Source organism: Gavia stellata, chromosome 6, assembly GCF_030936135.1.
Source record: "Gavia stellata isolate bGavSte3 chromosome 6, bGavSte3.hap2, whole genome shotgun sequence".
Classification (NCBI taxonomy): Eukaryota; Metazoa; Chordata; class Aves; order Gaviiformes; family Gaviidae; genus Gavia; species Gavia stellata.
In genome coordinates, this window is record NC_082599.1 from 46,447,293 (window position 1) to 46,735,650 (window position 288,358).

The 288,358-nt window shown below is 40.3% G+C and overlaps 3 protein-coding genes across 4 annotated transcripts; 1 reads left to right on the forward strand and 2 right to left on the reverse strand.

Moving 5' to 3' along the window:
- Positions 1-13,704: 13,704 nt before the first annotated feature.
- On the reverse strand, positions 13,705-42,040 carry ABHD5 (abhydrolase domain containing 5, lysophosphatidic acid acyltransferase). Of its 2 annotated transcripts, none has more exons than XM_059818550.1 (7): positions 42,022-42,040; positions 26,767-26,852; positions 26,117-26,489; positions 23,002-23,156; positions 20,447-20,558; positions 19,705-19,891; positions 13,705-16,765 (listed from the first exon to the last, which is right to left on the reverse strand). In XM_059818550.1, exons 2-7 carry the CDS (start codon positions 26,774-26,776, stop codon positions 16,676-16,678), a joined length of 927 nt encoding a protein of 308 aa, XP_059674533.1. In that variant the 5' UTR covers positions 26,777-26,852; positions 42,022-42,040; the 3' UTR covers positions 13,705-16,675. The 2 variants fall into 2 exon arrangements, with proteins under 2 accessions (XP_059674533.1, XP_009812966.2); XM_009814664.2 differs by lacking the exon at positions 42,022-42,040 and adding an exon at positions 35,597-35,628.
- A 20,747-nt stretch (positions 42,041-62,787) lies between these two features.
- Positions 62,788-186,344, forward strand: ANO10 (anoctamin 10). The gene is made up of 13 exons (XM_059818596.1): positions 62,788-62,820; positions 65,864-66,016; positions 67,121-67,303; positions 69,256-69,390; positions 71,055-71,174; positions 73,697-74,266; positions 76,616-76,671; positions 78,240-78,314; positions 79,279-79,461; positions 82,806-82,997; positions 85,445-85,573; positions 144,802-144,918; positions 185,498-186,344. Exons 2-13 carry the CDS (start codon positions 65,878-65,880, stop codon positions 185,531-185,533), a joined length of 1,935 nt encoding a protein of 644 aa, XP_059674579.1. The 5' UTR covers positions 62,788-62,820; positions 65,864-65,877; the 3' UTR covers positions 185,534-186,344.
- A 4,938-nt stretch (positions 186,345-191,282) lies between these two features.
- On the reverse strand, positions 191,283-221,783 carry SNRK (SNF related kinase). Its single transcript, XM_009819548.2, has 6 exons — positions 221,701-221,783; positions 219,657-220,350; positions 203,912-204,053; positions 201,164-201,376; positions 199,936-200,070; positions 191,283-195,135 (listed from the first exon to the last, which is right to left on the reverse strand). Exons 2-6 carry the CDS (start codon positions 220,243-220,245, stop codon positions 193,917-193,919), a joined length of 2,298 nt encoding a protein of 765 aa, XP_009817850.1. The 5' UTR covers positions 220,246-220,350; positions 221,701-221,783; the 3' UTR covers positions 191,283-193,916.
- Between the last annotated feature and the right edge of the window lie 66,575 nt (positions 221,784-288,358).

Below are 288,358 nucleotides of genomic sequence, written 5' to 3' on the forward strand. Positions count from 1 at the left end.
TGGGCTGCTTCCCAGTATAGTGTTCCCTTTTAAATCCAGAGACCCTCCAGGCGGTTCACCTCATTTTCCTCCCATGTGGTGTCTTTATGTGTGCTCACCTAACAGCAGCAGTCCCAAGGAGGAGGTGGGAGATGGAAAGGTTAACAAAGCTTTTTCATTTATACTGTCATGCAGACAAATACATGTGCATTTGCATGTGCATCCATAAATGAGAGGCATGAGGACACACGTCCACCTTCCAGCACCTCTCTAGTCCATCCATCCATACTCCATTTCCCTGGGAAATGGAGAATCATGACTGAGAGCAAGAAGAGCAAGTACTTTGGGGCTGCTTCACAGCCAGCCGCTGCCCCTGTGCGGGAAGGAATTTGCATTAGAGAAACCATAAAAGGTGTGAAAATACTGTATATAATTTTAATTAACTCCCCAACCACAGTTTTAGGCTTCCTTGTTTCTATTCCCTACAGGGGAAAACTAAAAAGTCTACGACATTGAGGGGAATAAGGTAGATCATCCGTATTTAAGGAAAAGTACATCATCGGCATGTTTTGATTCTGCCAAAATAAAATGTTGCAAATCCTGAAAACACAAATAATTGTTGAATTTAAGAAAAAAAACCAAACTTATTCAGAGTAAGGAGTTGTATATTAGGTGGGCTAAGACAAACCTTAACTCTGTCCCTTAGTGACACTGTGAAGTAATCACGTAACCGACATTACAACTAAGTTTTCAGTCCAGCACTAGATAAGCATGATTTCCAAAACATAATATCTAGTTAATTCTTTTTTATTTTTTTCTGATGCTATCAACACTGGGCAGAGTCAGGGATCTGGGGATGCCTTAACTGTGACTTTCCAAATTTTTAAATGCTTATTCCATCTTTGCACTTCTTCAGATTATAATGGCAGGGTTTGGGGAGAGGAGGATGGTAGTATGTGCAATTTGGGTAGTCTTTTTTTAACCATGCGTCTATGTAACCATGTATTAGTTAGAGGAGTTTCCTCTTTTGCCCAGGTTGAAAATGTCACATTTGTACAGTGACTGTGAAATGCAGAAAGAACACTATTATATGCAGGAAATGTAACGACTTAAATCTGGAGAATACCGGTTGTATTTACATTTCTGGTCTTTTATGAGCACGCTCATTTGTAAGCTCTGGCTTTCTTGCAGGGACGCAGAGAAGCTAAGCTCGTTTCATAAAGCAGAGCTGCTAAAGCAGGTAAGTCAGCGTGCCCCGCAGACCTCCCTGCTGCCTCTGCAGCTTACGGCCCCTCACATGCCCCTGTGTCATCCTCCTGCCCACATCCTCGCCCCATACCTCTTGTGCACACGAGCCCTATGCAGGTGTGTGGGTGCCCCCCCACACCACATCCTCCTGCTCCTTTCACAGCACTTGTGCTCTTCCAAAGGATAGGTCAGCTCCCAATGTTTTCAGTTGCACTAAGTCCATTCCTGCCCCAGCAAATATCCCCATTTCAGAGAAGACACATGCTTCCCCCTTCCTCTTCTCTAAGGGGTGGATGAATTGTGCCCACTCATGACTCCCGTTCTCACAGGAGTGAGCTCCATCTGTTATGAAATGGGACAATCTCCAGGACAAGCGTTATTGTCTTTTCCTTTCCCAAAGGCTGACAAATCTTCAGTGCCCAACGGCAGGAGGGGGACTTACCTACCGTCCTTTGAGAGCCCGTGAATGCAGCCTGTGCAAAATACTTTGCCCCTAAGGGAAGGCTGGAGAAACATCTACACATTTCCTCTGGCGCACTCATGACAAGGCAGAAGTCTGAAGACTGCTGCTAAATTTGTCAAAGGACGTATTTTCCAAAGTACTTCTAACTCAGGCAAATTATCCAATTTATTTGCAAATTATTTGAAAATCCATCCTCTACTCCAAAGAGTAAGTGCTGTAATTCTGCCAGAGATCCGCTGCATCCCCCCCACTCACCACCTTCTCCAAGCACAAAGAAACGTTGTAATTCTCAGCAGCACCCCCATCACGCAAAACACACTGGTTTGGTTTTAATTTTCCCAGCATCGCAAGCAAAACGTTTCCCGGAGTCATCCAGAGCTGAGGGGCTTCAGGAGGAAACCCAGGGAGAGCTCAGCCGCGAGGACAGGGAAACTGCTGTCAATGGAGCTTCCCAGTGTGGTCGAGGACCTCCTGGGAGGGTGGGAAGGATAAGCAGGAGGTGTTTCTGGGAGGGAAAAATGGTAGATGGAAGTTTGCTTTGAAAATAATGTGTACCTCCACCCACAGACCACATCCGCAGTGGGGGAAATACAGGAGGTAGCGGAGGTCTTGCAGCAGACCTCCCCTGAGCATCGGCTGCCCCATGGTCCTCTCGGTGGCTCAGCGGAGCTGGCACCTGTGTTTTGTGCATCACAGAGCAGGACGGGGTCCCAGGCAGCACATGGGGTTTGAACTGACCAAATTTCCACAGCTTCCCACAGAGGACATCGCTATTAGGAGTCACCCTAGCCCGTGCAGTCAAAGGCAATCATCACATACAATATATATGTAATCATCAGCTATAAAAAAGGGAAAGATTTTCTTTCTTGACCCGTACTTTGTGGGAACTCTTTTTCCAAGGAAAGGGTGTGGGAACTTCTCATCAGCAATGACAGTGACTCAAAGCAAGGGCGGCAGCCTTTCCCCACGCGACTGAAGGTCTTTTGTGACCCCAAGGAGGTGATACTGCAAAAAAGGATTCGGAGAAGAGTCGGTGTAATTCCAAGTTTAGTTTGTGCTGTCGCCAGCTACTTGAAAGACTTCAGTGAAGTGAAGGACACGGAAAGATAATTATGCAAGGAGAAACTAAGTCCTTTGGCGTGAATGTTTGTTGCTGTGGGGAGAGGGAGGTCGTGGCTACCCTTGTGAGAAGTGAGAAACAATGTGGTGTCCAAACGTACATTTGAAAATGGTCTGATAAAACTCCAATCCATGTTCAGAAACAGATACAGGTGTGGGGCAGACCCAGGGGATGGATGGGACCTCGGGGGGCTTGTCCCACTGCCTTCACATCCCTCTGGATGAGATCTGTGGTGTCCTCCCTCCCAAGAAAAAAGGATGCACAAGGCTGGTACCAAGTGAGCTTTGGCCCGTGGCCTCCAGGCCGGGCCCCGTTTGCCTCTTGCCCCTTCGTTAGTTGTTCGTTGATGAGGCTGAGCTGGGGCAGGCTGTGGCAACCCTTTGCAAACAGGCGGCGAGGAGCCCTGCCCAGCTCGCGCAGTGGGTCACCAGATAAGGTCGGCTGATAGTGACTCTTTGCACCTTCGCCCTGACCGGCACCACCTCTGTGAGCTTTGCCAAGACCCATTGTCCGGGAACATAAAGAGTGGCCCTAACCTTCCCCCTAGGTACCAAATCAAATGGCATTTGTTTTCTTTCGCTTTCAGCAGGTTCTCTAATTATTAACTGTGCAGAAGGGCTTAGGGTTTACAGCGCGGGTTACTGCGGAGCACCTCGCTCGGGGAAGGTGCTCTGCACAAGCCAGGGGGGGGCTTGTTTGCTCCTTGGCTCTCCTGTAAGATAAGAAAGACATTGAACAATGGGAACCAAATAATCTTCCTTTTTCCCCCTTGACCATTAATTTGATTCATGGTACTTTTTGTCTGCCACTAATGAGTAATGAGCTACTTCATCTCCACTCCAGATCTATGCAGAAATGATAGGTAGACATCAGGCAATGTGAAAGACATCTAGATTTAACCCCTTTGCCCAACAATGCACTGCTAATAACACGTGCCTTGGAAATAGTGCTGTGGTAGCAGAGGGGAGAAGTATTTTTTTAAATTTACCTTTGATTAGGGACATACGTTTTTGGAGTGACGGCCTGCCAGAAATACAGTGTTACACAAGCTCTCATCATCCAAACCAGCATCCTGGAGTAGCTCATTTTTCTCTCTCAAGGTCATTTTGTTACTCTGCAATTGCACAAGCAAGGCAGGGACTAACAGGGTAAAAAGACAAAGAAGGTTTTGACTCACTCCCAGGAGCCCAGGGCCTTTAGGACTGTCCGTTTAAGTATATGTGTTTGAAATATTCCCCACGCTTTCTTTCAATTCAGTCATTTTTTGTGCAGCCCCTATGCAGTCTGGGGCACAGAAGTGCCACCCAGCCCCATAAGCCAGATGCCACAGGGTCCCGCTCTCCCTGTGCCAGGCTGGAGCCGTGTGAGGAGGGTGCTGTGCAAATACCTGAACCTCCTTCCCACCCATCCATAGCACGGAGAATCTTCTTTGGTCTCACGCTGAGCTGTCATAGCCAGAAACCCCCGTGCCAGGTCAGCCTTGCAGTCCCTCCAGCCCAGCCCCGTTTCTCCAGCAATGCCCAGTACAGCAGAGGCTCGGTGCCATTGGGACCAGTGTAGGCTACAGGCAGTGGCACCCCGGCTGGCAGTCAGCCCTCACTCATGCAGCCCTAGCTCACCCCAAGTGCGGGCAGGAGAATATATGTGTGGGTTAATAGCAGTGCCGAAACAGCGATGGTTTTCCAGAGCTCTCTGGAGCTGACTCATAGGACAGAGCTGAGCCAGAGATGACAGGGGGATAGAAATCAGGGCCCTGACAAGCTTCTCCATCCATTATCTATTTATTTTGTGCACTGTCTTCTTCTTCTGCCTGTTGGCAATGAGGAGAATTCATAAATGACGGCAATAAATGCGAAATGACAGCTGATCTTAATTGACCAAAGCTTCCTTGAAAAGCCTGGGTCGTGCTGGATATAATATGCTCTAAATGTAAAAATATAAGCCAGGAAATTACACCGGCAGTTTTACGTGCCTTTAATCGGGCGGGTTTTATGCTGCCAAGCAACAAAATCAAGGTGGGATCCGGTTGCAAGGGAGACTTTTTCCCCAAGACGGGAACTCTGCAGTTCGGCAGGCTCGCATTGCTCCTCTGCCCCACCGCCTCGGCTTCCCAAGCCTCCGGATTCGGGCTCTGAAGCGGCACCACTTGGTAGGGGTTTATTTTCTGCCTAATCTAACCTCATCTTTCCGGGCATCTGCCACCTGCTCAGTGCAGCCACCGCGCCGAGATGCAGCTGAGACGTGCCCGGAGGGAGCCCTGTATTTTGCTGCTGAGATTTTACCTTGGTGGGTTACTTATTTTCTCTCCAGCTATAATGCACCATGGACTGTTATTTTTCCCAGAAAACATTTCTTCTCTTAGGAAATGGGTGTTAATAGCAAGATGTCCCCTTATGTCCCATCAATTCTAGCACATTTCTCTCTGGAAACCGGCACGGGATGCCCAGGGACTGTTTGGGGCCGGAGGGAAGGATGGGGAGGCCAGGCACTATGCCAGCTATTCCTTTCAGGACAGGCAGGCAGTGCTTGGCACACCCCTGGCAGACCTCTCTCCCATCAGAGGGTATCCAAAAGCTGCAGTATTTTTCACCGCTCCCTGTGGGAACCGTGGACCAGTGAGCCAGGGCTGCAGTGGCCGCTCCTGCTTCCGCCTCGGGCTCGCTGCACCGTCTCGCTCCCCAAATTTCTTGGCTGAGTGGGCAGCACCTGGGATGCTGGGACACATGAAGGATGAGGGCCAAAGGAGAGGGGAAGGCGAGGCAGGGAACCTGAAAACAACAGCTTTTTTGCAGTCCTGCCAGGACGCTCCTGCTGGGGTTTCTTTCCCCGTCCCCAGGTTGGGTAGCGCTCCTCCCCGTCGCCTCCCCCCGCCTGCCATGCCAGCTCGGCTGGGGTTGTACTGCGGCACTTTTGTGAGAGCATCCCAGAGACTTCAAAACCTCCTCCTAGTCCTGGCAGAATGACTTGCAGCTTTTCCGAAAACTGGCAGGCAGCCTCAGTGCTTTACCATGGGAAGAGGGTTAACCCCTTCCCTCCTTTACTCCTTCTCGCCCCTTCGCCCCGCCCAGCGCATCGTCCTGCTGGTTTGACTGGGAACTGGCTGGGAGGAAGGACAGAGGAGGAAATAGTTTATTTTTAAGAGCATTTAGCCCTCAGGGCTCCGTGGCTCAGGGTGACGGGAACGCAGCCTCACCCCGACAGCCTGAGGTTTCATCCGTCACAAGACAAAATCATTCGCACGTGATTTTTGAAAAGGGCAATTATTGAGGATTTGGGGGTCGGTTTGTTGGCTGGGGGGGCATGTGTGAAACATTTAGAAGTGGGGACAAAAGATTTATCCTTCAGGTGCTGCAGGGAGGAGCTGGCAGCGGCTCACAGGGCTCCCAGCCCCGAAGGAATATTATTTGAAAGTTTTCCTATTTTCTAGCTCTGCGTAAGAGCAACCTGCAGGAACCGCGCCGCAGGGATCCAGGACTCCTGCCTCCTCTTCCTAGCTCTGCCTTGGGCTTGCAGCGTGATCTTCTTCAAGAACACCCGATTTCTTGGTTAATTTTCAAAAACATTACTTTTTTTTCCACAGGAAGCTTTGCAGGTAGAAAAAACACTGGGGTTCAATGCACTGCGGCTGCAAACCCAGCTATCCACCCGGCTCCTTGCTTTGCACCCAGTTAACGTGGGACCCTGGGGTGCTGCCTCTGTCCCCCCCTGCCACCGGGCTTCTCTGCACCCCCCACCTCCCCGGGGCACCCCTGTCCCCCTGCCGCTGCCTGGTCGGGAATAACCACCCTTCGGCCCTGGCAGAGGCTGGCCGGGATGGCCAGGGGATGTGTAGTGGGAGAGATGAGGGCTGAGGAGGAGGAAGGCTGAGAGGCTGCCGCAGTGAAGGGGTCCAGCCCAGTAAACCGGGCTTTAAACTTCTTCCTTCTTCTTTTGCAGACATGATTCCCACTCCTGCGATGTCAAGACTTCAGATTATGGGGAGATAAATTTAGAACAGATCTGAAAAGTAATTTAGAGACCTAAAAATAGCCTATGAGCCTGTCTATCCAGTGACTGTAAAAGCAGAAGGGAGGAGAAAGGAGAAAAAATGACTGGAGGGTGGGGGGAAATAGGAATAAACAATTATTAGAGGGGGCAGGCATGACAGAGAGAAATCTTGAGCACATGTGTGCCTGATCACTGGGATCAGAAGCCGGACAGCAAGCTATCGTAACTTGTCCCTGCACGCATTGAGAAAATGCAGCCGGCTATTTTGATATTAAAACTGAGAGGTGCTATTTCATGTCGCAGTGGGTAGCCCTGCGTGACTGCCCGCTGCTTCGCCCTCCGCACCCTGCCCCGGCCAGGGGCATCACCAGTGCCCGTAGCCCAGTGGGACGTGATCCCTGATCTTTCTTTCTTTCCCTGATAAAGTCATGGGAAACACCATTTGCCCTGCGTGCTGAACCAGATGCAGAGCTGGTGGGAATCGAATAGCAAAGGGGATTTTTTTTCAGGAATTTTGGGAAACTGAGTAAACACAACTCAGCTAGTGATGGAGGTTTGGCATGGCAGGGTTGGACCTGGGGACCATTGAACGCTCCCAGCACAGTAAACCAGGTCCAGGGTGCCACCAGGAAATCCAGCCAGGAGCAAAAGGAGATGTGGATGGAGACAAGTGGCAACGTATGAGCAAGGTGTCTGTCCCAGGGAGAAGCCACCCGCAGCAGGAGGCAGGGAGACTTACAGCATAGTGCAGGCAGGACTGGGTGCCCCAGCCAGAGCTGAAACGCGTCTCCTGGTCCCCCATGAGAAAACAGCATGGTGGGACCAGGGTGTTCGACCCCCATCACAGCACCAGACCTCCCAAGGGGAGCGCGGCAGTCCTGGGGAGGCATGAGGAAGGGGGCGGCGGGCGCTGCAGATGTTTCCTGCGCACTGAACGCGAGCTGCAGAGAGGAGATAAATGTCGACGCTGCGAGCTAAGCCTCACTTCGTATCGCACCCTGCTTTTATAACCTCTTCTTTTTAATATCCTGTTGAGACAAACAGCCTGTGCACATGTGCTGGGGGGACCTGCTGAGCAGCTGAGCATCTTAGGCATCTCAGCCTGAAAGATGCTCAAATGTCTCCCCCAAAGGGGGGGGGACACACGACATTTGAGCATCTTTCAGGCTGAGATGCTCTAAGAAATTTAGTATTGCAGCAAGCTCTAGGCTGCCAAATTACTCCTGGCCCAACCTTGGCTCCCTCAGGGGCAACAGAGAGACATGACATGGCCACGGGATCTGGGTTGGGCACCTTGGTTTGGTGGTGACAGACTATGGAGGACAGGGACTGCAGTGGGACAGGGAGATGATGTTACAGGTGCTGAGATGGTCAGTCCCAGGACTGATAGGATGCCATGGACATGTCCCACGTGATCTTTCTGAATGCCACCTGGACGCTTAATGCTTTTGTTTAGCTGGAGCTGGCATGCACGAATACGGGCGCTGGGTAGGCGAGACATGGCTTCACGTGTAAGGACACCATGAGTCTGTGTCCTTAAAATGCTCCTGGCTGCAGCAATGTCACCTCTCCTTCTGGATCTCCCATCACAGCCCTCTGGCCTGACGTACTTCTAGCCTCGGCACAAATCCCTGTTTCTGGAGGGTGTCGTTAGATGTCCGGCAGCACATGGAGTGAGGAGGCAGAGAGCAAGAGCTTCTCTTTTACGTGCACCCATCCGCCCTGATGACTGATGCTCGGCACACAGTGGCATTTCAATTTTCCCCTTGAACTGTGAATCGTGCCCTGTTTCTCTAACAAGCACTTTTGGGGCTGACATGGCATCCCTCGTGGGGTCTGTCACCACACTCCCACCCCTGATCGGAAGGACAGGTGCAGGGGAGGGCACGGGCATGGTCCGGGGTGTCACCTCTTCTCGCGCCATCAGCACCCAGACTGGGAAGGCAGGTGCCCAGCAGCCACGTCCAGCAGCACAATGCCCACATGGGCTTGGCCATGGCAATAAACCTCTAAACTGTGGGATGAGCTTTCAGCCTTACAGGCTTGCCCCAGCACCCTTTGGCATCCCGGCCAGCCCCATGCTCTACTCACCGTGGGGCCAGATCCTGGTCCCCGCCACGGGCTGGTCACTGTCCTGGGTGGGGGAGCCAAGGTGAGGGAAGCAGCCTCACCTTGCCCCAGCTCCCATGGTCACCAGCCCTACCAGTAAGGTCTGGTGAACTGTCCCTTCCCCTCGGCAGCAGCTGGTGCAGCCCCAGTTGCCCCAGTGAGGGAGTGGGCTGACTGGGAACGGCCAGAGGGGCACTTCCTAATCCCCTGTCCCCAGTTGTCAACACCAGGTGCTACTTTGGTGCCTGCCTCAGAAAACCCCCCACCCTTTTAATTAAGCGTGTAGCTCAGACTACTCGTTTCTGTCACTTTGGGGACAACCTATTTTTGCAGGGCGTGCTAAGCCTTTTGGCTGCTGTGCCCCTGCGGGGCAACAGGCCTTGGGTGTTGGGTCTCCGCAGGGGTGGTCCTTCCCTCGGGGACAGCAGGGTCTGTCCCCACCAGAGCTGCACAAACCTCAGCCAGCCCTTCCTGCGTCACTCTGTCCTAACAGTGACATGCAGTGGTGACACGCTGCAACGGAGGCTGGAGATACCCTTACGCTCGGCCAGAGCTGCTGCTACCAGCTACAGCAACTAACACGTTTCTGTAGCCACATTATTTTTTTTTTCTTACTAATGGGTTGGTATTAGCTCCATAATTAATTCTGCTCTTGTTTTGCACAGCATTGTTTTCTTCGAGCTCCCTTTTTGTTACACCCATGCATGCACACATGTAAGCCTACTACAAAATTTTCTGCGGCGATCTGGCTACGCAGCAGAAAAGCTGCTACCGCTTTTCCCAGGGCAGGGCCAGCGATGGGCTGCAGCATCTCCCGGAGTGAGCAGGGTGTACGGAGAGGCGAGGCTGGCACAGGCTCGCCACCATACCCCACGTCCCACACAGCCCCCACCGTCTTCCCATCTCTGGGGGTCTCAACACCCGCCGGTGACAGACCCACTGAAACATAGGGAGTTTCTCCTCGCCCTGCAGCCAAGGGCGGCCGCAGCCCTCCCTCTCAGCGGGCTGGCAGGGTGCAGCGCCCGTTCAGCCCTGGCAGAGTGTGCCCGTGGCCATGCCCCAGCGCACACTTCTGCACCGCTTACCTGCTGCTGCTTGCAGATCAAGTAGCTAATGTCTAAGCAGTCCCATTTAAACCCACAATCAAATTACAGGAACAAAATTAGAAGCCAGACTGGAGCCACTTTAAAAGTTGCCCCTTATTTAATAATTCTGTCGCAGTTATTTTTCCTCTTATCACCATTTATTCTCATTCTGGGGCTGGTCTGTAATCACAGAGGAGGTTCATTTGTGCTCCCCCCTCCTCTTTCCAATGTCTAGTCTTTCTGCTTGGATTTCATTTCTGCCTTGTGAAAAGACATTAGGATAAATAAAACAATGATGCAGTACTACAGAGGTCTATGTTAATGGGACCACACTGCACTCACCCCCTCCACAACCCTCCCTTTCCTGTATAAAAGGGGCAAATCAAATAGATGAAATTCCTATTTGACCCCTGCCCGTACCTATAGGTATCAATCTATCAGGTGTGGAAGAAAAAATTGCAATGCAGCTCTTTCCTTCAAGGCAGCGCTGCGCAGAAGCAGGAGCCTGGAAGAGGTGCCGGGGTGGTTTGGGAGCACCATCTCCCCTCTAGTGGGGCCTGCGCAGAATTGATGGAGGAAAGGAGGTGAGAGTCCCTGCTTCCCAACTGACGGAGGAAAGGAGGCGAGAGCCTCCCCTTCCCTCCCTGCTCCTGCTGTCCCCCTGCGCGGCCAACTGTGCCGGCCTGGAGGTATCGGGGTGGTGGGGCCGCACAGCCCCACTGGGGAGCTGGCTTGCACCGAAGGAGCCAGGCGAAATACTATTGCAATCATTTGCCTATTAATTAAAGATGTGACTCTATGAGAGGTTGGATTCATTCACCTGGCTGGATTTTCATCTGTTTCCAGATATTGCCAGGAAAAAAAATAAACACAGCTTTTCACCAGCCCTTCAGCATTTTGGTAAAATCTGATTTCAGATCCCTTTTAAAAACAAATCTATAGCTATTCTACAATAGGCAGACACTGCTGTGTGGTTAATAGTTGTTGTCCCCCAAACTACTGCTGAAATCTGCCAGTATTTAAAAAAAAAAAAATAGTTTATGCAACATTTTGGTGACAACTGCCTCTGTGGCACACCCCAGTTCTTCTTTTCTATGAACAAGGCATGACGCCAGCTCCCGGTAGGTACCGACTCAGGCATTTGCCGGCAGGAACCATGGCAGGTGCCACACAGCCTGGAAGCTGCTTTGGGGTGATGCACAAAGTCCCAGCACGGCCTGATCCCGCCTGTGCAGAACAGAGGGTTACCCACCGGCACAGTGAGCACGGGAGACCTCCGTGAAGGAAAGCGTGAGGATTCGTGGCCAGGGAGAGGCGTTCCCGACCGGGGGCCCTGCTGCACGCCAGGCCTCTTGCAGGGCATGGAGATGGGCTGAAAGCTGGGCAGGAGTCCGTGGGGGGGCGAGCCGGCCGGCAGGTTCTTTCCTTGGCTTTATCGGCGCCTTACCTGCACCCACTATTACCCTGCAAAGTTTCTTTGTAGAAACAGCCGCATATTCCTGAAGGCTTCAGCTGTGAGCAGGCTAACTGCCGGTGGATTGCTTGGACAGAGGTGTTTAAGATGCCCAAGAGGCTCAAAGGGTTCACCCTGCAGCTCCGGCAGCTGGACGTAGGGAATTATATCTTGAGTCAGGGGCACGCAGCAAGCACAGATGACAGTGGCACAGTGCTCAGGCCCTGCGAGCCTGGAAACAAGCCAGAGCCAAGGGCTGGACGGGGCTTACCATCCCACCGCTCTCAGGAATCACCGCATGCTTGTCCTCCATGCATGACCCCACTACCGGAGTCTTCCTTCCACCCGCACGCCCTCACTAAGCGGAGTGCGTGCAGAACGGTTATTTTCCTTAACCCTGTACTTATCAAAGCATCTACTGGGGACACCCACGAGGCAAAACTGGCCACCGGCACGTGGTCAAACACAGGGGCTCAGCGTCCAGCAGGATGAGCTGAGGGAGATCAATCTCACTCTCAGCAGGCGCCGACGAGAACACGAACCTCGGGTAAACGCGAGCAATAATCCCCTTTTCAGAGGGGTGCTCTAGCTGGGGGATTTGCATCCACTAAGCTGTTTAGCCTCCATTTTAGGTTTGAGCTCTGAGTGAATGCAAATGTCTTTAAATAAAGTCAAAGCAGAAAGGCTGCTGGCTATCAGGCAAGCATTTAAATATCACGAAGCTACAAAGGAAGCGATAGCCTCACCTTGCTCCACATACAGCTCCAGTCATTTACACATCAAGTAGGTGAATTCAAGAGTGCAGAAATAGACCTGTAAATATATGGAGATTCTGCGTTTGCAGTAGTTCATTTTCAAAGCACATCTACTTCTTAGCGTACATTTGGGGTCACACTCCACCTCACAGCCCTCACCCAGCCTTCCAAAACAAGCTGTTTCAGCTTGCTAGATTTCCTCTACAAGTGAAGCATAGAATACAAGTAAACACCTAACTTTTAGCGTTGTCACCACTTCCATCTTGCTAATTACTATCACAATTTATGTACATATCCAAAATGTCTGAATTTCAGTGCAGTATGTTCTTGCTACTTGTGTTCCTTGGTTTTAAAATACGTCACAAATATTTCCGTATTTTGTATTTCTACATTCTACTGACTCTATCCAAATCTTAAGGTAGGATATTCCTGTGATCAAAACACAACGAGGCAAAATGGAACGTAGCCAAGGCCCTCCACTCCTCTTGTAAAAGATGGATTTATGATCTTCAGTGACAAGTCTTGTTGTACATTTTGATTTTTCATCTTACCTCAGGCAGTCCAGTGTCCCCCCTACCTCATGCTTCGCCATCAGCTCATTTTTGACTCGTGAGAATCCCATTTCTGATGATTTCTCGAGCGCTGCAGGAAACAGCCAGTCTGAGGCAAAGGTGTCCAACTCGTGAAATAGCACTTGCATTCAGAGGACAAGCTTTAGCCAAAGCGGGGGTACCAAAACTTTACAATGCCCAACCATTTTCATCTACTGCCACTATTACCAAAAAGCAGTTGCGGCACACACCTGTTTCCTGGTCTGATCTCACTAGTCCCACTAAAACCTGTCTCTCTCCAGTTCCTTTAGTGGCGCACCCTTTGACAAGCTTCACTTGTGTTGCCTACAAAATAAATCCCCAGATGAAGGCTTCTGGCAACTTGGGTGTGCTGCCACGCTTAAACATCGCAGGATGGGCTGACGGTGAACTGGCCAACATAACAGAACGCAACAAAATGACAGATAGTTGGAGAAGCCCTAAGAAATTACCCACTTAAACAGCGCTTGACTAATAGCCTTAAGCTTCTGGAGGCTCACATTTTAATGAATGCTAGTAAAATAGGCAATCCTGAATACGACTGCCCATACATTGATTCCAGGTGGTTTTATTGTATTTAATTTTGTCTTGCTCCCAGTCAAAAAGCTGAATAATTGTGATGTGGAAGGGCTGGGAATTTGAGGAACCACAACGGACCACAGAGCGCGTTTCAGAGAGACTTTCACATCAGTTCAGCACAAACAGTTGTAGCAACCTTAAAAAGATAAGGTTTAAAAAGAAACGCCAGCATTGGTTTCATTCGAGTGAAACCAGATGACGGCATTTCTCCTGTTTGGACCCATTTTTCCCAAGTTCAACGCCTACAAATTCACATTCTCCATTTCCATTTCACAATCAGATACAAACGGGGACTTTTCTGCGATGGTTGTGAATCTTTTATTACAGAGTCTTACCAATAAATTACTTCCCCAAAAATCAAGTTATTCAGAACTAAAAATCTAATCTGGCAGGATTCAATAAGTAACAAGACAAACTCAGCCATGCAAGCAAAATATTACTAAGTTACTTTAATAAAATTTTATCACAACAACCTCAGGAAGAAGAGTGTGTCCTGGAGACTTAGACAGTTAATCTTGGATTTTATTAATATTTTGGATTCTTTTTGTTATGACCTAGCCTCTGGTACAAAGCTGTCTTCATCTTGCTGCTAGAATGGGACAGATCTTCGGGGGCATTTACGCCTATGATTCTTGTCTTACTTTATAGCACTGTAATAAAAGTAGCACCATCAGTGTTCAGTGCTCGCCGTGGTACATTTAAGCAACTGGTCATAGCACTGAAACAGAACTTCTGGAGAAACGGAGCTTATTCCTAGACAGTAATTGCTCACAAAAGATCTAGCTCCCAAGTCTTTTCAGTATGTGCCATTCATTTTCTGTTCAGCACCTCTTACGACGTTTATTAAAGTAACTTTATTGGGTTATGTTGAACACAACAGGATATTCAAAATTCCATCTTGACCTTCACAGCAGTATCTAATACTGCCTGGAAGATAACCAACAAACACGTTCTTTGTATATACAATCAGCTGTTGACAAACGCTTACCAGTTTCAGTTAAATACAAGAAAACCTAAGAACATTGAGACATTTGAAAATAAGCATTACTGTATTTTTAATGTATTTTGGATAGTTTAGCTCAACTTAATTACTCTTGATTTCCAGGGCTTAATTACACACAATTTTTACAAAGGCAACATCATGTCTTAACATTAATCAAACATAACATTTAAGATTTTTTTTTTTATTGTGCAAAACTTAAGCAGTCAGTCTTGTTAGTACAAGAAGCTGAAAAAGCAAGGGATATTTAAAATAATATTCACATTCAGTGTGCAATTTTTATCCCTACTTCCATCTTTTGTTGTGGAATCTAGAATTCCCACCAGTAAGTGCTATCTGAAAATACCAATAGTTTGTTTCCCCTTTTGTTACTTGGAGGAGACTCAGAATATATTTTTGCATTAGGTTTTTACACACAATTAAAACAGGTGTTTAAGTTGATAAATACAAATTAGACACTGAAAAGAGTGAAAAATACATACTGAAGGCATCCACCTAAACGGTGGCACAACTGACAATTTATAGCTTATATTCAAAAATATAACTAATACTCTGATTTTCCATTTTGAATTCAAGATTTTAGCAAATAACCAAAAATTTTGTTTAAAAATTCTGGCATCTGCCAATTGAAAAAGTAATTTACTTCAACAGTTAATTTTAATTAAAATCTGTAGCTTGGCAGATATCAAGTGCTACCAGTCAAGGCAGTCACAAAGACTGTTTGATGTTTACATAGCACCATATAGGTAAATATCTCCTTCAGAAAGAGAGGTATCATGTTCGGCTGGGAACATAACCAGAGTATTTCCTGAATATTTTAGGTATCTTTGCCTTCCACATCATAAATATGTGCAACAACTCCTTAATTTGAGAAAAAAATGCACAGAGTTCCACTCAAGCTTTAAAATGGTGCTATCATTAATACAAATTCTCTATGTATAAAAGTATCAAGAACTCTTCAGTAGTCCATTTAATATTCAAAAGCAGATCAATAGTTTTATGTAAACTTGTTAAAAAACAAACCCCCACATAATTTGGCTTTAAAGTGACAAAGTATTTTGCTTAATATAATTTACTAAGCATGTGAAGAACTAACTTCAAACTACGATTTCAAAAAGATGCAGAGACTGGATTATCTCTGATATAGAAATACTCAATTAAAATATATAATTATATAATGAATCTCCAAGAAATATAATTTGTTACAGTGGTATTGTTCATTCCAGTAATAATCCTTCCTATAAGGAGGCTGCACGTTAACTAAAATACACTAACCCGTCGTAGTTCCCAATTAGAGAACATCAGTATTCTCCCTCTGCCTCTCCTCCACCTTCAATTTACTAAAAAGCAGACTAGGTTTTCTACCTAAAGAAAAAGGGAATTACGCTCACTATCCAGATGGCCGCTCCCTAGCCCTAATCAAAATCTTGTCAACTTATCTATAATTGTTAAGTTTAGGCTAGTAACAAATCTTGCAGTAAAGTGTTAAAAATAGATGGAGTAACTAACAAGCCATCTTCTGTATTTTAAAATCACTGAAATCTACGTATCAAAATATTTATGGAAGCATGAGTGCTGATGACATCATTGACTCTTACAAACTGAGCCTTCCGTAAAAATTGCACAGATGGAAAAAGATGCCTTGAGATAAACTGAGATAAAATCCAACAGAAGAAAGATTTCCTAATATTGAGCCCCACTTCCTTACAAACACACATACTTCAGTGACAGACACTGCTCATTATTTTGGCCCTGTCCCTCTCCCAAACTCAGCTTCATAAGCTGTTATCACTCCAATAAAAAAAAAAAACAAACCTCTTAAAATATTGTATATAGAGTTCTGGATTCCAAAACTAAAATGTATAAGAAATTTCATATTCCTGCTACAAAACATCAACTAAAAATATGAATGTTTATAAAGAAACCAAATTGCATTTTATATCTTGTATCTGTATCAATAAAGTTCTCTGTGTTAGTGGAGAATTCAGCATCTTTAGAAATTCAACATGTGCAAAATTCAATTACATTTTGAAGAAAATTCCGGTTTAAAAAGTTGTATGTAATTTCATATATGACAGGCCAATAATCTAAAGACCAATCTCAAACAAAGCTGTACAAAGTTTGCTTCAAATCTCCCTACACGCCCCCCAAAAGGCACTAAGTGGTTTAAGTGTGCAAATGGCTTCTTAGAAGAAACAGTGTGCAAACAGAGCCTGTTCCATCAGCTCCGCATTCTTTAGTGATTTCCTAGAGAGTATTGCTATTAAACGCTATCTACGGTATGACTTTCTAAAGAACAGGAGACAGTCAGTCCACAGAATCACAGATATCTTTCACTTTCTGATTGAAGTCTTCAGGCTGATCAGCATACACATAATGACCTGCACCAAGGATAGCCTAGAGGATAAAGGTGAAGAAACAGGTCAAAATCACAAGAATGTAATAAACAAATAAATCAGTCCTGGGATATGTGAAGAACTTGACTTTTACACATTACCTACTTCATACATTATTACTTGAAAAGACAACTAGAACTGATGTCTTGCACCCAGCCTGTGTTAATGCAGTTAGCACAACTGCTGCCGGGAGGTGGTATCGTACAGCCTAAAAAGGACTGTAAAAATAAGGAAAAACGAAAGCTTGTTTCACCTGTTGAAGAACTTTGCTGCACAGGAAAAGAGGGTAAAAGTACTGCTTATTCAACGGCACACCTTGTTGAAAAAAACCACCGTTCAAGCAGACACAAGTCACTGCAAAACAAACTCAGGAGAACGTGCTTCACATATCAAACTTCTGATTCATCTCAATCCCCTTCATTCTCCACTCAAATAGTTCTGCCAGGTTGCTCTTTAGTTCTGTAATTGTTTGCATTACAGAGAGCATCAAATCATTTGTATTCTCGTTATAAAAATGATATGGAAAAGACTAAAGAAGGTATTAAGATAAATGATTAAGAATTCAGAAGCTTAAATTGCTGGGGATTTTCTAGACTTGCGGAAGCAGATTTCAACCCTCCAAATTAATGACTACTATGTTAAGCAGGTACAAGTGGCCAAGAAGGCCAACGGCATCCTGGCCTGTATCAGAAACAGTGTGGGCAGCAGGAGCAGGGAGGTGATCGTGCCTCTGTACTCGGCGCTGGTGAGGCCGCACCTCGAATGCTGTGTTCAGTTTTGGGCCCCTCACTACAAGAAGGACATTGAGGTGATGGAGTGTGTCCAGAGAAGGGTGACGAAGCTGGTGAGGGGTCTGGAGCACAAGTCTGATGAGGAGTGGCTGAGGGAACTGGGGTTGTTCAGTCTGCAGAAGAGGAGGCTGAGGGGAGACCTTATCGCTCTCTACAATTACCTGAAAGGAGGTTGTAGAGAGGTGGGTGTTGGTCTCTTCTCCCAAGTGACAAGTGATAGGACAAGAGGAAATGGTGTCAAGTTGTGCCAGGGGAGGTTTAGATTGGATATTAGGAAAAATTTCTTCACCAAAAGGGTTGTCAGGCATTGGAACAGGCTGCCCAGGGAGGTGGTTGAGTCACCATCCCTGGAGGTATTTAAAAGACTGTGGATGAGGCACTTAGGGACATGGTTTAGTGGTGGACTTGGCAGTGTTAAGTTTACTAACCTGTGTTGATGATCTTAAAGATCTTTTCCAACCTACATGATTCTATGGTTCTAAGTAAAATCCAAATGATGCCATATATGGGGGGAAACCCCCACATTTGTGACCTAGATTATTTTACAGAAACTATGTAACAAAATTAAGGCCTTAAGTAACCACACACAGGGTCGTTACCCTATTTCTATAATTTATCATTCTCTGCCAAAACTGGTACGAAGCAAGCTATCACCATAATGTATGGCAAAAGTACTTGACCTATTTTCTTTCCATTTTATAATCAGTCCAAGATTAATTTGTATTTAAATCTATTTTTCCCCTTCCTCTATTAAAATACTCCCTCTTAAGTCTCTATTGAAGCCCATAAAAGTATAGCTATGTTTTTGTGTTATAAAAAGCCACAAACTCAAAGTAAAAATTAATTAAACACACATAATAAAACCCCAGAACCTCTGTGCATTTTACCAAGGATGGCACTGCCAGTCCATGTCTCAGCCTCAAGAGGAGACTTTCCCTCCTACGGTTTTTTGAGTGTCCCTGTAATTTCTACCACTCCAATTTACCTTTTAGAATCTGTATTTGGCTTGATAAAATTTTAACCGGGAATACAGTCAAGTTTTCCACAGTCCCTTCTAAAAGCCATTGACCAGACCAGAAAAATCTGCCTAGTATATGGTATATGCTTAACCTAGCAATACATTGTACACTTCTCAACAGTGACTTTTTGTTACAACTTTCTCTCCGGTTAAGCAGTTAAGTGACACTTTCAGTCTGGATGTCAACATTGATGAAACATATTTGTGCTCTTTAACACATGTAAGCAGTTCAATAACAGTGTCTTTTCTCTGAGTTCCGGCTCTGATGTCATCTATATCAAGATTATAACATTTTATTTGAATGACTTGTTGTAGTATATTATCAACATCGCATACTGTACACTTCTGTCCAGAAAGATCTAGACATCAGTAAGACGACAGCTGGTGTATTCAAACATTTTATCACCCTACAGCATTGTAACATAGATGCATATTCAATTATCACAGCTGACCGATGTGACAATGCGTGAAGAATACTTTTAAATTTGTTTGCTTTTATAGGAATCAACGAAAAATGCAGTGTGCACATTTGCATCAAGTTACAAGTACACACATTTTAAATGATAATGCAATACCTCTGAACAAGAATCTACTAGCTAGGAAGACAACACTAAGTATTTTTTTAATGACTTAAAGAAAGAAGCTTACAAGAATCCAAGCACCAGGTACAAACCACTCATCAGAGAAATAAAACCATTATACAGACAGATTAGAACAGTTTATGAAAGCTTCCTCACTATGGCATACATAGATGCAGATATTAGGACTGCTGTGGTTTAAAACACAGACAAAACCCGAGATACTTACCAGTGACCACAAAAACTACTTGTATTAGCACACTGTAGAGCAAAGTATTCTGTAGAGCAGAAGAATGACCTTGCTCAAAGACCTAATTCAGGTTCTAGTGCTACAGTAAGTTTCCTTCTTACTCTGGGAACTCAATACTCTTTTGTCTAGGTTTTCTCTGACCTAACACTTGTTTTCTCTCCCTCTGTTACAGAAATCAGAAGTTATTACCCTGGGATTTATATCAAAGGGCCGGCATTTCCACAGTTGGTATTAAAAAAAAAATAGATACGATTTAAACAAATCCACACAGTAAACAAACAACTGCTTTAAAAGTCAACTTACTATTGTCTTCACATATGAATTTGGTCTCAGAGACTGGATAGTGCTGCCAGAATTGCCATCTATACATGAACGTGCTCCATAGACCACAGTGATAGGAATGTCTTGATCCATTTGTGGAATCCGTTGCAGCATTGGCCTTTTTGCCCATCCGTAAGGAATAGTCATGTTCTTGAAAGCTGTTTCACCACTTCAAGTCATTCAAAAGGGTAAAAACAATTAAATTTCCATTGGATCTGCCATTTCTCTAAATTGGAGTATCTGTGCCTTTTGGTAACACAGACTGCAACAGTACATGAGGCTGGGATTATTTACTATTAAGAAATATAATTATGTTTTCAAGGTTTGCATGTAATTTTCAACAGAAAGAGCCTATGTTTTTACAGTACTGAGTGATAACACTTAAAATAATGAAATGCCTTATTTTAAAAGTTTTTTAAGGAATTCTTTACAAATTAAACCATTGTAACAAATTTTTAATTGAAAATTAGTGTCCAAACTCTCTCAGAATTAACACACAGGTAGTTTAGAAAAAACATAGAATGAAGATAGCTTTTACATTTATCAGTTTCTGGAATTCAGAAAAAGAGCAATGCTATTTTTTTTCTTCAATTAATACAACAAATGCTATAATTTAAAAAAAAAAAAAGCATGCACCCTGTTGCCATGGCCATTGGAGGGAGTAGCAGGCACTCAGTAAATGAAAGACAGACTTCAAAACATACAGTGGGAAACTCACACTCACCTGGGTGACTGTACATTGCAGTGATAGATATATTCAGCCACAGTGTTATCATCAAACATCGATGAATATTTTCGCTTGAAATCTGGTCTTAAACGCTGAACAAGGCTCAACCCTGTTAAAACAAGAAAACACTATTAGAGGAGGAATTAGTATAGACAACTTTATCAGATTGCCTAACGCTTTTCATTACAAACCTCCAAACACGTTCCCTTGAAACTCGTGGCTAAGCTTGATGACTTCTAAACCAATGTTTTGTTTCACAACTTGCATGTATTAGGAAAACACAATGGCATTACACCAAACAGGAACAAAACAAATATTCTCAAGGATTTATTCTGCACCAGAAGAGGGGCAATTCAATCCCTGCTGAATACCTATGGGGAATGTTTAAGAAGGGCCACTGCAGCAATAGAAGAAATATGCAAAGGGGACCAGCAAAAGGGCTAAGCAGAGTATCTTTTTGCCACCAGTTTAGTCTCACATGACACCAACACTGTCTTTCTCCTTGCTCTGGCAGCACCGGGCGGGCCAAAAGCATTCCACCTTTCAGAAAAAGAAGGCAGTGTTGAAAAAGCTGGGCTGTCTTTCTTCCTTAGATATAAGTCTGTGCTCTCCTTTTACAGAACAGTCATCTTCTGAAGCTAGTCCATCTAACTAGTGTTTAGCTGAAAGAACAGAAGTCTATGCTGAAAAACAGGTGTAGAAATCTTGACCTTAAGTATGAGACACAAGAACTGGTATAAATTAAGAGATATAACCTAGGAAAGCTATTGTCCCCACGCTCTCTTAACAGCCAAGTAGAGAAGCAGGTCCAATCAGGGGGCAGTTCAGGCTTTCTAAAGTTAAGCTCCTATTCGGAATCACTTCTTTAAGGAAGAAGCCTCTTTTAGTTGACCAGATGGATCTTTGGGACGAGAGCCTCACCAAAGGCTAGTCTTAGTCTAAGAATATTATTCATCCCTGAAGAGACAGGCTCGCAGTTTACCACTTGGGTTTATCAACTGAAAATACTGTTGTAAATCTGTGCAATTATGATGATGTCACTTCTTCCCACCCGTCCCTGGCCAACAGCCTGGTACTATTTATGTAGACCTTGTCACAGTGATCTATGCTTTTGTAACCTTGAGATTAGACTATTGCAACACGCCCTTACGTATGCTTTAAATCAATTTAGAAAACTAATACAGTGCAAGAGAAAATAATTCCCTTATGAAACAGCAATTTAAGTCCTGAAGTGATGAAGATTTTGCAAACATTCTGCAATTTGCTCCGCTGCTTGTATTTTCTCTATAGAGAGTTCAATTGCTGGACTTCCGTCTTTTTCTGTCTGTCTGTCTGGGGTTTATTTTAACACCAACAATACAGTTGGCTTGGAATAAGAGTACCCAGAAGAAAAAAGACTAATTCTGTGTCTTCCCCCACTATCAGCATAGAGGCCACAGCATGCCCATTTCCAATAACTAGGGGACTGAAAGTTCCCAAATTATAGAATTCACCTTCCGTTTTGATAAAAAGTGTTTTGTCTGTGGGTCCAATTGCAAAACCATTCTTCCCTGGGAATTTACAGGGGAGAATGAAACAAGGAGTCAAGGAACCTTCTCCAAGAACTGTGCTTCACCTGTCAAGAATTGCACATTAAGTTGATGATGGAAAACTTTTTTAAACACATGGAGTAAGAAATGGATAAAAAATTTTGAAAAGCACTGCTCTCCGCAGTGATGAAGAGGTGAGTTAATTGTGAGTTGTGAGGGGCCTGAAAGATATCTTTTTCCAAGCCTCTCCAGCAGATACTCCTGTAGTACAGAGAGTAATAGACAGATAACCTCTTTCCCCTCTAGAAGGAATACGTATGATGAATTTAAGATTTGATCGCACCCTTCTCCCCATACCCCACATAAACTAAAACCATAGTATTTTTGGTCCCATACCTAGTCCTAGTATTAGGGCATATAGAGTTTATCTAACATCTCATCAGTGCTGTTGAAGAAACGTAGAAATATGAAGGACAGATTGCCACTGTAATGCAGGACACCAATGAGACCCACAAAATTTGCTAGAGTAATAAGAAAATGGCTAACGGAAAGAAACCAGTTTCAATTTAACCTCTCTAAACTCAGGCCAAAGACAAATGAGTTTGTGAGAGACTGCCTTCTAATGTTAACTAGATTTGGAAATCCTGTTTGTCCATCAAACTGCAGTTGGAAGGGAAACTAAATGGACTGTGACCAGAGGCAAACAGAAAAAAACCTTTTCACATTGATGCCTCTTTGTCAGACTTCCCCAACAGATATCCACATAATCTGGCTCACTATAACTGTAGCCTACAATAATATAATGTAGCTTGCTATAAACTATTGTACTAGTATTTCTAATAGAAAGAGCTTGCCCTCTTGTCTTGAAGAGTTCATCTTTCTTCAACCCCTCCCACATTCTCCCCCAACTCTCTTCTCTGTGGGCGATACAGGCTTGCAACAAAGCTTATTGTAATGTGGTATCTGCCCCATATCTACGTTTAATGAAAACAGAAACGGTATTTAAAAGTAGCTAAAACTCACCAAAGGGTCCTGCTATCCTCAGCCCAGCTAATGGATTAAATGGACTCAATATAGCTCCTAGTGCTTTGATCCAGATTGGAATTGGTCTTTCGTGTTCAGCATTGTCAGGCCTCTCTGGAAAACCCCATGGCTCCACTAAGATAAGATGTTTGACCCTGTTGGCAAAAAAGGTTCAGAGGTTTAGAGTACATTAATTTTTCTTCAACTGAGTACGATGGAAATATGCTATCTGTGGACTATGCAACCTGCTTTAGTCACTTCTATCATACTGACTTATTTCCTAGTTTCTGATTCATCAATGGTTTTGCTTTTGATTGCTGATTAGAGAGAGATTGAACTGTATGAACACCAGAAACTTGGAAGCTCATGTCGCCCACTGTCATACACATTTGAGAAAAAGGCCAGTCTTGTTTCTATTTTTAAAAATAGCCTAAGCTATATGCTCAATCAATATTATTTGCAGAGGCAGTTTAATTTGAGAGAAAAGAAGATAATTGCATCTGTTTCATTTAAGTAAACTTGCTAAAAGTCTTTCTTTTCCAAGCCATCTAAGACCTCTGTTCTAAGAAGAGATGCAATTTATCTGAAAAATCATCTTATTAAAGTAAAATCTGAGCTGCGAGAGGCAGAGCAAAATTAGCCGATATTTTCTAAATGTATTGATTTTAGGTCATGAAAGAAGCGTCAGAGAGACAATTTATAGAAGTATTACTCAAAGGTGTCTCAGTACAGAGAGCATAGTAGGAGTCTCCAGCACATGCAACTGCCAATCACTTCATGCTGCGAGTCTCCCTCAAGCAAAAAATCTATTTAATCTTGGTAGATTGGAATCGTCCATTTCTGTTTAATCCCGTAATAACACCTACTCTAACTGTGCTAGATGCTGCCGATTTCTGAAAAAGTGATTCTTAACTATAGTTTTGCGTATTTAAGGTGGTTGTCCATGCAAGCTTCATCATCTTTACTTTCTTCTTCATGACCTCCTTCTCTTTCAAAGCCATGCGATTAGATACTTAATACAGCAGAGTTCTTAGTGTCTGAAACAATGTCAGAAGTGATTCCAAAGGCTATTTCTGGACTATAATCAGTTGGGAAACCAAAAATCTGTGCTTGAAATGAGGGGTTGAAAAGGATTAGCCTCACAAAGATGTTTCTTGGCTGTCAGCTCAGACATGAGCGTATTTGCACACAGCAGCAAACACCAATGGTAAGAGTGGACAGGGTAGAATTTAACTGTACAAACCAAGCAGGAGAGATTAGAGGCTAAGGAACGCAAGCAATGAGGAGCCGTTCAGGACAGCCACACATTCTGTGCATAAACTATGGCATTAAACTAACACAGCAAACACATGAATAAAATAGAGTAAGCTTTTTTTCATGTTTCCTCTCTTAATACTTTCCTTCCTATTTGGCATGTCTCCTTTTCATAATCAAGCCTAAAACATAACCCAGGATAATGGGAAGTTGACCATGAGAATCATTCCAAAAGTAATAGTCCAGAAGTTGAAGTATTTGAAAATCATGACCCACCACCAGCTGGGAATATTCTAAATGGGAATCTTTTTGTATTAGTAACCTCAGATGTCCCATGAACAACTTTGGTACAACATAGTAAATTATCGGGTCATCTGAGCTTGGAGAAACAGGTCTACTTTCCTGACAATATGTATCCAGAATCCCTTAAGCCTCTAATGCATTGTTAGATAATCTGGCTGAAAGCTGTGCTATATTTAGCACTTGATTCAATGCTATCTTAAGATCCTACCAGTCAATTTTCTAATTTGATGGTGTTAGTTTAATTTCAGAGAAACATTAGTAATGTGAGAGCATAAACTGAAACACCCCCAAATTAATTAACCCCAACTAAGCACAGGGAAACAAAGCGTCACTTTCGATGTAAGTCAGCACAGGGCAGAAACAATACCCTGTACCACAGGGAGAGGGTAGCGCCATTTATAGATACTTCAGAAAAAGGGTAAGGAACTTCTAAGTGATCCCTACAAGAAACTAACTACAGTCAGCTAAAAAGTTGCTTTATGCCCAAAAAGGATAACAGGTTTACATCCCTAGAGCAGAGGACTGCATTTCTTCATTGCAGTTCTGGATTTAGACACACACCTACTTTCACACATCATTTCCAGCAGCATGTGCCAGCTGTTGTCCACTTGGAAAGAAAGAAGCAAAGTGTTTTAGGAAAAAATTATGCATGAATTTATTTCAAAATCACCAAATGAGAGACAAAAAAATGTATACAGTATAAATCAATGTGAATATAAAAGAGTAAGATATGTTTTGTATAATATAGAATCTGCCATACGATGTGGAAAGCTAAACTTATATTCAGTTTTTCACAGGAGTCCACTATGTGTATCTAAAAAAAAGCTATGTCCTTTTTTGATACAGAATGACCTCAGTTGGTGGCATCCTAGCTCACCAGGGGCTATATAACCAGACTATATAAAAAAAAAAAAGAGACAAATTACTCCTTTAAGGGAAAAAAATGGATTAGCTGTTGGCTACAATGTGGTGCAGAAAATGCTGATGAAATACAATTACAGGACTGCTGTGGCTGGGTTGTTTTGCAAAGAAGAAATACGAAGTGGCATACAGACAATTTAAATCAAACAGTCACTAAAACCACTTTTACATCATCATGCTGGCACCAGGCTGACTGCTAGCATATAAGCATAAATTACCTAGGGGAATTACATTCAGAAGTTTCAGGGTTATCCATAATAATGGGAAGTTTGGCAGAAACAGGCCTATTTTCCCTTCACAAACCTATGTTTGATCAGAGATGTCATAAAACATTCACCCATAAATACGATCTTTGCTATTTCACCTTATAACATGGAAAAGGGGTACTGAACAAAAACAAAGAGGTACAGAAAAATACACAGAAAAGCATGTTTACCATATCTACTTTTTTCTGTTCACCTGGAAACAAACCATACAATTAATACTTCGGGTTTAAAATTCAGTATCAAGTTTATTTACATCAGCACAGTCATTTACTTAAAGATAATCTATGAAGAGCCTGATGAAATAAAATCTGTGTTAAAATCACTAGTCAAATACAGGAAAGGAATTCCTTCATTCCTTTACTTTCACATACCTTGATGGGTATTTTAATGAGTAAGCAGCAGCCAGGAATCCACCTAGGTTGTGTCCAAGTAAAATCATTTTTTCTAACCCCACCTCCTTTCTCCATTCTTCTATAGATTCCACAAACTGATTTTCTGCTTCCCGAGCATCAGTGTCAAAGTGTGGTCTACTGCTACGTCCAAATCCCAAGAGGTCGAAAGCATGAACGGTCCTGTTCTCACAGAGATCTTCAAAATTGAGAGCCCACAGTCCAACACCTCCTCCAAACCCATGCAGGAGAACAAGCGGAGTTTTACGTGAAAGGTCCGGAGAGAATGTCACTGTCCATATTTTATTTCCATTAGATATATACACATATCGTTTACTGTATGTGCTTGCAATACCTGAAGAAAGAGTGGGAAAAAATTATGTTGCTAGACATGCCTGATAAAATATGAAGTACATTCTATGGAAACCACTGTTTTAAATAGGAGCTCTCTTTCGAAGGAGAAAGCCCACAATCAAATATCTAAATAAGGGAACAATGAAAATCTAATTCTAAACCTGTTTATTTCATTACAGTGTAAAAGCCATATTAATAAAATTCTTTTATTACATTTAATGTAAATTTATAGAAAACCTAGTTATATCTATAAATCTTATTAAAAAACAAAGACTTACATTTTAGCATTTTGTCCTCAGCCTCTTTAAGGTGTAGCAGTGACGTGGGACACCAGGCGGGAAGCCAGCTGAATAACCATCCTAACCTACAACAGCAATACAGAATAAAAATTTCTTGAGCAAGATGGTAATTTCTTGCACCATTTGATGCTTTGAAGACATTTCTTTTGCTGTTGTTCATAGAAGAACCCATGTAAACTACACGCCATGCAGGGCAGGAGTGTGCAGTGGGAGGGAATTCACTTTCTCCTGACTTTTATAAAGTGGTGTCATGATCAGGGGCGTTCTTCAAACAGGGCGCTGTTTCTTCACTGTGTGTTCCTTATCAGAGTGTACTGATCTATCTCCGTCAGAGCAGGCTCCTTCTGAGAACCTGGAGACATCAGCCCTCACGCCGACCCGACAAGCCTGGCAGGATACATAAGACAATCGTTGGGGTTTCCAGCCTCCTCTCAAGTTCCCTTGGAAGTCTGCCTGCACACACATTACCCTGCATGAACCTACTATTTCCAAAAAAGCAATAAAGGGTGCACTCACCAGCCTAACCTGAACTGATTCATACACTAGATAAATTTAAGAAGTGAAAAATATCCAGGTTTATTCTATGAAAGCAAAAAACTAGGGCCTTCATTACCAACTTAGAAACGAAGTCCCAGAGGAGAACAAAACAGCAATTTCAATTGCCCCAACAGAAGGTGCTTTTCAGCTGTCAGTTACTGTCTCAGTAGTATTAGCCTGACCAGGAGAGCAAGGGGAATGACTCAGCTAGCAGCATTGCCTCACCGACAGTGCTTCAAAGGACACAGCAACTGGGTACAGCTCTCCCTGGGTGCTAATTTATCTCTTGTTTTCAAGATGGAATCCTCTTTCTCCCTCTCTCACCTGTTTTCGAAGTGGCTCAGACTACCAGTGCAAAAGCTGCTACTGTAGGACCCCAGACCATTCCTCACAGGGAAGAGAATAAGGTCATCAAATTCACCATCTACTGTCTTTTAGCACTTTCTTCCTACACTGAACTGCTTTGCAGTTAGTTATAGCATTTTTCAGGACTGAACACTGTGAGTATTAGTTGTACAACAATTAATGTTAAAAGACTATAAGGTTACTAATGTCCAGTTTTTCAGAGTGTACACAACACATCAAGAACAAATTACAGATCTGGCCCCGCAAGTTCTTCATCCAAAGGACCTTCTCCCCACCTTTGTAAGGGGCTGAGCTACTCCAGCTGCACAGCTACTTAAGTATACAACGTGGAAGGTTTTCTGGGGATGCACAACGCAATCACACGCAGCACTGTTCAGATTCATAGAAACATATTAGGGGATATCAAGGAAAAAAAAAATCCCCAAGCCATACCTGATCAAAAAGGATTAATCATCTCATCACCCATGCCCACTGCTAGTCAGTATTATTTACTCCTCTGAGAAACACTGTAATAAATAACGAAAACAAAAGGGACACAGGCACAGACATCTGACAACATGGAGCCGCAACTGCCATGCGCAGGGGCCAAGCTACCAGCCAGGACCTAACACGTTGGCTGGTTGGAGCAAGTGTCCTGTTTCCCTGGGTCCAAGCGTAAGAAAGGATAAAAATATTTTTTTTTTGCTTATTTATGTTTATTTATTTACAAATAAGTAATGATTATGATCTTTAGACATCTAAGGAGTGAAGAATAATTGAGTATTGTGTAAAACATAACTAAGGATAACACTGCTTTTCCTTAGCTGCTTGAATGTTAATTTGAATCAAGAACTTGCCGTCACAGGACAGCTTAAACTGCCCGAGGGTAACTTTCAAAAGAAGTGAGAATCAAGTAGAGGCAGAGGCATAGTGAACCTGACCCACCCATCCACCTCCACTAAATAGGTCAAATTGGATGAAGAACATGGCAAATAGGTAACTCAGATACTACCATTCTGTCAGCTAGATTAATCCTATTTAGCTTGGTGAGAATTGATTACATGCAAAACAACTGATGGATCTGTAGCCAGTTACAAACTTGACATACTCCACAAAAAGCTCACGAAAGCTTAGCTAATACTGAAGAATTGAAAACATCTATTGCAACACTGAGGTATGCACTCAAACAGCTGAATAGTCTATCTGATTTCTGGCTTGTAATGTGGATTTTAAAAAAATGAAGCTCTACTATATAGAGACGTTCAACAAATGTTCAGCAGAAGTTGCTTATAACTATCTAGGAGATATAAATGTACATACATGGAGCTCATTGTCTCAGTTTTCAAGCCTACAATTTACTTACTCCCATTAGAGTTATATGAATGCATGGCTTACAAGATGTATTAAGCTTAAAAATCATTCAACAGAGGTTATTTTCCCATGTACACCACCACGGTAGAGCTAACCGTAAAAATCTATGCAAAGCCTGCGTGGCCAAAAAGCAAAACAGAAAACCTGTAAGCAAGAGAACTCCACTAAATCACAATAAATGAAAGCAACGTCATTTGCTACAAAAATTGCTGACCCACCAAGACAGGACATCCTTCTACAATACTGAATATAAAAATCGGCTTTTCACTAAGAGTTTTGAAGTTACTAAGGTAACCAAAGCTCCTAATACAGACCAAGAAGCAGGTGCTGAAACATCTATCAGTGACAGAAATGTGGAGAGTACACTTTCCTGTCATGAAGTTTATCTGGACTTAAAAACAACATCAGTAGGGAAGCCAGAGCTCAGGATATACAACAATTACACAATAACTCACAAGTAAAGGATTATGGGAATGTAACTGAATGCATGAGCAACAGAGCTGCATATCTGTTTTTGTCTTGCTCTCAGCAAATGAACATATTTAGTATTTTTAATTGAATTTGTAAAGACAATGTTGCAAACTACCAAGGTTTTAGCTAGGGAACAAGCTCAAAAACTTAAAAAGCTGAAACACTGAGTGAACTCACTGGTAAACCATTTCAAGCTTTACCCTTACATCTTATTAGAATCAAGCTGATCTTTCAAAAACCCTAACTGTCTCCTCTCCTGACTCTCAGAATTAATTCCAACTATTTATAAGGAAGGAAACAAAATCAAAGTAATGCAGACAATTTGTTGTACTATTTCTGCCCAGCACCAAGAGGAACAGCATTGTGATTTTCAGGGCTATCCAGCTGGCGTGGCGGTTATGAGCATTCATCAATTTGAGCTAGCCCCAAATTAAGAGAATCTTGCACTGAAACAGAAAACCAAGGGTAAGCTAATGTAAAGACAGCTCAGACTCTCCTGTCTTGTTTCCACATAAAGTATTTTTGAAGTATTATGCTAGCAAAGGAATTCAGAACTGCCAATGTGTTGAAATCTAAACATGATAATCATCATAAGGCTTACTCTAAGGTCCCATGTAACCCATCACATAAAAGCACTTAAGCATTGTACTTCAATGAAACTAGTCATATATTTAAGTGTTCTGCTGAATTGAGGTTAGTGTGCTCAATGTTTTATCAAAACAAACCCTAAATACTTAAATATTATAATTAATCCATGAGCAACACTCAAAAGAGATCAATAATTAAAAGAATGGTGGTGGACTTGGCAGTGTTAGGTTAATGATCGGACTTGATGATCTTAAGGCTCTTTTCCAACCTAAGCGATTCTATGGTTCTATGATTCTAACCACCCACAGGGAAAAGCAACTCAGCCCTTCCAATTGTTATAGAAACACTAAGAATGGGCAAAATAGAAGGAGTGAAAAGGAGCATCAGGTATTCATAATGGAGCAAGAGGTCAACATATCAAATTTAGGGCAAAGTGACAATTTTAGAAGTTAAACTGCTTCGCTATAATGCTCTATGAACACTCTGTAGCTAACATAGGATTTTGTATGGATGGATGCTTAAATGAAATAACTAGAGATATCCTTTTCACTACCTCCTTTTTTTTTTTTTTTTTAAGAGGAACAGTAAAAATAAGTCTGTTTGCTGAATGTTTTCTGCATTTTCCTCAGCATCAGCAGTAGTCTACACAAAACCTAAGAGGTAAGTAGGATGTGTTTTCTTCCATCACCAACACCACCAAGTTTTCAGATCAAATTCTATTTTTGTTTACTAACTTTCAAGTTTACAGGTAATAACCTGAAACAACACAAAGCAAAAGAAACCATCAAGGATGACACAATCAAATAGGAGTTTGTGTGTCAAAGTGTCAGAGAAAAGTAGCAGGGTTACATCTTAATAATTTACATCCGAGATAGAGTTAAGTTACAATAAACTTTCCCTTTCCTGTTTCATTAATTTAATGGCCTGCAACACCAGAATACTGAGTGCTGTTTATATGACTGATTATGGCAAGCATTAATGCTTCTTTATTAACGTTTACCAGCAACACTATAAAAAACCAAAACCTCTCCACTTTTCTTTCCAGCGTTCACTATACCCAAGCTCCATCTTGTTCTTTATTTACTCCCAGGAGAATTTCTCTTGAATGTAGGTTGTTTAACAATCGCTAGGGGGAAAAAAAAATACTTTGGAGAAAACTGCAATAAATCTATTTCAAACTAGTGTGTGAAAGAACAGGAAAGCACGTTTCTGAAACTCCAATAAATTGAAAAGTAAACTTGAGGAGATATAGAAGTGGCAACTATTCTCAACCCAAGAAAGCTTTAAAATTATTATATATTGGAACTGCATATCTCTGAACCAAATTTGATAACTTTTTCTGTTTGGTAACACAATATTAAATGACTAATAGTGATAAGAAATTTTAAATGCATAAGGTAGTACCACTAAAATTAGGATGTCACTTAATCATTGTGGATTTAATTTTATGAACAGGTTCAAGTTCTCTTACATGATTTCAGACAAGCCAGCAGTCTCTTTAGTATTTCAACAACTGCAATCATTTAAAATCCAAGAAAATTACAAATTCAAGCTTGGTACTAGTTTAAAGCAGAATTCTTGCTATGAGAGGGAAAGTTGGGATGGAGAAAGTTTTAATGTAAAGAAGTAAATAAAATACATTCCTAAAGACCAAGATAAGCGTTCCTTCTGTTCAAAGAATATGTAACATAATGGTGAGGTTTTATTAATTATAAAATGAAGTAAAAACTATAAAGCAAAGCACATTTAATTGAAAATGACAGAATGCATTACTGATTAGCATGAAAGAGGACTCAAATTTCCTAATTAAATTTGGAAAGTTTAGGAAATTAGAAAAATACGTTTATCATGTGAAAGCCACATGCTCTGCATGAAACTGAGAACAAGATGCAGCAAGTAAATATGTATTAGACTTAAGCCTTTGACAGAAGTAGTTGACTGCAGTTGATATTCAGTGTTAGTCTGTTAAGTCAAGAAAAGCCGATTTTTAAAATGAGAAAGATAAAGCACACAGAGAAGTCCATGTGTTGGTCCAACTGAGAAGCACCCTACTTCTGTGTTTTTATTCCTGCTGGTGTCAGTACGCAGTAAACTGGGTGATGTAATGCCTGAATCTCACGCCATCCTCACTACCCGCAGATCAGATCAGATCTAAAAGCTTACTGTTCCCTCCATTTTGCCAATTCAACGATTTTGTGGCTGCTCTCTCTCTCTCGGATTTGTGAAATGATTCAGCTATGCTTAAAACTATGTTTTAAACCAGATAATTATGGAGACTCGGCTACAGAGAAGCCAAACAATTAACTACCAGAACAATGGGCGAACAAGGCAGACAAAAAGACTAGCGAGGCAGGGTGCAGGACAGCAAGCTTTTAAGTCAGAGCTGCCACTGACAGTAACACATAATCATGACCTCAGTCAGTCTGGATTTAACTGGGCAGGGATGTCTCAGGAACAAGGCTCAGGGTATGGTTTCATGAGAACTTGAAGAGCATAACCAATTTTAGGAGTCCTTGTAGTTCTTCATTCCTGTCCCCAAAGTGCAGCATGTTCTTTAGTGCTTCAGTTTTCTGAGAATAATCAATACAGTCAGAATCATTCAAGCATACACAGTCTACGTACAGTAACTGTTCTTGGAAAGGCTGTATATCCAGGGGCAGAGCTGCTGCATGTACAGTGGAAGTCAGATGTAGTAACCACAACAGCAATTTGAATGAGGTGTTTTTAGGACAAAAATTAGGCTCTGGCAGTTGCAGACAAACATCAGGAGAAGAAAAATATTCCATGCTCCATTTCATAATCATTGCATGAAAAGACCAAAAGTGTTGCAATATGCAGGGAAAGACCTTGAGGAGCATACTAAAGAGGCAAGACCCAGAAGCAAGAATTAGGAATATGGTATAGGAACAAAAAAAACCCTCAATCCTTTAACAAATGTCTGTTTACCATTTTCATGAGGTGACAAAAAAAAAATTATGAAATTGCTGTGAATGGGTTAAAAAGGAAACCATTTTTTTTCCCCAGATGACATTATAACCCTGCCTATAAGTTCTGTTTAGATGAGTTTCAAGCCAAGATGTCCCATGCAATTAGATGTTGGGAAACTCTTGGATACTTCAGTACCATTAAAATAGAATGTTTTGAAAACCTCTGCATAATATTTCTAGGAAGTGTAGTGAACATGAGCCACATTCCAACAAAAAGCCCATGATAGGTTATTGCAGAATATTGCTACACTAGGTCAGAGGTAAAAACAATGCATTCCTCATGTACTTACTGCATCTTGAACTCTGTATTCAGAACATGCATCATCAGAATTAATGTAAAAATGCAGAAGCAAATTTTATTACTGTCTGTATTTATATTAACAGTGCTACACAGGACTATCACTTATCAAAATTAACCTGAGAATGTAAATAATGAATGTGAATCCATAACCTATGAGCATTTTCTGCCTATTTTAGTGATATTGAAGTTTACCATGTTATTTAAACTCACTTAAGCAACCTGAGCATTCAAGCAGTGGAGAGGACTTACAATTTTGCTCCCTCCCGTGCTGAACTTCATGCCTTGCTGTATACCTTGCATCATTGTGGCCCCCTCCCCATTTTCTTCTGTCTCTCAGTATTGCTTTTCTTTTTTTTTACCCAGATGTATCCTTTTTACCTGTTTTTGTCATTTCTTCCATTCCCTTTCTAGCTATACCCAAAGGCGTCCATTTCAGGGCATGTGCTTTTTCAGTACGTACCACAAGCACGAAGTTTATCCCTGGACTGCCACCCAACCTGCAACACTCATACTGCTTACAAAGTAGCTGTGTTAGCACCCAATGCAAAAAAACGTTAAGCATGTGTGCAATAATGAAGAAACCATGCGTGTGGTCATACAGCTATTACTTATTCCTATTACTCTTCACTGCTGTGTAGGTTCCAAATCTACAAACAAAGGCAGCGTCCTACCGTCCTTCAAAACGTCAAAGTCTTCTCCACAGTCAGGTTAAAAGTCAGGCTGCAAATATTCTACGGAGCAGAGAACTAATTAATTCTAACAAGCTTTCAGAAATACTGCTCCTCCCTAACTTACAACACACTCCCTAACATACAGGCATTTCCCCTTAAAAACTTTACAGTCCACTAACTGCTAATAGTAACCAGCTAAGCAAGCCCTCGGTTATTTCTTTCCATCTCTTCTAAGGACCCATTATTTTATATTTTGATTTAAAAGCTAAAATCAAACACAATCTAGAGAAAAATTGTATTAGCAACTACAGACCAGGTATGGAATAATACAGAGATAAAGATGCAGGGGAGAGGAAAGAGCTGCACATTCCCACTAAAACTACTCAACCTTGTGACAGAGATCACGTGGGTAACACACGGGTTAGGTACCACTGAGGACCTACATCCCTCTGCCTCCTCCACAGTAAACTCACATCTGATAGAACTTGGCATTGCAACAGCTGTTAAGCGTTTTTACAAACAACGCTTTGCACATTGCATTAAGAATCTGTGAAGAAAAGCATAATTAAAATGAAGAAAATGAAAATTTCCTCTTGGTGCCCTTCAGATGTTACATAACTTTCTACTACTTTCATTCTATTCATCCACCTGCTGATGCACTCCTGCTGCCTTTTGGATACTGCATAACCTCAACCTTGCTTAAACCTTACCTGTCAGCCTCCTCATACCTACCGTGACAGAGGCCCGCATTTCAGACTGTCCCTTGAGTTCCATCAAGCAGGACAAGAACAAAACACACATGTAACAGGCACCTCTCATAAATTTGCATCATGGCCCACCCACACTCTACCCCATTCATCTTTTGGTTACATTCTGTAATGTATTACGCACAATTTAGATCACAACCTAAATAGGAGAAGGATATATACAAACCCCACCTGTACTCGAGTGTGAATACACACTGAAGATGGATTGTTTCACTACAGGTCGTTAGAACAGCTTCTACGTTGCGTTCCTCTATCATAGTCACCTATGGTGACTAACAATTACCTATGTCAAACTTCAAGACCTGGTATTCAACGTTTTGGGCCACCTAGTCTCTTTTCTGCTTCTTGGAAAACCTAAATCCTTTTCATAACAGACTGTTTTGTGTATATGCCTACATCACAGATGCTTTAGATGTCAAGGAAGCGTAAGTAATCTTAAATATACATAAGCAGTTAAATGGGTCTAAAAAGCCATTGCATCAAATGTCCCCTTACAGAAAGGTACGATATAATTAATAAGCCTTTAGTGTCAGTATGACACTTACTAAACGTAATCAAGAAAAAAAAAAAAATCTATAATAGTCTGCTAGCACTAACCCACCCCCCTTCTTTTTTTTCCCCATTGCAATACCCTTCTCTTCCTCACTTCAGTATGAGTGGACTTTCTCAATGGCAACAGACGCTCTTGCATCTTTTGTTACAGAATGCATTTTTACGCCTGTATCTTCCCCTCCTTTCTGTAGTCTCCTACGATCCTGAGTTTTCTATTACAACTCATTCAGAGCGCCGTCCTCCTCTGCCATTTCTCACCAGTGTTTTCTTGGTGTCACTTAAAATCCTCCTCTTTTACCCTCTTAACCTTATTCCAGACTGACCTTATTCCCCTACACAGCTTCACTGACTCACAAATCTCTTTCCTCCACTGACTCTCTCTCCCGCTGTTCAGCTTCTCATCTGGATCCTTCAGAGCCAATGCAAACGCAGGCGCTCACCCTTCCTCCCATGCCCTCTTCTCTCCGGCTGTCAATACAAATCATGTACAAAAACCCATCCTGAAAGAATGTCAGAGTTGCAAGTAAATACTCAAACATTATGAAACATCAGAATCAAAATTTCTTCAACAAGCAATCTTAATAAACCACTATATAAGAGGGAAGAGAAAAGACGCTTTAATAATTTATCAGTTGGGAAAGTTGTTCAGATTCTTCCATAAAAGTTTAGAAGTCGGAGATCCTCCTGGCACAGACACTGTCCCTTTTGGAGGTGTAGGTATCTAACTGGGCCTACCAGCCCCCTAGCAAGCTCTAAAAAAACTCTGAATATACCCAAATGCATACAATACTGGCTAAATTTCATGTTCTCCAATGACCCATAGTCACCAACACTATGGCAACCCCACAGCTAGTTGTCCCTCCGGATTTATGACTCCGCTTATACCTCCACTGGGGCTATGACCCTCCTCACTCACAAGCACCCTAATCCTACTTTGACAAGTTTCATAGTAGAGTCTTCGCTTGATACTTGGAAAGTTTCCACCTCACCCACACAATTAGTAGCAGACTTTCTAATGCAGCCTCCTTAACCTGCCTTACCCTCCACCAGTAAATTAAAAGCTACTACATAATTACTATCTTCCTCCCTCTGCTTCTCTTATTTTTCTGTAAGGACTTGAGCCGGATGGCTGATAAACCTAGTCAGATTTTCTTTTTTTTTCATGGGGGATTTCTGTCATAGCAGGTGACTTGGCCAGGTAATCACTGAAGGAGAGCGGGATCTTCTACAGGAGGCAGTGGAAACCTTCAGGCTGGACGCTGAAAGTGTCTGTTCTCTAGTGACGGTATCCGTAAAAATTTATGTCCAACTGCATACACGAAGCGTGAAGCACACGTGGCATGGGATCACCTGCACGCCCAGCCGTGGCAGTGGAAACCACGCACTTGAATGCTGCTTCACCGAAGGCGGCAACCAGCATCTCCACAGGCCACCGCAAAGGACCAACTGAAAGGATGTGCTGCCGCTTGGAGAGAGGGGGAGACCTTCCACAGCTCACTGGAGCATGTTGGTGTGGCCTTTCCTCCTATCATCTAATATAAGACCAAGTTTCAGAAAGAGTGGAGGAGAAAACTTCTCAGTCTAGATGTGCCCAGCCTGTGGCATTCAAACCTCTAGATGATGTTTCCTAAGGCAGTCTCCCTTAGGAAGCATAAAGAACTACAAAGAACTAAAGAATTATCTGAAAAAAAAAAATTCACAAATGTATTTGATGAATTATAAATGTATGGGATGTAAGTAACTAATTTTACTTGGTTTGTTTTTAAACTGTGAAAGAAAATCCAGGGGCCTCACTGTCACCTCATGACCAGATCTTGACCAAGGCTGTGGTCCTTTGGTGACTCCTTGCCAGCAATTCTGTCATCTGATTTCCTGCTAAGCTGAGGGAGCTTAAAAAGTGGTAGGTAAATGTATAAATGTGCCTACTTGACATCTAAAAAATCACCTTCACAAAGGTGAGTACATCATGTATAACCATGGAGGACCAGTGTGAAATAGGTGAAGCACGAAAAGAATGAACAAATACGAAACTCTTATCTGAATGTCTGTCCTAAGCCTAAGTCAAAGAATACCCATGAGCAAGGCAATGCATAGAGTGGTCAAAACCAAGTAAAAAGAGCTGAACAGATCATCTACTTCTATGTACTCACTGCATTGGTTTTTTTAACCTTTTTCCATAATGTTTGCCTATGGTTGCCAGCCAGGAAAAGCTGAATCCTACTGTTCTACCTCCTATAGCATTTAATCAAGCCTCTCATGGGGGCATTTAGATGAGATGCTTCCTTGTCCAGGGCCAGGGCCACGACCACACTGCCATGACCATCCTTCTTCTGCCACTAGAACAAGAAGATAGCCCCTATTATATTTTGCCATCTTTCCCTCTCTCCCCTGAGTCTATGTTGCGGGAGAAGAGAGATCTTCCTGATCACCACAGACCTTCCCTTCCCAAATTCATACAAGGACGGGAAAACTGTTTGAACCAATCCTATAAATGCCTGAAAACTGGCTCATACATATAATTTCAGATGAGCACACAAGTGTAATGCAAAAGGCATTATTATGCACCAAAGCTATGACTGACACAACCCTGCCAGTGAAAAAGACAAAATAAGGAAAGAGGAAGGAAACGTCCTTTAGCCTTTTCCCACCTGTGCTTACCACACTGTACTTATCTCTCACTCACTCTTTAAAAATGCAAGTTGTAGGTCCCAGACCTGCTGTCCGTCACCTGTGCTATAGGAAAGGCCCTTAAAACAGTCTCCTTTCACAAAGAAAAGTAAGCAGGACCCTGCTTTCAGCAGTCTACCCTCTCAGTTTGCTTTAAAACCCAGATGATGTAACGGGGGGGGGTGTGTGGATCAAGCAAAAATTCTGAGTTGAGAGTGTTCATGCTGTAATATTATTCCTTAACATACCACTACAATACCCCTGTGAACCATCCTACTAACAGGCAGACATAGGCTCTGTTAAGGCTCTATTAAGCCTAATAAACCACGCCTCTTTCATTACTCAAACAGCTCACTTCGAAATTATAAAAATAATTCTGTAATACAAACAAGCTTGAAGGATAATACGAAAATAATTGTGATTACTGGTGTCGCAGCATATGTTTTTACCTACTACTCCAAGCCATTATTTTGTGAGACTACCGGCCACTTACAAGCAATTTGATGTAGGCTCGTAAACACAGATCCCTTAAAATTTTTTTTTTAAAGAAAGCTATTCTACTTCTCTCAGAGGGGGGGAAAAACCCAGCATTCTGTTTTGGGGATTTTTTCTGTGTATATACATGCATTTAGTAGCTGCTATTACTAGTTATATTACAAGCCATAAGCAGTCCTGCTGAATCCAGAGTGAGTGTAAGTGAATTTAATACCGGCAAAAGGTATAATGCTAGGCTGTTTGCCTCACAGGCGGAAGTCTACATCCAAAACTTATGCAGAGAAGGTCCAAGGCTGTGAAGAGGTTTAGAAACCATTAGCAGGTGACATGTTAACCAAGCAATCCTTTCCACGATGAAGACCAAAACATTTGTTTAGTTAATCTTCTCATTCAAAGCTAGGACAATGTCATGAGTATCTTTCAGCTGAGATCTTCTAGAAAGCAACGGAGCCACTGCTGTTCTGTTTTCACCATGCTTACACAGTTACCAGACTTCAACAAACTGAGCGTGTTGCATAACAAGTTGAGTCACACTGTTTTTTTCAAAGCAATAAAATAAACTTCATATCTATTCTTCGTATGCACCTGTCACTAACAATTTAATCCAGGGGTTTGATGGTATAATGTAACTCTCTCTCTCACTGCCATGGCATTTTAAATCCAAAAATGTTTAACGTATTTAACTTGTTTATAAATTTTCCCTGGGTACTGAGCTTTGCTCAACAACTTGAAAAGATGAAGAAATGTTCATTTGGCTATTGTTAGAAACAGACCAATACTAACAACTTGACCAGCATTAACAACTTGGAGCACTAACATTTCATCAAAGCTACTGCACTCTCTGAATTCATGGAAAAGAAGGTTGAGATTTTGTTCTTAGAAGTCTTTAGTGAATTGAGAGTCTTACTCTGAAAGATTTCACATCAAATGGCCTGACTGTTCAGAAGGGGGACACAGACAACATCCCGAAAATCAACCCCCTTTAAAAGCTATCCAGCTGAGTAAACCACGATGAGGAACTTGTCATATAATCCTTTTGCAAATTTAGCCTGCGATTCCTAACACTAGATGATCTGGACGCAGGGTTACGATCCTGCAATCCTGACAGGCTACTGAAGTCGAGGGTGCTTGGCACCATCTCAGCAGCACTCAGCACTCCGTGTGATCAAACCAGACAGCTAACACAGTTAAGGCTAATGCACTGAATGAACATACAACCAAAACAGGTTGAGGCAGAGCTATTTTAAGACTCTTTCTTAGAAAACCCATAAACCATCAACAAGAGGCTTTACAAATGATACGTATTTTATGAACGTGAACAGGTCAGAAAGAACGCAGAACCAAGAAGGGGACCGTAGTTTCAAATGGGTAATGTTGCAGAAGGCGGGGTGGGGGGAAGATTATTTTGAAAAGCTATTTTAAGTCTGAGGAGAGGAGGAGAGCACAGAGTTACAGAGTAGCCGAAACTGCATAGCGCTTTGAAAGGGAAGCCTTTGAAGTTTATACTTGAAAAGAGAATGCTGTGTATATATGGTGATAAAGACATAACAGGGAGTTTGGAAAAGTTGGATAGTCCAGTTCTGGTCAAATTGAGCTGGCGGAACAGCAAAATACGTAAAATTAAATACCAAAGCCAGAAGCTGGAAAAAGAACTAAAAAGAGAACAAGACTGAGAACGCAGGTAGTTTTGAAAGATAACAGAACAGACACATAACATGACAACATGCAAACAGTAACATCCTTGATATGAAGTCATGAATGCACAGCATGATTTTCATGCAAATAGCTAAAGAATTTTAAGTGGAATTTCTCAAAATAACACAAGACTTAACTATGAGAGAAGGGAGATAGAAAAGAAAAGGCAAGAAATGAGTTTTTGAGGGCCATGCAATCAGCAGTGATGCACCACCTGATATTTAAAGGATGGAGAAATAGGAAAAATTCATGTAAACAGTGCATACAAAGCATATTTACACATCTGACAGAGGGGATAAAGCACAGGTATGACTACAGCACAGCTAGGTATCTTCTGATAGAGTATTTTTTGGGCTAGAACCATAAAATATGATGGAGCAAACTGGGAGATGAGTGACCAGCAGACATATTAAGTATGTTTGGTGAACAGAGTCAGAGATAGGATGACTGTATTATTCTATAGTGGGATAAAGGAGGGCAGACAATATATTTGGGGGCAATGGAAGGGTATAAGAACAGGTCTGTACTGGAAGCTGAAGTGTACAACGAGAAATAAAACATACACTGAAAGACAAGGTATGAGAAGGCATACATGAGTAAAGAATATGCGAATGGAAGAAGAGCAGACCACTGATTAATAACTTCATTATTATGGAACCATTTGAACATATACAGACAAGAGATATAGCGCAGAACTACATAATTTCAGGCAGAAGAGTGATTAACAGCTATAATGAAGTCATATATCGAGGGTGTGAGTAAGTAGTTACAAACAAGTATTAGGGATATACGTTAAGAACAGGGCAGGATAATTTATGCCAGAGGAGTTATTTTGGTAGATGTGAATACCTTGCGATAGCAAAAGGAGAGAAAAGGTTAGCAGAGGCTGCTGGAGATGAGGTAGGCATACAGTACTAGAAAAGGGAAAAGAGCAACAGCATATATGTTTGTAATTTAAAGATGTGCTCTCATCTCCTACTTGTATCAAGCGTTACACAGAAGAATGATGATACAGCAGCAGAGAGGCTGACAAGCCTTACTGCCTGCACTACATCTAAGTAAGCGCATGGAACAGACGGAATGGAAAGATAGGATATTTGCACGTACGGGTAAAGTTGCAAAGGCAGACAAAAGCATGGGGCAGCGGTACACGCAGGCACGTGCGTACTGGACTCTGGAGCGCAAAGGAAGGGTGGATGACAGCAAGCGTGTGTACACGCCAAAGCGAAGAAGAGAGCAAAACGCGCAGGTACTCATGTCGGCAGGTGTGCAACTACAACAGCTGGGCCAGGAACTGCGAGGCTGGTACGCAGAGGGCGAAGCAGCGGGGGCACGGGGCTTGCACGGAGCTGGTGGCAGAACCTCCCGGAGCCTGCCCTGCCCGCGCGAGGACGCATCTATAGGCACACGAGGCAGCCGTAGCAGGAAGGCGGTCCGTGCGGCAGGAAAAATGGCAGACAGCGTGCCCGTCCGCTGAGAGAGCGGGCGAGAGGCGATGCAGGAGCGCAGAGGGGCAGGCGGGGCGGCCGCACCGGAGGCGCTGCGGGGCGGGGACACGGCGGGCCGCTCGGGGCGGCGGGGGCCCACCCCGGCCTCTAGTCCCGCGGCGCGGGACCGGCCACCGCCGGCCTGCCAGCAGCACACCCGCTTGTGTGTACGGGCTGCGGCGCGACGCGCCAGCGGCGGGAGGAGGTGGGCAAGCAAAGCCTGCAGCGGCAGGGTACGGCCGGGGCGCGCCGAGGACACCTATGGGGGGGACGAGGGTCTCCCGGGCCCGCTCCACTCACCCTTCGCTGGAGGTCTCCTCCTCGGCCATGGCGGCGGCGGCCGGCAGCGCAGCGAGGGACAGCGCGACTGCGGCGGCACCGGCCATCACGGGCTCCTCCCTCCCGTCCGCCCGCCCGCCGTCTGCGTCATCCCCGCGGCGGCCACCCACACCATCGAGCGGGGCGGCCGCCAGCGGCCAGAGCGCCGCCGGGGCGGGCCCCGCTGCCGACAGCGGGCGGGGCGTGCCCGCGCGCCCCCGAGCGGCCGTCGGGGGTCGCGCTGGGCAGCGGCTGCCTGCGGTGAGGGGACGGGGCGGTGGCCGCGGCCGCCTGCCGCGTGGCCGTGGGGGCGCGGGTCAGGGTCCCCCTGAGCGGGGAGGGGGTCCCGGGCGCTTCGCAGCCGCCAGCGGCCTTGCTGGAGCAAGGCTCCCGGCGTCCTGTGTGTGCGCCCCGTGTCCGCCTGATCCCGGGACAGCAGCGCAGGCCGGCAGCAGCGCCCGCCCGTGAAGAGAGGCTGCGACTTCCCGGGCAGGCGGAGGGTGAAGTCTTGTCGGGGTCGGTGCTGTCTTGTGGTCACCACAGACCTTCCCTCCTCAGGAGCGCCTCTGCCCAGTGAACCGTGGGTCTGGGGCGTAACGCCTGTACTACCCACTGAGTGAGTGTATCTCCCGCTGCCTGCCCGCCGTGTACGGCACAGCGTAAGAGCCGGCGGGGTGAGCGCCGGGCGGGAGATGCAGCAAAGGCTCGGTGGCAGCGCAGAGCTGACAGCAGGTGAGGTAGGGGAACCCAAACGAAAGTCTCAGCCCCTCCAGAAACAGAGACCATTCGCCAGCTTGCTTAGCAGGGCCCGCAGAGAGGGCAGCAAGGGTAGTCAGAACTAGGTTTTCAGGTTGGTGGGCTGTGTTTGTTTTTACATATAAGAAGCAAATTAGGAGCTCTGGATGTAACTCAAGTATTATCTGTCTCTAAAACGATTACGAGTAGAACACCTATTGCGATTTTTGTTTTCAGGTGTTTTGAAAGACTTAAGTGCAGCCGTGCCTATGGGGAGGAGAATGCTGGGGGAAAGGGATGTGCTTGTTTTAGACAGTATTTAGCCTCACAATACAGGTTGCGTTACTACTCAGCTGCATAAGAACTGCATTCGCATTGAACAATCAACAAACCTTAATTGAAACAAAGCAGCAAGATGCAGTGAGTGGAAGGAGTGGCGAGAAGTTTTTAAGTCTAGCATTTCTTCTGAATTTTGCCGCTGAGCCGAAGCACTTCAGAAAAACGGATGGAAGATTGATTACTGTTTCTTTTGGTTTCTGAAATCCTTTGGTAAAAGGCATAAGGTTAATTTGGTAATAGCTGAAATTATTCTCAGCTAAAACCATTCTGCAATTTTAACAACAGTAATTGTTGAGATTACACAATCTCAGCTAAAGTTTGTTTGGCTGTGTCACAATGGTTTGGCAATCTGACATTTTTCTCTGGAGAGTATATTTATTTGTTATGATTGCTCTGAAAGATTTTATTTATCAAAAATGTGAATATTGATGAGTGCAGAAGTATATGATCACTGGCAAACATTTGCAATTATGCTCTCTGGAATTTGCAAACAGCCTGAAACAATAGCTCTGAATGCTATGATTTTTTTCTTCTAATTTTAGTGGAATAGTAAGTTTAAAACCTCATAAGCAAGATTTACGCCCTACTCATGGAACATGCAAGTGTTCAGACACAATTATCTCTGCAATTTTAATTCAGTGGTGCTCACGCAAGCGCTAATTGGTTACACCTGTTTAAGAATGTAAATGTGCAAGTAGCCCACTCCCACTTAGCAGCCCTTCTTTCTCTTACTGAGAAATTACTCCGTTTCTTTAGAGGTGATTTGATTATGTGGATAAATTGGCTGTATTTCTCTGCATGAAGAAAAGACTGTGATAATGCTGATAGTCAGAAGAAAGAGGGTCATGCATCAGTTGGCTGATGTTGTGGTGTAAATGAATGAAGGACAGCTGTATTGTCATGGGAAGCAAATAGTTCAGATGAGTTTTTCCATTTTTGTATTTCAGAGAAATTTCTGGACACTTCTGAGACTTTCCTGTCTCACAGTGATAAAATAAAATGTAAAAAAAACCAACAGATGTCTGCTCACTTTGTTGTTATCCTTACAGTTTCCTTTGTTACACTTTTTTTCAGGGCAAACATCTTTTCCTGCTAGCATCAGAAGAAAATGCAAGTTCCCTTTGCTGGGAGAAGAAAAGCAATTCAGCTGACCTCACAAATCCCCCTTGTCCTAGACTAGAGATAAAAACAAAAAATCAATCTCCATGCTAGAGAAAGACTCCAGATGACATTACAGAAGTTTGAGTGTCAAAGCCATCTTGCTTACTCTGGATTTCACATAATAACTTTGAGACTATCTATGTTAGAGGCCCATTCACAGTAACTGTCATTGTTCTAAGCTGTTTAACATTTGGACTTGTACTATTGTCTATGTCAATATTCTTCAAATACACAGAATTTCTATATTATATGTACTATGCTTGTCATCCAGCAGAAGTAGCTGCTCGTCAGCTAGAGCTTGTGGCTTAATAAAGCAGGAAAAGAGAGCAATAGTGTTTATCATCCACGTTTTTTGTAACAACCCACTTAGTAAGCTACTATTCCAAACTGCATCACAAATAGCTTGCTAAAACCAGACCAGGCGAAAACCGTAGAAAGGTTGAGCTGGCCAAGTATGTGCAGACTGAAGGGAAAAGGTTTTTTATGCTTGTTATTTATATGAAAGTGATAAAAACGGCAGCTTGATGAAAGTAACACCATATACTATGCCTATTCTGATGTGCTGCCAACAGCTAAGATGGCACCCCAGCTCATGAGCAAAGGGGCCCACACCAGTTGCAGCCTTGTGGTGTTTCAGCAAGCATGTAGTTGACTACCATACAGCCTCTGCAGGCCCTTTGTTTCTTGCTCCCGCAGGTCCTCCTCCTCTGAGTGTCTATTCCACGTGTTCTCCATCTTTTAGTTCAGGCATAACTTCCAGCTGCAAATTTGAGCCTTGCCTCCCAGGTAGCCCAGGTTGAAAAGGAGAGCCACCTTATGCTGACATTTTGCAGGGACTCAGGATAACAAGGAAAAAGCACAATAAAACATTGGTTTCTGCAAATGAACCTGTTCATGATGACAAGAAGACCTTGAAGCCATCATATGATGTCCCTGGGAGCTCCTATCCATACCTTGCTGTCACCGGAGGACTTAGCTTATCTGCCATGCTTCTTCAGGGGAGAAGCCTAATGTTTGTCCGCTGCCTCGGGGACTGGAGCTGCAGGTGTTGGAGCTAGCTGTGGCTAAGCCTGAGCAGAAGCCCAAATAGGGCTGGAGGAGTGAAGATTTGCACAGCTCTCAGGACGTGTATATGAGGAAGTCTGCTCAGAGTCCTGTTGTGTTTCTCTGGGAAGAGCTCTTGGTATTGCTGAGGTAGGGAAGGAATCCTGGCATCAACTGAGCCTCTGCTGCCTGGTTCTGGACCTCAGTATTATGGCAGTCTGGCAGCTGGATGTTTCAGCCTTGGATAAGTTGGTGAAGAAAGGAAAAGTCATAACCATGTCTTTGGTAGAGCCTGGAGATTCCTATTACTGGGCACTCTTAGACCCCAGTGGTCCACAGGGGCACTGCAGCCCACAGGCAACTTGTTCAAGTTTTCATCTGTCTTACTGCTTTGTAGACTCTGTCACGGTGCTCCCCTGCAAACTGGAGTGGCAATTTGAGACCAATGGCAGCATGCTTGTTATGTTCCTAGTGTGACTGCTCCATGTTATCCTGTTTCCTAGACATATCTGGGTGTGGGAAAAGGGTTTAAAATCAGTATAGGTTGACCAATAAGTGTCCAACTACTTGGTGGTCCTCCTTCACATTAATTTTGCCAACATCTTCTAACCAACATGTCTGCCTCTGGTGAGCATAAGGAGTCTATTTCTACAGATACCCATAATCCTGGAAGCCGTGAGGGATGTTGGTGACATGGGAGACCCTCCTTGAAGCAAGGCTAGTGTTTTGCTATGGTCCTTGTGCCTGAGGCCTGCCCTGCACAGGGAAACAATCTGTCTCAGCCTCTTGTCCTTTCACGTTCTCGCTGTGCAGGAGGGCAAGCTTTCTTGTGCCCCTTCCAAGACTCATGTCTGATCCTGCTCTGGGAATGGGCTGTCTGTGGACTGGGAAGCCTATGACATTGTGGCCATGAGTGTGAGGGGACAGTCCTGGAGTGAATGGCTGGTGCAAATGAGCATCTCTGTGAGCCTGGCACTTGAACAAAAGAGGTGCAGTTGAGAAGAGTTGTAAGAAAAGTTTTGCCAGTTACTTCACCAAGGTCACATCATGTAAGCAAAGTAAATAGCAGTCCCGCCCGAGTTGCTATTTACAACATCTCAGAGTGGGTTTGCATTCAGAGCCCCTATAGCACCATTTTGAAACAGTGCCCGCAGCAGCTGCGGTAGGAAGTTGGGTAACTGTGTGCAAGAGTCAGCTACGGGGAGGCCAAGAGAAGTTTAAGTGCTCCAAGAAGTGAGCGTACTGCAAAGAGGGGTGCCTAGATACATCTTTATTAATATATCAGTATCAGCAACAGCTGAGGCCATGACAGGCTGTGTTGCTAGCCAGAACTTCCATCTTGTCAACTTGACTATTTCAGAGTACATGACTCACATGTGATTAACTTGAAATTCCCTCCTGGATACAGGAGTGGCTAAGGAGAGACAAGGTCTCTTGTTTTCAGGTGGGTGGAAGGGTGCTCCCATCCAGGGTACTGTGACTGTGTCTGCCTGGGTCATATGTGCCAGCTGTGAGAACCCATGCCAGTGATGAGACATTCAGCTGCATGAGACAGCGCATGTAATCTAAGCAGTGTCCCTGCGCCACAACCTTCTGTTTTCTCTTCCTCAGCTGTGGATGTGAATACCGACATGAACACACAAGCTGGAGTCAGGTGAGCCTTCCAGGCTTTCTGGAGAAGTCCACACAGAACAATGAGGCTATTCTAGTTTTGATTACAACCAATAAGAAGCAACTAGCTGAAAAGTTCAGGGTAAACATTAGATGAGGCTGTCCATGAAATAATGATCTGCAGCACCAGAACGAGGAGTAGGATCAACATGAACCCCATGAAAGTCAGGAAGGCAGCCTTCAATGAACTTGGAGAAGAGGAAGGCAGGGGTCCCCTGGGAAGCTTGTATAACAGGTAAATGGAAAAGAAAGACTGAATTCACAGGAGTTGCTAATATTAAGAGCACAAACACAGGTTTTCATTGTGAAGTCAGCAACTGTAGTTAGGCAAGCAGCTTGGCTAAATCACTCAAACTGAAGAAACAAACCTATAGGGAAGGAGGAAGGCTATTAGGACTGAGAATAAAAGTATAACAGAAGCATGTATGAGCAAAATCAGAAAGACACAAGCATGAAATGAAACACAACTAGCAAGTAAAATAAAAAAACCCACATCACTCTAGAAGGCCACTAATTGTATGAGGTAGAAAGGGTTCTCTAACTGTAAAGTGAGAAAAGATGTCAAGAAGGCAGTACCTTCTAGACTTCACTACAAAAGATCAGTAAAATAAGGAAACCAATGCATTAGCCTCAGTTACGAAAAGGGTAGAATATTTAAGTCAGGTATTTTCAAATTGACCTCAAGTCTCTCTAGAATTTCATCCTAGCGTATTTAAAGATCTTGCTAACAGAATCTTAGTGTCAATAATCAATGTCTTTGAGAAGTTATGAATGTTAGGTAAGATAAAGGGAGGCTGCAAAGTGACAAGCATGGTAGAGGGGAGGGAGGAGAAAAAAGAGAAGGTATGAAATTATTGATTAAGGAAATTAATTTCAATTCCTAGAAAAATAGTGAAAAATATATTTGTACATCTCTGAAAAATAACATGGGGATGAGTAACCGTCAACAAGAAATCATGTCTCAAAAATCTGATTGCCTTTACGACAGCAGGACATATCATATGGATAGAGAAGAGCTATAGATGCAATGTGTCTTGATTTTCAGGTAACTTTTCCTGTGATTCCCATAAGCAAATTAATAAAGTGTGTTCTATGTTGATCAGTTTTGCAGCTAGGTGCGTGCAAAGCTTGTTGGAAAACCAGAGTAACAGGGTGGTTCTGTATCAAAATGGAAATGTCTATCAAGTTGGATTGCACAGATCCAGAATCTGGTGACCTGGACAAATGCTTATAAAAGGGAAAATGCTTACTGAATTCACATATGTATCAGGCTGGGAAGGAGTAAGTATGCTTGAGGACGGGGCAGAATAAAAAATTACCTGCAATTAGAAATATGTAAAAAATGGGAAGCTAGTCAACCAAAACAGCCGCAGACCTAGGCAGGAATAATCAACTGGTAGGGAAAACTGGTTAGGTAGCAGTTCTGTACAATAGTAACTCAGGCTTTGAGTGGTCACAGACTGGGTGTGAGTCAACCATGGTTTGTTATTGCAAAAAAAGATAAGCATCCTGCTGGGATGTATTATGAGGATTAGAGTTTGCAAGATTTGGCAAAGAATTCTGCTTTGCTTAGCAGTTGTAAAACTAGTTTTGGATGTTGCACATGAAGAAGGATGGGACCACCTGGAAAGCAACCAGAATGTCAAGGGGCCTAGAGGAAATAATGAATTATTTCAGATTGGTTAATTAGGGAAGAATGAGTAGAGGAGAATGACAACAGTCCACAAATATGTGAGAAGTTACTGATGAGATGGGAATAACCTGTTTTCTATGTCCACTAGGGGCAGAAATCGCAACCAGGATATTTTAGGTTTAACATTAGGACAAATGTTTTTCAAGGGTAGAGGTACTAGAAAAAAGATTACCGGTGGTATGGTCAGCATCTGTCATTAGGGTCTTTATGAACAGGCTATGTACATATTCTCCATAAATAGAAATTTAGTAGGTGTAGTGGAGCTGCCTGGAGGCAGGGAGGCCATGAATATGACTTTCTGAGGGTGCTTCAGCCCTATGTTTCTATTATTGCTAATGTCAGTCATAGAATCATAGAATGGTTTGGGTTGGAAGGGACCTTTAAAGGTCATCTAGTCCAACCCCCCTGCAATGAGCAGGGACATCTTTCACTAGATCAGGTAGCTCAAAGCCCCATCCAACCTGACCTTGAACACTTCCAATGATGGGGCATTGCTTCTCTGGGCAGCCTGTTCCAGTGTCTCACGACCCTCATAGTAAAAAATTTATTCCTTATAGCAAATCTAAATCTACCCTTTTTCAGTTTGAAACCATTGCCCCTTGTCCTATCTGTACAGGCCTTGGTAAAAAGTGGATCCTGTCTACCAGTACACCCATTGTCCCCTCTCATGTCCTGGTATCCATGCCACTCCACTTGATACTAGTTGAAGGTTTCAACCCAAAAGAATCCTCCTTATAATCCTGCTCTTAGTTAAGTTAATGTACCTATGAAACAGTGCAACTTCTCTGGTGTAATCCTGATCTCATCCTAACCCTGTTGGTTGTAAATAAAAACTTGTGCAATGTTTTGGAGTTTTCTTTTTACATAAAACCACATCTCTTTTTTTAACCTTAAAACTTATGTTGTAATACACAGCTGGTCAACAATCTCCAAACGTCTGCCATGGGTAAATACAGGAAGTGTCTTGTGGGTATTGTACTTCATATCTGGTAAGCTCCAAACCTGAGAATTTCCAGTCATTACTCTTGAGAAATAATTTCATACTGCAGGCTTTTTTTTGTTAAAAATAGGATTCCTAATACTTCTCTATACTTGATATAAAAGAATAAATTCTTTATGTTTTCAACCAGATTCATAAAAAAACCTGACAGTTTTCCAGCCATGTTGAGTCCCGGTTACTTATGTGTACAACATGAGTAAAGAATAATTACCTTTACTAGTAAAATATTTTGCTTTATATGTGTGAAGAGAATATTGAAATCAATATTTGAAGTCAGTAAACATGTTTGGTTACAATGTTTTAATTGTTGTTTCTGCTTTTGAGAGAAATTGTTCTTTCTTCTTTTGTTCTCTTTTGATAATAAATCATTAGGGCTCAATAAGGCAAAAAGAAATATTTGTTATTTGTACTGATTCTAGCTGGTAGAAAATAGTAGTAAGTAGTAGTAGAGTGGAAAATACTTCTCTCCTTGGAGTTTGGCCTCTTCAACATCAAAATCACTTTTGTAAGACAATGTCAAGACAAGTAACTGCTTAAACTCAGTTTAAAAGTACTTTTTTTTTCTACTTCGTAGCCTCTGTTGCTGGCCAGATTCAGCCTTGCAATTATTTTTTTTTAATTAGGAAATGCAGTGACAGAGACCCAGTTATGTCTGTGCTGCACTGTTTTTATTTACAAGAAATGTACACAAAGTCCTATTTCCCTGAAAAGAGGAAGAATCAAACAAGATGAGGCAGATTGTCTGCTTACAGTTTGTTCTTTTGACTTTCTCTTGGTGACATACAACTGTTGCTTCTCTTGCTCTCTGTTGCTTTTTTTCTGTTTGCTTGCTGGGTGCTGATGACACACAGATACACACTGTCCTTCCAAACTATACCCAACCTTTGCATTCGCGTTCAAACCACAGTGCTACCCTTTATACCACATATCTTAGTTCCTACACCAGCCTTATCATGCTTGTCCGGGTTTCAGCTAGTAGTTTTTACTGTGTCAGTTATTGATAAATAAAGGCAAATTTAGCATGATTAGATAATTCTGTTCTGCCCACTATTTTCAGCAGTGCCCACAGAGCAAAGTCAATGGCAACTCCCAGAGACAGCAAATCTACAGGATGGATTTATATTAAAAATGAAATATGTATTTATGTAATCTTAGGGTTCAAAAAGCTGCGGTATATGGCAGCATGTATGCTGCATTTGTGTCCTTTTTTCCTCCTGGATGAAAATCTGCTATCAATTCTGAGGAAAAAGGGCTTTTTCTCCCACTGGTATTTCCCACAGGACTTCAGGAGAGGGCTGGCTTTGGAACTGTTCCTTCCCACAGCAACAGAACGGTGCTGAACTGTTGCTGTGAGAGGCAGGGACCCCTGGACCACAGCTCCTGCTGAGTCCTGAGCTAAGTAGGAGGGAAGGACAAGTGACCCTGCTGCTCATGGAGGCAGCCCTTTCCTGGATGCTGTGAGTCTCTTAGTTCCAGCTGAGGTCCCAATTCAGCTGTCCCACAGCTATTATCTATCACAGCTGCATGATCTGCCTCTGTGTTGGGCAGGGAGTGCTCTCGGAGTTCAGAGCTTGTCCAAATGTGGGAAAACCTGCAGTTCAGCAGTGGAAGAAGCGGCTCCTGTGAATGGCAGAGTTGGTGCATCTGAAGTGGCAGAAACCCCACTATTACGACAAATGTCATCCATGAGCGTTCAAGGATTTAACAAGACAGTCTCTGGAATGGAGTAAAAATCTTCCAGGGAGGAAGAAACTATAATTTTTTTTCCTAACTGGTTGTGGAACAGAGTTACTCTTTCAGTGTTACCACATCTGCACCTCAACACAGCTAGCTGTCACTCACACCTCCAGGTAAACTCCTTGGTGAACAAGTTCTTCAGCTGAACTGACTAGAACCAGATAAGATGCCAACAGCAGCTGTGGTCACACCTTTTCATTAAATCAAGCATATGATTCTGTGTGATGTAGGGGAGTTTTGTCATTGACCTAATTAGGATCAAAAGCAAATCCTAATGGCTGCCTGCAAGTCCCTGTGATGTCAGTAAAAGTTTTGCCATTGTACTTTTGTACCACCTTCTTAACACGTCGTGACTTCCATCTGCATATGCACAGAGACCGAATCGATTAGAGGTTTTATCAAGCTTCTGGGATAAAGCTGATTAAAAATAAAATATTGGACCAAAATCTACTTTGAGTTATATAAATTTAACTCCATTGTCATGGAATTTCTTTTCAGTTGCGCTGTTGCAACCAAGTGCAGAGCTTTTGCCTTAAATGTCTCCCAGCTTCAGAAAATATTCTGGTCAGGAATCTTTTCTTTCATTTTTCTTGATGTTGACGTTATTTCACTAACCCTTCTTTATCTTTGCTGCTGAATATACATTTGATTACTAAATGTAGTGCTTCTCTTCACATGACCTATTTCTTTTGAGTCTTAATACTGTTGCTTGGATACACTTCTCTCTTCTAAGTGAGGCACTTGGTTTCATCTTACTGTTTTCTGTGCTTTGTGCAATACAAATGGATTGTTAATGAATATTTTTTTCAGGTTTTAAAATGTATTTGGTTTGTCTGGCACCTTGGTTTCAGCAGAACTTTTGTCTTTGATTGCAGATCTGTGGTTTTATGTACAGCGTATCCTGTGTAACACTGAATAGCTTGCTATTCTTGCTTTTCTTTACAATCAGTTACAACAATGACACCATTATGCAGAGTAAAGGCCAATCGCTACATAACTTATGGGAATACTAATATTTGTAGATAAACAGGGAGATAATAAATTTCCTTTTTGTATGTGTACTGTAGCTGCAAGTTAATTCCTGGAGCACCTTACATGAATTCATCTTTCTGTTTTCGTTTTGGGCTAGTAAAAGTATACAACAGGAATAAACTAAAACATTTTAATTTGGGCTGAAGTATTCTTACTCCTGTATGTAGTTTTGCTTATACCATTTTGAAAAAGGTATAGTAGACTAGAACAAGAAAAAGTTGAAGGAAGGGTGGCAGAGACTTTCAGAAGCAGAGAATAGCTACCATGTGTGGAGAAGTTAAATAGGTTAGAATACTTATCCTAGAAGAGTGACAATAGAAAGCAGCACAAGAAAAATCTTTAAAGCAATGGATGGTGTGGAAAGGTAAACAAGAAGCAAGCATTCACATAATCTCACAGTACAAGAATTAGGAGCATCCTGTGAATCATATAACAGATAAAAAAAAAATCAGAACGAAGTACTTTTCATATGACATAAATAGTGGAATGGGATACTGTTGGAGACTGAAGAGCCAGTACTATAAAAAAGGGAGTAGGTAGGGTAATGGAAGGTGTCCGTTGGTTGCCATTGAAGATAGCGGCCAGATACAAACCCCATCTCAATCGTTTGATCACTGATTACTGGAAGCTGAAAAAATGTACAACAAGAAGGTTCGGAGTGTGATTTTTGTATGGGGTTTTATTCTGATTTATATAATGTGCTGCCTGGCCTATGCTCCTGCATCTTTACTGCTACTTTTAACTATGCTAACTGGATTAAAGATAGCACACGTATACCTCCCTGTGCTACAGGCACATCTTGATTTTGCTGTTTTGGACATGTAGAGCAATTTGAGAAGAAAGGGGAAACTTTTAAAGTTTACTCTTGTCAAAACATTCCACATGCTTACTGGTATGTGGCTAAGTAACCACACTGATGTGAGTGTTTAATACTGTGTGTTTTCTTTGTAGGTGCACCCGAAGTTTCATTATGGTTTGTACTGCTGGAGAAATAACAGAAATCAAGGAGTGAGTTAGAATTCTGTCAAGAGAGCAGTAATTGATGGTGATGTGTTGTGGAAGCACATGCATGAAATGAGTTAAGTACTTGGACATTCCATTTATTAACAGTATTACCAAATGTTACTTGTATGAAGATGTTACATTAGGCTGTGTGAAGGAAAATTAATGCATATGCTAGTTAACAATCAAAATGAGAATAATGTATATAATCATGTTCTTGATAGGTAACTTGTGTAAAGAACTGTTGGCTTTTGAGGCTGATGCAGAACACCGCTCTCTCAAGAAAAAGAATAAACTGCCCACCTAACTAGAGAAGCACAAAGCTAAATAAGGCGCCTAAACATAGCTGTCTAGTACCATTTTAGCTGCTGTGTGGTATATCTCTCCTGTCCTCCAGCTGTTGCTTCAGAAAGCAGCCAATCTATCATCAGTCTTGTGGTGTATCTGCTAGCCCTCTGCAGATATCTTTGATACCTAAGGGTGTGTCAAGTGGCACCAGATGGTGCATATGATCTCTGTGAGTGGCAGCTGAAAGGTCACCTGGGGGCTCTCGCTGACACTCCTTCAGGTAACAGAAGTGTGGAGGAACCTATCCGGGGAACCAGTTCCTCACCTAGATCTGTCAGAGCACTGATGTAGAGCCCCAAAAACATAGAAGTTTGTACTTTAGCTACATGGGCTGAACTTAGTGGAGTCAATACAAATAAATCACATTAAAAAATCATGTACGTGTGAGTTATGCAAGAGCAGATTCCACACTGTATACAGTACAGTACGGGGTACATTACTTTGATTAAATTTTTACTTGATTTTGGTATCTAGTATGGAGGAGACTTTAATAAAGGTCAGTTAAATGCTAAGGTATTGTTTCTTCTGGTCCTTTAAGGAACTATAATTTCCTTACAATTTTCCTCCTTATTCAAATATGTTCAGATGCTGTTGAAATTGTCATGTAACAAACATGTACATTTAAAATAGTAAATAAATGTATATGGCTTTTGAAATAAAATAAACAAATTGGTGAACTAGCTTTATTATCCACTGCATCCCTCAGAGAGTTGAATAATGACACATAGTGAATAAATCAACAATTAAATGTAACTACCCCATGGCCAATTAAAAAAAATTAACAAAACAACCATTACAGATCTAGATAACAAAATCCAGGGAGATATTAATATCTAGAATAACCTGCAAAATGTCCAACAATCAAAAAATTAAAATAATATTACACAAATAATACTACATCTTACCATAAGAGCTCTGCATTTTTTAATTGATGTTAACATTTTTGGCAAACTTATCATGTTGTTTTTCTTAGTATTTATCACACAACATTACTCTGGTCATACAACAAAAATCCCAGGAGTATATTGAGACCTCCTGAAAGACCATTTAACTAAATGAGGCACAAATGTTTTCCTTTGAAGGCAAAATGCCTTCTACGATTGAATCTTAAAATCCTCTTTAAAAATGTCAGAAAGGGATGTGTATTTAATTACTTTGCTAACTATTAAGGAAAAAATCCAATCTATCTGATAACTCAGTATTGTTTCTTATTAACAGTTGCCTAAGCAAGGGATGTGGAAAACCTAAGTATATTCACAACATGCTTTTCTTCTGGCTAGATGATGCTGGTATCTATGGTCTTACAGCATACTATGTCAGTGTTGCCAAGTGGATCATTTACCTTCAGTGTGAGGTACTGTAATTACATCATCTAATATTGCCAGTACTTATCCTAATTCTGCCATTTACTGATCTCCCTACCTTTAAGAAATATTTCAGAGCCCAGAATGTTTTAGATTGGAGTGTTTCAGACCTAGGTTAGCGTGAGTTTCAAACTTCTCTGAATTGATAAAGCTTTGCAGATGCATACATTCTCAGTGGTTCCAGAGTACACAACCACATTAAGCAGGAACAGGCCCAGAATAGCCTGTTCTACCACTTGTTGCACACATCTGTATTTCCAGACACACAAAGATCCTCATTTCCAGCAGGTCCCACCTATCTGGTATGTGGAGAACCATCTCTCTAGGCAGCCTTTCAGTCCTTACCACCAGCCATTTGCAAGTGCCTGAGGGAGTGTCTGGACTGTGTTACTTGTGTGCTTTCACTGGTGTGGTAACTACTTGTGGACACCTGAAACCATCTCGATTAGCCTAGAGGTGGGATTTCAATTCAGACAAGCTGGCTCAGCTGGGACACAGGACCAGCCTTGCTTCTTACTCTCACTTTTGTTAGTAAGCTGCCAGCTTCAGAGTGACAATATAAACAAGTGCTGACAGTCACCCAGCATTTCTAGAGCGTCCAGAAGAGCAGACAAGTTCTGTCACAGTTAAGTGAGAAAGACTCATAGATACTGATGCAAGTGTGGATTTAATAAAGCAATAGAGGATTTAATCCTCCCACACCCCAATATTAGCCTTCACTGCCTAGTTCCCTGCTATAGTACAGGGAACTGGTGCTATTAGTATAGCAGTGTGGCTTCTCTCAGAGCCTTCAGTCCCCTGTGCCTGAGAAGAAGCTGTGGCTGTCTCTAACAGCTAAGAAATGTCTCTGCCTGCACTGCTGGCCCATGCCATTGTGTGTCCCAGCCCAGGGGGCCTGCTTACCTTATGTGACCTCTGGAGGAGTGTGTTGTTGCCACGTAGCCTGATATGGCCAGGGTGTGCACCTCCAATTCATGGCCCTACACAGAAGAGAGAAGCCTTGATCTGTCATCTTCATGTAGAGCCTCTATCCACCCCAATACTGCAGTAACATACAAGGCGTTATGTTCCCATGAGTTCTAGGGCATTACATGCAATACAGGTGGGACTCACTGTGACTCACATACAGGTTTAAATACACCCACTCACACCCAGGCTGGACTGAGACTGGCTGTACCCAGACACCTGTCACTCATTAAATCTGAAGTGAACACAGACTCTTGGTTATATAACATAATACTGAAATACAACTTTATTTTTCCTGAAGAAGAAAGAAACTTGCATTCCGTGCTCTGTTTTCAGTACATGACTTCGGATCCCACAGGAAAAAGATTTTTAAGGGCAATATTAATTGTTAATCTTTTCTTGACTTTCACTTGACTTGACATTTGGTATTAAGAATGGAGAATCCTTTTTTAATTTAATGTTTTGCTTAGCTTATTTCACTGTAGTACTGGCATGAAGGAGCAGTCCCTTCTGCGGCTTAAAATGGGGCAAATACTACACTCTTCTGCCATTCTTTCTTGACAAACACTAGACATCTGCTTCAGAAGGAACTAAATGAGGAAACAGAAACAGGATTCCTGTTTTCTACCACATTGCATTTCTAATTGCTGATTGCAGATGATTTTCACTAAAATAAAGACTTTTTAAAATTAGGTTTGATATATCTGAGTGTGCTTCAAATCAGATGATAGAATTATACACTACGGAAATAAAAGACAAATTCAATGACCTTGATAAAATCAAGGTTTTTCTGTACAGACTTACAGTACTAAATTTTAGGTGGACCACTTGATGCTAACAAAAATAATACACTAGTCTCTAATAAGTTAGAATTTATAGAAGAATTTCTTAAATTTAGAAACATTATGTCTCTGGTATTTCTGAATGTATGACTGTAGCAGACGGGTCAGGTTAAACATTTTTTCATTTTCAGAGTGCTTCATGTTCCCCTGAACTGACAGAATATACCATATATCTTTATTACCCCATGCTCTGAACATTTCATGACAGCACTGGGGCCCACGTGGACTCAGATGGTGAAAAACTGTACCAGATTTTGCATTCAAGGAACTAACTAGATACCAAAAGTACATGTTGAACTAGATCAGCACATGCAGTCTTTTAACAATAGCATATGCACACCTCCTTATTCTGTCAGTACTTTGCTTGCTGGCCCTGTAAAAGAGATCACAGCAAGACTTTCTCTTTTGACGCATCCATATTTTCCTTAATAGCTAGTATTACTTTAGTGATTGCCTTGAAGTATTTCACTGATTATTTCAAATCACAGAATCACAGAATCACAGAATCACTAAGGAAATGGTACTATTTTCACAAGTTCAGTATTTTGTTCTTGGTGTTGTAGGTTTCTAAGGGGCAAGTTCCATAATTTTGCAAAGTCCAGTGATCACATTTATATTTTGGTCAAAAAAATGAAGAATGATTTTTTTCAAGGCTTGACATTTTTATTTCTGTTTTGGAGTCTTGGATAAGTATATACCTGTATGCATCAATTGGGGGTCATCTGAAAATGAAGGGGAAGCTATGTTTCTGAGTATGTAGATGTAATATGTAAACGAGACTGACATCAGTAATAATTACAAGCTTGGACCCTTAGAAATAGCAAATAACAGAGATAGGATATCTGTAGTTTAATGGATTTAACTAGTTTTGTCATTTTCCAAGCAACGGTGAGAACAGTCAAATGAACAGATGTACAATTCATACTAGGGCATCCTAAGTAAACAAAGAAATTATATACAGACTTGCAAATGTATCATACAACACAATAGTGTATACTGTGTGAAAGGAAAACAGATCTCAGAGTCTTTAGATTTAAAACTGTTGGACAGCTGTCAAATCTATGATTGTTTTGCCAGCAGTATGCCAATGCTACAGCCCTTGCCTAACTGGATAAGCCAATGTATTTCCCTAGAGAAATCAATTCATGACAGCTTGAAGAATCAGCTAGAAAAACTTACACAACTCATCTTTTCATAACCAAGAGCTCCATAAAAGCCTAGTTCCCAAGTTATGCTTCAAGTCACTTAAAAGTTAGAGTAAAATAGACCATATAAAGTAAAGACGTGGTATCTGCATTTTATTTAGGTACTTTCATGAAGTTGTCTGTAAGAACACATGAAATATTTCATGAAGCACAATAAAAACCACCATGTGCACATCCGGTGTGGTTTGGAATGGCTGATGGTATTCCTGCTCTCTGATTTTGGTTTGCCTTAAAGCCTCCTGCTGTGGTTGACCAGCAGCTGAACAGCAGCTGAATTCAGGCAGAAGAGGTGAAAGACAGCTGAAATCATTAACTTCTTCAGCCCCTCTACGACCATTCCCATTCATAATGCAGAGCCCTCAGAGTAGCACTGTAAGGGGATTTATCACGTTGTTATCTTCGGTGAGTGTCACTTTGAAGGTAGTGGCCGGAAGGACTTTTGCTGAATATTAAATTCCTGAACTTGCCTCTCCCAAACCTTGGTTATACTCTTTCTGCTATGATCATTATTTAGCAGCCTAGTCAAGAGTTAGCATAATCTTCCTTCAGTTCCTAAATCCGGGCAGAGGTATTATTAAAACAGCTCTTTGAAAAACACAATCTACTGAAAGGCTGCATCAGACAGTGCAGTCAGGGACCTCTGTGAGGCACAGCCCCAGTCATAGCATCATGGCTACTGATGAATCCAGTCTCTGCACATTTTGTTAAAATGTTTTAAATCCTGCTATCTAATAAGTCATGGCAATTAACTAATTGACTGCGCAGTACTGTTTCTAGCCATGGACTAACAAACCAAGTATGTTCTGCCCAGGTGCAATGAACTTTGAATCTTGATGACTTTTAATTCACTTCCCTTCAATTCATCTATAAATTATGATTAACATCTTCTGCAGATGTTTTACCTTTTACCTGCTCCTTCGGGGTAGTAATTTGAGAGTGGCTTCTCTCACCTCTTCCAGTCTTAGGCAGGCTGATCCTCCTCTTTTTATGCTGTTTCCATTTTGTTTGACAGGACAGGGTTTTCTGCTCTTTGATGACCTAATTTGGGAATAGACACCTGAGATAAAACTAGATGTTTCTAATCAGCTAGATGCAGTATGAAAAGGAAGAGATGTGTCTTCCTTGTACCTTACAGATTAAAATTCATCAGCTTCATTGCTCAGTGTTTGGACTGCCTGAACACACTTATGTGAAAATTCCTGGCAGGATGTAAAAATTGTGCCAGATGTGACTCAAAAATATTTTCCCCTCCTTTTGCAGGAGGGTAAAAACATTTTAGTATTATTTATTACACTTTTGGAAAGATCCTGTATAATGTGACCAAAAAGACCACTGAAGATTGGTAAAATGTCACTATATCTTACTCTAACAAATACATCAGTTTAAATTTAATTACAAGAAATTTAATGTAGTTACCATGTTAGCCTTAAACTTTAGGTGTCCCATCATCCATTTTACACTCAAACCAACATGTCATTAGCTTGTGAATTGAAAGCATATTTTACTGTTAATTGCTTCTTACTCTTATGATAACACAATGTTCCAGTATGTCTCAAAACCTAGGTAAAGGTAAATCTTAAGAGAATGATTACTATTATGTGTGACTTTAGGTAAGAGCCAATATTAATCTCATTTATGTGACTATATGAAGTATGGGTTGTCATACCATGTATAAGTCTATGTGCATTTGAATTAATAAGGTTTTCTGTATGGAAAGGTGCTTACCTTGTGCCAGGCCTTGATCTTATCTAGCCTTTCTCTGAGCTTATTTAAATCACTAAAATAGAACAAAGCAAAAACAGCCAAAAAGGGGTACTTTTATGTGGAGCTGGTAAATTGAATAGGCTCAGAGAAGGATCTGGTGAGTGCCAGAGCTGGTGGCAGTATGGGGGAGAGCCTTAGAGCTGGCAATGAGGGCACAGGAGAAGGAAATGGTAATGGTGGACTGGGAATGAGATCTCACCCTTTTAGTAGCAGTGAGATGCTGGATGGGCTCAGCTAGCCACTGAACTATACCCAAAATGTCAGCATAGTTTAATCCAGGTGTAAAAAAGAATTTCACTTCACAGTAGGTTAATGGCTTGTTAATTTAGCTAAGTACTGTGGTAGTTATTAGTCCAGGGAGGGTTAAACACTGAATCAAAAAAACCTCTGCTCTTGAAATTTTGATGGATTCTTTTTTGTCTCTCTTTTTTTTTTCTGCCTTACTACAGCTCGTCCATTATACTCTGGCTACAGTCTGCATTGTGACTGACACAGTCAGACCATGAAAATGCTATAACCAGCTGACAGAATCACGAGACTACAGTCACAAATGGATACAAGCCTGGGATTTATATTTAGCTATAGTGACAGTGCAGTTTGCAATTTAGGGTGGGCATACCTGATTCATCTTTAAATTAGCTAATCCTGCTAATGGAAAATGTCTAATCACTACAACATTGTGCTGGGCACAAGGGTAATCTACTTTTTGCCATCATGGTCAGACTGTTTCCACTGCACCAGCAGTGTATGTGTATGCAGATTACTCTGTAGACACATCCACCATCTACTTATGAATCCTATTTTCCTTTTGTGAACATGAGATTATGTGCTAACCTTTATGCATGGTTAGCAAAATGCAAACCTTTTAGAAAGAGAGGGTAGGAGTTAAGAATTCATTGCATAGCAAGAATGTGACACCTAGTAGGCAGATGACATTGAGGAAATGTGACGGTCCCATCAAGGAATATTGACATTCAATGACCCTACCCAGTAGAACAATTAATTTGATACCAGAAAAGACATTGATCTTGAATGACTCCATGCATGGGGCCAAAGTAATTGGATAATGGCAAGTCCCCACTGACAGCTCAGAAATTATGAAGGTGTCAGAGATTGTTTTAAAAGGATTTTTTGTAAACCACTGGCAGAATGAAGATGTCAGGCCAAGGCGGCCAGAGGGCTCCTAGAAGACAGACACCAAAGCCCATGAAGACATTCTGGATACTCATGAGATGCATTGGAAGTGGAGACTTGCAACATGTAAAACACAAGAATAAAGTGTGTCTAAAAAACCCCTCTTGTTAAACCCACGTCTCTGTTATTGCCACATTATCTTTTCAGGAAGTGAGAGTTTTCATATGGAGAGGTACTCAGTGGTGAATAACTATACGATTAGGCCACTGGGAGCTGGACAAGACCAAGACACAGTTTAAGAAGTCTGACTACTACATTCTGCCCAAACTAGCTGATACAGACTGTGTCTGTCTGCTACTCCACGCTGCAGTCTGTAGTACCTGAACTTCAAGTATTCACGTTATCTCCATTTTCTGGGGTGCCCTAGTCCCTCACTGCTTCATTGGCTATAAATAATAGAAAAAGTAATCACCAGAAACTGGTATTTTATACCGGCTACAGAATAGAAATCAAACGTTTCACTGTAAAATTTACAAATTTTAAATCTGTATGTATTTCCAAATATACTGAAAAGTGCATGGTGAATAACAGCCAGATGCTAGAGGAAGGATAAAGCTTACCCTCTGGCAGTTCTGTTCTGTATGGGGTCTATACATTGGCTCTAAAAAACCTCTAAAAAACCACTGGGGGCTTTTTCCTGCTGTCAGTCCCCAATTCCAGTGGATAAGCTAAAATGAAGCTGCCTTGCAGGCAGCTGGTTTGCACCAGTCTCCTCTTACCTGCTAAGTCGTTAATGAATCCACTCTTAGTAGCTCAGAGCCATTTGCTGTTAGGCAATGTGGGGTGCACCTACTCGGCATACACCACGGAGGCAAACACCGTGCAACTCCCAGCTGGTGCCTTTCAAACTGTGGGACAGTTTCTGTAATCGTTCTCGATCTGTGTGCACTGTTCACATCTGTAGGTTCACCTAATTTGCAAGAAACACTGAAGGCCCTAATATTGTCCAAAACAAAACAAAAAAACAATCAGAGAACCTGGTTTAACACACCCTGCAGAAGCTCAGCAGGGGAGCGTGCTTTGCTAGCCAGCCTTTTCCTCAGCCCTCCCTACTCCGCAGCCACTTTGCGCTTCTCAGCCACGAATGGACACGTGGAATTATATTCTCTGCAAAAATCTTGCTATCAGAATGCAAGTGTGTCCTCTTTTGCCTGTAGAAAACGATGTTTTGACGTAAAACTAATCCAGCTGACGTGCAGGGTTTTTAGTTTGAGCTCCAGAAGGAGATTTGGCCTGACAGGAGACAGCAGAGGAAGGGAAATGTGCCAAAAAAAAAAAAAAAAAAAGGATGAAGTAAGAGCTCACGGTCCGTACCAGTGTTGATAAAAGCTGTAATAAAAGTATTTTGAAAGCATTATGGCACGACGGACGGACAGACGGACTCCGCCGGCCCGGCCGCCAACCACCACCGCCGGGCGCCCCCAGCCCCGGCCAACAGTGGAAACCTCTCCTCAGCCGTCCCGCGCTTGCCCCATGAGCACGCGGACGGGGCGGGGCAGCGGCGCCTCCGGCCAATGGAAGGCGGGGACACAGGCGCGGTGGGCGGAGCCACGGGGCGGAGGGCGCGTGGCCCGCGGGAGCCGGTGGGCGGTGGCACGTTGGGCCGCCCTCCAGCCAGCGCCGGTTCTTGCGGCCGCAGCCCGCCTCCCGCCCTGCCCTGCGGATGCGGAGCCGGCAGTCGGCGGTGAGTGGGGAGTGGGCGGCCGCCACCCAGCGGGAAGGGGTTCTCGCTGCCTGCGCCGCCGCCGTGAGGGGAGGAGCCTCCCCCTTCCCGCCCATCCCGGCCTTCCCCGCCGTGGCGTGGAGCCAGCGCCGAGTCGCCCCTCACCGCCCAGGCGCTCTCGCCCGGCGGCGTTCACGGGGGCGGGGAGGATGCCGGGCCCGGGGTCTCTGGGCTGGGCCTGGAACCGGCTCAGCTACGGCAGCAGCTGTGGGCACCCCTCCCCCGCGCCGACGCGGGCGGCGCTCGGGCTCGTGCCCGCCTCGTGCGGCCCCGGTGGTCTCCGGGGCGGTGGCGGAGGGCAGGGGCGGCGCTGGCGCTGGCGGAGCGCGGCCTGGCGTGAGGGAGTGAGTCACCGGCCGTGCCGGCGGGGCGGGCCGGCCGGGCCTCTCTCCGCCCCGGTCGCCCGGTTCCTATAAAGGGAGGGCGAGGCGCAGCCTGGCAGCGGGAGGGCGTCGTTACGGGTCGTCCCAAGGCGGTCACGGCGCGGGGCGCTGGCGCTTCTGGCTGCCCGGGGACGCCGGGCTGGCGGCAGGGCTGCCTGGACGCCGGGCAGCGAGTCTGGCGCTGCTCTGCACGGCCACCGCGCGGGCCGCCCCTTGGAAAGGGGCTGCGGCTCCCTCGGCCCTGAGGGCGCGCTGGCTCGGAGACCGCCCTGGGCGGCCGCCCAACGGCTTCGTGACTGGGAAGGGGGCTGTGGGGGTTAGAAGTCCTTTTACCTCTGTTCCCCACCCTTCTGGGTCTGCCATAAGTTACACTGTGCGTAGGTATGAAAGAAGAGGCCAAGTTACATCCCATAGCGTCTGTGCTAGGCGTTGAACTAGGTACGCTGTGGTACAGGACATCACAAACTCAAGTTGGAAGAGCGCTTCGGCCCTGTTCTAGTTTTCAGTAGTAATAAGCCTAAAAGTAACAAATCTTACTTAGTCACCACGCCAAGCACGATGATTCTGAGTAAATGATAGGAGCCAAGTTTACTGAGTAGCATGCTGTTTATACAAAGGCTGTTTTCAGAAGATAAGTGTTCTGTGAAGTTATATTGTTAACTAGTAATATTTAATAATTATCTAGTGGTTTTCATTTTTAGAATTCTTTAGAAATTGCAATATGCACAATGTGGCAGGCATTATCTTTTTTTAAAAAAATAAAACTGATTATGGAAAGTGATGCAATAAAGTGGCGTGACTCATCAAGACACTGTACTTAATCATTGACAATCACAGTTACAGTGCCTTATCCCTGATTATGTTTTCCTTTGTGTGATTCATTCTGCTTGTGCAGATTTGCATCTAAAATGTTTTTAAAATACTTCATTAATCTAGTGTATTTCTTTTAAAGACATACATACTTGGGTTCAGAGCTGTAAATCCAAATGCTGCAGAATTGTGTGCATGTGAACTGGCAAGTGAAACTAAGTGAAAACCCCATTGAAATTTGGCTTGAAAGGTTTTTTTACCAGTCAAAAGCAAATAGACTTGTTTATTGTGATATGCATGTGTTTACAGTATCACTGTATTTTGTAGGATAATTTATATGAAATACTGGAGGTTGATTCCTCTGTGAATCACACAAGTATAACTGTCATGCTGAACTGCATCCTTAGAGCAACTTACTTAGAAATTAAGTCATTTCAGGCTTTGAACAGGAGGGGGAAAACTGCTTAAAGACAGTGGGTAAGATCCTTTCTTCAGTGAAGTTAATAGCCAAAAAAAAAAAAAAAAGACCCAAACCACCAAACTTTTCCATCAGTTTTAAATTCAGTAAATTCAGTCTGTGGTAGGTTTTTTATTTATTTTTTTTTAAAACTGAGTAGGTTAGTTACCACATTTATCTTTTCATATCAACACCTCTAAGTTGCTTTATGAAGCATGATATAAGGATCTCTGTAGAATCATTTATATAAAAGTTGAGGGCACAATGTCAACAAGACATAAGAGGAGTGGCTGGAGGAACTGGGGTTGTTTAGCCTGGACAAAAGGAGGTTGAGAGGAGACCTTATCATTCGCTACGAGAATGATAGCGAGGTGGGTGTTTGTTTCTTTTCCCAGGTAACAAGCGATAGGGCAAGAGGAAATGGCCTCAAGTTGCACCGGGGAGGTTTAGGTTGGATATTAGGAAAAAATTTCTTCACTGAAAGGGTTGTCAGACATTGGAACAGGCTGCCCAGAGAGGTGGTTGAGTCACCATCCTTGGAGGTATTTAAAAGACATGTGGATGAGGCGCTTTGGAACATGGCTTAGTGGTGGACTTGGCAATGTTTGGTTTCTGGTTGGACTTGATGATCTTAAGGGTCTTCTCTAACCTAAACAATTCTATGATTCTATAAAGGTAGATAATTTGGATTATTTACATATAAAGCTATGCTAATGCTTAACACTTTGCCCCTGGACTTTGTCACAGAACACTTGGTTTTTATCTTTCAACAAGTCATTTAAGTGCTTTGTGCATAATTTGCCTATCTATATGATAGGTGTCCTGCTCACCTACCCAAGGTGGTATAAGTTTCCTTGGTATGGTTAAAGCTTCACAAGATTAACAGAGAAGGTTCCTCCTTAAACGTATAAAGTGTTTGCACACTCTTACCAGGAGAAGCTTTTTGGTTTTAGGTATCTGTTTGACTAATGTTCTCTTCTGTTAATGTTTTCATTTGCTGACAAATACACTGTAGGAAGTTGCAAGCTGTTGTTTTGATGATAGTTTCTCCTTACTACTTTGTTTTAATTTATTTATTTGCTTTCTCATCACTACTACTTTGCTATACATAGCAACAACAATATTCCTACTTAGAGAGTAGGACATAAATGCCACCAAAGTCTGGTAGCATCTTGCCAAGTGACAATTGGAGAGGTTACTCAAACTGCTTTTTTCAGTAGGTCCACGGAAATGTGAACCTGCCACTTTGCTAAGCACAGACATATGTAACTCACTATATTAAAGTTTTGTGGTTTTTAGATTGATACCAAGTATTCTTTTAACACTGGCATTTTTGTTTTGTTTTTGTACTTAGCAAGCTCTCAAAAGATGGCGGAAAGCTGGTCTTTCTTGGATACTTTTGAGCCTAACTTCAGGCCTCTGGTAGTAATTGAGCTTGCAAAAGGCACCAAAGAGGAAACCATAGAATGGTTCACTAAACGAATTGTGGATAAAAAAGCAAACGGAGGTGAGTACATTATGACCTTCTGTAACACTTTGAAATCAAATTGGCTATCATCATAATACGAAGACATACAGAAAATTAGTTTTCAGGTAATTTGTGGTTTAATTATTGTTTAGCCAATCCCACTCCATTTTGCATTTTTGAAGTTGCTAATTTTATGTAAGAGTAGAGCTTCATGCTGGTGTCATGAAAATGTAATAACTGAACCTTGTTAACCCAGTTATTAATGAAAATCTTGGCTTAACGGTCACATGCGTGTTGAACTCTAGAATCCTTCCATTTTTGCAGTGAAGCCCTGATAACCTGTCTTGCAACATAGTTTTAATATCAGTTTTTATATTAATTGTCTAGAGCATGTTTCTCTTGTTGCTTATGAGAATGTTGTAAGCCTTACCAAAATGAAGACGCATCACATCTACTATCCTGACCACAAGACTTGGCACCATGTTGTAGAACGAAGTTAAGTTAGCAGGAAGCAATTCAATCTCGATAAATTCATGTTGGATTTTAATTATCTTTTTGCTAGCTTGTAGGCTCTTACAAAGAATATTAAATTACTTGTTTTATTATACTTCCAGGAATTGAAGTTAGGTTAATTAATTTGTAATTCCTTAGACTTTTTTTTATACATTTTTTTAGAAAGGCATTATTTATGGCTGTTGTAGCTCATATCTTATGGTCAGTAATATTTCCATGGCTATTGGCTTTGTGACTACAAACTTGCTTTTAGGCCTCTGTTAGATAAGTCAGGGATGTTTCTATTTCAAAAGTCTAGTCTCCTCAAAATGAGTGGGACTGTTTGCAGAAGCACTGGTTGCTTACATGATATGAGCATGACAGGAGTAAGTCCAAACTGTCCCCATTGTTCCAGTTCATTCTCTGTGAGTGCTTTGACAGAAACAGGGCTAAATCAGGCAGTGACCCTGCAAGATTCTGAACACCACACGTCAGGTACTGTTGAAGCCTTAATTCTTTGTGCCCTTAAAAAGATGCAGCGTTAGCACTCCTTACAACTAGGTCCAATATGATGGATGCTAAAATACTAGGCTTTTGAGATACAATTTTTTTTGTATTTTCTTCCTTATTTTGCCTTTCTTTACTTTAAAGGTGCACAACTGCTGGTTAAACCATTGGTCACGGAAAATGGAGATGAAAATATTTATCTAGTTGGAGCTTCCCACTTAAGACTGTTGCTGGGAGCTGAAACTGTGGGTTTGGTGAAGGAATGTAATGATAACTCAATGAGAACTTTTACATACAGCAGTAGAAAAACTTTCAAAGATTTTGCAGGTAAGCAATTTTAGGGGTCTTCGGCATTGTAAAGCTGTGGCTAAAGATTATAAGCAATTATGCTGCTAAAGCTTTCATGGTCTTTCTATTCCTTGGAATGGTAACAGTGAACAGAAATAGGAAGAACAAGCCATGAAAAAAATACTCTTTTCTACCTATGGAAATTCAGATCATACAATTAAATGAATTTTTTTTTCTTTCACGTGGCTTTCACTTTTTGATTGTGTTTTACTTTATGCTTTTGTATGCTCCAAATAGTCTCTTATTTGTATGAAAGATTTTTGTTGAAAATAAGACAAGAAAAAATAGCACATGAGTGCAGGATTAACAGTCAATGTTGGGAATTAACATAGCAATTTAATTTCTGTGAGCCAGTTTTGAGGCTTATTATCTTATAACTAGCTGGAGAAAATAGAAATATTTTGCTCTATTATATTTACACATCAAACAGAATTAAATAATTAAATAACACTATGGAGCCATTCAATGGAATTCGGGCATAATTAGCGAAATGATGCCTCTTCCTTTTTTATTTTGAGGAGGTGCCAACACAGTAACAGTTTCTTTCAAATACCTGTAAGGTATTTAACCTGCCTACAGTGGCAGAACTCATTTTGCTCTCCAGGTAAATACTGGAGTTCCATCTTAGTCTTGCTAATACTTTTCATGTGCCTGTTTCGGTGATGACTTTCACCACATTTTTAAATAAAGGTTCTTGGGTCTGTCTGAAACAATAATAAAGTTGAGTTTTGTGGTTTGTTTGATGCCAGTTTATTCAACACTGCTGCTGTGTGCAATAACTGTTGCAGCGTCTTGTCTTTTGTGACCTTGCTTTCCTGAAGTTAGGAAGCCTTGAGAAGAATTGTCAGTTGCGAAGGTGCCACTTCTGTTTCTTTCATGCATTTACATTCTTAATGCTAATCTGATTGTCACTTCTAATAGATTCTCTAGTAGCAGCTGGAACTCCCAATTACTGTAAATCTGGAAGATAATTTTTGCTGTATCTCCCGGTCTTTTTTCTTTTTTAAAACACTAATATAATTTTAGTTTTGTCCAGATCTGATCAGAGGATAAAATAGTTGACCATGCTTAGATGAGGTGAAAAATGTGTCATCGACAAAAGAAACCCTGTGGCCTGTGTTGTCTTACTAGTATTTCTGGTTCCCCAATTTAACTGATACTATATTCTTATTCCTTGTATTAGAGACTTGTTGCTGTGTGTATTTAGGACCATCCCTATAGTTTCTTATTCTTAAGGGGAAAAAAAAATCAATTGGTTGTTATTTCAAGGAAATCGGACTCTGTTTCCTTGATAATAAATTGATGGAGTTGACAATAGGTTTGTTACTGTAGCTCTTCAAAATTTGGGGGTTTTGGAAAGGTTTCTTATTGTTTTACCTTATTTCTGTATTTTTATCAGAACTAATTGTCTCAAATGGCTTATCATTATGTTGTATGGGCAATAAAAAACAAGATACTGTGATATTTGGTGTGAAATGCTTACTGAAAAGGAGATTTGTACTGACATCTTACTGGTTTTCGTTATGAAAATACTTGAGGAACTGTATGGCAAAAAGGGGTATGGAGATTCTGAGATAGGCATCCACTATTTGCTGAAGTAAGAGTCTTTCAACAAGGCAAGAGTATACTTGCTGGTGTATAATTGCCTCTAGCAATTAGTACTTCAGGGGTGTCTTTGTCTCTTCAGTTATTTGTTCTTTTAGTTCACACGGGTAGTCAAAAATGCAGTGGCCAACATGTGCCAGTTAGAGAAAACTTCTTCCCAAGACGTTTATTTTAAAAAGTGGAGTTTTTGCCAATGGGCGTTGGTTGGCAGTAATTGTTACATAATTTTTTTTTTTTTTCTGATTCTGGTAATTTTTGATAGTTATTTGCTGCCAGGGTTGTCTTCCAATGCTGCACAATTTCATCCTACCTTCTTTTTGATTTAGATGACAATCACAATTTCCTTACAATGGCAGAATGTCAGTATATCATCAAACATGAACTCGAAAATTTGAGAGCTAAAGATGAAAAAATGATCCCTGGGTATCCTCAGGCAAAGCTGTATCCAGGAAAATCAATCGGTAAGCAATGTAGTTTGTTGCCTGTAACTCAATGCGTTGATGTAGGATAGTGTTCATTGTGAAAAAAGCTTAATTTTCCTGCATTGAAGAGAAATCCTTCAGACATTTAAGTCCCACTATTTTTAATAAACTTTGTTTTCTCACCGCTCCGCAGTGATAGGACAAGAGGCAAAGGATGCACGGTGCAACAAGAGAAATTCTCAACAGATCTTGAGAAAATGTTTTTCACAACAAGGGTAATCAAACATTGGAACAGGGTTTTAGAGAGATTGTGGTAACTCTGTCCTGGGAGACTTTTAGATCTTCACTAGACAAGGCCCTGAGCAGCCTGATTTAAGCTGGACCTACTTTGAGCAGGAAGTTGGACCAGGTGACTTCCAGAGGGCCTTCCATCCCAAGTCTTTCTGTGAGGCTGAGACTCTGGCCTTATGTTCTTTTCAGTTGGATAATTTTCACATATGTTGATGTCACCCATTATTTTTATAATTAGTAGAAAAAATATTTCTTCTTTGAAAATGACATAATTATATACTTAGATTGTCTGTGTATAAAAATACTGGAATGAGTAACAGTGTTCCAGGGCTATAAATTTCACAATATGAAGGAAGTTTTATTTCATTAATTTGATTTCATTTATCCTCCTCTTTGCTTCAAGAGCTCTTCCTTTTCATGGGAGAAAGAAGCAATGAGAGCTAGTGCTATTTTTATGGTAGCTGGAACGAGTTCATTGGCAGAGATGCTACAGTTTCTTAGGAGAATTTATCTTAACATTTGTACGGCCTTTTAATAACAGTGTCTTTAGTCGTTAGTGTTGGTCATCAAAGGAGGAGATCTGTGCATACCAGTGGTTCAAGAAATGTAAATAAATGTAGATGTCAGATGAGTTTACATTGGTAATTTTTTATATAGCTAAGCTATTTTACTAGTTATGTCAGGTAGATGCTGATGGGAAATGGTAAAAAATCTACCACACAACTTCCAGTGCCTCACCTCTCCTGTTTTTGAATTTATTTTCTTTTTTAATATTTCTATAGTTGTAACTTCCAGAGCAGTTTGTTGATTGTTTATCCACACAGGTAGTGTTGCTTTCCATAACAAAGTTAAATACAAATTTTGGAATATTTGGCTTGTTTGCAGTGAAGATGTGTTATAATTTATGAATTAGAGTAAACTGATAATTCAAAAATGTTTTTAATATCTTTCCCCTAATAAATACAACAATGGCTCTTCAATTTAGTGTTTTGTTCTGTTCTTGCTATGTCAGTTTGATTTGTTATGCCTTTCTTTGCTCAAATGCAAGAGCCAGACTTTTCCCCACAAAGCTACACGTGGCATTTCAGTTCTGACCTGTAGCACTTCTTGTTATTCAAGCTGCAGCTGATTATATTGCAAACCTGTGGAATAGTTAATAGATGTAAAAAGGGTGCTCTTTCTCTTCCAGGCAACAGCACAATCTTTGTAGGAATAGGTAGAACTTCTGTCTATAATAAATAATTTTTACCTAACATGCAGACAACTTACTTGGTTTTAGGACTTAAATGCTAGATTTATTTCAAAGGAACTTTAGGCTTGCTAAGTACATAATGTAACCCGTTTGCTTATATCAACTTTGCTGTCCTTTGAAGGAGTATTAGGTACCTTTTTTTTTTTCTTTTTCCTACTAGTGAGAAGATTATTGACCAGTGGCATTCTAGTTCAGATTTTCCCGCTGCATGATAGCGAAGAGTTGAAAAAGCTCCGTCACAGCTGGTATGGCCAAGTGAAGGTTGGCTATCAACCTTTAGGTATGTGAACACTTAGTCCACTACAAATAAAGTGCAGGGTTTCTTCTGGAGAAGTTTTCTCTTCAGTTTGTGTGAGAAGACCAAGGGTCCTTCCAAACTTACACTCCAGCATTTAGCCTCTGTAGAAGTGAAACTCCTGTGTGGAAGGTAAGTATTGTACCAAGAAGTCTGTTGTTTCGCTAAGAGTTTACCTTTTCACATCCCCAATTACCCATTGCAGTTCACCTCCTCTAACATTACCTTTCTAACCAAGTTGCTTTGTTGGCCATTGTGAACCAAAGTCCTTGTTTTACCTAGCCTTGCTTTTGTTGGTCTTGGAATCGACAGAGTGGCTTAGGCTCTGGTTAAGAAAGCATCCACGTTTCCAGAGTTGTTGACATGCACAGCTGAGGTCTCTTCATTGAATTCTCTTTGATTTGAAGATGGCTGTAGGATAATCTTTTGCTATAATGACTTGCAATACAACTGTTCTGGAACGAAGTGCTGGGTGTGTAGGCTGTTGTCTCTTGATTTTCTTTCTTGTGGCTGCAGGAGTTCTGTATGTAGGCCTTTGGTCATAGTTTCCAAGTTGGAGCTGGGGGGCAGTTCAAAAGCTCAGCATTTGCACTGCGATCATCTAGCATAGAGTCTTGAAATTAGAGCATTGCTCTTTTACCAGTTGGGCAAGGTTTTCCTCTTTCAGCATTTCCTGTGTAACCTCCTGAAATGGTTCAAGACTTGCGAATTGGTGGCTCAGAGTCCGCAGATTCAGTGTCTGCAAGCTTCCATGTAACAACAGTCTGCACATCGCAAATTCTCCTTACCCATCAGTAAAGCAGTAATGGACCAAGCCAAGACTTTCTCAAACTGACTCTTGACAGGAAAGCTCCTCAATGTCTGGAATTCCCAAAGCTATTTTGAGTTGTAGGCATGTCAAAAGTGTGTTTACAACTGTTTTAAATTAATTTTCTGTATGAAGACTGTATGTTGTTGCATGCCAGCGTCACTTGAGTATATTTTACACACTGAATAAGCTTAAAATGAAAATGATTTTTAGTCTGGCAATGTGGAAAGTTAAGTTCTGGATTCTAAACCTGTAAACTTTACCTAAAAGTAAGAAAATAAACATTTGGGAGTTTGCCTGATTGTTAATCTCTGAGTCTTGCAGTTGCTCGAGATCCTTTCCTGAGCTACAGGAAGTTAAAGATCTGGCTTGATAATGCCTGCTTCCAGAGTATTGTGTTAGGGGTCTCATTGTGTGCTTGTCTCTTGTTTATGCAAGAGAGGGGGTTCTTTGACATTGAATACACACAAAATTTCAAAGTGAATCCCAGGAGCCCTGTTATGTATGTAATAACTTAGGGATGTCTTTCATGTTGTGCGTTTTGGAGTGTGAAATGATGCTAATGACCTACACTTGAACTTAATAAATTTTTGATTGAGAGGGATGTTGGAGTGCTGATTCTTCTGTCTGTTTGCCTTTCCTTCGTGCTTTCAGAGACTTATCTGATTGGCAATTGTGAACTTCTGCTGTAGTGTTTTGTAAACCATAAGCTGTAAGAATATTCTGGTATTGCACATGAAGTTTTGATGTGTTAGTCTGTTATGGAGAGTACATTTACAGTGTCAATTCAGAGGTCATGGTGTCACGGCTGTTTTGTTAAGCTGGTGAATACATAGCAGTGGCATACAAGCCATCTGGTCTTCCAAGTAGGCAAAGATAAACCAGATTTCAGCATTCTAAACTTGGTTTGCTAGGCATTTCTGTATCTTATTATGCAATGCCATTTCTAGATCATGTTGAATAATACTCCCTACATTTTTTTGTTAATAGTAAGATGAGTGAGATATTGTCTTCCTTGGAGGTAATACATCTGTCATGAAATATATCCATTAATAGTGCACTTTTCAATGTATTTCATTTATCAGTTGTCTGCTGAAGGGAATGTGTCAGCCTGGGTGTGCTATCTGACATGTTTAAGATTTAAGATTTCAGTATACCTTTTCAGCTGTTCCTTCAGTTCCTTGAGGGCTGTCAAAGCACAACTAGTCCTTTTCGGCCCTAAGCAGGCTGAAACAAATTTGTTTCCCAGGTGTACATATGCCAGTGAGAAGCTTCAGAAATTAGGTGTCACTTGCTGTTAAAGTTTGTTTTTTATTATACCAAAAGTCTTCTATGCCATTCTAGCCATTCATTGATAGATTCTGTTTTCAAGAATGCTAGTGTTTTAGGTTTTTCTTTTTTTTTCCTTCCCTCTGAATATCTGATGTTGATATGTTATCATTGAGATACTTGACTTCCCTACCATCTGAACATACGTATATATGTTTGTGTGTGTGTGTATATATGTAACATAAAAAAAAAATTTCAAATAACCTTCTGAGCTTTTGGAACATGGGAGAAGGAGAAACAAAAAAGCAATAATATTCATTGTGTTATTTAGAAAAAAAATTTGAGCCAAGGGGTTAATGTAAAGTCAAGTTTGATATTATACTGACATCTGTGTTAAGTGTAGTCTTAATTGATTCATTTTTCTCTGCAGATGAGATACGCTGCTACTTTGGCGAAACCATTGCTCTCTACTTTGGCTTCTTAGAGTACTTCACATTTGCTTTGATTCCAATGGCTGTCATTGGGATTCCTTATTATGTGTTTGCATGGGAAGACTATGACAAATATGTGATGTTTGCCACATTCAATCTGCTCTGGTCCACTGTGATACTGGAAGTTTGGAAGCGGATTTGTGCCATCATGACATACCGTTGGGGGACGCTGTTGATGAAACGGCAGTTTGAAGAACCAAGACCAGGCTTCCATGGTGTCCTGGGTATCAATCCCGTCACTGGGAGGGAGGAACCAGTGTACTCGAGTATTAAGAGACAGATACGGATTTATCTGGTGTCCGTACCATTTGTGTGCCTTTGCCTCTACTTCTCACTGTATGTAATGATGATTTACTTTGACTTGGAACAGTGGGCTCTGGATTATCATGAAGAGAATGAGTCTAACTTCAGCAGCTTGATGCTGTTTGTGCCCAGTATCATATATGCCGTTGTGATTGAAATTATGAACCGTATCTATCGGTATGCTGCTGAATTCTTAACATCATGGGGTAAGAAAGTTGTTTATTCTTCTTCCTTAAAGTTAGAATCCCAGATGTTTTGAATTTGTTTCTTTGTATAATATATTACTATGAGTTCTTGTTCAATAGAATGCTAAAGAAATTTTCTGAAGTAGATTTTTACTGTGGGGTAAAAGAGATGGCCATTTTAACTTGTTACATTTATTTTGAGTATTCTGGGACTGCAGTTTCATGTTTGGTTTAATTTGGTCTGAGTGTAGCATGCCATCAGAAGGCGTGATCCTGCCTTCCTCCCTAGCCTCTCTCTCCCTTTGGTGCAGAAGTCCACCTTCCCTGATTTAGCTCTTTGTTTGGCTGTATCAGTCATGGTGCTCGCAAAAGGGACGAGGTGGAATCATGAGGATGGGAGCTCAGACGTGGATGGCAGGAGGGGCTGTCCTGGCAGGTTGCACCCACAACCTGGGTTTGTTGAGTACCTCTTAGTCTGCTGATATATCTGTGCAGAGGACGGAGGCACTGAGATAATGGAACAAAATCTAAAAACACCAACTAAATGTCATATGAGAGTGTTTGTGTATGCTATATATATAACAAAGACTGAGATCTATTGAAGTATTTTCCTCTGAGCACTCTCAGAAGAGGAGGAATGTTATAATAGATTGCCTTTTTTTTCCCTTGTGTGTGTGACTTATTTAACAGATTGGGCCTTATGTTTTGTAACCAAAGGATAATGAAATGTTAGTGTTTATTTTGAATTTTAGCACTTCTGTAGATGTGCAGTCACTTTCAGTCACAGTTAATAGATGAAGCTAATGGGGGATTAAGTGGTTTGTGTAGCTCAATATGGCATACATTTACAAGACAGAATCCAGGTTACTAAAGCTGGAGACCCAGAAAAATAGCCGAAGAAAGATTAAGCAAAAGGGAGATTGATGCAGAAGACAGAATAAAAAGAGGTGTTGAAATGGGGATTGGTTATGCATGTCAAAATTCAACTCAGCAAATTCAACTTGACAGCAGCAATAGTAAAGCAAGCAGTTTCTTGATTTATTTATGACTTTTCAAGGATTTTATTTAAATAATTACTTTTAAATTCATATCTAGGTTTCAATTGACTGTTTTGTTTCATCTTTTTCACTACACTGCAAAAAAAAGTCCAGTTGTGTTGATCAGGTAGTTGAAAATGTCATTAACAAGTAACCCAAGTTTTTTTAACCCAGATTTTTTTGATTTTAAGCTGATGTTTCAGATTCAGCAGCAACAGCATTTATGTAACTCACTACACAGACAGCTTGTGCCTTTTCTGTGCTATCCAGCATGTTCATGCTGCCATGCTGTGAATAGGATGAAGAGCTCATCTGGCTGTCCTACCTCCTCTCCCACCTGGCATGTTTTCAGCTAGATTGACAAAGCGTAGGAAACAATCTGGAGTATTTTTAAGCACACCTCTTGCACCCGTTTATCATGAAAACTGATCATTTAGTGAAAGCTAAAAGTAAAAATTGCATTCAGTCACTTGAGTGCATCTTCCATGTGTCAGGCCCAACTTCACACCCCTGTCAGAGTAGAACTCTGCTGTTTTATCCTAAGCAAGGTCCGTAGGTGACGGTCTCTCCTTTCAGCCTTGTTGGCACGGCTTACGCTAGTGTGCTGACTTCTCAGTTACTGCTTAGCCAGGGCTTTAAAGATACAATCTGACAAAATAGCAAAAAGAAATGGGAAGTCTCCCATTCGCTTCCCTTTCCCCCCCCCGCTAGTAACCAGTCTTCCTCAAACATCAGCTTCCTACAGTTTATTTTGAATGAACTGAAAATCTTACTTTTAGAATGAGTAATGCATCTGTTGAACTTCATGTGCTCTAGTCTTGCTTTAGAGCTTAGGGTCTGGTCTAAATTCCTTGCAGATGGATGGGAATATTTCTGTGAGTGTTTACTGGTTTTGAATCAAATCTGGTATTGTTATTTTTCATAATGTGTTCCAATTAGTTTTGCATTTGTTTTCAACCAAAGAAAAATCAATAACTAGGCACATTTTATTAAGCGTTAAGAATGATGGATGGTTTTTCTGCTATAAAACAGCTCTTCTGAGAAAGAAAGATGTAAAAGGAAAAACCTTTGCTGTAGGAAAAAATCCTGGAATTGTAGACAAAAATATTCATGTCAATGTTGTCCATCAGATTAGCTTCATAGGTTAAGTGAGGTACTGGTACAGTATAAATACTTTTTGCCATAAAGTGTTGGAGGAATGATTCCACATAAACTATTAGTTAAGTAATTTTTAGGTAGAGGAAAAATGTCTGTTTACTCTTTGTATAACAATGTCTAGTATATGATAAGTGCTTCTGCTGTTTACTAATCAATAATTTTGTTGGTATTTTAGAAAATCACAGGCTGGAATCTTCATATCAGAATCATTTAATTCTGAAGGTTTTAGTGGTAAGTATGTAGTATAAGCAGCTTTTAAGATTATTTAAAAAGAGAACTGGTCATGTGTTTTATTAGTGCTTTCCTAGCACTACCTCACTGACCTACAATTTTGTTCAAGGCCAAATACTAGCACAAATAACAGAGTAAACAGGATTTCTGTTGTGGTTGCAGTAACTGCTAGACTGTTTTAGATGCCTCTTTTTATAGTGGAGAGTTGGGGTTTTATTTGTATTGATTTGTTCTTTCATTAGGGTTCTGTATATGTAGGTTTTTTTAATTGATGTGGTCCTGTCTTCAGCTGGGAACTATTCCTTTCACTTTTTGCAAGACTTTATGGTAAACCGTATTTTAAAAAGTTCATGTATTAACTTCCAGTCAGAGGAGGCTGGAGATACATGTCTATCAATCTGCTCCTATGCAGTTTATAGTATATACTGATCTATTTACTTTGTGGCTCTGAACAAGTAGCTTTTGTGTGCGTATGTATATATGTTTGGTTGGTTGTTTAGGTGTATATCCAGATGCAACACTGATTCTAAGGAACTGTACTGTAAATCTTGAATTCCCATATAAGATGTTCAGTAAAAGCAGTTGTAAAGATTGGCTGGTTTTGAGACTTAATCTTCTCGTTTCCTTTTTGAAAAAAATCATTTAAGTCTCTTCCAGAGTTTCTTTTTTTTTTTTCCCTTTTCTCAGCATGCCTATTTTTTTTTTTCCTTTTTTAATCTGCTTGTTATCGTTCTGTTACTGGTAACCTCTAGAGCTAAAACTCCTGTACGTATCATTTATAGCTTTGTCTCTGCCTTTCTCAGAAAATAGCATCATCTCTTTTTCCCCATAGGAAATTTATATAAAATAATTCAAAAAATTATGGAATGTCAAATGTAAGCCTCCCTCCCCCCCCAATTTTCACTTTCACCCTATGAGTGGCTCTTTCAACTCCCAATATCATCTATGTTGTCCATGAGCTCCAAAAAAAGGAGCTCCAGCACTGATAGCAAGTAGGAAACTTCAGAGCTTGATTATGATTTTTCAGGTACAATGCTGTGATTATGTCTCATTTTAGAAGTAGGGAATATTTCTCTTGGTCATAAAACCTCTTGAAGTGATTAAACATAAAGCTCAACTAACATATGTCAAGGAAGAGTTGGGCATTGTGAGAGAGATGTCATCCAACACATATATATTGATAAAATATTTATTTGAAAAAAAAAATCATTACCCTAAATTAACATCAATATGTCCTTTTTATTGCGTTACTTATGGGGAAACTGCCAAAAGGTGAAAGTTAAATAGAAGGTGATGTGTTTTTAATGTTCACATTTCATAATTGAACTGTAGGTCTCTTTGTATACCGTGCTTTAGGAAAGCATTAAGCTTGTCAGATGAAAATCTGAATAAGACCAATATTGAAAATGAGGTTTTTCTGACCTAAGTTTTAAAAGTGGTAAAGAAAATCTTAATGAACAGTTTACATCTGCATGGAAGCTATTTAGTCAAGGTAACTTGTTAAATTAGATGATATTCTGCATTTGAACTTTTGCTTGAGTAGTAATAACAGATATTTTTATTTGCAGTTCAACTTCTTAAATTGTTTTGCATCTCTCTTCTACATTGCCTTTGTGCTGTTTGATATGAAGCTTTTGAGGCAGGTAAGTTCCAAGAACATCTTAAGAATGTTGATGAATCTAGGAAAATAAAGGATTGATTGAAATAGGACTTTAGTTTTTAATTGTTTTTCTAAAATATTAACTTGACAATGAATATATTTCGGGGTTGTTTTTTTTTTTCTTAGAAATCCAGCTTCCATATTTTGGTTCCTCTAGCACAGTTGCAGAATCATAACAGAGTGGAGCAATTCTTTCCTGCTGTATAAATGAGGAACTGTTTTCAAATAAATTGATTATTTCCTCACACAGATGAGGCTGGAAAATTTTCATTTCCTCCTTCTTTCCCTTTATGTTACAAAATGGTTTTCTCTGTAGTGTTCTTAATGAGAGACTCTTGAGGATAGGAGCATGATTAAGTTTACGACTACAATGAGGAGCTGAGTGTAAATAAAAGCAGAAATAATTTGTAGTTGGTATTTTAAATCAGTTTTCTGTTGTTAACATCTTTTGCACTCAAATGCATGAAAATCAGGAATAGGGAAAATATTTTTGCTCTAAATATAATGAAAAATCAGCAGTAACTTCAACACAAGATCTCTGTTCCTCTAAAGAGATCTCTAGCAAAACACTTGACATATCTGTACCAGACATGACATTCGTGATATTTCCTATACTTTCAGGTAAAAAGCAAGAAGAAAAAAAAAAAAAAATCATTGTTTAGCTCTGTGATTGGCGTTGGTATATGTTAACTGTGTATCTTTACCCTTCATTGGACTTTGTGTACTGTCTCCAAGATACATCCAGAGTCACAAAATACTTAGACACCTAATTCCTATTTTGTCCCGTTCCGCACATAGCAAAGAATGGGAACTAGAGCAGCTAGTTTTGTTTGGCTGGCCTTCTTCTGTCATAGTATAGCAACTTACAGTGTTACGAGAATGCACAAAATTGGAAATGATCATAAGTTTATCACAGTTCTATTAATTTTTTTATATTTTTTTTTAAGAGCTTGGCCACTTTGCTGATAACTTCGCAGATCCTTAATCAGTTTGCCGAATCCTTGCTTCCTTACTGGCTCCAAAAAAGACATAAGAAGAGGGTGAAGAAACGCATGTGTTCTCTGAAAACGGATACGGACCTGTCATTAGTTGAACAAGTCAACTTGGAGAAAGAAATGGGCACCTATTTTGTACGTTTTACTACTGTAGAAGAGTTAAAAGTTTTCTGGGCGGTAGTTAGCAGAGACATCAGCCTAAAATATTTCTGGCTGTCTTCCCTGGCAGCTTATTTCCAGCTTCATCAATTTTGCTAGTAGTGTTGTTTATACAGCTGTATGGTGCACTGGATCAAGAAGCTGATACAGTGCAGGATCCCAGTTACACCAGAACAAAGGGGTAGGAATGAACAGCTGAATCTGGAGCTACCTAACCCCGTATCACTGGAAGAAGTATTTGTGTAATGCCCTTAATTGCCAAGGGTCGCCTAAAGGCTGTCAGGATGAGTAGCCTGGCATAGGGAAGGGGGAGGCTGTTTCTCTTTTAGTTTGTTTTTGCAGTGATACTAGTTTAAACTATTAATTAAACTATAGCCTGAGAGAGCAGGCTCATGTCTGGGTGGGTTGAGAAATGTAGAGAGCAGAAGAGACCAACTCTTCAGTACTACTGCTGGAAGCTCTTGCTTCTTGAAACTACAGCTTTGGTGTATTTAACAGACTTCGTGCAATTGATTACTTGCAGTTCTAATGGAACTGACAAAGTAGACATCAGTGTGGATGTTAAGGCCTTACAGACTGGCTGACAACTTGCTTGATTGAATGCTGCAAGCATAGTCACAAGAGTCTTCATACTGTATGATTTATACTTTTACAGAATAAGAATTATATGTAGATAGTGTACCTTTTATGTAAAAGGTAGAGAGCAGCAGTTTGAGATTTGATAATACCATATCAGATTCCTCTCTTCCTGCATAAAATGCCATGAAATGGGAAGAGGAAAAAGAAATACTACCTTTGCAGTTGAAAAACTATACAAATGTTAATACTTGTGTTCCTCTGGGAAGGTTGGTATTTCCCACATTTTATAAGGAGGGAGATAGATTTAGAGAGTATGTCTATCTTACAATGGAGAACACAGCAGAAATCCCTGAGTTAGTGTCTGAACTGGTAAATCAGCACAGTCCAGCACTGTGCCTGCAAATAGGCCAGCACAGCTCCAAAAGCTGTGTATCAGCATCAGGCGTTGTTATGCCTGACCAAATAAGCTCTACCTCTTAGACCTGAGCTGACTTTTGATTCTCAACTGGCACATACAAACGCAGTGTGGTGTCTTTGAGTCACATTGCCCAGTGCTTCTTGTGCAGAGCTGGATCAAATGTATCTGCACCTGTTGTATCGTTCTGGCCTGAATAACTTTCCACGCGGATCCAACAGGTCAATTGTAGAGTTATGACTTTCCCTTGGAGGTGTCCACTGCTAGCCTCAGTTTCAGTTCAAGGTACTGTGTGCTCAAGGCCTTAATTTTATTTTCATTCTAAAGATTTTAATTGTGCTGTGCTTGTGAATACACGATATTAGAACACTGATTTGTTTGCAAGCAGCAAGCTGTCAGCAGGCAAGAGTATTTCTAAAATTAAATCTGTCACAAGGGGGAAGCATTTGACTATGTTTAGTAACTGAGGAGTTTAGCAGGAGTCTTGACAGAATTCTGTGTTTCAGGTTCTTCTCTTCTGTTTTCCTTCCTTCGCTTACTCTTTTTTGTTTGTCCTCTTTCTCTCTGACTTTTCAAATCTCTAGTGTTTAACCCGGTTTAAGACATAAAAACATCCTGCAATAATATTTTCATTATTTTTGAAAAAAATTCTCCTTCTCTCCTCTAGTTCATTTTCTCTCTGAATTTCGTTGTTGATTCTGTTTCCTTGATGCCATAGTTCATGTGCTGCTCTTGTGACTCACAGTGGCACACTTTGAAATTTCTTTAACATCATATCAGACTCCTGTCCTGCACAAAGTGTCATAAATTGAGTAGTAGGAAAATTACTACTCGTTTTCTTTTCATACTCTGCTGTTCTAAAAGTCAATAGGTACTGGGCAAGGAAATGAGAAGAAAGGTGTGAAGAAGGAGTGGGAATACTGTGCAGTTAGCAGAAGGAGGAGCACAAAGGGAAGCATTAGTCCTTGCCTGCAATAGTTGTCTGAGAAAGTGATAGTAGGGACAAATATGTGACTGCCACTCCATTGAGTCATCCTGTACAAACGTCCCTAAGGAAGACCTTACTAAAATTCAGAGTTTGTACAAAATGTTTCTGTGGAAAAATCTCAACGGTTTTAAAAGTTAGGTAGCTCCTCATGGTCTGACCTGCAGATCCGTTTGTCAGACCCAGCTATATTGTGCAACCTGAAAATGAGCTCAAGTGAAAAATACAGCTAATGACCACCCCATGTTGATTTTTGAGCTCGCAGGCTTCTACTGCCTCTCTGTGTTTGCTAGGAAGAAAAGCACTAGGTGCTGGAGAGGGCAGTCAGTTTAACAGCTATAATCAGCAAAAAAGATTAGAGAACCGTATGTCTGATGCATAGAGCCGAAATGAATTTTATGTGGTTCTTGTAATAATCTCAGTTACTGTCAAGTCTTTACTATTTCGTCTTTGAGAGAGACGACAGTATGTAGGTCTGGGTGAATACACGGTAGCTAGATCCCAGTTTAATTTGTTCATGGTATTTCACCATCCTTTGTTCAGTGAACACTTTTTCTTTAAAATTGGTTGGTTTGGTTCTTCACTTTCATAAATAATTGCTGCAATCATAGAAAACTATTATTAATACTACAAAACTAATATGCAAATATATCATAACCTACATGTGAATACTTAATCAGGATTTAAGTACCCACGTGCTTGGTTTAAAAATCAGGTGACAGATGTGTTGCGGATTTTCCAAAATAGGGCTTTTTGTTTGCACTGCTTTTTTCAGATGTCAGTGCTGCATTCTGTCATTTCAGCCTTCAAGTGGGCCACTAATTCTGACTTACCCATTTTGAAATAAAAAAGCGGAAATATCAGAAAAGAGTTGCCTGTCTACCAACCTACCTTTCTAGTTAGGTCTTTCATGGACAGTCTGAAATACTAGGACTTTTCTTGTCATGATGCTCTTAGGAGAATGTTCTGCCAGTTTAAATGCATGGTGCTGTTTTCCTGTTCCCCACTGTTCCTTGTGTGACTGTTTCACTGAGATAGTCAGGAACTTGAATGGTATGAATATGTTTATACAATTATTTCATGTAAATAAGGATAAGAAGTGTTGCAGAAAATGCATTAGGCAAAAGGAAAAACCTTGGCATCCCCTGATTAAGAAGTTTTGAGTAAATGAGTAATTCCAAATTAACTAGATGGGGGTTTTTTTTGTTGTTTTCTATCACCAGTCATTCCCAAACAACTGATTTGGGATGAAGAAGCGTGTTTACAACTGTATTGTTAATTCTGTTTTCCTTCATATACTTTTTTGTGGGTTAAAGTTGTTAATTTTGCTCTGTTTTTCAGGGTACTTTTGATGATTACCTGGAGTTGTTCTTACAGTTTGGCTATGTGAGTCTTTTCTCATGTGTTTATCCGCTGGCAGCTGTCTTTGCTGTGTTAAACAACATCACAGAGATATATTCTGATGCCTTAAAGATGTGTAGGGTTTACAAGCGTCCATTTGCAGAACCCACGGCAAATATTGGTGTTTGGCAGGTAATTTTTGTGTCTTTCTTTTTCTGTTAATTTGTTCTAAAAGGGGTTTCAACAAATATATTTAAGCTGTGTGTTTGACCCATCAGCCACTTTAAAGTTTAGTAGGTACTTTGTTCTCTTCAATGCCTTAGGATAATATCTATCCAACTGTATATCCAAGTGATTTTTTGTAGGGTTTTTGACCACATGTCTTCCAGTTGCCTTTGAAAAGAAAGCAAATCCTTCCTTTAGTCCTTGTATATGTATGTATTGTACTTCTGTTGCAACTGCAACAAAGCAAAGCTGCCAGATACTGCCCGGTACTCTTTACAGCCAACATATTTTAGAAATTGTAACATCTGATGCAATCTCAGAAGCCTGGAGCTCAGCAAGGGTTTCAAAATAATTGAAGAATGGTAGGTTAGCCATGCTTGGCTGTGTGCCCTTGTGATTACTGGTACTCAAGGTGACTGATTTTAAAATAACCTGGATCTGTGAGTAGGAGCTGGACCTTTCTCCACAGCCTGAACATTGTAGTCTATCTAAACAATTTCATGCTAGTAGTACTGGGTTAAGGATTTTCTGTCCTCAGTTATTTGCCCATGCAATCATGCTAGCACCAGCTAGTTGGGAGCCTGCTGAGTACGCTGTGTCAGTGAACTGATTCTGACTAAAAATAACCGTGTAAAACTCCTCCTCCAAAACCAGAGGGTTTTCTAAAAAAAAAAAAAAAAGGCGGCTATTAAGTCGCATCCAGAGACTTTAGCATTCTGTGATACCAGTGATTTGAGAAGAGGTGTGAAGTAGATTGGAGGAAATTTCTAGGGGATGATCCATATTCTAGTTTTATTTAACAGCTTTTCTAATGATATTTAATGGAGACAAAGGGCGCAATAAACTAGTGGATTGTTTAATTTGGAGGGGTTGTAAATGTTGGTACCAAATGAAAGAAATAGCAGATGAGAAATGAAATTAGGAAACCTCAAATGAAACATACTGTGAAAACATGCAAACCAAGTATTCTGAGCAATGTTCATTAGACACGTACATCGGTATTAATGAAGTGGACTTATAGGAGAAGTCTTTTAATATTAAGTCATTAAAATGTGTAAACTATAATCTGCTTGTGTTGTAACATTTGATGCATTTTCTCAGTCCAAATCTATGCTGCCAACATCTTGATAGCATAGCTGCATTGACCAGTGGTGTGACCACCAGATAAATGAGGCTGTGGTCCTAAGTCCCAAGCGTAGCTGCAGCTATAATAATGGCATTTGGTTTTGCTACAATAGCCGTTTCAATCTAGAAAGTAGGCTGAAAAACTATAACACTAATGGTGCAGTCTTGTTGTGGTTTTTTTTTTTTAATAGTGAGAATTTTAACTAATAGTAGAAATGCATTTGCTTTGTGAATTAAAAGTAAAGCCTTAAAAATGTAGTTATCTGTTTCATGTGGGAAGTTAGAGCATTGGCTGAAAGATTTCTGTTAAAGGAATACTAGAATTATTTTATCAGGTGAGCCGAGTCACCAGCTTGTTGTCAAGAAGAAAGTTACTTCTGCTAATTCATTGTGACAATTGCTACAATTCAATGTCGGTCTTTGTCATTGCAGAGAGGACCTTGGAATAAGTAACCATTATATTGCAAAAGTAATTGTCACGCTGTAGTAATATTTTCAGACATTTTGTGGGAGCTCTGTAGGCAAGAGCTTCTTAGACTTGTGCAATTGCATGCATTTAAATGTAAATCTTTCTTTCAACAAATTTCAGCTTGTATAACTCGTGATTTAAAAAAGGCGTTCTGAACCATCCTTACATTTTCTTATTACTTAACATTCACACAAAACCTCCAAAAATGGTGAGTTCGGACTATTAGTTCCTCTAGGAATTTTGCGTTTTTTCCTTTAGCCTGAAAGAAATTTATGTTTGGGAGCACAACTGTAGATGAGTGCATACTCTTTTATGTGTTCAGGTTATGAGTCATGAAGATACCAGGGATAAGGCTTTTTTCCCGTCCACTTTTTTCCTTTAGGATTATTCCAAATTTTTCAGAAGGTGATCTGGCATTACTTACTTCTAGAATGTTAGTGGTCTCTAAATTAAATTCTCAACGCCTTTACAGTACTATGGAATTGTGGATGAATACTGTTTAACTTCTTCACAGCAAACACACTTACATGCACATAGAGAAATCAAATTAAAGAAAAATTTGGGGTTGCCAGGTGGTCTTCGTGGTATTGCAAACCTTGTTGTGGTTTTGTTCTTGCCTCTTCTTAAAGCTGATGAAGTCTGGACCGCTTGCCAAACAAGTCTTATATCGTGGAATTCGAAAGATGAAGGAAAATAAAAAGTTAAAATAATGGGTCTTCTGAGGATTTAATGAAGAGAGGGGTATTGTCCAGAGCAATTTGGTGACTGGTAAATTAGAGATAATGGTCATAACTATAAATATATTTGTGTTTTATTTCAGTTGGCTTTTGAAACTATGAGTGTGATATCAGTTGTTACTAATTGCATACTGATTGGAATGTCTCCACAAGTGAATGCCCTTTTCCCAGACTCAAAAATGGACCTTATTCTGACTGTGGCATTGGTAGAGGTAAGTCTGCCTTCAAACAGTGCATGTGTTTTCGTAGCAAATAACATGAACAACAGTGGAAATTACACCAGGAAGTAGTCTTCCCCCCCGCCCCCCCGATCCCTTATATTAAAAGGAAATGAAGATTTCACTATCAAAGAAGTGTTTCAAAGTCCTGCTTTTTGATTTTTTTTTTTCTTTTCTGTGTTTTCATGTACTGTATGTACTGAATGTTGTTGCCATACTTTTCCATATATTCACAAGATACCGTGCTATTTCAAGAGGCAAAATAACCATGTTTTTGTGAACTGGTTATTTCTCTACTTGGTTTGTGAACCCAGCATATTTTATAAAGATCTCCTACGTAATCTTGATGGATGTTTCCTGTAAGGCTTATCTGAAACAGGTATTTACGATGACTATAAATATTAGTGATTGTAACAGCATTTGGGTTTCATCTTTTCCTAATTCTATGTAGGAAACACTTGAGTGTCATTCCTTTCCATACAAGGAGGGATGACTGTGGGCATTTTATATAATAACTGAGATTGTAGGACTTTGCCCTTACGTAACTTTCTTTCAGAGCTTTCTTGTATTGCATTGCTTTGACTTTTATCATTTTGTTATTTTAGTTTTTAAGAACTGGATTATGTTTCTTGTGGCAAAAGGTCTGGGATGTCTATGTGTAGTTGTTAAACTGCATTGCCTTAGAGAGGTGCTGTAGGAGCACATACTTCTTTGCTGTTGTTTTCACAGGTGTTAAGCTTTATGCAATGAATTATGAGCTTGCTTTGAGTTTTATTTTCCAAGCCTTAAGGTTCGCAGAGTTAACTCTAAATACGAATCATGTCAACTGGTTTACTGAAGTTCAAGTCTACAGACAGCCTGATGTATTCTTCTGATATGCGTGTGTGAATGTTTGCATTAACCTCAGTGAGGTATTTTAATATAAAATTAGTTTAGCAATTTAAAGGTAATGCTATAGTTCATTACTGGACAACATATCCAGAGGGATCATATTATCAAAACTGTATGACTAAATGTAAGCAGTATGGATTTATGGCAGCTTAAAGAGATGGGGCTATTTTTGCCTTTGCTTCTTGGGTATTTATTCACATCTTATCTGTTTTAATGTGAAGCTGGCTACGTGGTCTTTAGGCAGACCTCTGTTTCTTGGTAGGCTGTAGGAGAATACCAATATTTTTCTCTCTAAATTTAAATTCTGCTTATATGCAATCCTTTAGATGACAGGAATTGCAGCATGGTAATTAGGTAGCTCTTGGAATTCCTTTTTAACAGTGTACCTCAAATTATCTATAAATGCTGTGGAAAAGGGGATTAAGAAAACAAAGGGAAGAAAGTCTGAAGAGAAAAGGTAAATTAGTACTGAGGAGAGGAAAGGCAGAAATGTTGTCTTATACTGAGAAGCAACTTTGATGAAGACCACCTAGCTATAATTAACTACATTGTATGAAAGGACTGATGGAGGCTAACGCTGGATGAGGAGAGCAAAGGCAACCATTTGGTTAAAGAAAAGTGATGTTTTCTCCTATTGTTGTTCTTAGTAAAAAAAACCAAAAAACCCAAAGCAACCCATAATGTACTTGTCAGAAAAGGTATGTTTAAAAAACAGTTTTTAATCACAAGTATCCAGTATGCTTGATCCTTTTAAGTATGCTGCCCTGAATAGTTCTTTTGGCTCTTGTTGTGTTATTACAAACTATTTATTGTCTGAGAAAACACAAAGACACAAAACCAACATAAGAGTCTTGTAGTACTTTTCTGGACTATAACAAGCAATGTGATTTTTGGAATGTTGTTGGTTATAAACAATTCCAAACCTGTTCAATGTGAAGTTTAAAACTTTTGCAGTCTCCTGAGGGACAATCTTTCAGTACGTTTTAAACAATTTTTAGCAACTTCGCAGGTGTGGGTTTGTTTTATTTTGGTTTTTTTTTCCTAAAGAGTCAGAGAATAGCTCAGGTCATACAATCTTGCAAGTAGTTTTGTAACACAAATTATGAAGTTTATGGAGTCCAAAAGAGTTCTCCAAAGTGAAACACATGTTATATATAAATTTTATTTAAAAAACTATATGAAAATGAACACAACAAACATGATTTTCACTTCTGTTGAAGACAGTTTCCGTTGTGTTGACAGTTAATAATTTCTGTAACTGAGAACATATTTGTTTTTGTCAGTAGTTATGTTGTTCATATTTCAGGTTAAAACATTGCTTACAAAGGGTAGAAGGAAGGGAGGATTACTAGGTGCTGTGGGACAATGAACAGCAGAAGTATGGATTTATGGCAGCTTAAAGAGATGGGACTATTTTTGCCTTTGCTTCCTGGGTTATTCCATCTTACCTGTTTCACTGGCACTTCCTTTTATCTGGTGCATGATGAATCAGATTAGGGAATTGTTCTGAGAGAAGCTGTCTGACCTAGTTCACTGGTGAAAGGGAGCAGGGCAGAAGCAACTGTAGTGCTATAGGTTTGTGCTGGATTAATTTTGTGGGACTTCTGCAACACTGAGTCTTTCTCCTGTAAGTATTACTTCATCTACAGGAGATTCCTAAACTATGAGACAAGCACAAATTTCATGTATTGGCAGTACTCCCATGCTCCTTTACTATATTTATTAATAATTAAACTGTGCATTTCAGTTATAAAGAAAAGTTCAGGAACAGAATATATCCCATTAAACGTCTAGGACAAACCTGGTGCGTCTGAAGTACATCAGTGTCAAGGTAGGAGTAAATTCTGTTGGATGTGTCAGGGTGTTGATACAAACGCGTTTTAGATCACCTAGTAGAGATTCAGAAACACATGATATAGATGACTTATTTTTCTCTCTGGTGTTTGCTGCAGGTGAAGATGAGAATTTTATGGTGTGTTTATGCTATTTTGACAACAGCTTGGCAGGCAGTGTGAAGTGTTAAGGAACACAAGAAATTTCTTTTAGTAAGCTATGTATGCTTTCACATGTTCAATTGATGGGGTAACCTACTTAAATCTTAGTTGTCATTAAATATTTTTATCAGGTTTAAGTAATTGACACTCCAATTGAATATTTATATATCTGTTTGATGCAAAGCTAAACGGAAAAAGCACTGTTTTTACCGAAGCCAAGCATACGTATTAGCAATGTCCTGATTTTTTTTTAAATGTTAGTGCTTTTTAATAATAATACTAATACTCTTCAAATGGAAACATGTTTATATGGCAACATTTGCCATCACTCAGTACAGATGTAATGAAGTACTGCGTGTGATATTCTTGTAAGCATTCTGTACCCAGCCCCTGCAGATTTATGCAAATTTTTTTTTCATTAACAATACTAACTCTACTGCTGTCTACACTTTTGGTGGGAATACATATTATATCAGCAAAGTAAATGCTAATTAAATAGAGTAAAGTATTAAACATTTCATGATAAATGGTAAGCTTTAAAATAATAACATTTAATAACAATTTTTAAGTATTAAAACAATGATTTTTTTATTTTTTGAACAGTTGACCTATTTTCATCAATCCAACATCTGCTTCCATGGCAACATAATTTGAACCAGGAGCAGAATCATGAAACTCCCTTCTTTTACTTATGGATGGATGCTAACTGAGTGCAGCAAGTGCAGTTTTCAAACAAAAAGAAGTAGGTGAATGTCCTTAAAGCAGGAAACAATAAGCCCTTATTAACATAATTTAAAAATAGTTATATCCCATAGTGTATTTAGTCCTTCAGGCTTTACCATAGATACATACATCTGGTATGAACTGCAGGTGTAAAGTAGGACATCCCAAGCAAGCGTCTGTGCTGGTGTGAAACTGTTCCCAGTCATCTCTGCCTTCTTACACTGATTTGGAAAAAAAGAGGAAATTACTGTGGAGAAATCCAGTGAATAGTTGGGGGAGCGGGTTAAAACAAGGTGTAACCTTAATTCTGCAGTGCTTTTTTATTTTTCTTTCAAAATTGTTGGCAAAGAGTTTTGTTCCTGATGACTCTTTCTTTTTAGTGTAGACTCTTATAAATTCAAAAAATGCTAGTTAAATCAGTTTCAGGGCTACTCTGAAAGTTGAATCCAAGAATCAGTTGTACGTACAACTCTTAGTAGTGATTATTTGATTTTTTTTTAAAAAACAGTACATCAGTAGGGGTGGTTTGAAGCAATAGCTGTAAAGTACAGCTTAACATGAATGTATCCTAATCTCCAAAAGTAACTCGTCGTGTATCCAGCACTCAAATGTAGTAAACTAATGGAAAGCTTTTATGCAGAGGTGCACTTAGCCTGGATGTTTTACGTCACATTGAGGCATTTGGGGGGGATTAGCTTGGAAATACTAAGTAATAATGGAGTGCCCTCTTGATAGCTGTAGTATAAAATCTGACCTTACAGTCTACAAATACGATTTTGGGAAGAATGTAATCAGCTGTGGTATAGAAGAAAATAAGGACCTTAGAATAAGGACAGGACTAGCAATATTTGTAGTAAACATGGCTTAATAAACAATTGGGCCATGTGGATTTGATTTCATGGATTCCTCATGAGGATTTGAAATAGATATTCATAAAAAATATATATATATTTAAAAGTTAGTTCTGTAAGAGGTATGGAGTGGAATAAGGGAAGTAACCCTTTCTTAAGCTTTGTTTTTTTCTGGGTGAGGAGGAGCTGACAGTCCATTTATCAGTGGCTGGAAAGCAGGAATCATAGCTTGTTAATAAAGCTGAAGAGTTAGTGGTGTTATGTTTAAAAGTGTTAGCTGATCCAAAATCTTACATGCATGCATATATACTACATGAGGGTGTTTCGTTTATAACCTGAGTAGTTTGTCAGTTTTCAGGTATAAATGTAAGGAGTAGTATTTACTGGTAAATATTTGATTTGTGGTTCAAATTTCTGTCTATTAGTTAAATGTACAGGAAAAAAATAATCATTTAGCTATACTGAATAAGTATTAATTAGGAAGTTATACATAAGGCTCTTTTTCTGAAGTGTTTCATGGTAAGGTACAAACCCTACTGACAGCTTTACAGTTCCTTTTTGAGAAAATACTTAGCAAGCTTATTTATCAGGTATCTTATTTTAGTGAAATAGATATCCTAGCTAAGATCTATCTATGCTTGCACTTGTGATGAATATAGGAAAATACAGAAAGTTAAATGGAAAAATGCACTTTATGTAATTTGTGTAATTACTTGGTTCACTGATGTATACATACAGAAATAATTCTGCAGCATTACTAATTCTGAATCTTAAAAAAGGTTAATCCAAGCCACTGGTGATTTCAATTAACATTGTTTCTGTTCAAGAATACCTCTACCTCAGCTACGAACATATACATAATATTTATACCTATATGTAAGAAATCACATCTAAAAGTCCTCCTTTAAAAATCTGATGTGTATGTTTTAATATTGTACAAAATAGTAATTTGATTTTTATATTCTATGCTAGACAGATAAGCCACTGCAATTTAGTTTATTCCTAGATTTGCAATTGTGAGCCATAAAAATAGTTTGATATTTTAATTTCAAGCTGAAACCCTGGCAAAAATTACTAGAAGACGCTGAATAGCATTGGTATTACACTTAGTGGAATTTTCTAAAGGTTACTGTAGTATAAAGACTTAACAAAGATTACTGATTCTTTACTTTACTGCTTGACAATATTTTAAGAATAAAAATGAACTCAAATTTCTGTGCATTTTATACACATTGTACTTTGAAAAAGATTCTTGAAATTGTAGGTTTAGTTTGAATACAAAGTTATGAAATATTTTAGATAAGCTATTCTTCTGAGTAACAGGGGAACAGATTGTTCTCAGGGTTTTTTCCTCACCTCAGTGAGAGTTTTAACCTTTCAGATAGGGGGAAGATTTATGGATTTGTCTGCATAAAATTTTATAAATGCTTGCCACTGAACCAGACTCCTGGGACCATATCAACGAGGTTAAAAAAAGACAATTTTGCTAGTTGTACATGAATATGGATTATGTTTATTTCCAAAATCAGAATTTATCACAGATCTTTTTATTGCCATCTACTGGTTCTTTTGGGATATTAATTCTGATTTAGTGTAGAGTTTTGGTTACTTTGAATAGTAAAGGTTAATGGCAAAAGCTTGTCAGAACGAAAACAAACATTAGAAAATACAAAGATCTAAGTAAGTTTGTAGTTGCTGGTTGTATTCCGTAGCTTTCTGCTAGTATAGAAATGAAAATGCATATTAACACCTATCTATTCTGAAGTAGTCCAATGGCTTTTTGAAAGTCTCAGAATTTAAAACAGTATTTATTTATGCATTTTCCTGTTTGTGAGTCATTTTAATTTGTTTCTCCTTATTTTCTGTTCTTTTCTCAAACCCTTCCTTCTTCAGATTCTCAATATGCTATGTTGAAAGTTGAAAAATAATCACACAGATGAATGAGTTGTGCTGTTCTAATCATGTACAAACACTGAAGTGTGTTAAATATGTGGGTATGTGTAGTAATGTGTAAGACAGCAAGAAACCACTGTATTGCATCAGGTTTTTCAACATTGATAATTAAATGTGTTGATATATTTTACTACTGTGTCTACCCCAACTGCAGCATTGTATTTTGACAGTAATTCTCATTCCTCACTTTGGGGTGACACAATTCAGAATGTGATTTTTATCTTTAAATAAATACATGTCTTGGTTGTAAAGGTCAGACTTGGTGTACGAAATACAGCTTTACTTTTTTTTTTTAAACAGAATTTTTTGATCCAGTTGAACTAGGAGCATGTACAAAGGAATGGCTGAGCTATGTCAAATCATGGGTCTATCTAGGCCAGAATCATCCTTTCTGCAGCAGAAGCCAAGGGAAGAGTATATTAGTATAGCCAACTATGTAATCATGCTTCCTCAAAATTAATTCCCAGGATCTAGTGATTTGCCGTGCAAACATTTTTAAAGGCCTATCTCATTACTGAAAGTGAGCTGGCCGGAGGTGCATATGAAAGTGTGCAATGCTTTAATACAATGGCATATCCACTTTTTCAAAGGAACTTTAATTATTTTATGGTAAAAAGCAGTTAAGCAACTCATGTCAATATACTTCTAGCTTAATAAGTAATCGTGGTGTGTATTGGTTCTACCCTGGATTTTTCTAGCTTTTCTCTGCTCTTTTTTCAGTTGTTTTTTCTGTCTAAGAAGGACTTTTAATTCTAAATTGGATACTGCCAGTGTGGGTTTGACATTATTGTGGGGGTTAAGAAATCGGTGGCACAGGAAGCCCTTTCACTGGAAAAGAAAACCTGGGAGGTGTCTTAGTAGAAACAATGATAGCAAAAAGGGAATACTATCATCTTGCCGTCAGCCATGTTGTGGTGGCAGCAGGGAGCTACAAAGGCGTCAGGTACTAGTTAGCGGAAAGACCTGAACTTTCAATAAAATTCAGAGCAATGCTTTAACTCATGTTGGGTCCCTTCAGTAAGGTGCAGAAATGGGTGTGTCTTCTGGGATTGTGCCATTCCTCATGAATTTAACATTATCTGGTAGATACTATTGTATTTTTAGACCATGCATATACTAGGAAGGTTGGATAGGAAAGATGCCTTAGGAATTCTTCCTGGAAGAGAGCATATTCCTTAACTGTGCTAATAAGTGCTTTAGAGGTATCAACCTGGAAAAACAGCAGGAGAAGACTGAGTAGGAATATTTTTTCTGTTCCTTCTGGGATTGTGCAAGACTGCCAAAATGACAAAACTTCAAAAGGGAAGATGAATAGAGAACAGGTCTTTGGAGACAATTGCAAGACATTTTAAAGAACTTTATCAGAATCAAACTTTCAGATCTCTTTAAAACCCGCTTAACTTAGTATTTCCCTCAAAGAAGTTTCCTTTAATGTATAAATACGGTATTTCCAGCTCAAGCCTGATCAGGACGTATAGCTTCCTTGCTGGCAGTTGCAAGTTGAATGGCCAGACAAAAGCCAAGTTAATACCTATTAATAGTCATTGTTTACCTTCCACTTGATTAAGATTAGTAATTGTTTAATGACAAGATAGACTATGAACATTCAAAGCCTCCTGGCTTCACAACCATTCCAAGGTTGCCTTAGCATTTCATGGAACTGAATTGTTTTGTTTTGTAAATAACGTATTAGTTTATTCAGTTAAATTATTTAAATAATTTTCTGCAAATGTGATATCCATAGCTGCCAGCATGAGCCTGAATAATGGCATTTCCTAGAGAATAGGTAGAGCTCTGTAGGATTCAGATACCATATTTCCATACCTCTGTGATGCAGTTTGCAGTAGTGTTTCTTTATATCGTTCTTACTAGAAGCCTTCCTTCTTAGGGGCTGTGATGTTCTTCTTGTCTCCAAAGTTTTATATAACTTCTTTGTCTAAGGTGGTATGTTTTGGTTGGTTGGTTTGATTGTTTTTTAAACTGTGTGTAGCATTGGACGATAAATTCAATTTGTCATTTGTATACTCAGATGATCGAGAGGGAAAATGAGTGGCTCTGAGCAGGTAAGGGGATCCAAAGGTAGAAAATGTGGGGTTTGCAGCTGCAGTTGGAAAAGAGATGGAGAACAGGAGATCAGTCTCCAAATAGCAGGAGAAAGCCAATCATACATTTGTTGGAGCTTCTATATTGTTGATTAGATATAAACACCTCTTTTCAGAGAGAGTCTTAATGATGTAATATTGTTGCTTGCATGTATTCCAGTTATAAAATTGCAGAAAAATTTGCTTTTCTTTCATGAAATTTTCTTTGCAATAACTTCTAACATTCTGGTTTGGAATGTTAAGCTTTCTGGATTGACTTTCGTATTCATGTTGTTGATTTTGTTACACACCTACTCAGTATTGTAAATGTAATTAGTAGTCATTTATTGGAAACTTGTAGGATGAGTTCTACAGTCTCTTGTTTAAAAATGAGCTAAATTCGTTGCTATAGTTTTTCCCCTCCTGACCCTCTTTAGAAAAACTTCCAAAGCATCATTTGCTTTTTAAAATCTGGGTTTATAAAAAAAAAATACCTTTTGTGTTTTGTTTGCTTGCTTTGTTCTGTTTTTTAAGTGCTGAGAACCACCTAGCACACTTAACTGAAAACTGATTTTGGAACTCAAATTGTACAAGGAAATGCAGTGCTGTGCTGAAAGGCTGTAGTGTAGAGTTAGCTTTTTTTAATAGTCTCTGTGAAAATGTTTTATTAAGTGCATGCTGAAGATGGTCATGAGTCATGTTGTAAAGTAAATGTCAGAAGAAGTGGGGCTTAATTACTTCGTTTTTGCACTGAATTTTTGTCTTATGCTGGAAGGAAGCGTCAATCCAGAATTTCACTGTTCTGATCAGAAGAAATTAGTGGAATGATGTGTAATTTTCGAAGGGATTTTTCATTAACTGAGGCAGTGTGCAAGCTGCCTGATAGGCTGCTGCTTTCTATTCTAATACCTTGAATAGTCCTTTTGAAGTCATGGGAGATTTCTAATGCATGCCTATAATCGGCTAAATCTCTACAATAAATAATACAAAGGAGGTAAAGTTAGAATTTATAAACCATAATATGTTTGATCAAGGTTAGTTTTAGTCAGAGGATTTGTCGTAAGATAAAAAGTAAGCGTGTGTGTGTGTGTGCATGGTATAGGGATTACAGATAAACCAACATCAAACATAAGAGTATGTTTTATTAAACTTGAAATATGGAGTTTGCAATACTTCAGTTTATCTGCATCTCAGTGTATTTTTTTCAGAAGTTCATCACCATTGCAAATTCTGAGTGAAACGTTTTAAAATCTGGTGAAATGGGAATAAACAGTTTATTAAAGGAAATGTTTAAATTTTTACTGTTATAGCTTGGCAAATAAAGTTATTGAATTCAAATACTTTCTTGTACTTCTAGCTTCTAAAAGGCTTCATTTTTTTAAAAAGGTGGCTATACTAGGAGTAGTTTGTAACAGATAAATTATTAATGCATCTTCAAGAATAGTATGTTGGAAAAAACTGAAGTATTAGTTTATTCTAACACTGGTTGCATTTGGTAGTCTTGCTTTATGTCTTGTGTAATTATAGGAACTGCAGGAGCAAGCGGGATAAATGTAATTAGTATTAATGTGACATCTTTCCAGTGGTTTTCATGCGAGTTTAACAAAATAATTCTGGCGAAGTGTATTACAATTTTTTTAAAAGTATAAAATGTGTATATAGGGAGGATTTGAGGATTTAACTCCTTACATGTGAATAAGGAGTCCTCAGCCCAGACTGTGGAGTATTCCTGTAAGCGCTCCTGTTTCAGTTTCACTCCCTGTAATTACAGGAGACTATAAAATTACTTTCAAATTCTGACTGCAAACTGTCCTTTAAGAGTCAAAAGAACAGTCAGTAGTGAGAATGAGATGCGGCCATATTCTTCCCCATGGAGACAGCAGGTTGAAAAGCGACACTGGTACCATTATGTTAATAGGTTCATGAATTGGTCTTCCCTAAACTTGGATGGTCCTGTCACAGCCAAATAAAACTGACTTTGGATATGTCAGAAAGAGTGAGTGAATCTGCCTTTTTAGGACTTCTGTTTTGGATTATTTTGGTGTGTATCTTGAAAGCCACATGTAGCACAAAATGTAACTGCTGATTTCCTAGGTAGTATTGAGGCTGCAGTTCTTTGAAAATTGTATGGTCTTTGTATCAGTGTGATTGAAATTGCAGGTTCTGAATTTGCTGAGTATAGGTAGAGCCTTCTGCCATTTTGTTTTTATGTTTTTATGAATCTTTCAAGTTGCTCAGGCTTTCCAAGCCAACCTCAGTTGCTGTGATGGTTACACTGAGGCCTTAACTACCCAGAGAAGTTAACAGCAACAGTTACTGAAGAAGAAATGTTAGGGGTGCATCTCCCCATATGGAGGCTCTGTTATAGTATTATGATTTTATTCTGATATAAATCTTTAAAACGAGAGGTTCAAAATCCTCTGAGTTTTCTGTCTATTTCCCATGTCTCCTTCCCCTGCTCCCTACCTGTTTCTGAAGGTGGAGTGGGTAACAGTAATGGCAGCTTGCTCTCCCCTCCTGCCCGCCTCCCCCCCCGCAATGTAGATTAAACTCTGAGATCTGTAGTTACAGTTTAAATACAAAATAACTTGTATAGCAATGGATCAAAAGCTGTACATTGTAAAATGCCTTCTAAAGCTGAATTGTTAAGAGTACATACAGCTGTATGATACATTTCTCAAATTTTAGCTAGGGAAGCTATATGCAAGAATTGCCTTTCTAATAGAAACACTGAACAAAAAGGGGGAGGGAATCCAGCTTCCTTTGCAATGTCATATTATATTAATATTTGCAGCTGTATCTTGCTTTGCTCAGCTTCCCTCTGAAGACATCTGAGCCGCAGAGATATAGCGAGTGATAGGAGCATAATCTTACAAGCCGTAAAAGAGACAGATGCTTGTTTTGATCCCACAAAGCAATTGTGGCTAATACGTAAAAAGTTGTATTGTGGCTTCTTTTTCAAGTTTGGGAGAATTACAACTCTGACTCTTTATTTCAAACAAAAGAAGTCTCCTGTCTTTTCCATTAGTGCATTGTCTAGACATTTTGCCTTGGTACAATGCATTTCTGCTGGTGCAAACATGTTCTTATGCATGTGTATACAATTTATAACATGCAATGATAGCTTAGATTTTTTTTGGCAAAAAGTCAAGACTTAGAGATAAATTCACGTTAGATTCTTTGTGCATACTACCATCTGTAGCTATAAACTGTATAGCTACATCTGGAAAATTAGTGTCTACACTGGAGAGCCTGAGTGGGCTACTTAGTGTTTGGGTGTCTACCTCAGACAAAGCTTGACTTTGTCAGGATGGGACTGAAGTGTGCGTTGTTCTTCCTCTGTTCCTGTCTATCCTATTTTTCATCAGGAGAAAACATGGGTGGCTGTTTGAAAGTGGAGGAGCTGCAGTACAGTGTAGCAGCACGTCCAGTCTGGCTGATTGGGGAATGAAGATTCAGAGTGTTTTGTGGACCCTGCCCTTACGTTAATCTTACTAACTTTTTTCTTTCCCTGCTCTGAACCAGGATCATGTGTATCTTGACCAACCCTAGGAGATGTGGGGTTCCTGGCATGGGGGTTTTCAGCCTTCCAAAGTAACCTATGTGTGAACTTTCTATCTTGTAGTTAGAGCTTTTAACCAAAACCTCCCAGGTACAAGTTAAGCTGACTGCTACTTGTAGTGCAGAAAAATAATTGGTCACTGCTTCCTTTGAGACCTTCAGACTGCTATGATGTCCTTGTCTTCTGTTTTCTAAACTGCATGAATTCAAAAAATCTTTCAGCTCTTCCTCACAGGTAATTTTATTTCAAAATACTTTTGTTTGCTCTCACATGGCTTGTGGTGTTTTGGTTTTTTTTTTTTAATTATGATACCTGAAACCAGATACAAGTGCATAAGCTTTACCACTTCTGAGTATAGAAAAGTTCAAGTACATCCAATGTTGTATGTGATGCTCTTTTTAGCATGTCAAAATTTTTTATCTTTTCTGCAGTGACCTTGTACTGAATCTTTCTTTTTTTCTGAATTGATGCTATACATCTTTCAATGTGTAGCTGTTTGTGTTTGTTTTTACTGAATCTCATCTTGTTCATTAAGACTATTTCTTCAGTTTTTCAGGATCACTGAGTTCTAATCCTGCTCTTCAGAGCACTTGGATTTCTCCGTGCTTGACACCATATGCACAGTTCTTAAGCAGATTTTCCTGTTCAATCACCAAAATTGTTAATGCAACTATTGAACTAGGGTCTGATCCAGCACAGATATTCATAGGCCCCCGTAGGATAGTCCTTCCAGCTTGACAGTTGCTAACGATTACTATTGGAGGGATTTTCTTTTCCAGTCAGTTGTGTGCTTCCCTGTTCAGCAATTTGATTTAGAGTGTTGAGAAAATGACACAGCTACTATCAATCTTGTCAGTAGTTACATGTACTTTTATGGTTGGTTCTCAACCCATGTTTGAGGTTATATGCATTTCTGCACTATGGTTTCATTTGTGAAAGCTTTTGCAAGGAATTTCAGAAAGATAAATTGATTTTTAGAAATTGGTTTCTATCTACCAAACAAATTATAACAAAATGTGTTCTTCATCCTCTGCCACTGTTCTCTGAATTATAACCAATTAGTGTTATATTAAGGCATGGGCATGTCTGTGTTAAAACATGTGCATGACAGGCAAAAATCACACAAAAAAGGTTTACATAGGCCAAAAAGTTAATTGTTTTTTGTGTTGATAGAGTTTTGTTGGCACTTGCATTTCCAAAGAAGTCTTCATTTTAAATTCTACCTGGTAGGTTGCAGGTTTATCCCTGTGGGAAAAGATAGGGGTCTATTCTGTGAGCTGATGGTGTGCTGCAGTTTCCTATGCTCTCCTCTACTCAGAACGGAAAGAAAGTCTGAGGTGTTCTTAGGTAAGCAGTGTTTTGTGGAAGGTGATTAATGACCTCTCCCAGTATAGTCTCCTTCATTATAACAGCATGTGAGATTGCAAATACACCAAGGTATTGTCAGTGAACTATTGAGCCATTAAAAATATAGTGAGAGCTCTGATCTGCCCAAACACCAGATAATCTTGTTTCATTAGAACAGCTGAATAAGTGCAAATATGTACCAATTCAGATTAACTGAACTATGAAGCACATTTCTTTTAGTGCGTACAGTCCCTTTGGACCATTGTTGATGTAATAACAATTTGCTGGATTGCTGCATTAAAGAAAGAAGACAAGTGTGTGGATGGGAGATTTTTACCCATACTTACTAATCTAAAATATAGCTATTTTATTTTAAAACTAGATAGTGTGCTAGTCTTCTGTTAAGAAATGGTAACATAATATTTAGGAATATTTGACAGTGTTAAGTCTGGCAGTGTTTGAAGCTAAGTTGCTATTTCAGAGAAAATATCTGATGCATTGGCAACATTTTGCCAGACATAATGCAAATCACTGCCACAAACATAGGTCAGAGTTGGTGGTGTTTCTGTTTTCAGTTCACTGACTAGTATTTAAAAATACAGAATAAATACACTTAAGGAAGGGAAAGGAAATGCAGTGGCTTAGAATGGAAAGAACACAAGCATTCACTTTTGATTCTGGTAATCAAAGGGTTTGATTAAGTGCCAGTGTGTGGTGGAGTTTATTATTTATATATTAGTTTAGCTTTTAAAAATTCATAAAATCCGGAGAATTCTGTGACGTTATGCTAAATTAGTTTTGAACCTTTGTTGGCAGTTTTATTCTTCGTTGATTGTTATGTTTTTATCCTTGGATTTAATAACCAAATCATGTGCTCATGCGTAAGATAAAGTAAGCTTGTCATCTTCAATGAATAGCTTTCAAAAGAGGTTGCAGATAGGCCATTAGTGGCTAGACTTTAGTTAGGAGGTATTATGAGAGTAAGATTTTCATCCTGGAGAGGAGGTGCATAGAAACTCTGAATATGGTCAGTCTCACGATTATTTTACCACTAGAGGGCTTATTTGTATAACAGTGAAAAGTGTGCTTGAGAATGTTGCTTTGAGACAGCCTTCTGATGCTTCACATGGTCCAAGAAAAACGGAGAAAAGCACCACATATGGAAGTGTGACATTAAAAAGACGGATATCAGACTACAAAGTTAAGAATATTGTGATCTAGCAAGTTGATATTACTAGTTCTTCTAAACTCAGAAAATGAAATGAAAGATTGTCTCACTCTACAACTGGACATAGAGGCTGATTAGGAGTAAGAAAAGACTGGAGAAAACAAATGGAATTATCCCATCAAATTATGTTTTTAAAGAGTTTTGCTGTTTATTTGAGCTATGCTTAAAGCATCTCTTTGACAGAGCCATGCATTTTTTGATATCAGTTGCATTATCTTGGTTTCTGCTTTTCTTCTGCTTTTCATCACAGCTGAACGTTTCATCATTTTTACAGTCCACGCTAACATGCAAGGTATTTCCTTGGGAATCTGCTTAGTACAGAATGTGCCTCATTCACAGCACCACTGAGAATCCCAATGCAAGTATCCTCTCTTTCCTCTTCACAAAGCCTGAGTTGTAGTGGTGGAATATAACATCTCTTTTGGCACTTTGCAAGAGCCTCTCTTTTGTTTTTAAACATTGTTTGGCAGTTGCTTGGCTTGTCAGCACAGAATCTGTGGAGACAGCTTTCCTGAAAACTGCTGCTTGCTTTGGGGTTTTGCATACATATGCACTTAAAATTAATTTTTGCAAAACTAGAGTTGTTGGTCTAATTCTATCCTTTGTTTAGAGATCCTGCAAATTCTATTTAATGAGTCATAAAATGTGCAGTTGTTGTTCTGACTTTTGTGTCTGTCATTAGCAAGTATGGAATCCGTAATATAGACAGTGCAGCTTCATATTTTCTCAATAATGTCTACATACATTGTTTTGGTTTTGGTTTTTGTATAAAAAGTAGATACAACTTGGCAACAAAACTGTTGGTTATATACCGGAGTTCTTGCTGTTGCTGGTAGTAATTACACAATGAGGAGTTTAAAGGAAGTTTGACAGAATAGCCACCTTTAAAATAATAAAAAAAAAATTAGGCAAAATTTTGTATTTTGAAACACAAAAAAAGAGTAATTGTCTAGTTTTTATTTCCATCTTGTACACTGATATTTCTTTTCCAAAAGAAACCACCTCTTTGGAAGTCTAACATTCCACACCACTACAAAACTGTATTTCTGTGCAGAAAATGCTTTTCTCATTTGGTGTAGTGGCTTGGTATCACAATGCTGTGATGAAACAAATGGTGGCATGTATCGCCTTTCAGCACTAACTTGGCTCTTAATAGTTGTAGATAAAGATTTGGGGTTTGTGTTTTTTTTTTTTCCCCCCTCTTCCTTTTCCCAACTGCTTCCCAAAACTGTAGACAACAGTGCAACAGTGACTTCTCTCAGGTGTGTCCCTGACAGCTGTAAGACCCGGTTGCCAAGTTCTGGCTCCCAAACCTTGACCTCTTCTTTGGCTTCTTTTCTGGTCTCTTGGCTGGCTCCTCTGCTTGTTGCTGTGGCAGCTGCGGAATCGTCTCTGGAGCTGATCGATGCAAAGCCAGCTCGTTCGGATTCTGCTTTATTGTTGGTGATGCCACTTCTCTTAGACTTAGCTCAGTGAGAATTATCCATATGTTTTTAATATATCCTAAGAGTGAGAATTCTTAAAATTCTCAAATTGCTGTGATACAAATATTGATTTTTAATTTTCTTACTGTAAATAAAAAGTGTTTGGTTCTACTTTGCGTGGAAGTAAAAACAGTCTGAATATAAATACATGGCACAAAGAACAGGAATCCTCCATCCCTGATGTTTTTGTTTGGCAGTAGCTTTCTGAATAAAAAGAATGACAGTACTTTAATTGTGTGAAATATTTCAGCAACTTTGTAAAGAGCAAGTGTGCCTGAGACATGGTTAAAAAGACTTAAAAGGGATGTGCTTATAATTTTAAGACCAGCATGTATTGAATGTGTGTAATATCAGTAGCTGTGCATGAAGAGAGTCTAATCTGGTTTGAAAGAGGTTCAGTAGATTTATTAGAGGAAAGAGGAGAAGCAAACATGTGAGTACAGGGTGCAGGGCCTGGTTGTGTGTCTAAACCTTGTTTTAAAAAACTGGAATTTATGAAAAGGAAACAAGAATTACAATATCCTCTTTCTTTCATCTCAGCAAAAAGTGAAGTTTTAATGCCCAACAAAACTGTCTATTGAAACGCAGTATCATTAAAGTCAGACTTACAGTGAGAAAATAGAAATAAATGTCTAATGATGTTAGAGGTGAAGTACTATCCATGTCTTTACCAAAACTATAAAGCAGGACCAAAATCGGTCTTTCGATGAGGATTACATGGTTGCGTGTTGGCAGAGGATGTGCAGGGTTTTAAGAAAAGCTGCTGTAAGTAGATAACCTCTCAGTATGTTTATCACAATGCCTGTGGTTGTATTTCAGAGCAGAAGAGGCAGTTATAGAAGAATGTAAACTGTTTCTGAACATTTCAATAAAAAAGATGATGGGGGAAAAAAACCACGTTTGACCCTAACTACTCACAGTATATTATAACATAAACATTCTTCCTCTAACCACTCCAAAATAGCTGTGAAATAAGCAGAGAGAGAGAAAGATTCAGAAGGGCCAATATCACATCTTGCTGGAGGAAACGGAAGGAGCATATATTCCTTATATCAAGGATCATCCATATAAATGACAGTTTGGGTACTGATTACAAGCTGGATTTGGGTAATTCCACACGGTTGTGTATTTTAGGGACTCACAGCATTTTGTGGTAGTCAGGGATTGTTTGCATCCACGAAAAGATGTAAAATGCCAAATCCTTCTTCTTGTGGTCACCTTGCATCCCGTGGGTTTAGTCACTGTTGTTCATGAACCTGATTTGATTCCTGAGGAGAGTTGCCCTATCGGAAAGCTTAGCTATTTGTCCGAGAGAAGAAAAGTAGCAGAACAGTGCCATACTGGCTTGCAGGAGAAGATGTAGAACTGTAGAAATGGATAAGAATCCAAACCAGCTCCAGTCTGCAGAAATACTAGTTCAGGAAGAGGCAGAATCTGTTTAGTTGGGATTTTCCTTGTCACAACAGTTTCTGACACTATTGTATGCTGAGTTAATACTACTTGCTTCCGTGAACTGGAGAGAGACAGAGCTTGTCATGCTTTCAGCCTCAGCTGTTTGGAGAGAGAGAGGGAATTAAAAAAAAAAAAGTCGTTCAGAATGAAATGTGTGAATGAGTCATTTCAATACTTGGGAGCTTTTTGTAGGTAGGGGACGTCAGGTGCATAACTGTACAAAGGGTAGGAGAAAGAAAAGACTAGATCAAAGCCCTTCTGGTTGAAATTATTAAAACATATTTGCATATCAGTTAATAATTTGCCATAATTTTTAAGGCATATATTAACTTTCTAAATCTCTCCAGAAATATACACTGTAATCTACACAAGTAAATTAATTCCATACTGTAGCCACTTCCTAATTTTTACCATTTACAGTTTAAACATTAGTAACAAAAATAAGAATAAGTTTAATATTGTAGATTTTAATGCCAAGATTTTACTCTTAAGTGCAAAGTAAATCCAGAACTGATTTAATGTTACTGATTTGTCTTTTAATGACTATATAGTTTTGCGAGGCCTTGAGCGTTAATTTCTAACACATCAATAGTTTTCTTTTTATTAGCCATATTGTAAATATATGTTCCCAAATAAAAATTCTGTCCAGACCCACCTCCAGATACAAGGTTCCAGACGTTCCCTTGATAGCCCAAACCTTCATCCTCTGACTTCTGGAAATCTTTTAATGTGGTTTCAGGTTTTGAATCTCTGTGGTGGTGCATATTTGAACCTAGATTTCAGCTCTGTCTGTGAAGATACATAGCAGAACATTGCCTTTATTTTGCACAGGAGAGGCCTTTTTAATGCTGAATGCCGTGAATGCTGGGCATTCTTTGAAGATTTCTCTTGCATCTGAGGTATGAGGAGAATGTTACTTTGCTTAAAGGGTTTTCTTACATTTGTGCTGTTTCGTCCCAGTGTTATTGCCTCCTGCTGCCTACCAGAGAGCATTGGCAACCACTTGCAAATGTATGCTTTCCTAACTTTATATAACCTTCTGCCACTGTGTGTGTGTTTTTTGGAGGTTTTTTGGTCAGTGCTCATTCAAGCCGTCAGTGAGCTTGAAGCCATCCTGGCTGTGTGCTGATCTATTTTTATCTGATAATTGGTTTTCCTGCTTGAGGGATTCACACATTGTAAATGAAGGTACTGATTTGCCTTGTCCCTGCATGATGTTTTTGTTTCCTGGTGAATTGCCATGTTGCTTGGTAAAACTGGTTTATTTTAGAATATTAGCTGCAGATACCTTGAATCCACTAAGTGTAACTGAAGGAAAAAAATTAATGTAAACACTTAGTGAATTTGATAATCACAAAATTTGATAATTAATTACAATATGCTCTTTTGTATGCATACAGAGGAGAATCTTCCATATAACAATGTCTCTATTTTTTATACAAAAAAAATCAATTGATACATGATATATATTCTTAAAATTGATTTAAACCAAAATTAAATTTCAGTATTTGTGAGTTAGGAAACTGGAGTTGAGGGATGGGGTTGTTTTTAGTCCATGTATTTGGTGGAAGAAAAATGAGGAATTGAAATTCCTTATTAATCTAACTTACGTAATGGAATAAGTATAAATATCTTACTTGGGATTTGGTCAGCTACTCCAGCTAATGCTATCTTCTTCCCATAGAATGGAACCCCTGCCCAAGGTAATTGACGTTATTGACTTGTAGCTCAGGCTCACTTCCCCTAGCAATAAGTCTATAGGCAGATTTCTTTTTCTGGATCTAGCCGCGTGTTTCCACTCATGTTTTCCACTCCTTTGTCAGAGGCAACATCCTTGCCAATCTGTTGTGAGAGTACTCCTATATCCATATCAGTCAAAAGGAGTCATTGTAAATCATATATGTTTGCTCATCTAACTAAAAATGGACCAGGGGCCCATGACCTTCAAATTCTGTAAAGGTCATCTTGGAATAACTAGCTTCAAAATATCCCAATATATTCTTAGGAAATTGCTAAAAGAAAAAGTTGGAGAAGGCTAGAATGCTGAAATACATGGAAAGTGTATAGTTATCATCAAATGAGGTACTATGCAGTGCATGATCCAGGTAATTTGCATGACATTAATAACTGTAGGAGTTGCTCAACAGAAGCAGTATAGTGAATTTAGCTAGCCGATGTATCTTTTAAATTAATTCTGAGAGTTGAAGTTTGTGGTTCCATGAAAATAATTTATTACAATACCCTTTCATACATAACATTATTTTGTAACTTTGCATCAGATCTTCATATGCAACACTTTGACAATGTATTTCATTAAAGATACGCAGTTTGATCATGTATATTGAATTGAAACCTCCATACATTCACTACAAAATCAGTTATTTCAAATATTGGGTCAAATTAATATTCTATCAGTAAAGCATTCTGTAGTTCCACTTTCACTATCATGATGATAGACATTGATAAAAATCTGTTTGTGAAAACTTCTACGCACATAGAACAGGATCATGTTTGTGATGAACGAAATTGAAAAGAAGAGTTAATACAGTTTTGTATATTAATGGTTTTTCAAGCTATTTTTCCATAACTAATAAACCTTTGTTTCCCATTTAAAATTGTGAGCATTATCTTAAAACTCTGGCTAACTCAGTTGTATAACAATGATATTACTCCAAAGTGGCATACTAATGTTAGTTTGTTTAAACTGCAAAAAACCATCTGTAAGACAGATGTATGTATTTTCAAGCTGATGGTTAATTAGCCAAGGTTGATAAAAAGGAGAAATAGTATGTTTACAGCCTGTTAGCAAAATGAAAATATAGCAAGTGGGATTGAAGAGCCACTTTATGGGACAGAGCTAATTATGAAAATGGAGCTTATAATGGGAAAGATTAATTTTATAGTCCATACGTGAGTTATCTCCCTAAAATATAAATTGGCAGTATTTTTTTTAACTGTATCTTTCATCTTTTATTTTCTGAATATGTTGACTCAGTAGGTTATTTTTTTTTTGTACTTAAATTTTTTTAAGTGAATAATGAACATCCATTACTGCATTTAATATGGTTATGCTGAGTGGTGATTTCCTGCACAAACACAGGACATCTTCTCAGCAATAGGGTTAAAAGAAAAAAACAAAGTTTATGCATTCTCAATAGCAGCATATTCTTTTGGGGGGCACTAGACAGGGATAATTCAAAAGATGTTTTTTAACAAGTTTTTGAAGTTGTAGTCTGTCATTTCACATTGATAACTTCTAACATGTTACTGCATGAAAAAATGTTAGGGTTTTTTTTGAATGGGGCTCTTCAAACATCTTATTAAATGTATTTTTGTATATGTTATTTTGTTGTAGCAAAACGGTTTTTAACTGTTTGTATTGTATGAGGAACTCTTGACTTCTGCCTGGAATACTTTTGGTTCTTTCTGAATAACTGTATATACTTATAACTGTGGTCCCCATTAGATAGCTAGAATATTTATCAAGGAGTTAGTGACTTGGTTTATGTCACCCAGTTTGTTAGGGTACATCAAAGAATACGATATCAGTATCTTCACTTGCAATGTTACGCTGCCCAGGATTGTTCATAATCTTTGCTCAGTAGAGGGTTATTTTTTCTTTCAGCTAGAGTTGGAGAAAGAGCTATGAGGCAAAATAACTTCGAAATGCAGGATATGTAAAAATATACAGTTAAGTGAAAGGAACTTGGACGATTAAGTCTGTTACAGTGCTTCTTTGTAAATAGCTTCTAACATTAAATAAATCCAAATGTTACATATATCTGTAGTTCCAAAAAGAATCTTGAAATGAGAGTGATAGATAAAGTTTGACTGGACAAATATTACTACCTCAGAATTTAGACAACTGCTTAATTTTTCTTTTTGATGATCTGGTATTTTTTCCTGAGTTTTAGCTTGAGGAAGTTAAAATGGTACCAGTATAATTATCTGGTGCATTAATTATACCAGTATACTGCATGAACTAAAATTCTAACAGGCCTCCAAAGCAACGTAATCTGCTCTTGTACTAGAATAAAAATATCTGCAAGGAATTATACTGAAATAACAATGTGCACATTACCCCATGTTGGTGTCACTTCTTGATTAGACAAGCTCTAAACATTTATAATATGTATTCCATTGTTTTGGAAGTTGTGCTTTCTTCCTGCTGATTTACCAAGGTACTCAGAACTCAAAACAGTTTCTGCTTGTTTAGTCTTAGCATTTAAAATTCTGTCCGTGTTAGCATTTTAACCGTATTCAGGAACTAGAAGGTTTTAGAAGTTCCTTAGCATTGTTTAGAAGGTGGGGATTTTAGTCCAGATCAGCACTAAATTGGAAAATGTATTTGAATTCTGATAAAGGATAATTTTTGGACGGTTTTATGGAACACACTAAATGGAGAAAAAAACAACCCAAAACTGTTTAGTCTCGCAGAACTGTGGAACCAGCTTTCAGAAATATTTTATTTGTAGAGTTTTTGAAAAACAAAGGCAAATTCTTATGCTTTTTTCTTTTATGCCTCCTCAGACATAATGGATAATTTGCATTCCTGCCTACAGATGTTTCCTTAGTGACAGGATGTTTGGGCTGCGGAAAATAAACTCAATGAAAGTTGACTTAAAATAGTTTTAACAGGTATCTGTTTATGATCACAATAACATAGGTCTGATCCCAGAATAAGCAAAATAATGATTTTGCTTGATGGAGAAGAGTGACTCTATAATGGCTTGCAAGGAGAGTCATCTGAGCGCTTAAACAGTTTTTCACTCAATATTGAAAGCTTTTTGAATAGTGCACACAAGACAAAACCTGTTTCATTGTTATGTAGACACACTGTTTTGCAGTACAGTGAAACTAGGCTGCTGATACTTTGAACTAATAATGCATTTTAAGTGAAGAAAAGTGTATTAATCCTGTGTCAAAGTAGGTAGTGATCCTGTGTACATTGCCATATTATCTCAGCAGTTGGGAAAATTGCCCAAGCACAAATAAATGGTCTGACAAAGACCAGCGTTCTGTTTCAGTTTCCATTTGTTGATTAAAAGTATGTGGAAAAATGTGTAATGATGGGTTTAGAAGTTGGTACAGGGGAATTAATTTATTCCTTCTCATTATCTGATACATACTCATTTTGTGGTAAATGATAAGGTTCTTGTGAACTTATAACTCTGCTTTTATAATGCAGCTAAGATGCTATTTTAAATCCCAACTGTGGGAAGCAACCTTTGGAAAAAATATTACATAAGCAGACGGGATGTCATTTGCTCTCCTTTTCCTCTGCTTGACACTGAACTGGCTCTGCAAGTCTCCTGTGTATACTCAGGAGTATTTTGAGCCAAATGTTTCAATATTTTTATCACTCACAAGCAAATAAAAACAAACAAAACAGGCAAAACAACAGAGCTGGGAACCCCAGTGGGGTTAATTTGGCTGCTCTCTTCCTCTGCAGTTCAGATTTAATGTATTTATTTATTAGAGCACAGATTGGTCTTCTTATCTTAACATCTAGAAGATACTTTGAGAACAAAATCATTGTTGTGCAAGTCCATCTCATTTTAAAGGAAGCTAATGATGAAACAGAAATGCTAGCTTTGATCAGTGCTGTCAAAGTTGTTTTGCAGTGGTTGCGTAAAGGTAATACATGGTTTTTTAAGATACTGTTAGGATGGATCCCACGGTCAGGGATGTACTTCATCCATGTATAGAGTAAATTTTAGGGTTAAAAAAAGCCTTTTGATGAGAACAGCTTATTTGTTCTGTTTCCCTCTAGCAGTGCTGCACAGTGATCAGACTGCAAGAAATAATTGATGTGTTTTCAGTTACATTTTTCACAATGTTTTGTGAACAAAAAGGCTAACCTGAAGATATAGATACAATCTCTGACATGAGGAGTCCTGAAGCAGTGGTTTGCTTAGAGGTACCCTGTAGGAAATTATCATTAGCCACTTGTCTCTTCTTCTGCACTTTCTTCCAGGGACAGGATGTTGGATGTTTGTGTGTTCTGTTCTCAAGTAACACAATAGCATTTATTTTCGTAACCTTCTAAAAGCAGCTTTCACATTCTTTAATTTTAAAACCACTGTCAAATCAGTAGGGCAAAGGAAGAAGGGCTAGTTTGAGGAGATTTGGAAAGTGAGGGCAAAGATAACAGCTTCTCCATAACGTGCTTTCTGGGTAATCTGCAGTCTGACACTGCTGTCAGCACTAACTTCTTCAGAGTGTGTTGATTTAGACAGGGCGGGTGTTTTTTGTCATGGAGAGTGTGTGGGCAGAACTGAAAAGTTACACCTGTTTCAGAGAGCAGAAACAGAGTCAAAAGAAGAACTAACTTGGAGTGAAGGATGAGAAGCCAGGGGAGTGGCTGCTGTGCTTCTGTAGGAGTGACTGCCTTTCCCCAAGCAGTGCCGCTGCGCAGAGGCTGAGCACTACGGGTTTGAGAAAGCCTGAGTACTGGTGCAAAGTGCATGATGGCAAGGGGAGAAGGATAGTGTGTGTACACAGTAAGATACATCTGAGGGCAAAAGAAAAAAATTTGGGCTCTCTGGGGAAGGGCTGGAGGTGCTTAGAGGTTGTAGCATCTGAGCAGGATGGCATACAGAAGTGTTAGGTAGCAGTCCTTTCTGGAAAGGTGTGGAGTTTGTTTGCATTTTTATGCATTTAACGCTGAATTCCTCTAAATGCATGAGGTTCCTCCTGAAATCTCAGAAGACAGGCTTTCAAGCCATTTTCTTGGTCTCTGCTATCTTCTTGATTTTTTGAACTTTGTTGGAATGGCTCTGTTCCTGTTTCTTGTCAGGTAGTGACAAACTGTGTTGGCGGTTATCCACCCTCTCCATGCAGTCAAAGGGAGTAATTCAAGAATAGCTTGTAATAAAAGCTACACAGAGTGCTTAGAGGAATTGCTTAAAAAGAGTATTCATTATTGTGTCAGTATGTGATCAGAAGTATGCATTGACTGCTTTTTTGGGTATATTTACGTGTGTAAGGGAACAGATGCTAAAAAAATAAGGACATGCAAATAGTGATTTGAGCAGTTACAAATCACTGTTTGGAAGACCTCTGGTGGTCTCCCCCACTTGTCTGTCTGCAGGAATATTCAATAATATAAAAATCAATTCATGGTTACATGGGATAACATAATTCTTTCCCACATCTCAAAGATGGAAAAAAAAAAAGCGCTGCTTGTTGCAAATATTTTGAAGCATTAAATTGTGCTAGATAGTGTCAGATGTCTACCTTACGGTATGTTTTTTTCCTGTAGTTTGGCAATGATCTTAGAGACAGGCAAACTTTCAAGAATACTACATAGTTACTAAGAAAACCTGTCTTAAACAGGGTGGACAAATCCTTACTGTGACATGTGTCTGAAGGGACATGAAAGGAGATGATAAATGATTACAGTGGAGTTACTCCTCTTCAGCTATTATTCTGTAATAAATGATGTTCCTGTGTTTTTATCTTGTTGCTAATAACAACATAAACATATTAGTTAATGAGGAGTTTTTACCTGTATTGGCAATCTTGGTTTGGTTTTGAAAGGAAAACCCCACATGTAATAGTGTTAGAAACAATAAACTGCCTTTTAGAGTGCTTGATCATTCCTCCTGTACCTGCTCCTGTAGTCTCTGTAGCATGTAGTGAAACGTAAGGCAAGAAAATACATGTGTGGCTTTATTGGGAATGCAGTGAAGAGAGAGGACTGAATCTGTATCAAGTGGTATTGCTAGGGCTTTGAAGAGAGTGCTATAAAATACTCTTCAGCTGGAAACATGGTGACCTTTTGCAAGATCTGGAAAGTGAGACTGATACTGCTAAAACTTACCCTCAGATAAATACATTGAAATTAATTCCAAAAAGAAATCTTTAACTTCTTATTCAGCTACCTAAAATACATTTTCTTGTAGGATGGGTACAAATGTTAAACAGAAATTTATGGTGCTTTCATATATAAGTTGAAAATTTCTAACTTTAGAGTTGCTGCCTTCCTTGCGGATACCCCTAAAATTCATTTCATGCTTGTCTATTCTTATCAAAACTCTGTTTACAGTAGTAACTCCCTCTAATTTTGCTTCATGTTTTTTGTTGAACTTCTGTGTTCCCTTCTTTCTTCACGATGGAGTTGGACTTCAAACCCCTCTCTACTTTCCTTCCTCCCTCTGTTCCCCAAGTGACAGCTTGAATAGCAAAAAGGAACAAGGCCTTATAGAGTAGCATAACTTACTGCTTTAGTGTGCATTAATTACTTTTTTGGGCAAATACACTACTATTGTACAGACTCTCCACATCATATATTTACAAGTGTGACATAATTCAGAGTACTCATATGTACTTCTGAAAAGCTTTTCTTTGTATATGTGTGACTTTTCAGTGGATGACTTTTGCTTCAGAACTGTGTTGGCTTTTTTCTTTGGAAGCTAAAAATTAAGATCCAAGTGATGTATTTATGGCATCTGTTGCTCAAGTAAACAGGCACAGGATATCAGGCGGAGACCCTTGTGTGATACTTGGAGGAACAGTGAATAAAACAAATTTGGTGTCTGTTTTGTGAACAATGCAGGGGACAGTCTCTAAAAACTGTTCACTCTCCAAGCTACCGGTGAAATAGTTAAGTAGTAGTTTTCAGAAATGAGAAACTGTGAATTTGTTATTTCATTGTTTCTTTCTTTTTTAAATAGGAAAATAGTGTTTTAATTTCCTTGTCTACTTGGTGTTCTGTGTTCTGACATGCAGTATTTGGGTTTTTGTTTTGAAATAGGGACTAGCCAGGCAGAAAGTTGAATGAAATTAAAGATATTTGATTATTTTAATTTGTGGAAGTGTTTATATGCTGCTTACATAACTCAGCCTGCACTGTTGGCCTGGAACTTTTCTACCTTTAAGATGTATTTGGACCATTGCAACTACTATGGAACTGCTGAATTCACAGATGTGGATTTTTTTATTTTAACTTATTTTACCAAAAAAGCAATAAAACTTGAGTTTCAGTAATTACAAATGCAATTTAAACTTAATTCTGTGTGTTGGAATGATGCTTTGTTGAGCTTCACGTGAGTTTTGTCTTTGCAGATGACGATTATTTTTTGCTTTAACTGTCTATGCATTAATTCAAGAAAAATTAAGAAAACAATTTATTGCAAGATGTGTATCTTTAGCATGAGGTCAATTGATTTAACATTCTTATCTAAATATGCTACAGTGCTTATTAAAATATAAATAATTTGGCATAAGAGCTAACTTATGCCTTATTAAGAGCTACATGGGTATTTTACAGCTAAGTATGATTGCTTCATCCAGTTTAAGAAGATTATCTTCTTTCTGTTTTTAAAACTGTATCATCTCTCCTGGCTAAAGATAGAAGGACAATTTAAACTTCTGATGAGATAGTGTAAGGGCTGTTTGGGAGCTTAATAGAAATTTAGTTGATTTTAATTAAAAGTCAATAGAATCAAGTGCATTTACCCACTTTAAAGTTACTCCTTGACCATACTGATAATTTACAGATGGATCTTATTTCAATAGGAAAAAGTGACTAATGGAGGTGACAAGAACTTCATGGATTTTTTTTAATGGATTGTGCTCTGCTTTCAAAAGCAGACCAGCATTCAACCTGTCAATCTTTGTAAAGATCCAAGCATCTCTATCACGCACACACACAAATACAGTCACTGCGATGTAAAATCTGAATGTTTACCCTTAGCAGTTGATAAAGGACCTATTAAATAGTTTTTCCCCTTCTAAATTTATCAAATGCTGGGGGTTAAAATGAGTGCACTGAGTGAACATGCTTGGATAGCCTCATTCATGTGTGGTGTTGGAAGGCTCTGCCTATGGCTTATGCCTGAGAGGTGGTAATCACTGTATCACCCAGCAAGGCAGTAGGAATTGCGTATATTCAGCATTTCTGCATGGTGCTGCTTTTAGTGAGTTCATACATATTTCTGTCTCAAAATTTGCATTATAGTTAAACAGGGTGTTTAAAGATAGATAGTAGGTAAGAAGTTTGGAAAAGGAAAATATGTAAATCAAGGTTATATATTTACTGGAATCATCTGTGTCATGCATCCATTTTTGTTACTATTTATTTATTATTAACTATGAATTTAAGGAAGTCATCCGTAGGAAAGTTCAGCTAACGTTTTGTGGTAAGTTTTAAAGAAGGAATGGGGAGTGTGGACAAATGTATGGATTGCCCTATATGAAAATAGGGTCCTTCAACAGAAAAAAAACTAGTTTGAATCAATATATAGAGATGAGACTTTTGAGACATGCATTTTTATTTCTGTACAACTCTGCAGTGCTGTGTGACATTTAAAGTATAGTTGAGCAGCTAAATTAAATGCCCTCGGTTTTATTTTCTTAGACTTTGGTAGCTAATAAAATGTAATAAAGGATGTTGGTTGTAGAGGATGCTGAAAAAAAGGAGCTGCTGCAGGGGGTTCTAAATTTTATTTGAAATTAATGTTGGTAGAGGCAACAACACCCTGATTCGTGTCTGACTGTTAAACTGCTTTTTTTGTTATCACTGGTAAAGCTTATGCCAGGTCTTAGGAACCCCATATATAAGTTCATGGCTTAGAAGAGAGGATAAATGGTTACTAGAAAACCTAGATGCAGACCGAGACCTTTATACTGCCTACAGAAACGAAAGATGCACTAGAGTGTAGACAGTAGTTAAACTGGTCAAGAGAAAGTAATTAATAAAAAGATCTTGTTTATCAAAATAAGTGCAATTACACATCCGGATCTGCAGGTTGGTGATTTCTTGGAAGGAAATGGTACAGAAAATACCAGAGTGTCTTATGTTCTGTGACTTCAATGCATCTAGACAATGCACTGCTAATCCAGATAGTCCAGTGTAAACTGTTGGGGCTATGTAACAAGTAATTTATGCATGCATTAGATTGACTTCTTGCATTGCTAGTAGTTACATTTTATTAAATGGTAATAAAATAACTGAAATTGTTGAAGGATAGAATTAATGAACACACAGAAAATACTTGGAAGAAAAAAAACAAAGAGATACCTTACACTTTTTATACCTGTATAAGAGAATGAGGCTGAGTTCTAATCCAGATGGAAAAGTAATAACACTAGTCTATTTAAATAGTGCGTAATGATTACATGGGCTAACCTCTGGAAATTTGCAATAAAAGTATCTCCAAAGGATTGAACAGTTCCAGATGTGAAATAATTTTCTGCATGTCTCCTTTTACACTGTTATTTCTATGACCTGATTTATTCCATAAACCTGTTCTTGACTTCTGAGAGGAAGTATAGACGAGGAATAGCACAGAATGGCATAAGCATGAAAGTGGAACACTCCAGAGTATCCAGGGTGAGAGACTTACCCCTATAGCATATTTTCTTACTGGGCAATTATCTTTACTTACCTCAATAGGGATGCTGTGACACTTCATATATCAAATGCTTTTAAGATGTTTCAATGATCCTCCTTCCACTGAATGAAGAAGAATGGAAGAGAAAGGCTAAAGCTATTCTTGTGTTAATTATTTACTCCCATGAAGGTTGTTGCTAGCTACTTTCCTATTCTCAAAGTAAACATTTACGGTTGTGTAATGCCACTTTTAACATAGAACAGAATGGGTGACTCAAACTTACCACCCACTTCTGAAAGGAAAAGATAGCTCAGTTTCCCATGGGCATTTTAAGGAGGGTCCTTGATGGCTTTGTGCAAATTCCAAGTCTTTCACAAAAAGTTTCTATCTACAGAATAAGCTGTTCATGGACACAGCATTTGCAAATTATAATTTTTCATTCACAGATGCTTTATTTCCTATTCTTGATTGCTGATCTTCAGTTCCTCTATGACAACAGAGTCACGTTTCTCAAGTTAAAAATAAAATACCTCCACCAATTATAGCTGCATGCAATACCACCTGAATTCTGGTAGGAATTTCCAGTCTTTTCACTTTTTTTTTCTCTCTGATTGCATATTGAGTTGCTCTCATTCCCAAGTAGGGAGATATTAGCATCCTTTTCTTCTAAGTGGTTACATTTCCATTGTTTTGGTTCTCAGATCTCTTAAGCAGCTAGCTTGACCTGCTTGCCAGTTAATCCTAGAATGGGAGTATATCACTTCCCTTAATTTGGGAAGTGACAAAAGAAAGGATGTCTTGTTAATCTCATGTCTTTTAAAACATCCTAGGTGCTTTTCCACTTTATAGGTGCTTATCCACTCACGTTTTCCTCCTCCTTGAAAACATCCTTTATTGCATATTTTACTAACAGAAGTTCAGAATAATATTGGGAAATGTCAGATCCCTTTGCTTGTTAAAATGACTTTAGGGTACACCTAAATATTTATTATACATCAGCATATTAACTGCATTAAGCAATATTATATGTTAATTGTTTTCTTATGTTAGCCCTCTTAAACCCCACATAAGCCATCCTTGATTATTGTGGTTTTTGTGTGTGTGTATGTTAATATTATACAATCAGTTGGAATTTGAGGTTAGGCCATTTTCTAAGCCTCTCCAAGGTAATTTCATCTTACAAGGGCTATATGATATCTGTTGGAGATTGACATCTTCTTGAATGGTTTGATAAATTTGTCTTCCTTTGTTACTTTTTCTTGGTATTCAGCCCCTCAGTAAAAGGTGGCTACCTATGCTCAAGCTCACAGTTCATCATATGAAGTGTTTTATCTTCCGTATGAGTGATCTCTGCAGATTCAATGTCCTTTGAAGTTCTTTTCAAATGCATTGAGAAGCTTGGTTCCTTTTATGGGGTGATAAGCAGAAACAAAACTGGACAATTAAAAGATCCCACCACTTCCATTACTCAACAGCTGTCTATTTCAAAATAAATCTCAGAAATGTTGCTGTTGGGTGCTACAATATTCTTGAGATTTGGCTGAAAAGATACTTCATTTGAAGAACTGGCTTTTCCCAAATTGGTGCAGCACAGGGTCAGCTGTTTTTCTTCTCTAAACAGCAAACAAAATTCTGCATCTTCAGACTTCATTTGTGATAACAGGATTGCTAGGTCCTGTATCTTATTGAAAAATTGGTTATAAACCGTAAGTGAAATACTAATTTTGTTTTGGAGTCATTTACTAGGAGAGCCTCTGAATTCTTGGTCTGTTTGTTCATTCTGCTACTATCCCAGTGGTTCCTTTCTACTGGCATCATTTTCAGTCTGTTTTCACTGCTTCCCATGTCAGAGAAAAGGCAGTTTATTTCAGTGTTAATTAGTTTATTTATGTATCTTTTGAAACGTAAGCAGTCTGGTTTCTAGGGGGGTTTTATTATTATTTTTATGATTCTTAACTTTTCCTTTTTAATTCTTCACTTTGAAGTAAAGAAAACATAGGCTTTATACATTTTGCTAATTCTTTAGTTAGTACTGACATGCTGATCTGTTGAGACACTTTCAGCTCATGAAATGAAGGAAAGTTCCTTTGCTACTACAGTAAAATTACAGACATTTTTTTCACTGTTATGGAAAAACTTGCCTGAAAAAAGAAAATATGCAGCCTTGCAGTTTTAATTTTCTGTTGCTGCTGTTTGTGGAGTGTATGTAGTGAATGTGTATGCAGTGTTTGGTATGTTGACATAATGGAGTTACAGTAGATTTCAAGTAAGTTAGAAGTAAAATGAAATTACTGGAAAGGAAATTGAATAATCAGTGCATTTTTTTTGGTTTAGTCCTTTGGGACTCAATTTCATGTGTAACACAACCTCTTGCATCTGACTTTCAGCTAAATAGAGATTCAGTGAGTGTGTGATACACAGATGAATGCTTTACTGGATGTTTTTCAAAATGTCCGTTCAAGTTCTGCTAAAGAAGAAGTTACTTTTCGAGTTATTCTTGTTAGTTTAAAATTAGTTCTTTGCCTTATGTTGGCCAGCTTCTGTACAACATTTTTTACAAGTATTGTTTATAAAGCAGTCTAAAACTTAATGGTTTGAACTGTTGATCACATTATAAATAGAGTGGACTGTAAAACTAGCAATAAGAAGAACATCTTACATGATACCAGGTTTCCTTTATAAGCTATGAGATTGCCAAATGACATTGCACTTGTGAAAGTACTGTGCATGAGGGTATAGGTGTACCTTGAAAATTAGCATTTTTCATAGAACGATAGAACGCTTTATGCACATAAGAAATTATTGTTTAGGTAGCTGTAGTTTATTTGTATTGAAAATTTCTAAAGATGCCAGGTTTTAAAGCCAGAAAACCACTCAAATTCTCTTAGCACTGGAAGGACCTCCATCATATGTTTTCAGATCTTGCTTTTTAAAAAAATTGAGCTGGTAGTATATTTTCTTTTTTTAAAAAAAAGCAATTGCTGGAAATTATGCATACTTGTATACAAGTTGCAAAATTGTGACCCTTGGTACTTTGTTTCAAGCATAAATCATCCTTGCCATTTAAGAAAAGAAAAATTACCTATTTTGCATTTGACTACCTTCAATTCCTTGTCATTCATTCTTCTTCTTTGCCTCCTTAAGTTTAGGACCCTTCTGTTCCCTTTGATGTCTCATTTGCGTACTTTAATCAAATTACCCTTTAATTTTCTTCTTGGTAAATAAAGGCTTCTTTACTCTGTCACTGTGATTCTTTAATCATTCATATGTTCTTTTTCTGTGAGCTTTTCCCATTTTTTCAGCATTGTTCTTGAAGTGGGGAACACTAGATTTCCTATGCTTTTCCAGTACTAGTCTCATCAGTACCAGAGGCAAAGCAATTTCGCTTCCTATCTTCTCCAGATACCTTTGTTTACCAGGTCAAGTACAATATTGTCATGCTATCCAAGGAATAATATACAAATTATGATTAATCAGTACCCAAATCTCTTTTTTGAGTTACTGCTTCTGAGGACAGTGATCCCCCGTTCTGTAGCTGATCTTTGTGAACACTTGTATATACAGCATTGCACTTAGTTGCTCTGAAAAGTTTATTTCTTGGTTGTATGCAGTCAATGAAGAGATGTAGTACCTTTGCATCAGCACCTTGGTTTCTTCAGAATTTATCGCTGCTTAGGCACCATAGGTTTTTTCCAGAAATGATTTCGCTTTTCTTTCAAATCATCAAGAGCTGAATATTCTGATCAGTACTGAGTGGTTATAAGGTGGTTCATGTGCTGCTGCAGAAAAGGTACAGCCATACTAGGATGGTATCCTTGAGCTCCATCATGTGTCTCATTTTTAAGCCTGTTTAATTTATATCATGCTGGGGTGTGTATTTAATCAAAATATTGTGTAAAATCAAGTCACACATTTTCAGAAGCTGTAAGTGTACTACATCAAAATGGTTGCTTTTTATCAACCAAGTTTTATAATGTCCTCAAGAACCAATATCCACTTAATGTGATACGTTTTGTACTAATGCAAGTTGATTGTCACTAGTTGCTGATTGTTAGTGGTGAGAAGAACTTATGACTCAGGCATAAAACAGGTGGTGACGGTGTAAACCTTCTGTGTCGTGCTCTTTGTAGATCAAATCCTTCTTGAGGTAGTTTTATTTGTATACTCATTCTTTCTGATCTTTTCTAGTTAGCATGACGTGTCATAAAAACAAACATGTTACTCGGGAATGAAGACGTTCAGGAAACTTAGTTGTGATTGTAAATACATGAAAAACAAAATGAATCTGTTGCAGAAACAAGACCTGGCCTAATCACAGAGACTACCATGATAGAGACAGTCTTCTCGTCCTTCCTTTTGGGATTCATGAATTTGCATACAAGGGGGTGCTGAGACTGGGTGTGGCATGTAGAGCAGGATTCTTTATTATCTGTAGGTACTTACTATTGTGATGGCCCCATCAAGTTTACCTTTATAATATAACTGTGCTCTCCAGTGACTGTAAGACTCTGTTAAAGATTACTGATGTAGTTATTGAATGCAGAGTACTGTTGACAAGTAGTCCTTGATTTCAGTTCAAATAGTTCAGTCTCTTTTAATATGCCATTGTGTAATCTGCGGCATTTCTCTATTTGTAATTTTGTACTTGGAAAGATGCTAAAAATAAGATTACGTTTGTATTGAAGTGGATTATTAGAAAGTCTATAGAAACACAACAAAAATTGAAGTGGCTGGAAATTGTCAGCATAAATTTATCCATCATTGAGATCATGTTATTTTCTCAGGAGCAATTGAAACAATTATACTGGGGTGTGGGTCAGGGAAAGCTTACCCCAAAGCCTCAGAAAACAGGCAAAAAATTCACTGTAGTTCTATCACTGTCCAGCTACCAGAATGCTCACAGCATCAATGCACCATAGTTTTGATACTCTTTTTCTGTTACATGCTGATTTTTTTCAGTTTAGTTTAATGTCAACACACTACAAGGACACATTATTTGTGGATGTGAAACCATGTCCTTTGGATATGCATTAAGTAAGTGACTTTGTAATACACAGGTAAAGCGTAGATTGGCCTTTTGAATCCTGTTTAGAAGAAGGAAAAAGAAGGATTTTTTTTTTTTTCCTGTCTCTTAAAAGAAACAGCTTAAGCCCTTTTCCTTTGTTGCATGATGGGGTTTCTGCAGTAGCAGGAATATGTGCCAACATAACCAAATTCTTAGAAATGCAACAGGCATTTCAGTGTTGTTCAGAAGCTCTTATATAGTATTTTAAAACTACTAAAAATTTTAGCACCTCTTAGTTACTCTTTATATATTGGTCGCTATGTTTACCATCACTTTCTTTCACTATGTTTCTTCACTACAATTTCTTGCTAAAAAGATAACAAATATGACATTGTCAATAGTTCAATTTATTCTGTGCACACAAAGCAGGACTGTCTTGATGTGACTATTCAGTGTCCCAGTAGGCTCAGAAACCTTCGACTAGTCTGTTTTATGACAGTGAGATCAATGCTGCTGTTAAAGCTGCTGAGTGTGTTTAGGCTGTAATAATGTCTGCACCATTATTTACCAAAAGAATTCCAGAAGCACATTGTATGGGGTATTATTTGGTAAGACTTTACACGTTTGGTGGGTTGCTGAATTGAAGGAAAGGGGAGGGGGGAAGCACTTGTTAAATGAAATGTCTAGACTCTTGTCTGCAGAAATCAATTGGCTCTCACCTATTTATATATTCATAACACACATCTCTAGCATCATCATTTTTCTCAGCTGTCATTTCACTGCAACAAAGCAGCAGCAGAAGTGCCTTAGACATGGCATTTATAACTACCGGAGCAGCAAAACAAAACAAGCAGTCGTTCCCTATAGTACTGAGTTTCTTTTGTCTTTCTGAAGGAAGAACGGGGCTTCTCAAATATTTTTCCAAGATTAAAGTATGTAGATGTTTCTGTTCTCCTTCAGTCTGGTGTGTTTTCACTTATGATTCTACATACACCTTACTTGCTTTGTTGTTTTAAAACCTGCTGCACTGTATTATTTTCTAAACACAGTAACTCTGTCCACACTGTTTGGTTATGCAACTCCTTTCATGACCTGTGTGGCTGCTAGTCAGACTTGATTGACAATGTTTCCTCTTAGACATGTTAGACATGGACACACAGGAGGCACTCTTATAAATTTAAAGTACCTTCTGACGCCAGCCTGAAACTCTTTTTAAAAAAAAAAAAAGTCCCAATAGCATTAATACCATTCATGGTGAGGGGAAGTGAAACAAACAGTATTTTGAAATGTGAACTTCTAAAATAGTTTTGGGTGACTGACACCTCTATGCACAAATAAATTCCAAAATAACTCAGTGGATTATATCCCATACATGCATTTCCATAGTTGTTTCTTCCCCCCTCTTTTATGTTATAAGGCTTGTGTTGTGAAGCATCTGTAGCACTTAATGATATGTAATGCTTTATGTAATAATTCGTAAAGACTATCCTCTGATAGCATGTCAATGATTTATTTTCAGAAAGCTCTAGTATGTATATTTACCTCCCCATTACAAAAGACCTAAGTAAAAGGAGATGGTAGATGCTAATTCTTATGAGGAGTATTTTGATTTGCCGGTAAACACATCATAATGATTGTAATGCAATTCTCCACTGGAATAAAAGCTACTTTCCCTGCATCTTCCCTGAACATAGCCCAGCCCCTCTTTTCAACTACAGCTATTCCAGGAGATAGTATCATTAGCTTTTGAACTGGTTTAAAAAAAAATACTCTCTTTTATGAAGAGAGGATCATACTTCTGTGGCTCCAATAATTCTTTTGTATGGTTACACTTTCATGAAAACCTATGAATTCTAGGTAGATTTCATCAAAGGTAAAATTTTTGATTCTGCTACCAAAAAATAGCATACTATACAGATGTTACTAATTTCAAGGATCAGGTGTAACATGAAACCTTCAGATGTAGTTTGGGATTGCAGTAGAATATCAAACACAATACAATGGAAGGATGAGTATATGTATATTAACATAGGGTATTTTTATAGTTAGGGAATGTGTCTTGGAAGGACTCTTCTTTTTTTTTTTTTTTCTTTTTTTTTCTTTCCTGTCCTTGAAATACAGAACTTCTTAGTCAGTGGACTGTAAAGTGGATGTCTCCTGCAGGGCAGTTTTTTACCTGAGAGGGCAGAGGAGCACTAGGTGTTGTTTGGACTATGAATTAAGCATTTCCCATCTAGTGAGTGCTTAACCCATCTAGAACACCTGATCTCATGAGTGCTGGCCATGAGTGCCTGGACAGCTGACTTATATTCAAATTGGTCAGTGCTTCTCTTCTTTAAAATAAAGATTTAAAAAAACAAAACATAAAATGGAATTGTTGTTAAGAAAATAAAGAAATAAAAAATCCTCATTACCCCCATTGATAGGGTATTAATTTTTGTTTGGCTTTGCTAACCTGTTATTTTTGTAAAATAGACCTAATAAATGGTGGTAATATACATAATGTCTAGTAGAGATTAGTCTTTCAGTTTCTGCTGAAGTGGAATATTGACAGTTTAAGTAGCCTGAGAGGAACAGTGATTTATTTGTGTGCTTCCAGAGAGGAGAAGATGACGACTTCATGAGAGGAACGGGAGGCAAAGTTGGTAAGGCATATTATCTAACACAAGGAAAAAGCTGATACCATTGCTTCAGGAGAGGCAGTGTCCTAGGTGCTGGCACCTAGGCTTAATTAATCCTGTTACAGAAGCATAGGTGATGAGACAGAAATTGAATTACAAAAAATAGTGTGCAAAATAATTAGGTTCTTGGTCTTCACACCTATGAATGTTGATTGCTATACTAGGCAACCTTAGGAATCCAGGACTCCCATCTTTCTTGTCTGTTATCCTCCTCTTGGAATGTTCAGTCACATGAATTAGCTCACTGACCCAGTTTCTTGAACCGAAACATGCAGATAATGGTTGCAAAACACCTGAATCAATAGTGTGTATGTGTGGATGGGATATTCCATGTAAGTATGTTCTGAGCTCATGCCGTAACGATTTCTTGCCATCTCCTGAGATGGTTTTAAGATGAAGGTCCGGTCTTTGCTTAATTCTTATTTATTCTCATTCATTTTATCCTAAATGACCAAAAACTACTTTGTTTTCAGTAGGATGTTACCTTAGATTGATTTGCTTGAGCACAGAGGGTTGTTTTTTTTTTTCTTCCAGTGAAGACAAGGTTAAAGGGATTGAAGTCGCTTCTAGCTATGGTATGGTAGTTCTGACTTGTGTGATATTCTTTTAAGTTGTTTGCTTTTGGGGTTGTTTTGTGATAAATCAGATCTTAAATATCTGCAATTTTTTTAAAGAAGTAGGAAAAAAAATGCCTTTATTCTCAGGTCCTCTGAAAGAGGATGAAAAAACTGTTGAATTCCCCACAGATTGGCAGAATTTAAACAGAAAGGAAAAGTCCTTTAACCAAAAAGCATTCATTTTACTATCTCAAACTGGAGGAATAACTCAACATTAAAATGAGCGATAGACAAGATTATTCATTCTGTAACACACAGTCAAATAACCTGAGCAACATATACTCTTCCTCCACTCCCCCCCTTCCTTTATTTTTGAAGGAGGGAAAAAAGGTTTAGACTGTACATATGTTAGTGCTGTGGTATCCAGGTTACAGTAACTTATTTATAGCTGGGTTCAGAAGTCGCTTCGCTGTCCTAAGATGGTTTCTTTTGTTAAGATTTGTCACTACTGAGGGAACATGTTCAGCTTTATCATTAAAGGGGATGTACCACATAACAAAATCTTTGAGTTGCTTGTTTACCATTAAACACTGACTAAGTCTGAACAACTACCTTGGAAATAATTAAGTCTTGTAGCTGTATTCAAATGACAAGTTAATGCTTCAAAAATCTTGTAAGTGAGAGCTTAAATTAAGTTTATCAAAGAGGTAAAAAGCTAGAGCAATATAGTTCTGTATACTGTGCATGTATGATTTTTTGGAAAGCTCTTACTAGACTGCTGCCATAGAAGATATTTGATATCTACCAAATTTTACAGTAACTTTGATCTGGAAAAACTGGCTGGTGTTGAGTTGTTTCTTGTTAAGAGAGATAATATGATTGGTGCATTATTATTGATTTCTTAACTGATAAATTTCATTACAGACACATTCTTCATACACTCATCAACATTGTCTTAGAAGTTTAACAGTAAGGGACCGTTTAAAGACATTAAAGCAAGCAGTACAGTACCAAAATCTTGAGAACATCAGTAAATTTTAAAGTAAAAATATTCTATTCTTTTTTTTTTTAAACTTCATTGAACCCCCTTATTAAAATGCTTTTTAAGCAGCAAGGTGAATAAGACAGAATGCTGCACATTGCTATGGTTCTGGCAAACCATGTGTGTTAAATATGTTTCAATCTGTATATACATGGATAATTTATTTACTTTTTTTAGCCTTGAGTGATCTTTGTTCATCACTAGGTAAGTGTAGTGGATAAAAACAAAAAAAATTTTTTCAAGCTAGAGTTTATATGTTAGAGGCTTGGTAAGTAGCCGGTTGTGAGTGTAGACTGGAAAAAAGCTTTCATTTACAATATGGGAGCATTCTGGCTTGATCCTACAGGAAGGCTGATATTAGTTGTTTGTTTTGCATCATCTTTTTTTCTGCCAGAAGAATCACAGTTATCTTTTCGGAATTATGTGTCATACTGCGTGAAGAGGAGAGCTTAGAATTATTGATTGGTGTTTATTGTAGAGATTAGGACAGACAGAAAGGTGTTTACTCAGTGTGCTGGTTCACTGAGGTCCTTCTATCTCATAGGAATTCTGTCACACTTGGATAAAGCTATGGTTTGATTCATGTATAGTCACCGTAAATGGCATTATAGCTCTGGATTTTATCATGACCTGATGGCGTGCTCATATTCCTCTCAGAGCTACCTATGTGTAGACAAACTGAATATGCATCCATAGTAAAGAGCAAGCTTTTAAACTGGCTTTGTAATTTTTAAGAGATGCCTTCTGGATGTTACATCCCTGAAGCTTGCACTGAAGTCATGTAGAGTTGCTCGTATATATCTGTGACACTTACACATCTATGACATGGATAAGGCTGTGGTTATGTTCGGTTTTCTTATGGTAAAAGATCTTAAAAAAATGTATCTGTTAGGGACAGTGCATGGGTGAGAAAATGAGATGTTTACTTCTCCAAGCTTTACCTTGCATTTTTTTTTCAGTGCCTATAATTGAAAACTTAAATATTTTTATTAGCTCTTACTGTTTTTCATCATACTCAAAAATGCATACTGAAGTCTTAAAGTAACTTAACTAGAATTTAATTCTTCAATAATTTGTTAAAAGAAAAGCTGTAATGCTTTTTTTCTTCTAATTTAATGCAGAATTGTAGATATTATTTCTTTTCCTTTGAACTTTTCTGGCCCATGATATCTTTCAATTTCTTCCTCTTATTTACAAATTTTCTTCATCTATGAATTTTACACTGTAAATAATAAATAAAGTTGCAACATCACATAAACTAGTTAAGAGCTTCATTTACAGAATCAAAGTATTTGCAGTATTTCCAAATTTTGTGGAAATGGATGAGTGGTCCTGAGCCCAGAGTAAGTCTTTGCTTTGACTGTAAGATCCTTCTTTTCCTCCTTTATCACAGTATCTGTCCACCAGAGCACCTGACTGGAACTACTCAAAAAGGAATTTCCACTCTGCATTGAACTTGAATGTAGGCAATATTTTTACCTGTTATCTTCATTTTGTTCTTCTATATGTCTTTTCATATTTTTAGATATTTCCATTTGAGCTCCAATACAACACATTCTTGTAAGAAAGGTCCTACTGATTCTTTCTAATCCAGTGTTCTTGACCTCAGTGCTCATTATCAGAAATTGAGCTGTGATGGGGGAGAGAGGGAGTTTGGCCTAAACACACTGTTGAAATACTTGCACAAGAAAATAATGAAATGAGAAACTAAAATACACCCTTTTAAAACTATTCTACTATTTGTGTAGTGAGCTTGCTGTTTTTAATTTTGACATGAGAATTACTTCCTAAATTCTAATTGTTGCATTCTGCAAATGGTAAAGAAGATGGCAATGTAGAAGGAGTTTCATTTTCCAGCTGGATGTTTTATTTGCATAGAGTGTCCTAGAACACAATAAATTTATTTTTTTTTAGTGGGATCTGTAGTGTTAGGTAAGACAAAGAGCACGAAAGGAATGGTTTAATATTTCTGAAGTTATTGATAAAACCTCATGAGAACTCCTGGCCTCATTTACAAGAGTGCAGTAGTATTGGCTTATTGACCTGAAGCACTTGAAATAACTGTATTAAACTTCTCATGCAGAGGCTGGATTCTCCAGCTGAACTACCTGGGCACTGAAGTAATAATGTTATAGCTAATAATATACAAATGTGGTTGGGTTTTTTTAAGAAAGTGATTTGCAGTCTCAAGAAGTAGAATAATCCTAGCATTCTTAGGACACAAGACTGATGTGCTGGGGTAGTTGTGCATCGAGGTTTTTAGGATTTTCATGAAATGGGGAACCTTAGATTTCAGTAGTTTAATGTAGCCTGCTCTTCCGATTTGCTCTACAGCACTGGGAAAGTAGATTAACCTCAATCTCTTTTTAAGCAATATAGCAGGGAGAATAATTTCGCTCTTCTGTAATAGATGGTATGAATAGTTTATTTTATGATGCAAGTTTTAAGTGATTTTGTAGTACTGTAATCCCTCTTCCAGCTTAGGAGATGAGATGGAATAGTATACAACAACCTAGTAGGTAATCAAGAAACTGACATTTGGGATTGCTGAAGGCTAATGAAGCTTAAAATGTTCGCATTTGGCTTGTTGATGGGAAATACTAAAATGGAAATACTAATGGTCAAGGGGCTTTACCAGTAAATTGACCTAAATTTTTGGAAAAGGTATGAGACTCCTAATTTAATGTGTCACTTAAAAGCACATTTGACTGCACTAGTCTGCACTGGGAGTTCATAGAGTAGGTAGACTAAAGGGAGGATGGCTGGAAGTGTGTGGGGATACTGCAAGTTACCTATTTTGATCTGGGACTCCTGGACCACACCTGACAAGAAAATTATCTCTGAACACCTACTCAGCAATTTCAGAATACTGCTTTTACCCCAGATTTTTTTGTTTCTTCATTGTTTTTAATTAGAATGAATTTGTTACCTAGGCCTTGGTCCTGCGAAAGTGGACTTTTGTGTGTTTGCTTTTCTGTAATTTGAGTGAGTTTTCTTTAGCCATGTAATTGAGGGGCTGCTAAACCAGTAAAACCAAGATTATATGTTTGCTGATGGAAGACTCACAATAGTGTGATGAAAGTTCACTTTTCAACAAGATAAGACAGTTATTTCCTCAGCAATAGAGTGGCCTGCATAGGTGAGCGATGATGAGGGAGATCCAGCAAGCCAAGTGGTCTTTATATTTTGGGAAAGTGAATGAAATCAGGAATCTTACTGTACAGGAAGAAGTGTTTCATCCCGGAAGCTTGAAAACGATGCATCCTTGCTGATACTCTTTTGAGGTGCATGTGTGAATGTACCAGATGGTGAGCTAGGATCTTGGCTTACAGAGCCATGACCGAAATTGTCACAGTAACATATGAATTCATATGAACACTTCACAGTTAACCACTAGTGTCCAGTTAACAGCACTATGATAGTGTCAGGAGCAGAAAGCCTGAATTTCACTGCGTTTAGCCAAATGGAGCCGTGAGGTTCTTGACCTTACAGTGCTTCTGATTAATCTATATGGCCTTCTGTTGCTGTTAATTATCCTTTCATTCCGAAGAGTGGGTGGTTTACTAGATTTCACCATCCACCTGCTGTGGAATGCCATCCCATATCCTGTGACCTAGTACTTTATTAGATTTAAGCAACTCTTCACTGGAATATTCAGGACATTCTGTTGGACAGCCTCCATTCAGTGACTGATATATGACACCTTTTTTTCTCTCTGATCTGGAGACTTCATCAGCGGTGAAGGCTGGAACTGACATTTTCTGCAAAAATAACAACCAAAAAAAGCTGTTTGTATCTTTAAATTTGAAGTTAATTTTTTTTTTGCATATTTAGTATTCTTGAGAACGGTGTCTGAGTTAGTAAAGATAAGCTTTGTGTGATTTTTATTTTTTCTTCCCCCCAGCAGAAGTCAGAAATTAAGAAAAAGGTTTATCTCCTTATAATCCAGTGATCTGTAATCAGCATACAGTAATTTTAAAATGATTGAGACTGAACACAGCAAATAATGTATGAAGACCTTTCCTAAAATATTCTCCAGTATTGTAGTCTCAACATTCGTTATTTATCTAAAAATAGTTCACAAAATTTTCTCTAATAGTCTCCATTTCATACACAGGTTAAAGTTTTTCTGTAGTCTTACTTATTCGTATTAAAATACTGAACACATTATTATTAACGCTATGCAGAAGTCCCAGAGAGATGTGTTGTAAAATGTGAGACCTCTGTCTGCACCCATTGAACATGAATAAACCTATTAAGTACAACACTTTGCAGCCTAAACAATCTAACTATTTTAGTAGTCAGGTTCAGTAATCACAACAAACTAGAAATTGTACCTCATACTTCATATTGCGTAAGTTACACTTAGACATTTTTTGTAATGTTTTAAAGTGACTTTTCTGCAGAGACATGGTATTATAAAAAGGTTTTGAAATATTTCTTCTACTCAAACACTGTTGCACTTATTTTCTACTGAATTCAACTGGTGAGATTTTTATGGCATTTACTCTTAAATTTATATAAATTGGAAAACATAAGTCTCCCCCTAACCTTTAACTATATGAAAGCTAATACCTGTCTGAAGCCAGTTGCCTAGGCTACTGTATGGGCAAGGGGGTTGTATAGGCACCTGCAGAGAGTCATTCCTGCCTTTGTTTGGAACGGAACAATTTGCCATCTGGGGATGTGTAGTGTGCTAGCTTTGGCTACGCTCTGTTTCTTAGATAACTAAAGTTAGATGAAAGAAAATCTCATACATGATTTTTATTTACTTTTGCTCAACAACAAAAAAAAAAAAGTCTTGATCCAACTTTGCATGTCTAACCTTTAATTTCAGGATAATTATTAATAGTGCTTGTCTGTTTCAGTGACCCAAATACTTGGACAAACTGTAAATATTGTATAGTAAGACAGGAGTTTTAAAATACAGGTGTCTGATTTCAAGCATCTGCATGTAGGTACGAAAGTAGCATAGACCTAGTTTTCAGAACTAGAGCACTGCTGGTTGTGCCAACAAAAATACAGTATGCTGACACTTTCTCAGAAACTGGTTTTCAGCATATGATCTCCAAACTCATGCTCTGAGGTATATAGTGATAGGGGACTGCTTTTCATTTTTAATTTCCAAAGTTATTGTCCTACCTTTATAATATTTGGTGTTCTATTATATGGAGGAAGACATGTGTTCCACTTCTAGTCTTGTTCTGCCTCTATGCTCAGAGCAAGAATAGAGGGGTGGCGTACAGGTGGCGTTTTTCTGTTTTGTGAACTTCATAGTTAAATGAGTTTTGCAGGAAAAAGAAGGATTGCTATTAGTGTTAAAGTTTTAAAAAGGAGCCATCAAGATGAACTTGTGTTTCACCATTCAGCTCTAATCTTTCTTTTCTAATGGTAAATCTATGCCTTCTTGCTTGTTTGGAGTTGACAGTTAATGGCTTTGTGATTGATCAAAACTGTGGTGTTTGGAGCAGAAGCTCTTGGTCTGAGTCATCGCTGTACGTGGAGTGTGTGGGACTGAGGAACACACAGGTATCTAGCTGGACTGATTAAAAATGGCCTTGCCCAGAACCAGATTAGGAGTTTTATGTCAGTCATGCTGCCTTATGCTCTTACCCATCTTCATGCAGAACATGACCCACTGCTGCATACTTTCATATGCTTAGTGGGAAGGCTGCTACTCTCAGCAATCTTTCTTCTGCACAGAGTGAATGCTCTGCTGATGGACTATAAACCGCAAAGGCTATTTGCACCGTTTAAGCTTAAGTAGAGTTAGTGAGCAAGGGAATGCAAGTCTACCCCCTATTGATTGGAAACTGTGTTGGTAATCATTCGAGATAAAAACAAGGCTAGTGTTCTTGAAAATGCTTTTAGTCTATTTAAAAACCTTGTTTTTAAAATGGAGTATTGCTTAGTTGTAAGCACTTTCAGATACAAGAGGTTACTTTTCTTTGCGGGTGAGTATTTAAAAGCAGAATTCATGAAGTAACTTTACTTTGTGTGAAGATCTTTTATTTAGAAAATTGTAACAAAATTTAATACAGGTCATTGAAAAACAGATTGTCCACTGGGAAGCATCTAATTGCATAAAAGGAAGAAATACGCACTACAGAGGTAGTGCAGTTTGTGCGGTCATCTCTCCTAGACCTATTATTGACTGAGGGTAACAACATGAGCATATCAGATACCAGACCTGGTTGGCATTTCTAACTTGTTAGCTGTGAAGTACTGAACATAATCTCATAGCACGGCAAAAGAAAAGACATTAAAACAAGCCCAAAGCTTTGATCAGCATAATGATTTTTAATTGTTCATATTTAGTTGGAAGTTTTTATTGGCAAAATCAGATTTTGCAACTTCTTATTGCCTTAAGGGAAAAAGAAAGTGATCCCTGATCTTAATACCAGTTTTCTCCCAGTGAAACAGTCTAACGAGCCTTACTTTCAGAAAGCATATAAAAATGTTGTATGTAAAAAAAAATATGTATTAGATTTGAAGCAAATAATGGTTGTCTTTCCTTTATTCCTTTCTTTTCATTTAAGAGAGGCGTATACGTTCTGAAAAACAGATCCATGTGTCGTGTTACATTATATGTTCAGAAAATTGTATGGTTTTAAATTAACCTTTTTTTAAATGCTGCTGTTGTGCAAATATCTAGAAAGAGAAGACACACAAAACACTAGAAAACAAAATGTGAGCCATCACCCTAGCTTTCCTATTTATAGAAATTCCTTAATGGTTGAATCGTCATAATTCCTGTAATAATCCTAGATGCTAAACTGTTACTATGTCCTGTTTGGAATGGGCCAAGATTGCTGTGTTGGATGCAAATGACTGGTCTTGTGCATCAGTCTTTTGGATTACACAGGGATGGCACATTAATTACATGTATGGCTATATTCTCACTGTAACATCGGGTGTAGAGAATAGAGATGAGGGCTCTGGAGGCATAACCCCTTAGGAGCTTTGGTCCACAACAAAAGTCATTAGAGTGCATTTTTAAAGGCAGTATGTTGAGAACTGGCTGTGCAAGTTACACATTCATCAGAGAAGCCCAGTAATTCATCCTATTACATCCTGTTGGTGACAATGCACAAAAGACTAGGTTTACTGTGCAGCAGCAAGTTCACCTAGAGATAACAAGTTTGACAATATTCAAAAAGTATGAAGGAGAATTTAAATTAAAATAAAGGTCAGCTGTATATATTTAAGCTTTAAATAAATAAATAAATTTTGTCAAAGGACAAAAAAATTGAATAGGCTATGTGAAGATAAGATTGCTGGCATGATGGGGAATAAAAAGAACAGAAAGCAAGAGAGAGGTGAACTTTTAACCCACCCATGGATAAATGAATTTTGTGTCCCTCAAAAGCAAAGCATTGTCAGAAAGATTATCGCTACTAACAACCAAGCATGTCCTTAATGGGATCAAGGAATCAAACCTCTGACAGAACAGGGTGACAGAGCACCTCTCTGATCAATGCAACTGTATCTTTGTTTGTTTTGTGAAACTAACCTCTGTTGTGTCTCCTTTGGTGTTAGAGCGCTAAAATTAAGTAAACCTTTCTGTAATGACATTCTTTGCTTTAGAAATCATATTTTAGAATTCTAAAGCATGTTTTGTATTCAATTCAGGCAACCCAAGTTGACAAAGGAACTCTCACAATTTACCTGATTTCAAAGTCTTAAGTGTTTATCTTGGAAGAATAATGATGCTGAAGACTGGCTTACATCTTCAGAAGAATCTTGAGTGTCAGTGGTCCCCAAATATTTTTGTTTTGAACTGTATTACCTAATGCTTTCTGTCTGTGTGAGAGAAGTTAGGCAAAAATAAGTAAATGTAATATAGAAAGATGCAAAGTTACTTAAAATAAAGAAGTCCCTTCCCCGCAAAACAACAATGGAAAACCTCCAAATTTCGAAAAACCTGAGCCAAGATAAATTACGATGATATACGTGTGTAATACGTTTAATGATAGTGTTTGAAACACAGTAATTGATTTTTAGAAGATCAGGTAGGCAGTAAAAAAAAAAATCATTGCCTGTATGAACATGTAAAACAAAACCAGAAGCAGTACAGCATTTGGTACTTCTCCAGTTCACATTTAGCAGCCCTACAAATTTTGAAAAGGATCCAGATGCTTTTCAGGTTTGAGGTGACAGGGTAATATGCTTGTTCCTATTAGAAGTGAGAAAAACAATTTAACTTCATCGTATATGTCTGCTGACTAGTAAAGACATTGTTTCTGGCTTGAGAGAGGTAGGTATTTGTGATGCTAAAATGATTCATTGTAGAAATGGATTTTAAGTTGCTATATATAGCAAAGTCATCTTGTCTAACCCAGAACCATTCAGTACTATCTAAGAAAGGTAACGTTCTTCTGGGTTGAAAGAAAAATATACTCAGTTTTTTTTCTCATAATACTTTTATGTCATGCTGGGAAGGTCTTACTTTCGAATACTGTTTGACTGAGAAATTTTTTTCCTATGTTTGAGACATACTGATATTTTTTCTCCCGGAAAAAATGCTAGATGAGATGTTAGCGAAAGAGTGTGAAGTAGCAAAATTGATTTATGAGCCTGTTATCTGACATGACTTTAACCTTTTAGAATTTTTGTGTGACAATTTACAACGTTAGAAGATAATTCTTTAATTGTTATGTCACAAAACCCCACACAACTTCAAGTACTGCCAGATCCCTCAAACATCCCAGGACAAGTTATCCCATTGTATTTTTTAACCTTTTTGAGTATATGGGGAATATTTCTTTTATACATAAGGATGTGTGTGTTTGAATTATCAAAGAACACTTGGTCAAGAATATAAAAAAGAAAAAAAAAAGATAAAATCTGGGCTAAGATGTTTTAGGGATTTCTTCTCTCAAGTAACAGCTCTTAAAGGGCTTCTAAGAGAAAAAGGCAGGGTTGCAGCAAAGTAACATTTTGAACCCTGAAAATTTTGTTCATGTTTTGCCTGTTCACTGTGCACTATTAGTTTGTTTCTAGTTAAGATTCATGTGACTGTTGAGGAGGTCTGTTTTTGGATAAAAAATTTGAAGTGCTATGATCTTCAATAATCTCACTTTTATAAACGTGTATCTTTTTAAGACAGAAATTACATTAATTTATCAGGACTGCCTATTTTTAGAGATGATCACCTGCCTCTGCACCCCAGGAGTCATCTTGTTGCTTTTGGAGACAGCAGGTCTTGGAGATGGTAAGCTGGCTCACATTGCCATTCAGGGCAGCGAAGCTGACAGAGTGGTGGTGTATCGCAGCCGAATCCAAGGCACGCTCTGTCTGCAGCAACAGCCTTGCCCTTGTGCACCAGGCTTGCTCAGTCCTGTACATTTGCATCCTTTCATCTTTCTCCATATGCTTCTCTCATTCTTCCTGAAGAACTCTCCTCACCCAAGTTTAGCACAAAAAGGAGCAGCATTTTTGTTCATCTAGAAGCTGAAGGAAAGGCACTATAAAATACTTCCATTTCCAGCATTTCCCTAACTCAAAGAAGAAAGAGAATCACTTTTCAGTCTGGTCATAAGGAAAATTAATGACTACAAATGGTCCCCAGATTCAGGAAATAAGTATCTGCTTTTCATCAGTCCATCTGTGCAAATCCAGGACTGGTTCAAGACTCAAGGTCTGCAGGATGCATAACCTTCAGTCCCTGGACTTTTCAGATTCCTGTGATAGCACTGGTCAGCTCTGTTGAGATTCATGTGTAAAAAGTCTCAGCTTGTCACCTGTCTTTGCTTGCGTGTTATATTATAGTTACTCAAGGACCTGTTCAGTTTTAGTCACTGGTCCAAGATCTTGTCTGATCTCAGCATTGCCCATTTGAGATGCTTGAGGCATCTTTCAGAGGCATGTTCAGAATTGCTACTTATTTAACTTCAAATTGAAAGCGGCCTTCTCAGCTGAGATCATTTCAGCCAGAGAATGAGTTTTTTACGGCTGATTATTCCTATGTGATGATGTTTCATAGCAACAAAGTGATGCTGAGCCCTTGCTGCAAGTTGACTCCCAAATGGTCTTAAAATTCTAATTGAATCTGTAAGTAGTGCTCTTTTTTTTTTCTTTCAGCCTTGCTATTTGTAGGGAGATAAGTTGTGCTCACTGCATGTTGCCAAAGCTGTTACACCACTGAGATTAAACTGTTGGTTTTCTGTTCTGCTTGTAGTTTCAAAGGCCAAACTAGCAAGTCTTAGAAAAAAACCTAAGTGAATAAGTGAATAACAGTCGTTGCTTTATTATAATTTTTGCTGGTATTCCTTTCTCCTCGTACATCAGAATCCAATTGAGAACCTCTTCCTGATTCAGACGTGATGGTTTTTGAGATGTCCTGGATGCCCACTGAATTTATCAAGCAGTAAGCATTGGATTATGCTCATAGAGGTCTAGTTTTGAAGAAGAGTATTGCACTGATGCAGCTCTGTATATCCCAGTGTAGAGGAGAGTTACTGCTTTCTAGTCATCATGTTGGGATTCACTTTCTGACTCGCATTCTCAGCTGATTGAATGACTTGGTACCTACCACTTACTGCCAGCGTGGAGAACACAGCTTGTTCTTCCTCTCTTCCACTCTCTTTTTCCTCCCGCTCTCTTCTGGAGTCTGCACTTTCGATGGGCTTTGTGTTCCTTAAGAACATAAGCAGTTCTGGAAGAGTTTCATGGGCTGCTTTTATGTGAGTGCATGGAGAGCTGGGAGGTATGTGGCTGCTGAAAAACTCGATTGCCTGCATATGACCTACAAAGGGATCTGCATTAACTGCAGTATTTCAGCTCAGAAGTGAATTTGGCTTACAGTTAAAGATTCTCTTTTTGTCAGCTTGGACAGACCAGTTATGTTCCCAACAAGTTGAAGCAGGTCAGCAGCTGAGGCTAAACTCTGGGCTGTGCTCTGTTGTGCAGATCTGCCATGGCCGTAGAAGTTGACATGAGAATTGTATGGCTAGCTTCCAGCAGCTTCGATGAAGAACTCTTTTACAGAAAGGGCAGGTACTGGGGTTCCAAAACAAAGAAAATCGTATGCAATTTTGTGAAAAGACAGATAAAGTGGGCTTGAGGCTGTACAAGTCTTTTTTTTTTTTTTTAAGATACAGTTTTTATGCGAGCTTTTTGGGAGTTGGGAGCATATCCAAACACCTGCTGCAATGTTTAATTAAAATACTCCAGCTGAATGGAAAGCTTTTCTTCTGACCTTTATTGAAAAGCAAAGGATTATTTGACTTTGCATTGTTCTGATAAAAAAAAACCCCTCTAGTTTTTACAGGAAAAATGCAGGTGACGAGTATCCAGTATGAAAATTGTTAATGTAATTTTTTCCCTAAAGAATTGTTTCAGATTAGCTAGTTTTATTGTAGCCATTTAAATTAATTTGTTTTGATTAAAAGTTGCACAGGAATAGAGACAACAATTAATCTGCAGCTTAGTGTGTGATTTATCGCAATACCATTATTCTTCTCTGACGAGTCATGGCTGTGACATTTTGTTCATTATTTAACATTTCATGATTCACCTTTTGGTCCAGATTAAAAAATGTGCCGTGTCCTACAGAATTTACTTACAACTTCAAACAGAAGTAGAGTAAAGCATGCCACTTACAATAGGGTGAATACACAGAATAAAGCTATGCATTACATTAAATTTATGAATCATTCAGTGAAGATTCATTTGCAGTGCGGTGAAACATGCTGTTTTGTTTTAAATATGTTTATTCAGATACTGTTCTTATCTTGGTGTTGTGAAGTGAACTGATTTTTTTTCAGCAGGAATAATGTTCTTATGAATCAGCTTTGAAAGCACCATAAGAGAGTTGTATGTAAAGACAGGTAGTTGTGGGAGAAATAAGCAAATATCTGTAAGTACAATGTGACGCATCTAGTCGGATAACTTGTTATTCACAGTTAAAGGTAAAAACTTAGGTGTATATCATCTTTGAAGAATAACTGGCTGAAACTTCCCTTTTAAAACTAAACCCCAGTTACATTTTGTGTTACTTGCTGTCAAGGTGACAGACAAAAACATCAACTTCAATGTTTAAAATAGTTTAAATTCTAGTATAGATGCAACATCACATTTTCCTAGCATGAACTGAAGAAAAATGTCAGATTGCCAAGTCTGTTAATTGTCTCGCAATCTCCAGAACTAACATACAGTTTTGGGAAAACCATTGTAAGGCTTATTAAAGTATAGTGGGTTTACTTTCATATGTGTAAATTTTGGTATCTTTGCTGAGTCTGTCCAAAATTCAGTTTGGAGTTTTATACCTGTCCACTTTGGCTTGGACTAGGACAAATGAGGTTTGGTTGAGGCAGGAGCAAAGAGTTCGCAGAATCTGTGATGCCTACAGTAGGTGACAACTTCTGTTTATCACTGAACTGACTTACAGTAGCTTCAAACCCCTGGCAGAAATAATGCTTCATATCTCCTTGCTAATCCCAGGTCATCCAGTCGTGTAACTGAGGAGGAATTTCTGAGTCCTGACAAGCAGAATTCCTTACAATGTGTAATTACAACGACATGTGCTGTAATTAACTTGCATCTTTTTTCATAGAGGAAAAATACATGGTTTAAAGGTGGAAAGTAGTATTAAGTTTTGAGGATTAATAGAAAACAGCAAACGTTTTTTATTTTTCCTTCCTTGATGTGGAACATTAGGGCATTTTGACAATAAACTATACCTGTCAGAATGGGAGCCAACATGTAATGTTAGCAATCAGCTAAGAGGAGCTTCATATGGCTTGGTGTTAATCATACTGTCAATTTTAATTCCATGGGCATCCTTCTTTCCACTTTTCACTTAGAATTTATTTCAGAGCATGATCAAAGCTCTGCTGTTCATTACATTCAGCATTAGCTAATTTGGCTTTTGGCAACTGTTATCGCAGTTTCTAATAAATGCTAGCATAAATTGAGATAAGGGTTGTGCCAAAACATTTCAGGATTATCACATGGTAACATAGAGATGGGTGCATTATCATGTTGCTTTCAAGGCTGCTGGGTTACAGCAAAATTAACCATTAGTAAATATGTAGAAGCTCCAAGACAAATTTACACCTACACTGCTTTTTATCATGTCTTTTGAATTGACTACAGGATGAAACAGATGTGAGAAAAATCATGTCTTAGAACATTTCTGAAAGACTCATTTGTGTATGCTGTGTTTTTATAGAGGCTTTCATAGAGACAGTTTTGCAAGTGTGCTGTATCATAAAATATTTTGGGTCACAGAATATGCTGTGTTTATAAAACAAGATTATTAGGGTAACTGTTTTTTCCCAAGCTGCAGTCAATCAGAAGTCTGTGTACAAGATTGGTATCAGAAGTTCCTTTATTTAGAATTCTTTCTTTCAGCAGGTGTTTCTAGAACCTGCTGAATGTTTAGTTTTGTGTGATAGACCTAAAAATGGCTATTTGCCTGGAGAGACGGGAGTGTGTGGCTTCGGTATGTAAATAAAACTCTACCTTATAAACCCTTGCCGCACTTTTTTCATGCTTCAACATGCCAAAAAGTACTTAAACAATTCAGAGAAAGTCCTGAAAAAGTAATCTGAAAGTAGGTTTAAAAATACCAGTGTCAAAGATCTATAAAAAGGCTTGAATGGATATGGAAATGCTGAGAAATAAAGAACTAATGGCTTTTTTGCAGCATCAAATAAGTCAGTGACAAAATTTCTATAGATTTCTGGCCTACCCCACATCTTAATTGCTGTTATTGGAGAAAATTATGGAGGACAGTTGGGCATCTCAATCTTTTCAAAAAGACTAATAAAACCAGATATTGCTTCAGTTCATTAGTGACTGAATATGATGTATAACAGCTGCAGTTTAAACATTACTAAGAAATAATCTATAAATAATTAGAAAATTCATTTTTAAAGAATACTGAATTACTAAAAAGTATAATGGTGCTGTAAGACAAAAATATTGTTGTGACTATGCAATTTATCAGGTTACATGTGCTTTCAACTTTATTAGCCTGTGCATTGGTAGAATATTTATTTATTTAACAGATTGCCCTCGATGACTTATGCTTAAAGTTGTATCTGGTTTAAATACTCCCTAAGGCTTTCAAAGAGCAGGACTAAGTTCTGGAAGTAGTACTGGCTTGCTTTGCTTGCTTTCCAACCGGTCTTGTAGAGCTTTTTTGAAAACAGAAGGAGAGTATAAAAATACCTAAGGGCAGAACAGACCAGCTCCCTCAGTAGGAGATGATGTTTGCAATATTTTACTTTTTTTGCTTTGCTTAACCCATTGCTTTTGCAGTTACTTCCTGGAAAGATGAACAGATAACCTGCTTCCTTAGATATTATCTTTACTTTTTTTTTAAACTTTCATGTTGTCTTACATGTTAGTCTCTTGGTCAGGAGTGCTGGTCTGGAATTTGCTTTTTTTCAATAATGATAGTTATAGGAAACAATTGTAGTATTTAGAATAAATTTACTTCTGAAAGAAAGTAATTCAATAATCTTGAGGCATAAGGCCAAGACTTAACTGGAAAGAGAGGTCTATTAGGGCTACTGGAGGACAGTGCTGCTAATGTATGTGTGACAGTAACAAAACAAACCCTGGTTCTTATGCTGTAGCTTAATACTTGTTTTCATGATCGAAATATGCCTCAAAACTGCATATTCAGCCTGGTATTTTTTTCAGTACATAGATTTCTACTTGTGAGGTTTTATAGTGGATTGGTAATAAAAATACAGACCAGGACTTCTGCACTAATTAAAACTATTTCAGAAGTGTAAATGTAAGAAGACTCTGTGTAAGCTGGCATTCATCTTTTCAGACAGGTGAATTTAGTACATGTCACATCCTACCATCCAGGATTTTAAGACCCAGATTCAGCAAATGACCTGGACATTATTTTACAATCTACTTTTAAGCCCCCGCTTAAATGTTTTTCTGAACATAAATACATTTATAGATATGCTTAAAACTGAACATAAGCTTAAATACCCTGTTGAGCGGGGCTAGATTTCACAAATGTGCTGGTATGGTCGATAGGAGATTTCAGATCTGCTCTTACCTTTCTGATGGTCTGTGAGATATTCTGTCAGAAATGTAGCTACCAGTTTTCCTTGGGCAGCCTTTGTGGGTTTGTGAGGGTGTGCATGCACATGTGTTCATCATCTAAGAGGAAGAAAAGGAAGTTCTCTTACAAGTTATAAAAGGACCAGATAATGCTGTCTCTGCTTACGCTTTGTGACACGTTTTGTAATAAGCTTCTGTTTAGTTCCATCTATCTCAGCCAGAATTTAATGGGGCAGGCTGAAACTCTTCCTCCTGGATGGGTTCTTTTCAGTTTGGAGTTTTGAGGTTTTGCATTTTTACGTAAATGCCTTCCTCCTTTTAAGAAAGGAGAAAATACACAAATATAAAAATAATATAAATATAGAATATTTATAAATATATAAAAATAATATTACTATTGTATTGAGAAGATGCACTGTATCTGTGCTCTGAAGTAGCAAAGCGAAGGTTTGACAGAAAGCTTGCTCTGATCTAAAGAATGTGCTTTATGATGTTCCTATGAGAAAACTGCCCAAACTTGGCAAAGATATAAGTTGCTGAAACATCTTTGTTTTATGTGCTTTGTAGACACTTAAAGGAGCACAGCAGGTGTGAGTGCATCAACATTTGACCTGTACTGAGCATATTCCAGTTGAGAGCTGAGACAGACTTCACTGTGCTGGAGTGGCAAGAGGCGTTGGGTCTGAGGCAGGAAGGCTGCACATTGGTCCTAGTGTTTCCCTGGAGTTCTGACAGGGAGGAGGAGAGAATTTATTCTGGCTGAAATGCGGGAGAGATGGGTTATGTTGGTTTGGGGATAAATGGGATAGATGAAGCTTGCAGATTGTGGCAGGCATTTGTAGTGGAAGTGTGTACATGCATATGCCTGTGGGAAGAGAAGACAAAGTCTTAAGCTGAATAGGAGAGGTGAAGAAGCGTTGAAATAAGACCAACACGAAATAACAACCTTTCTGTCATTCCCCCCCCCCCCCCCCCCCAAAATGGATTTTGGATATATCAGAGTTTTTTTACTAAGGCAGATTCCATTCCCATTTTATAAAAATTCCATAATAATATATGGGATGTGAGGTTTTAAAAGCAGCATTTATCAGCGTAGCAGAAGGAAGTCCCTTTTTAAAGTCCCTCAGCTTTGATGATTCTGCTCCATTAGCAAGACTCTGTAATGAATCCAGTTCGGTCTAAATGTGGGAAGGAAAGTTTGGTCGTGCTTTCTTTTTCTGTATATTGCAGAAATATTTGCTCAAAATTTTATTTTATTGCTGTCTATTAAAGACAATTTAATTTAATTGATCTTCCTGAGCTTTATGTAAATTTTTCTTTGCCTGTATTGCTCCCTTGACAGAATTATTTTTCACTTTCCTCCCGCCTTTTTTCTACTCAGAAAAATGCAAGACCCTCAAAGCTAAAAACTGTTGCCACAGAAAGAGAGAAATTTTTTTTTGTCTGTTCTTAGTCTTTGATCTTAGCTTAGTTTAATGTCAGAATACTGTGATCCAGAGTCCTAGCAAAGAATCTAATGATAACCCTGCCTTCTGCTCTGACAGCAACGTGATCTTGCAGTGATACTTTCCTTTACGTTTACAAAGCCATTTTGGATATACCAGTAGAGAATAGAGGTTCAAAACAATGCATCATTCTCAGGTGTTGGCTTTTGTGTAGGGTTCCTTATCTACGCAGATTTAGTAATCAGTGACCATCTTGTTTCATGGTATGTACTGGTTCTAGGCTGGACTACGTCCAGATTTCTGATTTTAATTGAAAGTTTTTACAAATATTAGATTGTAAAATAGGCTTTTGATACAATATTTTATTAAAGTCTCTCCAAGCTGATGTTTGGCATGCACTTTATCAGCTAACCAGCAACACAGCTACTGCTTATGTTATTTTTTTTCCTTTCAGTTGAGTAGATTTTTATAGGAATTGCTGCAGTAAGACCGCTATAGAAATCAAATTAGCTGTTCAAAATTCCAGGAATTTAACCCTAATTTGCATATTTTGTTTTAGAAGAGACAAGGTTGGGGACCCACTGCTGTAAAACACAGCTGCTGCTTCTACTCTTGTTGGTGGCTTTGCAGAACAGAATAGTTCTTCTGGCTCTCTAAGTACCTGGCACAAGACCACAAAGAGTTTGATGGCACTGCATTTATCAGAGGGAGAGATTCATTGCTGTTTCTCTCTGTGCCCACTTGGCAGATTGCAAATTAGGAGGGGACTTTGCTGTTGGCATCGGAGAGCTTACAGCTTGTGTGAATGTTATCCTGGGTTTTGCTCGCAGTGAAACAGTCTTCTTGTAATCATTATGAAGGGCGTGTTCTTGGAAACAGTACTGCTTTTTAATGGTTGCAGTTAGAAATAATGGTTGGGTTTGTAACCTGATGTAACAAAAAAACTCTCAAAAACAAACCCAAACCTAACTCTATGAAGACATTTTAGTAGTGGAGAAATACATTTACACTAGTTGTATAGAAAATTTGGATAAAATTTAGTATTTTCTTTTTATAATATATTCATACTACCATTTATGTAACTTTATACTACGAATGAGAATTTAGCTGTCTGTTCTGGTGATTTATACTATACTCTTAAGACACTTCTTTTTTGAAAGCAGGTGTTTCCTTTTTGTAGATCTGACTTGCAGGAATTATACTAAAACAAGATTAAGAAATCAGTATGGAATATGAATGATATAATGAACGTAACTACTCGTCTCCCTACCTTTTCCTTCAATTTCTCTTGAATAATTACTTAAACTTCCTTAGTCAAATGGCAATTCCAAAATGTGATACAAACTGTTAATACAATTAGATCTATTTTCTTTTAAAGATGTTTCATGAATCATATGACCCACATTCAATATTTCTGCCAGTTACCTTCCCAATTTTATTAGTATTACTCCTAATTTGCAAATAGGAACAGCTGGACAAGTTATCCAAGGGAGGCTGTTGTTCTAATGTGTTTCTTCAGGTTCACTGGGAGTTACGAGGTGGAATTGGACTGAATTTGCAATCTGTTAAGTCCTGAGGTCAGTCTTGCACACAGGGACATCCCACGCAGCTCTGAGCACTTTGACTGATAAAGCTTTGTTTTGATGGGAGGGAAAAGAACATAAAAAAGCCATTCTGAGGGGTAAACCAAAGGTCTACCTAACCCAGTCATCTGTTTTTTACAGTGGCCCGTAAGTGGATGCCTAGGAATGAGGATGACAGTAGGGCAAGCAAAAGTAGTGACTTTCCCCACCTGTACTCCAACTTTTGAGCCCTGAATCAGAGGTTCTGCCTTCGTGTTTAAGGCTGTATCCTTGTGTTTAGTGTTTACAGGCTATGAGTTGTGCTAGCATGAAAACTGACTTCTTTTCTGACAAACAGCTAGTTTGTGTCAAAGGCAGTTTTCAATACGTGTGAGAAGCAGGTTAGCCTATTGCCAAAAACCCCGCCTCAGGAATACTGCTGAACTGCTGGGCTCTGGTTAGTTGATACAACAATAAAACTCTTCACATGGTGAAGCAGTTAAAACACATTGCCCTTCTAAATCTGTTTTAAAAAATACAGTGTTTTCCAGGATTAACTGCAGCATTTTTGTTGGTTTTGTTTCTGGTTTCCCTAGATGTCTCTTCTATTCCTTCCTCACCCCTATCAAAAATGGGAAAAACTTAGTCTCTGCCCTCCATAATATTACTTCATTTCCCTGAAATGATTTTGATTTATTTTCTTAAAAATTGGATTTGGAGCTACTTTGAAGTCTCTGTGTAAAGTTACTAGCTTGGCTTATGTTTTCAAGGCTCTTCAAGAGGCAGTGGCTGAACAATTACAGTTCCAAAATTTGATTCTTGCTCTTTTAATATGATTAAAAAATACATTTTTTTTCCTTTTGTTTAGCAAAGTGAGATGAACCCCAGTCCAAAGGACTTTGGGCAGCTAGAAGCTATGTAGTGTGATGCTGAGTCTTTTTTTCAACTGAAATTTCTGTTGTAACTTTTCAAATAAATATCCCTGTTCAAATCCCTCAGTTTCTGCTAGTTCTGTCAGTCATTAGCCTTAATTGTAAGATTTTACCCTGATCACATTATCAAGTTTTGAGTTACTCCAAATTTGATCTCCTTATTTTCGTGTTTCCAAACCAAAATGTTATCTGTAGCTTAATTATTCCCCTTCAACCTGTGACTTCTTATGGCTCTATTCTGCATAGGAGTATTGTTTGTCTTATTTTTTATTATTGTCTTCAACATTTTACCTTTTTCTATTTAAGAGATTCCTCCAGTGCTAGCTCTGAGACATGTTTTATTGTTCTGTATTTCTAGCATAAACCAATATTGTTTGCTATAATTTTTTTTGCAAAAGTTCCTTAGTAGCAGACACTATTGAGTGGGAAAAGAAAATTTGTATGAGTTGGAGAATGTTTTACTGTTGACATAATTTTTTTTTAATAATGCAATATTACCCGTTGCATTACACAGTGCACATGCTAATTGCTTCATTAACCTCTTAATCTGTGTTCAGGTTTTCATTGATGATATATTAGTGTTGCATTAATTTTCAGCCTTCCTTTCACCTCTTTAAATAAAGTAGTATTCCTTGCACTACCAGTCTGTTTCCTAGACCTATTAAGTATTTTTCTGTAATATATTTTTTAAAATAATGTGTGACTCTTTGTTGTTGTTTTCTTGTTACTATTATCTGATTTCTTCCTTTAACTCTTGTTTGTTGGAATTGGCTTATTTAGAGTTTCACTATCACTCCTGCGAAGTCTGTAGTGTTTTTGCTAGTTTCTTGCTCACGTAATTCCAGAATCTCAGGGATTTTTGGCCTGTTATGTTGTTATTCACATGCCCAAGTGCATCAAGGTCATACAGTTCAGCAAAATGTATTTCAGAAAGGAGCACTGATCTGTTCCATTTTATAAAAAAAAAAAAAGGGAAATTTGATAAGTAGCTTGGACATGCAGTCTAAATTGCATGTCTATGAGTATGATCGTGTCAGTAGAACTTAAGCACGTGCTTAAAGTTAACCACATATATTTAAGTGTTGCCTTATATCGGTCAGGGTTTTCTCAGCTAGGAGCAAGTTCCTGCTTGCAAACATGCAGCATACTGTTAGCTCAGCCCTTGATAAAATAAGATTTAGAGATTCTTGTTTAGATTATAGTTGATAGAAACGAAGAAACAAAACCACTGACTTGGCAGTTTGGCACTTGGTTTTGGTGAGGTGAGGGAATGGTACATGTTTAAGTGAAATTTAAAGACTGGTCAATGGTTAGGTTCAACAGAACTTCATGCTTGTTTTCTCTTAAATAAGTTTATAATCTTTTGTGATAAATTATGACTAATTTGGCATCTTATATGTAGAATGCTTCTCCATTGCCTGGAAAGTTTCTGTTTGAGTGTGCTACTTCTTTAAAGATCATATTTTATTTTGTATTGTTCTCTTCTCATGCTTTCTCAGGAGTGCTTTTAGGTTTCAATAACTTCTCTAATGCAGAAATTCTGTGTTTGTTTATATTTTTTTACAATGTGCTTGTTTCATTTGTATCATGACATACATATATGTGTGCATGCACATATGTATGTTGTTATAATTGCATCTAATTATATGTAACTATATATGTGTGTGTATATATATATATATAAATTTTACTATGAAACTATATGTGCTGGGAGCCATAATTCAATTTCCATGCACCAATAATATGTTTTAAAAGCTATTATTTTATCTGGAATCACAAATACAAAATTGAATTAGAAATTTATAGTACATAGTGAAAATAGGATTATTATGAAAATAAGCCAAACTATATGTGTTTATATGCAAATTATGAATGACTCTAAATAGAAAAAATATGGAGTAGCTGAGGATCAATGTGGTTATAGTATGCTTTGTTGTATGTGTCATAAGAAATAATTGTTTATACCTCTATTACTAAAATTTGGAAATATTATTATGCTGTTCTCTCCATGCCTCAAACTCTGTAGAACAATATTTTTCTTTTTACTTTTTTCCCAGCACTTGCTACTAGCAATAAAGTTCATCATGGCGTTTGTAATTCCGGATAAACCAAGAGATATCCAGATAAAACTAGCCAAATTGGAATTTGAATCTCTAGAGGCTCTCAAACAACAGGTAGGAGCATCTGACATTCATAACAGTGAAAAGCATTGGTGGCCTGAAGAAAAGATAAACTAGGGAGATTCTGCTTTTGTTTTAGGTGGATAAATACGTAAATCCGGTGACTTTGAAATTCCTGTTTACATTACATTAAGATTAGCTAGCTAAAGCTGTTCCACTTCTGCCCTGCAAGTTGCGGTGGCAGAGCTGGGGTGTCCAAGTGGAGTGTGGAACAGTCACTAGTAGTACAGTGTACAGCACAGGGTATTAAATAAATAGAAAACAGCGCTGGTTTACTTCTACACGTTGGGTTGTAAACTGTAGTGTTTCAGATACTGCTTCATTTTCTTTTAATCCATCAGTGCTTAAGAAGTGGAGCAGAGAGGTGGAAGTTTTAACCGATTCATCTGTCCTTTCAACCCACCAATTTAAGTGAGTCAACACCAGGAAAATGGTCTTCCTTTTCAGACAGCTTGAAATTTCTGGTATGGCTAGTAACGTAGCAACTTGTAATGTCGGTTGTCCTTGTGTGTGCAAACATACTTTGTTTATATTGTCACTTTTAAAGGACATTGGGCTCTATGAAACCTGGTTTCATCCCCTGGAGGCATTGCTGCAACACTAAGATTTCTATTACCATCACAAATAAGCAGTTAACTTAGCTCTAACATAAACAGAAATTGTGAACAGACTGAAGGTAAAAAAAAAAAGTTTGAGAACTAAATATGTATGAGGGAAAGGTAATGTTGCCTTATTTTCCTGTCCATACAATGTTCTCATTTTATTGCATAAATAAGGTATATTTTACAATATACTTAACAGGCATTCCAAAGCAGTGTAGGAAAATAAGGAACTAGATTTTTCTACTGAAAATTTCTGTTTTAACAGATGATTCCATAGAGAGGGTGGTGGATATCACAAGACATGAATCGGATTAGCTTCAGTAGGATACAGGGATTCTACAGAGCTGGTTTTGCAATGGGAGCATGCTTTAGGAGTTTCTGACTGTACTATGCTAGACAGGATTTGTAAGCTAGCTTACATATGAGGAACAAAAAAAACAACCCAGCATGGAGCTGCAGAGACTGGTTCACCTATTTATTGTTAGCTCAGATATTTTTACACTGCAGTGTATGGTTTTACATGAACATATTCTTTGTGTGCTCCAGATGCAGGTGTGTAACCTCCTTTATACTATGTTTTTTGTGTAGAACTGGAGATTACTTTTTAAAATATCTACCATACCTGAATGTGACAAAATGATCTCTTAATTCTGGGCAAACTGAGCCTGTAAACAATACACTGCCTTTTCCAGTTAAAATCCCACGGTTTTGTGTGATGCTAGGACATTGCTATTGAGGTCAGCACTGTCTTCTGTAATCAGTCAAAACAAACAAAATCCAAATTACAATTGAATCTAATGCCCAATAGTTTTGTTTTGCCTTTCTCTAGCATGTCAGTGTGAAGTTACCAGGAGTTGGTCATGGATCTCATGTAGTTTTTAGATAATATTAAAAGGAACAGGATTACATTTCTATTTCAGTTGTTCCTTATCTGTTTTCATTTTGTAGACAGGCAAAACTAGGCCATACACTGGAACCTTAAGCTCAAGTGAATACAGTCACCTTTGGTTGGAATATATACAGAGTCTCTTTCAATATGAGTGTGCATGTCAGCATTTAGGACTTCATCTCCTATCCTTGCAGCTGTGCATTCCCTACAATAATATGTGGCTGATCCCCAGTTCTTCAGGGTTGTTTCATTAATTCAGTAGTGAAAAGTTAGTCTGAATTTCATTAAGAACCAGAAGCCTGGCAGTTCTCACCTAATACTTTGAGTCTTCCTACAGGATTTAGGAAGAATATTGGCTGGTTTTTAGGTGTCTTGGTAGGTGCTTTAAACACAAGTATCTACTATCACCTTTTTAGGTTTCCTCTTATTGACTGTGATTGATACTGTGCTATGTATCCCATAGACATGTAAAGATTTGGGCTTTTTTTTTTCTGGTGCCTTAGTTTTTGGAGTGAAAAATACCTGCATTTAAGAGTAATACATTGGCAGTGCAAAAAGATACTGAAGCGTTTATTTTAAAAGCACATTTTCAAGTTCTTCCTCTTGTCACTGAGAGTCATCATGGTAATTTAAGCTCTATATCTTTCAAGCAAAAACAACAACCCCCCCAAAAAAAACCCCAACTGGTTAAAAAAACCAGGCATAAAAGTCTGGGGCAAATGTGTTGTGGGATCACATGTTACAGAGAAACTGGTTTATATACTTCTGTGCAAATATGCGTCACATTCCTCTCCTGATGCTATCCAGACATACATGCCGTTGTTTTTTACCATGTGAGCTTTTACAGTACTGCTGTCTTGGGATGTAGATACTAGAAGGGTATTAACACTATCAGACTGTAAACCTCAAAGATGCCAAAATAGATTATTAGGCTCCATATAGAGTGCATGGAGAGAAAATCTCCTAATACAGTTGCTTTGAACAGTTGTATTGATTATGCTTGGGATCCTTAACTTTAGGCAGTGTGAGCACCTTTACGTTTTCATTAATGCTAAGCTAATTGCTTTTTAACCCGGTGCAGTGGGACTGTAACTATTCTGTGTTCAAATCCATCATCATTAGAGCTTGTTAAAACCTCCTATACAGTGAAAAATGCTGTAATTAAAAAAAAAATATCATTTTATATTGGAATGACAGTCTTGTTTTGAAGTTCTCAAACTTTAAGAAAAGTTTTTAGGAAGTTCTGAAATGTTTCTTTTAAACGTTTCTTTACATAGTTTGTGTTAAGACTGTTGAAAGGGAGTGGACTGTTGAACGGGTTGTAATAATTTGATATATTTTGAAAATACTTTGTTATGATACTTTGAGTGTATCATAACAAAGTTTGATGACATAACTCAAGACAAAATACTTTTAACCTTTCTGAATCCAAATTGAGGAATGTGCTGCATCTATAGACTTTGCTTCAAATTTCCCTCATGTCCTTCAGTGTAAAGGATGGTAGAGGAGGCTGGTTAGACTCTGGTTTTGGAGCAGCTGGGGCAGAGAATAAACTTAATGTGAACTCTTTAATAGAGGACTAAAGAGAATATGGATCAAGATTTTTGGAAGAGGAGCAGGAGCAATTGCATTCACACTCCCTAACGTGTTGTGAGTTTCTTTGTCACCTGGAAGAAAACCTGGATGCTGGGCAACTAGAAATGGGTACTGTCTGCTGCTAGGGTGATGGACCCTTTTCTGGTGAACCTCATGATCCTTCTTAGGAAAGTAGCTAGGTAGTAAAGTGGGGTGAGGTGCCCAAGACTCCTCTGCTCCGTTGCATCTATTTCTTGCAAGTGCAGAAGCATGCCATGCTCTTTGATCTACTTGCTATTTTAAGGAAGAGAGACCAAGTACAAGTGTGCCTCCAAGCAGCAAGGGAACACTCCATTAATTCCTCAGTGGTTCAGGAGTTACCGTAGGCGTAGGTAAGGACCAATGCTATAAAACTAGTGTGAGGACACTATCTAGCATTTTTGGAGCAGTGACAATGAAAGCTACACTGATAAGCATTTTAGCTTCTGGGCAGATCAAAGCTTATTGAATAGACAAAAGGCCCTCATGGTTGGTGATGGGTCAGCAGTCTATCCTTATAGAAGATCTAAGTTCCAGAAACATAAGACAACCACAGATTAAACAGCATAACTTGCATTTGTGGACTAGATTACAGTCGTGTTTTCAAGTATTATGAGATCTTCCCAGTATTTCCTTCTTGCAATTGAGGCAAACATCAAATACCTTCTTTCTGCACTGAAACTAGACCCAGGCAAAGCAAACAAGAGACAAATTGGGGGAAAATAATTATTAATGCAATTATTTTCTGAGCATGAAATACAGAGAGTAGCAACTCCAACGTGATATATAACTAGTAGCCATTTTTCAAGGAAAAATAAAGTTTTAAATGGTGGGGAATGGCATATCTTTTCACAAAGTGCAACTACCTAGACAGCAACAGTATTAGCTCTGAAAACAAAAGCTTACTGATGTTAAAATGCTTGTGTTTTTTTATGGTACTTTTGCATTTAAAAATCTGAATTATATAAAGCAGATAAAGATGTTTCTCCTTATAGCATCTCCCTCACAATCTCAGCAGAATAAACATTGCCCTGATAGCAACAATAGAGAAGTAAATTTTAGTGCAAGAGTTTCCTTTTTCAGAGGAACTACAGGGGAAAAAAACTGTCCTTAAGCTGGAGCAGGAATGCAGATGCGGAGGATTTTTTGTTCTGTGCATCCCTTCCCAGTTCCCTCCCCACCTCCAGCCTTTACCTCCAAGGGGACCTAATCTATAAACATCCCATGATTCCTGGGCTTTAGCTTCGTTTCTTAAGGTGTTCTAGCTGGTATCTTTTAACAGGAATGCCTTTTCCTTCTGATAAGCGAAGCCTTTCAGTGCTTCCTCTGAAGGAGTGTGTCCATTTGGTGGATATCTGGTGTCCATCTGTAAATGCTTCACCAGAAAGAGATTCCAGATAGATAACACGCTCGTGAGCAAAGGGGCCCGGTCAGCTGATTGACAGTTGTCATCCTTCCTCAACTGCCAGTAATGAAAAGGGTCAAGCTTATTGAACACCAGCCATGAACACATGCCTCCTTTATCGTCCCTGGTGTATTTCTTTTCAGAGTGAAATAAAGCAATGTAGTCATTCAGCCTGGGCCAAGTGGAGAAACACCTTTCACTCTTTCATACAGTATATCCTGTAGTGGTTGTACCATCTACATACAACTGCTTAGTGGTGGTGGTGGTGGTGTATTCTGAATATCCACAAAGAATTCCTTCGGTTGCTTTAGAGTGAGATATAGGTGTTTGTAAGTCAGTAGTGCTCCTTCTTATCATTTCCAGCAGAATAAGTTTTCCAAATCAACAGTAGGTGTGACATTCACTAAGGTTTCTCCAGCAATGTCATCCATTTCCTGAAAATGGGTCTCATGTGTCTCAGTTCCCTCTCCAGGAAATGCAAGAAATGAAGAATGTTGTGACTAATGTCTGCATCATCTTCAACGACCAAGAGCTTCTTCACGGTAGTGCATTAATTAGCTCCTATTTGAAAGGGATGGTGAGACAATGACAGAAAGAGGCAGGTGTCTGTTTGCCTAGATGCAGATGGAAAGTTTAAACTCTTTCTCTCTCCTTCTACAGGTATTCTGGCATGTAGAAGTTGCTGTTCTCTCCAGTAAAAACCTTCTGCTTCAAGTAATTTCAGTGCTTTAACATTGCAATTCACTGCACTGCAGCAGCTCTAATACTTGCAGAGCTTTCTGGTTTCTGACTGCAATGGCTTGCCATTTCCCCTAGGAATAGTACCCACTAGCACTAATCACATCCTTTCCAGAAGGAATACACTAAGTTGGAGTGTGCTAGCCCATCTGGTCCCTGTCCTGTTAGAGTGCTTAGCCTCTCTGAGAAAGCTTTCTGTAGCTCACAGCAAAACAAAGAGATACTGCTAACTTAAGAGTCTTATGCATTGGGCAACGTTTATGCTTGCTCCTTGCACCTCATCATGCTGTTGTTCTTGCAGAGATTTTCTATTTACTAACATGTCATGTGTCTCGGAATATGACTGTGGGTATGATGGACCAGCATAGCTGCTTGAACTGTCAGTGGGCCTCAGAAATGACCCTTCTTTTTTGGTGGGGGAGGGAAGAGAACAGGATTTATTTTTTTTAACCATTTTACCATTAGGAGAGCATGAGTTGTTAGTTCTGAACATCCTGCTTATTTGTCTTGTGAAACGGAAACTGAAGAGGGTTTTTGTGAGGCTGAAACAAACTCAGTGGATTTCTGCTTCATTCAGTGCTATAATCACCAGAATTAGAGGCCTCAGAAAAGGACTACCTGTAGCTTCAGGACTACCCTCAAAACACTGCCGATAATAAAAGCAGAAGCTCGTTCTACACTTGCTGGCAATGCTGAGCAAACACAAGGTTGCAGTCAGACAGGGGGAAAGGCAAGTAGCTGAAATGAAAAGACTTCATTCAAATAATCAAAGATTTGCAAAAGAACCTGTAGGAAAGACTGGTGAAACTTGAGCTTAAACATTGAATTTAGGTTAAAACAGAATGAGATTAAATAAATTACTTTATGTTTTGACAAAAAAAAAAATTCCTTAAAAATAGTATTGTTTCTAAAGAAAAAAATACTTTTAACAAAACCTGATTTTTTTTTCAGCAAAAATTTGTGGCTGAACTTCTTTGGTTAGGTTCCACTGGTTTGTGTAATCAGACATAACTCACAAGTGATGTTAAAATAGAACCATTACTAATCATTGTTGTTTGCTGTAGCTTTTTTTTAGTGTCCAAACCTGTTAATTCAACTTTGCAAATGCAGTTTTTCCCCATGCTTTCAGACATGTCAGCATAACATTTGCATGTGTTTGGTAGCAGCGGGGATAATAATGCAAGTAAGATTCATTACATTTTCATAACACAGTTTTTTAAGCACCCAGTCATAGGAGATTAGATCGTGTTCAGACATAGTTTTGCCAGTGTATTTTAAACATGAATTCCTTTAATGCTGGATCTTTCTTGAGAGTGTGTTTCTGAAAATTACTTTTAATATAAAAGTGTTAGCAAAACCAAAATAAATTATGATCTTTTAAGAAAAAAAGTAAAATCAAAAGCCCATTAATTTGGGAAGAAGGTTTTTGTGTCCCCATTTGTGACTTTTCCACTGAAGATGAGATGACACCAAGTCTGCCTGATTTGCAGATAAGTTAAACTTTTAAATATGAGACCCTTGAGAGCTAACAGGATAAATAGAAACTTTTAAATACATACGAGTATAATGTGATGGTAGCTGATACTTTCGCATACTCTTAATGGGAACAGAAACAAACAGTGCATCAACTTCCCAGCAAGTGTAGTTTTCTTTTCCAACAATCCATTCGTTCTCTGTGACTGTTATTGCCAGGGGTAAAATTGTACATCAAGTTATGTTTCCATAACAGCTGAGTCTCTCTTGAAAGACAGCCCGTTTTACCTTTCTCAAATCCTGACCTAGAGCATGGTGGTGGAATGAACATCAGTCAATTCAGTCCCCTCTTTTTGCCTGACATCCCAGATCATTGACAAGATACGGTCTCAACAAGGAAACCTGGAGTAAGTGGATAGGATAAAAACTAGGTTAAAATTGTTCCTACTGTAAGAAGGAACAGCTACTTCAGGCTTTCATAGTTTCAGAACCCAGAGGGGATTCCAATTATATGTGAACTGGTTTGAATACAAGGGAAGAGGCTATTCCACTTCCCATACAAATGAGAGTAAACTGCACAGCGCAATTTGATTTCAAGAACTCTGGTAACCAGCTTTCAACAGGACATTCACGTGTCTGTAGTTACAGACTTCTAAGTAATGGTTGCACCCATTATTGAGAAGGTGAAGGACTAGAGTGAGAGAAAAAATGAAATCTCTTGTCTCCTTAAAATTCCTTCAAAAGGAAAGTATCTCAAAAGATTACACTTACCATGATTTGATAATGGAATTTTCTTTATAGAACTGAATACAACTTGGTGATAAAAAAAGTAGTATTTGCTGCAAGCAGCTGTGGACTCCTACATGCCTATCACATTTTAAATATCCTTTTCCCTATGCCATCTCAAAAGATCCCAGTGAGAACAATACGCCTTTAAATGAAATGCTAGTTTAATTGACATAATTAAACTTGACTCTGGAAAGCTTTCTCTATGAGCAGGAAGAGAGCAGATAGGATACATCTCAACTTTTCAGAGATGATGATTTCAGTCAAATTTTAGATGTTTAAATATTACCTGATTAAATGCCCTCCTCCCCGCCCCCCTCCCCCCAAGAAAATCTCTGTCATCCCGTCTACAAGGAGAGCTCTTTCTGAGACTAAGTGGAGATCAAAAAGCAGGAACCCACAGAATTCCTGAAAAAGAGACAAAAAGTTAAAAGTGGGTTCATGTCCATCCATTGCTAGTGATGACACTTGCACCATGACTGAGCCTTTGCCAATGCTGTGCAGCCTGATCATGGCGATTCGAAGAACAAGTATCCGATATGATAGATTGTCTGCGCAGCTACTGGGGTTTATTCATTTTGAACTTGAAAAAATCTCTATGCCTACTGGTGCTGCCTCGAATACTTACAATTTTTTTTGTATGAGAGATAGCACTCTGATATATATCTGCCGTTTCAGTGAGGTGGGTAAGATGCTTGCCAAATAGGCAAGGAAAACCTTCCAAGTGAACAGACGGATGTGAAGCAGCTTGGTGCAACAAAGGTGTGTTTATTTGTTTTAACTCCAGTGCATCAGAAAGCTTCTGCAAACTCTGTGTATGTTCATCTGTGTTAGTTGAAAAGTAATCATGTCTGACATAGGTATCTCTATTGTATCAGAATAGAGACCACCCACTTGTTCACAGATAATCAGCAAATACCTGTTCTGTGTCAACACCCATTTTCTAAGACTTGCTGTATCCATAATGTAAAGCACTTTGCTGTGATGCCTTAAATAATTTTGCCCTCTGCCAATATCTGGACTGATACCTAGACTATGTTTAAACATAACTTTTAAGAATTTGTGATTTCGTAGAATCATAGACTGGCATAGTTTGGAAGGGACCACTAGAGGTCATCCAGCCCAACACCCCCATGTTGAGCTAGTGGTGTAGCTGAAGCTCCTTGTAGGCTAGGAAAGGTCATGTTTTTAAGATAGATACTTCCCCCAGAGTGATACTTTGTCAAAGAGGTTTTGGGGGTTTTTTCCCTACTTGCTTTGGAAGATTAAAATAAACAGAATTCATTATTTGTTTTCTGGGACGCATTGAATTGTATGTGAGCTTTTCTTTGTGAAAGCATGCCATGCATGTGTAAAAACAGAAAGCCCCACCTCTGCCACTGGTAGAGATGTAGGCGCTCTTAACTCCAAGTTGAATATACATGTGTGGCGGGACAGCACCAGCAAAATTTAGTCTGTGTATTTCATAGGTATTATAAATGAGAAAAGTAATATTTTCACTAATTACTGTGTAACCATGGTGGACATATGTTGTTCAGTGATGGGCACTGCTTGACTGAAATGAAACTAGTAAATGATGAGGGACTGCAGAAACTTTGATCTCTTAACAGAGCGTGACAGGATGTCCAGTTCCTGAGGAAGAAGCAGAGACTGCCTCTGTGTGTGAAGGGGAAGGGAGATTGAGTCCCCTTTTCACCCCATGCCAGATCAAGCAACAGGACTGTGTCCCTATGTTGAGTGACTTAGCAGGAAGCAGGCATGGGGTGTCAGTCAGAAAGAAACTTTAACTTGCTTTTCTCTCCATGTTGTGTGTATGCCCCACCAAAGCAACCTGCTTGCTTCCTTAGGAGGGGACTGGTAGCACTCGTATTCCCAAAGTAACTTGGTTATGGCCTTCCCTAATCTGGTGTATAAGATTAGGAAATTAGAAATCATCACATCAGAGCTGTGATGCCATGACAAGAATGCAGGAGATGAAGATGGGAAAGTCTGCAGAGATTAAGTTCTGATCGTTTTTCTGGCTAATGCACATTTAAGGTGTTGGGGGGGAAGAAGTCTGTATCTACCATAGGTACATTTATAAGCATTTTGTTCCAATATCAGCAGTTCTTTTTAATACATGTAGAAATGATTCTCTTGAGTTATGTCACAGTCTGAACCAGCAGTTTGTAACCTTTGCTGCCATAATATAGGGGCGATTATTTAGTGACATGAGTCTTATAAGACTCAATTTATTTAGCTTGTCAAAGAAAATGTTTGAGAGATGCCTTGTTAAGTATGTATTTACTAGCGCATGGAAGGATAGCGGAATACTTTTTAACCTTCTTGATAAAAGTGTAATGTGGCCCAGTGGCTGAAATTAGACGTTACATAAAGTAGGCACAATTCTGTATCTGTGAAAATAGGTGAATGTTGGACCAGATTAGAGATGGAGTGTATCAGGGACAAACCAAACTTTTATCAAAGATGGTATGCCATCTCTACCAGCAGCCACAAACAGATATCTAGGAAAGAGCAGGAAAGCATAACAAGTAGGTGTTGTGCTTCTTCCGAAAACTCTCTTCCTTTCCAGTTATGTTTAGCTCTGATTTTTCTAAGCCAGATGCAGTTTCTTTGTATTTAGTAATCTTCAGTGATTTTTCAATTCCCTGGTGGTGTTCTGTCTCCCTTTGAACCATTTTTAGCTTTAGGGTCCACAGTGTCCTTTGGCAAGAAGTGCTACAACTCATTATTCTCGGTGCTAAGGACATGGGTAGATTATTTGCAGACATCTTAATATGTTCTAATCAGGTTTGGTGGAAAATTCTTTAGCTTTTACATACGAGAGTAGGTATTTGGCTGAATTATCATGAAGGTCCTTTTGGCTTCTGGAATATATGAATTTGAATTTCCATAATTTTGTGGGCTTTGTGGAAAACATGACGGCCTGATTTGCTTTTAGCTTGTTAATGATGCTTGCAAATTTGCTTTAAGACAATTAGTATAATCAAATCATGTGCTTCAGGGCTTTAGCTAACTCCTTTTTTCCTCTGTTTGTGTATAGATGGCCAAACAATTTGAACTGGTGCAAAGAGTCCTCTTTATTGGAGGTCAGGTTAACATTTTGCTAACACAATGAAAGCCAGACTGATTAGCAAATTTGGGAAAATTCAAGTTGGCAAGGTTTCCTGTAGTTTCTGGTCTTCCACTATGTTATGGTATGTGAATCAATTTATCTAATCTGTTCCCTTGCCACCATAGGGGGGATATTAGGTGCTGAGTGTACTTTCCTGTCCTTTTCTCATGGAAAATTGTTTAATCTGCCAAAAACTGAAAGTCTGAGAACTGTCAGTTTGGTAGTTGTCATTAGATGAGATATGCAGGAGTTGGTGGTGATTGATCTCATGGCCTGTTGTGTCTTTGAAGTATGCGGAGCAGTTATACTGCCACATAGCAAGTGACGTCGTTTAGTTTCTTAAAATAGCTAAGGTAATTTCTATCACTTGGGACTGGGACACTTAAAAGTCCATTTTCCAAACTCTGCTAACTTTATAGAAGAAAAAAAATACTGCATTGATGAGGAATAGGTTTATATTGCTTAATATATTTAGTTCTTTTCATATAAAATTTTGTTGTGCATCTAAAGTTTTAATTAAATTATAAATTTGAAGTAAATGCTCCATTAGTACTTAACTATACTGGCTTTCTTATCAGAGGCATTTATGTGTAGAAGAGTCAAGCATTTGTTTCATGACAGGAGCATTCAGAAATACTAAGTGGTTGAATCTTTCTGCTATTTGGGATCTCCTGCGTTTCAAGGGGGTGCTTTGCTTAGCAAGTTCTTGCCAGCACCTCCGTAATGTATAGCCAGACTTCTGCAGCGTGTGCTTTCTGCCTAACAGTTGAGTTACTTATTTCCTTTGTAACTACTGTATGCCTTTATTTTCTTAAAGGTATCTTTATAGTCATCATAGGCAGTTTTTTGAAAGTTCAGCTGAATATAGGCAGCTGCTTTCCCTGGAGTAGGTGCATGTAAAAGTTACTGTCTATCTACTTACGTATTGTGTGCATAATGTTTTCCAGCAAACATTAATCATACCGGGTAGCTTTGAGGGCAGAACTGTTGCATTAAGATAAACATTTTGAGAGTCTGCTTTAATGCCCAAAGCCTCTTAGCTTTTTTAGGTCAAATTATCTTGTATCCTCTGACTGTGTTTCTAGGCATGCTACTGCTAAATGCTACTTTTTAAATTCAAATTCTGTGTTGTATTTTTGTTGACAAGGTTAAAGAGAGGCTATCTCACAATTAAGGTCCCAACTTCAATGACAATAAGAAGATAGTGGTTCTATTTACTTACAGCTGACACCAAAGAAAAATGCTAGTTGTATTAAACTTACAGTATTACACTTGCTTTTTGTATTCTGACAGTGTCAATATAATGATACTGGTGCAAAACAAGGATGTTCCATTACAGCAGTGTGCTAGGAGTTAAAATTTTTGTTGGTTGACCAGAATGTATGAGTTTGTCATTTACATGTCTAGTTTTCTGAAATACTTTATTTTACAAATACTGTTTTCTTCAAGCTATAAATAATTATAAGCAAACATGTTTTTTAAAAAAAGCATTATGTACCATGTAATTATCCTAGAAAAGACAAATAGAACTAATTTTCTTAAGAGCAAAATGCCTTGGTTTTTTGCATTGATATCAGCCAAGAAAAGAACTGAATTGATAAGAATTGTTTTTTCACAAGATATGTTCAAAAGTTGTAGCTTGCTTGTTAAATAGATGAGTACTGCACAACAAATTTCCTTTCCCTTCCTCCTCAATGAATGCCCTCGGCTAATATTTGCCATCCGCTCCGCTCAAGATTGGATTATTGAGGACTGAGAAGAAACATTTGTAAAAATAGGGGTTTCTCCTGCTGTGAAACAGTAGGTGTAGTCTGTGCACAATGTGAGTTTTCTAAAGGGGCAGGGGATATACCAGAGACCTCATCTGTTTCTGCTGTTAGGCAGTGCGATGCCATTAGTGTCTGTAATCTAGGGAGCTCGGGGACTGGGGGGGTGAGGGAGGATTGTTAGTAGTTTTTTAAAATATCCCCTTAAAAGCCAGATAGTGAGAGAGTTAAGAGAGGAAGAGCTGTCGGATGGTCAAATATCCGGGAGATGGTTTGGCTGTCACAGTATATGAAAGTTACGTAAGGTGTATAAGCGTATTACGTAAGTGCTCCCGGGTGCTCCAGGTCACCGGCTGCTCTTCCAAAACTAACCACTGCCTGCCTGAAACCAGCCCAGAAACAGAGAGCACACTTGCAAAATGGGCATCTACATTATTTCTACAACAGTGGCAGCATGTTTGCATGAGATATACATATGAGTATATTCAGAAGTAATAGAATGATTTGTAAGAACAACAAAATCAAATGTCTATGAGGAATGAATGGAATTTGACTTTGACTGAGTATCAGTTTAAAAGAGCAGACCACATACAGAATCTTGTATTGCAGTGGAATATGTTTCAATACTCTGAAATGGTGGAGAGTTTTTAGGCCCAGCAGGAAGGACCTGCTGTTTATATACAGTCCAAATAAGCATTTCTTTGCATTTGGAAAAGAGAAATGCAGCTCAGCTTTTGCTAGCTTTTTTGATACTGCTAGTAAAATCTTCTGGAGACTTAACTGCAGTTCTCATGCAAATAGAAGCATGGACATTTCTCTTTGGGGAAAAAAGGAAAGGTGGGGGAAAATCTGCTGAGGCCTCTTCAGTCCATCACAGTTTAAGATCAAGACCAAAAAGTGTTTGATGATGAACCTTTTCCAGCCTCTGAAGCACATTTTAATGGTAGCAGTAAGAGCTTGACTCTCATGCTTTGGTCAGATAGCTGCAGCACCTTCTTGACAGTGTGCCAGATTTAATTTATATTACACGTTAAATGGTTGAAATCCCCGTATTTAGTAACTATAACAGGTGATAGCTCTACAAGATGTTCTCTTCTCCTTAAGTTATTGGAAAGACTGAATTCAGCTTTGTGAAGCAGTACTCTTTTTTTTCATGCTTCAGCCTCCTCTCAAAAACTCACTCAGAGGTGGGGGACATGGCAGAATACCTTCATATGTCATGGGGTCTTTGCAAGGAGCTTGTTTTCATCCAGATCTTCTGGAACACGGATGACATGTCCTCTCCATGGGTTCCAGAGGCCAAGTGCTGACAGAGCGCTATGATGGCTGGTCCTAGAGCAATCGCAGCTTTCTGTTAACTCTGTGAAGAGACGTTTGACAGAAGTTGCTGCAGCCCATTTTCCTACTTTAGTGCCATAAAACACATGTTGTCACTTCACAATTGCTAGGATCTCATTGACTAGTTTGTGAGCCACTCCTTTTTGCTTTGTTAGTGCGAACTGAGTTTTGTGTCCTTTCCTTGAGGAAAATCTCTGTTCTGATTCCCTGTGTCTAGGCGGATTGCCCCACGAAGCCATCCTGCAGTCCTTGTTCTGTTTGAATGGAACATTTCACACACACCTCCTGTCCACGTGGTAACTCATGGCTAGTCACTGGGAGTGAGATTTCTGTGGAAAGTTAATTAAAGAAGAATAGTTATTTACATGTTGTAGTAAGTAATAGGTTGTTCTTCAAGATGTATAGCCTATGTTCATCTTATCCTGCACCCTAATTCTTTGCCTCGACAGAGTTTTCTATCTTACTAATTCCTTATTGATAAAGAAATGAGAAGCTGGTTGTTCCTTCTCCAGTTGGGACTTCAGGACAGCCAGACCACAACGATCATGGGTGTCAAGCATATCGCCAGCAAAATCCATATGACAATATAAGTTAAAGAACTAGTTAAAGTAAAATAATGTTTCTTTAGCATTTAGTTTGTAGATAAACAAGGGGCAAACAAGTTAGCTCACTGTTCTAGTTCAGTACATCAACCTGCAGCCAGGCTGTTACCTTTATCTGAACACAGAGTCCCTGACTATGAAATAAATGTGGTTTGTGGGGATCGTTTGGTATAAAAATGGTCTCCTCCCTTTCCTGCCCTATTCTCTCAAATTTTGTACCTGCTTTTCTTCTTACTCTGTCTGTTGTGCTTTGTTCTGAAAGGGTTTCTTTCTTTATTCATTTTGGTGTGTGGAATCTTCTAATCTTTTCAGTTTTGCATTTCTTTGTTTTACTTATCTTAATGTTTATAACCTCCATGGGAGAGACATTGTTAGGCTGTAATGCAGTGAGTTTCATGAACCTGATTTAATCAATGTACTCTTTGGCTTGTTGCAGTTCACCCTGAACTCTAATCAGCTGTTAGGCATTTTAAAGTCCCTGTACAGTGAGTATTTTGAAAACATCCATTTATTTGCCACTATGAGTGTTACACAGCTCTACACACAGTGACAATGGAATTAATCCAGGGAAAGAAATAAGCTGAAAAAAGTCATTTAAGTACCCATGCCAGCCTTGCTCCACTAGGCAGTTTGTTTACATTGATTTTATTAGGACACAAAGAAGTAAGGAAGAAAAGAATCTATTCTGAATTGTGCTGTTCACTCATCACAATATTCAGTATTTGAAAAAAATCTCCCAGCTCCTCAACTAGATTAAATTGCATTTAATTTACCCTCATTATACACACATTTTGGTTATAGCACTGAAAATACACAGTTCTCGAAGGCCTTCATTTCAGTAAGAAGAGAATATGCTGGTTTGGAAAGAAAGCATGATGCAAACAAAATTGAATACTGAAACCTGAAATTGAAAGTTGAGAGAAGTGGAGGAGTGACAGGAAAGGTAGTTGTGCATGGCACACTCCTAAGATGTTCCTTCATTTGATTTTTAATTTCTCATTGATACCAAAATCAAGCAATTTAATTGTCTTCACAGTAGAAAAAATAATGAGCAATTCCTGCCACCTTCATCATGTTGAAATGTATGTTAACTGTGAATTCTCTTGTTTCTATTTGAAGTACATCTTTATTTTCCTAATACAGTAACTCCTGTGCGTGTATACACATCCTTATACACCTGCATGTGCATATGGGTCTGTGCATAACCATATGTCCTTTATAACTGATTTTTGGTATTACTGAATCATCTTGTCAGTGACAACTTTGATAGTAATTGTGATACTGAATCATTCTGTAGCTGCTTTGTTTAACTTTTATTTATTATTTCAGGGGTTTTTAAAATATTAATTTTGTTCCCTCTGTGTATATGTACAGCTTATGGCCCTGATACTGCATATGCTTATGTGGAAATATAATTTTATCTGTATGAGTTGTTCTGCCTCCTGTAAAATAACTTTCACTTTCATGTGTCTTTTTGAGATAGAAGTTCTGCAGTTTGATTAGAAAGGCTAGGCTGGTCATGAGAAATTTTTAGATATATTGAGTTCTGGAATATTGGAGTAGAGTCTGGTTTAATTTCACTGACGGGGAATAGAGAATGTAGATTTAAGAAGGTCAAGCCAGTGATTCTTTTACAGCTGAGTGGAAACCACAGTTTCTGAAAGGCTGGATTGATGAATGAATGCTCTGTGGTTGTGCTTTGTAACTACTCAGCTAAAAATAAAGAAGATATTACAGTAACATTGTGAATCTGTAAGCAATCTGAAATAATATTGTTTTCCAAACATGACTCAATTAAAATAAGAAAAGCATCATTGCACAAACGCGATGAGCTTGACATTTATATTGCTTTGAGAAGATGCACGCTGCTGGATAAACTTTGTGCATTTTTATACACTCAAGATATTAGCTACTTTGGCTGTTGGACAAAGGACAACATTTCTGTGCTAAGGATGATCCTAATGCGTGGTATATCCACATGTACACATACTTGTCATATGCCTTAAATCATTGAAGTCAGTGGGTACGTACAGAAGTTAAGGAGCCCTGTGCATGTCAGGAAGGAAAAATATTTTAATAGCATAAAACTCCTATAACTAATTGGAAATATTTGTATAGTACTAGCATTTTGCTATCATAGCTAATATAATTAAAAGTAAAAAATCTGTGCTGAATATTGTATAGACATACTCAGAGAATTCACTTTAGATATGGTAGTCTTCCCTGCTCCTTGAAGGCAAGCAGAAAAAGAGTTTCCTCTGGAAGATAATTCCGAACAGGAACCTAACTTCGAGTTACGAGCAACCTGTGAAGGAACCTACCCCTCTCTGTTAACTGTCCATGGAGCATCTCGGGGCAAGTCCCCCTTAGGGTAAAGTGTGAATATCTTCATAGATAGACACCAGCTAAGAACTTGGTCCATAATATCAATCCTGCTTGAAAATGAAAGCCTTTATATTTTGACCAAGTAAAGGACAAAATTAGTTATGTCATAATTTACTTAAGGGTGGATAATGGGACCCATTAACACAAGGCTGAATTTGAGCTTCAGAAAATATATCATCCCTATCAAAGATCCTGCTTGGTAGTGTCTGTTTGTGTCTTTTATTAAGCATTATTTAAACAATATGGCTTGACTGAAATGGATGAATAGAATGTCTTTTTAAGTGGTAGTCCTCATTTTTACAAATACTTTATCTAAATATAGGTAGATATAAAAAAATCTATGCATAAAAATAGAGCATACGGTGTTTTTGCTTGTTATCCTGTTTATTTTTTTATAAATATCTTAGATCATTTTAAAGAACACTAGGACCAAAATTATTCATATACTCATTTGTTTGTTTATGCCTAAAGGTCTTCCCATTTTCACTTCTAGGTTTCTTTCCTCCACTATCATAATCACTCTCTTATGCAGAGGGAAAGTATACCATTGAGTTTCCTGCAGAATATTACAGAAGAATGATGTAGTTCACCAAGGGCAGTGCAAAAAAAAAAAAAAAAAAAAGAGGTACACTGTTGTCAGAGAACAGCATTGCAAACAAACAGTTTCTATTCTAATCTTAAGAACTTCTGCACCTGTGGCAGGTATAAAATTAGCAATTGGAAATTTGACTTCAAATTGACTGAATCCCTTGAAATGAACACACTAGAGAGCAGTCTTTGTTTCCAAGGCAACAATCAGCCGTCTTCCTAAGGACATGAAAGGTGTTTAAATGACAAGGTTGGCTTCAGAGAACATCTTACTAAATTTAAATTTTACATTCATTCAGAATATCTGGAACTATGAAACTTTCATAATGTGGAGTACAGCTCTCAAGACATCTTTACTCAGTCATGAGAAGAACTCACTGTTACAAAATATATTCCCGCCCCAACACTATATTCTAAATACGTTAACAGTTCATGCTGCATTTCCAACTTCTCTCTATGACTATTACAGGAGACAAGTAGTGATATCTATAGCTAAGATTATCTAATAGTTTCTATTACATTAAACTACGATATTAGAATGATAGCGAAAATTAGGCTCTGGAGGACGTGATAAAAAAATAATCAGGTATTTTGGCAGCTCTAATCACAGTTAGATCTAATAAAGAGCTCTTAGCCCCGCAGGAAGGCATGATCATGGTGACTCATTAATGCCTGATCATGGTTTTATGAAATATTCTTTATACATCAAAAGTGATTTTTTTTCAGGATACTTCTTGTGGATGCTTACGGAGAGCTTTTCCATGCCTGTGTGGCAATATGAAAGAACAAACAATGATTTTTGAGGGAGAAGCATGCTAGCAAGGAAATAAAGATGGCATTTCTTTGGCAAAGCGGTGAGAAGAGTTAGCTCTCCATGTCAGGGTGGAGCAAGCGGATGAGGAGTAGATTATAAAAATTCTGAAAGTCAGAAGAAGTTAGTTTCATGCAAAGGAACAGTAAGCGAATGATAATGAAGTCAAAGGGACAAATGAGAAAGATTATTTTCGCAGTGACATTTATGGTTGTTTTTTTAATGGAAGAGAGGGAGGGATGAATGCAGGCATAATAAAGGCTCAGAGATTCAACTGACATGGAGACAGAGGAATTTGGTGTTGGGACAGGTTTCACATTGGCAAGTAATTCTTTGCTCTCTAGTTACATGTTTAACTTCATGAATGTGCAGATTAAAATTCTTAACACATTTTGGAGATTTGTCTAGCTTGTTTGTGAAGTGAAGAGTCAATTTGGAAAATAATGATCCTGAGGCAGTACTACTGGGGAGAAGCGATTTACTGAATAATGTAAGTACTTCTGCAAATCCTTGGAGACAGAATTCTCAAATTACAGTTTCTAATTCCATGGAAATATATTAACTTGAAATTGTAACCCATTTAATTCTCTTTATACAGAAAAGATTGGTTTGTTTTGGAGGTTTATTAATCAGCAGATATACTTCTCTGAGAGCTATCATTATAATGGTTTTGAAAGCCTCAATTGTTTTCTAAAATATAGGTATTAAAACCTGTGTAGCTTTCCAGTTGAGTCTAAATGGTGAAATGTACAAATCTGTTTCACTTCATTACTTTCTACAAGAGTCAAAAAGCACAAAAGTCTTCCGCTGGAATAATCAGCCCAACTCCGTTAGATTTGAGAGCATCCTACTCTCAAGAGATCTAGCCCAGTGTTTTTTGGTTTTGTTGTTTGTTTTTTTTTTGTATGATGTTTGATGCTTAAAATGGCCTGATGTTTTGAAAGACCTTCTAAAACTTAAACAGCATTAATTATCAGTACCACAGTGGGGACTGAAGGTTTGTTAATGATACAGTGATTGTAAAGTGGGACTAAAGTGAGAAGTAGTAAATTGAAGGGAACTTGCCAAACCACGATTCTGATCCTTGTGCTGTGGATCATTATTCAGGGTTTCACTGCAATTTTTATTCCCCCCAATATTCCTAACTCATTCTGTGATAAATTAGATGATGTTCAGTGAGTTAGGTTGCTTTACCTGAATTTATTTTTATTTTCACTGTTTAGTGGCAAGGTGAATACTTTCTTTTCTGCTTAGAACCTAACTGCTGTTCCTTCATTTACATGCTGTTTATTATTCAGGGTACACACTTCCTCCATACACAGTATAGAGCACAATCTATACTTAAGCACTGTATATTCAGAATTGTCTCATTTGCAAATAAATGGTAGTTCTACGTAAGTCTTGGATCTTCAAAATTGTAATTACGCTCACTACTTTTTGTTTCTCTATTGCCAGCTTAATGTATTCCGAGTTGTGAAGAAGGTAGGGATTTTGCAGAAATAATGTATAATAATGTAATCAAAAGATGAAAGTGGGATTTTCAGAAATGATGGTGGATTAAGTGTCTAATTTCCACTGTCTATCACTACAAATTACATGTGGCCTTAAGAAATTTTTCGGAAGTTCACCTTTCATTCATACCAGTTGCCAAATACAAAACCGAATCAATGCTATTTATAATCTTTAACCTCAAGTAACTTTTATTGGACTGGCTAAGACTAATTTTTAGGTGTACATTCTCCATAATGATCTATACAATCCAGGTGTTACTCATAACTGCAAACAACTGGAAAGCTATTCACTTAATACAGCAAGTGAAGTACTGTGTCTTGAACTTTTCTAGACTGTGGAGAAGAACTTGCAGTGGTCTTAGAAGAGACAACACGTGTTTCTGCTTTCCTAAAACTAGCTGGCTAGCTCTTCTACACTGTAATCGTTTGTAAATGCGTTTGCACTATAGATCTTGTTTTATTACAAGTTTCTTCTGTTTTGTATGTTGTACAGTATGATTGTTTGCAATATAAGGAAATCAGTAAACAAATTACTAAATTACTTTTATCCTGGGAGGCAAGATTTCATAGTAATTTAGATTTTGATGAAGGAGCTGGATGTTCAATATACTCTTCTAAAATCTTTTCTGTAAGACACTTGTCTTCATTGAGCTGTCTGGTGCTCATCAGATGCTGCATTTGATGAAAAAAGTGGTTTGATACATGTAAGTAGGAAGACATGTAATTATTTATTGAGGTATATCATCACTTGAATTTCCTGTAAATTCAAAATAGCATGAAATGCATAAAAAAAAGACTATAATGCTCACTTATGTGGCAGTCTTTCTGCTGTCTGTTTATATACTATATTTAAATTTTTTCTAGCTTTTTATGCTTTTACATATTTCAGAAATTTCAAAGTTGTATAGTAAAAAGGCTTACAGTAGCTTCCAAATATAAATAAGCTTAAAAATAAATCCTGCAAAACTGCAATGATCCATTTAATAAAGTACCCATTTTTGCAAACACCGTGAAAGGAGTGGGTGAAAATAGTGTGACACATGTGGGCTTAATCTGTTTTGTATAAATTTGCTATGAAAGCTCTAGTTCAATATAGATAATGTGCAATCTGTTCTAAACATCCAGTTGTACAATAAGGGTAATTTGTGGGAGACAGTTATGGATCTCAAGAGCCCTTTCATCATTTAGAGTATTGAATTAATCTCCTCCTAAATGCTCATTCAGAAAGTGCCAGAAGACTGCTCTGTTTGGTTGCCATGGCAGATATTATTCTCCTGGCTTCTTGGAGAGCTGAATTTCTATAAACTGTGAGTGTTTTCAAGTTTATCAAAGCAGTAAGCTGTAGTTCTTCTGATTTTTGTTGTTGTTGACAGTTTCCTTCTGTCATAGGCTCGGGTTAATTTTATTCGGTAACAAATGTTCTAAAATGTCTTTACCTGCTTGCTTTCTCAAATAGAGTAACAACTTCCTTTTAGAGACAAAAAAGGGTGAAAAAGTATTTTGCGTATAGAGTTTTACCATCTTTTTTAGGTGAAAATAAAAAGATATCAGAAAATTCAGTACCTGTATGCTGAGAGACTAGTGAAAATGGCAGAACTCTCCGATAAACGCAGGTTGTAAGGAGGGAAGGAAATGAAAATACTTTTCTCAAGTCTGTATGGGGGCAGATACTGTGAAGGAGATTGGACTGACTTCTTATACAATAAACTTTTCCATTTGCATGTTCTCATGTTACACACAATCTCCTTATGAGTAGCAGAACTAATGAAGCCTGATTTCCTCAGTATTAATGTTTTTCCTGAACCTGTATCAGGATGTCTGCACAGATGTATTAAACAACTGGCAGCTATTTGCTGTATGGTGGAAGGAATTGAGTTGCAATTGTGTTTTCACTGATGAGGTATTGGTTTGGATTTCCCTTCATACCAAGCTACTAATTTTCATAAAATGAAGAGGCACTGTCCTTGAGACCTCTGCAAATTGGTAACTGTTGTTGAAATTGGCTGGTAGCTGGAAAGTTACTTCACGGTCACCTCCTCCACAGCCCCTGCCCTTTATACATCTGTTTGAGGTGATTTTGAAGAGACATACTGTCACTGTGAAAGTTGCAGATTTCAGGAGGCAGTTGTTGGCCACCATTGAAATTCAGAGACTAGCTTGAACTTTAAAGAACAATTATTTAATAGTGATTCTGTAGTAATACATCCTGGCAATTCAAGATGTGGGGTTATGTTTGTTGTTTGCTTGTCCAGATGCCTATTACAATGTGGATGCAGGTGTGTTTTGAATACTTGAACTTGATATTTTTATTTTATTTTGATGTTTTGGTTACTCAAGGTAATTACACTCGATATAAGCCTATCACTAGGATAGCTAACTGTTATTAGTTATCACTAACTGGATAACAAGTCATGAAAGTTTGCAATAAGATACTTGCCTGCAGTTACCCAGGTGCACACATCAGTGTTCAAATTAGTGTTGACCTCACAGGAAATTCTGTGGTTCTGACATCTGCAGAGTAACCCCCTTGTTTGCTACAGTATTACCAAACTCTTCCCTGTCAGAGACATCCAGAAGCAAAGCTGCTCTTGGCGGTCCTGTGTTAGCCGTGCAGCTGAAAGATTCTCAAATCTAACTCCTAATCAACTGTGAATATGTGGGAGGATACTGCTTTGAATCAGTGACAATATGAATGATCGTATGGACAGGCACTGAAGGGAGAAAAGGAAGCTAATCATTAATAATTGGAGTTGTCAGAAGTGTTTTGTCGATATGCAAATTTACTATTTACCTACTTCCAAGTCCTTTTTAGTCTAACATGAAGGGATAGGGCATATATAAACTCTTTGGGCACTGGAAAAGCAAAAAAGTATTCATGTTGTACTTTGTTATGAATATGCACCCACAGAGTAAAACTGCATGAGGATAGCATGTGTTTGCCTTCCTGGAAGGTGACATTTGGTGTATGTACAAAATGTGAAAATATTAAGAACAAATCTGAGGGGATGGCAGATATTTAGAGAATTGAGAAACTCAGATTAGGATGATACATCATAAAGCACTTGAAATGTATGTATAAAATACATTGCATTTCTTCTTTAAATCAGATTTGTTTATAGCACAAGATTGGGGAAAATGCCATTCTGGACAGACCCTACATGTAGTTCAGCCTGCCAGGAAGTCTGTTGTAGACCATCTCACTGAAGCAACAACTGAACTAAGGAATGATTGAATTGTGAATTGATTAAACAAAGAAAAATTAATATGAGAAGGTTACTCATACTAATATGAGAGTTTTTTCCAATATGTAAACAAAATAGGGAGCACATGAAGTGGAGCAAATGAGGCCTGACATGTTCATGAAGGATGTTTTTTTTAACCTGAATGTCTGTAACAGTCAACATACGAGCATGGCCTGTTCTTATTCTCCTGTGGTGCATCATAAACGCAGCATTTCTGCTGCATTTGAAGTCTCATACACTTCTATGGAAAAGCAGCAAGACTTGACATTTGGGAAATGCAAGAGGTTTTGTGTTCAAAGAAAGATGGTTAGGGCCAAAGAACATGTCAGTCTTTAATTAGTATACAGCATCCTTTTCAGTTTGCATGGGGAATATTTTAGATTCTTATTGCCCAGTGTGTGGTTAATTCATTACATGCTATGCTGTAAAAACTGCAAGAAACATATATTTGCCAAGCTGAAAGTAACCATTTTTTATTATTCATACAAAGGAAGGGATGTTGTACATTCAACAGATTATAAAGTACTAAAATGTCTTCTGAGATAATTTAGAAAGTAGACATCAGTGGAGTTCCCTTAACCTTCTCTTCCTGAAATAAGTATTAAACTGAAGTGTCTGACATCTGTTTTTGTCAACTCAATATAATACTCATCTAGGAACTTTTGGAAATCATGGGGCATACTATAGCTTTCTATAGACAGGCATATATATGTCATCGCATATGTATCAGACCTGGTATTGCTGTGTTATGGCAGCAATATTATGTTGCTGCTCTGTGTTTATTTTATTAAAAAACAGACTGAAGTCTCCGGTATTCAGAGGGAATTTTCATAAAAACCAAATTCATTTATGTATATGGAAAGCATCATATCTTTATATAAATAGCTGTATGCTTAAACAAAAGAATAAGTTTTCCTGTATGTACTCTCAGCATTAGGTCTCTCTGTGCAGTTATATGAATTACAAGTAACATGGCATGTGGTGATAGGTAGCTCATATGCAAAAGAGAACACTGTTTAGAGCAGGTCTGTTGGTGAGATGATGTCTTTTTGCTTCTGAGAATCTGGCTGTCAGGAGGTTTCAATGGTACTGTTAGGCTCTGCATACCAAAGCATGCTTTTTAAGATGCCAACTCATACAAAACGGATTACAGAAGCCAGGAGGAAAATATCTGGAAAAAGAACTAAATTAAGACAGATACTTTTTAAAGCTTTGTTGTATTTTAAAGTTTTAGTAAAATAAATGAAAATTAAATGGAAAAGCAGGACTAGAAACAAATAGAATGTTTCATAAGTAAGGTCCTATAGTACTCTTTTTCTTCTTTTTTTTTCTTTTCTATTGAGAGCAAGTAAAACTTCAGAAATCATTTCAGAGCGTTATGCTCCTCTGTAGTTTGCTAAGTTATTCACCCAGTAATAGCTGTAATGTGGACTGCTTATGGCTATATATCCTGTGAAATGGATTGAAAAGAGAAAGATTTGCTTTCCTAAGAAGCATTTGGAGAATCTAAAGTTTAGTTGCCTTGTTTGGTTTTGGGGTTTTTTTTCTTATTTACAGGCTTTGCTGCTTTTTTTTTTTAGATTGATTCAGTTCTTGAGTCTTTGTTAGAGCTGCATAGCCAATCTATGAATTTTTTGTCTGATTCCTTTCTTTTCGTAGGAAAATCTTTTTTTTCTTTTTATCTGCTTCCTCAGATGATGACAATATCATTCATATTCCAGCATATTAATTTTTTTTCTACTGCCTCAATTTTTGTTTCACCTGGAAGATCTAGTTGGATTGTGTGTGGAGAAACAAGCAGGACACGGTGGATCATTTCTGCAGGGGCATTACCTTTGGCCCAGCCATAGCTGTACTGTCTACCTTGTTAACTTGGAGCAAGGCTGTCCAGAGCAATATATACTGCAATAGTGCACATCTCAATTGAAGAGTCTGCTGCAATTCTGTGTCATCTCCTTGGTCCCTCAGATCAGAGGAGGAAACACTTAAAACATGTCCTGTTTGGGTGGAAATTCTTACCTTGTCAGACACTGAAATTTTGGTAGAGCATTGGTTTATTCTGGAAGAAGAAGACAAGCCAGAAAGGAACATCTCCCAGATAAAACTCTGGAATGAACCATTGGGGCACTTGAGCAGAAAGGATGGAGAGGTGTAGAGAGTAATTGTCTCCCTTTAAGGAAAAAAAAAAAAGGAGAAGAAGAAAAAAATGGGGAAAAGCAACAACAACATTCAAGATCATAAAGCCAGGATTTTTCCTTTCAAAGATCAAAACCAGTTTTTGATACTAGAGCAAGTGCTTTCTGTAGAGAGTTTACGTAAGGACAGAGGTCCATTACATTTGATCCACAGATAAACAGAGAATACTAAAACCATTTCTAAAAAAGCTAGGCAAAAAATGTGGTGGTATTTTGAGCGATCTTGCGCTAATGGTGTCCAAATGGGCTGATCAAACTTTCAGGGATGTGACCAATCATAGTTCCTTCAAAGGTGTTAGGAGGAGTTTTATTTCAATGCAAAGAAAATATTTCGAATGTTTAGCAGACATGTGCGTGCATGCTGAATCCATAGCTTTTGATAGGAAAGAAATGCAAAGAAGTTGCAGGGTTTTAAAAATCTTCATAACTATTTTGGCAATTCTCACGTAGGAGATGGTATCTCTGCCAGGATGGCTCACCAAGCCCAGGTTTCTAAGATTCAGGTCAGACAGTGAGACAAAAGAACTGTGTGTGGTAGGTAACTATTTATATTGCAGTGTTTATATAGTTGTAGCACTTGGAGGGCTTACGCACATTAGAACTTCTGTTGCCTTAGCTCTCTATGAAAATGCACAAGTGTTAAGTTCCTGCCCCAGAGGTCTTTTTGGACGTCTGTGCTACATATACACGTCACCGTCTGCTTGGCCATGCAGGTTCCAAAAGCTTTGTACAATTCTGCCCGTGAACTGCTTTTGGTTACCTAGGAAGAAAAAAGACTTGAAAAAGCTTGGGCAGCAACACAGCCCTGGATGTTTAAGGACAATTTCACATGCTATGGGAAGAGCAGGGCTGCCTGAAACAAAACAGGGATTGCTGGATATTTGTTGAATAGAAGCTCTGTGTTGGTGCCCTCTTCACTTGAATAGATTGAAAAACTAAGGAAGTCTGTTGCCTTGAAAGGATGGGGTTTCTTATCAGCATCATCTTAAGCTGATGGATTTTTTCAGAAGGTAAGAGTACTTGTATGTATATATATATATAAAGGAGTAGTAAATTTGCTAAATAGATCAGTTTCTTGTCTGTCTTCAGACTCTTGGTCCTTCCTGTTTCTGACTTGAGAGATGCTATCAAATTAATCAGTTAGTCTATCTCTTGAAAAAGGCTTGGTCATCTTAGGGGAGAGGGAAAGGTCTGTTCTTACCACACTGTAGCTAATATTTGATAACTAGTGGTGAGGTAAAATCTTAATGAAATGAAAGGTTTGGGTTGGTGGAAGTACTGTTGAGCAAACCCAGAATTTAGCTGGTCTGCCAAGTTGAGAAACTCTAAGTGACTAAATTAGGCTTACATGTGGTAAGAAAACACCTTTCTTCTGCAGGTGGGACACACCCAGAGTTTCTCTTACTTGTTTTTAACTTGATGTTGAAATTATCAGGCCAAACCATTAATTAGTTCATCCAGTTACTTCTTCTCTGGGAGTGATCAGTCCTGTTGTTTCCATGAGAAGTGTATGAAAGTGTAGTGAACACAGGTAAAATTTGAAATAACTATTAATGGGAGCAGTTGATTACTTTCTGTATCAATTAGTATTAAGCTTATCTCATGAATCAGAAGAATTTTCATATCTGCTTCAAAAACAAGATTATTTTTAATGCCACTGTGGAGGTTGCAGTTTGTTGCATAAACATCTAATACAAGAGCATTTATATGGATCTTAGTAATTCAGAGCTGTATTTTCTTTTCTGTTTTTTTCACTGATCAGAAGAAATCAAGAAAAGAGTTTCACTCATTCAATAACACAGGACAAAGACCTCTTTTCTTCTTTTTAGTTGAATCCCTGCAGATTGCCTAAGAGAGAAAATTTTGTTAAGGTGTTATTTACATATTTTTCCCAATATTATTTGTGATTATTCCCATGTCACAGAAAGATGAAACAAAGTCAAGAAGCGAGTTCAGCAGATGGCAGTTTCAATGGGATATATTTCTTTGATCAAAAGTTAGTAAGATTGCAAAATTAAAATATAGTTATTTGAAAGTTATTTATATATGGGAGTAATACTTAGTAATATAGAGTAACATACATAATATGTATTTTAAATTAATGTTTAATGCTAATTAGTCTTTAGGGTATACTGTCTGCTGAAGAACTCCTTTGCTGATGTGAAGTGTGAATTCCCCATAACATTATGGTAGCAATATTGGCCAATTTCCAGATTTCACAAGTTACAAATGAGGAAGGCATCAGGAGGAGGATTCTCAAGGTAACAAAAAAACAACACATGTAAACCAAAACGTAAGAGTCTCCTGTTAATATTGTTGATAATGCCCCTTTAAATACAAGTATTATACTCAAACTGCTCATTCCCGTAAACTAGCATTGTTAAAATCTTCTTTATTTGTTCTTCTCTGTGTGTGTGTCTTTGCATTTTCTTTATATTTTTATAGATGTATAGATGCAGAATACAGGTACAGAGAGAGAGAGAATGAGAATCTGTGTATGTGGATGCTGTTGAGTTCCTTTTGTAGATGCACTCTTACAGTGGCTTATTGTAAACTACAGCCTACAATTCCATTTTTTTTTACTGGGCATACCCTTTTCCTTTGATGTATTTCCTTACACCACTAATAATTACTGTTACTTTCTATTAGTATGGAAAGTGATGCACTCTCTTTTTTTTGTATGTGAAAGGCATTTGCGTTAGATTATTGAACAAATCTTTTGCTATGGTTGTAAATTATTATTGTAGGAAAGGATGTAACTGACTGCCACAGGTTTTGCACTTCTGTTGGTCCTATAATGGTATATGGAGTTTTCACTCTTTGCTTTCTGATTGTTTCCAGTGCCAAAAAGGAAACATGAGTAAGTGAGCACTGACATATTATCAAGCTCAAAGTGCAGAAAATGGATTTCTGCAGCTTGTTAATATTTTGTAATTATTTGTCCTGTCCCAGCTTGCGTATTTGATTTGCCCTGAAGGATCTGTGGAAATGTGTATTCACCTTCCATCTTATACCATCACATAAATTTACAGTGAATTAACTAGGTGACTCACTGGATGATATTAACTCACTTTACTGATGCAAAATCATATGATGTCTTAAACATTTATTTAGAGTCCTTTGACAGCACTTACTGGCATGTTTTTTGAAATATGGTTTGTTTGACAGATGTAACAACCTATTTTATGAAGGTCTTACTATAAAATTTGTAAGACTATATATTTTCTGACAAATGGTAATGTACAGTGTTTCTATAGCAATAGGACAGAGTTTTAATGTGCTACAGCTAATGTGTTGAAGAGGAATTATTTTAGGTATTTGTGGTTGCATGCTAGATAATATATTTATTGTTGTGATAGATTAAAATTGAGGAATAGGAATGTGATGGTACTGGTAACCCAGGGTACCCAGTAAAAGCACTTTGCAATGTATAAGAAACATTTCAAAGCAAAGCCTTGAGGTCTGATAGAATTAAATTAGTGTGGCAATTTAACATGAATCACAGTAGTTAATCCTTCAGTGCATGCCGAAGCTGGCACCATTAGCTCTAATTTCCATTGAAGCAAAAGAAGAAGGTCAGTCTAGAACAGAGGCTGGACTGAAGCAGTGTATATCTGTTTAACACGTTTATTTCTAGGCTTCAGTTTGGTGCTAGGCTTTATCCAGCCCCCCGGAGCAGAGCAGCAAAGCGGAGCTGTGCTAGTGGTACTTTGTTCTTCCTTCCCTTCCCACCGCTCCTGAAAAGCAGAGCAGGATGGTGGGAGTGGGAGGAGGAGTGCAGCTCTCTTCCCACCCCGGAGCTGCCAGTCTCCAGGGCCAGTCCTCCTGGCCGTTTTCCTGCCATCAAGTTTGACCTTTACCGACCAGTGAATTTAGATGCGGAGGGAAGCAATTTCTAGGTTTAAAGAAATGGGAAATAAAAATCTAAGGAAGGGGGTGCAACTAGGACAGCAGAAAACTGGAAGGAATCAGCAAGGAATAAATACAAAAGGGAGTAAAATGCTTTAATAAAGAAAGCAAAATTACTTTACAAAAATGAAAAAGCAGGAAAAAAAAAAAGCAGGAATGTTACCAAAGCATATAAAAACTGACTTATTCTGTGCATGGAAAGGCTGCATAGCCACAAGGTTCATGTTGAAAAAGTAAAATAAGAATTTCAGTATGCTTACGTTTTTTTGCAATTATTCAGGTTTTGCTTAGAAGGTAACAGTTTTATTATGACGTTCTAAACCTAAAAATTAAAATGTTATTAAAACAATTCCTACAAATTTATATGTCTTTTATATAATACAAGTAATCTGCTTATGCTTTTATGTATTGTTTAGCACAAAAATTAATTTAACAGAGAGAAACTGGGATTATAGGGTTGGCAAGGCTTGGAAATAATAAAATTAAGTAGTCAGAAATCATTCCCACATTTTTCCAATCTAAACCTTGTCCTATAATCTTTCTGTGTAATTGCTCAGTTATATAGTGCAGGGTGTTCCAAGGCACTAAAGCAGATCTCAGAAACAGAGCACACGCTAACATTCAGCATATCTCCAGATCATTGTTTGTCTTCATGTTACAAAGCTGCTTAAAAATTCATTTCTCTTCAGCCTGAAAATAGTAGCTATTATATAGCTTTAATTTTCCATAGCTTGCTCTTTATTGCAAAATAAATTCATAAAGCCTTGCAAAGAAATCGCTGATAGTATTAGAGGTAGAAAACCACAAAAATTGATTAGGGTCTCTGATAACAATACAGATAGCTCTGAAAAGGGGGCTGTGGAGGAAGACCACCTAGGGCACGGCAGTACTGATGAGTACAGCAACTCATTAGTGTAACTCACGGGAGTACTTGGTTGTTCTAGTGAAAATGCAGACAGACGGACAGGAGCTTTACTAATAGAGCACTACATCACTTCTGAACAAATGTGGTAAACAACCTGTAACAAAGAGGTTTTCTTCCCACTAATTTCTTGGAGAAAAGGAAAAGCGTTTTGTTCACTTGTAACCTAGGAAGCACATAAAGGGAAAATCTGGCTTCACTGAAGAAAACAAGAACTTTGCCATTGCCTTCAAGGAAATCAGACCTTTACCCTTTGCATAGCAAAGTAATTTATAAATACTGTTATACCTATAATTTAGGACTGTGTCAGCTGTTAAAACTTTATTCATTCTGAAGAAATGCAGAGTTATAACTACCAAACCAACCTTTTACTCATTTTCCAAATATCTGTGCAAGCTAATACAAAGTTTATTCTGACTTTCCTACATGCTTATTAGAGAATCTTTTGTAGTTCTCCAAGAGTAATGCTTCATATCAAGTTGTGCATCTTAAATGAAAATGGCAAGTTTAATAAGCTATTTGTGTCCTTTGTGTATGTGTGTATATCAACGTAAAGGTTGTGAAATCAAGGGTTTTTCTAGCCCAGGCCCCAAAGTGGCAATAAGCAGATGCCTAGGATAGAGCAAAGAACAGGGCTAACATATATTTATACATATGATATTTTCCCATCCCATTTCCCATAATATTTTCCCATCCTCTGGCTGTGCTCAGCTCAAGAACTTCCCGAGCCAGATCAAACCATAAATCCACCATAACTAATATGAGTAATTGACTTTATCTGAATAGGTATTTGATTTTATCTGGTCAGGTAGATGTCAACTGAAATATATTTTTAAAAGCAGATCAATACCTGAAACTGATCAACACTTACTCTTAGCCCAGTGTTTAATTAAGGGACAATGAGTTGCCTCTTTTTCCATGTGTGCCTAGTCTTCCCAAGGAGCAGGGTGCTTGGCAGAAGGGGTTTGTCTTGTGCCAGGTGTCTTTGGTGCAAGAAGGAATTCTGTCAGTTGTGCCATTGCCATTCTGAAAGTATCTGCAAAGGGACTTTTGATACACTTTTAAAATTGGTAGAACTGATTTCTTCAAAGTGTTTATAAAATGACTGCAGCTAGCAATTGGTTACCAGCTCTGTGTTGATTATTTATCACTGGGCTGTGAACAGGCAATAGCAGGTAATAGCAGAGCCCCCACAGGAAATAGAAGAAAGCTTGTCTTTGAAAAGAAATACAAGAATGAAAATGTTACTGGAAATGATATTGTAAAGACAAGTACTAGAGGCAGGAGAGCCTCTACTGGGGAGGAAAACAAGTAGGGTGGCCTGTCAGGTCCCTTCTGTTGCTGGTCTTGGGTTCCTTGCCTATTAAACTCTTGGGTAGAATTGAGATTTAAATTTTAATTTAATTAATTTAAACAGTGAATAGTTTTTCTTACTTTACTGCAGTGAAATGTTATTTTGTGAATACTGTGGTAACAGTAACTTTAGAATGGAACTCACTTTCCTGCTGATAAGGCAGATAAACTGAGAGGCAAATTCCTTCTTAAAACAAACCTCCTTAAAGAGAGTGGTTGCTTTTGCTATGTATCTGCCCAGCACTTAGTGTGGAAATCTAATTTCTAAACACGTGGTTTATACTTCAAGTATATTTTAATATTTTCTACCTACACTGTTCAGTTATTTGATTTCTCTGGTGTCATCTGACATATTTATTAGGCTGAAGCTTCTTGCCTACAAGAAATACTGTACTTGGGGCATTTTGGCTGGTGTGTGGTAGCAGGGCAGAGCACAGCCCTGCACCCTCCATGTTTATCTGCTTTTTATATCAGATTTATATCACAGATAGAAATTTCCAAAAATAGTGCCTGAAGCTGGGTTCTTTGCTTTGTATCTGGAGTCCCATCTAGATTACTTAATTAATTTCCTGAGAGGAGTAACCTTTTTTTGTTGCTGTTACTAATTTTTGGAAACTGAGTAGGGCTCTGTACAGATCCACAAATTAACAAATTTGGAAAGAAATGTGGGCCCGGGTTGTTACTCGGGCAAGCTGGGCTTGAGCTGGGGCTAGGCATGCCTTTGTCTGCTGGCAGAGCAGAGGGTGGTCAGGGCACTAGTGCTTTGGGTGCTTAGGTGTTGGGCTTTGTGTGCCTGGGCTCCAGGAGTGGCCAGATCTGTGGCCAGAAAGTAATGGCATCACAGAGTATTTTTTTGTCGTCTTCTGGGGGTTGGGCATAATTCATTTTAAGAGACCATCTCAGCTTTTCACACAGTCTATTTGCTGCTGTTGCACGGATTACAAGGAGATGTGTTCATGCTCTTGATGTTTCCTCTGTTCTTTTTGTAGCATTAAATAGTTGAAACTAGTCTTTTGCCTTTCATGCAATAGAATTTGTTAAAGGATGTTGGCAAAAGCTGTGTGGGTTTTGGCATGTGTAATACTGGAATAGATGTTGTGTGGTCTCCTCAGGGCTAAACCTCTACTACTGCGTGGGTTTATGCACTCGAGAGATGCTTGTGTCTATAACCCAGCGGGTCCCTTCCAGTCTTAAGTTGGAAAACTGGAAGCACAGAGCTCACATAGCTTTGCTTGTCTTGAAATGTATATTCTTTCAGAATCTGTAGTGAGCTGTGGTTTTTTTGACATCACCTGAGCACTTAATCCTTCAGGCAGAAGGGTGAGGAGGGACTGTCGGCTGTCTCACTGCAGTGCCACCAACTGCCTTCAATTCCCTCACCACTGGTGCTGGTGCTTTTTCAGATGCTGGTTTTGCTGTTTCTTAGCTGTGCCTCTTGAATCATGAGGCAGGGTGAATGCAAAATGTGCGCGCTTAAGGAGTAAATTAGTGTATACTCAGCAACCTGGTTCTTAGCCAGGCTGTTACTGCTATTACAGTTGGTGTAAGGCTAACTCAGCTATGTCTGCAGTTACACTTCAGTGTCAGGCGTATCCATAAAATCAGGGGTTTGTGTCCAGAGGCCTAGTTAAACTCTGAAAGTACTGATTATTGGTCTTCTAAAGGATAAGTGCGTGCTCAGGGGCATCCTGCATAGGGTATAAGCTTGTTAAACTTAGGAGAGGAGGAATGGTTTATTTTACTCATTTTCTCTTGATTGTAACTAGTAACTGCAGACTGATAATTAACATTATCCAAAACTAAATAAAATAAAATAAATTTTATCCTAGCTCTCCATGAAACCTTTAAAACATTGTTGATGTGCTATTAACCCAGGGACAAACTGCACCCTGAAACTGTAGTGAAGTCTGTTTGACTCAGGTGACAAAATTAAAGAAAAGCGGGACTGACAGGCACAGATCTGGAAGGACAGTGCAGTCCGCCCCTCTGCTCCAAGATGCCATCAAGGTCATGTCTCTTTGGATATTTTTGCATCATTGCTTTTCATAGCTAGTCAATAGTTTCTGACTCCAAAATCTATTGACTGGCTGCTATTGGATGAGAGGTAATTGCATAAGCTAAAGGGGAGAGCATTTGCTAGGCTGGTCTGGCATCCTTTGAGTGTGGTTAGAGCACATGCTCTTCGTTAGGCGTTCATATTGTTTAATGATGTGTATTTATCTTTCACTTTGCAACTACATGGTCAGATACAGTGAAAGAAGTGATTTTTTAAAAGTACAAACCAAGCCAAGATAAAAATAATTTAAATGTTCTGAAGGTTAGAATACATAAGCTATACTTTTGAAGAAAATCCTATGATTCTATCTAATGTGGCTTCTACTATTATTTCTACATTTTTGTACTATCTGCTGAACTAAAATAAAGTTCAGCAAAGGGTGACTAATACAGTAAGACTATTGTAATGAGTATTAATTAATACTTTGCAATTTAAATCAGAGACAATATGAACTAGATAAGAAAAAATCTTGGAAAAAATATACTACAAATGGGGTTGCTTTGTCAGCTGTGGCTCACAGCGCTCTTAATCAGGCACAATACTCCAAGACACGTATCATGTGATTCTGCAAGTTTTCCTGACTGTGCAGTTACTAATTTCGCAAACTTACTGTTTCATTAACACTTAGCTTTTTTTTTAGTTGGTATTCTGTCATGAATCAGGCATACAAGAAAGGAAAGAAGAGATTTATTTTTTTGCTGTTACCTGCCATTGGTTGTAGCAGATTCCCACTCTAGATCTGTAGAGTCTAGGCAAACTTCTCTGACACAATTCCTGTAGGAACAGCAATAAAAATATCTCATTCTGGAAGGGACCTCAGAAGGTCTGTAGTCCAACCCCCTGCTCAAAGCAGGGTCAACACCAATTCAGACCAGGTTGTTGGGGCTTTTTCCAGTCGGGTCTTGAAAACCTCCAAGGACAGAGACTGCAAAACCTCCCTGGGCCCCTGCTGCAATGATTAGTTATCCTTGTAGTGGGTTTTTTTATTTATTTTATTTTTTGGCTTATTTCTTTATGACCACTTTGGTTCTTGTTCTCTTGCTGTGCACTTCGGCAAAGAGCCTGGCTCCATCTTCTTGCTAATCTCCTTGTAGATATTGGCAGGTGTCTCAGCCTTTTCTCACAGGGCATGTACATCAACTCCCTGCCCATCTTGTGTCCCATGGCTAGACTTGGTGAAGGTGATCAGTATCCTTCTTACACTGGAGGCCCCAAAACTAGACATGATACTCCAGATGCAGCCTAGAGGTAAGGAGAATAATAGTGCTTGGTAACTTTTCAGTCCTCAAAAAGTTAAATTATTGTAATTGCTTACAGAGTCCTTCTCGTGAGAGCTACATAATTCAGCATTTGTTTCTTTGTTATCTTCAGTTTAAAATTCTTCTCATGTCCTCATCAAAAATCTGCATTTTGCCTGTTTAATGCTTATGTATGGCTTTTCTTTATGGAGACTTGTTTTCACTGGTTTGCAGCATCACAGGCTCTTGGCTCTGCTCAATAAGGAAGTTGTGAAGTTGCTCCTACAAGTCTTGAAGAACAAGTCTTCTAGCATATTACTTAAGTAGGGGGGAAACTGTGTTCTGGAAATCAGTAGCTTTCAAGAAGAGTTAAGGCTTGTACTGGATGAGTTACCGAAAATGAACATTGTGTTATATTGTGGCTGCGTGGATTTTTAAACAGAAGTATACTAGTATAGAAGGTGTTTATTGCTACTGTAAACAAGAATCAGTTATCTGCAGCTAAGAGGTTGCTGAAAAACTGGTCAGAGTCAAAATGAGGCTTAAAAGTTACCCCAAACTTGAAGTCCTTAAGCTCCGTTCCCTGCAGAGAGTGTTAAATGCCACATGTGGAAACCTTGAGGGAAGGTTTGTGGTTCTAGATCCGAAGTTACCACAACTTTCCACCATTATAATCAACAAGAACAAATTTCCGTTAAGTAAGTTCTCACACTTTTACACAGAATAAAATATTAGATGTGGAAGAGGCTTACTGAGTTTTAAAGTAGGTGTTAATTTGCCTCTTCTGTAACTGACTGGCACTTACAGATTAAGCTGCTGCAGTTCTTGCAGTTGTCAGCAAACAGCTCAAGGCCCAAGAAACTACCTTTGTTGTGACTGTACACCGTTAGGAAAGAATAATTTCAATATCTGTCCATCATGTTTTCATATTATAATTAATTTGGGAAAGATCCATCTAACACTACACTTTCTGTAAGCAGTAAACTGCTGATGAGCCATTCTACACGGTGAGTACAGGAAAAGCGGAAGAGGGAGTTGCTGTTTAACTATAAGGCTATCTACATGTCTGTTCTTTCATATAAACAAACATATGTGTACGTTGAGTATGCATATGGAAAAGCACCAAACCAGTGAGTCGTTAACTCCTGGTTTCATTGATTTTTCACTTTTAAATGCTTTTTATTTTTTAAAATTGTTTTCCTCAGGTTGTAGTTGAATTGTCAGTTGGTGTTAACACACACGGTGGTAAAATTAAAAGCAGGTAGAAGCTGGCTTACCAGGACCGAGCATAACTGGAAAATAACAGTGTTCTAAGCATTTGACACAGAGCTCAGCAAGCGCAAGAAACCAACTTTAAACAGACAAACAGACGCGGGGAATGCAAAGACTGTTAGCCACCTGATAAAATGTTGGCTGTCCTGTAGAAACCTTGTAGGAAAGTTGAGCGTGTTTGATTAGATTACGAGTGTGTGTGAAACGAGCACTTTTAACAGCGGAAATGCTGGGTTATCTCTGTCATCCTGTCGTGCAGAAAGAAGGTCACAGATGGATTTGCAAGATAGGGTTTGTGAAAGGCAGCACACGCTTCTCAGCCGCAGGGCCGGAATAAAGCTTCACGCCGGGGTGTACAATGCCCAAATGCTCAAAGCAGCCCTACTGCGCAGAGCGAGATGCAAAGCATCTCATTGTCCACGGACTCTGTGCACAGGGTTTGAAAATGAAGGTGGGCCATGGCTCTCCTCATGCCATGCAGAAGCTCCTCCATTTCCAGTGAGGCTGTGGCTTGAACAAAGCCCTAGCACGGTTAGTGGTAAAGCCCTTGGCAACTCAGCTGGTTTTGCTTTAGTCAAGGTCTGTGGTATTGCTGTGTATTTCTGTTAGTTTGTGTTTGTAGCTATTTCTTTTACTTGCATATATAAAGCTGTATTGTTCATAGCGCTAAATCACGAGATCAGACTTCCATAGACCCTCTAACTGGAGAGTTATCAGTTGTTGATAACTATAGTAAATACCCTGTGTACTAAAATTTGTGTTTCTGCTTGTGAACACACAAAGGAAGTAGCCTGATTTCCAGGCTTGATATGCGACTGTATTTGTGGTGTGAAAGTATCTGTTACGTTTTATTAAAACGCTTTCAGAAAATTTAATGCTGAAATGCAGTGAAATCTAATTAATTCGTAAAGCCTATTTGTAAACCACATTGAAGAATTTTTGCTATTTCTACTGAAACTACTGTCTAATTGTATTATGTATGCTTTACAAAGAAATTTAAACTTAATAAGATGGAAATAGCAAATCTATTGAATTACAGCAGATAAGTATTTAGGGCAATTCCTGACAGTGGAATTTTAGAATAAACTACACTATAGCCCCACTACAATAAACTAATACTAGTTTAAACATATGCTTCACTGATGTATTGCGTGCATAGGCTACTGTTGCGAAGTGTGCTGCGTAAAACAGACCATTATGTTGGTACAGCCACACAGCGGGAGAGAGACGTGATCCTGGGTGCCGCACAGAGCCAGGCTGGGCTTGCTAGGGAGCAGGACTGTGCATTCAGTTGTCATCCACCAGCACCTGTTTTGCAAAGAGAAGCATAAACCTTTCACTAGTAACTCTCAGCTGATAATAAAGAAAGAATGGTTTCTTGAGCCAACTAATTTCTGAACTATGCCTCTGGTTAGTTTACAGAGGCTTTTAATACACCTCAACTGAGCGTTGTTTTTCTTTATTATGTATATAGTAGGTTTGAAAAGTAGATTGAGAAGTTTTTAATTACCTCTTTTTCTGTATTTTTAAAATACCTCTTAAAACTTACAAAGAAATGTCTTTTTGATGGAAGAGTAGTTAACTCAGTCCCACAGGTTTGTCAATGAGCCTGTTGGAGCAATCAGGGGAAAGTTGGTCTTAAAATGTACCTTGTCAGTTCCCTTTCTCAGTATCAGAAAAAAAATACACTCCCTTTCCCATATGTTGTCCTAAAGAAATATTTTCCCAGTAAAAAGGAGCATTTCCTTTCATGGTAAAAGAAAAGAAAATCTAACATTTCTTCAGCCTGAACGTGGCAGAGAATTTCACTGTCTAATGGTGCCACCACATGTTGCTTGCCGAAGTGATAGCTCTTAGGGAAGCCTGGTGCTGCCAGGTACTGCAAAATATGTTTTGGTATTAGAAATTATAAAGAAGAAATTAAATACGCAGCTTTTGGGGTTTCTCACATTGTTTATGATTCATTTCCTGAAATACGTGAGTGCATTTGGACTGGTTTTGCCCAGGCTGTGTGTGCCATGGCAGTATGTGAAGCTGGGAAATCTGTTTGTTCATCATATATTTTAAATATAGTAGTATAAGATTTCCAGCATAAGAGAATACTAGCATAAGATTAGCTCAGTTAAAATTAGGAGGGCCTTCAAAAATAAATGACAGTAGCCCTATTTGTACAGAATTTTTGGACAGATTACTATCTAGTAATCATTAATAGTCATGTGCTTGGTTTTTTCCCAGACTTTGGCAAGCCCTGCAGAAATCGGAGAATAAAAATACCTTTCCAGTTTTCTATATTCCTCATCAATCCCAGTATAATTACAACAATGCTTAGAATTTAAGAAAGTAATTCTAAAATAAGAGAATTAGGTTTGAATTTGATGAATCATGAACTGAATTACATTGCTGTCTTCTATATCTTCTTAATGTTTTTACAGTAGGGGTAGAAGTAAGTTTAATGAAGATGCTGTAGTTTTATATTGACATTTATTTAAATAAATAAGTGAATCAGGATGCAGAAGAGGAACCTGTATTCCAGTATTTAGCGATGGCTTTTTTTTTCTACACTGTTGCGATGGAGAAGCATATAAATATTTGTATCACAAACTAATTTTACTTCCCTTATAGATGGCATGGAAATACAGATAAAAATGGTAAAGAAGAGTTACTGTAGGTGGGTTTTATCATGCAGAGTAATATTTTGGAATGGGTTCAGGCACAGACTAGCAGCAAAGGGAAGTTAGAAGGTGCTGTATTAAAGCAATATGACATCTTTCTTACAGGATAGAAATTGAATGAAAGTGTCCACTGAATTTGCAGTTTCCTCTTTTCCAATTTTTTTTAATAGCATTATTAGGTATTTGTCTTTCTAATAGCTCATATGTACTGGGATATTTGTATAAAATCAAGTGCAAGCATAAAAGAAAGAACTTGTGTTCTTTCTTTTACGTGTCCATCTACCACTGGGTAGATGATATGGAAACTACACAGCTACTTAGGAGTTGGTAGCTGCATAAATTTCTTCATATGATCACTCACTTTTTTTCATGTCCAGCCTTTTTCTTTCCTTGTCTGCCAAATTGCCTCGAAGGAGGCAGCCATGCTGGACACCAGCCTATGGCCTGCTGAATTCCAGCAGTGCTGTGCATCTCCTTGCCTTTGCTCCTCACCCTGTCCTTTGGGCTGGTCTCCATCTAGTCTTCTTCCTTTGACTGTTGTCTCTCAGTCTTTCTCTTCAGGGACTGAAATCACTGTAATTATTTCTTAGTATATCAGGGTGGTTTCCAGCCTGCCAGACCTTGCAAGACCCTTAGCTGATAACCCCAGGTGATGTGTGAGAGGTGCCTTTGGCACAGTTTAAACTCCGCTCTTACTGCCTCTGTAAAGAAACATCCTCTTTAGCAAGAAGCTTCAAAGAGTGGCTCTGGTTTCTCTTACTCAGCAGATACTTTCGACGCCTGGAATTGTTATTCTGGTTTCACATTGAGGTCTCTCTGGTGGTGTCCTAAGATAATGAAAACAAAAACGGTTAACAACAGGATTGGAAATAACACATGTCACCATAGCAGTCTCCTACCTCTTTCTTGTATCACAGGATGTTTTTGTTCAGTTCAACAGCAAAAAAAAAAAGGTCAATACAGAAATACTGAATAACAGTTACAGCTTAACATTTGTGCCGTGGGAAGTTGGGGGCAGTGTTGTGTCAGTATTTCATTGACCTTTTAAGATCCCTTAAAAACTTAAATATTTAAGGCTAAATGACTTTAATGATTTTTTCTAAAAATTAAAAAAAAAACCCTCTACAGTATTGAAGACTTCACAGTCAACTAAAATTTTACATCTGTAAAGAATGTACCTTAAAAATGTGCATACCACTTGTCCAGTAGGTAGGTTCTCCCACTGACTAAGCAAATTGCATTTATGTCTTCAGAATAAATATCTGCTATAACAAGGAATAATTAATAGTTTTTTTAACATTTTCTTTGTGTCCGAGATTCTGATATCACAGTCCTTCATTGTGGTGAGCATTTTGCTTATCTGAAGTTATCTCAAAGAACTACCCTCTATTTTAATAAATAAATAAATGCATCTGTGATGCAGAGATAAGCATTCTTAATTGCAGCCTGGTATCGGTGTCTTCCGAAACGTAAGAGCAGATTTCCAGTGAAGCCCATCAGCTGTACCTGTCTGTGCTTACTGCCATTGTTTCAGGTAACAGCCAGCGCTGCCTGAGAAGAGATGAAGCGACTGGCAGTTACCCTGCACACAGACATGACCCGAGATAGGGGTCCGGGATTTCCAGGAGCAGTTTACACAGTGCGCTGTCATGAGCACGGTTATTGCCTAGGAGTGGCAGAAGACAGTTCCAATACAACTGTAATTTCCCCCAGCTTTTCATTTTGCTGTTCTTACAGCAGTTCCCCCTGGTCATGAGTCTGAGGGAGAAGATTTTTTTCTGTATCTGTTGGGCCCAGTAATTTCAGTGTAAGGCATTATTCATTTAATTAACATACAAATTGCATCATCATTTGCTGAGTCTTTTGGTGGGAAAAGCAATACCTCTGCTAAAACTGTGTCATTTGTAAAAGTCGGGCATAACAGACTTGCGCTTTTGTTTCTAACTACCAAAGCTTGAGTTAATTTTTTTGTGTAGCTTTATTATTCAGTTGGATTCAGAAGTGTCCCGCTTTCAGATTTTGCTCTTTTGTGTAATTTGTCATGCTGCCGCTGCACTTAGTGTACCATTTCTTTTTTCCCTTCTCTCGCAGCAAATGAAGTTTGCGGCTGAGTCACTGAAGGAGTAAACGTGAAGGAACGAGGATGACTAAAGCAGTCACGTGTGAATGCGGGCACTTCTTGAGCGCTTGTGGATGATGATGTGTAGCTCTCAGAGTGTGCACTCTACCATCTATTCAGTAGGTGGCACCGGCTTATACGATACTTGGTAAATATTCTTTGCATGACACTATAAAAAAAGGTATTTTCTCCTGCTCTCTTTGTTTCTTATATGCAAATGTTTGTGAAGTTAACAGCAAATAAAGCACTCCACCTTATGCTAGATCTGGTTGAAGTCTGCCAGACTCACTATGCTTTAAGTGACTGAAAGCAGATCCAGAAGCTAACTAGAGTTTTCAACTGCAACTTTGTACAAGGAAAAAAAAGACAGTAGACTAGTATTTAATTCACAGTGTACTGCCCCTTTGGGGTTATTGCCCCTTTTGTTGCTTTATTACAATAGCTAATCAATCCTGTATTATTTCAAAGACTTGCTTATTAGCTGCTGTTTGCACATAGCAAATGAATTTAAATATTTTATACATTGCATAATGAAATACATGATTGTTCCCTATATGATCTGAGAAATAGTTGAACATAAATATTATATAGTATGCATTATATACTCCTGTGTGCTAGTTATCTAAATAAGCCCGAGGTAAAATCTTTCCAAAAGCTGGATAAAAAGCATTCAGTAGGAAACAGATTGCTGATCAGTAATCTACAAATTGTATTTATTTTTTAATTTATATTAGAATTTGGTATCACTTCCCTGGATCTTGAAATGCAGTATTGTATGAACGGATTTTCTGGTCAAATTAACTGATAGTAACAGATCAATTAAACTTGATACTTGATACACCAGTACTTGTGTGTGTATGTAGTGAATATCTGATTATTTTTTTTTCCTTCCATTTCACAAAAAGGTAGTTTTCCTAATGTTTCATTGTTTTCTGACAGTAATAGGACCAAAATCTACAGTGTTTGCTCCTGTGACCTTAAGACAGTTTATTTTCTCCTGCTGTGACCTTCATCTTTGGTAGATGTAACTTACCTATATGAGATAACTTTCTGGAATTCTGTTTGGAAAAATCTGCTGTTGCAATAATTAAGGTATTTGCCTACTTTGCACATTTCTGATTTCTGCCCCAGGGCCCCCACAGCAGAGAAATATAACTAAGCCAAAATAATGTATTCTGTCTGGAATTTAAAATTAGCATTTCTCAAACTCTGCAAGCATGACCCAGTAAGAAACGACTCTGTTCCCTTGGGAGGAGGAGCAGAACCGTGCTGCAGCTGCTGTCTCTGTTCTTGCTTCTCCCACCGTGCGTCCCCCATGCTGCCGCTATTTCAGGGGTATCTCACGGGCTGCTGCTGTTTCACAGCCTGTTCCTGAAGCCGCAGCAGGGTTGTGGCTGCACAAGCTCTGCCCTGAGCAACCAGGAGGGATCTCTGAGGGGAGCACGTCTCCCTTCCTATAGTGCTGTAGAGATCCCAAAACCGAAGCTTTTTTGAGGAGGGGACCAGCATGTTCTCATGAAAGCTCCCCAGCTTTGCAGTTTCTTGCCCACTTTGATCTGAAGTAACTCAGATTTGTTCAAGTTTTACTCATGCTGCCTAGTCAGTGTTTTTGAGTGAACAGTTCAGGAGAGGAAAAATCTGTGGGATGGGTTCCTGGTGGAATATGTTCTTGTGAGCTTGTCATAGCCATTTTGAAGGGATTCTGCTGGTCTGCTAATTTGTGCTGGTTTATGAGCATAAAGTTGGTGTGTTTTGCTGATGGCAACTGTATCAGGTGTCTGGAATAATTTTCTAAGATGGGTTAGAAAAGGTATCAAGCTGTGTCTCAACTGTGATCATGTGAAAAAAAACCTAAGTAGACTCATGCAAAATTGACTTTGTGGTTGTCCTTGTGGTCCTTTCATTCTCCTGTGTTCTGTAGACTAACAGGAAAATAGCTAGTAAGGTTTAAGTACCCGGTGACATAAGTAAGGTTAGCTGTTGCCCTTGCCTTGGGCAAATCCCTTCACTTCTGCTTAGTTTCCTTATCTATAAATGAGGCTAATACTGTTCTTTACGTGGATTCTCCACCTAAAGCTAGTAGGTATGGAGGAATTATGACCTTCCATAGTGTGAGTGAGTGAAAAGTGAGGGAATTCTTTGTTTTATAGGGATTAGAGTTTGTTCTAGATACTGGGAGAGCTCTTGTTTTAGCATCACGGATGCTACACAGTCATGACTGAGAGTGTTTCTGTCATAAAGAGCACACACTTCAGCTGGCTGAGAAATGTTACTTGTGTATTGCCAAGTAATATTTTGTCACTGAACTGAAATTTAGCTCCTATTCCTCTGTATGCTGCTCTCTGTCCTTCTACTGCGGGGGTTGGTATGTTTCATACTGTTTGATACTGGGTTTTGGTTTGGTTTTTGTTTTTTTACAGTCATGATGTCATCTGTTTTAATTTCTCATTTGAGAGAGTTTCTGTCTATGCTTCTGAATGTCTTTGTATTGTTTTCTTTCTGCTGTAGGTGCATCTTTAAAAATTGTGGGATGCTAGGGATGAAACTAACTGACAAAAATCTATTGCAAGATGAAAACATTAGAAAGAATAAACAAGATATTTACCAGTAACTGCCATTCACAAGCTGTGTAATCTGTATCTGTTCCTAGTCTGAGTAACTCTCCCCAAGGCACACAGGAGTGGAGACTTTATTTTCCCATTGTGCTCAGGCCATCCCCTGGTGCAGAGCTGACATACGAGGCCATCAGTCTGGTTTGTTTTCTCAATGTGCAATAGAGAAGGGTGCAGCGGGCTACAAGGGAGAGGGGACCGTGCACCGAAGTGAAAGGAAACAAAGCCACCTTGATCAGAGGTGTCTTGTTCCCTCTAAGTAAGTGTCTTCTGTCTCCTTTCTTGGGGTCATCGAGCAGTTTGCGTACAGCAATAGCTGAAGCTCAGGCCCTTCAGGCAAATAGTGGTGGGTTCATGCAAGGGGTGTGGAAAGCATAAATGGGCTCTGAGTAGCTGCCTTGGGACCAGGTATGGCCCAGCTGCTGCTCTGCCTGTGCACCCGTTGTGGGCAGCAAATCCATCCCTGGAGGTTCATGGCATGGTCCATCACCCAACTAGAGACCCTTACACCTCACAGAGACAGCCTTGGCTCTGGATCTTTCAGGAGCACAGGCAAACAGGCTTGGGTGTGTGGCAGTTCTAATGCCTGAGTCTAAGAAATAAGGTAAGTTAAGTTCATCTCTGGTCTCAAGCTTCAGGGAGATGAGTCTGGAGAAATCCTGTTTGGGAAGATGACTCTGTGGGAGTAGCCTGTACCTGTCCATAAGGCTTGACTTTTACATGGCTCTTCAGCAGCAGCAGTAACAACCAAGAAAGCTGGTTTTAAGGAAAAGGGCAGTCATAAGTAATTTACTGGTGATACAAAAGTTCTCTCATCAGGTATGTTGCGAGCCACAGGTCTAATTGCGTGGCCCACGGGGATCTGCTGACTCAAGATCACTACTGTTGGACTACTGCCTGTCTCTACTGTCAAGATCTACTGCCAGACTGCAGGACCTCCTGTGAACTTGAGGACAGCAGAAGAGGAAAATGCTAGAATCATTACATGAAGAAAGGTTCCTCTGTAAGCAGGCAAGCAATTCTGGGTATTTTAGCCTACTCTGAGGGAATCGATCTCAAATCTCATTCAGGAAGACTTGCACTGATTGAGAATTTACTTCCTTACTTGATAAGCAAAGTCAGCAAGAACCATGCCCACTACCACCATGTGCTTTCTTCAGGAAAGCTCTCCCATGCCTTATCCAAGAGATGGAGGAGCAAGTGCCAGGATCAGGCTGGAGCTGCCAGCAGAGCCTGGTGCCTCACCTGTCAGCCCTGAGACTGATGCCCTTAAGAGAGGTGGGATCTCTGCAGCCTGCTGCTTGATATAAAACACAGTGGTGATGGCATCTGTCATCACTGGTGTGATGAGGGCGATCCTGGGCATGGTGTAAGAGAGCTCATCAGCCCTTCCTGCTAGCTCCCAGGTCTGCAGCACTGAGCCAAACCTCTCCCAGGCCTTGGGCACCCAAGCTGAGTGCACATGGCACACAAGTGCCCAGAGAAAAAGAGATCCTTCCTTCCTGCCTCCCCCAGCCCTGTATTTCTCAAGCGAGAGTAGTGAGAGGGAAGAAAGACAAAGATGTTACACAAGGGTTTGCTGAAATTAATTGCTAAGGAGATCTGACATGATACATCTGAGAGCCTAGTGAAGTCCTTACAAAAATGCCATGGTTTTCAAGTCCTCTCAATATCAAGTATGCTTGCATTTTTCGTAAGACATAATTCTTCTGCCATCTGGGAAAGTAAACAGGTCTTTTTTTTTTCCCCTATAAAACAGACTTTACTCTGTCACTAATTCAGGGTTCTTGACTTCTAGAAATTGATGTCATTTGTAATACACACAGATAGGCCAAACTGAGTCAACTTGTTAAAAGTAATTATAATTTAAGCTCAAAAAAAAAAAAGAATAGCCTGGAGTCGGCACTTCAGGAAGGGAGCAGGCTAAAACAGCTACAAAGACATTGCTCCAGAGAAGGGCAATGCAGCTGTCCCTCAAAACACTGTACCTCTGTGACTTCAGTGAGGGAGCCTCACTGGCATCAGTTGATAGGCAACTAAACAAGTGAATCACTGTTACACTTTCCCAAGTACAGTCATGTCAAGGTGTTACTACTCAAACACCTTTTACTGAAAGCAAGTCATAATATGTCATTAGTGACAGACAGATCTGTTCTGATTCATCCACATAAACTTAACCATGGGAAAGGCTGTCAGCATGGCTTGTCTCTGACATTTGGGACATGGGGTTTTTTTACTACTACCCATTTTACATTGCAAAGTAAACTTTGTAAAGTACAACTACTACTGGGTTAGGTTTGGATTAAAAACATTCAATCTATACTGTTGAAACTTCAACTCACATGCATCTTCACAAGAAAAAAAACTATTAGTTTACACACCACTTACGCAGATTTGGCAAAGTGGTATACAACCAGTCATGTCATCTCACAAGAAAAACCTGAGACAAGTGCCTTATTTTCCCCAAGAGTTACAGCAGGGGTGGGCCAGGTATCCCTCCCGTGACTGTAATGGACACACACGTGTGGCTAAGACTCATCTGACTGACTGGGACACAAGCACAGCAAATATTTCAACTGAGATTTTGGAACCTGTTGTATTCTGTATTCCAGAGCTGCCAGAACAGCACTAGGTTTGCCAAGATGGTAGGTAAGCTGTACAAGGGTATCAAAAACATTCTCTACCTGAACAGCAGTGCGTAAAGTTCACTAAACCATTTGAATCATTCTAAAGTTCTGCCTAAGAAATAGCAACCTCAATCTTTAAACAAAAAGCTATTTTAGCAGATGCCAACCATGATAACTTTTAAGCCCAAATGAGCAAGTTTGATCAATGCAAGAGAATAACTGAAAGTTTGCAAATTAACATGCATCCACACACGAAGGTGTATTTTTTCCAAGGAAACCGAGCTTACATTTCTACTGCTTTCTACTTTATGTGAACTTGATCAGCACTGTTCAGGACAAGCTATTCAGTCTCTGCAGTACCGAGAACTCGCTGGCAGCAAGCACGTCTCGGGGAAGGTCTGGCCTCCCATGTGCTGCAGCGTGAGGACTTGGCCAGGAGCTTGTGCCGCCCTTACACAGTGAACCCCAGGAGTGACAAACTGCACTGACATGCAAGTCATGGGTTATCTGTCAATCAAGATACCACTTTTATTAACTGGATTTTCCATTTCTGTCGCACACCGTGAATGTTTATACAATGAAAAAGCCAAACATTGCTGGAAGCAATAAGATCAGCTGATACTTCTGTACCCTCTTAACACACACACACACACACACGGATTCTTTCTTGGTGAGAAATTTTTATATTTGTTCATTAATTCTGCTTATTTATACTGCTACTCTTAAAATTCTGTGTCAAGATTGTCACATCTTAAATACAGATTAAGTTGCTAGAGGTACATTATTTTTTTATATATATTTATATACACACATACAGAAAAATACAAGACTAATTGTTTTTCCACAATATTTAATTTATACACTACTGTAACTATATGCAACTTTTAAAGACACGTTAAGGGGTACAAGAAACTGTTTACTTGCTCTAAATAGTTTGGTCCAATATTATCTTAATGTAGTGGTTATTCTCGCCCTTCCTTTTACGTGACAACATAATACAACATACACCACATGCACAGTCATTCACCTATCAACAAATGGATAAAGGACACCACTCAGACTAACATCTGTACACCCAAAGGTTCAGCCAACCACACACAGCTGTAAGGCTGTAATACAACTATGCAGCATAAATGGTCAACACAGCTGTTCTAAAGTGAGCACCATATATACAGTTGTATATAAAAACATTGGAAACAAAATACACCTGGGGTTAGTTAAAAGGTGCCATTCCAAGGCTGTACATAGTATCAGGAAAGAGTATTTACAATACTTGGAAAAAAGCTGCAACAAATAAGTTTATTGCCAATGCCCTTTATAAACTTGTCTCCTACTTGGATGTTACGCTCACTGTCTGTGAACCACACATCTCATTTCTGGCCCTTGGTAAGATCCCTGCTCAAAAATTTCAAGCAAATATGTTCTATGGCTTCACCCACACATCTATGCTTGTAGCTTTTGATTTATAAATATCACACTGACTAAACTGCCACTAGAGTTGAAAACTTAAAGAAATAAAACACTTATCCTTTGCTTTGTTGAGAAAGCAGAATGTAAAATCACAGCTAGGCTAGCCAGTAAGAATACCCCATGCAATTCAGGCTCTCTTAGTAAAGTCTTTTACTAGTCAAGAAGAGCTGTCATGAGCTGTAGAAATTACAACCAAGCATAACGCCGTTCTTTGGTGCTCTGCTCACCCTGTGGTGGACATGAAATGCATTGTATTTGACCATTCTGCAAGTGTTAGAAGATGCTCAACAGTGTAAACTCCTCTCAGACATCCGATGTCTGCCCAGGGCGCTGCTACATAACACCACCAGTTTCACTAGCATTGCTTAGAAGACCCAGTGCACAGCATGAAAAAATAAAACATTCTTGCCCTCCCCAAAACTAGGAATCTGCAATATATTTTATTCTAGATAATAAAATCCCACAAAGTTAATTCATCTGGTCAAAAGTTACCATTTTGTACAGAAATACTCTAAATCAAGACTTTGCCATGGCAATGGGAAACCCAAGAGGAAGGCTAAGAGCTGTTAAGTAAATACTTTCCTATATGCTATTTTAAATTGACTTTATGAAAAAGCATGATTACTGAGAGAAAATAAGTTGTGTATGTGTGGGGAACAGCAGTATTTTAAGTTTTAAAAAAAGTAATAATGAGGAAAATGTAAATGACAATAACAATTTCAATTTTAATCCAATTACCTAAAGGTTTTCCATCCCTTATTGCCTTTTGAAATCTCAGGGAGGGGAGGAGAGGATAGGGGAGAAGATTTACAAGGTAAAAACGTAAAATATTTAAGTGTCATGATATACTAATAACAAAAGTAATTCATACAAATACTTTATTTTCAGTTAGCATGTAAAAATGCAGAAGTAGACTTAATAATTTACCTTTGTTATATTAAAAAAGAAGATTGTCTGCTTGTAATATTAACATATTTCTATGGGAGAAAGCTGCCTTACAAATCTACTTTTTTTTTTTTTAAAGAAAACTGCCTCTAGCAAAACAAGATCTTTTCAGTTTGATTTTTGAGCCACATCTTTATCCATATCATAGCTTAAGACAAATAGGTGTGGGTTTAAAATCATATTTCAAGATCACTAATTTTCAGTGCATCTTTGCTTTGTACAAGCCTTGGAACATCTGAAAGCTCCATGAAGAGTTTTCAGCATCAAAACATTATTGCTTTGGTTCTGTTTCAGACACATGGAAGTATGCCACATATCACATATTTTAGATATCACAGAAGGTCAGAACAAGAATTAACATTTCACAAGCAAACAAAAGCTTCTCTCTCTAGTTTAAGTGCAGAACATGAAACTTCTAAGTGCTCCATTTACATTAGGATCCAGATGTTCATTTTAATTTCATCCAGATCTTCCATAGTAAAATTATAAATGTAAAAATTACACAATAAAATATTCTGGTTTGTTGAAAAAGAAAAACGTATTGGCTAGCAGCATGCAAAGACCATGCATTGTCATACCATCAAGCAAACACAAAATTAAAGTGTAATAAATAACTGCTCAAAGCCCACTTAAAAATCTTAAGACAACAAAAGGGGGTCCGGTGACAAGGTGTTCACAGCTCTGAACAGGAAGAATGATGCTGTCAAGTAGATCGAGCTATTAAAGTCAGGTCATTGTCAAATGACGTGACAACAACTGGTTTGACTGGAGGTACACAGCAGCCCCTCCTTTGGGTTCCGCTGAATATTCACAGATATCGTCTTTTCACAGAGAGGTAGTTGTAGCACATTGTTTTTCAAGTTCCTGTTCTTTATCCGTTCCAATTCGTTTGCTGTGTCTGACATTTGGTCAGAAAAAAATTTTAGGTTGCCCAATGATGAAGCCTGGTTTGCGCTTCCGCTGGAACTTATACACATTTTCCATGTTGATTTCTCCTGTACTTTCACACTGGAAAAGGACAGATTGTTTTGAGGATCAATAATGTATTTAGTGCTGCCATGAATCTGTGAACCTAGGCAAAGGCTCATTAACTTCAGGCTTTCAACCAGTTCCCCTGCACTTCTAGACGATAACTGCATTGAGTTTCCAGATCCAGCACATCTCCGAGTGGACCCTGAAGTGGTGTTGGTGCTACCACTGGAGCTACCGGAGGGACTCCCCCCACCTTTGTTGTTATCACTCGGGCTCGTTTTGTCTACCCCTCCGTTTCCATTACTTGGTTTGCTTTGTCCACCACCATCTCCTTGGCTGCCAGGTGGTCCTTCACTGCTATCCCGTCTGTGCCAGGAGTAAGTAAACCCACTATCTTTGTCTAGGCGTCTCCTACTTTCCGAGTCGTCATCACTTGTTTCTGAGCTACTGCAACTAGAGCCCCGTCCCTGGCTTTTCCTCCTATGATAGCGTTTATGCACTGTGCTAGGTGAAGCAATATTCATTTTTAACCTGCTGAGCTTTGGGGGTAAGTTCTCATCCATGTCAAACTCATCATCTGACTCTCCCTCCTCAAAGATTTGATTGAGGACTGGTGCACTCTTTCTCGAAGTAAGACGATTTGTAACCGAAGGCTTACGGCGCAGAACAACTTGAGTAGAAAGAGAAATAGGTTTCTTATCTTCTTCATCCTCCTCTTCATCTTCTTCTACTCTGAACAAGCACTTCCGGCCACTTGTAGTGGGTTTTAAGCTCACCGAGGGGACTGCTGAAAGTGCCGGACCAGCTAACTCAGGGATATCTTCTTTCTTGGCTGAATCACCAAGGGCCTTGCTTCTGTGGCCGTTGAGAACATTCTCAGCCGTGCGAGCTGGTGACTGAGGAACAGTTGCATGGGAGAGAGGAGAAGCTGTCAGGTCATCCTCCAGATCTTGGGGTACATCGATTTTTGTTGGCCACGATTGCCTACACAAACAATTATAAAGGATAAAATAAAAGTTAGGTCATGGTGAGCACTGTAGAACATGTAAGAAAATTTAAGATCTGCACAAAAGAAGCACAAGTACTGCCACACAAATGGGCCTGCTGAGTGGCACGTTTGTAAATAACAGTACTGAGGAAAAGGAAACATTCTTAGAGAATGTGCATTCCTTTACGAATGCTGTTATTTGAGAAGATCATCATACATACAAAAGTATAGTTTAGAAATTATGTTGGTTACTGTCAAATGAAATCTTAAGATTTCACTGCTCTCAGAAAATGAATTAAGCAATAAAAAAACTTTAATCAATTGTGTCTCAAAGAAAATACTCTGCATTAGGTATAGAACCACCAGCACCTAGAGGAAGATATGAACTGATACAAGCACAACTTAAGTAAGATAATATTGCAAACCACTTTTAATCTGAAGCTTCTGTTATTTTTGCTCCAGTATTCTTAATATAAAAGTTAGGTTAAAATTAACATGAGTGAGACTGAAAAGCTGAGTCAGAAGAAACATTGTCTCATTTTCAGTAAGCCTCATTCAGTCCAAGCTCTAGTCTACAAAACCCCCTTTAATTTTAAACACACATGATCGAGATCATACATTTATTTGACCTTAGCTGAGCAACTGGAGTAATACAGCTGCATGAATTCTGGACCCAAGCTGCATAAGAATATGACATTTGAATAAACTGTAAATCAAAGTTCAAAATGTATGACTGTGTACTAGCATTAGCTCAAATCAAAATGAAAGTAACACTTGAGTGTACATCAGTTTTACAGTTAGCAGCTGATGTCTTATTGCCAGTATCTAAGCTAGTATCTAATGATTTGTATTTTACTTTAAATCCTGAAATATATTGTAATTTTCCCACAATGCACACATAATAAATTAGGAACGAAGACTGTCAGTCTTTCCTCTCTGTCTGTATTTTGAAAGCCTAATCCAGAAGACCAACACCTGCAGACCAACACCTTAACACTGAATAATTCTTGAATTGCTTCACTCGGCATAAGCCCCGCATTTCTTGTGGAGACCAAGAAATTTTTTCCTAACCTCTCAAAGTAAGAGTTATCTTTAAGTTAAAAAAGTTTGCCAATCGCTTGACTTTAGATAACTAAAATACTCCAGCATAGTGCATGAAAAGCTGTAGTAGACACCTCTTCACATACGGCTAGCATGTTACAAGACATTCCCAACCATTATCTCGGGTCTGCCAAAAGAAAGGGCTGCATGACCTTGTAGCCCAGCTTAGAAGCAAGGTGTAGGAGGAAAGCAGGAGAGGAAGCCGAGAATGTTTCACACTAGTGTGACTCCAGATAGCTGCTTGGACAGCCTGCATATGAAGACGGAAGGATCATACCAACTTCCTGATCTCTGCTGCGTTAAGAGGTCAAGCTGAAGAAACAAGGAAAGCTGAGACACCTCTTTGGTATTCTTATTCCAAACGTGTTCTTTTTCAGTGTTTGAAGTTAATGGAAGCACCTGCAGTAGGACTGCATTTGCTGAAGGCTCCCTCTGTAATGGCTGGGTAGACAAGGATCCTTAAGTGTGAGATGCCTGTCTACATGGGTAACAAGTGACAATTATCTTCCCAACCGTGTGAACTTTGAAGAAGAGTGGTGGCTTTATTAAAGCCACCATTAAACTCATCAAGCCTAACTGCAGACTTGGTTTTGAAGTGCTAGCTTCAGTTTTGCTTAACAAGCCAGTGATCCAAAAATCCATCAGGATCCTCTAACTGTAGGACCTGGATGCCAGCACACCCCTGTGAGCCTGTGTGCTCCGTTCCCTGGGAGAAGACGCACAGGCTCCTTCCTGTCTTGTTGGGCACTGGGAGCTGCTGGTGCCCTCCCACCAGTTTCCCTTCAGTGAGCAGCTCTGCCTGGAGGGAGGCCACACAGCCACAGCTCCAACCCAAGCTGCCCCGACAAGGAGTGGAGCCCTAGGCTGTGGTCCTCCTTGGTTTGACACTGGCATCCTCCCTTAGGCCCCAGCTGACTCCAGGAACACTGCGAACCACTGCCCTAGTTTTCTGATGACTTGTGCCATGCTGGGTATTTTAAACACAACTGTCAGTGATTAACAAATAGGACTTAAATAAATTAGAAACAGAACTACAAAAGTGACAGAAAATGAAGATCTAAACGTTTCAAGAATTTACCATGCTTTAAGAACAGACTGGTTTGTCAGCAAAAAAAGGAACAGAGTTCTGTGGCTGTCAAAAAAAGGTAAATATAGTATCTAACAATACTGTAGTTTCCAGGCAATAAACCTCCTCACTACAGTATGTTTATCTCTCATAGCAGTCCATGTTTGCCTCCCTTCCCTTCCCCCCATCCCCTTATTCCCAGTAGGCCTGAGGGGAGAGTGGTTCAGAGGGGAAGCTCTAGGTTGCAAGTACATGAAATTATTGGGGTTTTTTAGATCTTTTGAAGTCTTAAAATCTAAGTAATGCACTACTTTGTTTTCTTTTCCATGAGGTCATTCTAGATAAACACTTTGAATTTAGAACTATCATGAAGACAAGGAATAACTACCTGGGACCATTAAGGGCAAGAGTTTCTGAGTTTATGCAGATGTGCTTGTCACGAAAAGAAAATTCATAGTCATAAAGCAGGCTTCAACTAATCCATTCAACTTTACAAATTCATATCACAATTTAGATTCAATTAACTTGTTTGTTCCAGTTCCTCATATAACTGCAGCAGCTTTTCTACTGAAACAGTGACACTGATGCAGAGAAAAAAACAAAACCATTTAAAAGCAGACTTTCTAGTTTTAGAATTTTCATTTTAAGGTAAACTCAAAGATTTCCTGTAAAGTAATTTGTTTTATAACTAATCCTTAGTATTAGACACATCTGAAGCTCTGCTTGGATTTCTTTTTTAAGAGAAATTGACATAAGTGGATGATCCATTAAAAAGAGAACTGCAGAGTGAGAGTTCCAGCATTGCCCTTGAAGAGAGGTAAGCTCTGTAACACCAAGCTCTAGACCATTTAGGTTTCTATAAATTAAAACCCCTAGTTGCCTGCAGCAATAACTCTTCTAAAGCACTTGTAACCATGCAACGTAAGATAAAGTTTCCTACATAAGTGACCATTGAGTTAATGACCTTTTAAGTGCAGCAACAAACTTTCAGTCTACTCTAGTACACAACACAGGGTGCAGTCTCATCTGGAGGTGACAAAGATGTTGAGAACCACTGTAAGGTTCAGAGAGAAACAACTCGTTATTCAGCTAGATGGAACGGTATTTGGAAGAGACTCCGCTAAAAGCCACCAAAATCTCAGCCTAAATCCAAAGTAACAGCCAATGGAGATGATGTATCGTTAACCTATTTTCCAAAGTGCATGCCCGTAATTTATAAGAAGTGTCCATTTCTTCTAGATTGAACTTGAGGTAGTAGTACCATACTTTTATCAGTTAGGCCAAGGAAAATATGGATATGCACCAGAAGGACACCATAGCATTTATGTCCCTATTATCATTCCTATTAAATTATTTCGAATGTGACCTTGCATGAAAGTTACATAAGGAAACCTTTGAAATGAACAAGGCATTTTGTCCTTTTCTCTAAACCATACTGATAGATTAACAACACTGAAGGCAGGCAGCAACTCTAAACATCAGCACAAGCACTTAATATTCTCTCATTAAGAGATTAGCTACTATCAATTGTTATTATTGCTAATAACAGTTATCAATAATATTTTACCAAAACCTAAAAGGCAACTTTTGAAGAGATGAGAGGTTAGAGAACAAAAATTAAAGGAAATGCCTCAGCACAACCTCCATCTTCACATGAAAGATTGTCAAGATGGGCCAATAAAGATTTTTTTCAATACCAGCAGATCCCTAGTCATAGTCTAACACTTAACTCAGGAAATTAAAACCAAAATGGTTAAGAAAAATAATGTTCAAAACATGTATCCTCCAGTATCAATGTGCAGGTAGGAACTATACTATTTGACTTTTGTTTGGTTTCTTTGGTTTTTTTAAACCATATGCTGCTGTAACTGAAAATATGGGATGCTTTGGTAACTGGGTCCAGAGCAAATGGACTGGTTGACTGTGTCAATACCAAGTAGATGCCAGAACCCCACTTCCCCCTTTTGTTTTACTGTGTCACAAGCTGAAGCTTTTAAAATTTCAGGGTACCTTACTATAAGGTTTTTTTAATAATTTTTTGTCAAACTAAAAAAAAAATCAAACTATTGCAATATCTTTAAATGGGTGTTTACAGCAATTAATTCAACAGTTTTCCTTAGACAACAGACATATCAACTAACATTAAAAAGAACGTAACCTACAGATGTTTGCTCTAAGCTTGATTTAGGGGATGTTCGGCCCATTAAAAGTTAAAGCTAACAACTAAACCATAACATCAAATTCAGAGTGATTTCTCATTTATAACTAATTCCTCATCAACACGTTTATGGATTATGCAACTAAATTTTTTCTAGGGACATTACATACACAATTTGTGTGAGGAACTGAAGGTCGGTGAACATGTCCTTTCCTAGCAGGTGTGAAAACGTAAAACTTCAGATACAGACCTCAAATTGATTAGGCATTTCCTGAAAATGGTAGATTGAAAATATTATTGATAACTGATTTCTGAACAGCTTCTGAAGTGTCCACAGCGCTTTAAAGACATGTAAAATTTGCAACTAATAAGTATTTTACTCTTTTTAAGAAAGAAGTACTTGAGCAATTCAATAATATTCTCATTAAGCCAGGTTAAAAAAAGAAACTATTTAGATTCTTAAATTCTGACCTGAACTGAGCTTTGATGTTGCTAGGGCTTGCAGATCTGGTCTGAATTTCTTTCTCTTGTTTTTCTCGCAGAATCCTTTCAGCTAGTAAGAAGTAAGTAGCAGTGATGTGATTGTATTTGTTAGTTTCCAGTGCCCTAAGGAAAGTACAAAACATGAAATAAACCATACATAAGTGTTTTTTAGAAAACTGGACATGTATCTCACATACCTTGCTGTACTTCTCATAGCAGGAAGAGCGCCTGAAAACAAAACTGTGTATTTTTGATGTTTTGACAAGCATGTCTTGGTTTTATTAAAAATAAAGAGCCAACAAGTCTAGTAATTTCAACTATAGTTGGATGAGGATATCTTTAGAATATCATTCAAAAAATTAAGTCATTCTTCCTTCATTAAACGTTCTTTAAATTAGAAAATTGTATTTCATTAATGTGATGCACCAATGGTGGGCTTTCCCCCTGGCACATACAACCACAAAGTACTAATATATGTTTATGCAAGAACTGGAGGAAAAACCTTCATTATTTTAGGGCTGTCACATTTAGTTTACAGTAAAATTAATCTCATAAGCCAGTAAGCACCATTCAGACATTCCAGCAGAAAGGATGCCACTGTTACGCAGCTAAAAGCTTAAGAAGCAAGACTGCTGCTTCTTCTCCCCTCCCCCCAAATGGTAAGACAGTAACAGTTTTTCCAGCTTAAACACAAATAGAAAAAACAGTTTTAATTCCTCTTTCGATTTTAGGAGTATTTTAGAAATTTGGGGGTTTTAGAAAAAACTATGTAGCTTTCTAGCAAGCTCACTCAGTGACAATGACTACTTTGCATTATACAGATAAAAGAAATAGTATTTTAAATTAACAAAGATTCTGGTATACTGGAAACGTACTAAGGGAAAAACGCTAGAATTCTATTACCTCCAAATATGCATGGGATATGAAGCATAAGTAAAAGCACGGATTTCAAAGCAATTAAGTTTACTCAAGAAGGCAAACTACTGCAGGAATCGAACACTGTTCCAAGACATTTTCTTGAAGTTTTTCCTAAGGTTGCGTCTACTGAAATATTTCTCAACCTAGAATATCGATCACAGAGCAAAATTGTAATATTTTGTACATTAACTGAATGGCTTGATACTTAAACACTGAAGTACCCAGGTTCTCATGACATTCTTCAATCAAAAATGACAGATGCACAGAACAAACTGCATATAGAAAATGGAAAACTTACTCCACTATCGTATCTCGGTCTGCAATATCACCGAGAACCATGCGTTGTATTATACTGTTGTGTTCCTCCTCAGAAAGATTTTTATATGATACAAGAGGAATATTATACTTTGTTGCAGGAGATGGGTCAACTCCTTGGAGCCATGCATGGTTTTCAATCTCTTCCAAAGATGCCCTTCGCTTCGGGTCTCTCTGCAACATCCGTGTAATTAGACTGCAAATAAAAAATAAATCTAAACAAAATGCACTCACATGTTTAAAAAGCAGCCACTGTAAGAGCAACATTAGGAAGACATTTTCTGCTATCGGTTCACATAGATCTTTAGAAGTCTCTACTGTAAACAATGTGACAGGAAATTATTTATTCTCAAAGACATTCCAAATATTGCTGAACTGAAACAAACAATTTACTTACTAAAAACTATAAATACCATAAACGCTGCAGTTTTCATTTACTATGCTTAGATTGTTAACCTGATTTTTCTGGTTTGTTTGTTTTTAATAGGTCTTATACGGCAACTGTCATAGATGGCCTACAGGCTGGTCTGTAAAGTAATAGAAATATAATCTTGTGTTATTGCTGCTGTCAACAAGAATATGGAATAGCAAGATAATTAGAAATATTTTATTCTGAAATAGCTATCAGACATTTGATTCTTCAGTATCCCTGAAAGAACAGTGATCTGTTCTATCCGTAGAGAAAAAAACCAAACCACTATCTGAGATTAAGTGACAAACCTATTAATGGGTTGATACTGAGGGTTTACAAGTGCTGGAAAGGAAATGCATAAATTCCCCAAACAAACAGAGAAAGAAGACTTGATTAGCACAGCATATCTCTGCTCACTTACTACACGTGAAAAATTCTTGGGGGAGGTATTGTTGGCTCTGCACAACGAACAGAACACTCATATACAGTTTTTGTGCCAAAGTTTCAATGAAACTTTATTGCTCCAACATGTGGAATGAAAGTTCTGCGGTTCTCACATAATGCTTTTTATCGCACTAACTATACTACACCATGCAACTTCAAACTGCAAGGCCACACAAACCACAAACATAATCACAATTTTTTTTTTTTTTTTTTAGTGTGAGATGATATATGGAATTAAAAATGTAGGTTAGTTCAGACGTCTTAAAACTCTACTGTAAAAAAAAAAAGAATGTCACATATATACTTAGTAGATGTGGTCTCTGCCTTTACCAAAAGAAAAGGCAGGGTGAGACATGGGAGCCTTGATTTTCTTTGCTTTTGTTAATATTATGACAGAAAGGGAACAAACTGTAGACTTCATTTGACTTTTTTTAAACTACACCTGTAGTAAAAACACACAGATGTACCACATGTGCCTCCTGTTTTAAGCTTGCTTATGCATCCCAAGCCACCAAGAATGCTTTCACTCCAAGCAGGGAGTTTAAACATTCCCAGAGTCTTTTCCCTAAGAAAACCTAACCTATAGAGGACTTGAGTAACTGATCGTACATTGTTGATGCATTGTGTAGAGGAAGCAGATCTACTTGGGCCTTTAAGCAAATTAGCATTAGCCAATATATTAAACAAAAGGCTGCAAAAAATAAGTTTCCAGGCCTCAGCACAGCATGCAGCATCTCAAGAGATCTATTTGATGGAATTCACTGATAAGAGCTCTCTTTTAAACCTCTTCCTGTATGTAAAGCTCTTCAAGCTGTTGAGAGCACTGATAGCAGCTTTTCCATGTTACTGGAAATGCTAGACACTAATGACAAGACATGAAAACCAGCTATGGCATCATGCTATGCATTAGATTCCTGGACCACACAGATGATAGGTGAAGAGAGGAACGGTCATTATGACCAGAGCTGTAACAAATTTCCTTTTGTGTCAAACAACAGAAGCCTAGATGCTGCCGTAGTTTTTTGACTGGACCAAATGCATTTTTCAAACATTTATTAAGGCATCTGGACTTTCATGCTGAAAATGAAAAGATACTCTATTGCAGATTCAAGAACCCAGCCAAACATTGTAAAATAGTCTAAGTGATGCGACTGGGATATATATTAAAAGGACTGAAGAGGTCATTAACCGATAGGGAAATATGGGAAATACTGGAACATACAAAAAAAAGCTGCAGTGAACACTGCAGGAAAACAACGCATCAAAACGAGTCATGATTCCCAAGTGGCATATGGTATTTGCAGACAGAATATTTTTCTCCCTTGATTGCCTAGAATGTTGATTTGGAGTTGCAATTTCAGTAGGAGATGAGCAAAACTTGCTTTGATATCCTTGGGTTTTGACAACTTGTATTTTGAACCATTACCTTTGTAACCCCTGCCACAAAATACTCTCAGCAACACCTTGTAATTTGTCCAGCCAGAGTGGTGGCCAAAGCCAGTCAGTGGGGAGCTGCTTCTTCAGTCATTTATAAAATGCATGACAACTGAGACACATAAAAAGATACATTGTGTAAAATCAAAATTAAGTTTCACACATCACACAAGCATGGGGGGAAACCTATTGGCAAAAAAATATCATGGGATTAACCTTTAGCAAGAAAAGACACAAAGAATACAGAAATGCAATACTCATGCCCAAGAAACTACTCAATCAATGTGAAGAAGTACTAACAACTACACAAAAGCAGTAGGCATAATATCTTATTAAAAGCAAGGAATATTCCACACGCTGATAATACAGTATGGGGAACTCCCAAAGGTAATGAGAATCTACTTCTGTGAATGCTTCCAAGTTCTTTAGGACTCTACTTACTCTTTACATTCTTTGGACACATGAGGTGGCACTGTGTATTTGCAGTCCATTATCATAGTCAGAGTTTCACTGTCATTTGCTTCTTGAAATGGTGGTTGTCCACAAACCAACATGAAGAGGATGACCCCCAAACTCCATATATCTGTAAATATATAGTACAGATTTTAAAATAACTGTGAGGAAGCAGACAATTACCATCAAAACTGTGAAGTATTCTTGAGATGCATACTGGGGTTACTCCTGCACTCTTGATTATCAGTGTTACTTACGGAATTTGCAATTCCACTAAAGTACAAAATACACTAGTTCCATTGTTTGACAGCTTTTACAGTTTCAGAGGAAAAAAGTATCAGATTTCATGACTTCAAGGATGCATAACAGTTTCAGATGCATAACATCTTTGACAGCAAAGTGTTAGATAAAGCTGAAGATAATCTGGTCATTCAGAAGACAAGAATTCATTACCCCTTTCTTCACAGGTAGGCACAGATTATTAAAGAGATTTGTATTCAAAGCACGTTCCTTTTTGAAGGACTAGCAAAAACCGTTCTCAGTACTGTTTACATGTTACTCTATGAAGTAAGAAATTACAAAGAAAGACACTTGTTTCAATGAGACTGAACTAGATATGGTTTTTCTTCAGTAGTGTTGCTTTAAAAAATTCTTTCTAACAGTAAATAAATAAAATCATTTATGTAAAACTACCTTCTTACACCAATCATATTACAAAGTGTGGGGTGGTTGTTTGTTTTGGGTTTTTTTAATATCCATCAAACATAACATAATTAACAGTGATCTCTACTGCACTCTGGGAGTCTCCTCATTTCCTTCTAATTCCCACTTCTGTAAAATAAAAAAACATTTAACAACTGTCTTGTTCCCCAATGAAATGACATACCAAAAGATGAGAAAGGAGCACTTCTGGGCACTAAGCCCTTTAGTTGGTTTCTACTTACTGTAAAAGCTAGTATTTTGTTCAAATCTTTAATAAGAGTTTGCCTAGAAGAAAATTTTTCACAAGTCTCACTAAGCTTCCTGTATTAAATGCAAATACTGAGAAATATGTCGTATTGCGCAAAAATAAATAACTCCAATATATGCCTAAAGAAAAGGCCATGCTCTTAAACTTCAGCTACAACTCCATGCTCTGGAAATTTCAATGGCGATTTTGGGTCTTACAGCCTAGCATTTGACAGATCTGTACCCAGTAAAACCAAACAAACAGCTGAAGGGAGAGAACGGAAGAGGCAGAGGGGAGAGCAGCTGGCAGCAGTCTAGGACGCAGAGCACACCAGCTCTGTCCCGGGAGGGCTTGCAAGAGAGAACCGCACTACGTTACCTACCCAACTGCATCTGGCTTTATGTGGCCTACTCAAAATACTTGACATGCATTTAATGCTGAGGGATGGCTACAATTTTATTTAATAATGTAAATCACACACATTCATCCCTAGAACAATTACTCATTTTGCTAGTTAGAACCCATTCTTCATATGGTTTAGCTGACAGAGGAGAAGAAACACTACATGGTAATTTTCTTTAGAGCTCTAATTTGTAGTAAGTGTATGCTATTAACTCAGACAATTATTTGATTTCTGTTATGCTTACTAGGGCCTCAATCCTATAGGTACTGAGCATTTTGAGGCCTGTACACCATATCACATATACCTGCAAATTCAACATGACTATTCACATGTTTAAGATTCAATAAGTGCTTTAATACTTTGACAGCCTGATGCCAGAAAGCTGAATGTTCTGGAATACAGGATTTTAAAAAGCCTCACAAGACAGAGAGGTAGTTTCATCTAAGAAGTACACCTTTAATTTTGTAAAGCTACTTAACGTCTTTCTCCTACTGCTTAGTTTTCAAGTGGCCAAAAAGTTTTGATGCATTATCTATCTCCCACCACACAACAGACTACAAGAACTCATTTTTGCAAGCACATAAAACATTGAGTTTATGCATTTCTATGAACAGTCATCTTCCGGATATCAATGTCCTTCCTAGATTTTTAACTTTGCTTAAGATCTATTTTGTGATACGATCTATCCTAGTATTCTGTTCGATGCTCCCCCCACAATAAAATAGAATAGAATGCTTCATGTCTCCTTTCAGCATAAGGTATTTTAGAAGAGTCCACATAGTATTCGTAATTACAGGCAAATTACGTTTGCTATAATAAAGCAATATACATTGGCTAAATTTAAGCCAAGACAAAGATACCGGGGAGGGGAGCAATATAATTAAACCGTAAGTTAAAAATAAGCATATAAAAAGTTTGGAAGGAAAAAACACAATATTCTAAGAAATCAATCTTAAAACAGTAAGCCAGTCCTGAGAAATGGATAGCAATCACAGTAAGACAACAATTAAAGTTCCATGAAATCATCACATACAGGAAACTCTAGCAGACCTTGAAGTTTCAACTGCACTGAGTAGATACTGAACATCCTTAAGTATTTTCTTTTAGAAGGTAGTCTCCTAATCAATTTTATATTTTACACACGTGGCTTCTTTTCTTGGATATACATACACATTTCTGTATTTCAGTTTGGAAGGATTTGTGATGACAGATACTATTTTAGTTTTCCAAAAGTTATTTAGATAAACATGTATGTACATTTACTTTATAAAAAGAACTAAAACAACTTTTCAGAAGCAGAATCAAACTGATCCTCTAAATGCAAAAACATAACTATTGTTCGCTATAACGCAATGTCCAGTTAGACACCAACCTGTATGTTTTGACAAATAAAACAGTAATTACTCATTAGCCAGCACAAAATGGATGATTTTCTATATTTTTCTTTCACTAGTTACTATATTTTGCACTCCATATCCACAGGTCTTTCCAGATAAGAAGAGCTGCAAATGATGAAATGAAACAACTTTTTTTTTTTTTTAAATACAACTGCATGAAAAACAGAATACAAATTCCTGTTAATAGTGAAATATCAATCACACACTGAACTGCTACTGTATGTCGTTGTATCATGCATTTTGTATTACTAAATGAGCATCATGTCTATGCAGAAAAAAATTTTGTTAGAAACTAAAACAGGTGCTTAAGACCTTTTGACCTTGTCATATTATCTAGATATTCTTACACTCTCAGCGAAGAGCACTAGGGTAGCAACAACTACACTTTCTCATTCTTACATATTACAGGCAAAGCTTACTATTACATTTTTCTGACAAAAGTGTACTTTGTTAGCCTGCCAGCATAGCAGACACTTATTCTGAAATAATAAGAAATAACAGTGGACAGAAACAATTACATGGCTTTTATTCTCACCGTATTTTTATAGCTGTGGCTGAAGAACAAATTCATTGCATCTGCAGTCATGGCTACTAAAATGACTCAGCTCGGAGTGTCAGGAACACAGCTGAGCAGCCTCAGCAGACTTAAAAGTATGTATCTAACTAGGAAGTAAGAAAAGAGTGCGCCTAAGTAAGTCTAATCTACGTGTGAAGACTGAAAACAGAAAAATGACTGGAAGGCTTAGTGCAGACCTTATTATGTCACAAAACAGATGTCATCTTGGGGTCATCTTCAGAAGCCCTCCAGCATCGTATTATAGCAAGGCCCTCCTCATTTATGGAAGCAAAGCCAAGTGTTTGGATGTCTGTAGGTGTATTAAGAGGACACATTCAAGAGTTCTGTCTTGCCCCTTCATATGCAGACTCGCAAATCAAGGGGTTGCTCCCTCATCCGTTTTCTGTGCCACAGTTCAACTACATCCAATCTCTTGTTTGCAACTCCACATGCAACTAAAACAAAGCAACCAACCCGACGAAGGATGCAACATCTTTAAGGCTGCTCTCTTTCTGATCAACTGCAAGTTGCCACTTTGTTAAAAGTAAAGGCACAAGGGAAAACGTACATGTTGCTACAGCCACATCTAAGAAAAAAGGAAAGACTCACAGTTTTTGTGCCCCTCAAAAAAGTGGCAAAACTTAACGACTCTTCCAGCAGCTTTTGTCCTATATACAGGTGACCAGAGATCAGCCTACAGATCTTGGGTCACTTTGCAGAAGTTTTTGATGCTCTTTGACTGGAAAAGCAGTGTGATGGCCACGTTCACTCCTATGTTTTGCCATCCAGCATTTCAGGCAACAATCTCTGGGTATTTGTATAAAAAAAATAAAAAAAAAAAGAGATGACCCCTTAATGAATCACCATAATGGTGAATCACAATAATTAGGAGGGGTGTTGCCAGCAGGTCAAGGGAGGTGACCCTTCACCTCTGCTCAGCACTGGTGAGGCCACCCCTGGAGTACTGGGTCCAGTTCTGGGCTCCCCAGTACAAAAGAGACATGGACCTACTGGAGAGTCCAATGAAGGGCCATGAAGATGATGAAAGGACTGGAGCATCTCTCCTATGAGGAAAGGCTGAGAGAACTGGGACTGTTCAGCCTAGAGAAGAGAAAGCTGATGAGGGGATCTTATCAATGCATATAAACACCTGAAGCGAGGGTGCAAAGGGGACAGAGCCAGGCTCTTTTCAGTTGTGCCCAGGGACAGGACCAGAGGCAAAGGACACAAACTGAAAACACAGGAGCTTCCTCCTGAATGTAAGGAGACACTTTTTTCACTGTGAGGGTGACCAAGCACTGGCACATGTTGCCCAGGGAGGTTGTGGAGTCTCCATCCTTGGAGATATTCAAAAGCCATCTGGACACAGTCCTGGGCAACTGGCTGTAGGTGTTCCTGCTTGAGCAGGGGGATTATACCAGATGACCTTCAGAAGTACCTCATTGGAGTATGCAGCACCAACAGGAAAACTGTAATTCCTTTCGCCCATCAGATGCAGCACATTATAGGTGCTTATTTGAGAAAATGAAAGTGTGACACAGCACAGTAAGAACTAAAATAATGTTGATAATGTGGACACACAGAACTTGAATGCTCCATTTAAACCAGGGTTGTCTCAACTCAGCTATAAAACGTAATTATTTTTCGCTCCTCACACCAACCACAGTGTAAAGGATAGTAACTGTGAAGGAAGAGGTAAAAAAAGCTGACAGACATTAAACAAATTAAACATAAAACAAATTTTCAAAGTAACTTCATTTGAAATATACAAACCCTGCAAGAATAATGGAAAAATGGAACTGGTATATAAGAAGTGGATTATTCACTGATATTTCAAACTACCACAATTATTCAGACAACAGCTGCATGCAATCCTAAACAAAATAAGAACAGTAACAACAGTATCTTGCCCTTCCCAACATACCACAAAATTTCACACTGGGACTAAGACACACACAATCCTGGATGAAATAAAAAACCAGGATTTTTACTGACAGAGAGCTGCAATTAGGTTTCCAGGACAACAGAAATCCCTGCAGGTTTTGCGTTATAAAGTTTTTATTTTGCATGTTTTGAAGACACTTATAGCTTGACGTAGGTAATACTACCAAAAAGGGGAAGTCACGTCCTCTTTGTAAAAAGGATCCATGAACTTGAGAGTTAGAAGTCTTACTTATTTGTAAATATTTCTTCTACATTTAAATAGGTGACCTACACTCTCAACTTGCAAGTAAGTTTAAACATGTCGGTTTGCTAGCCTTCAGTGTGACTCGAAATCCAAGGTTTAGAATCTGAAGTCTTCAAAGCAGATATTCCAAAATAATGAGTTAATACCTACATATGATTTTGAAATATTTTAAAAATATCAACAGTTAAATGACTATATGGTACATATATAAGAAATGCTAATGTTTGTACCTGATTTATTAGTTTTAAGCCATTCTATACGTGCAAAAAATCAATCCTGCACTTTCCACTTTTCTCTACTGGAGATCCATAGCTGCATATTTTTCAGACAAATTCAGAAAATATACTGAAAAAAGATCAAAAGAAATGAAAATGCCATCTTCTTTTTAAAGCTACAATTTTTGTTCACTCATTTCAAGTTAATAACCATGGTACATTTTGGAAAATTCCTGGTTTCCAGAACAGTGCCATCTGGCGGAGAGAGGCAAAATTCAAGCTCTTTAAGCACAGCTGTCTGAGAAATCAGTAAAAGGGAATCAGAGATTATTTTATTATGATGCTTATTTTCCCAGTTTTAGTATTTCCCCAACAGTACACAAAGCCACACACAGGAATGTTCATTACTGTTTTGTGCTGCCATAATCAGCACTGCTTTATTATTCTTTCCTATTAATGAAGGGAAAACTCATCTGTCCTCTGGATCTCAAGGAACCTAAGGAAGATGGTTTGCACTCAACTGATCAAGTGCTTTGATCAACACTTGGTCAGTACATGCTGCCCGTTCTTGTGCCGTACCCTGCTATTGCCAATTTCTGCTCACAGACTAGGTGTAGCAAAGGCGAAATAACTGCTTCTGCTGGGGAGACTGCTTCCACCAGCAGCGCAGACACCTTGATCTTTCATTTCTAAATCCCAAAGAGTGTTCTGACCCTATTACAAAAGGGGCTTTCACTCAAAACCTACTTCTTTTTAGTGAAGGCAGCCCTTATAGTATGTTCTTAATTTGATATACCTTATGTCAACTCAGGGGATAAATCCTAGCTGAGACAGTTTCCTGCTTTCACACATTATTAGAAACTGTAGATATACATTTAAAAGCAAAGGCGACAACATCTATTTACATTTTTACTCATTCACTGAATGGCACTGGTTCACTAAAGGGTTGCACAAGCACCAGAGTCAAAAAAACCACAAAGGACAGTGCAGAACTAGATGGGCAGGATCTGAATGCAGAGCAAGACTGCTTTTTTAAGACCTGCTGAATGGGCTGCACCATTTAAAAAAAAAATCTCACCTTCAGTTCAATGCAAATATGGTTTGACATACAGTATATACAGTGAAGAACTCTGCAGAGATCTCCCTCACCTTCACACCCCAGCATATAATTCTAAGGCAATATATTAGCTATGGTGCTATGTTAATGCTCAAAAAACCCCCAATCACGTTTTAGACAAAACCTTTAGATGTAATAAATTTACTACTGTATAGTTTAACCAGATAAAGGAGCAAGTTTTGTAAGCAAAACTCCTTGGCTCGCGCCAATGAGTCAGCATACATTTGCAGCTGTACTCCCTTATCACAGCTCAGAACTCAGGTGCCAGTGCCAATTCTAGATTTAAGACTCTTAACTGAAGGAACACAGGGAAGAGAAGGGTTACAGAGACCCATTTTTAGAAGAGCAGATTTAAACAAGAATTTATTTTTTACAATTGCAAGGTTTTTTACTACTCTTAGTAATGAGCAGTTGAAGGCTTTATGGAAACAGCTAACTTCTCTCCTTCCTTCCAAGGGACACCTAATTTGCTCTTTGCAGAAAATTGATGGAAAAGGAGAATTTAGGCCTGACATGCTGCATGCATTTAGCATGCTTATAACCTGCAAAACTTCAAGTGAGTGTAGTGAAGGAAGGAAGGCACTCTTGTATACTGCAGTGGCCAAAATCAAGGTCTCTTTCAAAAGCACGGTGAAGATCAAAATGCAAGTTAGCCTTTAAATTGGGTACTAGTAACTTGAAACTGCCATTGCTGTAAGAATAAAATAACAGAGATTAGGAGTTTTAAAAGCACTAGCTAGCTGCAGTAGAGAATATTTTACTGTTTTTAAAGGCATTAACTAATGTTGATCAGGAAAGGACTGTGGAAGCAGGATTCCCAGAACCATGACAACCAAAGCTGTGTATATGCAACTTCCTTACATAACATGAAGTCACTGCCATAGAAACCAAACTACATCACTAGCTGTCTATGCTATGCCTGTCTTAAACACAGGGCAGTCAAACATCTGTCATGTTCAAGTTTGTACACTGCACAAAGGATATCCATATCCATCTGCTTAACCGCTGAGCTGGGCTTCACCATTTCATGAGCCAGTTATTGCTTTCTAAAGTTCTTGATTTAGTCCTAAAGGAAGCACTACTGATTTCAGAAAGTTATAATTTATGGGACATAGGGGATCCTTATAGCTTAATATTTGATCAAATTTCTGCCATTCCTCAGCAGTCAGAAACTTGTCACACTTTGTATATGCTATATAAATTTGTGATTTTAAGCAGCTAAAAATCTATACTCATTTTGGAACAGATACATTCACATTTAACTACCTAAAGTAAATTGAGTCCATTTATTAAAGTTGTTTATTTCAGACCTTTATGGGAACAAGACTTCTTCCCCTCCTAACTTAAATGTAGAGCTGCTTAACAGTTTACAGTGTACATTGCTCAGTTGATAAGACAGGTCTTTCTACAGAAAGTCTGCTTTTTCAGAAGTGACTGGTAATATTGAGTAAATTTAGTCAGGTTTTATACATTTCTCAATGGAATGTTTACTGTAACAGCTGAACACGATAGTTATCTTCCACTAGAAGCCACTTAAACAAAAAAAGAAAACAAATCAACTTTTATGGAGGTGACAGAAATGTTTATTTTGCCACTGAAGAGGAATCAACAAACTGTGGGTAAATGAAGGATGGAAATGGACCCCAATTTCCAGCATCATGGGCAATTACTCTAACCACTATCTTAAGACATTAAAGAAAATGTCATCACCACTGCTGCTACAATCTCATCAGAGCAGATTTGTGGAAGAAAGCCCAATCCACAGAAACCTGTTGAAGACAAGCCTTGAAAGAGACTCAATGCATCAGCACTTCAATATCAAGTTCTTCTATTCAGAGGTAAATATGAAAATCTATTGTAAAGATCATCAGCATCTCTGCACACTGGGCATGTTCAGGGCCAGGCAGAAACTGGGTAATATCTGAGGACTGCTGTTTTGAACTGAGACACAAAACCCCATGATGAACTACTTTATTTGGATTAGAATTTAAGGGTAGAACCTTGGGCTCAGGAGTAGGTACAGGCTGGTAACTCACAAGAATAACAATTGTAAGCATGCTTCTAACAAGTTGAAACTTAAGATCTTTTTCACAGCATAAGCTATGGAAAACAGAATGGGAACTCCAATTTATAGCATAGCTTTGCATAATTGTCTGAAGAACCAAAACACAGTTTAAGAGTAAAAATTCATATGACAAGTCAAACACTGCAGAAAATGAGACTTCTATTAAAAACAGTGATGAAAAATTACATACTACAGTATAAAAGGATAAAAGCTGGTTTCATACTACTGAATTGTTTGAATGGTGCATGTTACCTTGTTGATATACTTGTGCTTCAAAAGGAGAGTGAGAAAAGTAATTACACCCCTGTATAAGCTGAAAAGCTTAAAAAAGTTGTATCCCTTGTATGAAAAGTCAGTAGCAAGACCGTATAGAACAATTTTGTTAGCAATTTCAGCATTTCTATGCATCGCTAGTATTTTTGCACTACCACGTGCACAGACTGCTGGCAAATCTGGAAGATGCTCAAACTGGACCAGCTGTAAAGTTTGAAGAGTATGGGTAAAGAACAAAGATTACTTTTTCGTAGATACTCAATTTTTAGCCAACTGAACTATTCTTCCATTCTTTAACTTTTCATGAAAAAGGCTCTGAATAAACTTCTGTACTGACCTCTCTAGTTTTCAGAGATGCCACTGTCTGCTAATTCAGGGGTTTTTTTTTGGTCTTTGTAAAATGGGATTTATTTTTCCCTTGCAGAAGGCTGAGGAAGAGATCATCCACAATCAATGCTAACATTTTCAAACTTAACAGTCAGAACTGGGTTTTCTCCTTGTTTTAAAGCGTTACAAATGCAATTAAAATTACTACTGGAACATATAGCAGACAAGAGAATTAGAAGAAATCTTTTTCCTTCCCCATCCCTCCAAAAAAGAGCATAAATAGAAAATGGCATTTAGCAAATTATTTTCATAATTAGCTTATCTGTCTGATGAAACAGCCTGTTCTATATATGTTATTTGACTAAGACATGATCATCAGTAACTAGTCCTATCTTTGGAAGCGATTCTTATTTTCATTCAATCTGGCAACTAGTACTTATTTTTCCCTGAAGACAATAGCATGGGTTTTGCTGGTTGTATAAAACTACTAAAATACAAATAGTTGTTCTTTTTTAGTAACTGCTGCATCTCAAATTTTAGTAAGGATATTTTAATAAAAACCACCACCATTGAAAGGCCCTACTGAACACATGCCACTGCCTTCATTCCAAAATAGTCTGGTTTACTCTGATTCATCAATTCTGCATTTAGAAAGGCATTCTTTCTCCTTTGGTTTCTGTTGCTTAGCCACATGTCAGAAGTTACTAAATCTACATTAAAAGCACAAACAAAACCAACATTTTCTGTGTGAACTGACTTTCTAGTACTACTACTCCAGAAAATAATTAGCCAGGATAAAAAACAATATTAATTAGTTAAATATAGAAGGAAGTTTTTCTCTGTATAAAACATGTTCTCAGAATCATTGGACATGTCGAAGTCTATACAGCACATACAGCTTATATACATGTTTCAGTGTAACATTTGTGGTCTTTTATATATAAACACTAAAGACAATTTGCTCCTGGTATCTAAGAAATCCTTCATATTTTCTGATCAACTACCTTTTCCTAAAGGTTTTAGCTGTAAAATGTATAATTTGTACTTTATTTATAAAAATTAACATCTTAGTACAGCTTTACATGAGTCCAAAACTTGAGCATCTGGTTTATAACTACGCAGTACACCACTGATTTAGGTCACACCAGACCTGTGTTGCCAAATTAGTCAGCCATGGGCTGAACATAAGTAATCTGAATATTTGCCTGCAAGATACATGAAGCTTCCTAGCTGTGGAGATGTATTTATCATAATAAAATCTTGCTCCACAACAGCAGTTTGAAATATTATGAAAACAGTTCTCCCATGAACACAGTGAGATGACTAAGAAACATCCCTATACTTAAGTTACAGTTTAGCTGATACAGCAGTAACTGAAGACTATCTTGACAGCTTCTCCTCTGTAGTTCCACTTGGAGAAATTATTCTTCGCTTCACCCAGCAGTTTACTGGTGAATGCATTAAAACTTGTGCATAAACTAATCCAGAATGGAACATAAATTATAGCTCATAAATATTAGCTGGCAAAGATTTACTGAGAAGTCATCAAGATCACAGACTCCCACCCTTCACTACGGCCCAGTCACATCATAACTTCTCTTCTCAATACAAAGCTCCAATACCTGTAGCCTAACACGCCCAATAATTTGAGGCATTAAAAGTATTTTCTTGTCAATAAATTAGACTGAAGGAAAAAAGCGGAGATGAAGGATAGCATACTACATAAAAATTGGACTCCCCTTTCATTAAAAACAATTTTTACTACCTGCATGCAAATTGCCACACAACTTAAAAATACATTCTTTGTTAACATGACATGAATATCCTCAAGATTGAAACTTTCTAAAAGTATTCCACAACCAATTCCTTACATTTGCACCTTCTAAAAGGTATAAAAAGCTCATTTCTGATGATTTTTCAAATTTGACTCAGTTTTTTCACCAGCGTGAGATACACAGCACAGCAAGGAGAAGGCAGAAAAGCATGACCACTAACACAACTATAAATCTTCTGAAGTGTTGCAATACAACATTAAAAAGGGAGATTTGGAAAACAAAACGATCAGTGAAAAGCTTTTGTAGGAATTTTTGCTTTTCATTTCTGTCAAGTTTGGCTGTTAATCTGATTTTGAGGATACTGAAACTCCAAAATGCTGCCAGGTATGCTAAATGATTCAACACCATATATGGTTTGCAACTATCTTATTTTTTTTTAATCTCAAGTCTGTCAAATCTTATATTCAGCATTTTTATAGTCTAAAAGGTTACTGTACATACCCACTGGCCATTATGCTTACGTTAGTCATTCAATTTGTGAATATAGCGCTATACACATGCAGAAACATCAAAACTAGCTCCGCACAGGCCAGACAGGGTCATTGGGGCTACTTAGCTATGCTCAAGCACCAGGTGAACATGGCTGAAGCTTTGAAAGACCAAACACACTCCAGCAACACTAATATGAAAAACTGTAATTAAATTTTATCACCCAGGAAAGAGGCGATTTCTATTTATTCAATGATCCAATCTCTGTTGATGCTGGCAGAGCAAAAGGAAAAGTATTACCAGAAGCATGCTTTATTCTTTCTCATCTGTAGTTATCCACTTGTCAATACTGCTGGAATTCACTGGATTATACCATTGCTCTAGACAGAACTGTCTGATCTAAAATTTGTCCATTTGATTTACGAAATGAACTTTACATGCAACAATAGTCCTCTCACTTTCCTCTGACTAGAACAAATTTTAATTAGGTGTGAAAAAAACCATGGGAAACTACAAGCAACAGAACTTCTCATTATCTAACTCACTCAACTTTTTAAGAAACCCTGGGAACATACGATCATTGCCTTATATTCCTCCTCTTGCATCATTTTAACTACAGCCTTAAACAGAAAAGGAAATGAGAGACCTAAATTAACAAGTCTCTTTTCAAGGGTGAAAACTTTTAAGTAGCATCACAAAGGGGAAATTAATCCCTAAACTAGCTGAAACAGTTGCCTTTTCATAAAGCAAGCTTTTCCATGACACTTATTAAGCGTGTAACTTAATAAAAGACTTGCCCTGAATATTTCAGCTCTTTGTAGCAAGAAAATTTGAAGTCTTTTCCTTTATATACTCATTCTAATATTATTCATAAGACATCAGAAAAGCCATGTTTGTGGCAGAGGTCTTTGGCAAAAAAACCACATCATATATCTTGATCAATTTTTCTTGCACTAATTCTTGCGAATATAACAGTTTTACATAAATGAAAACAGGTGTGGGTTTTTTAAAATATTGTAATGAATGCAAATGTTCCTTAACATGCACAGAGTATAAGCAGGGCAATTCTTTTTAATTTGGCATTTTAGTAAACTGAGTTGGTTTTCAAGCGGTCAGATGCTCACAAAGGGGCAGGACCATGTAGTCACACTGGAAAAAGCATGACCTCCTTTCTCATAAGCTGCTAGCTTTTAGATTTGTTCAGCTACAATGGAATTTCACCCTAAGTGGTAAAAAAGTCTTTGTCATTGTCTGTCATTATTCTTGCAATATTAATAGTCCTATTCAGCCAATAGCTGAATGAGCTCACAGCACTTCATCACTATTTCAGGCTATACATACACCTTGCTAGCATCAAAATGTAACTGACATAATTTCTCTTCTTTTGAAAATATCTACTTTCGAATTTATACATACTTCTAGTCCACAAGTATGACCTCATCTTAGCATGAAAGTTTATTTTTAAAGATTAAAAACAGTTTGCACAAGCTGATTTCTCAGTTGCATAATGACACAGTTAGTGATAAATTTCCTAAACATACATTCTTTTAAGATTCTACATTTAAGACTCCATTTGGCAGAAGGGAGGAAGGAGGGCTTTAAAGAAGTCCCTAATATTTTATTTCTCTTTTTCACAATCTTTGCATTTAAAATACCCAAATAAGTCATATTTGGAAAACCTTACATAGTGTATCTTATCTTTTTACCCACCGTTAGAAAAGGAAAATCCAGACTCTTCAAGGTCATTATCTAATTGGCAACTCATAGTATTGTACTGACAGTACTTTAGAGATTTTTTGTAATGCACTACAAAGTGATGAAAACTGTGCCACTGAAAAAGTGAGAATACAAGCACTGCAATCTGTCAGCTAGGATAGGAGAAGTTCTAGTATCCAGTAACTAAAACAGTATACTGGGGAATAAGTAAGCAAAAACTAACCACTGATGTGTATTTCAATATTCTCAGAAACAGAACTTAACTAGCATACTTAAACATCAGCCAGAAAAAATTAATTTTTGCTAGTTTTTCTGCTGTTCACATCAGTCCACTCTATATTAGCCAAACCTCCTCCTCTATGAATCCATTCAACCGTTTTGTTCTAGTACTATTCAGAAGTTTACATATCTAATTGCTTACAAAGTCCTCTAAGAAACATTTTATGTGATGCCACCATTCTTACATTTATCATTAAGAGGTCCAAAGTGTGCTTTGTTAACTATACAATTTAATTTGGACCATCTGGTCATAATGCTCCTAATGCCCCCTGCCCCACCCCGCACCCCCACCCCCCATTAATCCCCATACACCTTCTTTCTTCCAAGCATCTTCAGTTGGGCAACAATATCAAAACTTCATTTTTTGCTCATCCTCCAAGATGTGACTGCTACTCCATTTTTCAAGAAAGAAATCACATAAGGCACTGTATAGAATATTTAACAAATGCACTTTTCCATCTAGTTTTGGAGGCCACTGCAATCAGTTACACTCATGCTTCACGAAATTCAAAATACAAAGACACAGAAGAACACAGAACAACTCAAGAGTTAGGGTCTCTAGTTTGCCACTAATAAAACCAGAACCAACTCACCTAGAACATTTGACTCTAAATAAAAATCATTTTGCCAAGCATCACTGTAACATCAACATGGATTTGCAAACCCACAAATAGCAGATATCCACAATTCCTTATTATAGAACACTTGAGAAAGTACTTTCAAGTCCAGAAAACCCACAGTAAAATACCTATTCAAAGTTAGAAGCCGTGAAGTGACATTTAAATGTTTAAGCAAAGACCGTAAGATCTACTAGCTAAAAAAATTTATATTAAAAATAATGCAAGAATTTTAGTTCAACAGCGCACAGGAATACCTTGCCAGCATACAAAATTAGCTGATCGTTTACCTCAGGTAAATTAGCAAAACATTTGACATGTCAATCTTAAACCATCACTACAGCCACTGCTATAACCATAGCAAAACGCACACACAGAGCACTGTGTACAGAGTCCTAATGGGTGTTACTAAGACAGTGAAAGTATCAGATACTGGGCACACAAGAACAAGAGGCACGTTGACTACAATAAGCTATTTTTGAAGCATCATTTGGAATTATATGTACCTAAATGGAGAAGTGAGTTCTACCTCAACTAACAGATACGAGCAATGTGTATGACTACGGGACATTATTCAGTGACTCTATCAACGTTTATAGCTATTTTAACAAAACCTCTAAGTGACTTCTAATAGTATATGCAGTAGACCTAACAGAGAGAGTAAGAGAATTATCTGCACACTCCACTTCCCAGCTAGAAACATGAAGACTAATTTACACTTTACTATTTCTCTTACCTTTTAAATAATTGGGAGCAACTGGGAATTCACCACCTACTTTCAGTTCTCAGACAAGAAAAGGGCAGAGAAGGGGAAGAGAGACTTCAAGCCTTCCTTAATTTCCTGTCTCCTTTTTTGATAGCCAAGTTAGTACTTATTAAAAATGGATTCCTGCTACCTTGCAGCAGAACATGTAAGCAGCCTGGGCTCACAATGTCATTTTTATATGGCTAAACTGAGCAAAGAAAATCACTGGGTGGTTGATTTGGGATGTTTTTCTGGGGGGTGGGTGGGCAGGGCATGATGTTAAAAATAAATTAAACACAGGCACTTTTCTGAAAAGGAGATAGGTCCTCTAACAAATCAAGTACAAATATACACATTGCATTCACGTTATTATTAATAGAAAAGTTAATTACAATATATACAATTGCATCACTTCATAGCAAAAGAACTTTTAAGCATTTTTGAGAATGTTTGAGTATCTCCTTCAAACAGAGCTGCTCCAGCATTAACTCATCCAGGTTATAGTATTACTTCTTGCCAATTAGCTGGCTTCCACATATGGCATTATCCTGAAACAGAAAACAGTTGTACAACATCATGGTACTGAAGTTTAGATTACTGATTGAATTCAAAGAGGACATACCCACTGCTGGTGCATCATATTCATCCCCAAGTAAAATTTCAGGAGCAGAATATGCAAGAGATCCACAGCTTGTAGTGAGCTTCTTTCCAGGCTGAAATTTGTTGCTGAAGCCAAAATCAGTCAATTTCACAAGTCCTTGTTTTTCAAAGAAGACCACATTCTCTGGTTTTAAGTCTCTATGAACTACGTGCAGTTTATGGCAGTAGGATATAGCATGAACTATTTGAGCAAAATATTTTTTCGCCAGATCCTCATTCAGACCTTCTTCATGTTTCATGATGTAATCAAACATATCTCCTCCATCACCTAGCTCTAAGATAAGATAAAGCTTAGTCTGGGTGTCAATGACTTCATACAGCCGCACTATATTGGGATGCTGCACTAGTTTCATGCATCTAACTTCTTGAAAAAGATGTCCAGTGGCTAAAGTGTCCAGTTTGGTCTTGTCAATTACTTTTACTGCTACTTTTTCACCTGTAAAGACGTGCCGAGCAAGTTTGACCACAGCAAAATGGCCTCTGCCCAAAGTTTTATCCAAGTCATATAATCCTGCAATTTTTCCATCATATCCTCGCTTGAAGCCTGCCATTCTGTTTCAGAAGATGAAATAATATTTAAGCTCTTTGGAAACGTGATCTTTTCATATAAGAGTATCTGATGCAAATAAGTAGTCCATTGTCACTGCCAAGCATACCTAAAAATAAAGAGACAAGATTATGTATTTGTATAAAAACAAGCAATATTATTACCCTGTAATTCTCTTAAAGTTACATTGGCACGTTACTACAGATTACATATTAAATTCTTCAGGGGTTTTTGCAAAGGGTTTGATAAGCCATGCTGTGGCAACCAACAGATTTCTGAAATCACATTATCAGCATGCTTGAAGAAAAGTGAATTTCAACAGTGCAATAATGAAAATTTCTCTGAAACTCAGTGGCCTTCACGTTCTTGAGTTAGAAACCTTGCAAGCAACACTTGAAGAAATCAGTGTTACAAGGACTGTTAAAATTGGCAAAGCTGAAATCTGTAACTTTTCCAGCTACATTAGAAATCAGCTGGGCAGCACAGAATACTGACAAGAGGAACATGCTTGATTTATCTTATTTTTGGCATATTCCTTCATGTTGCAGCATGAAACAGCTCTAATATGAAGTGCTGATGGCATGACTTTGGACTTTTACCTTCTCCCTTTTAACAGCTTCCTGTTTAGCAAAGCTCAGACTGGCATATAAGACTTAATTTTGTTACTCTAATTAGTTTGAGCATTATCAATCAATACTGTAATTAAAACAAATGAACAAAGCTTTACAGGCTTAAATGAAACATTTGGGTTGGATGTACTCTTAGTGCTAAACAAAATGTCTTGTTAAATATTTTGACTGGTTATAAAAACTGGTGATAGAAAGTTTGCGTGTAGGCTGCATATGTTCAGCAGTCCTGGGAATGAGTCAGGAGAAGGGGAAGAACAGTGGGAAGGAAGGGGACAGAACTCAAGAGTTCAGCTTATTTGTGCTGAACTCCTGCTTACCAGTTAATTTGGCACTTCAGCAAACACGATCCAACTTATAAAATGTTCATATTCTAATGTGGTTTTGAAGGTCTTATGTCCCATTGCCATTTTTTTCCACACACAAAACCTCCCTAAAACTTTTCCTACATCTTTAACTAACATTGAGGTTTAAATAAAAATCTCTAGCTGTCAAAAAGCTAACCATTTCTCCGATTTTGAGTGCAAAGTAGCTAGACATAAGAAAATTAGACGGCTTATTGCCAACTCAGTAAAACAGAGAAAACAGCTCTTTAGAATATATTTTCAGTTTCAAAACTGAACTTCAAAAAGAAAATCTTTGAAAAGGAAGCTGGCAAACAAACAGCCCCTTACATTAGCTATTCTCAAGTCAAAATGTAAGCATTAGATTAAAAACACTCCCTGCTAAACAAGTTATTTCACAAGCAGTGAAACTAATGAACCTGGTTTCATACAGATTCAATTACAAGGTTGGGGGTCCTGTGAGGATTCTCTGATGTTTAACAAGCTCACCTTACTGCTTCTCTCAGCTGGAGCCATGGTATAACCTCTTCTCTATCCAGCTGACTACTTCCACAAAGTCCGTGGGAATTCAGTTTGAGACCTCCACCCCTGTAAAATTTGAATTAAATCAATTAGCTTCTGAAACCTCATAACTTAGACAAGGAACAGGGTAAGTGTAACAATCATATGAACACTGAGGTTTGGGTTTTTGTTTTCCTTTAAAGATAATAATCAAGCTTTAAAAAACTTCACTGGGTTTTGTGTTACTGTACCCTTTCATTCTGCTACGGAGCACCATGCTTCAGGTGCTCTTCCAAGAACTACTCCACTTTGCTAGAAGATGCCATAGCATCAAAATTGTGGTTGGCGTATCTACTTCCCAACACATCCCATACTGCTCATCTTACAAAGTTTTCCCTACCGCTCCCAATTAACCATGTAATACCATTCCATCCTTGTTCCAGAAAGTACAGAAATAGATTAGAGCATGCTACATTAAACCAAATGCCCATGTCAAACACTCTTCCACCTGGAAAGTAACCATTAGAGGATGCATAGGGAAGAACACAGTACAATGGCAAACATAACAATAAATAATGAAACTCTCCTTATCTTTAAAAGATTCAAAAACTTCTTTACGACAGAGGGCAGTGGCTTTGTGTTTAATAATGCTTGCCGGATTCCACCCCACCCCTCCCTGTGAAACCAGGCAGGTGCTTTATTAAAGCATGTGAATTTTTAGTATCAAGAACATCCTGCAACAAGGCGTTTAATAGTTTAACTATGTGCCATGAGAATAACCACTTCCTCTTGTTTGCTTTTAATCTCCTGATCATTTGTGCATCTTCTCATTCACCGCCTGTTCCAAAACAAGAACTGTCATACCCTATTTACCTTGCCTCAAGCAACTCACAGTTTTAGCTTCAGTTCAATCTTGTTCAAGTCCTAGTCTGTCACTCCTTTTACAGAGGTTATTCGACCATCTTTAGCATTCTTCTCACCATTCTCTACACATTTTCTGGTTTGTTCCAGACTACTTTCTTAGGCCAATTTGTTGGCAGTTTTTTTGACTACTGCTGAGCACTGACATAATGTTTCCATGTAATCCTTTATTAAAGTTGTATAATGTTCCATCACACTGACCTAACCCCCAAAATGCATGCTAACGAAAAATAGTCCATGTACACACATAAACCACCTAACCTTAACCTGTACGAAGCAATAGGGGAGATATTAATCAGCTGTGCCCATACAATTGTGTGACTCCAGAGTCTCAATCCTAAAAGAATTGCAAGCATTAAAAAAACCAAAAACCCCACCCCACACAAACACGCTTTATAGAACTGCTGTCTCCACAGCACCCTAGTCAGACTCTTCACTGCTTCTAGATTAAATAAAAGAAAAAAAGAGCACACAAACTTACAAAGACAACTTTTTTTAACTGCCACTAGGACATCACCCCTCCTTACAAATCTGGTTTACCAATAATGCATCCTATAGTTAATATCTTATGCTAAACTACTTAAAAGTTTTAGAATCCTTAAATTTAAAAAAGTAAAAGTCATGTCAAAAAAACCCCACAGCCACTCCCTATGCAACTGAAGTTACCAACAACACAAACTCCAGTGCTCAAGTTTTTATGGACCATTTCTTTCTTGAATGTTAAGTCAAACCTCAAGATTTACATCTCTATTCACACAAATCCATCACATCCTACAAATCTGGCCCAGATCATGAAACACCTTTACTCTCTGAGGAGGAGATGTGGCTTTAAGAGAGATTTTCTGTTAAGTCTTGGATTCAAAAACAACACCTGCAGACAAGATGGAGCTTTCTTAGTGCATGGCAAAACCAAAATTTTGTTACTGGAAGAGGTAAGGAAGATGGACATAAAGTCTCAGCCAATTTTGACATTGCTTTTATTTCTTAAATTCAAGAAAGTTCCATCCCTGGCAGAGCAAAAGAGAGAGAGCAAACCCAGCCAGATGTAACAGAATGTAACTTGTCTGAATTTAAGTAACTACATCACTCAGCAGTAAGGAAAGATTTATACATAATTATTTTGTTCACTTGGCACATTCTCTACCATCTTTGTACAAACTCAACAAGTGATTTATCTGTAAGTGACAGGATACATATAAACATCGACAAAATTCCAGCAAAAATCAGTTATGCTTAAGCCATGGAGAAATACATCAGACAGTAATCAATAGGATAAAAGCTTACAGAAATGGAAGATAAACTACACTTAGTAATGTTGCAGCCCCATTAGCTGAAATAAAGTTAATGCAAATTCATTAACAGTTTAACATAAAATTTCCACAATAACAGACCAACTAACTTTTAATTCTGTGGTTTTAAAATAAATCTTCAGAGACAAAGTTCCCACAGCTGAACACAAGAATCTTAGATGCACACACGGTTTGAAGTGAACATACTCAAAGTAGGAATTGTTCAGTAATAGCAAATGGATGCAAAACTGTCATAGCGCATATAGATACAAACCTTGATTACAATTTAAATATGCTAAAGGATCGCAGTTGCTATACCAATACTTTTCAGTGAAGTAGTTTCTTTTCCTCAGTTTCTTTCTAGAGTAAGAAAGCAGAATTTTGAAAGCACTTAAGGATCAACTAAGAGCGCAGTTTCACAGCATACCAGCTTTTGAGCTGAAGCCGCTTTGTGACTCTTTGCAGTTGTCTCCTTAATTACATCAGTAAAAATTTTGGACCTAACTATAAATGAAATCACCTCAAACTTCCAGATTTAACACATCTACTACCATCACTCTCTAAAACAGGGTTAAGTTTTAATGACAGATCATTTCAGTGATCCAGTTTACAATGTGACCTCTCGAACACTTTTACCAAATGAAGGAGCTGCAATCCGCAGCATGCAACAACCAAAATTTCAACCAGCCAACTTTGCCAGCAAGCCAAACTACAGCCCGAGGAAAAACATTTAAGAGACAGTTATATCACAGAAAATATTTACTTGTCTTTCTTTTAATTCACATTATCTCAAGTCCTTTACAAGTTCATTTGTCAGCATTAGAGAGTTTGGGTTTCCTAGCTGGCAAGCTTACTAACCATTAGCAGCATTTAATCCATGTGGCTAATTATGGTTTTAAAAATGCAGTTTTCCCTAACTATACCAGAATGCAGCTACGCCCCCAATACTCATTTTATGCAATGTAGACATTTACCAGTAAATAGATTCAGGACAGATCCTTCCTTCCATAGAAGCGCATATATGCTATCCCACAAAATACTGCAAACAGCCTCTGTAATGGAGATCTGCAGAAGCCGTTTTGTAGTATCACATGCATCCTATTAAGAGGCTTAACAACAGTACTGGGATTCAACCATCTCTAAAAGATGGATGAATAGACCTGCTTAGAAAAGCAGCACATTTCAGAGACATTAGTTTTTAAGCAATACATCCTGCCTAAAATGTTTCTTTGGAGTATATATTACATGTACGACCAGCCTAGTTCATCTTACCTTAATGTGTGTATTAGCTTCTTACTTTAGAAAATGAAGATTCAAGGTCCCATTTCAACAAAATGTTATAATACTATCAATGCAAAAATTTCCCTGCATTATCAGGCTAACAGACATAAAAGCTGAAGTAGTCTTCACTGGGACTCATACGTCCACAGACAGCTAACCATTCCTCTCTCCCTTCACAATAAACGGAGATTCAGTCAACACAGATAAGAGTCTATGATAAAACAAATTGCACCCTAAAGCAGATAGCTAAATAGATCAAATGAATCATTTCTTAAAAGCACACATTTTCACTTTCTGTAACAGGAGTTTAGGATGACTGGTTCAGTGGATGTATATATTATACACATCCACAAGACAGATTAAATAAGTTTCATCCTGTTTCTCCTTTTGCTCTCTTTTGTCTCAGATGAATAACAGCATCTATACCAATTATTTACTACGTAATTATATGTTGAGACTTATGTTGCTATTCTTCCTAGAAACCGTAAACCAAAGTTTGACATAAACTGACCAGAGAGATCCAGAAGCAATTTTTTTACTCTGAAAGCAATTTGTACAAATTATTAGTATCTGAGAGCAAACTGAAGGACGTATCAAATCAGTATACAAACTGTGCAAGTATAATCTTTCACTTCCCCCCCCCCAATATTTCCTATCAATTTTTATCTGCTCTGCTATTGTAAGATGCCTTCACAGCCTAATCCGTGAACCTTTAAAAACAGTCTTTGTCACTGTATGAGCCACTAGTACTTACATGTGATGATGTTACACCTTCACCAGTGTGTCAATCTACTTTCCCCAAGAGGGCTTTCGATCACCTTTCCTTTTACATAAGGGAGAGCCAACACGCTAGAAACAGGTACAAAGTGTTGCAAGAGTGAAGTGTGAAGATCATAGACACTTAATGCATACCACGTGCTCTGAAAACTAGTCATGGCTCCATTCCTCCAGAGTATTTGAAACTTTTTAAGCCTCATACTACCCAATATTCCTTGAATATTCAAGACACAATATGGGACTTAAGATCCCAAGAACCTCTATTCTCCTTTTGTTTCCACACACAGGTGTCACAGTCCAGCAAAGCCCTTCCTACCCCACCTACCTGTGACCTAAGCCTTCAAAACTACCATTCCAAGGTACTGAAAAGAAACGACAGCTATCTATACCTGCCCTACAGCCAAACACTTTGCAGATGCAGCGTTCTTAGGGGGGCGGGAGGGACACAACATGAAGGGGCAGTGGTGTTACAACTCAGCCCTTATAGTCACAATGCCATCTAATGCTTTATTTTCCACTTTGCATGACTGCACCACAGTATACACTCGTATCTTCCCCTTCACTGATGACAAACCCCGTACCTCTCCTGCTCCTGACAAGTTCCACAACAAAACGCTACAGTAGATTTTAAGGTGTACATGCACTTTTATTTTCACTTTTACATCAGGCCTCACTCTCATGTCCCACAACATCAGCATCCACCTCATACTGCGTTACTAAAACGTCAAGATGTATCAGCAAATCTCTCTACCATTCAGCATGGCTACACCTAGAATTACAAAGATAAGAGCTATCAAGTAGTTTATGTTCCAGACATAAAAACAAGAATTACCTGCACAGTTTAATGGTATTCCCTAGTTTTAAATAGTTTTCACAATTTTGCTCTGAAAAGATACGAGAGCTGCCAATTGCTGATGAAGTTTTGCTATTACACATTTGGGAAGCCTGTAGTGAAATGTTAGTGTTTCATTATTTTAGAATGCATTGCAGGCATGAGAGCTACTGATGCCTAGCCTTAACTCTTCTTAGAATCCAGAAATAAACCCAAAATGCTAACAAGAATGCTTCAACTCTAAGGGCTCTTATTCAGTGAACAGCCAGCAGCAGAAATATTTGGCAGGCCAATAAACTTAATAAATGATTGCTCCTGGACCTATAAACAAGAAGTTGGGGCATGGGTGGTTGCATTATAGATTTGCGAAGAAATCACAGTTACCAATATTATTTTGTAACAGAAAATTATGAGAGCCTGCATGACCTGAGATCTAAGAGCAAAACTTTGAGGCAGCTCCAATGTATGAGAAAAATTAAACTTAAAAAATATGATGCACTTATTCAAGATATCATCAATTAAAGAATACATTTATTTCTTAGACAAGACATTCCCAAACTTTTAGACCTATGGATTGCTGTCTACCACCCTATTTTCTTGAAGATTAGTACAGTGACATAAAGCGTGGAAAGTTTAAGTTTTCCTCCTTCACACGTGTTTGCAAAGCTGTGGTAAGTGGTTTGCAGAACACTAGTAAAGAGCAAACTAAAATTTGAGAGCTGTTGTAGAAACCCCACTATATAGTTGACATCTTTGTGAGAATCATCTTCAATACTGACAAGTGAAAAAAGCCACTGGATCTGAATTGGTCCTTCAAGGCCCCCCACTTTAAAAGTTAAGAATGTGTATTTCCTTTTTCGCTCACAACAAGAAGGTGACTGAGAAAAAAAAAATACCAACAACACTTAAGTAGGTATATGTTGCAAAGCAACAGCAAGATAGTAGTAGTAACAGCAAGATTATGATTACAGACTAGATGCCGAAGCTATTAATAAGACAGATGTCCTAAGAGTGATTGAGCTATGATCCATTGACAAGCCCATGATTAGTAGTCACTGGCATTGGTTCCAACTGCCTCTAGTTGTGAAACGTGTTAAAAGCCCAAGATACTTTCATAACCATGCTGACAATCGCTGTCGTTCACAAGGCACTTTCCATTTCTAAGAGGAGGTATTACACAAGACAAATGCAATCTGCTCTATGGATTTAAGAACTCAGCAATAGCTTTATACCATTTAAAGTCCTCACACCAGCCACAGCTCCAAAAGCAATTACTTTCATGTTGTCTCTGTTTTCTTCTTGTGCCTACTCTCAAAGTCCAGTATGTAGCTAAGCAAATAAAAAAAGTAATACAGACACCACCATCCTGTTCACATATCAGATGCTTCAGCAGTACATCACTTAAGATCTAAAGCTGCTCTTAAAGTATTATTGCAGAGGAAGAAAAGAATACCAGACCTTCCCAAATGGCCATGTCCTCTAAATTATCTTCTGCAAAGTAGTATGTGATAACATCTTTTAAAAAGGACTTGCTCCAAATTTTAAGATATCTGCTAGTACTTTCTTTTTGTATCTGTAAATCAGTTCTAAAACTTTGTTCAGACCCTGTGATGTCATGATATACAAAAAAATTAGTTTCGATTGAAATGATCACGTTTTGCAGTTCCCACTCAAAAAAAATTTCTCCTCAGCTACAGGAAATTAACATGGGTATCTTAGTTACAGACATTCACAAACCTAACCGATCAAGACCTGGTATCAAAGAAGTTGAGATCACAGAAACCAACAAGCTTTTCAGTCCAACCATCTCATAAGCAACAGAGATAACTCACGGTAGTTGGACTCCCTAACCCAAAATTATACTTTTCCCAAGCTTGATAAGCAGTATCCAAGTAGCTTCTCGAAGGCTTTAATATTCTAAATCTCATCACATTTTCCTTTTCTTTTTTTTTCCTCCCCAAAATAACTAGGAACATGAAACTGATGAAGAAATACTTTGCATATCAGACAGAAGTCACATTCTTGTGATTCATGATGGTATCACTATCTTTTAGACAGGACACCACGTCTTTATTTCCAGAAAACCTACAGCAGGACCTTAAGAGAAAAGAGACAACTCAGATTTCTATTCCACCAATCTGGACTCTTTTAAAGGAATCGCCTCATCTACTCCATGTTCATAAATTCTCAGAATTGTTTCACCTTTTTCAAATGCCTATTTATTAACATTACCACGTAATTTTCTCATGCCAGACAGTATAGCAAAGATAACTACCAGCAGCTCTAAAGATTCCACCATTAATCAATGAACACTTCCGTGTGGCTTAACATTTTAGTAAGTTACCACAGTTTTAACACCTAACATCATCTTTGTCGTGTAAATTCAGAATCACAAACATTATTTTTATTCTGTATCAAGGGAGGTGAAAGCATCAAATGCTAACTCAAATATGAGTATTCAGATGCAAGTATATGCACACATTGTTAGCACCTATTACAAGCAATAACAATTTCTATTAAATTTCTTAAGAATTATCTCTGACCTCAAATTTCAGATAGCTTCCTCTGTTTAGCAATCTCTCTGATAAGTCAATTCAGTACTTCAGTTTTATGTCAAGTTGCCTCTGAGATACTGACATTTTCCATCTAGGATACAAACTACTTAAACCTTAAGAAATAGCACCCACCCCAATCCACGGTATTTTCAATATTTTATCCTCATTTCTAGCATCCTAAATTAGATAGGAACTAGCAGACACCTGAAATTCAGCATGCTTCAACATGAACTAAAATTCTAAAAGTCTAGGCTATCATCTTATCTCTCAACTAAAGCTGGTTTAAGTCCAGTCAGTAACTAGATAGAAGACTGCTGCAGAAAACACAGAATGATATATGAAGAAAAGAGTAAAAACCGGCCTGTCAAATTCAGTGCAACATTCATGCCCCCACACTGTTGTGGAAGATCACTGTACAACAAAGAGATTCAGCTTTTCAGAAAGCGATCATGCTCTGTTTTATATTTCACAAGTATAAGAACTACACAGCACTTTTTCCTCATTAAGTTCTTAACATTGGTGACTTAATCAACTTACGCGTACTCGAACTCTGCCAGGTTAAGTTATCCTCGAATTGTAAGTGAATATACAGTTTTTTAAATCCTCTTAAGCTCTTACATAATACTGTTATGCATATTAAAACATCAGCTACTTCACATTATTACAGAAGCAGTAGCATTCCAGTTAAGTGCTTGAAAGTAGTGTGACAAGGAAGACGCGCAGAACCTCATACGTTACTGAAGTTAAGAGCTCATGCAATTTAATATTGGTATATTCATCATAAACTGCAGTTCAGCCCTATATACAAAAAGCAGTGTCCCTGACCTGAACCATGTTTCATTGGTTTCTTATTTTAAAGACATAATTAGAAAACACTATTAAGTTCGAATGGACAGAAGTTCATCAAGAAGTTTTACAGCTACAGCATTTCAGTGGAATTTTGAAAGCAGAAAAAAATTCCAAGAAAAGTGTGTTTTTTCACGACACACACACATTCTGAGGCAAAAAGCTAGCTGCACCAGGATACTGTGCCCTTAAGAGCAAGGCAGGCAACAAAGCAAGACAAAAGCACTAGTTTGGCATTATAGTTGCTAGCAGGATAAAAAGGGCAATGATACACCGAAGGTGTAGACTGCAAAAGAATTACTCGAATACGATACTGAAGGCAGGGAGTTAGAGCCTTAGAAGAGACCGGGTTGGTCAGAACAGCGCACAAGGACGATGACAACTACTGCAAGTAGAAGAGTATCTGCAGTAGCATCTTAACATGCATACTCTCAACATGCTATTTGTTTAAAATCAGAAAGCAGACTATTACCTACAGTGCAACCACCCACATCACATTGGAATATTAGTTCTCACAGCAGGATGATTCAAGGGACATCAGTAACCTGTACAGAGATTTCAGTATCCAAACCTCAATCTGTACTTTCTTGCTTCTCAATTGGGTAACCACCAGTTTATCACTAAGCCCACTTAAGATGTCATCTTCTCTTTTCCCTTTTTTTGTTGGAAACCTCAGGTGTGGATCACAAAGATTCCCTTAGAAGAGCCAGACGAACGTGCTGTCTTAGATGATACCTTGCCGACCAGGCACTGCTCCATCATTCAGGTTAGCTTCTCTTCCCAATCACTTGAAAAATCATGCCATTGTTCTACCACTTTTCTGGTCATTAAGAAAATTCAGGAAAAACGTGAGACAAGACCAGACTTTCTCCTCCTTAGATTTTATCCTTAAGACCTCAAATCTGGATTTTTTTTTTTCATGCACTAAAAGTAAAAGGGGCAAATATTAGTCTATTTAAGTTAATATTTCAACATGTTCCACAAGGTAAAATTTGATTGTGTTATGTAGCAATAACTGTTAGTTCTTCTAAGATTGTTTCAGATGCCTTCTTTCTAAGGATCAGCAATAGTACAAAAATAACTACCAGCCAAATTTCCACTTTCTGTGATATACTTACAGCTATCCAAAAAACCCTACCATTCATTAACTCAGTTCCTAATGGTGCATGCCTTGCAAGAACTGCTTAATTCTAACATAATAAACATTCGCTTGTAAACACTTTTATATAGATTTCATTTTGCTGAGATTCATTAAACTGATCCTCCCGAGAGCCTGAAGATCTAAATATATCCATAATAAACAACTCCAAAAAGCAGCCTATATGACTAAGTAGTGACTGCACTACAGAGGGCAGGCGTAAGCAGATTTGCATGCAATTCATTCATGCTAGATGGCTGTAAATCATACAATACACTTCAGCTGCTCCAGGAACTGCAATGGTACCACCGAGGAAACCACTTCTTTGCATACCTGCTCTTAACAAGCTCTTGAAAGCAAAATGATCAGTAAGCAGCTATCTATGCATAAGCAAAAACCCTGAGTTTTCTGTATTCCCATATCCCATGTAAAGCTTTCTCCTTCACAGGTGTTCTAGCATCACTTACCAATAAAAATATCCAATCTGAAAATAGGTCACATTTGTCACCAACCATCCTCAGGCCAATGCAGCCTTTTTCCCTAGTGGATGTTCTCCGATAGTCTATTCAGTCTACTTATTAGAAAAAAAAAACCAACAAAAGCAAAAACACCAAAACCAACCACACGTACCTGTCCTTCAGCTATTACCAAGACTGTACATCAACCACAGACATCTTTAAAAGTAGTTTTCCACAAATTTAACTAGCAGAGTACCACCTGGGTGCCAAAACCCACCTAGCAAAACGCACAAAGACCTCTCTCCGGGACTTAACTACTTATCCAACCAATTTCTATGGTAATCTAAAGGCAGTAAATTCAGTGCAGTAAGTGTATCGACAGAAGCAATACACGTATTGACAAAGAAGGAGGGATACTTGTGCTTTCAGCCTCTTCCAGGGGCTCGCTCCAGCTCTGCCAGCAGAAAAACCGCCAGCTTGCGTTCTGAGCAAACCTGTTGGCTATGGACCTGGTTCCGAGGGGTAAGATGCACCGTCATTCCCCCAAAACGCACCCGTGACCGGACCGACTCTCCGGCCGGAGGGCTTTCGCCTCGCTTGTTTAGCTTTTTTCCAAGCGACAGAAAACACGCGGCGGAGCTGGCGAGGGCGGCGGAGGGGCAAACTCGCCGCCACTTCTCCCGCGGTGACCCCGCGGTGCGCGTACGCTGCTGCGGGGCGGAGGGCGAGGGCACGCGGCCGGGCGGAGGCGCAGGGGCACAGACGCGCGCGGGGTCAGGAGGCAGCCGCGCGGCGGGGAGCCGGTCACACGCGCTGCTGCGCGGGGCCGTGTCGCACCGACACTGCCGCGGAGGGGGAGAGGGCTCGCGGGGGGCGCGCCGGGCTCTGCCGCGCCAGGGGGCACCGGAGGCGGCCGCCGCGAGCCCGCCGTCCCCGCAGTAACAGCCGCTTCTCCCCTCCCCCCGAATCCCTCTCCTCCGGCCCCGGGCGGCACCGACACACCGACCTTCGGCGGCCGGGAAACGTCCCCCCACCGCCTCCTCCTGGGCCGAGGCCGCCATTGGGGCGGCCGGGAGGAGCTCGGCGGGCGAGGCCGGCTCCGGGAGAAACGGGAAGGCGAAGGGAGGGGAGGAAGGGAACCCACCACACCCCACCGGGCCGGCCCCGTCCGCACCGGCCCAGCCCCAGCTGAACCCGGCCCAACCCCGCCGGCAACTTACTGCCTGCAGCAGCAGCGTCTCCTCGAGCCGCCGCGCCCCGCGCCGCCCCGTGCATGGGCAGCACCCGCCGCGACTGCCCTCGGGAGCGGCGGCGGGGACGGGGAGCGCGGCAGGAAGGGAGGGAAAGGGTCGAAGACCCCGGCGCGAGCAGCGGGGAACCTCGGCTGGGCCGCGGGGGCTCGGGGGCGGCGGCTGCGGCGACTCCTGCCCCCGCGCCTGGCTGGCTCGCGCTCCGCCGGGCCCGACCGCTGCGGCCACTCCGAGACGCAACTGACAACAACGGCCGCGGCGGCGGCTCGCGGAGAGCCGGGGGGGGGGGGGGGGTGGAGGGGCGGGGGCGAGGCGGAGCAACGGACACCCGCGCGAGCCCGCGAGCGGGGCGCCGCTGCGCCTGCGCGGCGGGGAGGCCGCACCATTGCCGTCACGGCGGGCCAATGGGGGAAGGGAAAGCGCGGTCGACGGCGGGGGGGCGGGGCAGCGAGCGGCGGGCGGGGAGGGGAGGGGAAAGGGAAGGGGAGAGGCCGCCGCGGGGGAGGGCAGGAGGGGGCAGTTCAGGGGACGGGGGTGGGTCGGTGGCGCTCGGGGGCAGGGCTTGCTCCCGTTCCTGCCCGCCCTGGGCTCCGGCTTCCAGTTCTGGTCCCGGGCAATTCGCCCCGCAATGGCGAAAGTAAGAGGGGAGCGGCGGGCGAGCCGTCGAAGGTCTGAGAGGAGGGCGAATCCCGCGGGCCCGCCGGCTGGGTGGCGGCCGCTCCGCTACGAGTTCGCCGCCCCTCTCCCTCTGGAGGGGATGCTGGACTGGAGGGCTGATTAACGTGGTGGAATGGCCACGCCTGTGATTCCTGGATGATCCGATCGCAAGTGAAGGGGGTAGACATAATAGCGTATTAACGAGGGTGTAGAGGTGGTGCCCCTTGGTCCTGGGCAGGCCGCCTAGGTAGCGATGGTGTGCGGGCAGGTTCCCGTGTGGTGAGGAGGAGAGGACAAAGATGGGTGGTGGAGGTCGGCTGGAAGTAGGGGTAGCGAAAGGAAGGGATGACGTTGAGGCTAGTAGGAAAAAATAGGCCAGGGATGAGTCTGGCAGGTGTTCTGGAGCAAAACAGCTGCACATGTAATGAAGGGGAGGGAAAAACCTTGAACGGTTGTGCTACAGAAGTGTTTGGGCTCCTACCTGCTAAGGGGTATGAGCAAAGCGGTTGCTCGGAGCATCAGAAATAATGCAAGACTTTCCTCCAAGAATCAAGGGAAGAAAATCTTTGAATAGCCAGGGAAAGGAAAGACTTAAAAGTGGTACTTAGCAAAGTGCCTCTTTTTTCTGGTAGAAAAGGCCAATCAAGATATGTGAAGAGAGAATACAAAACCTCATTATACTGAAGCTCAGTTTTAAGAAAATGTTTGATAAATGCTTTTTGGTTTTCCCCATGCTTTGACAAAATTTAGATGTCATTCCTTCGTGAATAGGTTGTATTACACTGTACAGCAGGAGCTATTGAATTAACTTGGAATTTCTTAGGTTGAAACCAATCATTTGTGAATAAACTCAACTAGAAAATACAGTTTAGGAAATGACTAAACTGAAGTAGTGTGATCACATGTAATAAAAAGGACCCCATGAGCTCATATTTTAAGGTTTCAAAAGAGAGAAAAAAAATACATCAAGATTTCATGATATGTTGATTCTGATCACTGCTTCCTAACGAGAATGAGAATTTCTTCATTTTGTCATCATTTAGACCATTCAGTAGGCCTGATTCTCCACTCTCACACCAATTTGACACCAATAAAACACAACTGATTGCTGAATTTGCAAGACAGATCTGATGTAAGAGATTGCAATAACCAGCCCATCATCTCCGGCTGCCTGATCATCACTGATTTCTCAAGTCTGAGTTTGCCCCGGTGTGCAGCACTCACCACTTGGATTTCTGAGCCTACTACGATCAGATGACGCCTAATGGTTGTGGTTCTGTAAAACTTAAGTCTAGATTCTGTCTCTCACTTTCTAGTTAATAATAGCTATGATTTCCACTTGGTTTTTCTGTCTGAGTTTCATTTGCATGTTGGAGAAGGTGCATTCTTACAAAGACCATATACATATGAAAGTTGTAATGATGCTTCAGTTCAGTGCTACTAAGTCTCCCTTTGCAAAATATTTTGGCCTAAAGGACTTTTTTATATTTGCTAGAAATCACCTTATCTGTTGAGCTGCCACACAAGGTGTTGCACTCAGATGTTCTCAACCATTCAGTGTGTTTGCGTGTGTGTTTGCTTATGTGGGAGAACAAGTGGGTGGAAAAGGATACATTTGCAGAAAAAAAAAATAGTATTCTCACCTGCGATATTGCTGTTGTGAGATACTATACTTTGGGTCACTTGTATAATACAGTAGTTCTTTTACTCAGTGTGATGAGTCTTTGTAGATGAATATGAGTGAGACTAAAAAGAAGAGGAGGGTCAAGGATACGTGCAGCACTTAAGGGGAGACAACAGGGACTGGAAGGAGTCTGACAGTCACAGTGGGCTGGAATTCAGTACAGGCTGGTTTGCCTTTTTTCAGGCGGTTTTATTACTGCTCACACCAGATTGCACGCTCCTGGGGTGAGACCGATACCGTTCCCCCAACAGGCTAACGTAAATCCCCTGTCACATATACAGTCACACTGGGCTTTGTCTTCCGTGGCACAGGGCCTTGTTTTGGTTTTGCGAGGTTTTTAGCAGTGAGAACTTAATTAATGTGGTAGCTCCACGCCTGTAAAATCAGACGAGCTAGGTTGCTAGGGGAGGTCAGCTCTATGCTGCCGCTTTTGGTTGGCTTCACCTGGCTTACCTCACAATAAAAACGCCGTGCCTTGTCTCCATGTCGGTTTTAAAACAAGATAGCTGATATGCCTTAGCTATGCCACAGCAAAACACACCTCACCTGTCAGTCATTAGCCTGAATGTATTTGTCTGGGAAAGGTGACAGCAACAGCCTTGTGCATCTATTTGAGAGGTTGCTCGTAGCATATATGCATCCAAATCAGACCAGACAACGTTCCTCTCTGCTAAATCTGAGCTTAGTCTACTATGGAAAGAAAATGGTAAATAATATTTGTTTTTACAGAAGTCTTACTGGCTTACATTAGAAACAACCTTATTTTATATAAGATACTAAACGTGTAAACCATCTGTGAAAAGTGTGGAGTATATAAACACATATGAAATTGTTAGTCTACAGTATTTGAGAAGGGATGTGTTTTTCAAAAGATGAATCATTATGGTTCACCTGTTTAAAAAATTAGGCTAATACTTACTGTAAATTATTTTGCACCTTTCCAATGAAATGCAAAGCAGTGAAAATGTTGGGATGTTTGAAAGTGCATGAGGCCTACATAATGACTTTGGACCAGCCTTTGTCAGTCTGTCCGTTCTCCCTAGTAATTCCCAAACCCACTGATCAAATCTGAATTAAAGGGGTAGATATCTCCAGAATTACATGTTTTCATAAGTGTTATGAAACTAGGGCTAGGTACTGGAGAGTAACCTCACCTGTACTCCCTGTACAGCAAAAGCTGCAGTGTGAGCTCACCCTTTATTCGTCACAGGAGAATCCGCATGGATGAGAGTGGCTTTTTCCCCTCAGGGCGGAAAAAGCTTCAGTCAAAATTCACACTTCATTAGACACTGGATAATCTGAGCATGAGGCTCAAATCCATAGGCCTCATTAGTTCCCTTTCATTATTAAATTATTAAAAGTTTCCCTGACAAAGCAGAACAAAGCAGCTGCCGTTGGACAGATATAGAAGAGTACAATTTATACCGAAACTTACGCAAGACATTCAGATATTACATTTCTTAATAGCCTCAGTGCTTGCATTTGAACATTCAGTACATTTCTACCATCAGAGTAGCTAACTCAGGTTTCTGGGCTGATGCAGAAACTGCTGCAAATGCCCAAAGGAATCACATACAGTGTCTTTTCTGAGGTCAAAGCTCAGCTAGAGTTAAGATTTGCAAGGGATCTCAAGGGCAACAAGAAGAGCTTCTGCCACAACTCCAAGAGTAAAAGACTGAAAAAGGAAAATGTGGTCTTGTGCCCAAATGGGGCAAACGATCTAGCAACGATGGAGGCAGATAAGGCTGTGGTGGTACCCAGAGCCATCTTTGCCTCCGATCTACCAACAGGGTCTCCCAGCTCTCTCTGCCTAGGATTCAAGGAGGAGAACTGCCAGCGATGGGTGAGGATCAAGTCAGGGATTACGTGAGAGAACTCAACCCATAAACATGCATGGGACCAACTGATCTGCATCCAAGGGTGCTGAGGGAGCTGACTGGTGTCACTGCAAGGCTGCACTTTTATCTTTGAAAGGTCATGGAGGCTGGGAGAGGTCCCCAAAGACTGGAGAAAGGCAAATGTTGTGCCCATCTTGAAAAAAAGTCCAGAGAGAAACTGTTGGCTGATCAGCTTCACTGCAGGCCATGTGGAAATCCATGTCTTCTTGGAACACATTTATGGGCACAGGAAGGAGGAGGTGATTGGGAACAGCCAGCATGCATTTACCAAGGGTGAATCATGCCTCACCAACCTAATTGTCTTCTGTAATAAAATGTCTGGATTTGTAGATGAGGGCAGAGCAGTAGATATAATTTGCCTTGACTTTAGCAAGGCTTTTGACACTGTTTACCACATAATGTCCAAATTAGGACATTGTGGTCTGGATGGATGGACAAACACATGGGTAAAAAAACTGCTTGGATGATAGGGCTCAGAGGGCAGTGGTTGATAGGCTGTACTCTACCTGGAGGCAAGTAGGAAGTGGAGTACCTTAGGGGTCTATCCTGGGACCTGAGCTGTTTAATGTCTTTATCAATGCCTACGGGAGATGGCAGAGTGCCCTCTCATCAAGTTTCCGGATGGCAGCAAATTGGTGGGACTAGTCAATATGGTCAAGGGTAGAGCTGCCATTCAGAGGGACTCAGGCTGGAGGAACGGGATGACAAGAACCTCATGAAATTCAACCAGGACAAACGGTACCTGGGGCAGACTAACACCCTGCAGGGTACTGAGGTAGGGAGCAGCTCTGCGGAGAAGGGCCTGGGGTCCTGGGGACAGCTGGGTGAGCCCAAGCCGGCGATGAAGGCCAGCAGCACCCTGGCCTGTGACAGCAGGAGCACAGCCAGGAGATGGGGGAAGCGATTGCCATCCTCTGCTCAGCACTCAGACCGCATCTGGAATATTGTACTTTTCCACCACCGCATAGTTGCTCCACCATGCTGCAGGTCTTTCCAAAAGGTCTCTCCTCCCTCCAGGAAGAAAGAGGGGCACAAACGCCTACCCGCAGCCTGTACCAGGGGAGGAGAGACACAAAGCAAGGCCAGGGGTGCTTTAGTGCTGTGGAGGAAGAAGGTGTGTGCTTCCTGCTTTGGGTGGAGAGCAGCATTTCCTGCCGGTGCCAAGGACAATGGGAGAGCTGCTGCCCACTGTGAAGGAAGCACGTATCGCGTCCCCTAACTCCTCGCTTGCTTTTTAGTCAAAGCAACCAATGTGTGGTGACACAAATAGCAGAGGCAGTGATGCAGGGGACAGGGACCCTTGTACTGACAGGACACCTGGGATGTGGCTCAACCTGACTTACCCCAGGCAAGGGGGACAAAAATTTTAGACTGAGACCAGCGTGCAGCCTCTCTGAGTCCTGGTTAGCACAGAAGCAGTGCAGAAACTTCACCTTTCCTATGATACCTTTGTCCCATATCTTCTTCTGGTGAGCTGACGACACAGTTCACAAGCTCCTGCTTCACTCAGGAAAGAACAGGACATCAAGCATAGAAGTGATGAACTCAAGTGTGATGTGGCCTCCTAACGCCTCAGTTTGAAAGGATAAAAACGTGTGAATCTGGAGGAGAAGGTAGAGGCACAAGGTCTGTGGACATGCCATTAGTGTTTTAGGTGATAAACTAATTAAACATAGTAAAGTTAGGAGTGGTTCTAAGGCTGGTGATTTGCATTCCTTTTCACTTATGGTTTTGGGCTTGGCCCAAGTTATTTAGGGATTCCCAGTTCTAGGAGAGCCGGGGTAGGAAGAAGTGAGTCGGTTTCAGAAAAAAAGATTTCCTTAGTGCTAACAATTTACTTTATAGCAGTCATAGTTTAACTCAGAAGTATGCTCTGTCTTTCCCTGTTCTGGGAAAGGTTGGGAGGCCTTTGTGTGGGATGAAGTGCCAGGTTTCCTCATGCAGGTGTCACGCTGGCTGGGGAAGATTTCGCATGAACCAGGTTCTCAAAATCCCCCATCACCTTGGCAGGGTAGAAGAATAAAGACTGCAGCATTGACCTGTGAGGAAGAAAGGAAGGTAGGGTTTAGAAAAATTGTCCCTCTACGGAACAAATCAGTGGTGAGAGACTCTCTGAAAATAAATGGCAGAAAGTATTGTATCAATTTATCTTTGTAATATAGGGTTTGAATACACTAAATGGTGGGAAGTGTAGAAAATCAGTCATATGTTTGCTGCTACAGGAAAAAAGTACACAATTAATTTGTGTTAAAATCAAAATGAGAATTCTGATCACGTGACAAATTACTCAAACCCAGTGTTTGCTACTGAAGCGCAAGTGCTAATGGCTAGGATATGACCTATATTCTGAACCATGCCACTTTAATAGATGAAATAAGACCATCATGTCCTAAAAAGCAAATATTTAAAGGCTTTTTACAGTATTATCATTGTTACTTATTTTTAGGTATGTTCAAACATACATTTCCTAATGAAGGGTCCTTAGAAATACATACCCCTGATTTAACAGCAATAGTTCCTTCCATGCACTTACAAGAAAATTTAATTGCATCCAGTGCACTGCAGAAAATAACAAGATGCAATGTGGAGGTCTGTAGCTTGAAGACCTGTAAAACCACATCTCATCGATGTAATGCCATGGATTTAAAAATAAGTAATTTCTTGGAAGGAGAGCTTGAGAATAGCACCTTTGAGGGCAATTGTGGTCACGGAACAGCAGTAATCACGTTTTACACGGCAAAATGTGTTTCTGTGGAATAAGTGATGTTCACCTGAAAGGGCAGTGTTGCCATTTTCACAAGTGCAACATTTTAATTTTGAAATGAAACATTTCAAAAATTCATGCCCACAAAGGATTTGGGGGGTGGGGTTTTTTTGTTTAATTTCTTTTTTTTTTGGTATTCTGATGAATGCCATGCTAAAGACGTACAGATCTGCTGGTAGCACTGTAGCAAATGCAGTCAAAGTGACCTCTTCCAGCGCAGTAAAAGCCAATGGTTAAAGCTGTGGAGTTACATTCACCCCCCTGGAGTGAAGAGCAAAGGGCAGAGCAGCTTTCTAGGGTTAGCAGATTTTAAGCTGCACATTCCCAAGAACTCACAGCTCCAGCCCTGGCCTGCGCATCCCTACCAGTGCTGCAGAAATTGAATCCACCTACACCTCATCTTCAATCTGGCCTGTGCCTTAAAGACCAGGAGACAGTCCTTCTATTTGGTTAGGGTTTTTTCCTTTCGCTCAGTCTTCCTTTCTGTACTCGGTCTTCCTTTTCTTTAGGTGGCCTGAGAAGAATGCTGTGTGTTTATCAGATTTCTGATTTACAAAGTTACTAGCAGATGTATAGAATTTCTCAATTCAGGCTGGAAAGAAAAAAATGCAGTTTCCTTATAACGTCTTTGCTTCTGACACTGAGTAGGTGCACCAGAAATTGAGGTCTCTGGCAGAGATAAAGAAAGGAAAGAACCATTTTCAGAGAAAATGTATCTTAGAAAAAGGAAAGAGAAGAAATAGAAATGAGACTTCAGGAACTTCTGGTTTATAAGATCTGCCACATAATGTGGTGGTTGGGAACTCAAACAATGCAAAATAACTATGCTCATACAGTGCACCATTATTTGAACAACTAAGAGGTTTTAGACAATCTTCATGCTGTTACAGGCAGCTTGGATATGTTCTGTAACATTCTTCCCATTTTACAAAGAGAAACAATATTGGAGCCACTTTTTTTTTAAAATCTCCAGGTTTAACTCCAAATGAAAGGCAACCCCAAACATAATTGAATGCAGAACTTTAAATTCCATTTCCGTGTTTAGACAATGACATTCGCTTGCTCAACCACTGGCAAATAACATTTGTTGTCCATTTACAACTAGGGTATTAAAAAAAGAAATAGGATGTCGTGGTTCCTAACTAGAACATTCACGTGGAAGGGTTGCTAGTCTTCAAGATAAATGCATGGATTTCTCTGTGTTCCTGCAGTAACTGTATTATAGCTGAGATGGATTTGTCACTGACATCTCCGAAACTATGTCAACATTTTCTTGAAGTCCTACTGAGCCCTCTCCTGCAAACAGTCCGACTGAGAATCAAAGGGACCAGATTCTTTGAGGACTGAAACTGAGCAATTTATGTCATGAAGCCACTGTTGTGCTTGTTCTCTGTTCCAGAGAAAGACCAGGGTTAGTCTTTCTTTAGACCCACAACAGGAAAATGTATGCTATTTCAACAACCTTCACTCCACCAGTCTGAGGACTGGAAACTCAAGGGAAAAAAAAAGGTTGAATTTTTTTTCTCTCTGTTTGATCGCTGCCTGCGAAGCAGTATTTGTCCCATGGCACTGTAACCATAGTCATTGTAGGACTATTTTAGAAAATGACCGAGGCTATTTAATACTACTGTAATGTATAAATGAGTCTATATTACTCACAGCGAACATATGCTTTGCTGTATTTTGCTCTCATGTCAATGCAAGCCCATTATTAAAAATCAAATCGAGGGTTTGACAGACTACTTCAGTCACATCTTCCTCACCGCTCCCACTGTTCACTGTAACATACACAATGTGCCATTTGTCAAATGAACAAACTCCAACAGATGATTTTACTTCATTTAACAGCTGAGTGCATCTCGGTGTAACATCAAAGATGTTTTACCTTTTTTGGTTTGACTAACAAACTTGCTAGCTAGCTCATGTAATATTTGTGAAAGTATAGCGGGTTGTTAGAAAGGTATTTAAAACAGTTATGGTTCACTAATAGTCAAGCTCTTCAAAAGGCACTGTACAATCTTATCAGCAAGAACTAAATACTCTACTTGAGAAATAAGAGGCACATTCCTTATCTCTTGTTTGAACAAAGAAAGGGTGGGGATGTTTCTCAACCAATCGCCCATTTAAAATGCTTCCAGATGGAATCACACCTGATGGTTTTACACCACAAAGTATAAATTACTGCAGTGAAGTATATTTCATAACGGAGCAAACAAAAGCTACCTACATGTAAGCTTTTGTGACCAGTAATACATTTGGTCATAATACCTTTTCTTTCACGTCAATAAAATACAATTGGGGTGCAGCTTGGAGAAGCTTTCTTAAAGACACAATTTTCTTAATGTTTGTTTTAAATTACTCATTGCATTTTTTAGGGTTTCTAGTGCTTGTTTTCAAATTACTGATCTGTTTGTTTTATGACATCTCAAGGAAACACAAGCATGTACATGTAAAACTGTTAGGAATCTTGTTTGTGCACTTTGCATGCTAGCTGACTAGGCAAGCAATTATGCTAATCTAGCTGCTAAATGTATTTATTACTTGTGCTGGAGTTACAGCCACACCTGTCTGCCCTATCTCATACCAAGGCATGGGAGTTCAGGAACAACAGTGCTTCTTCAATCCATGAAAAACTCTGTGAGAAAGCTCATATGTGGCAGACCCTTTCCACTCCAGACATCCCAATCCCAAAATATTTGATCTTGAGGATATTTGATCCACAGATCATTGGGAAGGACTCACTGCTGAGTCATAGACAGTATTTTGAAATCTCTATGACTGCTTTTCGGTCTTTGGTGGATCCAGGAGCTTGTTCTGAGGGAGTCAGAGAAATGGAACTGGAAAGAAGTTCAATCGTGTCATCTCTCCCATAGTTGGTGGGAAATTCCATTGTTCTGCCCTTACTAAAAGGGTCTTCAATTCTTGTGGTAAGAGACAAAAGATCTGCGAAGGTTTGGGAATCACGCTGCCAAGGAGGGCAAAAGTAATTGTTTTCTTCTGATCCCATTCCTCACACAGGTCACACGTACACTCTTCGCTCTCTCCTGAGCAAACCCAGTGAGGATAGGGGTTGGAGGTGCTGGGATACAGAAAAAGAACAAGTTGTAGGAGAGGTGGTAAATTGTGTTTCCCAAGAGATGCCAAATTGGTTACTTTGCCTAAAAGTCAGATGAGGCAAGGACAAGCATTGGGTCTGTAAGCATCTTCCTTGGTAAGCATCTTGGAGGTACAGTCTAGTTCTAAGGGCCAGTTTTGTCGGGACTAAATTCCACGTAAATCTGACTGCTTAGTGTTGGCCACTGGTGGACACAAGTGGCTCTGTGCTCAGAGCCCTACTCACATCTCTGGAATAATTATTCAGAAGCCTTTGGGGTGCCAGCCAATGAAAAACAGTAGGCAGGATTTAGGTGGAATTTAGGCCAGGAGAATCTGGGACTAAAATCAATATTTACATTAATTGAAGGTGTTATTCACCCTCTCTCCCCCTCATTTTGGATAACTAGCAATCAGTCTTTTCTTTCTTTTAGAGGTCTGAACATTTATGCAACCAGGAACAAATCTGTCCCAGTCTCGTTTAGGCTTTCCACAATTAGTCCTACCAACTACACTCCGGAGTTGAATCACATACCTTCTAGCAGCGATGTTCGGAGCACAACTGAGTGGCTGTCAGCTGGCCAAGCTTACACATGCTTTGGAGTGCATCTCTGGTTTCCTAGGGAACCTCACCCGGGTCCTCCTAAAATGTTCCAAGGCACCCGGGAGACATTTCATTACTGCCACTGTTCATGGTTTTGTACATCCCTAAGTAATCAACACATCAAAGGTGCATTTACATTCTTTATTCTTAAGTTTCTAAAGTGGTAAAATTAATTGCTGACCATACAAAGCTGATTGTACTTCTAGCTGTAAAACTGAAGAGCCTTGCTCAGAAGTTTGAAGTTGAAAGTCTACCTTATTCACCTCACCTACACGGCCAGTATGGGCTACTGACTGGTACTGCTCTTTTCCTTATTACGTTGACTGGCAGGCCACTGTTGCTACCTGTGGCTTTGCTCTGATTTATTTATCTGCTATTTTTCAGGACTAGTTATTCTTCAAAGATCCAAATCCCTCTCATAGCCCATATTTCTAATGTCATCCTGCAACGGTTAACAGCTTACCTCTTACATTCCATGGTAGGCCAGCAGGCTGAACTTTCTCCAGGGAGTCTTTAATGTATACACAGTAGCTTTGCTCAAGAATAGGCTATTTATGCCTTAAAAGAAAAAGAAGGGAAGAAAAAAATTGTGTATTGAGGATATTGGCTAAAATCTTTTTGGTGAGCTTTTCCTTCCAAACAGAAAATACTCTGTAGAGAGCCAATACTTCTGGGGAAAGCAAAGGTTTAATTAGAAAATTTTCAGTCAGTCTTCATATGCATTCATTCTCCTGTCTCTAGAGACTCCGAGACCCCTGTCACAGATGTAGGCATGGTATGCACCTTATCTTCTCTTCTCTACACATACTGGTCACAGATGCCTGAATACTACATTTTCCATGGCAGGCTGAGGCTTTAATGCTTTCCCCTGGAGGAGAGATAAGAGCCAGAACACGTGTAGACTGCATTACATTTTCATTTGTAATCAGCAATGTGTAAAGTTTCTAAAAGTTGTTGACGCTCATATGATATATTCAGTCTCCATTAGAGGGATAGTGGATGGGCATACGTGGTCAGATACCATTTTGTTTGCAAAGAACTTCTCTCCTTTTACCAATGCAGAACCGTTCTCCATCACTTCTGTATCGTGTAATGAAATACACAGCCTTATCATTTTCCAGTCTTATTCCTCTTTCTTATCATTCATATTTAATGTATCTCTACCTTCTATTTTGTAGCCGTTTACATTTTATTGATTCTTGGGTGCAGTTTACAAGTCAGTGATTTATTATCTTTCACTTCTCTTTGTGCTGACAGGGAGCATTGCTATTTTTCTACTCCAGATGTAGTGTGAGGTAAAAATATTTGTGGCTGAAACCCATGAATATGTAAGGTACACATTTAAGCCGTGCTAATTGTTATTACACAGATTTTTAGAAAAAGAGAGAAGGAAATTCATGGTTAAGGGTGACACCCCATTTTCTGCTCACGAAACTTGGTATTGCAGCACATGCAATATATTAGCTGTCACTGATCAGAGGGCTGTGCAATGTCTGACACGAGAGAGGACGTGAAGGATTCAGGCCAATTTTTTTAAACTTAAGTGCCAGAAGGTGGGTACCTAAGATTTTTGAGCCAAGGATGAATTCAAGGGTCTCTGAGTTTAAAAATAAGGTGCAATGGCATGTGTGCGTGAAAATAAAATGTTTAATTTAACAAAAGCTGCTGGAAAATGAGCCGAAGTATCTCCTGCACAGGGGTCTGGAGCAGCACTGTGGCCTGTACCACATTCCAAGTGCAGGTGCTGTGGAGGGGCGGGCGAGGGGCAGCAGCGTGAATAAAACCGCGGGGGGACACGACATGGGACAGGGACAGCCCCAGAGCACTGCTCAGGTCCCTGCTGATGGCAGCAGCGGGGAGGACCAGCCTTAGAGGTCTGCCACTCCTTCCACACCGGGCATTTCCAGAACAAGGGTCAGATCTTCCTGGGTGCAGCGTCACTTGTCCTGCCCTTTGCTCCTCTCCGCTTTGTAAATGAGGTTTTCTGGGGACAGAATAGGAAATATAGGCCACAGTACTGCAGCTGTGTTGACAATAAGCAGTCCCCTTTCTCTGGCTTACCTGACAAGGCTGGTGCTGTTGAAAACCTCACAGATTGTTGGTGGAGGACCGAGTTTGTGATGAAACGGCTTGGCAGAAATGACGCCTGGCAAAAGTGACTTACTCGCTTACGAAAAATAGTATTGTCCACTCCTCGTGGAAGATGTGTGCCTGACATTTGTTGGTTTGCACACAGAGGCTCTAGGTGGGTTCCCGTTGCACAATCACAAATCAGCAGTTTCTAGGAAATTTCTCATTTTTGTCTGGCCGGGATGTTGCGACAGCGTATTTTTTCCCTGTAGCGGGCCGTGCTATTGCAAGTCAGTTACTTGTTGCTTCACAGCTGTATTGCTGCAACATGCTCGTCTTTGGGCTACATCTATAGTCAATCCAGGAGCTGGAGGCAGCTTCTCTTTTACTAAACAAGGTATTTTACCATGAGCAGCAATCTTACAAGATCAGCTGTTGGTTTTGATGTGAACAGCTTGCACGGGATTTACTTACCACATCCCTTTTCTGCTGTCGAAGAAAAGGATAGAGCACAGATTGGAGCTTAAGATAATGGAAGGACACTTTCTTTGAGGAGCTCTCAGCTTTGGCATTTACTTGAGGCTTTTTGGGGGCTGCAGGGAGGGGGATGTTAATGATCAGGACAGGCTGTGAGTCTCTTCTCTTTTCCCAGGATTTCAGAAAAGATGGGGCTAGACGTGACAGCATTCCCCAAATCTGTTGTGTTTGGAAACATTTTTAATAATATGACTGAAATACAATCGTGTGATCTCCATTTGCTCATCATAAACACTTGTGTGGCTCTCTCCAGGATTTTATGCCTCGTCCCCACTACACTGAGTCTACAGGAGGCTCTTCAGGTGCTCTACACCTAAGCATATCACAGCACTTTTTCTCAGCCTCTCTCACACATTGCTTGGCCACAGGCTCTCTCAGTCTTTCCCCTAGAAGAAATGGGACTTTGTATAGAAATCGTATGTCCTGGGCCCACAGCTGCCCTCCTTGGGCTGCTCAGCAGCTTAAGCAAATTTCTGCCTTGAGCACCAGTGCTGCGAGTGCTTGAGGGTTCCCAGCTGACCGCTCTGGCCACCCAGGACAGAGGAAACAGGTAGGTTTTGTGTCTATTCCTGAATTAAATGAGCATGCTTGCCTGGATGGTGTTTCCTACCGCCATGTTCAGGGACAGAATATGAGTCTAGGCAAGGCATTTCTTGTGTTCTTAGGTCCTACATCTGGCAAAATAAATATACTGCTCTAGAAAAAAACCCCAAACCCACATAATGCTTATAGGCAGCTCTACATATTTCCCTGTTTAAATTTCCTCACCACTGGATAGTGTTCTTTGGGTTTAAGTCTAAGGCTTCCTGAGTACACAGGATCCTCCTCTCTCACTCCTCCCCACAGAGTTCTGCATCCCTTTCTCAGCTGGTTCAGCATCTAAACCAAATTGCCCTGCTCTTCCTCTTTCCTGTCAAGTTCCCCCACATCTCTGTAAATCTCTCTAAGTCTCTGAAGCTTTGCAGTATTTAAGATCCCAGGTTAATACCTAATCTCTTTGTCCTGCTTCTAGTGGAATTCTCCTCTTCCAAACATCCTCCCTGCAGACAAACTTTGCAGGACTAGTTTTCTCAAGTCTCACTCCACCATCGTCCAGCTTGATGACTAGATCGAAGGAAAAGAAAGCTACGGATGGATGAATTGTCACTGCACCTGACCTAGAAATCTTAAAATGTATTGCCAGTGCTGTATTTCTAACTAGTGGATAAAGGGGAAAAAAAGGGGGGCTTTGATGAGTTGTCCAGAACACTCAATGAAAAGGAACACACAGACCCCACTAGAAACTGGAGTTTGTACGGATCATATGCAGTTACTTAAAATGAAAAGAAATGTACCTCCTGGTGCACTAACCTAAAGACCTTGCCCAAATCCTGCTATTGATTTTATAGCCTGAACTGACAACTGTTGAAAGTCAATATTGGTCTAGTTCTAGAAACGGAAGGAATCTTTTGGTCATTCAACAATTCCCAGTTAAATCCAATACATTTGACTACAAACACTTTAAATAGGGCCCGTGGGTCTGTTTATTGAGGTCCTCTTGGACAGCATGAAAAATGTGGATTTTTGAGCTAGATGGGAAAAAAATAGAAGATTCCTTAGGACATCTCAAGATGAAAAAAAAGAAGAAAATAAATTCAAGGCACTGCTGCTCTGTTGCTGAATGAGGTCACACTTCACACTGTATGTAGATAAAAGACAAGACAATTTCCCACTTCCCATTTCTGTTCTGTATTGCCAGGTTAATTGTTGTCATTGTATTCCCCACAAGAGAAGCTTCAGCAGTGGTGCCAAATAAACCAGATTAGTGTTCAGGGGCATTTGCTGGAAGTGATGCCAAATACATTCTTGATCCTAATTATATGAAATGTGCTCCAATAATTTTCCACAAGGTGAGTAAAAATAATGCCAGAACTGCTGCTTTCACTAAAGCTCAATTAGGAGGCATTCACTAATCCCAAGACATATCATAGCTTCTTCTGTACAATTTTATTCTCCTTTTTAGAAACTGATATTTACCTAGAGAAGATGAATATCCTAATTCCTGGCACCAATATGAGAATGATATCGGGATAGAGAGAAAAACATAGACAAGACCTGGCCCATATCCCAACATTAGGCAAACCAACCTTTGGTTTCGATCTCTGCAGACAAGCTGTTGTGTCTGTACAATTTCAAGCGGTACACGTAGGAGATATGCACTCAAATACGATGTTCATTCCTGAATCTAAAAGGAGAAATGAAAAGCCACTTAACTTAGAAAACAAAATCAGATTAAACAAATTATCCTTTGTTAGTCATGGAACCTTTCCCGTGGTGTACAATACTTTGTTCTACAATGAATTTCCGACTTTATGATGACTGATTTGCAGCAGCTGACTAAGAAAGAGGTATGTGTCAAAACCAGGCACTCACTACCAGCAGTTGCAAATTCGGACATTTGTTCAAACTATTGAAAATTCATTGTAAAATTGACAGGCATTCTCCTAGCATGTAAGCACAATGAAATGTGTTATGATTGCATTTGGAAAAATAAATAAATAAATTCCTTTACAGCTGGAGTTGAAAGAGGATGAACAAACATATTCACCGAAACGATATGATAACAAATTATGTTCATAGTCTAGAGTTGGCTTATGTGATAGTGTCATCTTTCAGGATTCTTAAAGCACAGAACATCTTTATTTTTCATTTACAAAAAACCCCCAGCTTTCTCAATTTAGAGAATTTTACTAATATGTGACCTTCCTGTTCTTTCTTCATGCCTTTGCTTTCATGGAAATTCTCACAAACACCAAAGTTAATATTACAGAAGTGGATGTTATGTTTCATGACTTCATTTACCTCTTTCCATTTTTGAAGTTGCTTCCACCTCTAAAACTGCTCGGGAGACCATATTGATTGATTGTCCGATACAGAATCATAGAATATCTCAAGTTGGAAGGGACCCATAAGGATCATCTAGTCCAACTCCATGCTCTTCACAGGACTACCTAAAACTAAACCATATGACTAAGAGCATCGTCCAGGCGCTCCTTGAACTCTGACGGGCCTGGTGCCATGACCACTTCCCTGGGGAGCCTGTTCCAGTGACCAACCACCCTCTCAGTGAAGAACCTTTTCCTAATGTGCAATCTGAAGCAGCTTCATACCATACGTTTGCGAGCCCAAGGTCTGACTAACTTGCGGGATCATTTAATGGTTAGTGTATGACAGAGCGAAACCCGACATTTAAAGAGGACAACAAAATTTTTCAGGTGCGTTAGTGACTTCATGGTCAATGCATTCATATGCTCATGGCATACTCTCTGCTTCTGTCAGAATTGATCTCTCAAATTTGACTGATAGTCACAACGGTATGTCCGTAGCGCCATCTTCTCCAGTGGGATAATAGAGTACGTTTGGATTAAGAAAAAAACAGATATGCATCTCCCTTCTCTCCACGTATGCTAAATTCTGATCATACTCCCCCACTCCAGCCCTCTCACAGGATTTGGCTAAGCAGATGATGCACAATAGCTCACACCCATTCAAGCTGAAGTGCTCCAGCGGGCTATTGTTTTCCCCTTGGCAAAAATCCAAAAAAGATTTCATTAGCGGTTGCTTATCAGGAATAGGGACAGGAAATTGTTGTGTGTCCGTTTGGAGACTGGTCCCTAAAATCCAACATGACAGGCAAGCCCTTATACATACACCGCAGAGGTTTACAGCTGCAGTGTCTCCTGATACTCAAAGTGTAAAGGCTTTCTGGACTGTTACTGCTGGATGACATAATGGGTTTTGTTCCATTGACTGCATTATCTCCTAATACAAACTAGTACCTTTTTTTCCAGGAGCGCTAGAAACTTGCCAGCAACTTGGCAAAGCTAAAGAGGTGATAAAAGAGGGTTTAAAAGATCTCCTGGGTGAAGTCTGAAGGAGATGCACAAGAAAGATAGAGCATGAGGGGAAGGAGCTGAACGGGGCTTTAGATCAAGGCATGAAGATCTCACAGCACGTACCCCTTGAACTGGCTGTTTGCCTTCCTTGCCACAGGTGGATGCTCAGGGACTTCTAAAGCAGGACAGAGTTAGACAGAGGGAAGCTGCATTTCAGAAAGGGCTTGAGGTTTGGGGAGCTCTCTTGTTTGTTTGCTTTTAATGAGCTGTTTTTGGGTGCCACGTAAAATCTAGCCGTGTCACTGTATTTCCTGTTTTTCTCACAAAATGTTAACTGGAACGTGGGAGATGATAGGGGATATTTATAATCTCTGGGATGAGTCTGAAGAATCAATACTAGATCTTGAGGGAAATGCAGGTTTCAGGGAGGAATCTGACAGAAAGAGGGTTTGGGGGGAGGCTGTGTGATCAACGGGCTGTACCTCACGTCTATTCAGGGGCTTGTAACACCTGGAAATTCACTGCTAGGGCCCCTGATTTATAGTAATCCGGTGCATGTCCAAGGCAGGTATGTTCCTAGCCCCTATTATAAAGTATGGATAGAAGACGCCAGCATACAGAAGAAGGCCAATGGAAATCTAACCTTGGAAACAGGTCCATGGCAATCTAGCAGCAAACCTCCACCAGGGTTGCATGTGTTGAGAAATGTTCACTACGGGTTAAATCTTGCATCCCATCAATATTCTGTTTAGTTAGTTAATGAATGGGCTCTGAAAAACATACATGCATAAAAAGCAGTATCAGTATGCTGCATGATGATATTAATGGAGCTGGCCAAGCAGCGTTGTTGTGTGCCTCTGCAAACTGCATGATGTAACTTGCCTGCACTGACGGAGTTTCCTGGAGGCTATGCTAGAATCAGGGTACGAAAATGTATGCAGCCGTGAGACAAAGCAGTTGCAGTAAGCATGTTCTCCAGCAGAGCAAATGCAGGTGATTAATAGATCTGTAAAATGACCTGGGATGAGGAGCCTGTTGTCTCTTTCCAGTGCCAGGAATGAACATTTTCTGGTTGCTGAGGTGGAGTGTATATGTCAATTAATTACCATTTTTTCAATTAATTGTTGCTGCGACTTGCCTTTCCCTAAAGAAATTATTGAGCAATATAACCAGAACTCAAACTGGATCTGTCACAGCTGAGAGGGTAACTGACTGCATTTGCAATTCCTGCTTCCCAGGTGTCCCACAGTTCTTCAGGTAATGGACAGAAGCACAAAAAGGGTAATTTGAGATAGACATCTCTGTTCCCAGGTCTCATTGACTGACACTCAGCTTTCTTCCTATTTTGTCAAATTTGCTCAGTATGATGCTGATGGGTTTGTTAGCCAGTGGTCTCAGCGGAGCTTGAAAAAAAATGAATGTTTGCATGGGCTGTGTATCTGCAGTGTGATGGGAGCTAATGGAGGCTGTCTTTACAGAGCCTTCAGTGGTCACTGGTTGTGATTAAAACATGCCTAATGAGCAGCTCTTGCAGGCCCATTAGAGAAATGGCCTGCCAAGAGTAAGCCACTTTTTCATGTTGTAATCACTGTATTCATATTCCTGTCCAGAAAACAGCACTTTATTTCTCCCTTCAACAGATGAAGCCTCAGCTTGGATGTTAGATCATATAAATGCAATATTATTCATTTCTGTGAAGACACTTTCTCCCTGGAACTTTTTGAGCTACAGATGCACTCAGTGGGCCAAAATCATACTGTCTTATTGTGCTGTGTCCTTTAGACTCACAGCCCTACTCACAGCACCAGAATTTAGCTTTCTGTACCTTATTCTATTTACCCAGGCACCCATCTAAAAAGTGGGAGCATATAACTAATAGACTGAAGTTCCTTGCAGGATACCTAGTAGAAATAACATTTACCTCCTTTTAATAAGCAGCAAAAGTTGGTGGAAGAAAATTAAAGCCTGAAGCACTCTTGATTTGGTTGTTGCTGTTTCAAACTATTTTTGAATCTCCACTAACCTTGGAAGACTTCTCAGTGGAACGATTGCCTAAATTAGAATATCTATTTCACATGAAATATTGGGAAAGGAGAGGAAGGGTTATATTAGCTATTTCATTAGAACAAACTCTCAGGGTCTGTATCCCAGCCTGCAGCAGAAATGTCAAGAGGAGCAGCTGCTACAGCACACAAGCCAGCAGATATTTCCATCTCTGAACAAGGCAAGGGGCGGGGGGGGCGGGCAGGGGGAAGCTGAGTGAATTGCATAAGACTTGAATGTTGTAAAGTAGCAATGAAGGACTGTATGTCAGCAGAGATTGAGCTGATCCCTTTATCTGTCCATTTCCAGAGATTAAGCACCGGTTCCTTTGTGAAATGTGCTGACCTTTGATAGTGCAAACGTGCCATTGCTTTTGGGCTGTAGTGTGGTTCCAGCAGAGTACACTGTCCACCTCAACCCTTTTTAATACAAGTCATTATTGGCACGGCTTTTTCTTACCTCTCTATCTTCACTAGATGCCAAATAAGCAAACCTCTTACCCTATTATGCTACTTAGTGTTACCAAACAACCCTTGCCAGTATAAAAGTACAGCAAATGAACTGAAAAGAACAACGAGGACAGTCTTTCATGGGTCATTTCTTACACTTCAGTCTCCCAACTGCTCCCTGACTAGGTGGGCCATCAGCAATGTCATTAGGATTTATTTTTTCTGTCATTTATTTCTTTGCCTGCATAAAGACAGAATCCAGGTCTTCCAGGGGACTATTTTGCCTAGTATTTCTTCAAATATTGCTTAACACTAACACATTGTACTCGTAAAGTATGTGAAAGGGCTGGGTTGTTGCTATGCCTTTTTAGTTGATGTCAGCATGTTGGACGGGTGTCTCACTGTAAAGCTGTCATGGTAATATGCCAGGCTTTGGAAAAAAAAAAAAAAAGAATAAAAACATTGGCACTTAAAAAGGCATGCAAAGCATATAGCAAACCATGGTGCATACTCACTGCCAGTACATACTTTGTTTCATCCCAATGTCATTCCCACAGACTTGTAGAAGGATTTGTTAATAACATCCAAAAGGGAGAAAGTAGAGCAGTATGTGGCTTCGGGTATTTTCACATACTTCTGTGTGACTGAGCTACAGCTTTTTGACAAGCTAGGTTGTGGGTGCATGTCTTCTTTTGGCCAGCTTAAGAGGTCACCCCCTGTAGCTCCTTGCTACTCCCCACATCTCCTCTAGCCAGCTCCTCTGCTTGCTGAGTTGGTTGTCTGGCCATTTCATAACCTCTTTGGGACCATTTAAACTGATCAGGCTAGCCCCTTGGGTGGGAGAGGTTGGCAGCTCTTTGCCTGAGCACCTTACCAGGAGGTGTGAGGGGAGATTGGATGCCAGCAGGGAAGCTGTGGCAGAGCTGGGGCTGGTATTTTTTTCCTGCAGCTCAGCTGTGGTCGTAAGCGGTGGCATGGGCGCAGTCTTGCTTCTGAGATGAGCCACGCTCACTCAGCTCCTAGACCATTGCAGCTGAGAAGCAGAACATTACTAGAGGGTCATAATTGCCATGGGCTAAAACTGTGTGCCATTTACCACAGCTCAGGCTAGTTTGTGGTGACTCGGTCATGATCAGATGATTTTACTTACTGGTTTTCGTTACCTATTAGGTCTTGGGCCACTTCCTAGGTACTTTGACCCCTGCCTATTCCATTTGTATTAAATACCCTTACTGAGCTGCCAGGAATCCAGTGTTACCCATTCAAATGTGCAAGAGCAACATCATGTAGGAATTTGCTCAGACTAAGAAATCATATCGCAATTCAGACGTGCTGTACCGTATCCAACATTACAGCGAGCCTTCTTGCAGCACATGGCTATCACTCTGTTTAAAGTCCTGATGATTCATATTTGGGTGACTGTAGAAAGGCTTTTATTTTTTATCTAAATTGGAGATACCTGTAATATACCTTCTCTGACCAATAAATGAATTACTTCATACTCAGTATGAATATAGAACTGGGAGGGCCACCTGGCCTCTTTGACTCTGGTTCCACACTGTCTCGGGCAACCAGGTGATAGACATTTATGGTCCAGAAAGGTCTGTAGAGCATTCGCTTTTCCTATGCGTTATCTGCCTTTTGCATAGATCAAATTGTTTGTTACTGTAAAGTGACTACCTAAATAGATATTAAGGCTTAGAGATGACAATCATTTAGCCTGACTTCCTCATAATGTTCATCCTAATGCTCATTCCTGCAGTGGAGGAAATTAATATTTGCTATTAATATTGTCTATTAAAACCAGAATTCAGACCGGTCCATTTGCAGTCCTTATTAAATAAGGACCCCTGCTGGTCCTTATTAGATAGATGAAGGACCAGAGTGAAGTTCCTTGTTACTTAAATGAAACCCATGTTTAGCAAAGCTGTTAAATCACAGCTGAAGGCAGACATCTTGATGAATAAATCAGCATTCATGAATAAATAATTGACATGAGTGCTAAAATGGGATTCTCGTTTTCATGCTGTTTCTGTCCTTGGCCAAAAACTGAGACAGTCTGCGTGAGGAGCAGGGGTGGCCCTTGTGGTGGAGACAAGTAAGGTCAGGTTTCCAAAGGTGTAGATAGGATTCTGGTAGGACCAACAGGAGCATCTCAGTCTATTGGAGGCTCCAGCTTCTTCGGTTTCAATGGTTCTGATGAGTTAGGAAGCTGGAATGAGCCTTACTAGCACGTTTCCCATAGGACATCAAATAATGTGAGTCAGTGCTGCTCTGGGACACATTCACGCTTTGATCTGACAGTTAAAGGCTCAGTGCCCTATTACCAGTTCGTTGAAGACGGCTGCCTTTCCCTGTAATTGTGCTGGTTATTCACACCAGTGGAACTTTCATCAGCCAGCTGCTTCCTGGGGACAATTATTTCCCACTTTGCATTACCAACCTTAAGTAGGTTATGAGTCTTGCAGCATTTTGTGTACAAGGACATGAAAAGTTTCAAGAAGAACAATGCTTATGGAAGAATCTTTGTGGTTTTGTGAGCGTAGTGGCTGCATTCTGCCTGAGAGAGAGGAGGAATCACATCCAATGCTCATCTCACACAGAGCTGACTGCTATTTTTTGTCTCCTGCCTAAGCGCTACACGAGACCTGTAAGAACCATTTCAGGGTGCCATCTTATTTTGCTAAATATTTAAAATACCTGTGGTTGTGGGGAAATGCCAATTCTGAAATCTGCCACTTTAATAATACAAGTGGTTTTCAGATGCTGGGGATAAGGATGCAGCTGCTCCAAGAGCCCGAAGTGCTGGTATTCTTAAGAACTGCAGTCAAGCACTTACAATGCACTTGTGTCTTAAAGCCACAGCAAAGGGCAGGAGCCAGTGCCACCCAGGGAATCAAAGGCTGCGTTCGTGCCTGCACAGAGCGGGCAGGCAGAGCCTCTGGAATACCCTCGGTTTCAAAGCAGGGCTCAGATGGGACTAAAGTGGTGCCAAGTTCTTGTTATCATTGCTGTGGTTTTCTCCCTCACATCTCACGTGATGCTTTTGATAAACATCAGTGCCAGTTGCTGTGCGTGAAGGGCTAGCGTGTGGCCTAACATATAATCATCTGCAAAGAGCCAGCAATTTGCTAAAGAACGATGTGAGGGATTCCCCATGGGTTTTTTTGGACCCACCCCCCAATTTTTCGGTGCTGAAAATCATAGCATTTAACAGTCATCAGAGTCCTGGTTGTAGTAAGAAGGTTGTTACAATCTGGATAAAGAGAGAACACATGGAAATTTGGGGGTTGTTGCTTTTGTGTATGTTGATACAAGTAAAGGAGAACTTCAGGGGGTGATATCTGCATTACGGATATTAGAGGAAGATCAGGAGTTTTGGAAAGGATGGAAATACATACCTGAAGAGTGTGAAAAAGAGCTTGCAGTGCTAGTGCACTTGCAGAGAGAAAAAACAGGATGGTGTCTTATTACAGGCTGTTTTGGGGTTATGTCTGCAGTCACATGAGCTCGCTCACCTAGTATAAATCGACCCAACTCCATCCAAGTCAGCGGAGCTACGCTGATTTACATACGCTGGAGGTGTGCTTTGGATTTGTGAAGTATAAGGCTAGTCTCAATTTCACTGGCTCATAACTTTATGAAGTTACCAAAACAGCGAACAAGTATTTGCATATTATAAAACCAACAGGTACATTCTGGAAACAGAGACATTCCTGGAGTCCTGGGGCATGCATCTGCCCAAGCACGCAGCAAGCCAACTGTGTGAAGCGTATAAAAGCCACTCACGAGCATCAGACCGTGAAATACGTTAAATAGGTCTCATCGTATCATGGCATGTAAAAGGAGCAAGTACACAGCATCAGATTCAAGAGAAGTTACATAAAATTTATAAGGGATTTTCTAAAAATCCAGCGGTCAGGTGAGACAGGAAGCTAGAGATTTGGACCCTCGCCCAGACTGCCGAAGCTAGCAGTGACCTTGCTCCGTGGCCTCCGCCATCCTCCAGCCTCTTCCTCTTCACAACTCTTGCAGCAGCAGAAATTCCCTTGATAGCTTCTGATTCCCCCACCGAATCTTGTTGTCTCTTGCCAAGTGTCCCTGTTTTATTTTGGGCATGAAGGACCTCCCCAGGATAGAACCTGTTATTTGGTAGTTGCAGTGTGTATCTAGAACACACGTATTCCCACTCTCTCAGAAGAGCAAATTATGCCTGGGATTCCCCACGTTGTGGATGAAGCAGAGTAAGAGTAAGTTGTTGTACCTATTTCACACTTTTTGGGGGGGGGGGATGAATTAGCAACATCTGTGGTGAGAACAATTCCTAGATGAGGTTTAACACATGACCTGGGCAGAGGAGCCCCTAATTTTGGACCTCATGAGCCCTCCTGTCCTTAGTTGTGCAGCAAGGAAAACTGTGCTGCTCAGAGGTAGCTGCCTGGGTTCCTAGCAGAGCTGGCTGGGCGATGCTTGGGGGCTCGTGGACTCTCGCCGCCTTTTGCACACAGCAGCTCCTCAGGCAGCATTTTGAGAATCCAAAGAAGTCTATGCTGAGACCTGGCTCACCTGGTACCCAAACAGGTGGCACACAGGCCTGTGCTAAAATCTGAGCAGAAGCAAAGGACATAAGGACATGCTGTGACATAAATGTTTTTTACAGCTGAGGTCAGTCTTCCCTAAGGATGGTTGAACTTGATGATCTTACAGGTCTTTTCCAACCTTAACGATTCTGTGATTCTGTGATGCTGCCCTGTAGGTCTTCACGTCCAAGCTACGCTCTGGCAGTAGACAAGCTCAATCCAACAATGTGGGCAGCGTGCAGGCAGGAGTGGGCCCTGGACCACCTCTGACCTTGCTTTTTCAGCACAGAAGTTCCTAAATACTGAAACTGGGGCATCTGCACAGGAAAGTTGGTGGTACAGATGCTGCATGGGGAACCCATGAGCCAATGTGTCAGTGTCTTCTTTTATATAGCCTCAGCCATGGGTTTGCTGTAGGTAACACTAAAACACATGTGAATGTGGGACCATTGGAAGACATTTGGCTACATCATGCTCTGTTCCCAAGTGATGCTAAAGTTGGCTCCAGGCTTACCAGATCCCGTTAGCTTAGAGGCCTATGCCAGCTATGCAAGGCTCAGGGAGGTTGGTTTAGACCTTCTTCAACCTCGAGAAGCCAAGTTTACTGGAGAAGTCTTCTGGAGCCTGTACTACCTACAGATGTTCCTGGTTAACATTCTAATTTTTTTTTTCTCTTCGTTATCTCAGGTGGAAATGCTGTTGTTTTGAAGTTGCCTATAGGACTTCTTATAACTTACTTCAGTTGCTCCAGGATTTTAAAGTTGTGATGTATATTTTTCCCTCATCCATTTATTGCCCTGAAGTTTTTTTTTGTTTCCTCCCCCTTCATGGTACCTGCATCTCTGACCTACGGATCAGACATTCTTGGCTCTTCTAGGCCAGATTTCACGAGGGTTCTAAAACCTGGCAAAAGCTGAAGGAATCCAGGACAAAAGATACATTGACATTTTTGCAGTCACCCGAAAAAAAAGCCAATATTTTGCAGTGGAGTCCCAGAGGAAGCTCGTGCTCATCCAAAAATTCTTGCTGTTGTTCCTGGCAAACTTAAAAAGGGAGAAAAATATCTCTGCTTTTATTAATGTACATACCCCCTGGTTCCTCAGTGATTGGTAACAGCAGATAATGAGGTTGTAGAATGGCGTTTGTTTAACAGAAAGGTAGGCTACAGTGGAACTGGAGTGCACCTGAATCAGCTATGCAAAACTCCCTCTGACCCAGCTCAGAGGCTGAAGCGCTGGGGGAGCGCAGGGTGCTGTGCAGGACAGGTAATACGTTTTGCTCAGGTAATCTCGCTGCCCTGAGCATTTTCAGGAGCACACATCCACAGCTGATTTCAGAATCTACTATATAAAACCTCTGGCTGGATAGGTTTTTCTTTGAAATGTTTAAAAAATGTTTTTGAATTTTCTTACATATTCTAACATTTTAACATATTCTAGTCAAAACTGTGCTTTTATAAAACATTTCTAAGGCTTTTTTCCAAGATTTCCATTGACTGCAGCAGGCTTTGGCACAGACTCTAACTGTACAAAGCCTAGGACTATAAATATAGATTCCCAAGGACTTGACTGGAGGGAGTGACAGATGTATAGCTTGACTCCGAGATCTGCCAGGGCAACATTTTCCAGAAGCAAAAAATGAGAATCATCTGTGTTAAATTTATCCACACTTGGACTTCTTTGGTACGTGCAGGAGGAAATCACTAGGGAGCAGATGACTTTTTAATCTGCCGGTAGTGTAAAGTTTGTGCGCTGTCTTTGCAGCGATACTGTTTATTATGTTCTTTGCGTAAATTTTACCTCTGATGCAAAGTATATAAAACATCTTCACAAGGTAGAAGGGAGGATCAATAGCGTATGGTGAATCTCTCTCTTCAGTGCCTGCTCAAAGCGTAACCGTGTGCTCTTATGACACAGTTTAGATCTCGGATTCATATGGCTGCTCTTGCTGTTGATGATACGCACTCCTCGAGGACCTGATCCAGACCCCACTGAAATCAATGGAAAAGCTCCGCTCAATCTCAGTGGCTTTGGAACCAGGCTGAAATGCATTGATCTCCCATTGACGCCCCACTGCCTACCAGAGGCTTTCTTCCTCTTGGGACTGGAGAGGAATCCTTTGTTTGGTCTGGCTAACAGTTTGAGAGCAGGGTTATATTTTTTCCTCTCTTTCTAGTGACCTTTGGGGCTGGAAGTGCATTTTGGATGTGAGCTCTTGGGCAGCAGAGTGCTGTGTTTGCTCCTGCCACGGTGGGGACGGAAACGTGTGTTTAGAGCTCTGATTAAGATCATCAAAGTGTTTCCTTTCTTCAACTCAAACAGATCTGCACAATGCAAGCTCTGCAAGCCAAAAAGCATGATTCAATGCTTTAATTGTTAGGAGAGGTGATGGGGATAGAAAGGAATCGCTCGTTTTTCAAGGCATACTGGGAGGGAGATGCTCTGTACCGGCCTTGTTGGCATATCCTTTCTGCCAGCGGCCACCCGTGCCCTTCACCAGTGATGGGATACAGGGGCAGATGGGACCTTGGCTTGACCCAGTACTGATGCACTTACGCTTTTGTCAGTGGTTTGCAGCGATGAGCACTGGAGGCAGTCTGAGCCGACTGGCTGGAGCGCAGGGCTGAGTAATTCGTGCGTTCGTAGCACAGGTTAGCAGGAAGGCCCTGGGCAAATCTCACCATCGCACCTCCTCTCATTTTTCCCATCTGTCAGAGGGAATAGTAGCACTGACCCTGCCTGCCTTGCAAGGGGACCCTCGCGGGGCCTGAGTTGTTTGGGAGGGGACAGGCTCTGCTCGCTGCCACTGGTTCCAGCACAGTGGCCTGGTGGTTACCGAGAGGAGACTGTGGCCGGCTGACGGTAACGAGCTTTGAAGATGAAAAGGGCCAGTGCTAACTGATTAAATGACAGGGGTTGACACACCTTCGCAAAACCTGTGCTTCAGCGCTTCCTGACAAACGAGGGAAAGTGAACGTCTCTCTGGAGGGTCCAAGCTCAATGCTCTCCTCCCCCATCCCCAAACTGGCTCTTTTCTTCCGTGCTGGTGGGAGGGAGAGGCTGGAGGCTGGCAGCGGCCGGCCGGCTGGGAGTTGTTCCAGCAGCGGGGAGCACTCAGCTGGCAGCACACTGACAGCTCGGAGCTGGAGGACCGTCCCCCGGGGACCACTGCCAGATGGCTGGGATGAAAGTATCCCTTGGACAGTTTTAGCCCCTGCCAGAGCAGTGGAGGGAGCTGGGGCTGACGCTGAGCGGGACAAAGATGCTTTGCACTGGTTTAGCTGGGAGGGCTTCAGGACGGGAAGGCATGTCACCCACTATGTTTCTGTGGCTGTTAGATAGGCTGGGGTAAGGGAATAGCTGCCTAGACAGAGAAAGGACCATTGGTGTCAGATACAGCATGAATACGGAGTTGGAACTACTGCATGTGCAAATGTTATTCTTGGATCGGTGATGATTTGCCCTAGAATGTGTCACAGCGAAGCCATTTTTAAAAGCACTGGAGATTCATTTACCAAACATAAGGGTGGTTTAATGAAAAGGTGCGTGCTGAAATATCTCCTCCACTAGCCTCCGCTGTGCTGCTATTCAAGGTTTTACATGGAGGGAGAAGTTGCTGGGCTACTCTCTGCTCCTTCTGTGCTGAGAGTTAGCCTCGGTTTGCTGGACCTTTGTATGAGGAGGGCGATGGAGCTGCCTGCATGGCCTCACCCCTGCCTTTCCCCCACCTTGGCCCCGCTGGCTCTGGGCTCCAGCGTCAGTTCGTTGCTCCCGTACTCAAAAGCCACGTCCCACAAAAGATGTCCTCTCTTACAACGCAGCCTGCAGACATACTCTCCTTAGAGGTGAAGGCAGCTCCCCAGTTGCTGTGGTGGAGCTCAGTGCTCAACCTGGTGCAAGGGTCCGTCTCACAGGCAGCTACAATCTAAATAGTTGAGCGAAACATGTTGGACACATACCTATGTGATGGGTGGCCAGCAGGAAAGTGCTGGTTTTGGGACTGGGGCCCTGGGTTGGCATGCAGAAATTGTTCTGCTGCAGCCTTGCTCTGTAGTGTCAAGCATGCTGTTTACCCGGCGAGCTTCCTCTGCCCATCTGCTTTGGCACAGGGGGTGGAGAAGGAGAAATCTGCTGTTGGAACTCTGGGCTCCTGCACAGGGTCACAGTTTTCAGAAATACATGGTGTGATGTAATGATGAGTATGGACCTGCTAGTGGAGGGAGGAAGGGGGACTAACAGGGCTGAAGCCTTACCCCTCCCAATGCTATGCATGTATTTCTGAATCCCATGGCACCATCATGGCCATCTAGTTTGTGACAGCTCAGTCACAACTATGACCACCGTCTTGGGGACTGTTAAGTTTCTGAACAGAGAGAGACGAGAAGATGGGCTTAAGGAAAATGTCACCGTTCTTGGCAAAATACCCTGACCTTTTATAGCCAACGCTGATGTGGTGAGTGAAGAAATTGCTTCACTGGAGAAATATGAGTTTTAGGGAGGGGTTTAGGAGGGCTGTCAAGAACAGCCTTACACAGAGAAGAAAAAGAGGGCTTCCAGTTATGAAAGGCACAACAAAGAGCATGGGATAACGAAGGGATGCGATGGCTCGGTGAAAGGTTTTGCAGGGTAAGGAGAGCTTGAGGCACTGGGAAGGTGGTTGAAAAGTACAACTTATTCCCCGATGGATGTGTTCAGAGCCCATTGTAGTGCCTCATACAGTCTGGGTATCAGTGTACCAAGGGCTTGCAGCTACTCAGGGAAAGTAAGTGCTGCATAAATGTAGGATCATTATTTACTCAGCATGTTGAAGTGTTTAAATTTCTGTGAGGAGAACAAGTACATTATGGTATTGTTATCCTATGCAGAGAGTTGTTCATTTTTAATTATAGTTCATGAGAAATACAGACTCTTACAATGCGTCGTCTGTTTAAACAGATATATACATCTTAGGGAAAAATATAATAGTGCCATTAAATACTGGTCTTATAAAGTGTTAGAACAAAGCATGCGTGCACATCTCCTCATATCCAGCAATCAAATAAACGTAGAAGACTAAACATAGAAATGTATCCTACAAATATGTATACCAGCTAACCGTGAGTCAGTGGGACTGATCTGTGCAAATGCCTCAGGTATCCGTACATAAATAGATACCCCCACACCCCGAGGGTGACATTCATGAAAAAGGGAATGTCTCGTATTTCCTGGTTTGCTTCCTTATTCTTCAGAAATCACTATTCTTGCATATGGCAATAGACAATTTAGGGATGAACTGGGAGCCAAAAACCCAACGTGATTCAGGGGGGCTTTTCCTGCCCACCGTGGCTGTTATTCACATCACCTCGCTGCTGACTGCTGAGAACTGCAGAAAATGAAGTGTTGCCATCATCCTTTGTTCTGCAGGCAGCAATTTTCTGCTTGCCTGTGGGAAATAATCCTCTTTTAATTTAATTATTCATTTTTCAATTATTTAATACAGTACTCTGGGATAGCAGCAAGGCTTTTGGGTAGTTTTCAAATCGCTGCCACCTCAGACAGCAGAGCACTGGGATCCAGCTCCCTGGGAGAAGGGATTTGTTGTCTTTGAGCCTCTGCTTTCATTAGGAGGCATATGCCGTCTCCTTTCTCTGGCACATCCCTCGGGAAGTTTCCATGTATTCTGCCAACCTGCTTAGGTCCCACGGAGGCTTGATCCTGCCTGGCTAAAGTCAGTGTCTCTGGACGAGGACAGCTGAATGGGGCACCATCAGGAGTCCATCAGTGTTTCTCCTCTTGCCAGCAAAGAGGCTCCTTGGAGAGCCCCATGACCACCCTCCCTGCTGCCAGCGCCTGTGCTCTGCTTTAACATTTTCTAGCGCAGGAAAAGCAAATGCTGGCCCTCCGTGGAGGAACTTTACATTGCTCTGTGCTTGGCCCTCCAGCTGGCACAAGGATCGCTTCTCATGTGGCTCGGGTCTTCACCGAGACTGATTTTCCACTCAGCTGTATCTGTCCTGAATGGCATCGGCTCTGATTTGAGGGGCAGGAGTCAGCCCTGAAAGATTATTGCATCAAATAAAAAAAAAATTTCGTACAGTATTGGGTAGGAAGAAGTTTAAAAGAAAAGAGGTCAGTTCTGCTGTCACTTGCGCAGTTTTTGATAGATGTAACTCCATTCATTTCTGTGTAGCTAATTTTGTTCTATGCCAGCATAAGTGAGAGCAGAGTCAGACCTTCCTCCTGCAGCAGCTAAAGTGAAAAACATTTCTATTTTTAAAGCTGGAAGCATTTCTTACTTTTATTTATCATGTGTCACTTTGTTGGCAGTGATGGTGTAAATGGCACATAAAAGTTAAATGAGCTATTTACGGCACTGCTTATGACCCTAATGCTCGCCATCACAAGAGTCACCAGGCATTGCTTGGGCAGCAGAACCAAGGAAGCCTGGGTTCCTGGGCAAAGATAAGGCTGGTGGTGTTCACCTCTTCCACCCTAAAGCCGCTGAAAGGGTCTCTTTCTTCTTTACGGATATCTGCTTTTGCACTGCTTCTGGATGCTTAATATCTCTAAGCTTCCTAGACCTCTGTAAAATTTGGTCAAAACTGGGCAAAGGATTCAAAAGCTGTTAAAGGAGTAAGAGGGGAAGAACAGGGAGGAGAAATGGAGAGATTGCCCAAGTCTCTATTTCCCCAGTAAATGCAACTTAAAAAGGGGGCAGGTGTTTGGTGGGACAGTCTGCAGGGCAAGTCCTGGCTCCAGTCAACACCTCCCTGTGTGTGGAAACCTGCACAGGCATCACCCAGACTGGTAGACAGTTGTCTGAATAAGCGGTGGAAGAGCAGAGCAGCTCATAGCAGGTTCTCGCAGCACCTCCAAGGCCCGGGTTGCTCTCCTTGAACAGCACACACCCCGCCATGCCGGCATGGGACGAAGAGCTTCCTTTATTTTGTCTTCATTCACCTTTCTAATGCCTCGCTTGCGACACGGGAAGGCAGGACTGAGGTCAGGAGCGAGGGCTGCTGATCCTGGCATCCCTTTTGCAGGTGGGGACAGCGCAAGGATGGCGGCAGATAAGCAACGCAGAACAGGCTTGTGGCTGACCCTCCGTCCTCAGGGGTGACGGTGGACTCTTCCCTGGCGAACTTGTAGGCTTATTGGAATACCAAATTACACCCCTCTGTGTTGTAGAAAATCCTTTGGTAAGCTGTCTCACAGAGACATTTTGTCCCCTCTCACAGGAAGGTATTTCTCTCCAGCTAGGAAATTTATTCCCTGTAAAATTGAACAGGAGAATACGATTTCCGGAGAGAGCCTGCGGCTGTAATAAAGGATTATTGCCAATTTCTTAGCGTGCGCGCAGATCTTGGCACTCGGGTAGCAAATTTTGTACATCGAAAACTCCCTGACTGGGGGTACACAAATGTCAGGGTGTAAAGCCCACTCCGAGCAATGACTGGTGGTTTCAGGGATGCTCCAGATGAAGATTTCCTTAGAGGTCCTGTGAGGCTTCACCACGCTGACTAATGAAGCAAGTCAGTGGTACAATGATAACCTCAAACCACTGTGTTGTTCCCTGAATTTGCAAGGAGGCTGGTGGCCAAACAGCTCACCTCCCCATCTGCAAAGCAGAGAGAGGGGCCCTTTTTACTATCCTTCACAGGGGGGTCGTTACGCCCATCGCATTAAAGATTGCAACGCACTCCAAGTGCTAGGGGAGCCATACAAGTACCACGGGCTGAGATAAATATAAAATGCTATAATTTAAAGGCTCTTGTATTTCAGTTGCTAATGGCTTAATTAAACAATAACATTTAACAGATGTGCTTTTTCTCCTCCAATAATTCACTCCATCTGTGTCAACATAACTAGGCCCAAATTAGTGCATCAAAATGTAGATGTTAATGTCTTATTTCAGTTTTTATGTATTAAAGTACATTTACATATATATTGTTTCATCTTGTGATGAGATGAATGCCTCCTTAGAAGGAGGTATTGCACGCTATGGAGTTTAAAGAGCCTCTCTTAGTTTGTAGAGTAAGAACAAAAACGCAAAAATCCAGAGACATGCAAATACAGATAGCTTGAAATGAAGATAAAATTGGGCACATGTATATTAAGGTTGTTACATATTGAAATACAGGATCTGTAGCTCTGTGCTTTTTAGGATAGTGAATATTTGGGGACCTTTTGTTTGTTTCCGAACCAATTTTTCTCCTGACTTCACATGCAGAGAAAAAAGCTTGCCTTGCTGCTTGTGAAAGCAGATGACCATCTGAATCCCTGGGTTGGAGGAATGGATAACCTAGACCTATCTGTGGAGAGCTTTGTTGTTTCATGGAATATCTTTAATAGCATTAGAGATTAATACAACTCTTCTGATTGTTATTATTATTACTTTAGAACACCCTTCCTTGTGGTAAGTGCTTTCTCAAAGACGCTTGGGAATCCTTGCAGACCTCGTGGGCTGTGACCCAGATCTTGCAAACCCTCTTGTGCGATGGACGCTACGTATGGAGGCAGTGGCATTGCTAGGACAGCATGGATGACGGCAAGGAGTGCAGTAATACCTGCCGGCTCCGTCTTGCCCTGCTTCCTTACACGTACCACCTCCCACATGCTGCCGTCTCAGCCTGCCTGGTAGTCGGGATGGGATGCTGCAGGGCGCCGGGCACAGCCTGGGGCCTCCTGCATGGCTTTGTGACAGGTCTCACCACCAGGCACTCCCAGCCACGCTGTCCCCCAGGGTGTCTGCAAGCTCTCCCGGAGCCAGCTAGGCGTACGGCAGGGCCGATGAGCAAGCACGGCGTGTTTCTGGATGCTCCCGAGACTGGTCTTACAAGCCATGTGAACTCCACAGCTGAATCCAGCTGGGTGATGCCTGGGCAAGAGCACTCCCAGGACTGGGTCCTTTCTTTCCTCACAGTCTGAACAGCTTCTTTTTAATGCTTTTGCTAAGAATGCTTATGAACCAACTGGGTTACTTGACTTTCCCCTAATTTAATTTGGATTAATTTAATTTTAATCAGTCTGTCTTCTCAGCATCCTATTAACCTTCCAATGAACTCTTCCTATAAGGGGACTGGGGAAGCAGACAGCCTACATCTGTTAAAATATTAGCCTGCTCTTTGGGTTGCAAAGCATTAGACAGCAGAAAAAGAGTTGACATGGTCATAGGGAGTGGTGGGTGATGACCCAACCCTGTTCTCACTGAAGACCCCAGCAAATCCGATCTAGTGTGTCCCCAGGTCCCTTTAGCCCAGCTCACCCTGGCGCTGTTGTGGAAAGCAGCTAGAGCTGTCTCTGCCTTGAGACTACCACGCCCTGGCTCGAGAGCATCAGGCTGTGGTGATTCTGCCCTTGCCACTCTGAACCCAAGGGGACATTGCAGACCCAGAGAAATAGGCGGTCCCTAGTAGGTATAACCTATATATAACAGGATTAGAGTTGTATCTGCCTGGTTTTCCCTCCTGTCATACTGCCCAGTTTGCCATCTGCTTAAAAATCCATTCAGACTCCTAACCGAATTTAATAATATACATATATATGATAGACTGGCCTCAGTGTTAGCACCTGCCCAAGTAAATTTTGCTGACAATCAGCCATGATATCTTCATAGCATTGCCTCAAAGAAGGAGAACTGAACTGTGCCGAGATTGGCAAGGTGGCAGCAAGGCTTTCCTCTGAGCCACCCCCCGGTTTAATATTTTTCAAATGAAACAGGGTAGGTAATAAGGCAATTTAGCTAAGAAAGCTCTGGGGAAAATGTGGTTATTTTGTATGTTTGTGATCTATGGGTAATTCCTCACTCATTGCCAGGAAGAGAGCAAGGTGGCTAAATGGGGGTCCTCATTATCACAGAAGTCAAACGTTGCAGCCTTTGCCTCATTCTGACATAGGAAAATTCCCAATGACTGCGTCCAAGTTTCATCTGCTCAGGACTGACATGTTGGTCACTTGAGGTATTCAGAGTCTATTTCATCTCTTTAAAAATAGGTATCCAATGAACATGTCCATTGGCTATTAAAAGAATAGATATTTCTGAAAATCAGTGAGGCTCTGCCAGTGGTCTCTGGAAAACTCATATGCCATTTGGCTTAGCTAAATTTGCATTCAGCCTTGCCAGGATTTCTCTCCTGCACAAGCAGCTGATGCGTTTGCCACCAGGGCTGTTAGCACCGCCGTGAACAGGAGGAGAAGGGCTTTGCATTATCGCAAATGGGATGGAGAGTCCTTTACGAAACAGCCTTTTTATTAGGATACAATCTGCAATCTGAAGTCGGGCATGGAGAGATGGGTGGTGGATGCGTGCCAGTGCCATAGCCCGATAGAGTGGGCTGTGGGGACATCTGCACAGGATACAGGAGCTGATGGGTTGTCCCCGCGGGGCTCTGCCCGGCGTCCTCAGCCCGGAGGCTCAGGCTGAGGACGCCGGGCAGAGCCCCGCGGGGACAACCCATCAGCTCAGCAAGACCACGGACCCAATGCACACTGTGTGATGGAGACAGCCCCTGCGTGAGATGTGCAAGGCTTGTCCCACATCCACGTTACAGCCGGGGCTTAAACACCCAACTGCAGGCACCTGCCTGCACCGCAAGGCCACCCTTAATCTCAAAAGCAAAGTCTTCCCCTGCTTACTAAGGATAGTCGTCTCTGATCCTGCTAACACCTGGGGCTCTGACAGATGGGCTCTGGCAGCCTTAGCTGTGGGTCTCAGGGTGTTGCGACTCCCCTGTTTCCCTGTGCCAGGGTGCTCCCGGGCTGCCACGGCAGCTTCACCGGGCGACATGCAAGGGCAGTGCCTTAACCCACTGCCAGCAACACTGGCAGAGCCTGCTGCTCACAACACCCCTCGCTGGAGTCACTCCAGGCTCAAGCAGTGTATTACCCACAAGTGGACGTTTTCAGGATGGGGCATGGAAAATGCAGTGAAAGCACTGCACAAGAACGGCCGCCCCTTTTCCTAACGACTCCTCTAATACCTGCTCCAGCTCTGCCTGGCTTTGTGATTTTTGTACTGGTTTGTGTGCTCCAACACGAATTTGTGTTCTCCAACACAAATTGACTGGCGCCGTACCACTCTTGGAGGATTATAGTTCAGTCAAGAAAATGGCACTGGCAAAGCATCATTGCAAAGTTAACCCCTTGGAAATGAAGAGGTGTTAAAAAGGACATGGGTTTTGCAACTTTAATTGAACAGCCCCTACAATGTGCAGACTTTAATTACCAGTGTAATTGAATGCACGTTAATCCCAATCAAATTTTTCTACAGGACTTTTGCCATCATCAGTGCAGAGGATAGAAATCCCATTTGATAGCCACTACTGAATACAGTATTTTCTCATTTCCCCATCTTGTCCTTGCCTTACCTTTCCCTCCAATTTTATTCTTTTCTGCCCAGGCAATCCCAATTCTTATTCAATTCATCATCAGCTTTCCCCCCATCACCATCTGCCTGCCACCTACAACCTCCCCAGTCACTCCCAGCATTTGTGGCTGTGACGAGCTTTCCTGGGTCCCTCGGGGGTCAGGTGTGCCCATGTTAATCTGCTCCAGGCTGAGTAATCCCACTGGCTAAACCCGGTCACTGGGTGTCTCTTCTTCCACCCACCAGTCTGCATCATCCACTCCCAGGGTGGCCCGAGCCGGTTAGTGGGACAGGCAGTGCCGTGGGAGAAGCAGGCTGGAGCCTGGAGGGATGGAGGACCTCAAAGCTCATCTTCTGCCTCAAAATCGTCCATCCTTAAGCCAAGCACCTGTAAATTAGGAGCAAACAAAAAGCACTTGTTTGTGGAAGCATCCTTCACTCACGCAGGAGTCATCAAACCACCTTCTGCCATTGCTTGCCCCTCCGGTTCAGTGAGGCAGATATCCCATGGGAACAGCTCAAAGCCACTCTTACCTGTCCAGCCAGAAAACAGTGTCAGTCAACAATTTCTCGGAGGCTTAATTAAACTATAAGCAAGTGACTAATCTATTGTGAAGCAAAACACTCTTCCTCGTTGTGGCCACGCAGGCAAATCTCAGACCGAGACCTTCCCTCCCCGTGACCATGTGCGTGACAAAACCACGTAACTGGGATTATTTTGTTCGCATACTCGCACGCTGGAGATTAATGCATGCGGCTTATACACCGCTCTTGTCTGAGAGCAAACACAGTGGCAAGCCCTCCCTCTCTGAGTGGGAATGGGTTTGGGAGGCTGTTCACTGGCGCTGCCTTTCACGGGACGTGGTGACTCAGGGCCACCTTGTTCCACCATCTGCTCTGTGTCCTCGTCCCTTCACGTGGTCGCTCTGAGCATCCTCTTGCTCTGGGGTTGTTAGCAGGGTGAGAACAGGGAGGTCTGAAGAAACTGTGCCCCTGCTTTCCATGCCAGTATCCATACTGGGACCTGGGGATGTCTGGGTGGAGACCCCAGAGCCAGGCAGTGGCCCAGAGCAGGAAAGTAGCACGAGACTCGCGGAGGACAAAATTATTGGGGAATTCCACCGAATTACTGAAGTTCTTACATGTATCTTAACATATGGTCTTGTTTTCCAAAGGCTTATACCTAGCCCAAATTTGGGAAGATTTTCACAGGAACAGCAGAAGGCACACCCCAAAGGCCTCTTGCACCTGCCAAATTTCACAACTCTGCTCCAAACCATGGAAAAATAGAGCTCAGAAAGGTCACTGATATTTTTAGCCTTACTTCGTAAGGAAATACAGCTATGCAATCATGCTGCCGCTCACTCTCTTTGCATTCCCTGCTATTACATTGGAATCATTGGCTGGCCTCAGCCAAATTTGACAGAGGAACGGAAGGCGCAAAGATATTAAGTTCCTACAGGCTTTATGAAAATAGGAGCTCGGTGAAGCAGAGATCCCAATAACGTCAGCAACGAGAGGGAAGCAGCAGGCACTCAGCCTTTACTGGACAACAGATTAAATATCCTTCCTCTGCTTTGGCAATAGGTTCCCTCTGGGGGGTATATTTTGGTTGCATCATATGTTAGCACCTCGTAGTGTCTGGGGCCAGAGCTGATGGGCTCATGGGGAAGTGTCTGCAGCTCTTTGTTCCCCTTATGAGATGTAGCACCTGGAAGAGTCCCTGTAGCGATGCCCTCAGTGCGGCTTTGCAGATGGTGTTAGGGTGATCTCCTCTTGCCTGGTGATGACGTTACCTGTGTGTAGTCAAATATTTGGGTGAGTTTGTGTTAAATAAAATGTATTCTGTCATCTCTAGAACCTGAGGATTTTCCTGGAATATTAGCCAATATTTAAAAAGGGATGCCTGATATATGAGTAACATAATTTATTTGCTTCCCTCAGTGTAAATATGGGCTAATTACTTTCTCACTTTAACTTTAATGACGTCTCACATTTTATGTGGCGTGTAACATCCTGAAAGGACATAAAAGATGGCATACAAATATGAGGCTATTAAGGCAAAGATTTATTTGTAACATTTAAGGAAGGACATTTTCTACCTGTAAGCAAGTCCCCTAGAGATTCCGAATCAGCAGCAGCCCAAAGACAGCAGGACTCTGCCCTTGGCCCCCAGGGACAAGCCAAGCGTGTGCCAATGTCCCTTGTCCCCGAGGGGCAGTCTGAGTGCAGGAAGCCTGCTGGGAGGCCAAGTCTCAAGGTGGAAGATGACTGCAGTCCTTCCTCCGTAGGGTGTGCAGTGCCTCAAAACCAGGATTAAAGAGAGCTATGCCACTAGTAGGAGCCTTTAATAGAGCAACAGGCAGGTCAACAAACAAAGGTGGAAGAACGCAGGAGGCATCCGAGTGTCGAGCAGGTCCAGGCTGGCTGATGCAAATGCCTGTGGGGGTCTGCCAGGATCTTCTAGGGTATTAAATTGCAAATAAGGCTCTTACTGAACTAGTTAACCTCACAGGCTGGATGCAGGCACAGGTCGCCTGCCTTGTCAACATCTTCTGGCCCTCAGATGTATGGGTTTATTCTCAACTCTGCTAAACCAAGTACTTTTTGCTCAGGTGCAGGTCACCAGGTGATGCTGATCTGTGATATCCTTTCTTTGTTACCGGTGTACCCCCTGGCATCTGTGTCACCCACAAGCATTATCAGCAGTGATATTAGGTTTTCTTCTAAGAGGTCGTGAAAAATATTAGTTGTAATGGAGACAAAATAAATGATCCCTGAAGTGGCCCGCATGCAATGCACACAAGATGATTCCTATTCACAATTTTTTTTAAGATGTAGCCTGTAGTTGCTTAATTTAATATTGACACATTGATTTCATGCCATCCTAGTTTCTAAGCCAATGTCACCCAGTACCAAGTCCAAGGCTTTTTATGTCTTTCAGCGAAATTTATCATCTCATCAAAGGCATCCAGTTAGTTTGAGAAAGTACATTTTATATAAGCCGGTGTGGACTGGCATAATTTTTGCCAGCTGTTATTTGGCCTGTGCTGTATCTCACTTCACTAGTTTGAATCTTAACACTGTCCTGCCATAGAGCCCTGAAATAGTTAATGTGAGAGTTGTGTCAGCTTAAATAGAAATTACCTGGATCGGTTCCATTCTTGTAGTTTACTCGGTTTATTCCACTCTTAATCCAAAAGTAAATGACAAATTTTGAAATATCCCCTGGAATTAAAATTCACTTTACAAGTGTATTTTGGTTTAATTGAAAGGTTTTCAATAAAACAACGGATCTGTGATGTTTTAATAAGATCAGAACAATTGGGTTAAGCAAAGAAAATTGTAATTTTATCGAAATCAGAACACAGGGCATTTAAATTTCTGTAAAAAGGCAATCTCTAATAGAAAAAAGTTTGGTCAGAACATTTTCATCAGCTATGTGTAGGATGAGTGAGGAGAAGATACTCAGCAATGCTTCCCAAATTATTGCTTACCCAAGTCTGATGCTGTGTGAACCTTACACGGTGCCCGCTAGCTCTTTTCCCAGCTTGGTTGCAGTAAGTCCCACCGAAAGAGAAGACAGACCTGCTGTGTGTGCTGATACAGCTGGGCAGCGCTGGCATCCCACGGCAGGTCTGCCCACCTACCTGATGCTCAGAGGGAAGAGAAGGGTCTTTTCGAGGGGATTAAAGGTAGGTAGGAAAGGAGATGAGCCTGCGCGCTTGGTGTTCGCAACAACTGGGGAAACGTCAGTTTTTCTGTCCAAAGGGGAAGGGGGAAAAGAGGGTGATTCAGTTTTCCTGAGTCGACCTCAGTTTATAACACTGTTTTTTACACGCCCAGAAGAAAGAAATCAACTTTTTAATTTGAGCTGTAGCAGTTTATAGATGTAAGTAAGTCTGGCAGTCGGGGCTCAGCCCCCCACATTGCCTACAATGGCAGCAGTAATACGGGCTCAGCAGAGGTGCTGACATCTCGGAGCAGTGAAGAGCTCTCAGCAGAGCAGCATCTATGTTCAGATATCAGCTATTCCACAAGGAAATAAAATTTCTTAGGAATCCCTGTTTACCCTCCTTAGCCAAAGGGAAACAATTTTTGTTGCCATAGTTCATGCTGCCTCCCTAGAAGACTGGAAGACTTTCAAGGAGCATCCCTGGACCAGATGTGGTACCCCTGTCCCCAAGTCCTGATGACCTTTTGCTCAGCTGGTGGTTTGTGCCCACGACTGCCATGTCCTCAGCGTGAGTAGGGATTACCTTTTGTAATCAGGTGTCATGAATGCAGAGTACTTAATCAGGCTTTTTTGTGGCTGTTATTCTTATGATAGAGGAAAATATTCTCCTGTCATGTATTTATTAACATTTTTATTAACATTTGGAGTAGCATGTCTCAGTCTGCGTCTCTGTTACAGGCGAATGCAAAACCTACTGTTTTCTGTTCTTACTGTATAAACCAGACTTCTAAGTAAGGGAGGCAAAAAACCCCTCTGTGTACTATGGAAGATTTCTGATTATTTTTTCATAAAAGCTGCATGTATTTCGTTGAATGTCTATCATAGTATCGCTTGGCCTGATCGTCTAGATACTTTGTCTCCTTGACAACAGACAACATCCAGCATGGAGCATCCCACTGTCACCAGATGCTGCGGGAATCCTGCCGCCCCGGCAGGCAGGAGGGTTCCACCCGGAGCGAGAGGCGAGGAGCCTGTTAGCACGGTGCCTGCAAGGGGAGGGAGGCAGTCGGTAGCCAGCCTGCCTTCATCCCTGCTCTGCTCAGCCCCAGGTAAGTCTGAAAAGCCATGAACCACAACCAAATTAGCTTTTCTGCTTTTCAGAAATGTAAAAACTCAGTGCAATGGAATAATTAATGCAGCTGATTAAAGGTGAAGATTACACATTAACAAAGGAAGATAAGCATTTAATTTCCAACCTTATTGCATTTCAGACTTGAATATTGGTTCCAAAGGTGGCTGCAGACTTATTTGCCTTTCTATACATGTACCTACATAATATACATATGTACGATTACAATCTCCTGCCCTGCTTTAATAATATACTTAATTGCTTTCTGGCCCCACCCCAAGCTGCCTAAATTCATTTCACAGGGAACAGATTATTTGCTGCTGGCCTTTAGCAAATAAATTGCCTGCCATCCTTAATCTGGGTAATAAAAGGTAGTGCATCAGCCTGCTCACAGTTCTGCACGTTGCATCTGCTTCCACACAAAGTATTACTGACAGCTATTTTCCTTGTGCCATCCCCAGCAAATGGAGTGCGTATGTAATGTAAAATGTAAACCCAACAGGTCTGCTGAGCGTCGGATTCCTTGTCTTCCATTACTCTTGCTGTGACACTAAGTAAATTATTTGCATATGACATTTGCATTACATATTACATCTACCGTGCTGTGCTGTCTTTTAAAATGCCATGCACTACAATAAATGGTAAATATAAGGGTGCAATACTTTGATCCACTCACATATTTGCATATACGCATACCTACACATGAAAGCACGCATGCGCACATGAAATATACCTGTACATCTACGCATCTGCAATCACAGAAACCATGGCTATGGTTCACACTGTTCATGACAATAAGCTTTTCCCCCAAAGTATTATACAACGGGACACAAACTGAGTTGGAAAGGGGAGAAGGCACATAAAAGTGAAAGACAGACCAGTGTTCAGGTAGGATTTTTCCATCTGAGGAGTTACTGATGTGATATTTTTCTTTAAGGGAGGGCAGCAGTAGGCAGGATTGACCACGGATGGTGGGAACACGCAGCCCTTCACTCTTATCACTTTCACATGGAGGATGTGGGGTTGGAAAAGGTCCACAGTAGTACAAATGTCATGGCCAGGCAATTCCCAGGACATCAGGTGTGAGGCTGCAAAGACGAGAAGCACGTCTTGTGATTTAAAAGTAATCCAGCGGGAGGAAGGACCTCCTGAAGATACTGTAATCTCCTCCTCGGGGTGCACGCTGCGCATCTGTGCTTAAGCATTTAGGCGCTGTGAGGGTCTTTGGTGGAAGAATACAGGGCACCGAAAGCTTCCAGATTGCTTTTCTCTTTCTTCTTTATATATCAGGAGGAAGGGATAGGAGGTGACATTTTTTCTCTGATAAATATCAGACACGTTCCACTTTTGACGTACCGGAAAATAAGGACAATGCCAGCAAATGTCAGCACAAATTTTGCCATAGCCTCCTTTTTTACTGGTTTTGTTCAGCTCCCCATCAAGTGAACAGCCAGAAAGGGCATGAAATCGCAAGAGGCGAGACGTGGTCAGGACTGGGACACAACGTGCAGCAGAGAAAATTGATCAAGGTTGGTGCCCAACGTTGGCAGACACAGAGGAGTACGGGATAGATTGTGTATGGGTTTGGTCCTCAACGTACTTCACAGCTGGTCCCCATTTAAAGCCAGGCACATATGAAAACATATGGGATATTGCCAGCCTGCCTGGTTTAATGATGGTAAAATACCATTCCTCAATCAAGCAGTGGGGGGTGGGCAGCTTCTCAAAGGCAGGAGGTAATGGCAGTAATTAAAGTAAATTAAAATACGCTGATGAGCTCAGGAACAGCAGGGCAAGAGGGGAGGTGGGTGCCCAGCAGGGGAGCACTCCTCACGACAGGGAAGAGCTGCACTCTCCCTGCCCCAGCCTGCTTTATCTCCAGGGGAGAAGCATCCTTTGCCCAGGATGCAAAGTAAGAGATTTCCTCTGTGGTTGCTCCTGAGCCTCCCTCGCATATGGGCTCTGTTTGCCTTCTGGGCGCTCTTGGGCACAGGCTGAGAAATTGAGGCAGACGTGCTGCTCCTTCTTCACTTGTGCTGTTTTCCAGGTGGGCCAAGTGAAGCTCAGCTACATCCCTGCTGTGCCTGCACCGCGGTCATTTGGTCATGCCAGGAGCTGGACCTGGACAGCCTGGAGCTGTCTACGTACTCACAGGCACATCCAGCAGCAGCATCCCCATGGTTGAGCGTGCATCAAAAGGACAACGGTGAGACTCTCCATGTACAGGGCAATGCTGTGCATGACACGATAAGCTCAGACAGAGCATGGCACTGATGTGGCTCTTTCTACCTGTACCTCCATTGACTTGTTGTGAGATGCCTCAGGTAGATCAACATGGCTAGCGCTGCACTGCTGGGCAAAAAAAGTCAGGCAAAGAACAGCTTCTGCAGGAGGATGGGCTGGGTAGGCTGGGATGTATCGGCCTTGAAGAGAGATGGCTGCAGGGCAAGGGTGAGTATGCGAGAGGTCTGTGAAAGAAAGGAAAACGGGAAGGAACTTTAATTCCTTCTCACCAGACTTAAAGTCATAATGTAAATTTATTAGGCAGCAGGTTTAAAAGAAGCAGGGGAAAAAAAGGTATTTCAGCACTTAGTTGCCCTTTGAGATTGTTAGCACAGGATGGCTTGGGTGCCGGGAGCTTTGTAAGGGGTCAGAAAGCAGCTAGACAAATTCCACAAAGCAAAATCCTTCAAGGGCTGCTAAGCACACGGATGTTGCCTCAAGCTGGTGAAGTTCCTGGGCCAGCGGGTAGGATTGCCCTGGGCAGACTCATTGCATGCCTGCACCTTCCTTGTGCCCTCCCTAGACATCTGCTCAGGCGGCTGGCTAGGGGCTGGGGGGGGCTGGCTGCCCAGGACGGCTGTTTTCTGTGCTTGCAGCCTGCTGCACTGTTTTGACATTCCTCCCGAGTGAATCACCTCGGCCAGCTCTGCCTCCTGGAATTAGACATTGCAAGGGCAGAAGCTGAAGGGACCCGGCGCGCTCAGCCCATCAGCCGGCCCGGCAGCAGAGCAGGGAAGTTCCCTCCTGAGCTACATGAGTCCCACGCTTCGGGGAGACCCAAGCGTCTTTACACCAGTGCCACACATGAAGGCTGCAGTCGGTAATTGCACGCTAATGAACAGGCTGCTTTGCAGATTGCAAGATACTATAGAATACGCTGCACACATTTGTCACAGGGCTCCTAACTTGCTCTGGCCCTTTTTTTCCCACTTCAGGAGTAAGATGGCCTTGGTTTTGCAATGGAATATTTTGCTCCTTGTGAATATCATGAGCAGCAATGATTAATGGCAGATTTTAGAAAAACAAATGAAATATGAGTTTCAGAGTTTCTCATCTGGCGTCTTTTGATGCCATTTCATTGTGAAGCTCAACAACACACAAAAAAAAAGGTGTCATGAAAACTTTCTGGCACTGCTGCAACTCCCCATTCTTCTAGCTCTGGGCTGAGAAACACCAAGGCTACAAGGACCCCTAAGCTCATAGGGACAGAAAAACCGAAAACTTCATAGCTTGGTGCTCAGACCTGCTGCCTGCTAACAGCAAGGAAGCTGGTTTTAATTTTAGAGGTGCAAATTAAACTGTACGGGAACAAATTGCAAACAAAAATTAAACCACACAGGTGAAACTCCTGAAAACTGAAGTGTGTAAGAGGGAGGGGAAGGCAGGCTGTGCTGGCTGGGAAGATGCTCCTTGGAGCCTTCGCTGCAAAAGCCCCCGGAGGCTGCCCCCGGGGAGGTCCCCAAGGATGCTTGCGGGCCAGCCAGAGGCCGGCTGACTCATCAGGTTCCCCGGCAGCTTTAATTGCACTGCATCTTGGATTTTCTTCCTTCCTCCCCCTCTTTCTCACAATGTGAGTCCCTCAGGACAAGTGAGGGGTCACAAGGAGAGGCACACTGCCTTGGCGAGCCTCAGAGAGCGGAGCCCTCGCAGAGCCCCGGGGAGCGGAGGTGGACAAAAGGACAAAAGGACAAAACCCTTCATCTTTCCAGGTACAACAGCTGTGCCTGGCCAAGGGCTGGCTGAGGCCATCATTTCAAAATCACACCAGAAAGGTAAAGGTGCTGCACGGCATACCCCTTGCCTGGGGCTCGGTTGTCCCCTCTGGCTGTTGGCTTCGTGTCCGGGCTGGCAGAGCGGGGTGCAGCAGGAGCTGGTGGAGGGGCCGTGTGTGCTCCCAGCAGGCAGAAGAGACCCAAGGGAGCACCGCTTGCTTTGGGAGAGGGAGAGGAAGAAGAAGTGGGCAGAAAGTTTGGGCAGCCTCACCAAGGCGACCCGTGCGAGGAGCAGCAGGGGAGGTGGGCTGAGGTGTACCCGTGTGCGGTCATACCATCCCTGCTGTCACGTGCATCCTTGACTCGGACCCCTCGGGACCTGCCGTGGGAGGGGGCTGGGGATTCTGGATCCATCACTGGCCTACCCGCGCTGGGTAACTGGGCCATTCTCCTGCGCAGAGGCCAGGGACAAAGGGCAGGTGAAAGGGCCAGATTTGTCCTCACCAACTTCATTGAGCTCATGGGAGGCTTGGGGGCTGTTGGCAAGGCAGCCATGCTTGGGGCATGTCGAGAGTTGCTGGGCTCCAACTTTCAAGGGAGCATCATTGCACAACTTAGCACCGGGGCTCAGCTTCAACGTTAAAATCTTAAAATCTAAGTAAAGCATTTTTTCCTTTGGTTTCTGTTGGAGGTGGGCTCAGACTGAAGCCCTGAGTGCACACTGCAGCTCAAATTTGATATGTAAATGCAAATCTGGGGTTCCGAGGCTCCAGCATTACCTGGGGCTGCAGCAGCGTCCCAGATGCAGGCATCAGCGATGCTGGGAGCGTCTGGAGCGGGAGCTGGAGAGCCACTTGCATCTTGGGTCTCTTTACTTAATTTATTCTTAATGAGAGCTGGAGTTGCCTGTGTATGTAAATCACTTTGATTGTTGTAGTTTTACTACAGCACCATCTGCTTTCATGAGACTTTGTGGCCAGAAAGATAGTTGTTGCCACAAGTGTGCATGTGTGTGTTTACACGGGGTGTACGGGTCAGGTATCCTCAGCTCTCCATAGGCAGTAACCCCACTGGAGACTATATAATAAACTAAGAAACTCTGAATGTGGAGGAAGTGCACCTCTGCACACAGAGCAGCTGGGAGACCTGAATTGTTTCAAGACAGTGACTGGAGTATTCGTTAAAAGGAGTAATCTGTTTCCTGACACCCCTCGCTCGTAATGAAACCACCTTCTGTGGCATTGGTAGCCTGATGCTGGGAATTTTTCTGCCTTCTATTTTAATGCTTTTTAAAGTTACTAGCATAAAAGAAGGGTGGATATTCTTTCCCCCAGTTTAGGACAGCTTTTTCTAAAGAAAAAGCTTGCTCCAACCCAGACAAGCAGGTTTCTGTTCCTGACACCAGCGTTTGCACCAGGGCTGGAGCAGCAGTGGGTGACTGGTGGAAACATTGGGTGCACCCAGGCTTAGAGCATCCCAAGCGGAGCCAGGCAACATCGGCCCTGGTGAGACGAGCAAGCCCCGGACTCCGGAGACGAAGCACTAAGACCTGCCATTGTAGAGAAGTGCAAGAGGAGTAAAGGAATAAATCTGTTAAAAGAGCAAGGTTTTGTATATCCAACAGAAATAACATTTCAGAACTGCAATAACACATAGCATTAAATTGAGCAGAGTGTTCGAGCTGCTAATATATCTCGTTGTCATGTTTCTTCTAGGTTTGCTTTGTGCTGAAGGACACTGTCAGAGAGCCGAGGCAAAAAACTTCAGGTTTATAAAACAAAAGCTTATTTTAAAATTTTTTTTTCATTATTTCACTAAAATAACATGTCTGTTGCTTAGTTTAACCATCCCTGGCTGGTCTTGGGAAGAGAAACAAAGCAGGGTGCTCTGACGCAGGAGGAGCAGAAAGCGTCAACGGCAGCTGCGCTTCCTTGTCCCGGCCAAGCAGGACATGAAGCACAAGACCACCACCTCAGCCCTGGAAAAAACACTGCATCCTGAAATGTGCTTGGATAAAAACACACCCCAGGTCCAAAGGGCAGCTCAGGTGAGAACAGAGAAAAGGAGTTAGGGGGCTTTCATCCCCTCCCCAGCTTTAGCAGGGAGCCTTTGTGTTTGATAATATTCTGTATATCTCAAGATGCAACCGCCTTGCTGAAGTTCAGGGTTATTTTTAGGCATTTGGGATTGTTTTTTGTACCCAAAAGCTCTCTCCAGGACTACAAACAGGAGGCCAGCTGGAAAGCTCAAGTTTTAGGTTTGCTTTGGACAGCCAGCGCTTCCTGGCGAGCTGGGGAGGGTTTGCCCCAGCCCCTGGTCCCCCAGCAGGGCAGTGGCACCAGCAGCAAGGATGCTGGCCGTGCAGGTGCTCCACACCATGGGGATGGGGCACAGGGCCACTGCTGGCCCCAGGGTTTGGAGAGGGAGCAGGGATGATGCTGCGGAGCACCGTACCGTGAGTAGCGACGTGGCAGCCCCGCTGGCTGGGTCGTGCTTTGGGAGGGTGAGCCGCTGCTTCCCCCCCTCCCTGAAAGGACCGGGAAACATCCCGATCTGAACATCTAGGGCTTTTTGCTGATTTGTTTTCTTTCCATTGTGCTGGAAAGCACAGTGTCTGTCATGGGGGCTGGTTTGTATCCGCTGGAGCCGTGCATAGAGCCTGCGCAGCAGCTCAGAGTGATGGCTGCAGTGCTGTGGCTGTGCCTTATGTGAGGGCAGGGGGATGGAAAGCCATGTTTCCCACCTGCATATCTCACAGTGATTATTTATGGCCTTTTGAGGAGATTCCGAAGATTTGTGTAAAAAATGTTCAAAGTCTTTGAATTGGGGCTGGACCTCTGAAAAGCCAGGTGCCACCTCTGGCAGGGCTCGTGAGCTCAGTGCAGGAATTGCTGGGTGAACCTTCATGGCTGAGTTGTGAGGAGACAAAACCCGGTCACGGTAATGGTCTCTTCTGGCCTGACTATGGATGGGTCAGCCAGCGGGAGAGCGCCAGGCTTTGCAGGGAGTGGGACAGAGCCTGGCTTGGTAAAACCAGAGCATGGGGGAGGCTGTGCTGCCCTGCAAGGTGGAAACAAAGCTGTCCCTAAAGCTGTACCTCCCAAGTACCCTCCACCAGTTTCGGCATCTGGGTGGGGATCCACGGAGGACATCAGAGACAGGAGCTGTGGGATGCCATGCAGCGGGGCTCTCCTTTTCACTCCTTGGCTGAGCTTGGACCGTGCTTTGCCCATCCCACTCGGCCGACCCGGGGCGTGCAAGGAGGCTAGCAGGAGGGGGAGCTCCGAAAGTCCGTTGAGGTGGCCCCGCTTTTGCAGCCAATTAATAATGAATCACATTTGAGCAGGTTGCAAACTGAAGGTTATAGCATTGCCAGAGGAGGAAAACCCAGCGGGAGCAGGTGGCAGGAGAGCTGACTCCAGGTACTGTCAGCTACACTGGCTTGCAAGCAGATGGCATGGAGAAGCGGAGGTTCTGAATTAGCGAGTTTTGGGTTTGTGGGAGACAAAACGCACTGTGGAAAATTGACCCAAGGTGCATGCCCGTAGCTGAGATTTTTCCCCGTGTGTTTCTGTGGGGCTGCACTGGGTTGTCACCTCGGGTGCAGTACACATTCCAGCTCTATATTTATCACACGGGGACATAAGCCCTGTGCTGCCTGCGTGTTATGCCTTCTGCTTTGCGGTTACTACCTGCCAACGACAAGCAGGATGTTTGTTATAAAACAGAACTGGTTTTAGAGTAGGAGGCCAATTGCCGGCCGCCTCCCTGTTATCTCCAGAGAGGAGGACAGCCGCACACTGAATCCTTCCCCAACCTCCAGGGCAGGCAGTGGGAAGGCGAAGAGGACTTTTCACCTTTAAACTTTTCCATGAAGCATGCCCAGGTGACTCGCAGCAGTAAAAGCTATTCCCAGCGCCGGCCAGGTGAGGACGGTGCCAGCACAGCTCCCCAGCAGCCCACAGCTGGCACAGCTTGGCCCCATGGGGAGCGTGCTGCTCCAGCCACAGCTCCTGCACCAGGCACGCCACTCCGTGCTCCTCTTCACAGCATCTGTTTTGCCTACAGGCTAATATTTTCCATTCGGTGTGTCCAAAAAAAATACAGCCCAGCTGGGCCGAAGAGTCCTCTGCACCATGACACCCCAGGGCTGCAAATATCCCCTGCTCCGGCAAAGACCTGCAACCAGGGCTCTGCACTCTCCACTGCCCCGAGAGGCAGCTCCCACCGCTGGTGATGACTTTTTTGCCCTCCTAACACTGGCTCCTCGGGGCGGCTGGATGCTGGGAGGAGGGATTGTGCTTTGCCCATCTCCAGGGGCACAGCTGAGATCTGGGATGAAGTGATGCCCCAGCTGGCCTTGGAGCTGCCAGGCCTCCACGCTGGCAACTGGGAAAGGCGGTGGAGGATGCAGGCGCTGTCCGTCCTGTGTGTTAAAGTACAAACCGTCTGGCTGGGGTTGTGTGCCTCTCTTTAAAACAGCTGGTGGAAAGGAAAAGCGTAATCTGAGGCTGGCTTTGGGCTCTTCTGCCTCCTCAGGGCTGTATCCCACGGTGCATTTCCAGAAAGCGTGGTTTTGCATGGCGGGAGGTTTCCCGACCGGCTCTCCCTCACCGTCAGGCAGGAGGAATGGCTCAAGGTGCCAGACAAAACCAGCACAGCGGTGGCGGTCTTGCTGAGCGGGAAGGCTGCAGGCGTGTGCCTGCATAGCACGGTGAGCAGTTCAATAAGCTTCCCGTCCCTGACAGTGAGCCCAGGACCGGTGCCCCAAAAGTGGCGGGGGGAGAAAGCCGGGGTGCGTAATGCGGACCTGCCGTTGCACGTCTGCCTCGACTATCGCACAGCAGCCCCGCAGCTGCTGCAGGAGGATGCTGCGCTTGTGCCGACCCGGCAAGCAGCCTGCCCAGCATGAGGGCGTTCGAACTGGGTCAGCAAATGCGAAAGGCAGCAGATGTGAAACTCATGGCTCCACAAGGTACTGAGAAGAAGGGTGGAGGAAGAAAAATGAATATGCGCCAGGGAAGCAAAAACTACAGTGGGCGAGGGATGTTTGTATAAATAAAACTAATTGCCCGGCATGATGGTGGCTCTAATTCTGCTGTTTATATCTTTTTCTTTCCAGGTTGTGCCCATCCCAGTTGCAGGTGCAGCACAGCTTCCTGCAAAAAGCCACAAAGCAGACCAGCAGCAACGGGAAAACTTCCCTAGATGCCTCTCCCATGCCTCTGGAAGAGTTGTACGGCATGACTTTGACACGCACAGCAAAGAGGGCAACCTCGCAGCACGGCCAGGAAGCCAGCAAGTGCAGCAGCAGCACCCGCTCCTCCCCAAAGACTCCTGAAGAGATTCAAGCCCTGATTCTGGGGAGGAGCTGAGGGATCCTGACATCACCCCATCACATGAGGGAAAGCGTGGCGAAACAGAGACAGAGGCAGAAAATAAGGAGCTGGGATCATTTTCATTAGGATAGCTGTAGGAGTGGTTCGCAAATTCGTTAAGAAGGCCAGTGGTGTTTAATGCACGCCTTAATGATGTGGAAAAAGAGGTGAGCAGTGAGGTGGCAAATTCGCAGATGGCCCCAGATTGTTGCAGTTGCTCGGGATGAGGCTGTGAAGAGCATTTTTACGGAGAGGCCCTTGCCCAGGAACTTGGCCATGATTCGGAGTGGCAGGGGGTCCCACTCATTCAGGGCTTGCTGGTGGCACCTTTTGTATTCTGGCTATAGCACACAAGGCAGCGGGGCTTCAACTGCCCCGTCTCTCAGATGGGTCCTGAAATAAAGCACGGGAAAGCAAATTTCGGAGTCCCCCACCAGTCAGAGAGCTTGCAGCCTGGGGTGCAGTGCAAGTGGAGTAACAGGCACAGGGGGCAGATATATGGGCAGGTGGGGAGCTGGGAATGAAGAGATGGGAAAGGTTTTCCTGAGGCACAGCCTCTCAACTGAGGTATGCATGAGGGGGGCTCCCCTGCCCTTATCTCCTTAACTCTGCCACCATAAATGCACCCTTCATTTATCAAAATCAAAGGACGCTGCTGCTCTTTTCTAAAAATCAGCGAGACTCTCACCCAAGGCTGAACTTCAATGCACCACCAGGAATCAAAACAGGCAGTTTTGCTGGGCCAGAAATGCCTGCTTGCCCATATGTTCCCTCTACAGTTGAGCGGTGGCCAAGGAGGGGTAGGACGGCACTCGGAGCGGGCTGCATCCCTCCACCTGTGCGCCCGCGGCGGCCCCGGCCAGGGCCTTGGTCTCTGTCTGGGCTGCGTGCGTGCCCCCCTCACTGACCGTGAGTTGCTGCGTGTTGCACCTTTCCAAGTCCAAGGAATGCAAAAAGTCATGTGGAAATATAATGCATAATCAGAGCTTAGTCATATATATACATCTATAACTGTAATTAATACATTTATATGGAGTGGATATAAGAAACAGTCATGAAACATTGGAGAGAGGAATCAAATGTCACAACATTTTCTTTGATTTTTCAGAGTCTGTGTATAAAACAAAGATAGTGCTTTCAGCAGTGGTGGCCTGCTCGTCGATGTTTGTAAGAGGCTCGGACTGTGGCACTGTGATCCTTTTAATAAGAGTCTCATTAATCTAAAAATTAAATATAAGGCATTTGAGATTTACTGAGAGTGGAATGGGATGGACTGGAATGGAAAAGATAAAGAAGAAGAAGAGGGAGGGGAGAGGTGAGGTGAGGCAAGGCGAGGAGAGGAGGAAATTCAATTTCTGCCAACAACAGATGCCAGAGCCTCCCTCTGGAATAGCCACAAATCCTGAGGAAAACGGCGTCATAAGCCACTTCCTCTTGGACCAGAAAAAAATAGCTGTGTGCTAAGCCTCTGCTGCATCCAGGCACAGGCTTAAATGAGCTACACTGAATGGCAAGACACCAGCATCCCCACTTTTCCTAAAGATCTTGGTCAACCTGCCTCAAATTCAGGGCCTGACTCAGCAAGACGGGGAATTTACAGTCACTGAAACCCCAATTTCTGTGGGCTTAAGTACGTTCTCAGCAGCACGTGAGCCTGATGGACCAGACCGTTTAATGCAGCAGTCTACGAAGCTGTGGAAAACACCAAGGCTAGGCCTCATTGCGCTTTCAACTTGCTTAAAAATGTTATGGTGTGCGCGCTAAGATGCTGGGCTGAATCAAACCTGAGAAAAGCACCTTGTAATGCCATGGTCGGTGAGTTAGATGGTATTATCTTGTACATGGGGGTAGCTGTCAAAACTCAGGAAGATGGATTGTGTATAGCTTCCAAAGCATGCCTTACCTTCACGTTTTCACATATATAATAGTGTCGTGTTAGCAGTAGTGAAGTGATAAAACCAAGTCTCAAGGCAGCTCAGCAAGAATGAATAGATCTTCATAACTGACAGGCCATAATAATAATAAATACATGAAGAGTTTGTTTCTCCTTCTATCCAGTTAGAAAATGACTACATGGGAATCCTCGCCAGCAATTGGGACTCTTCTAAATAATTACCAAGTCAATCCACTCTGCAACCTCTGCCAGCTTCAGCATCTCAATAATTAAAGAGGTACCACTTGTAGCTAATGGTAAAGAGAACAGATGTTTCCTCTTAGAAGCTTTTTCCTTCTTCTTTCCCATCATTTCCACTGCCTTAAGCCATACTGTGTCTGAGTATCTCCCAGTTACACTGGTACACCTGTTCCAGCAGGTCACAGAGGCAAAGCCCAGTGCGATCCCACACCCCGGAGCACGTGAGGGATGTATCTGCAGAAGCAAAGCTGGGTTTATTGTACTGAAGGTGATCACTGTCATTAACTGGCAGGTGAGGCAGCAGCATGTTCTCAGTAAGTTGGTTTAATGCCCTTACCCATTTTCCTGCTGGCGCCCATCACTTGAATGCCAGGCAGGATGAAACACACAGCCACGTGCCCAGGCTGGCCAGGGGAGGAACCTTCAAAGCTTTTCCCACCTCGGCGTGGAGGTAGCTCATACACAACACTGTGATTCGTTTTCTGCTGAAGGTTTGTACACCGCCCTTAGCCCTGGCACTGGTCTGGGCTGTGCTCAGCCTCTGCATTCTCCAAGTGTGAATTTTGAAGGTTGCTCTTCCAGGCGAGGAATCGTCTGCTCGATGGTGCTGTTCTGCTTTTCTCTGACATTATAGCTCTTCTGTGGCCCAGTGTTTTGCTTGCTACTACAGGCACACAGTATGTTATCAGCACTCAATGAATGCCACAGCCGTCTCAAGGTGAGATAAAAGATATGAAATATGAATGCATGACTGCTTTTTGGTTTGGGGCTTACAAGATGCTTAATCTGTCATGGCATCTCAAAAGGCGGCATGTTTGCTGCTGTTTAAAATCTGTGTTTTACCCTGTGAAATGGGATCGTTGCTGTTTGCTAGCATCTGACATAGTAAAAATGACTACTGGAATGCTACAGGTCACTAAAGGATGTTGGCAACAAAACTGCAAACATTTCCCACCTTTAAAAGGATTTTTTCCATTCGAAGCTTAAGATTTATGATACCATAGTATTCTGGATTTGCACAGAGTCGCTGGTTTTGGTCTCAGCAAAGCTCAGTCCTTGTGAACCTGATAGACAGCAGCATGGTAGTGTCATTGACATAGTTTTATGCTTGGTTGAGCTACTGGTGACTTTGGTCTCTCCATTCCTGCATGGTGCCCAAAGGATAAAAGTGGCCTATCTGCTCCCCTTCTGGGGGCAAATGTGAGCATGTTCAAATTTAAGCCATCGTAAGTCAACCAAAGCCTAGCTGACTCGTTGAGCTAGAGTAGTTAAGGCACATAAGAAGCTGTTGTGGCTAACCTTATCTCCAAACACCTTTGACTCCATAGGCCAGATACGACTTTATTGAGGTGCAGGCAGGGGAGGTGAAGGCACAAATGAAGCATAGCAGTTAAAAGCCCGTCTCCAGACCCATAAAACCTGTCATGCACTTCTCTGCACAAATACTGCAGTCCAGAGGTGAAAGCAGAGGAGCTGCAAGGATTTCACCCAGCCAAAGATCCCTTACAAAATAGGCAAACTATCGGCAGCTACAGCCAAAATGTTGTGTTGCTCCGAGCACACAATTGCTCAAGGTCCCTTTGGGGTGGGCAGTGATCAAAGAGACAGCAATGGCAGCCCCATGACACACCTTGGGCCATGAGGGGTAACCAGACATGGAGTGGGGTCTGGCAGAAACTACATCAGAAAGGCAGTAACTGCAGGGGAGGGAAGGGAGTTGATGGGCGCAAGGAGTCAGAAAGAGGGCACAGCAACCTCTCGCCCCATGGTGACTGGCCACCAGTGCTACGGGCAGTTGGCAGTGCCCACATCAGGCCATCTGGCTGTGTGGCACGAGGGATACCAGGGATGGGGAGCAACCCCGCTGCCTTACTCAGCCTACGGCAGAGGAGCGACGAGTGGCCCAGGACCCACACCCTCAGCATAGGAGACCTGACAGCTCAGCTGAGTTCCCTTCACAGACCCCGGCCATATCAGGTTCAATTCAACCTCCAGGTAAAGCTGTACAGATGCTTGCATCCTTCCTAAGGCAATGAGGGGCTGGGTGAGGCAGGAATATCCTCATTTCCCCTTCATTGTCCAAATAGCCTTTGCTCCGGAGGGGTTGCACAACATCTGCCTGCTGGGACAGCTGGACAATATCCATCAGCCTGCCTTGGCTGTGCTGCAGGGAGTATTTCCAAAAGCAGATGGGTGACATAGGTGCTCATAGTGTCTTGCAAGTCAACAGGACTTGTGCTCCTTTGAAAACTTTTACTCTGCATGACCAAAGGCCTTTAAATATTTTTAAAGCCACTCAAGAGGCACATAAATATTTAGGTACAGTCAGCCCTATTTTAGACAAATAAAACTACCTACGGGGACCCTCAAAGATGCTCACATCATGCCAAAGACCAGTGTGGGCTGATGTCTGCTCTGAAGGTTGCTTGTTTGATCCTTTTGCTGTTCGGATCCCTCTTTCCTCCTCCTCTTCAGCCCCTGCAGACAAAAGTGTTGACATGATTTATGGATGTATTTCAAGGTATTTGAATATTTCCAGCCAGCTACCTCGTTCCTGCTACCTGCTCCGACAGCTGCTGTGCTGAGGGCTCCCTGAACAAAGGCTCAGGACAAATGAATCCTCGTCTTCACTCCCAAGAAAGGTTAGAAAGAATCACCTGCCCCTTCTATTATTTCCTTGTCTTGTTATTTTAATTTTTTCCTCTGTGCAGATAGCAGCATTAAGCCCACTAGAGAATGAATGAATATCAGTGAAATAGGGCAAAGATGGAATACGCAGCAGTTCTTTCCCAAAATTATAATGATAATGCCTACAGGGAGGTGGCACACACAGCAGATAACACACACACGCACATACACACCCTTTTTGGAGAACATCCACGTTTACTGAAAAATATTCCTATGTGGGCAAGTTTCTAAATGTCCGTTCCAGTTCATGGTGTGCACGCTCTTTTAGCAATTTTATATAGTGATTGGCTCCTCTCTGTCACAAACAGAGGGCTGCCACAGGCTGGGAACAGGAGAAAGTCAGACCCAGGCTTTGCTGTGAACTCCCAAATCAAGGACTGTTTGTAATTACAAAATGCATTACTCAGGTATTAAAGGAATCGATTCCTTGCTGGCAGGGAAAAGAGAGAGATGTGTTTCTAACGGAGGACAGAAACAGAAAGGGAGAGACAGCGTCTATCCCGTCAGAGACGCTGCGCCAGCTACATCCTCCCTCCAAAACTTTCTGCTTGCCCTCCAAGCCCAGCCATTTGCCCCGGGTGCCTTTCGGCAGCATCCCCTCCTCTGCAGCCACAGGGGTGCCCTTGCAACTCTCCAGTTTTATTAAAAACCAGGAGGGAACCGAGTGTTTTAGTGAGACAGGGACTCAAGCCCAAAGCTGGT

Bases quoted from the DNA above. Each gene is read 5' to 3' on its own strand.
- ABHD5 (XM_009814664.2), bottom strand. From the start codon at position 35,628: ATGGCAGAGGAGGACGGCGCTCTGAATGAGTT. The intron at 23,157-26,116 runs GTATGTGAAAGT...TTTTGCCAACAG, and splicing joins TCATTAAAATACCCATCAAG to GGTCAAACATCTTATCTTAG. The intron at 19,892-20,446 runs GTGAGTGTGAGT...AATGACTTGAAG, and splicing joins TGCAATGTACAGTCACCCAG to TGGTGAAACAGCTTTCAAGA.
- ANO10 (XM_059818596.1), top strand. From the start codon at position 65,878: ATGGCGGAAAGCTGGTCTTTCTTGGATACTTTTGAGCCTAACTTCAGG. The intron at 66,017-67,120 runs GTGAGTACATTA...TTTACTTTAAAG, and splicing joins GGATAAAAAAGCAAACGGAG to GTGCACAACTGCTGGTTAAA. The intron at 76,672-78,239 runs GTAAGTATGTAG...TTTTATTTGCAG, and splicing joins TAATTCTGAAGGTTTTAGTG to TTCAACTTCTTAAATTGTTT.
- SNRK (XM_009819548.2), bottom strand. From the start codon at position 220,245: ATGGCAGGCTTCAAGCGAGGATATGATGGAAAAATTGCAGGATTATAT. The intron at 204,054-219,656 runs GTATGTCCTCTT...ATATATTTACAG, and splicing joins ATATGATGCACCAGCAGTGG to ATATATGGAGTTTGGGGGTC. The intron at 195,136-199,935 runs GTCAGAATTTAA...TTGTTTGTGTAG, and splicing joins AACATCAAAGCTCAGTTCAG to GCAATCGTGGCCAACAAAAA.